Here is a 288358-nt window from a genome sequence, read left to right as displayed (position 1 = left end):
TTTCCCCAATGTGAAGGAGACTACATCATGAGCAGCAAATATGTTAAACTAATTTGTAAATAAAGTAATATCATAGAATCATAGTTTTTACAGAATGGAGAGAGGCCCTTAGATCCATCATTCCACACTGAGCATCAAACATCCATCTATTCTAATCCATTCCTCAGCATTTAGCCAGTACACGTGTATGTTGTGGCATTTCAAGCAGTTGTACAAATAGTTCTGAAATGTCTTGAGTGTTCCCACATCTCCCATCCTTTTAAACAGTGAGTTCCAAGTACCCCTGCACTGTGAGTGAAAAGATCTTTCCTCAAATTTTCTCTAAACCTCCTGATTCCTAACTTAAAACAGTGCTCCTGATTATTAACCTCTCTACTAAACGGGAAACTTTTCTCCCTATGGACCCCATCTGTGCCCCTCAGGACTTTATATGCCTCAATCAATTCCTGTCCCTCCCCCAGCTTTCTCAACTGTAAGGAAAACAACCCCAGCCTATCTGGTATCTCTTCATAGCTGCAAGTGATTTCATCAGAAAACCCATTGCTTTTCATTTCCAAAGAGGAGTTATTTTGGACTATGTTTTATTTGTTGTTGTTAAATGTATCAAGGCACATTAAAAAGTGTTGTTTTGTGTGCTGTACAGCAGCTCATGCCATACAAAGCACATCAGGTAGCAAAACAGAGTGTAGAATACAACGTTACAGCTGCAGAGAAGGTGCTGAGGGAGAGTAATCAGCATTAACATTTGAGAGGTTTGTTCAAAAGTCTGATAACATGGGGAAGAAGCTGTTCTTGAATCTTTTTGTATACGTATTCAAGTTTGTGTATCTTCTGCCTGACAGAGGAGGGTGAAAGGAAGTGTAATCGGGGTGGGGGGGGATCTTTGATTATGTTGGCTTCTTTTCGAAGGCAGCAGGAAGTACAGATTGAAGGAAGTACAGAAGGAAGGCTGGTTCACATGATGCACTGGGCTGTGCTCACATTTCTCTGTTGTTTCTTGTGGTCTTGGAAAGATCAGTTGCCATTCTACACTGTGGTGCGTCTATAGAAATTGGTTAGAATCTTTTTGGACATACCACATTTCCTTAGCGTCCTGAGGAAGTGGAAATGTTGTTATGCCTTCTTTACCATCGCGTTGACGTAGATGGACCAGGACAGATTGTTGGTGATCATCACTCCCAGGAACCTGACATTCTCGCCCACTTCTACTTCAGCATTATTGATGCAGACAGGAGCATATCCTTCACTCACTTCCTGAAGTCAATGACCAGCTCCTTCATTTTGCTGATGTTGGTGGAGAGATTATTGTCTTTACACCATGCCGTGAAGCACTCAATCTCAAACCATTAACTCTGCTTCTCTTTCTACTGAAAGTGTTGCTTCATCTGAAAGTACTGTTTTGGGGGCTTGACACTAAGGAGAGGAGTGGTGAGAGGGCACATCCTGCACTTGGATCGGAGGTTGCTGTGGGTAGGGAAGGAGGTGTTAGGGCTGAGAGAAGTGGAGCAGGACATTCCAAAGGTAATAGTTTGTTTGAGAATGCTGATGGGGACGTTTGCTGGTGGCAAAATGCTGGGAATGACAGAAATATTGCAGGATTATCCTTTGAATATTGAAGCTGGTGGGTGGAATGTGAGAGCAACAGGAGCACTGTCATTGTTCTGAGATGGAGGGGAAGGGATGAGGACAGAAATGCAAGAACCTTGTTTGAAATGGTTGCAGGTGCTGTCATCCAAAGTAAAGGGAGAATCCTCAATAATGGATAAAGTAAGATGTCAGAAGCACCATTGTGGATGGTAGAACTATCAGAACAAATGTCATGAAGACAGAGAAACTGGGAGGATGAAATGAACAGCTCAGTAATGATCTGCTGTCCTTTAGCAGACTATATCCAATTAGCATTTTTTACATCTTCAGTGATAATATATCAGCAGAGCAAAACTTTAACTTGACAAATACTATTACCAACAGTTAAAGACTGAGAGCAGGAAAAATATTTAGTTCATTATATTTTTAATCAGTAGAAAGTCTGTACAACTGAATTTCAGCAATAATTTAAAAGTGTTATCATTCATTATTTCAGTTCATTGACAAGTTTATAGTTGACAGGAACAAGAGGTAACTTTGCATTGCTATCTACCTGACAATATCCACCAGGTTTAGGCTTCAGCAAATTCTTTTCATTGTGGCCCCCATTAATTTAAAATGGAATATACCAAATAGGTCAAGTAAGTAGCAAGACCCTATCCTGAACTTGTTGCTATTCTTTGTGCCTTCAAACACTCTTCCCTGTTTTTAATACTTATTTCATTCTTCAATTTTTTGTTCCTCATGTCACACACCACTCTGCATCAAATGGAGAAACCTGTCGTCAGGTTTTCGAAGTCCTGGTCATTAAAAGGAATGCATGAGTGACATGTATTGTTTTATTCATCTCGCTCTACAGTTTTCTCCCACAGAGAACGTACCTCAAACAGAAAGTGTCTGCCCAAAATTTTAGAAAAAACAAATTTTGTCATACCTCCCCCTTGTGCTTTGGTTTATTTTAGAAAGGAAATCAACATTGGTATCCTCTGAGTCTACTCGTTTCAAGCATATTAATGAAGTAATTTACACTCCGACATAGTCACAGATTAAAAAGTGTGCAACACAATAGGATATCCAACATAAGTACTTCCTTGAAGTGAAGCTTAAGATGTCTATGTACAGGCTATGTGCTCATGGGAGAGGTCACATTGCTATGGCAGACTGGGACAGACATTTGTATATGATTGTGTTTCATCCAAACACCACCATCACCTTCCCTCCCACTTTTGACACACAAAAGAGAAAAGGGATACCTTATCAGATACATACTTAATAACCAACTGTATGCACTACTGCTTTCCTGTCTAAATAGTTCACTACTTATAACAGTCTCTGCATATGCACTATGCACACAGTCATACAGCAAAAAAACAGATCTTTTGGTCCAACCAGTCCATGCTGACCGTATTCCCAAAATAAACATGGCTGTATTTGGCCCATATCCATCCAAATCTTTCCTGTTCATGTACCTGTCCAAATGTCTTTTAAATATTGTAACTGTACCTGCATCTACCCCTTCCAATGGTTAGTGTGCATGTTGTTGTTGTTGGCTATTTCCCAGCGCAATGTTGTTTCACCAGGGAGTGTTGTTCCTGTGTCTGTTGGGTTGCTGTGGCTCTCTAGGTCTGAGGAGATGGTAGTGGAGCAGAGCTCCTGAGACGAGGCCCAGCCACTCCAACAGCTTTTCTTTGCTTTATTTTTTTTCTTTTTACATATCTCTTATCCTGAGCTCAGATGGCACTGAGAGCAGCAAGAAACCCCAGCACAGATTCGAGAGATCTGCACCGGGCCCACATGGTAGCGGCAAGCGGGCCCCTACTTACTTTTTCGGGCGAGCATGGAATGTGGCATCAGAATCAGTGGCTGCCACGTCGGAGAGGTAGGCCCAGTGATGATTTCATCATTGGTTGGGTACAGCTCTGGCCATGGTGAAGCAGTAGTGGAATGGTGGGCCCATCAGTGAGAGATGCAATCTGACTTTGGTTGGTCTGGTGCAGGTGACAGTGAAGCAGTGACACAGGAGAATCAATTCAGCAGCGAAAAATGGCATCTGAAGAGTGGCGACTTCAATTTCACCAGGTTTGGGTCTGGTGTGGACGGCGATGAGGTGGTGGAAGAAGGATGGCATGATGATAAGCTGGCTTTGGAGCAATGGACTCTCTTTAAGCTTTGTCTTTTTTTACTTATTCCTCAAACTATTTGAAGTGCCGCCACATTGTAGCGACAGTGACAAAGCGTTACACTACATTTTACTGTTTTACTCACTGTAAAATACATGTGACAATAACACCATTCATTCATTCATGATTTGTCTAAATGGTGTATTCACCTCTTCCTGACTATCCCTCTGGCAGTTGAGGAACAGATTCTGTACTTGAGTGTATGTGTCTGTGTTTGTGATGTCATATCTGATTCTTTTCTACGGTATATGGTGTTTACTACTGCCCTCCAGTTGACATTGGGCTGGCTTTTGTTGAGAGAGTTGAACATTTGTGTCCTGACTGACTCCAATATTTAAACGGGGTCAATGTTTTGGCAGTCCTGTCAAATTGAAATTGGGTTTCTCCTGCTTCATCCTTGAATTTGTTTTCATTCATATCTGTTACTACTTCAGGTTTTAATAGTTTTTTTTGCTTTGGGAAGAGCAGCTGGTATTTGGCCTGACATTAGCCTTTGTATCAGACTTCTTTCTGGTCCTTAAATAGATGTGTTTCTCCCCTAAAAGATTGCCTTGTTTACATCAGTGCTGAATTTGCTTGTTTCCTTTATGATTCCTTTGGCTATTTTCACTGCCAACTCAGCCTTTGCATTTAACTGGGGACAGGTTGAAGATGGTGTTAAATTTTGCAAGCCTTCATGAAACGGCTGAATTTTTCACTTGTAAACTGTGGGCCATTGTTGCTTGTGACAATAAAACAAATGCAATAATGGTCAAAGTGTAGTTTTAGGCATCTGACAACCTCAGTGGCAGTCATTGAAGTTAACTGGTTCACATCCCAGTGGTCAGAATAGCAGTTTTCTGTGACAAGATAATCAGCTCCAGTAAGTGTGAATAGGTCTATTCACAGCTGCATCCATGGTCTGACTAGAATGCTGCATACCATCAATGGCTTGTTTGCTAAACTTGATACTCATTCCACTTGCTGATGTGCTCATTGGTTTTATCATCATGCTTATCAAGTGGAGCACACCTCTTGCCTTTCTCAGACTTGATTCAGCGCCTTTGTGGCTTGCATGGAAGAGGTTTAGCAACCATTCTCTGTAATTGGAATAACATTGTTTGCAGATACTTTGGAGTAGGTAGTAACAGCTTGACAAAAATGCTATGGAGTGACTTACCCTTGACTGTCATTTTGGTCTCTTTTAGGTTGGTGTTGATGAAAATGTGCACAAGAAAGATAATGGCTCGGCCCACTTTCTTGATCTGGGTTAAATGCCTTTCTGTTTGTGTCCTGGATGTAAATCCAACTGGTTGCCCCTTGCTGCATGTCAGTTGCTTCAACTCCTGTGTTATGAAGGTATAGAGGTGTAATATACGTTTAAGGCTGCTGAAAAGCTAGCAAGGACTGATGAAGCACAAGAGAGTCCTGAACAAGGTAACAATGTAACACTTGGTTGAAACAAATAGCAGCAACTGGGTTGCCATTAAACAAAAACAAATTCAAATTCAGCCAATCAGTTTAAATTATGCAAAGATACCAAAATCCAATCCACTTTGAATTTAGTATTTTGATAATATTAAAACCAATGAAATGATCCAATGTTTTGGGGTATAAAACCAGGCATTTTGAACAGTTCAGGGGAGAACTGCCAAAGACCAACAAATGTAGACTGCTAGCTGAAGCACTGTCTGAAAGAGACCTGTCTGTGGGGAGTTTGTGCATCAGAACATCAAGGCTGACCTGGAGAGAATCTGCAGAGGAACATCTACAAAGGAGAATCGACAAAGCTGACTTTTTTTTTGTTAATTGGGTTTTTTTTATCGGACTAGTATTATAGAATGGGAGGTAAAAGATATGTTTAAGAGAAAGGAGTTGTAAACTGTTGTTGGTTTTAATATTCTCTGTTGAATTTAAAGAATAAAGTTGTGAACCTTTACTTTAAATAGTGACCTCTGGGATAGTTCTTTGCCTCTCAAATTTTAACAGATTACAGCACGGGGTGAATCTTTTCTGTGTGGATGTTTAAATAAGCAGAGGGGTTTATCCCATGTTGTAACAGTTTGCGGGCTTTTGTCAGCGATTTGAACAGGCTAAGAAAGATTTGAATAGATCTGAGGTACGAGAAAGCCCAGTAGATTTAACCATTTGCAGGTTAGTGTCCTAGATCTTTAAATAAAACGAAGGTGAGACAGTTTGCTTAATTTTGGTGACTTGTGGTTGGTTAAATTAAAAGTGATTGAAATGCCTCTTAAATTTGCTAAAGAGGTCTGGAATTTGAAGATGATTCTCAATTTTGCCAAGAAATTTTAGAAGGAAAGAAAAAGGCTATTCTTTTAGAATTAGCAAAGAAATTAAATTTGGGTTTAACCAAGGACGAAAGTAAAGCTGAAATTGTGAAGGAGTTACTCAAACGCTTAGATGTGTCAGAGAAACAGACAAGTGCAGTAAATTACAATTGAGGACAATGGAGTTAAAAGATAAACAAAAAGAGAGAGAGAAAGAGAGAGAAACAGAAGGTTCTTAGCTAAGCAGAGAGAGAGAGGGAGAGAAGAAAGGGACAGAGAAAGAGAGAGTGAAGAAAGGGAGAGACAAAAAGAGAGAGAATTTTAACTTGAGAAGTTGTGATTTAGTCAACAAAGTCAAGTTAACAGGACGGAGGTTAAAAGAGAATATAGTGATATATACAAATATGTCAAAACTCTGCCATATTTTGATGAGAAAGATGTTGAAGGCTTCTTTATTTCATTTGAAAAATTGGCGAGGCAGAGGAAGTGGTCCGACGATTTATGGTTAATGATATTTCAGACTAAACTGGTAGGCAGAGCTAGTGAAGTACTTGCTGTGCTGTCAGATGAGGGTTCAAGAGATTATGAAGAGGTTAAGCAGGATATTTTAGGTACTTATGAATTGGTACCAAAAGCATATAGACAGCAGTTCAGAAACACAAAGAAGGAACCAGGTCAGACTGATGTTGAGTTCCAAAGAATTAAACATAGTCATTTTGATAGATGGATGTATACTTTAAAGATAGATAATCCCCTGAGGTTCTAAGAGAGATTATTCTGCTGGAGGAGTACAAAAACTCACTTCCAGAGATTGTAAGAGTTCAGGAATGTTCAGCAAGTGAGAAGGGCAGCAGAATTAGCAGATGAATACATGTTGGTGCATAAGACAAGCTTCTGGCCAGAATTTCGTCCAGTGAGGGATAGACTTTGGGAGAAGGGGAGATCCTACACTACGAAAGAAAGAGCAAAGAACACTGCTAGGAGTTTACCACAGGTTAAAAAAAAAGTCTAAGAGGGTGGAAAGGAGGTGAAAGGCCTCAGGTGTTTCCACTGTGGTAAAGTGGGACATGTAAAGTCACAGTGCTGGCCATTAAAGAAAGGCCCTGTGGGAAAAGAAGCTAAGCCAATGCCATTAGTGAAAGTCATAAAGGACAACCCAAGAAGAGCCGAGGAGCTGCAGGAGAGTGCACAGCCTAGGCAGGGGCTGGGTATGGAGTTAGTACCTGATCTCTGGAAAGAATTTGCCTTTGTGGGTAAAGTTTACTCAGAAAGAACAGGGGGAGAAGGCCAAGAGGTTACAATTTTGAGAGATACCAGATCTAACCAGTCGCTAATAGTAAGAGATGAGTGAATTTGCACTGTTTCTGATCTGTTACCCGAGAGTATGGTAATTTGCGGGATAGACGGACAGACATTTAGCCTTCCCCAATGTATGGTCAGGTTGGAGTGCCAACTCAAGACCGGGGAAGTTACAATGGGAATGATTGACAGAGTGGGAGAAAGTGAGGACTGCAGATGCTGGAGATCAGAGCTGAAAAATGTGTTGCTGGAAAAGCGCAGCAGATCAGGCAGCATCCAAGGAGCAGGACAATCGACGTTTCGGGCATAAGCCCTTCTTCAGGAATGAGGAGGGTGCCCATGATTGATAGCGTGTCAGTTCCAGGAATCCAGTTTGTTCTTGGGAAAGACTTAACAAGGTCCATGGTGGGAGTGACACCCCATGTTGTGGAAAAGCCCAAGGAAGACCAAGTGACTGAGGAGCTAAAACAGAAATATACTGATATTTTCCCAGACTGTGTGGTAACCATATTCCACTATCATAAGTCACAACGCAAAGCAAAGACTAAAGAGAAAGATGAAGGAGTTGAAGTTCAGTTCATGGACACCCAGTCTAATGTAATGGTGCAGGAAAAACCTGAACAGGCAGAGGGTCAGACAAAAACGTTTAGTGCTGAAAGGTTAAGGGACTTGCAACAGAAAGAGAAGATGATAAAATATATATATGTGGATGCATACTCTGAAAAGGAGGCAGAGGATATTCCGGAGGGTTATTATCTGAAAGATAGAATCCTAAGATGGAAATGAAGACCACAGCAGGTTAGTGCAGAGGGGAAATGGACCACAGTGCACCAGATTGTGTTGCTGGTGGCATACAGACAGAAAGTGTTATGGGGAGCACATAAACTACCAGTAGGAGATCCCCTGGGGGGACGAAAGACTTGGGCTAAGGAACAAAAACATTTTTATTGGCCTGGAATGCACGAGGATGTGGTTACCTTTTGCCATATATGTCATACATGCCAAATGGTAGGTAAGCCACAGGCAGTAATAAAATCAGCCCCTTTGTTGCCATTTCCAGCATTTGAAGAATTTTTCATGCTGGTAATAATTGATTGTTTAGGTCCCCTCCCGAGAACTAAAAGTGGGACCTACTACTTGTTAACCATAATAGATGTGTCTACCAGATTTCTGGAGGTAATTCAATTATGGAGTATCAAGGCAAAAAGGGTAGTAGAGGAGTTAGTAGCTTTCTTCACACAGTATGGGCTACTCAGAGAGATTCAGTCGGACCAAGGGTCAAATTTTACTGCTCGGCTGTTTAGAGAGATTATGGATAGTTTAGGTATACAGCACTTTAAATCCAGTGCTTATCATCCTGAATCCCAGGGAGCTTTAGAAAGGTGGCATCAAACTTTGAAGGCCATGTTGAGAGCATTCTGTCATGATTACCTGAGTGATTGGGATAAAGGTATCCCATTCGTATTGTTTACCATTAGAGATGCCCAAAATGAATCTACTCAGTTCACCCCCTTCAAGTTAATATCCGGGCATGAAGTGAGGGGCCCTTTGAAATTAATTAAAGAAAAATCGACAGGACCAAAGTCGGAGATCTCACACTTAGGTTATGTATCGGAGGTGAGGGAGAGATTAAATTGAGTAGGTGAGTTAGCTAAACAATACCTAAAGAGGGCACAACATAGAATGAAGCAGGTGGCAGATAAAAGCTCTGAGCCTCGGACGTTTTCATGAAGGGATGATGTGATAGCAGATCCCTTCAAAACCAGGTTTAGTGGTCCCTACCAAATTGAGAAAAAGTAGTAAGGTCAACTATCTAGTAAAGATGCCAGATAGCAAAAAACAGTATCAGGTATGACATTTGAACATGTTGAAACCGTATTATACCAGAGAGAAAGAACTGGAGAAACAGACGTTAGATACTGCCCCACAGAGTGAGGAATCAAATCCAGATGTGCCTCAAAATATGTTAGAAAAAGTCCTGGGAGTGGGATAGATTAGTAAACTATGTCTCAGGAGCATATAATGCAGTTGAAAGGTTTGTTACTGCAGTATAAGGACATATGTAAGAATCAGACAGGGAGGACTAATGTTATTATACATAAAGTAGACGGAGAGAATACTGCTCCAATAAAACAACACCCCTATCTGCTTAATCCTTTCAAAGCCTGACAGTTCTAGAAGGAGGTGGAGGCCTTGCTCAATGAGGACATCATCAGACCAAACCAGAGTGAGTGGAGTTCGCCGATCATCTTAGTTCCCAAACCAGTTGGGACTCAACGATTTTGCGTGGATAATCGGAGGGTCAACGCCATTACAAATTCAAACTCGTATCCAAAGATAGGAGGACTATATCAAGAACAAGCCAGTCACATCACCAAAATGGACTTACTGCGTGGTTACTAGTAGATACCTTTATCAGAGATGGCAAAAGAAATTTCTGCGTTTGTAACCCCAAAAGGCCTATATCCGTATAAAGTGATGTGCTTTGAAATAAAGAACGCACCTGCCACATTCCAAAAACACATGAACAGAATTATGGCTGGGTTAACAAACTGTGCAGTCTGTTTGAATGATGTAGTGATCTTCAGTAAGTCCTGGAAAGATCACCTCGTTCAGTTGGCAGACCTCTTTGAATGACTACAAGAAGCAAACCTGGTAATAAACTTAATCAAAACTGAATTCACAAAAGCTGAGGTGACATTTTTGGGACATCACTTCGGTCACGGAAAGATGACCCCACGGAATGCAAAGATGAAGGCCTTCGAGAATTTCCACGACCAAGCTCAAAGAAAGAGGTGCTTCGATTCTTGGGACTAAACGGATTCGATCAGAAATATGTTCCAAACTTTAGCAGTATAATGGCCCCATTAACCAATTTGCTGAAGAAGAACACCAAGTTTTGGAGGACAGAATAATGCCAGGAGGAGACATTCAATAATTTGAAAGCAATATTAACCACCACACCAGTTTTAGCTATATCAAACTTTTCAAAACCTTTTAAAGTTGCCAACGATGCTAGTGACATAGGATTTGGAGCTGTGCTGCTACAGGAAGGTGATGATAGGATTGAACTGCCAGGTGGTTACTTTTCAAAGAAACTCAACATCCACCCAAGGAAATACTCCACGATTGAATTTGGTTTGGTATTGGCCTTACAAAATTTTAATGTGTACGTCACAGCCAGTTTGTCGGATATGGTTGTGTACACTGATCACAATCCTCTTACATTTGTGGAATGCTTTAAAGATAAGAATATGAAACTATTGCATTGGAGTCTTATGATACAGACTTCTAATTTACATATCATGCATGTTGTGGGTTGTAAGAATGTACTCGCAGATGTGTTATCACAGATTTAACTGATAAAGTAAAGATAAGTTTGGTATCTGTTCAATGTTATATTTATGTGCAAAGAAGTTAATATGAACTTAGATTAAGTTCATATGTATATCATGGTATTATGGTTAAGGAACAGCGGAAGAAAATGAAGCCATTTTTTCATTATGATGGTTCATTTTTTCTTAAGTGTTTTGAAGGTGTACCTTTAAAAGAGTTGAAAAGCTAACAAGGACTGACAAAGTACAAAGAATCCTGAACAAGGTAACAATGTAACACTTGGTCAAAACAAATAGCAGCAACTGGTTTGCCATGAAACAAAAACAAATTCAAATTCAGCCAATCAGTTTAAATTATGCACCAAGATACCAAAATGCAATCAAATTTGAGTTTAGTATTTTGATAATATTAAAATGATCCAATGAAATGATCCAATGTTTTGAGGTATAAAACCAGACATTTTGACAGTTCGGGGAGAACTGCCAAAGACCAACAAACGTAGACTGCTAGCTGAAGAGGTCTCTGAAAGGTACCTGTCTGTAGGAGTTCGCACAGCAGAACAGTGAGGCTGACCTGAAGAGAATCTACAGAAGAACATCTACAAAGGAGAATCAGCAAAGCTGACTGGTTTTGAAACATGTTTTTTATTTGTAAATCATAATCTTTTTTTATCAGACAAGGATTGTAGAGTGGGAGGTAAAAGACAGGCTTATGAGAAAGGAGTTGTAAATAGTTATTCACTTTAATATTCACTGTTGGACATAAAGAATAAAGCTGTGATTTTTTACTTTAAATAGTGACCTCTGGGATAGTTCTTTGTCTCTCAAGTTTTAACAGATTACAGCACGGGGTGAATCTTTTCTGTGTGGCTGGTTTGAATTAGCAGAAGGATTTACCCCATGTCGTAACACCTGTCCCGCTGGAGGGTGGCTTCATCATTTACATCATATATTTCAGCACTGGCAATTCTATCACTAGTTGCCTAATTTAAGTGAACACTGCTGCTTGTTCTATGTCCTAATATCATTGCACACTCATGACCATAAGGTTGTGTAATGGTTCACACTCCAATTACAAACTGGGCAAGAACTTTTGCCAAATAGTTGACAGATCCAACATCTCATTGCACTTCTTTTATGTCTGTTGATTTTCACGTTGCTGATCCAGCTCTCACTTTTTCAGGATCTCGATTAAGCCCTCTTTCTGTCAGCACATGGCTGATTTATTTGCTATTGGCCTTACAAAATTTTAATGTGGACGTCACAGCCAGTTTGTCAGAGATGGTTGTGTACACAGATCACAATCTTCTTACATTCTTGGAATGCTTTAAAGACAAGAATATGAAACTATTGCATTGGAGTCTTATGTTACAGACTTCTAATTTACATATTGTGCATGTTGTGGGTCGTAAGAATGTACTCGCAGATGTGTTATCACAGATTTAACTGATAAACCTTTAATTGCAATTTTTTTGTTCAATTTCAGATTCACTTGGTGAGCTCTGTTGAGTGGTTGCACTGGATTTTGATTCTGGTCAGCAATGGCTTCTTCCATTGTGTCACTGCATCCATAAACTAGCAGATCATCCACTATAGCTTCCATTCCAGGAAGATCATTTACCTCAAATTGTTTGCACTGATGCTCTGGCGAAAATGTCAAATAGCATGTGCAACCTATGTCTCTCAAGGGGTAGCCAGAATATAGCTAGAAAGCTGCTGTCTTACTCTAGCTTTTTCGCCATCCTTCATATCCAGGTCGGTAGAGATTTTTGCCTTTGCAAGGTAGATAGGATAGTGAAGAAGGCATTTGGTATGCTTTTGTTTATTGGTCAGAGTACTGAGTACAGGAGTTGGGAGGTCATGTTGCGGCTGTTCAGGATATTGGTTTGGCCACTGTTGGAATATTGCATGCAATTCTGGTGTCCTTCCTATCAAAAAGATGTTGTGAAACTTGAAAGGGTTCAGAAAAGATTTACAAGGATATTGCCAGGGGTGGAGGATTTGAGCTTTAGGGAGAGGCTGAACAGGCTGGGGCTGTTTTCCCTGGAGCGTCGGAGGTTGAGCGGTGACCTTATAGAGGTTTACCAAATTTTGAGGGGCATGGATACGGTAAATAGTCAAAGTCTTTTCCCTCAGGTCAGGGAGTCCAGAACTAGAGGGCATAGATTTAGGGTGAGAGGGGAAAGATATAAAAGAGACCTAAGGAGCAACTTTTTCACACAGAGGGTGGTACGGGTATAGAATGAGCTGCCAGAGGAAGTGGTGGAGGCTAGTACAATTGCAACATTTAATAGGCATTTGGATGTGTATATGAATAGGAAGGGTTTGGAGGGATATTGGCTGGGTGCTGGCAGGTGGGACTAAATTGGGTTGGGATATCTGGTCTGCATGGTTGGGTTGGACCAAAGGGTCTGTTTCCATGCTGTACCTCTCTATGACTCTATGACTGCAAGTTGTGGTAAAATCCATTCAATAGTTCACATGGGATAGTGAGGTCTCTTCAGAGTTTTATTTAGACTGTTTTGGTTCATGCATAATCTTACCGTTCCATGTAGTTTAATTGCTACCATGCAGCCAATCAATTATGTGTAGGACTTATAACTGCCATTGGATACTCCCTGCTTTTCCAGCTCGTCTATCTTGTTTTCTTCAGCAGGAATTGAATTGATATTGTGAGATGATATTCTCCTGGAAGATCTCCGAATCCTATGAACACACCACTGTACTTATGTAGATGATTCCATGCCAGTGGTTCAGTGTTCTGCAACACATTGCCAATCACTTTTAGCATGTTGTGGTCTCCCAGTCCAAGCTTTAGACTTAGTAGAGCTAAGATGAATCATACTTGATTACCATCTATCATCTGGAATATAGAGCCAGAGGTAGCATGGTGTCTCAGTAGTTAGCACTGCTGCCTCAAAGTTCCAGGGATCCGGTTTTGATTCCAGCCTCATGCAACTGTTTGTGTGGAGTTTCCACATTCTCCCCGTTCTGCGTGGGTTTCCTCCAGTTGCTCCAGTTTCTTCCCACAATCCAAAGATGTGCTGGTCAAGTGAATTGACCAGGCTAAATTGCCCGTAGTGTTAGGTGCATTAGTCAGGGGTAAATATAGGGTAGGGGAATGAATCTTAGTGGGTTACTCTTTGGAGGGTCGGTGTGAACTTGTTGGGCCAACTGGCTTCTTCCCATACTGTAGGTAATCTAATCCTTGTTCATATTATTGCAATGAGTTTACAGAGTAATCTATCCTCTCAGCACAAGCATCATACAATCATATAGACTTAAACTTACTTCGAAGCACTTCATTTTTGGATTGCATGTTGAACCATTTTACACCAGTCTGTGAAGGCCATGATGTTGTCTGATGTGCCAGTGTCCATCTGATATTTTATGTTGACCTGGTATTTTCCTTCTGCAGTCCTCATTCCAACAGTCACAAATATTTGTCACCTGTCAACGTGACTGAACCAACCTGTCATGGTGTATAGGGATTTGTCAGAATTGTCAGCTGCTATCTCTCCAGTAGTCATTTGTAACTGCTGTTAATGTAAGACATGGTCTGTTTTGCTGTGAATATGCTGTAGATGTTGATTCACAGTACTTCTGTGCAATTCAATTGGTTTCCTGAATGTAAGTTTATCTTTCCTTTGTATGTTTGCTTTCACTTTTGCATCCCTTATTCGTTATACGTTTTCTGTTTCTAATTAGGTCCTCCTTTATTTCACAAATTCACAGGTTTCTGCTGACTAAATTAACAATGTTACGTATTGATCCATACCGTTCACATGTAACCTTCATTTGGGTTTCTAAGCATACATTCAAAGTTTCTACAACTTCTGTTTTGTGTTTTTCTGCTCATCAGAGAGATTTAAAGGGGAATATATTTTGTAACAGTCTCTTCCCAACTGCAATAGCAGTGCAGCAACTTGTATTTGTTCTGGTTCCCTCAATAAATCTGTTACTGCTGTGTAATCCTATTTTCCCTGGAATAATTCCAAATTCTACCTCACATCCCTGGTAATTTGAACAGGAGCAGGTAGTGGGAAAGCTGCAGCCATTTTATCTTGAGCAGTGTTTACACTGTTTTTTTAAAATTCATTGGCTGCTCAGAGCGCTGTGCTCAGCCTCTTATTTCAGCTCTGGACACTCACTATTTCTAACACCATGTTTCAAGTATATCACACAATACCTTTTTCAACATGAGGATTTTTATGGAAGTAAAGTTTAAGATATCTGCCTGCAGGGTGCTTCATGGTAGAAGTCACATGACTACATCAGACTAGGAGAGAGATTTGTACACAATTACAAATCAATTCAAATAATAAGTTAATAACTTATTATTAAAGTATAATAAACCACCATAAAAGTGGAAAATAGGTTTGGACTAAATGTTTAACAACAACCATCAATCGTAAAGTGCCCCTTTGACAATGGGAGCTATGAAACTGTTTTTAGTCAATGTATTATGATTTTGACAATAAAACAAAAGAATCAACAGACAGACTGAATAATTACTTTGCATCAGTATTTACAGTAGAAGACAAAGTCAACATGTCAGATATCTCAAGGAAACTAATGCTGAAATCAGGATTGAGAATTTGCATAATAGTAATGAAATGAATGTATGACAAATCTCCAGAACCAGATGATTTCCATCCTAGTTTTTCAAAAGAAGCAGATGAGAACATTCTAGATACTAACTGTTCAAAAAAGTGTGGTGGTGGAATGGCACATCAGGCAGCATCCAAGGAGCAGGAGAGTCGACCTTTCGACCATAAGCTTTTAATCAGGAATGCATTCCTGAAGAAAAACTTATGCTCGAAACGTCGACTCTCCTGTTCCTCGAATGCTGCCTGACTAGCTGTGCTTCTTCAGCACCTTACTTTTTGACTCTGATTTCCAGCATCTGCAGTCCTCATTTTCTCCTATACTCTAACTATTGTCCTGTCTTAATTCACAGACCATTGCAGTAGATTACAACTTGTGCATGTCACGACTTTAACTAAGAAAGATGAAACACCAGGGAGCTAATAATTATATCTCTTATTTGGAAATTGCTTGAGCATATAATAAAGGATAGGAAAATTGATCATCTTGAAAATTTTCAGTTAATCAAAGAAGCCGAACTGGAGTTGGAAAGAGAACTTTGATGATTTTGGTTGAATTTGTTTGAAGTAACAGGAAATGTGAATGGAGCTTTGTGTTTTGGATTTTCTGAAAGGTTTGATAAATTTGATAAATTTCAGCAAAAGGGAATGTTGACAAAAGCTGAGTTTCATGAAATTTAGGCAATTTATTGACTGATCAAGAAATGGCTGAGTGAGAGGAGAAAGCTTCAGAATAATCTACAAGTACTCCAGTTGGCGGGATGTGACAAGTAGAGTTTGGCAAGGATTTGATTTGAGACCTCCTTTACTTATTAACAACTTGGATGATGGGACCGGAGAACACACGTCCAAACTTACTGATGGCGCAAAGGGTGACAGAGTAGTCGGCAAAGAATTTGAATCATAAAATTACTGAGGGACTAATTAAGTGAATGGACAAAACTGTTACAGATGAATTGCAGTGTAGTCAAATGAGAGAACATCTGCTTTGGAGCCAAGAAAGATCATTCAGCACATTTTCTGCAGGGTATAAAACATCCTTATATAAAGTCCTGCTTATAACATGTTTAGAATGTGGTGACCAGTTGGCTTAGGAGGAATTGTTTGGTCTTGGATGGAGCAGTGAAGGCAGGATCATGAATATATTCAAGGCTAAATTAGACAGATTTCAATTTACAAGTGTGATAAAAAGGCAGAAAGTGAAGTCAAGGCCATAATGGAATCAGCCATGAACCAATTGAATGACAGAGTAGGCATTGATGCACAAAATGGCTGCTCCTGCTTCTATTTCTTATGATTTTATGAAGAAAAATGAAAATTCTCTGGCAGATTGACAAAAATGTGAAGCAGTTACTTTAATTCCACTGGAGTGTTGTACACTTTCTTTCTATTTTACAGTCCTCGCTTTAAACTAGGAAATGGACAACTCATTTTATGAATACATTTCAGTAATAAAAACCCATTTGGAATGGTTCATAACCTTGTCATTTTAACTAAGTACACTGTAGGAATGAAAGAAAATTTAAATACTAGAAGGCAAAATTCTGGATATGTGGTATAGATCTGGATTTATCCGTAATACAGCAGGAGATAATTTGAAATACGTAGCAGTGATTCTATTCATGAACAAGGAATTGAAATATTCTAAAAACCAGCTGAAATATTTGTGATACACTCTGAAATGCTATTTATTAGCTTACTTCCATCTCTGGGTAATAACCTCTTCGAATTTTTAGAAAACATCTTATCTTCCTATTCTGGGGCACAGCCGCAACAAATTTTTGTATGTCAAAGCTCAGCAGCTGCCATTATTAACTTGATGTGGAGTCTTTGATTGCCACAGACAGCTGATGATCTGCATAATGATGATTCTCAGTTAATCTGGCAGCCTTCCAAATGAACTGCGTCCACTGTAGTTTTCAGGCTGCTGCATTGCAACGAGTGTTGAAAGTCAATTAATTACCTTTTTTCGAAAATCAAACTTCACTCATTCTCAGATCACTCAACTGTGTAATAGAAAAGGGAGTGAAACAGACTGCAGTGAGCAGGAAGGGAATTACATGCCAAAGTGAAGGATGGCCATTGAAAAGCATTGCAGCCAAGAAAGATGCATCAGTATTTATTTCAATATTTAAAAGGTACGGAGGTAATGCTGAATCACAATTTTTCTGATTATATTTTCTTGCTTCTTTGAAAAATAGCACCATACATTTTAGCTCCATTTTCCACAGCTATTTTGTAGTTTTGATCTGTTAAAGCTTGCATATCTGAAGAAGGTTATTGTCAAGAGTGTAAGTCTGGGATGTATGTCCAGTCATTCATGCAAAAAGTGCTCAAAACACTTAATATGAAACAATTACAATTGCAGTCAAACCTTAGTGAATCAATTGCTGAATTCAACAACTGCCCGAATCTGAAGGGTCTATGTCTTAACGCTTTTCAATGTAGTTTAAACTGAAATCTTAAACTAATATGACACATTTATGTTGAGATATTCCTGAAATTTATCCATACACATCAAATGTAATGTTTCTACAGATAATATCCAGCATGGTACTTTCTTTGTGAAAAAGGATGAAAGCTGTCACTTATTAACACTAAAACTTTTCTATTTTAAAGACATCAGCTGTGCAATAATGCATTCTTAATTGAGTCAGAAGTTTGTGGTTTCAAGGCCCACTGAAGAGCTTTGAGTACAATAGTAACCTATTCTGACGAAAGACCATTGATGTGAAACATTACAGTAGGTACTATGTGCCCCTGCTGGGTGTGCCTTGGACAGGGGATAATGTTCCACAGCTCGCAGGGCTCTGAGGATCGAAGCACGTCAATCAGTGTGCTGAAGCATTCATTCCTAGTTTCTATGGCCGTTGGCATGCACAAGCCTCGAACGTTCACTGACCAGCTGGAGAAAATAGAAGGAATAAGGCAGTGGATCATGTAATACAGGCCTTCTATCTTTCAGTTGCTTGTTATTATAATCCTCCAGCACTTTATCATTCAACAAGGCACTTGTTTCAATCTTCCGGAATTAGTTTTATTTTTAATTTTTGGCTGAAGCAGTTGATTTATTCTTTCACAGGATGTAGGCATTGTTAGCGAGGCCAGTATTTATTGTCCACATCCCTAATCACCCCTGTGAATATGGAGATGAACTGCCTTCTTGAACTGCTGTAGTCCTGCTGGATGCTCAGTGCTGGTCATAAGAGAGCTCCAGGATTTTGACACAGCGATAATTAAATAACAATGACATAGTTCCAAGTCATGAAGGAGTGTGACCTAGAGAAAAACTTGCAAATGTTGATATTCCCATGCATCTATTATTTTTGACCTTTTAGATGGAAGAATTTGTTGGTTTAGAAGGTACGTTTGAAGGAAATCTTGGTGAATTACCACAGTGTATCTTGTATATGGTACACACTAATACCCTTGTGTCTGTGGTGGAGGCAGTTAAATATTCAAGATGGTGGATTGGACTTCACTGGGGGAAATCGCTTTGTCTTGGTTGGTGACATGCTTCCTAAGTAATGTTGGGGCTCCATCCATCCAGGCAAGTGAAGACTGTATCACCACACCTCTGACTTTTGCTTTGTAGTTGGTGAACAGGCATTGTGGAGACAGAACATAAGCTACTTGCCACAAATTTTCTAGCTTCTCACCTGCTCTTGTGTTAACACTAGTTACGTGGCTGGCCCAGTTCAATTTCTGGTCAATGGCAACCTACAGATTATTGTTAGTGGGGCAATCAGGTGATGGCAATGCCACTGATGTTAAGATGTGATGGTTAGACTGCTTGGCATTATTTGGTGCAAATATTATTTGCTACATCTCAGCCCAAGCCTCAATGTTGTCCAACTATTGCTGTATATCAATAGAGACAACTTTGGTATCTGATCAGTCGTGAATGGTTTGAAACGTTGCATGATCATTCACCAAACATTCTGACCAAATAATTAAGGGAAAGCCATTGATGAAGCACAAATAATAAAACAAAGAACAGTGGAGTTTGGAATTCTGAAAATAAAAATGGAAGTTGCTCGAGAAACTCAGCTGGTCTGGCAGCATTTGTGAAGAGAAAGTAGAGTTATTGTTTAGACTGTGGTGATGTTTTTCACAATATTTGAGTTTCTCCAGCCATTTCTGTCATTGATGAAGTAGTTGAAGATAATTGAGCCCAGCACACAACCTTGAGGAACTCTTTTAATGATGTCCTGAAATTAGAAGATTAACCTCAAACAACCTCAGCCAGCGTTCTTTGTGCCAAGTAAAACAACAAGAGTTTTCCCTGATTCACATTGATCCAGTTTTTCTAAGGCTCCCTGAGGCCTTGTGTTAAAGGCGTGGTTCAACCAAGACTGTAATGAGGTTAGGAGCTGAGTAGCACTTGTAGAAACCAAACTGAGCATCAAAAATCAGACAAATGCTGCTTTACAGAACTGAGGATGACAAAATTCCCCACTATCAACCTTCTATCATTTTACTGTGCATTGGTGGTAGAAGGAGTGAATGTTTGTGGATGTGATGCCAATCAAACAGGCTGCTTTATCATAGATGATGTCAAACTTCTTCAGTGTTGTCGGAGCTGCGCTCACCAAGGCTAGTGGAGAGTATTTCATTACTCTTCTCACTTGTGCTTTGTAAATGGTGAACAGACTTTGGAGAGTCAGGAGTTGAATTAATTACTGCAGGATTACTAGTCTCTGACCTGTTCTAGCCCCTCTATTTATATGGCTAGTCGGATTCTGTTTCTGGCTGACGGTAACCTTACAGGGTGTTGATAGTGGAGAATTTTGTGATGGTGATACCGTTGATCTCAAAGGGTTATGGTTAGATATACTCATTGGAGATGATCATTGCCTGGCACTTTATGACACAAATGCCACTTGCCACTTGTAACTCCAAACCTGTATTTGGCCATGGATTGCTTCATTATCTGAGGAGTCATAAATAATGCTGAACATTGTACATTTATCGGCAAACATCCCTACTCTGACTTATGAAGGAGCAAAGGTTACTTATGAAGCAACTGTGCATGGTAGGAAGCTATCCTGAAGAACTCCTGCAGGATTGTTCTAGAGCTGAGATGACTGATCTCCAATAACAACAGCCATCTTCCTTTATGCAACGTATAACTCCAACTGGCGGAGTTGGAGAAATGAGAATGCACCATTCTCATTAACTCCATTTTTCTCAGGCTCCTTGATACCACACTCAGTCACATGCAACAATTGAATACAAGGACAGTCATTGTCACCTCACATCTGGAATTCCCCACTTTATTATTCATGGTTCAACCAAAGTTGGAATGAGGTTAGGAGCTGAGTGGCCTTTGTAGAATCCAGACTGAGCATCAGAGACCAGATAATTTTTGATAGCACTGAGGGTGACACCTTCCATCACTTTACTGATGAGTCAAGAATATACTGATTGATTATAATTGGCTGGGCTAGATTGTTCTATTTTTGTGTTGTAGGACATAAAGCTGATACATTAATGTTTGCTCCACTAAGCTTGTGTTCTAGGGTACGTTTCTGCACCAGATCAAAAGGAAATTTCTCATAGTGTCAGTCAACAGGAATATTGAAAATTACAGTAAGTGCAAAACAGGAAAATGTTAGATTTCCCTGAACTGAGCTTCTACAGCTGAACCATTATTTTTCCAAATTGAATTTTCCAATAAACAAATATCATATCACCAATCAATTAGATCACACTGACATAGGTTAACTTCAAAAATGTTTTGTTTTTAAATTATACTGTGTCATAAAACAGACTGTCTGACAGGTCTAATAATAAATATGAAGCATGTTTGTAATGATAAAAGTACATGCTGGTTGATGGATCAGTACAGTGCTGTGATACATCAAAATGATGACATCCCCATGGCAAACAATTTGTCATTTTGCAAAAGACATCAGTTTTATTTTCTAATTATATCTTGCAAAAATGGAAAATGCAAAGTGCAACTTATAAAGAGAGTTTAATGAGGAAGCAAAATGAATTCAATTTTCATTACTAAAAATATTGCAACTCCCCAAGCCCCTCATTGGGCAAATCCAATGAATAATTGAAAAATAGTGACCAAGAAAGTTCAATTTTGCATGTGTGTTGAGTGTGTGTCACAATGCCTCCTAGCCATGGAGAGCACATGAGAACGCCACATAGAATGAAGATTGATATGGAGTACTTCAGGTTTGTATGATTTTTTTGCTTCACTGCAGGGTGTTGGTTTTTATTATGTCATAGAGTTCAGATCACACACACACTGTATCTTTAAGATAGTTACATGACCTTGTGTCATGCGGCATTCTATAAAAATACATGCCTGACCTCCAACCACTTTCTCAGTATCATGCAATCAATGTAGCGTACTCAGTCACTTATGTTTATATTATGTACAGTAACATCGTAAGCACAGAACTGGAAAGTGTGTAAATCTGTGGAATTGCAGCAATTTTAAACCTTAATATTAAACTTTGAGACAGCTCCCTCATCAAGAAACCATGTCTTGATGTTGTTTGTTATGTAGGCTAACATGTAGAAAACCACAAACTGCATGAATGTCTTAAATAAAAGCCATTGGGTGACATATTTTAGGAGATTCTGCAATAACATGAATGTTTAAAGCATTGAACATATTAAACCAATTAAATTATTTTGTAATATTCCAGAGAACCCTGTTCATTTTAACTTTCAGATAAATTATCTTATAGTACAATTATAGGAATGAAATTTGAAGTTGCACAAGAAAACTGAATTCTCTTGGAAAACTAATGCTTAATCACTATAATAACACTCAAACGCTACAGTGGAAATACTAACTGCCAACATACTTAGATGTTTTAACATATAAATATATGGAAATGTCAACATTTCAGACGATGGATGTTTGTAATGGAGGGTAGCATAAAATCTAGAAGAAGGATGTCAACAAAATGGAAATCAGTAAACCGGGGATCATTTTAATTGAGCAAATGAGTCAAAATTTCAGACAGACTAAATGGGTAGGGTTAGCTCTTTCAGGAGCCAGTACAGACATGATGGATGGAATGGCCTGCTTCTGTACTGTAAAATCCTGAAAATCAGAATATAATATTGCAGAAAAGTATGTTATAAATATAGATGGTTGTGCAAAATACAATCATATTTCAATTGGTAATGCTGGATCTTGCTTACAATAACGTTCTGCTTAGTTAAACAGGGCATTGAATCCTATTCCTGTCTGGTTGCTAAGCCACCATAGTCCAATCAGGACACAGCAATGCTGAAGTGAAGCTATCATGGGAATGAATAAATACAGGTTATACTTACAACTCTGCACAACTTTTGTGAACAGTGCTCAGGATGTATGCTTTATTGACAAGGATTCAGAAGCTGAGGCTTTTATTTTTAATTGTTTCTGTCACAGAGATGATTTTGTTTATAGTTTATTGCTCAGGTCAAGATTTTAATAATATGTTCAAAAGGTGGCAGGCAGTTTAGATGAAGATATCAGACATCAACATTTACTTATTGATTGTGGACTAGTGAAAAAAAAAGTGCCAGCATTAGCGAGTTATAATACTAGGATTAACATTAAATTACTGCTTATTGCTCTGTACAATTAGGGATCATTTCTAATCATACTTTCTACATCATGTACAAGTAAAAGTACAAAATTATGGTCTAGTAATACAGGCCACATTTATTAACAGTGGCTTTGTTACATCAATCTCACTTTTATTCATGTACTGCATGAAAGCAAGGCCTGTAATATCAGATCAAGTACTTTTTAGATTAGACCCCAATTCATTGATACTTATAAGTGCTGCCAATTACATTTATGAATTAGTGACCTATGCATGGCACAATACACCAGTAAAATTGAATAGATGTAGTTAACCTGATATGACATGCTGTCATTGCCAAACAAAGCTCTCATAGCAGAATCTACTCTTGGTATATTATAAGGAAAGACATGCTGAAGGTCAGTAATAGCCAAAAAGCACGATGGCACGATTTCATAGACTTGACAGGGCATCTTTTATATCTGTTGTTACACAATTATTTTATGCTCCAGTGGCAATAGAGGAAGTGCCAACAGCCTGACGAACACAGCTAAATCAGCTCAGCTGCATCAAGAACGCATTTGAATTTGTTCATTTAATGTAGTAGTATTATAATTTCTGTTTTATAAAAGTGCAAATACCACATTAAATAACAACCAATTTTAAAAAACTGAATTCTCACATCTACAAAATTATTGCATTTGAGAATGCAATTCTAACATCTCCCCAGATAGCACATTCAAAACCAATGAACTCTACCATCTAGGAGGCCAAGGGCAGCAGATACATAGGGACACCAGCTGCAAATTTTCCACCATATCACTTACCATCCTGACTTGGAAATATATTGCTGGGTCAAAATCCCAGAACTTCCCTCTAATGACATTGGGTGTACCTACAGCAAGTGGAGTGCAGTGGTTCAAGAAAGCAGCTCACCACTATCTTCTCATGAACAACTAGGACTGGGCAATAACTGCTAGCCCAGCCCGTGATGAGCACATGCCACGAGTGAATAAAACAAAATAAATTATCCTAGTTGCATAAAATAATTAAGTGACACAGTAGGTATTATTCTGTATTGATTTAAGATTTATCTCTTTGCAAGTGTTGGGATGACATCCAGCAGGATATCTATATCTAATAACTGCAGATGCCTGTCCCCAGACTCTGCCCCGATCCCATCCATTGCTATCATGCAGGTGATGGGAGCAACCCTGCATTATTTAGGACTAACTACCTATCAGCTCATAAAAAGACGACTACAGCCATAGTAAGTGTGTTCACGACATGGCATGTTAGTGTTCATTAGCCTGTGAATCTTCTTTCTATTTTAAATGATGCTCTGACACAAAAAGAATGAAGACAATAACAGAGCATTAAGGAAACAGAAGCACAAGTCTACCAGATCACTGTATGTGATAAATGACTTCACATTGCATATTACAAATCATAAAACTTTATTTTTAAAAAATGTGAGTCTCCAAATTAAAATCCAAGAGCTTCAGCAGAAAATGAAGTTTATTGATTTTAATATATTTTAAGGCCCATGTCAGCGCTGATTTAATAATAAGATTTAAACAAGAAAGCTTGCACATCGAAAATTCAGAAGTAAGAAGTAAATAAATGTAGAATACAATTAATAGTAATGCCAGTTAATAAACAAAATGGTGGCAGTGGGTCAGGCACCGTTTGGGCTCTTGTGCCCGATCTTGTCTTCCTCATCTGCATTTTACTTTTTATCTTTATCTTGCTATCCTTTTTTCCCTCAAACTGACCTGAAAAAGAGAGCTCTAGAGCAAGAAGCAGCTTTGATGGACTCTGGAGGGGTGGTGGCATTTTCAGAGGCAGCATGGTCAAAGAGATGGTTGATTGGCCTGTGAAACCTGGTGCAGGACTCTCCCTTTGGTGTTGAGTAGGCCCCTGATGGTGGTATGGCGAGGGCTGGTGTAGCCTGGAGTGGGACACTCTCTGTGACATGGCATGAGCTAGTGTCGTCCGAAGTGGGACACTCTCTGTGGTATGGTGTAGCCTGGTATAGTCTGGAGTGGGTCACTCACTGTGGAATGGTGTGGACTGGCATAGCCTGGAGTGAGACACTCTCTGTGGAATGGTGTGGGCTGGCATAGCCTGCAGTGGGACACTCTCTGTGGAATGGTGTGGGCTGGTGTAGTCCAGAGTGGGACACTCTCTGTAGTATGACGTGGCCTGGCATAGTCCGGAGTGGGTCACTCTCTGTGGAATGGCATGGGCTGGCAAGCCCGCGAATCTGGCAGCGGTATGCTGTGGAGAGGGAAAAGTTGAAATCGCTTTAAGGTATCTTTTTTTGTTTCATTATGTGAATGGCGCTTATCTTCAAGTGACAGTACACACTTTTCACCGTATTTTATATTGGATGCATGTGACAATAAAGAATATTCAACTGGGGGCTATTAATTCAGTTGACTGGATAGCCGATTTGTAATGCAGAATGATGCTATCAGCGTGGATTCAATTCCTACACCAACTGAGGTTACAAATGAAGGACTGTCCTTCTCAACTTCTCTCTTCATCCAAAGTGTGGTAACCCACTACTAGATAGATCTCTCCAATGGAATAGCACACCTGTGAATCAGTAGCACTCTCGTAGTTTTATCTTTATCAGCCATAAGGAATGCAATAGCACTGAAATTACAAAAGAAAATGTTTGTTATTCTCATTTATGCCCCCACCAAGAAACAAATTTGGTTTCATTACAAAAGCCAAGTATTCAGATGCTGAAAATCTGATATACAGTCAGAAAGTGCTGATAAAGCTTAAGAGTATCTGTGGACAGATTATTTCACGAAGGCATTTGATAAAGTTCCCCATGGTAGGCTATTGCACAAAATATGGAGGCATGGGATTGAGGGTGATTTAGTGGTTTGGATCAAAATTTGGCTAGCTGAAAGAAGACAGAGGGTGATGGTTGATGGGAAATGTTTATCCTGTTGTTCAGTTACTAATGGTGTATCGCAAGGATCTGTTTTGGGTCCACTGCTGTTTGTCATTTTTATAAAGGACCTGGATGAGAGCATAGAAGGATGGGTTAGTAAATTTGTGGATGACACTAAGGACGGTCAAGTTGTGGATAGTGCCGAAGGATGTTGAAGGTTACAAAAGGACACAGATAAGCTGCAGAGCTGGGCTGAGAAGTGGCAAATGGAGTTTAATGCAGAAAAGTGTGAGGTGATTCACTTTGGAAGGAGCAACAGGGATGAAGAGTACTGGGCTAATAGTAAAATTCTTGGGAGTGTAGATGAGCAGAGAAATCTACGTGTCAGTGTCCACATACATAGATCCCTGAAAGTTGCCACCCAGGTTGATAGGGTTGTTAAGAAGGCATATGGTGTGTTAGCTTTTATTGGTAGAGGGGTTGAGTTTGGAGCTACGAGTGTTGCAGCTGTAATACTCCGATTCGTCTGTACTTGGAGTATTACATACAGTTCTGGTCACTGCGTTAGAGGAAGGATGTGGAAACTTTGGAAAGGGTTCAGACCCAATTTACTAGGATGTCATCTGGTATGAGGGGAGGGTCTTATAAGGAAAGGCTGATGGATTTGAGGCTGTTTTCGTTAGAGAGAAGAAGGTTGAGATGTGACTTAATTGAGACATATACAATAATCAGAGGGTTAGATAGGGTGGACAATGAGTGCCTTTTTCCTTGGATGGTGATAGCTAGCACAAGGGGATGTAGCTTTAAAGTGAGAGGTGATAGATGTAGGACAGATATCAGAGGTAGTTTCTTTGCTCAGAGAGTAGTAGGGATGTGGAACACACTGCCTGCAAAAGTAGTAGACTCACCAACTTTAAGGGCATTTAAATGGTCATTGGATAAACATATGGATGAAAATGAAACAGTATAGGTTAGATGGGCTTCAGATTAGTTCCACAAATCAATGCAACATCCAGGGTCGAAGGGACTGGTACTACGCTGTAATATTCTATGTCTTATGTAGATAATCAGAATTAATAACCAGAATTTTCTCTCAAGGTAAAAATCCTAATTCCTGGAGCAAACTCCAGGACCTGACCCTGTGACAATGGGCAGCAGCATCTGGGCAGCTCACCTCCCAGGAGGTCACTGGTTAAACCGACAATATTTAGTGGATGGTTTTCTAAGATGCCTGAAAGCCATACTGTATTAAATCCTTGAGGTATCGCTAAATTGCAGTGGCTTCAGGGATAATTGGCGTCAATTGGCTTGTTTATAGTCCGAGCTGCCATGTTTCAGGTAGGCTGCATGAAGTCATGTCCTGTGTTTACATCATCAGTTTTTGTCGAGCATTACATCATAAAACGTCAGAACCAAAGCAAATCATTCAGCCTATGGAGTTTGCTCCATCATTCAATAAGATCATAGCTGATCTGATAATCCTCAACTCCACTTCCCTGCCTTATCCTCATTACTCCTAGGGTTCTCCACTGATTAAATGTGTTTTTCACAGCCATCAATATATTTAATGACCCAGCCTCAACAGCTGTCTGTGGCAAATTCGCAATCCCCTGAGAGAAGAAATTCCTCCACATCTCTGTCTTGAAAAGATGACCCCTTACTCTGAGATTATGCCCTCTGGTCCTTGATCCTCCTGCAAGGGGAAGCAACTCTTTTGCATTTACCCTTTCAAACTGTCCTAAGAATTTTATGTTTCAATAATGTCTCTTCTCATTCCTCCAAATCTTAATGAGTACAAGCCCAATCTGCTCAACCTCTGCTCATAACACAATCCGTCCAAATCCAGTATCGGCAGAGTGAACCTTGTCTGAAACTGCCCCTACTGTCAGTATCTTTTTCCTGAGGTAAGGGGACTAAAGATGTTTAGAATATTTGAACTGTTCTGACTTATGGCCTGGCATAGTTTGCCCAGGGTAGGGGAGTCCAAAACTAAAGGGCATAGGTTTAAGGTGAAAGGGGAAAGATTTGAAAGGGAACTAAGGGGCAACATTTTCACACAAAGGGTGGTGTATATATGGAATGAGGAAGTTGTGGATGGTGATACAATTACAATATTTAAAAGGCATCTGGATGGGTATATGAATAGGAATGGTTTAGAGGGATATGGGTCAAATGCTGGCAAATGGGACTAGATCAATTTAGGATATCTGGTCGGCATGAACAAATTGGACCAAAAGGTCAGTTTCCATCCTATACATCTCTATGACACTATCGCCTCTCTAATCCTTCAACCAATCATCTTAAATTTGTGCATCTCTCTGCTGGGGTAAAAATATCTTCTCTGTCTACTCCATCTAGATCTCGCATCACCTTGTACACCTCATTTAAGTCATCCATTGCCTTCTCATTGAGAAAAAAAAACCCTAAACCATCAAATCATGCATCATAACTGGAATTTTCAAGCCCAGGCGACATTTATTTCAAGCTGGTCTGTTTTCGTTCGAGGTGAATTATGTCCTTTCTGTAATCAGAATTTTACTCAAAATTATAGCTGTGGCTTAACCAGCATTTTATACAGTCCCAGTATTACATCCCTGCTTTTGTTTTCTATGTCTCATCCAATAAATGAATGTATTCCATTTGCTTTTTTTTCCACCTTCAAAACTGTGGATGTGCAATCCAATGTCTCTCTCTTCTTTTTCCCTGTAAATATCCTCCCATCTGTTCTATCTTCTTTTGCTTTGTTTGTTCCTCACCACTTCCAAAATGCTCCTCCAGACTCTTCCACCCACTCAACCAAGTCACTGATATCATTGCAGAGGTGATAGCTATTCTTTTTAAAATCAACTATATGGCTGACTTTATCATCTCTACAATTAATTGTTGGTAAGTGAGTGAAAGGGGTATGATGATCTCAACAGTGTGGAGTCTAATGGTCTAGTTGGATTCATATGGCATTTGAAGATGAGTTCCATGAACTTGACCACTCGTGAGAGGTTATTGAACCTTTTGCAGCACTGCATCCAATTCCTCAGGAGCAGACTGCACGTTGACTACAAAAATTATCTGCCTTTGGAAAGTATACTTGGAGGATCTCCTGACTACCTTGAGAAAGGGATTTCTCTCCTTTTATCAACTTTCTGCACCAAAAATTCCAGTGCTATATCAGAAAGATTTAGAACATGCTCTCTTGTCTGTTGTGCTAATTCTACTCTTATTCATAAACTCTTCCTCAGCCATTAGCAGTACCTGCTACAGACACAATGCACTTTGCTATTTAGGAAGTGCAGAATATTAAAGTACACAACTGCCTTGCAGCTTGTTACTACTGCTGAGGTGTGCAACTGCTCAGTCACAAATTTAGAACTGGACTATCATTAGGAGCCAGCACAAAGTTCATTATTATGAGTTGGTGTGGGTAATCCCACTTATGATTCCCATGCCCAACCAGCCTAATTAAATTTTTTTGCTGAAACTGTGTTGCTGGAAAAGCACAGCAGGTCAGGCAGCATCCAAGGAGTAGGAGAATCGACGTTTCAGGCATGAGCCCTTCTTCAGGAATGGTTTCCTGAAGAAGGGCTCATGCTTGAAATGTCGATTCTCTTGCTCATTGGATGCTGCCTGACCTGCTGCGCTTTTCCAGCAACACATTTTCAGCTCTGATCTCCAGCATCTGCAGTCCTCACTTTCTCCTAATTCAATTTTTTTCCCTAGATTTTAAAACATTTGGCTTTTCATTTATAGAAAGAGAAAGGATTCATCTGCAATTTCCTAAATAGAAATGGACATAGCAAGTTTTGAGAAGATTTGTAGCTCATGTTGAGGTTCTGAATGTCGGTTTGCTTGTTGACCTGGAAGTTTCGCCACCATACTCGATAACATCTTCAGTGAGCCTCTGGATGAAGCACTGCTGGCGTTTCCTGATTTCCATTTATATGTTTGGGTTTCCTTGCATTGGTGGTGTCATTTCCTGTGGTGATGTCATTTCCTGTTTTTCTCAGGGTGTGGTAAATGGGATCCAAGTCAACGTGTTTGTTGGTGGAGTTCCGGTTGCAATGCAATGCTTCTAGGAATTCTCATGCATGTCTCTGCTTGGCTTGTCCTGGATGTATGAGAGAGTGGCTAAGGTTTCTGGATGCATTTTGTCTGCTTCTTTGGGTTTGTTGCTGAGAAATCAGTGTCCAAAACCCTAGCCACTCTCCCCTACATCAAAGACATTTCAGAAATGACTGCCAGACTATTCAGACCCCTTTGCATCATGGTAGCCCACAAATCCACCAACACACTAACACAACAGCTAATGAACTTGAAATACTCTATACAGACAACAAGCAAAACTAATGTCATTTACAAAACACCGTGCAAGAACTGTAACAAACACTGCATTGGATAAACAGGCAGAAAACTAGCCACCAGAATACATGAACGTCAACTAGCCACAAAACGACTTGACCCTGTCTCACTAATATCCTAACATACAGATAAGGAAGGACACCACTAAGACTGGGACAACACATCCATCCTAGGACAAGCCAAGCAGAGACATGAACAAGAATTCCTCGAAGCATGGCTTTCCAACCGGAATTCTATCAATAAGCACATTGACTTGGATCCCATTTACCACACCCTGAGAAAAAGAATAGGAAATGACATCACCAACCCAAGGAAACCCAAACATATAAATAGAAAGCAGGAAACACCAGCAGTGCTGCGTCCGGAGGATCACTGAAGATGTTACCTAGTATGGTGATGAAGTGAATGAAAATTAACCTTCCAGGTTGACAAGCAAACCTACACCCAGAAATGGTCATTTTTCTTTTAGAAATCTAGCTATATCACATACATTTTAGGTTGAGAGACAATTTTAATGGAAACAGACTTTCATGAATATGAACAGATGAGCAGACCCTCCAACAGTATCCCTGCTCTTTCTGTGCCTACTGCCTTTCTGACTCACTGCAGCACCCAGGCTCCTGTTTTGTCTTTACAGCCAACAGTTCTAGCCACCCAACACATAAAATTATTTTATTACACCAGTCTGCCATAGAAGTAACAGTCATGAGGTAAGCACAGTCTGATGGGAAAATAAAACTATGATGACTGTCAGGAACAACAATAATAAGCACTGCACTTTGGTTGAGCATGCACTTGTTTTGTGATTCAGAGCTACCGAAAGTATAAGTAGGAGAATTTCATGAATCAGCGGGTAGCAATGCAAAAACACTGAAGTTGGGTTAGAGAGTCATAGAGAGGTACAGCATGGAAACAGACCCTTCGGTCCAACCCATCCATGCCAATCAGATATCTGAACCCAATCTAGTCCCACCTGCCAGCACCCTGCCCATATCCCTCCAAACCCTTCCTATTCATAAACCCATCCAAATGCCTTTTAAATGTTGTAATTGTACCAGCCTCCACCACTTCCTCTGGCAGCTCATTTCATACACGTACCACCCTCTGCATGAAAAAGTTGCCCCTTAGGTCTCTTTTATATATTTGCCCTCTCACCCTAAACCTATGCCCTCTAGTTCTGGATTCCCCCACCACAGGGAAAAGACTTTGTCTATTTATCCTATCCATGTCTCTCATAGTTTTGTAAATCTCTATAAGGTCACCCCTCAGCCTCCAATGCTCCAGGGAAAACAGCCCCAGTGTGTTCAGCTTCTCCCTATAGCTCAAATCCTCCACCCTTGACAACATCCTTGTAAATCGTTTCTGAACCCTTTCACATTTCACAATATCTTTCCGATAGGGAGACCAGAATTGCACACAATATTCAAACAGTGGCCTAACCAATGTCCTGTACAGCTGCAACAATGACCTCCCAACTCCTGTACTATGGCATCATGCCTGAACACTTGTTATGTATGATAGAATATAATAATAATATTAGTTAATCGCAAATAGCATTACGTGATAAAGCATTAAATGTATTTTCTACATACATATATAAAATATATATATATGAATGATATAATTATACATAAATTTCCACATATGTGCTGCACCTTTCCAGAAAGTCTCAGATCCTGATGTTATTCTGAGATATTTTCTGTCTTCTAGAACCCTGAAGACCTTCAAGGCTTATTACAATTTGTAAAACAAAATTTACAATTTTATTAAATATTGGAAATACCATACAATTTTTAAAAGAAATTCTTGACATATAATTCATTAAAGGCTTTAAAAATGCTTCACAAAATTATTTGCAATAGCAAACTAGTAATTCCTTTTAAAGTTGTATCAATAGATAAGTAGATGAAGAGAAGACCGATATTTGCATAGCAATCTACTCCACGTCTGAGAGAAAAAAACCTGAAGCACTATAAATACATTGACGTTTTTAGATTGCAGTGATTACAAAAATGGCAAGTTTAAACTTATACTGACTTTGAAATTTTTATTTTCTAACTTTATACTAAATATGAAAATGAACATTACCTTAGAGAAGATATGCTAGCTGTTTTTGTTAGCATATATTATATTTGAATTTCGATTTCATCTTTGATTTGTTAATACTGCAGTAGAAATAATTGCACTGCAAACATGACTTTTGAGATGAAAATGTCAGTTGGAAGCACTGGAGTAGCTGCACACAGATGATGCAGAAAGCAGTGATTTTATGCTCCGTGACCTATAGCTGACTCCATTTGTTGGGGATGTGACTAGTTAGTCAAGTGGAAAATGATGCTATACACTTAATAGTCTGAAGTGGGACTCTAGAGATGCACTATGCCTCAGATGAACAAGAGAACATTATATCTATTATTCTCTTTGTGACCATTTTTTTTATTCACCGTGTATTGAGCTAATAAATGGAATGCATCGCATTATCACAAAAAGGTTGCCTTGTTTTCACTACTCACTGTTGCAAAAGAGTGTGTTGTTATATTTGTTTTAAGAAAGGAGTGTTAAGCTCCTATTAAGAGTAATTTCCTAGAATTGACAGTTGGCAAGAAAAATACAGTTGCACCCCAGGCATTTTACATCAAAACCACTTCTTGAGTATGAGCTTGGAAACATAATTCCATTTTTGTATGGGTTGCCAGAAATGCTGTTTGAGTAGTGAAATTTTATTCATTATAAAAATTCAGAGATTTAATGTGATATTTATAATTTACACCACCAAAGTATTATTCAATGTTTGTTATTTCTAACTCTATGCCATAGATTTTATTGAGGTAAAAACAATGACTGCAGATGCTGGAAACCAGATTCTGGATTAGTGGTGCTGGAAGAGCACAGCAGTTCAGGCAGCATCCAAGTAGCTTCAAAATCGATTTCGAAGCTACTTGGATGCTGCCTGAACTGCTGTGCTCTTCCAGCACCACTAATCCAGAGCCATAGATTTTATTGTAGAGTTTTCACAGTAGTCTGAAAAGTAATGAACGCAAGACCTTAAAAAATTCCACAAAGCAGCTGTCAATATATTTTGAAATCAGGTGGCACGAGATAAAGTTTTTTTTTCTGTATATGTCAACTATCTTATAGTGAGATGGCATGTGACGGTGCGGTAAGATGGCAAAAGGGATTGAGAAAAGTTAAAGCTTAAGTTAAAAGATTGAATTACAAAAGGTGGTAAGGACAAGCCAGGGAACTATAGACCAGTGAGCCTGACGTCAGTGGTGGGCAAGTTGTTGGGGGGAATCCTGAGGGACAGGATGTACATGTATTTGGAAAGGTAAGGACTGATTAGGGATAGTCAACATGGCTCTGTGCGTGGGAAATCATGTCACACAAACTTGATTGAGTTTTTGAAAAAGTAACAAAGCAGATTGATGAGGGCAGGGCGGTAGACATGATCTATATGGACCGTCAGTAAGGTGTTCACCAAAGTTCTCCATGGGAGACTGGTGAGCAAGGTTAGATCTTATGGAATACAGGGAGAACCAGCCACTTGGATACAAAACTGGCTCAAGGGTAGAAGAGCGAGGGTGGTGGTGGAGAGTTATTCAGAGAGTTGACCAGTGGCGTGTCATAAGGATTGGTTCTGGGTCCATTACTTTTCATCATTTATATAAATGAATTGGATTTGAGCATAAGAGGTATAGTTAGTAAGTTTGCAGATGACACCAAAATTGGAGGTGTAGTGGACAGCGAAGAAGGTTACCTCAGATTAAAACAGAATCTTGATCAGATCGGCCAATGGGCTGAGAAGTGGCAGATGGAGTTTAATTTAGATAAATGCAAGGTGCTGTATTTTGGGAAAGCAAATCTTAGCAGGACTTATACACTTAATGGTAAGGTCCTAGGGAGTGTTGCTAAACAAAGAGACCTTGGAGTGCAGGTTCACAGCTCCTTGAAAGTGGAGTAGCAGGTAGATAGGATAGTGAAGAAGGCATTTGGTATGCTTTCTTTTATTGGTCAAAGTATTGAGTACAGGAGTTGGGAGGTCATGTTGCGGCTGTCCAGGACATTGGTTAGGCCACTTTTGGAATATTGCATACAATTCTGGTCTCCCTCCTATCGGAAAAATGCGAAACTTGAAAGGGTTCAGAAAAGATTTACAAGGATGTTGCCAGAGTTGGAGGATTTGAGCTATAGGGAGAGGCTGAACAGGCTGGGGCTGTTTTCCCTGGAGCATCGGAGACTGAGGGATGACCTTATAGAGGTTTACAAAATCATGAGGGGCATGGATAGGATAAATAAATCAAGTCTTTTTCCTGGAGTGGGGGAGTCCAGAACTAGAGGGCATAGGTTTCGGGTGAGCGCGGAAAGATATAAAAGAGAACTAAGGGGCAACTTTTTCACACAGAGGGTGGTGCATGTGTGGAATGAGCTGCCTGAGAATGTGGTTGAGGCTAGTGCAATTGCAACAATTAAGAGGCATTTGGATGGGTATATGAATAGGAGGGGTTTGGAGTATTAGGGGCCGGGTGCTGGCTGGTGGGACTAGATTGGGTTGGCATATCTGATCGACATGGACAAGTTGGACCAAAAGGTTTGTTTCCATGTTATGTACATCTCTATGACTCTAAGTAATGTTTCAAGAGATTTTCAGAAGATTGCTAAATGTGAAGTTATTTTTAATAAAAGAGAAGTCTAAGGAGAGTAATGCTCTGATGTTAGAAATCTAACCATTACTTTTAGCTTACAGACTGGTAACAGGGAAGTGAGGTGGGTGGAACAGGAGGAGGGGTGGAATGAAGTGTGAGAATGAGGGCATGAGATGTGCATGCAATCTAGACTTAGGTGCAAGTTGGAACATTGTCAGAAAAAGTTCCAATATAGGAATGGACCTTACGAATGAACAGGTCTAACCATTATTTATTGCACATGAACTCCCAAGTCCAATTACACTCCCTCTTTGGTCTTCAGTGTTTCTTGCATTCAATTTTGTGAACATCTGTTCAAGTGTCATCTTAAATTATCAAGAAACTGTTTCAATCATTGTTGTGGATGTTTTCTACATCTTTTATGACTGATGTAGGTTATGAAGGTTAGACAATATGAAGCAGCCTTTCTAAATTAGGGTAAATACTTATACCAAATAACTAATATTCAGGATTACTTGCATATGCCATTGATAAGGGAGGATTTTATTCGAATATAGCTGTAAATGTAACATAGGCATGATAATGCAAGAATGCATCAAAGTGAAATTGGTTAACTAAATATTTGGTTAATGACAATTGAACACCTGCTTAGATGGATTGGTTTAGAAAGAATTGTGTGTATCCACAATTTAAGAGACAAAGTGTAGAAACAGTGAAATGCAAAATAATGTGGTATTTCTGACTTCTACTTTACATCTGAAACTATAAAAGCTGCCATCAAAATTGGAATTATCGATACATTGGTTCATTTGAATTTTAAAGTAGCCGGGTTCAGCTGTTTTAATTTCACAGTAGATTATCTTATACTAATGACAATTAAGTTTAAACAAGCAGTGAATTTGCCAATATTGAGTGCCTATAGTAGTTTTCCACTTGGAAAAAAATGCAGCAATAATCAGCTACTTAAAGTAGGTTCAATGTAGGAAATCATTGGAAACCAGGAATATAATGATAGGTGTCACCTCAGACATGCTTTAACCTGAGCCGATCTTCTGAAAGATTTTATTGTTATATATGCAACTTGATTTAGCATAAAATGAGTTCGCTGCCCTAGAATAGAAGGATTTTTATGAAAATGTAGTTTTCTAACTATTGTCTTTTCCTTCTATCAGTTCAGTACCTTTTAAATATTCTTTCTGTTGTGATGTGTCAATAGGAGAAGTTCCCCAGTTTGTTATAGGTGCAGACAGGATACCTCAAGCCATCACAATCCCAGTGAGGAGGGGTGAACTAGCTCTCTTTGGTCATTCACCAATGCACCTTGGTTTGATCATGATAAGGTTAATTTTAAAAGTATTGCAATCCTATGGATATCTTTCTCCCCGATCCACATGAACTTGTCTTCTTAAAAGGACCAATTTAACCAGGCTTTCATAATAAACCAAAACAGTGAGTTTATTAATTACTGTATGTGTGAATAAATAGTATATAAAACACCATACACAGATCAGAAATAAGAAGTGAGTCCAGAAAATCAATATTTTCTGAAAAAACATATTCAGATCAATCTGTCTCAAAATATTTGACTTTGTAGAATGATTGAAACTCTTTAGTCCTGAGCTACAAATGAGACCCATTCTCATTTCATTACAAAGGAGATTCTTTTTTGTTTAAAAATGAATATAAAACAACAGATACACTAACACTTATTCATTTTCCTAGTGTTGGTCAATATTATCTCTTCAGTTCTAACTGGGTTTCTTTACATCTGGACAAAGATATGCAATCTCATTTGATTTCCAAGCAATGTGAGTGAGGTTTAAGCGGTATGGTTAAAGGACCAAACTCCTGATATTCTGGACCTTAAACATTTCCACTTAAGTTAACAAGCTTTGGTCAGTGTACACTGTGACCTCCCTGTACCTATTTCAGACATACATCACTCAGTTTACCAAGAATTCCCTTCTCTATTTGCATACTATTTCTAATGCTTGTTTCAGTTGTTTTAAAGGAGTATCTCATTGGTCTTAACTTAAGATGGAAGTTTTAAAAAATGTATGGATCAGTCTCTAAATTGTTTGTGAAGAGTGGATAGTTGAACATTGTGGCCACTGTAGTGAGTGTTACGGTCGAGTTGATGTTGATAGTTGCAAAGTCGAGTCTGAGACTCTTGTCTGTGCAGGTTGGCCTGATTACTTCCTACAGTGGCTGACTGCAGCATGCAAAGTAAGAGAGTCATAGGGTTTTACAGCATCTTTGGAAACAAACCCTTCAGTACAACTAGTCTGCACCAACCAGATATCCTAAATAGACCTAGTCCCATTTGACAACATTTGACCCCATATACCTCTAACCCCTTTCAATTCATGTGCCATCCAAATGCCTTTTAAGTGCATTATTGTACCCACCTCCAGCACCACCGCTGGCAGCTCATTCCAAAGGTTACTCTCTAGTCACTTTTGAATCTTTCCTCTCTTACCTTAAGCCAATGCCCTCTCGATTTGGACACCCCTACACCAGGAAATACTTTTTTTATTTTGCTTTTGTCTGTGGTTAAGAGGGGTGTTTAAATGATGTTCTCAGAGCTGAGACCCTAACAGCACAGTAGTGCACACACTAGAATGTTGACACACACAGACTAGAGTTACAGTCAGTTTTTAACCCTTTTTTTGCATATTTCTGGAAGGCCAAAAAACACAAATTCTGCAAGATGTATCTTTCTGCTAACAGGGCAGGGACAAAATAGTCATCCCTCTCATTATCTCTTCCCATTATGTTTTTCTGTTCTGTTAAAGCTTCCTTGGCATTCTACAAGTGCTACGTTCCATAGGTACCATGCAGAAATTTGCCAAACAATGACAGAATTTACATCTGTTGTCTTTTATGACTAATACACTTTTTTAAAAACTTGCATTTATTTTGTGCTTTTAACATGGAGAAATATGAAAAGGCATTTCGCAGAAGAATAATCAGACAATATTAACAACAAAGTAACGAAGGTAATAATTGGATGGGTGAGTGAAAGCTTGGATAAAGATTTATGTTTTGAGAAGCATCTTGAGAAGGTGGAGAGAAAGAAATGCAGAGACATTCAAAAACATTGGAGATAAGAACACACAGTTACCAACAATGGGGCAAAGGCTGTCAGGTTTACACAAGAGGTCAGGATTATGGGAATGGAAACTCTTTGAAGGGGGAAGAAATTACAGAGATAAAGAGAGGTAAGGCACGAAAGATTCTGAAAATTGTGTTGAGAACTTTCAGTTTGTGGTGTTTGGGCACCAGAAGGACCTACAGTTCAGAATGAACAGAAACAATGAGTGAGTGAGCATGGTGTGGGATACACTGCTGAATTCTGGATAAGCAGGAATGTGGAAGATGGCAAGCAGGTCAGAAGAACATTAGAATGGCTGAGCCTTGAGGTCACAAATTCATGAATAGCTGCCCAGCAGATGGGCTGAGACAGGGATGGAGACTGGCGATCTTCTGGTAATGTACATACCCTTTATAATAGAAGAAGCTCAACTGGGGGTCAGGTAGGACACTGAGATTTTAAACAGTCTGCTTTGACCTAAGATAATGGACTGGGATGGGGTGCTGGCATCAGTAGTGAGTATACTACATTTGATACAGGGTTTGTGGCATAAGGCTCAGAGTTCCCAATGTTAAACAAAAGAAAGCTCCAATCCACATAGAAATAGGTTTTAAGCAAACATCGAGTCCCTCCACTTTCGCCTATTGAGTGCAGACTGTAATAGGTATAACAATGGCCAAGTGCAGATTGAAGTTGGACAATGATCATCAGCTCAACAAATAGCTGAATCTGAAAGAAATATAATACCAAAGCTGAAGACCTTAAAATGAGGTGTTGGAGTGAGGGATTGAGAATATGGTTGCTTTTTTAAATCCATTTGATTCAATCAAGTGCTGACTTTGGACCACATATATTGTCATTGATGCCACTACCTACCAAACATACTGTACATGCAATGCTTCTCTTATTGTCATTCCCCTTCCAGTTAGTTTATTCAGATATTCTGAAACAACTTAATTCAGACATGTTAGGATATGTGGAGTAGGTGGGACTTGAACTCAGGTTTTCTGGCTCAAGTGCTGAGAAAATACCATTGCAGCACAGGAACCCTAAAATTACTTCCTTGAGTTCTTAATTTGCTATCCAGAGATGCTTTTATGCAATTCTAAACATTTCTTATGACGACCAAATCAAATTTTTCTTTACTTTTATCTGCACTACTAAATCAGCTGTTTCCAATTAAATGAAAACTTTACAAGCACTACCCATCAGAGACAAGGCAATAACAACAACAAAAGTGAGGGAAGGGAACACATGAGAGGGAGAGGGCTAGATTAAAATGGAGTTGGAGGGGGAAATAGGGCATTCCACCATCTGTGGTGCCCACTTTTATGTGAAAGCTTTGAGATGCTGGTGGACACCACATGCTCCCTCTACAAGGGCACAGGGACATAAATGTAGCTGCAGAAGAAGGGTAGGCAATTGGAACTGTGACTCCCTCCAAGGCCTGGTGCCTGGACCCACTGATGGCAACTTTGGCCAGGCACAGAAGTAGGTCCCATGAGGAGATCCTCTTTGGAGGACTTCCCACTTGTACTGGGTGCCCAAAAATCAGGAGCATAAGGCTGAAGTACAAAAAATGTAAGATTTTTCAAAGAGCTGAACAGAGTGCAGTCTCCCATAACAAAGACATACATGATCTATGGACTCCCCACCACTGCAAAATAAACAGTTGGGCTGGGAATCCGTGAACCATCAGAATCTGTGATTGCATGAGACTGCAATACCCTCTAACCCCGGTTCCTGATAGAAAGCAGGAGGGCTCCCACATAGAGAGTGCTCCATTGCGGCAGTATTCCATGATGTGTGTGGGTAGTGCATAAACATGATGTGGAGTGTATGCAGCAGCAAACCATATAGGAAACCCCTCAACACCACACACAGAAGGAATTTCTATGACATGGCTCAGGTTGTGGGCTGCAGGCTGCTGAGGGAGGTTCAGATTTATATATATTTCTAGTCAATCTATTCAAGTATATCATTCCAAGTAAACCTTGGAATGGGTGGGACTTGAACCAGTAACAGGAACACAGGGCCACAAAAGCCCTCCAGTTAGTTTCTTCAGATATTTTCCTCATCAGCTTGTTCAGAGGTATTATTAAACAACTCTGAAGCAGGTGAGACTTGAACCAAAGTATTCTGGATGAGAGGTATGGACACTACCACTGTACCCCAAGAGCATGTTACTTGTCAAAATTGCTGCCAGCTGCATTCCAATGTACAACTCGTGATAATTGCTTGATTCATTGCAGTGGATAAAGCGTAGCAGAATTATGTATTTGTCAAATTCCAAACTGTTTAAAATAAATAGTAAATTAACATAGTGACTAGAAACCCATAAAACCATGAGATATAGGAGCAGAATTAGGATGTTCAGCCCATCGTGTCTGCCCCACCATTCCATTATGGCTGTTAAGTTTCTCAATCCCATTCTCTTACCTTCTTTCTGTAACCCTCAATCCCATGATCAATCAACAATCACTGTATTAAAGACACTAATGCCCTGGCTTCCAAAGCCTTCAGTGGCAATGAGTTGACACATTCACCACCCTCTGAGTGAAAAATTCCTCCTCATCTTAGTTCTAAAGGGTTGTCCCTTGACTCTGAGGCTGTGCCCTTGGGTCCTAGTCTCTCCTACTACTGGAAACATTTTCTCTATATCTAGGCCTCAGTATTCTGTAAATTTCAGTGGGGTTCCTCCTCATCCTTCTAAACTCCATCAAGTACAGATGCAGAGTGTCCAGCCTCTCCTCATGCAACAAGCTGCTCATTCACATGATCATCCTTGTAAACTTCTGGACCTTTCCAAGGCTAGCACCTTCCTCAGCTAAGAGGCCCAAACTGTACACAATATTCCAAATGTGGTCTGACCAGAGTCTTATACAGCTTGTGCAGTACATCCCAGTTCTTGTATTCCAGCCCTCTTGAAATGAATGCTAACATTGCATTTGGCTTCCTAACTGCCACCTTAAACTGCATGTTATCTTTAAGATAATTCCGAATTATGGCTATTAAGTCTCTTTGTGCTTCAGATTTGCAAAACCTTTCCCCGTTTAGAAAATAGTTGCTGCCTTTATTCTTCCTACCAGGGTGCATAATCACACACATTCCCACATTGTATTCCATCTGACACTTCCTTGTCCATTCTCCTTGCCTGTTCAAGTCCTTCTGCATTTTCTCTGCTTTCTCAGCAATACCTGCTATTTTTGTCATTTGTGAACTCAGCACAATACTCTCAGTTCCTTCATCCAGATTGTTAATGTATAGTGTGAATTATGGTCCCAACATTGATCCCAGTGGAAATCCACAAGTCACCAGTTGCCATCCCGAAAAAGACCCCTTCATCCTGGCTCTCCACCTTCTGCCTGTCAGTCAATCCTCTATATCCATGCCAGTATCTTGCCCCTAACACAATGGGCTCTTGTCTTATTTCGGAGCCTCCTGTGTGGCACCTTGTCAAAGTCCTTCTGGAAATCCAAATTGATCACGTCCATTGGCTCTCCTTTGTCTAGCTTGTTTGTTACCTCCACAAAGAACTCTAACAGATTTGTCAATCATGACCTCCCCTGAATGAAGCTGTGCTGACTCAGCCCTATTATGCAGTGTACTTTCAATATATAAAGACCTGCAGTCTGATCGTGTTCGTCATTTGTGCTTAGCATCAATGAAAGACTGAACAAGAGATCTTGACCTCACTCCAGGTGCAAGATTAGAGTGGTGCTGGAAAAGCGTAGCAGGTCAGGCAGCATCCGAGGAGCAAGAAAATTGACGTTTTTGGCAGGAGCCCTTCATCAGGAGTGAGGCTGGGAGCCTCCAAGCCTCATTCCTGATGAAGGGTTCCTGCCCGAAACATCGATTTTCCTGCTCCTCGGATGTTGCCTGACCTGCTGTGCTTTTCCAGCACCACTCTAACCTTGTCTCTGATCTCCAGCATCTGCAGTCCTCACTTTCGCCTCACTCCATGTGTACCTTCCTTTCAAGGAGAAAGGGAAGAGGCAGTAGGCTCTAAGCCAGAAGATGAACCATACACAGGCTCCTCAGAAGTCTCCACTCAGGACATTTCAGAAAGGTCTGTGATCCCGAATCCAGTGAAAGGTGAAGGTAAAAAAGTATGACTACATTTGAGCAGGATACTCTCAGTATGTGTGGACTCACCAACCACAAACACCCTTTGATTCAGCTGCCCAAATATTCAAGGCTGACAGACTCTACTATAGGACAGGCTCTCTCTAAGTTAAATACTCTTGGATTGCACAAAGACATATTAAAAGATTAAGGAAAATAAAACATTCTGGAGGCACATAACTGGCACAGGAGACACTTCATTGAAAATAGAACACCACATCTGTAAATACATTTACATTTTCAAGCAACAGTTTCACTGTCATTTTAGTTATACGACCAAGAATCAAGCAACAGATTGCCTTAATGTTCACTTTGGAAGATTGCTATCTCTCTCCCACCTTATGAGGGGCATGGATAGAAAAAATAGACAAAATCTTTTCCCTGGGTTCAGGGAGTCCAGAACTAGAGGGCATAGGTTTAGGGTGAGAGGGGAAAGATATAAAAGAGACCTATGGAGCAACTTTTTCACGCAGAGGGTAGCACGTGTATGGAATGAGCTGCCAGAGGATGTGGTGGAGGCTGGTAAAATTACAACATCTAAGAGGCATTTGGATGTGTATATGAATAGGAAGGGTTTGGAGGGATATGGGCCGGGTGCTGGCAGGTGGGACTAGTTTGGGTTGGGATATCTGGTCAGCATGGACAGGTTGGACCGAAGGTTCTGTTTCCATGCTGTACATCTCTATGACTCTATATTGCCCAAGAGATAAATAGGGAAATGCAATTAATGCATAAATTTGGCTCAATAAATGTGATCAGTGTTGGTCTCATTTGAATGTGACATAGAATCTGATGCAATATTCCAATTAATTATATATTTTGAATTTGCAAAATTCAGATATACAGGATCCTAATAATATTACAAAAGATCTCCTTTAGGTGAAATATGCATAAACAATGAAACTGGAAGAAGATCAATCTATGTCAAATGTACAATATATTCACATTTTGCATCTTACTCCATCATCTTTTCTCTGTAGCTTCTGTCATAATGAAAAGATACACACAATAGTACACAAAATAAGGGATAGTAATGCTATTTCATTAACAGTTTGCATCAGCTATTCAATGCTTTTGCTGACCTCAGTTTAGATTATTTCTATTTAGTGCTTGAAAAATCAGCATCCCAAAAACAGTTTCAAAAATATTCAGAATTTTTAAAAAAAGTATGTTGTTTTTTGACACAACCAGTCTTTCTTAGAGGGCTGTTCACACTCTTTTTGCATTCACAGTATTACTAATAGCTATATATATTTGTAGAATCCTCCATACAGGGCAATTTTGTGTTGCTGGAAATGTGTTTGCTATCTACTCTCATTTTCTCTTTTGTATTGTCATTGATCACAGTCATTAGAGCAAAATGATCAATCTGTCCCATCATTTGCTGCATTAATTTCCATTAATCAAAGTATCTGAGAGAACCAGTCTTCCAAATCTATTATTTTTCTTGTTTTCTTTTTCTTTCACACATAGTGGAAAATGCCTTTCCTTCTCTTTGAATCTCAGCAGGGTAATAAAGCTAAAGCTGCACTCTTAATAGCTTCTAGCAGAAATACTATGCCCAATCAAGCAGTAATCATAGCAGCACTAGGTCCTTTGTTTGCTTTCAAATGTGGCTGCTGTAATGATTAGCATCATTTTCTGTGAAAGCTGATGGCTGTCTGTGCCCTAGAAACCAGGTTTCTTTTTTTTAAAATAATGAACAGTGTATAAAGTAAGAACTTTGCAGCACCTTTCTACCATTATCCATCATGCATTCTAGGAAGGTAACCTTTTGCACAGGTCTTGCCTCACTTTACGTTGGCACAGCAAAGAGATAAGTACCTCCTTAATGATGAATTTGCAGATACATTTTAAAAAGCACAATTCATTATGTTGCAGCTGCAATTGATTAAACAAGTTAAAAGGCCTCATAAGTAGCCTTCTGAGCAGTAGCAATCTACATACATTTACTTTGATGATGGCTACCCCATCATAGCTCGACATAATTTGCCTTTTAAAATGCTATGTTAAAGCTGCCATTTGAAACCATTCCTGCCAGAAGATGCGGAACTGCTACAACTGTTTCTGTGCATTTCCCCAGTTAGTCCAAGTTGTGATAAGAAATGGGGCAGCTGTAAGAATGACCTCTTGGCAAATAGCCCTACTTTTTAAATGCCTGTTATGAACTGTGCAAATGACAGCTTTCAGAGCACAGACATAATATTTACTTCAGGCAACAAAGGTTCAAATACTCTCCAGATATCTCGCTCGGACTTAGATAAATTAAATTTTGATTCCGTTAGGAACAGTTTGATTTTAAAGGTCAGCATTTCAGCCTTTTTTTTAAAAAATAGACAAAATAAATATATAAGTTTCATGTTTGAAAATCTTAACATATGTCTTGTTGTAGCTAAGAACACTGAAGAGAAGTATCTTGGCACTAGCCAACTCCAAATTATTACATTTTACTTCAAAATGTGGAATTTGCCCCAAAGCAAGTGATATTTCTGTATTTTTCCATGGGGAACAGTTACAGATTAACTGGCAGTTGAGCATGTGATAGCTGCATCTTTTGTGATTAAATGTAAATGTTTTATTATCAGATGTTAGTCCAACTCAAGGCCTGTTTTGTGGATTGACTCAGTGGGATTTACTATCTTCTGGGAAAAACATGATAAATGTAGTGATTTAACAAGAAAGGCCACAGCTGAATTAGCAATTTAGATATAATGCCTTTGGACCTATTGTGCAATGCATGACATCCAAACCCATTCACGGGGACGTTCAGTACAGAAATTATTTTCTTCCTTTGTTATTACGTTGGATGAACAGCGAAAGAAAAATTACATAAAGTGCTGTTTGAACATCATTTTCTTCCTTCTTTAATGCTTTTCTGGGGTTGGATTTCATAATGCAAGTTGCCTTGTTTCATGCACCCGAAAACCATTATTCATGTTGAAGTATTAGTCATCGGGATCAACATGCATGGAATGCATCACAGCCAAATAAACCTTGTTAGCAGCTGTATATATTGTAGAAATATCACAATGCAAAGCAGGAACTCACGTGAAATTCAGCATCTCTAACCTGAGGATGCCAGTAACAATTCTAATGCCTTTTCAGCCATCCTCAATTCAGCTGGAATCAAACCTGGGACTTCCTGCATAAGTCAGCCCTAAACTGGGCAAACTGACTGAACTAATTGGAACAGTTACTGGAATGTAACATGATCTTTAAACACAGTAAGGTATTCCGCCATTACATTTTTAATTCACCTCTCCTGAGTGTGGGGACTAACATTTAGGCCAAATTCATAAGTGCCAACAGCTTTCAGATCCCTGACCTCGGCAAAAAAAATGATATCGCAAACTATCAACTTTGCATCATATAGGCACTGATTGTTTCTCCAAGTTTTCATCGCCTGAGAAATATTCTACCACATTGATAAAGCAAATTATATATAGTGTTCACTTATAGCTGCCGTATTGAATAACACCAGCAGATGAAGCAGCAAAAAGAAGCAAGCCAAGCATGGAGTTAATTATGTTAATAAAAGTAAGGGTTTGGTTGGCTAGACAGCTGGCTTATGATGCAAAATGATGTTAACAGCACAGGTTCACTTCCCATATCAGCTGAGCTTATCATGAAGATCCCATCTTCTCAACCTCATCCCTCACTGAACCAGCACTGATTGTCTCTGTATCTGAGGTGTAATGATGCTACTCCTCTAACAAGGTTATGATGTCCTTGGCTTTTTTTTTCTGAAAGGTGGTAAAAAAACACAGACTCTAAAAAGTCTGGGTTTGGATGGGTTTTAAGGCCAACTTAATCATAGCTAACAGATAATACCTCGGACAAAAGGCTGTTAAATTTACTTGTACAATGTAAGGGGAGTGGCCAGATCTCCCACCTCAACTTTGTCTGGTTTGGCTTGGTCTGTCTATTCATGGTAAGCTGTCAGGCAGTTGAAAAAAACTGCTGGACACAAAGAAGCAGGTCCAGATTGATCCTCCTCTCTCTCTGACTGCTCTCCTGAGAGACTCTGTGTTTGCTTTTACCTTTTGTGCCAAGGGTTATTTATGGGGATTGTTGCAAGTATTTGGAACAGCATCATTAAGTTGGGATGATCTGTTGGATTTCGGACAGGTTAGGTTATTTTGTATTCTGTTCTCTATTGTTTGTGTTTCATTTGGTAATCTTATAAATAAATTCTGTTGTGGTTAAAACTAAGTGGTTTGACCAACTGCATACCTCCTAGAATATCCACATTACACCTGCTTAAAACAATTAGCAAAGTTAAGGTCTGGGCTACGTTCTTGAAATGTTTTAAGGCAGTCTGGCCTGGTCCATAACAGATAGAAGAGTGCTATGAAGAGTGCTCTGGGACTATGGCAACTTTACCTTTTTAATACAAACAGTCATTATTGTATTCTGATTTGTCTGTATTTATTTCCAAGTCCTAGAAACCTCAAACTCAGTCATGACCCCGATACTGATGATGACAATGACAGAAACTAAGTATGGTCTGTTCTGATATAACCCAATAGTTCCATTCCCATGCGATCCTGTGTTATAAGAAAATCACGTAATAGCAGCACCGTTATTGCATTATTGCCAATGCAGGTTAGAAACGCTTGCGTTCTACAAATAATAGTCTAAATTCTTCAATCACATTACAGCCAACTTGTGTTGAAGAAACATGCATAAAAGCAGAACCACTGTAGGTATGAAGTTAAAAATCACACAACACCAGGTTATAGTCCAACAGATATAATTGGAAGCACTAGCTTTTGGAGCGCTACTCCTTCACCAGGTGGTTGTGATGTACACAATTGTAAGACACAGAATTTACAGCAAAAGTTTACAGTGTGATGGAACTGAAATTATACTTTGAAAAATACCTTGATTGCTTGTTAAGTCTCTCATCTGTTAGAATGACCATGATAGTTTCACTTCTTTCATATGTAAATCACAAAACTTATGATTTACCTGGTGTTGTGTGATTTTTAACTTTGTACACCCCAGTCCAACGCCGGCATCTCTGAATCATGACACTAGGTATGATTATTTTTGCAGTGTTTCCTTCCTTTTGAGAGGAAGCCCCATTTTAAGGTATAGTCAGTATCTCAAACTGCCGATACTGAGTCAGGCTATGTTTAAATGTACACACGCTGCTCAGAATTTACAACAGACAAATGTTACTGTCAAGTCTCATCACAATTGCTGATGACAATGGCATTAACAATAGCTAATTTATCCCCTTTTGAAATACCTCATGAGCCAACCATTGTTTTGCCACACTGGAAGAAAATGGTTGAGACAGTTTGAAAGAGAGACGGTAAGTTATAGCATGACAGTGGACAAGCAAATAATTGTTACCTTTCCAATCTGAAAGAATTAGAAGACAGTGTTGAAACATTTCAATGCAAATAAAATTGGCAAGAGTCAATGACAAAGGTACTAACATCTTATTTCAAGCCAAAGGAAAATGCTCCGTATAATTGAATCATTTTCAAATGCACATAGCAACAAACCAATAAGATGATCAACCTGTACAACATAGGATTGGGGCTGTGAGTAAGTTTGATGAAGCTGAACAGATTGACAGGGCAATAAAACACAAATCACGGAATTGTTACATTGCAGAAAGAGGTTATTTGCCGAACAAGTTTTCACCTGCTCCTTAAATAAGCATAGTGACCTAATGTTATTCTTCCATCTTTTCCCCATAATCCTGAATAATGTTTCTATTCATGTAATTTTAAGTGCTTTAATTGAATCTGCCTCTGGCACATTCTCGGCATTGTGTTCCAGATCTGAGCTACTCACTTTGTTTTATGTTATGTAGATAATTTTGCAAATTTCCTTATATTTCTGCCCTCTCATTCATGTAAGCCTAAAATGAGGCCAATATCACTGAAACTAGATAACACAAATGCATTGACAAAATAAATGAAACATTATAGCTATCCATGAAGGTTTTGGAATTGCAAAACTAGGAAGATGTGTTCAAAAGAGCTTCTACAAAACAAAATGCTCACATGCTACAAGGTCTTCACAATATCTGAAATGAGCTAACCATTGCCACAAAATCTGATCTCATTTTACAGAAAGACTTCATTGTTATTTCACAGCTATTGAGGAGCAGCCCGGTGCCTCAGTGGTTAGCACTGCTGCCTCACAGCGCCGGGGACCTGGGCTTGACTACAGCTTTGGGCCATTGTGTAAAGTTTCTGTGTTCTCACTGTGTCTGTGTAGGATTCTGCCAGGTGCCCTGGTTTCCCCACATAGTCCAAAGGTGCTCAAGTTAGGCAGGTTGACAATGCTGAATTGACTTATTGTGTCCAGTATTATGCAGATTAGGTGGATATGGTAAATGTGGAATTGTGGAGATAGGGTGGAGGAGTGTGTCTGGATGGGATGCTTTTTGGCACAGACTCTGGGCTGAATAGCCTGTTCCACCACTATAGGGATACTATGATTGGGTTGTTGACTTAGCACATGATGACCATCAGGAATCTGTTAAAACCAAGCGACTTCCAAGAATTAGCCATGTGGTACAACACAAATCAATCTGTGTTTATCACATCAAGTAAACACAATGCCAAGTCTTCATGCTCTTCTGAAGATGTTTAAACTACTTCCAAGACCTTCAATTGAAGTTTGTATTGACTTCACAGACTTGCACACTGGGCATTTCTTGCTTGTTGTCACTGGTGACTTCATCAGGTTCCTCGTTATAGACAATGGGCAGGATCTTACCAGGGCCTGAATGATATGGGCTTTGCCAGGAAATCTGGCAGAAATACATGAGAAATACAATGGGCATGTCTCAACATCAGTAGCAATGTCCTGTATCTTTTAACAAAGTTCTGGACATCAGGGCAAAGTTTGCTAGGCAATGATGAGTTGCCTGTTAAAAGGGATTATTGCTTGTTAACAACCTAATTAACTGCATATTTCACCCATTAGTTTGCAGCTTCCTATCCGAACACCCACTACAAGCAAACAAGATATTGAGAATTTTCAACATAGAAGTCAGAAAGGGCACCTGGTCACCACAGCTCACCACTGGCTGCAAACAATCTCCATGTTAGTCACCACACAGCATCACCTCAGGGCACAATTCATGGCTACCTGGCACCTGTGTCCTTCATCCAGAGATATGGGCATTCAATAATTGCAAACCTCGTGTGGTCCACATCCCACATTTCCAATCCACTTGCAGAATACAAAGGAAGTTAAGAACTGCACTGGATGGCAAGTCAGCAATTAGCATTGAAAAGCTACTGCAAGATCACTTTGTGCACAAGGACAGATACATAGATCATGGACTGGATCAGGCTGCCTCTCATCTCTTCGGTTTTACTCATTTACCACACACCTGCATGCTTGTTCTACTCTTGCCTTGTGTTAGCATACCACACCATGCTTGCTGGTGGGTTGACTCTTTAGCCAGAACCTAAAGGCTATCAGAACTGCCTTACTGATGTGTACTTTATGAAGATACAGAGATGGGCTGCTTACCATAGGCTTGTCTTATAGACTTTGTCCTGGGATGCAGTGGGGAATGGTGTGGAGGTTGGTGGAGAACATCTGGCTGTACGACATAGCGAGACATCAATTTGCACACAGCAGATTTATTGAATAGGATGACCAAGTGTTCAAAAACTACACTGGGGCTAGACTTCTATCCAAGGGAGGAGAGAGAAGGGTGCGGTTAGTTGGAGGGTCATGATACTGTCAGTCACTGACACTGTCATTCAGCTGGGTGGTCATAGTCAGGGGTAATGTAATTCCTCAGCTTGCATGGCTGTTCCATACATACCACTCAGCATGCTAATACAGAGACGTTCAACTCCATTGGCGCAGGTGAACCACAGAGGTCAATGCAGTGGCTAGGCATCCTACAGAGAATGTAGATTGGGGGATATGTCTGACTATAGTCTGGGGAAAGGGCAATGGTCAGTCTTGATGAGCCATCTCAAACAGTCAGAGGAATCCTGTGTCATCAATCAGGGAGCTGAAAAGACAATGGTTAGGGGTCTGCTTGGTCATGGCTAGTAGCTATTTGCCAAAGGTGGTCTGAGATTTGGGGTGAGTACAGTCCTAAGGGTCTGTGAGGATGGTGCTAGGGATGGTTGCTGTAGGGACAAAGGGGTTCTTTGCAAAAAGGAGCTGTACAGTGAAGGCTCGGAATTGCAAGGAAAGTCATTTATTGGAGTGGGGACAAGGACTCTGATGAAAGGAAGGTTAAGATATAATAGGGTATATTGAACAGCATTGGAGGGCAGGTAGTCTGTGGGAGGGAGGGTTATTCATAGTGAACGCCATCATGGCCTCAACAGGCTAAACATAGATGACCAAGGTGAGCATCATGTCAGTACGTGGAGAGCTAAAAGGAAATTTATGTCATTACAAAGTTGGGTGGGACTAGGTGGAAATGGACTGTTGGGGTATTGCAAGGTTAAACAGGACGCGGAGGTACAGAAGGTACCCAGTGACCAAGTGGACCCTGGGACTGAGAGTGTCCACTGTGAGCTACATTCCCTGCCATAACCTGCTGTTCACTACGAAATGATTGAGACAATGACCAAGGAAGGCAGAGTCGGTCAGTTTGATAGGTGAAAGCATGGGATCCACATTTGCCATACCATAGGATATTAAATAGGCAAATACATAAACTGCATGTTTGCAAACTGCAATACATTTAAATTGAAATCACATGGACAAGTTGGACCGGTGTCTATTTCTGTGCTGATCAACAGCAATTTGCATCACACCACTGCCTCTTGCAATTTGAATATTGGCATCTCAGTGATGCAGAAGGTGATGGCAATGACTTAAACAGAAGCAAATGTTGACCAAAAGTGACCAATAATTTGTGAAACCAGCAAAGATACTGTCGGAAGGAAAGACAATCATTTCACCATGTTGTCACATAAATATTGGATTCTGGATTAGTGGTCCTGGAAGAGCACAGCAGTTCAGGCAGTGTCCGAGGAGCAGTAAAATTGGCATTTCGGGCAAAAGCCCTTCATCAGGAATAAAGGCAGAGAGCCTGAAGGGTGGAGAGATAAACTAGAGGAGGGTGGGGGTGGGGAGAAAGTAGCATAGAGTACAATAGGTGAGTGGGGGAGGGGATGAAGGTAATAGGTCAGGGAGGAGGGTGGAGTGGATAGGTGGAAAAGACAGCACTGTCCCCATGACTTGTCCTACCTGCCTAAGTAGGTGATGTTATCTGTGCTAGACTACACCAGTTCTTTTCATTTGCCCTTGATGAGCCTAGGCAGTTGGATTCAGAAACATTACTGGTTTCCTCCAGATAGAGAGTGCTATCAACTGCGCATAGGTTCCACTGAGAGGGCTGTATCACATCATTATGGAATTCAATAGGAAGAAGCTATGTCCAATTAATGGGCAGGCAATCACCGTTACCACTTCGTGAAGGTATGTTCCCAATAGTCTGGAAACTGCCATGACTCCTACATCCTGGAAAATTCTCATGTACCTGGTGCATTTGAGTGTTCAGGTGCCCTAGAGGCTGATTACTTGGGGACGAGGCATACCCACTGTAATCATTGCAGATAAGACATGATTTCACAATCCCTTGACTGAAGCAGAATGCAGATATAATGCCTTGACTAGGGCTTTGGTGGAGCAGATGCAGTTCTGCCACTTGATCCAGACTGGGGGGGGGCGGGGTCCCTCCAATATACTCTGGTCAGAGTGTGCTGTACTTTTCTGGCAAGCTATATTCTGCACAAATGGAAAAAGCAATGAGGTGATGTGCAGGATTCTGAGGAACTGGGACATTGGGAGCAGAAGGGGACCAGAATATTGGAGAGGACAAAGTTCTCTATGTGCAGGACAGAGCTCAGCTGTGTTGGACACTTCAGTCATTTATTACATCTAATCATTGGTTATGACTGGCACAAGGATCAATAATCACTATGAGGTACAGTTCACAGGTTATCAGATGGAATACATCGCTCTTGAAAACAGTCGAAGCTCCAGTCGTAATCATCGAATATCAGATTCTGAGATCTCAGATAAAGGACATGAGCTAAGTGAGACCACAGCCAAAATTATATTTTATTTGTGAGTGAAGGCATTTACACTATTTAGGTGACTGACTGATAAAATGATATTATTTGCAGTTGGTGAACAAGTCTTTCACCCTATTGAATATAACTGAATGTGTTGATAAAATCAATACGGGGTTAAAATAGGCGTAAGTCAAATGGTCAAGTTATGCTTGAGTTTACTGTTTGGACATAGAGTCATGGAGTCATAGAAATGTACAGCACGGAAACAGACTCTGTGTGAAAAACATGCTCCTTAGGTTCCTTTTATATCTTTCCCCTCTCACCCTTAACCTATGCCCTCTAGTTCTGGATTCCCCCACCCCAAGGAACAGACCTTGTCTATTTATCCTATCCATGCCCCTCATGATTTGATAAACCTCTATAAGGTCATACCTCAGTCTCCGATGCTCCAGGGAAAACAGCCCTAGCCTATTCAACCTCTCCCCATAACCCAAATCCTCAACCCTGGCAATATCCTTGTAAATCTCTTCTGAACTCTTCCAAGTTTCACAACATCCTTTCATAGAGTCATAGAGATGTACAGCATGGAAACAGATGCTTCAGTCCAACCCGTCCATGCCGACCAGATATCCCAACCCAATCTAGTCCCACCGGCCAGCACCCAGCCCATACCCTCCAAACCCTTCCTATTCATATACCCATCCAAATGCCTCTTAAATTTTGCAATTGTACAGTCTTCACCACTTCCTCTGGCAGCTCATTCCATACACGTACCACCCTCTGTGTGAAAACGTTGCCCTGTAGGTCTCTTTTATATCTTTCCCCTCTCACCCTAAACCTGTGCCCTCTCGTTCTGGACTCCCCGACCCCAGGGAAGAGACTTTGCCTATTTATCCTATCCATGCCCCTCATAATTTTGTAAACCTCTATAAGGTCACCCCTCAGCCTCCGACGCTCCAGGGGAAACAACCCCAGCCTGTTCAGCCTCTCCCTATAGCTCAAATCCTCCAACCCTGGCAACATCCTTGTAAATCCTTTCTGAGCCCTTTTAAGTTTCACAACATCTTTCTAATAGGAAGGGGACCAGGATTGCACGCAATATTCCAAAAATGGCCTAACTAATGTCCTGTACAGCCGCAACATGACCTCCCAATTCCTGTACTCAATGCTCTGTCCAATAAAGGAAAGCATACCAAAAACTTTCTTCACTATCCTATCTGCCTGCAGCTCTATTTTCAAGAAGCTATAAACCTGCACTCTAAGGTCTCTTTATTCAGCAACACTCCCTATGACCTGACCATTAACTGTATAAGTCGTGCTAAGATTTGCTTTCCCAAAATGCAGCACCTTGCATTTATCTAAATTAAAGCTGAAAATGTGTTGCTGGAAAAGCGCAGCAGGTCAGGCAGCATCCAAGGAACAGGAGAATTGACGTTTCGGTCATCAGCCCTTCTTCAGGAATGATTGACGTTTCGGGCGTCAGCCCTTCTTCAGGAATCTCCTGTTCCTTGGATGCTGCCTGACCTGCTGCGCTTTTCCAGCAACACATTTTTGGCTCTGATCCCCAGCATCTGCAGTCCTCACTTTCTCCTCCTTTATCTAAATTAAACCCCATCTGCCACTCATCAGCCCATTGACCCATCTGACCAAGATCTCATTGTAATCTGACATTGGAGATAAGCTATTGAAACATGCTATATCTCTCATTTACCAAGAAGGGGAAGGATATATTTTGTCATGGGAATTTGTATATTGCATATTTACTTGTAGCTGTCTTACAGAACAGTAGAAGGAGCAGCAAGAAGAAGTGGAAGAATCAAGGAATTAATTGTATTAAACAAACAGCCATAGTTATATTCTGTTCAGTCTCTCACTGTTTCTAAGTACCAAGTAGTCCACACTCAGCCAAGAACCTCACAAGAAACTAAGCAATATTATATTTGGATGTTTACTTCAGTTTTAAGGTTATGTAGCCCAATTGAATCAGAAGTTCTCTTTCCTGAAATATCAATCAAGTCCTGCAAGCTGGACACAATTCCTGATGTCTCTATTAAATGTCTCTATTGAGACAGCCAATTAGTGTTGTGTCCCACCTGTTACGTACAGATGAACATTTCAATCATACAGTCATAGAGACACACAGCACAGAAACAGATTCTTCAGGTCCAACTAGTCGATGCTGATCATAATCCCAAAGTAAACTAGTCCCACCTGCCTGCGCTTGGCCCATATCTCTCCAAACATTTCTTCTTCATGTACCCTCCAAATGGCTTTTAAACATTGTAACAGTGCCCACATCCACCACTTCATCTGCAAGTGCACTCCACACATGAACCACTCTTCGTGTCAAAAGAACTTGTCATTCACATTGTTTTTAAATTGTTCTCCTCTCGCCTTAAGAATATGCCTCCTAGTCTTGAAAGTCCCACTTCAGGGAAAAGACACCTTAGCAAAACCTTTCATGATTTTATAAGCCTCTAAAAGATCACCCCTCAACCTCCTTAGTTGTGTTATAACCATTATGTCCATTTCACATTGGTACACAGCCTTGCTTGAATTTTTATCTCAGTATGCTTCATAAATTACGTGGAGTTTTGGTGACACAGACATGAAGTTAATGGTTCAGTACTGGTACATTTTAAAGAGCCCAATTTTAATCCTGTCTAATTGATTACGAGTTAAAATTGGATGCTAAATAATTTCATCAACTGTACATGTGGGATTGTCTTTTAAAATGGAATAATTCAGTATCATTTTGTTGATGATTTTAATAGCAATCTCTAGGCTTCCCTTCCCAGTACATTCAGCTTGTCACACTCCTGGGGAAAAAAAAACACCTCCTGTACTCCTTCATGTAGAGTAGTGGGCAGCTTTCCAAGAAACAGAGGTTGAAATTGGAATGCATTACCCAGACAGAGTGCTCAATCATAAAAAAGCTGCTCCAACTGATGAAAGGAAAGCATTATCACTATTGTCGAGTCATAATGATAGAAAATGAGAGCTATTATCTTGTGATGAAAATAATTATTTTATGTGCTGCGTATTATTTTTAAAAAAGGTAGCATATGTACATAGGAGTGCTTAAAGTAACCTATAAAATGTAACATCTCAGGAATTTTATATGTCAATGGAAACAATGATGTATTCACTTTTTACAATTAAATAGCAGTCTTCCTATTTCATTGAATAGGTCAATTGAGTTATGAAAAAAATCAGCTACTTTGAAACCAAGTACAAAGTTTTTCTTTATTCCAGAATGTAGCCAAGAATATAAATTGAATTTTAATGAACATATCTCTGGTGGTCAGAAGGATGGTGACTACAAGATTTTATAAAAGCAGATACTGTGGATGCTCAAATTCTGAAATAAAAATAGAAAAGCTGGGGAATCTCAACAGGTAAGAACAAAAGACCATAAGAAATAGGAACAGGAGTCGGCTGTTTGGTCCCTTGAGCCTGCTCCACCATTCAATAGGATTATGGCTGATCCAATGCACCTCAATTCACTTTCCTGCCCTTTTCCTATAACCCTTGATTCCCATACTTAGCATGAATCTATCTGTTTCAGCCTGAAGTATACACATGGACCTTTCCCCCACAGATCTCTGTAGCGAGGAATTCTAAAGGCTCACAACCTCTGGAAGAAGAAGTTGCTCTTTATCTCAATTTTAAATTGACACGCTTTCAGTCTGAGACAATGCCTTGACAGCATCTGTGAAGGGAGGAAGAGAGTGATCATTTTGGGTCCAGAACGACTCTTCAATGATTCCAATGACTGAAGAATAATTGGACTGCAATGTTAGTTCTATTTCTCTTTCCACAGGTTCTGCCAGACTTGCTGAGACTACCCAGCATTTTCTGTTTTTATTTCAAGATTTTGCACTTGAAAACTTTTGTATCTTACTGAATCACTGACAACTCGTAAACAGAAAGGAAACTTAGTGATCATTTCAGGTCTTTGTGATGCTTGAGACTAGTCAAATATTAAATATTTCTGCAGCATTGTGAATGGAAATGCTTTCTATAAATCATTTCAAAATTATTTTCCATAGTTGCTTACAGAAGGGTTGCCCAATAAATGTCCAGTGCTCATTTTTTTCGTTTTGTAGATATGAATTTTATTCCTGTTAGCGTTGTGGCAAGAATGAATCTGGTTTCCCTACCAGCTGAAAAACATCACCAAACTGTTACCAATTAATTCAAGTTTTGTTTTATTCAATGTTTTGTGAATTTGAAAAAGGAAATAAAGGCTTGTATGATTTTTATTTCAATAGTGACATGATTGGAACTTCATAACAATGCTCAAGCCATGGAATAAATATGTCAGAAAAATGGACACATACTGTAAGTGCTCAAAAGGTCAGACAGCACCTGTGAAGAGAGAAACCACACTAATGTAAAGATTTTGTCCAGATAAGGTGAGTACAGGGGTGGACTGTTTTAGACTGTTGGCCAGTATTGTCTGTCAGAGCCAATTCATCCCAAGGCCATTTTTTCCAAAAACAGGATGGGAGTCAGCAAGGCCTGCACTACAGTCACTTAAAGAGGGTGGGGGAAGGTGGTAGTGTGGAGTAGCAATTTAAGGCTTATATTCATAAGATGCCTGTAATTGTTCAGTTATCCCTTGAGGCCCCAGAGGTATCAGGGGACTAGGCAAGCTGCCCAGCACTGGCCTCCAGCTATAGTCAGGGAGTGAAGTGCTCCAAGGGATTCCCTCCTGCTGATCCTCATCTTGCATTTTAAAGTTTAAAATATTGTAGGGAGGGCACCTCCAGCTGGAAGCACTTTCTCTTTTTCATCTGAAAAGGCAGGCTGCAGCTTGTTGTAATCTAGAGGGCCAGCCTTCTGTTAATATTTTGGCTTCGAGAGCCTACCCACTATCTTTTGTTGGGCAGCAAATCTGCCTCTGGCCATTAATTGAGGAAAATTAGTTCCTGTGATTGTTTCTCATGTAGTGTGGGTTGTGAAGCCTCAGTTGAGCTTGACATTGGGATTCCAATCTAAAACTTCACTGGTCAGCAAAAATGGCATCTCAGGGACCTGTTTTGGTGTGTAATGTTTAGGTATGTAATGGGCCTGAAGCAAGTGAAAAGGTAAGGAAAACAAAACAGGAGCAGCTGGCTTAGGATGGAAGGAAGGAAAAATTAAATGACAAAAGAGACAATCATACCATTATAAAATGGTCACAGCACAAAAGGTGGTCTTTCAGTGTGTTTTGTCCGTGCTGGTACTCTGCAAGAGCAATTCAGCAAATCCTAATGGCTGCCTTTTCCCTATAGCTCTGTAATATTTTGTTCTTCAGGTGTCTATCTAATTCCCTTTTGAAAGCCATGATTGAGTCTGCCCCTACCATTCTCTCAGTCTATTCTAGATTCTAACCATTCACTTATGAATAAAAATGTAATTCCTTGTTTTGGCTACTTGAACAACCAACACAAATTGATGTTTTCAAGTTTTAGATCCATCCATCAGTGGGAACAATTTCTGTCGATCTGCTCTGGCCAGATTTTCATGATTTTGAACGTTGCTGTTAAATCTCCCTCTGATATTCTCTCTTCAAGGAGAATAAACACAGTTTCTCCAAATTATCTGCATAATTTGAGTCAGTTCTGCTGGGAACCATTCTCATAAATATTTTCTACACATTCTTATATTCTATGCCTTTCACCAAACACCCAAAAAACTAACCAATCAGCTCTGATAGCACAGCACATTGCCTCATCGACTAATGGTATAATCTCGGAAAATTTTCAAAAACTTGTTGAAGGGAGCCATAGATAATGAAATTCATTATTGTGACCAATATGCTATCTCCACTTCTGGCTGACTCAGGCCCAAGTTATTTTAAGACCGAGACTACGATTGTGATCTCAGGTGCTTACCGTTTCTTTGAATGATGCTTTAAAAGGTATGCATGATTGACACTTCTATTGCCCTATAATAAATTTATGAAAGAACCACAAAACTTTCTTGACATATTGAGTAATTATGAATAAATGACTGCTTTTTAAAAACTGTAAAATATTCTATTGTTGCTGTAGGGTTTCATATAGCATAGTGGGTTAATGGAAATGCCATAGTTTGACACAGGATGCATCAAGCATCAAAGGTTGGGTAGAGGGAAATAACATGGCATGACATGGGTGTGAGGAACCTGGAGGGTTGGGTGGAGGAGCAAAGCCTACTATAGGGGCTAGAGAGGTTATGGAGGTGTAGAGAAGCAGGAAGAGGTATGGGAAGTATGTGTGAGTGTGAGAAGTGAGGATTAAATGACATTAAAATTTTCATTATAACTGGAATAGAGCCTCATGCATAGAACATAGAACAATACAGCGCAGAACAGGCCCTTTGGCCCTCAATGTTGCACCAACCTGTGAACTATTCTCAGCTCATCCCCCTACACTATCCCATCATCATCCATGTGTTTATCCAAGGATTGTTTAAATCTCCCAAATGTGGCTGAGTTAATTACATTGGCAGGTAGGGCATTCCATACCCTTGAGCTGAAAATGTGTTGCTGGAAAAGCGCAGCAGGTCAGACAGCATCCAAGGAACAGGAGAATCAACGTTTCAGGCATTAGCCCTTTTTCAGAAGAAGGGCTTATGCCCGAAACGTCGATTCTCCTGTTCCTTGGATGCTGCCTGACCTGCTGCGCTTTTCCAGCAACACATTTTCAGCTCTGATCTTCAGCATCTGCAGTCCTCACTTTCCCATTCCACACCCTTACCATTCTCTGAGTAAAGAACCTGCCTCTGACATCTGTCTTAAATCTATCACCCCACAATTTGTGGTTATGTCCCCTTGTACAAGTTGACGTCATCATCCTAGGAAAAAGAATCAAGAGGATTCTCTGATCATCTTGTATGTCTCTGTCAAATCCCCTCTTAGCTTTCTTCTTTCCAATGAGAACAGACCCAAGTCATTCAGCCTTTCCTCATAAGACCTTCCCTCCAGACCAGGCAACATCTTGGTAAATCTCCTCTGCACTTTTCCAATGCTTCCACAGCCTTTCCGAAATATGGCGACCAGAACTAACACAATATTCCGAGTGTGGCCTCACTCTGGTTTTGTATAGTTGCAGCATGATATTGCAGCTCCGGAACTCAATCCCTCTACCAATGAAACCCAACACATCGAATGCCTTCTTAATAGCACTACCAACCTGGGTGGCAACTTTCAGGGATCTATGTACATGGACTCCAAGATCCCTCTGCACATCCACACTACCAACAATCTTTCCATTTACCTAGTACTCTGCCTTCCTGTTATTCTTCCCAGAGTGCATCACCTCACATTTAGCTGCAATGAACTCCATTTGCCACCTCTCAAGCACTGATGCAGCTTGTTAAACAGGCCACATCATCATCTATTAGCCCCGAGACCTTTGACCTTTCTCTCAGGTTCAATTTCTGTCTTCACCCATCCCATTTAGTAATGAACATCACAACTTTGTGAACAATTTGTCTCGAGGTTTGTGTGAAAAGTCAGAATTTTCCAAACTCCTGCTATACTCCTCAGAGTTGAAAATCAATGCCATACAGTAATAATGGCATTGAAAGAGGCTGTGGAGCCCAGTGAATTCATACAGGCTTTCTCTCTCTGGTGAAATTTAATCAGTTGAATTCTCCTGGTATTCCACATGTTGTCCGTGTTTTGGATACATCAACCAGATTATGAATTAAAAACACTTTACCCAAGTGCTCTAATCAACAAGGTGAACAAAGAGTCTTAGAACTTCCTTTGTAGTTCACCTTGATTTTATTAACAAAACTGTTTCTTGCCAAAACGTTGTATGAGTACTTCCAAGATTCCCACAATGTTTACTCTCTATTTGGCTCTCTCCATCTGCAAAAGAATATTAACAGCAATGATCCACATGTTTGAGCTGGACCATTGGCATCTACTTCACTGATGTAGAGCTTGCCATCTTCCACAATAGGGGTCTCTCAAGTCAGGGCACATCTTCTACTGGGTTTTCTTGGGTTGCTACAGAGTCTTCTGCCGTGGTACTTGTTGAGAATTTTCCCTGAGACTCTGCACTATGTCTTCACTGAGGGGTTGATTTCCAGGTTTGTATGTTTTAACTCCCCTCACACCAGGACTTCCAGAATCTCCTGAGGCCTTTGGCCAATGGGATCATGAGCTGGATTCAGGTCATCCAATGAGATCTTGAAGAACTGTTCATTGTTGCCCTGCTAGGAGTGTAAAGTGCTTCTGCTCTGGCTGTCAAGATGCCAGAACATCTGGTCATGTGTGACTCTTGGGTTGGTTGTAACAGGTTTCCCTTCATCTTGATTTCTACTGTTCTGTGTGGCCAATAGCTGCTAGTTGCTACGTAACTTAGTTTGGCCAATTTTACATCAGGCCTGATTTCTCTGGCTTTGAGTCAATTTAGAACATTCGATTTTGGCCGGCAGTCACTTGACCAAACTCATAACTGGCAAAAAAAATTCCATTAAGTGCTCAAACAATTTATTTTTCAAATCATGATTGTCTATGATTCTATCACCCTAATAGACCAAATATTTCAGGTTATTGCCATTATTTGCATAAATTTTTCTTTTTCATAATCCCCCCACCTTCTGCCCAATCTCTCAAACAAAACCTTAAAACCACGTGCTTTAGTCCTAATACTCTCAGCTATTGGGAACAACTTTTTCCTATCTAAACCTGGTATAATCTAGGAAATCTTTAACCAAACTTTCCTCAATTTCTTTTCTTTTAAGGAGACCTCAGTTTCTCCACCTTAACCTTGATTTTAAAATCCCTCATCCCTGAAACCATTCTGATAAATCTTCTCTGCATCCTCTCAAGGGCCCTTACATGTTTCCTAAAGTAAGCAACCCAAACTGGACACAACATTTTAATTATGACCTCCCCAGAAGTTGTGAAAGATTAGGTATAACTTCCCTACTTTTGTATTCAATACTTCTATTCATGAAGCCCAAGATCTGAGATGCCTTGCTAACTATTGCCTCAATCTGGTCTCCGACCTTTGTTCTTGTAATCATGGAAAACCTGTGGATCTTTGTCTTAATAATCAGATTATTGAACACATTTGACAGAACTTTTATGTAATAAATCCATTACAGGAAATATTAGAAACCTTACATAATTGCTGCTGAACTTATTATTAGTGTGAAGAGTAGAATGGTACTGGAAAAGCACAGCAGGTCAGGCAGCATCCGAAGAGCAGGAAAATCAACATTTTGGGCAAAAGCTCTTCATCAGGAATGTATCCTGATGAATAATTCATGATGAAGGGCTTTTGCCCAAAACATCAATTTTCCTGCTCCTTGGATGCTGCCTGACCTGCTATGCTTTTCCAGCACCACTCTAATCTTGAGTCTCATCTTCAGCATCTGCAGTACCCACTTTCACCTTATTATTAGTGTGGCCAAGTGGTCATCAGTTAGGAAATACAAGTCAATTCAATCTCAAGTCAAATATTCTGCAGTTTTTATACCACAGCTTGAACTTGATGCACAACCTCAGGCAAGAAAAGTTTGCTGGAATAAGGTCATCTTGTGGGCTGATAAAATGAGTCTAAAACAAACAAACACTATTAATCAGAGTGACTTTCATCATGTTCCATTGTTTACAAGCAAGGAAAAGATTTTTGCTACATTGCCCTTACAAATAATTGATCCCAAGGTAAAGAGAAAATTTAATTACTCTAGTAGATTCAGAATATAAAACTGAAATCTATTTCACCCTCTGGATGATATTACAATCTCTATTATAGAGTTGTTTGCTCCAGGCAATTGTTTATACAGTTTTTCTTACTCTGACTGCTCTGAACTGACTTTAAATAGTGTACACCAGATTGACAAGCAAGACAATGATTGACTTGGAGCCAAAGATAATGGTTTCCAGGGCATGCAAGTTGTCCCTTAAAATGTGAAATATTGATTGCTGTAGAAATAAAACTAAAATAATAAAGGTAGTCATCTATCTCCATTCATGCAGTCTTGTCAATGTAGAATGTATAAAATATTACTCATTATAATTAAAAGTCTCATGTGGATTAGTGACAAAATATAAAGTCTGATGTTTAACTGGGTCTTTTGAGAAATAAGACTTTAAGCATAAATATTGTTATGAGACTCTCAAAAATATAATATGGGTTTTGAACAGAATATGAATGGAAATTTTATCAAATTTGCTTCTAAGTGAATTTATTTTACTTTTCTGTAGTATAAAGTTTGATTAAATTAGTATTGGTGAAAATGCAACATTGAAAGATTCACAAATTAATTATTCTTTTTTTTCTCTTACTAAGCTTTAAAGGTTTCTGCCATTGTAACCCTCAATGTAAGATCCACTAAGTAACCTCCAATATGAATCTCATAATTAGAGCCCCACAATAGATCTGAATTGATAGTAAAATAACAGAGATCCTCTAAATATCTCAAGATAGAAAGGTATGATGTACTGACTTAAGAAGGAAAGATTCTTGATCAGCGTTAAGGTGGTGCACATCTGTTGAGGCAGAAGATGCTGCCATGATCATTAAAGTTTTCCAATCAAATGTTGGTGATTCTGGTGGTATTAGCCAGAGAAAGTGATAGGAAAATATAAATTAATCAAAGTTGTTATGCAAGTGAATTTCAAATGAATTTTAATTGTGGAAGTTGAAGATTACATATTCGTTTTAAGATTTGAAACCGCAAGGCTTAATTGTATTAAATATAAATCTTACTAGATTATACAATTTGTGAAAAGTTAATAAAGTTATCAGATAAACAGTTGATCTTTTGAAAGTGAAAATCATATCTTTTAACATTTTAACTTCAGTAGCAAATATGGTCATGTTTGAAAAATGGCTTGTACTTTCAGAAATTTTAACAGAAGGCCAAATACAGAGGAACAATAAAGGTCACTGTCAATAGAGTTGCCAACTCCAAATCAAACATCATGTCCTGTCCAATTTGAATGTCACAACACATTCAGGAAGGTGTTATTACAACTACTGGCTATTTTAGTGATATAGGAGATAAGTTTAGACTTTCCAATCAAGATGGTTGTAGGTTTACATTATTGGATTGTCTGTTACTCAAATCTGCCAGGCCCAGTTGTGACATATTGGCCAGGTAACATGACCAGCAAAACTCCACACCTTAAAGGTAACGTATTGACAGTCCGTCATAAGAGCATAACCTACTGTATTTCAATCAGATTCATGGAAGTCTGGATTTGGACTGCCTCAAATTTTAATGTTAAAGGGGCTTTGAACAGGTGATTTGAGGTAAACAGGTGAATTGAAAAACTTCTAGCCTGTTAGAAACTCTTACAATAGTAGATTATTGTTGTAGAAGTATCCTTAGTCAGTCCCTAGGGACTGAAGATGACTTGCTTCCACCCCAATTTGATGGGTTCTGAGATGTTTGATCAGCAGATCGGCCATATGTGAAGCAGGTGATGCTTGAAGGGTTGGGTAACTGAGATGTTTGCAGTTTTGTGAGGTCCCTCTGATATCTCACTGTCACCACTGCGTATTCCCAACAAGGTCCCTCCATGCTTTTGGTGCCTTCCCAAATGAGCCTTCACCATTGTGTCAGCTACAAACCAGGTTATCTCATGAGTCTTCAGGTATGCTTGCCCTCTTGAGGATGCTTCAAGAACATTATTAAAGCATTTCTACTGCCCTCTTCAAGACACCTACAGCACCTATATTTCAAGCAGAGACAATGTTATGGGAGCCTGGTGTTGGCATATAAACAACATGTCAGCTCAATGGAGCTGGTTTTAAGTGACTAGAACCTCAATGGTGGACACATGGACTTGGGAGATGAGATTGCTTTGGACTGCTTTTGTGGCACTAGATTTTGAGAACGCCCTGTTGATGGTAATTCTCAGTTTTCTCAATAACTCTAATGCATTTATTAAGAGTCCTTAATATAAACATCATCTCAAGGGACCTCACACGGATATTAAGATGAAAAAGAAGACCACGCTAAAGGAGCTCTTTGGAGAGGTTAAAGATTAGAAAACTGAAGAGCTTCAAGGATACTCTTTCCTAAGAGAGGGTTGTGGGCAAGTCTCGAGTTTGAGGAATGATTTCCTGTATGCATGTACTAAGTAACTGAAGGAGCAGTACCAAGGTGGTGCTAAGGCAGTTGGAATGCAACATGATGCCAGAGACCTAGGAACAACCTGCTCAAGAGGGATTTACTGGAGGAGATTTCAAAAATTAGATGGGACAAAGCCATGCAGATATTTAAACAAAAGTATAAGAATTGAGCGTTTAGGGTGTCAAGAAAACAGAAATCAGTTGTGGTCAGCAAGGACAGTATGATAGAAGTGCTGTTGAGACACGGAGACAATCAAATCAAATCAGCATTTCTACCTCTGTATTTGCAACACAATAAAATTAATAACATTGAAGACTCCCAATAGTTTCATGAATAGTTCTTAACCAGACTTTTGAATAACCAATCCCAGACTTTATGAATAATTAATCCCAGGCACTGGTTTTATATCTTAAGCAAAAAACATAACACTTATTCAATACACAATAACTTTAGCAGAGAAAAATTAACTGAAGTGGGAGTTGACATGGGGCAAACAGTCACAAGATGGCCGCTAAGCCGTAAATTGGTCACTTAGCACATAAGATGGCGCTGAGCCATTACATGGAAAAATACAGCAAAGCATGCACAGATACTGCCTGAGGCCAACAAGGTACCAGTACAATAGACACAGAGCAAAGATGATTAGTTTAAGGCGGGTGGGGGAGAGAATGCACATCAGTAACGTCTACTGCCAGCTGAAGTGTCTGAGTCCAGCCACCACCTTCAATACAAATGTTAACTACCTGAGACTGCTTGTATACAAATGTTAATACTGCAGATCTGAAGTCATAGAAAATGATCTTCTTTCTCAGGAAGGACGATCACGGTCATTGAAACTGACAATGATTTTGTCATGTTTTCTGTAAACAAACCTTGCTGTCCAAACAAAGCCCTGATACTTGAACTATTATACCACAAAATGTGTAAAATATTCCTCCAGGTGTCTGGTGGTGAGGGAGATGAGGCAAGCACTGAGGAAGCAAATGTGGCTGTGGTAGCGAGTTTGTTTCAGGACATGGTTGAAGAGCTTCAGGGCAGAGGAAATGACCTGGGAGTACGCCTCATCTTCCGCCTCGGAACACTTCAACCCCAGGGCATCAATGTGGACTTCAACAGTTTCCTCACTGCCCCTTCCCCCACCTCACCCTAATTCCAAACTTCCAGCTCAGCACTGTCCCCATGACTTGTCCTACCCGCCTATCTTCTTTTCCATCTATCCACTCCATCCTCCTCCCTGACCTATCACCTTCATCCCCTCCCCCACTCACCTATTGTACTATTTGCTACTTTCTCACCACCCCCACCCTCCTCCAGCTTATCTCTCCACCCTTCAGACTCTCTGCCTTTATTCCTGATGAAGGGCTTTTGCCCGAAACGTCGATTTTACTGCTCCTCGGATGCTGCCTGAACTGCTGTGCTCTTCCAGCACCACTAATCCAGAATCTGGTTTCCAGCATCTACAGTCATTGTTTTTACCCTGTGTATAAGTGCATGCCTGTGGAGCATAAGTGGGAAAGTGTACTAACTGGCGTGATACCCAGCTGCTTGTGCTGAAACAGCCGCAGGACAAGATAGTGCCTGCCTCAAAAACCCTGCCCTAAAGCGGTCGTTAAGAGGGGTTCCCTTATTGAGAAATACTAGACAGGCTAATGCTGATAGAACAGATAAAGAAAGGGGGTTGGGACCCCTCCCAGATATTAGTAGAGCAGCGGAATTGGATTGACAAACAAAAATAAAATAAACCTAAAAAGGTAGGGTTAATGTTAGTGTACCAATTAGTAGGCCTAATTGAACAAGTAGGTGCCTCCCATTAGCTGGTGGAGAAAAAGCCAAGAACGAATTGAGGAGCTGGAGGATAGATAAAGGAGCTAGAACAAAGATTAGAAGAAGTACAGGAGGAAAGGGGGACTGACTCTCTCCCCTCCTACGAAACTGTACAGCAGGGACCAACTACTCCCTCAGCAGAGCAGGAGGTGCAAGAATATAATCTAGCACCAGTCTCTAGAGGGGGAACAGAGTTGCAGCCAAATAAAAAACAATAAACCCTTTACCCTGGGAGAAAGTTAACAGGTCATGGCCTCCCTGGGCAAATTACAGCCCCGAAGTGCAAACACAAGGTTTTGGGAAGAGCTAGATAGTATATGGGTAGGGCACCAACTGCACTTGAGGAATATACATCAGCTGGTCCAGGTAGCCTGCCCAGTGGACAAATGGAGACAGGTAGCTGGGGGACCCAATGCCACACCAGCCCTAGACTATAGAGGGTGACAGTGGACAAATTTTGTTGCCCTTACAGCTGGATTAGATGCCCAGCAGGCCCCCTTCACCCATTTTAAAGAGATCTAGCTGATATTAGGAAATGCTCCCAAGAACTGGAGCAAAATCATGACCACTCAACAGCTTAAAGGGGAATGAGCCTCTGAGTATGGGGAATGATTATTTAGGAGTGCTCAGGACAAATAAACCCAGATCGTGGGGACCAGGCATTCATTCAGATTTTTAGAGACGGGCTGTCTAGTACCCATCAATCCATCCTGAAAATGACAATGATAATGTCCCAAAATTATGACGACCTGGTGGAGTGGTCTAGCAGGGTGCAGGAGGCAGAAGCTCCCGCAATAAAAACAAAACCTGACAGAGCAACCTACAGGAATGGAGGTGAAGGCAGAACCAAACTATCCTGCCACAACGGTAGCTGACAGGAACACTTTGCCAGACACTGTTGGACTCCACAGGCAGGGAATAGGACAAGGAATAGCATAAAGTACTGCAGGCACTGCAATAGAGCAGGGCATACAGAGGCAGTGTGCTAGGAAAAGCACACAAACAACACCCGGAACACTGTGGAACCGCGGGACTCCTGAGGTCCACAGAGCTGACAACCAGCTGTCCCAGTAGTAAGAGTATGGGAAAGGGAAGAATTTACATGCCTGCAGTAGTTGAGGTAGAAAGCGTGAGATGTTGGTAGATGCAGAAATGGCCGTATCTATCACCAACTTACTCTTACTCCACACAAATAAAATGATCCACCTTATCAGAGTAGGATGGGATAAGACACCCACTTACTTAAGCTCATGGAAATCAATAACATATATATCCCGATGAGATTTTATGAGTGCCAAAATAATGAAGGCACCATAATGGGTAACGATCTCATGAAGGAATACAAAGTCTTGATTGACTGTGCAAAAGGAAAATTGATCTGCCAAAATAGGATAGTCAAAAGACCGAGATTGGGAAACCTACAAGTCGCCTCAAGTCAATTAAAGTAGCTACAGCCACCAGTAGTGACTGGAATCTTGAAAAGAGGGGATTCGGAGCCACCTGAGCCTACATTCCCGAGGCATGGGCAGAGACAAAGCTAGACACAGGTTTAGTCGCGATAGACTCTATAATGGTGCCCAGACTGGAGCATAAGCCCTTCTGGCAGTACCCAATCAAGCCTGAAGTAGAGAAAGCAGTTGTGGAGATAGTTAAAGGACTAGTAAAACAGAGAATCCTGAGAGAAACCACAGGTACGACCAATTCCCTAACATGGCCAGTAATAAAGCCTGATGGGAGCTACAGATTCACCATTGACTATACAGGGCTAAACAAGGTCACCCCGAAATTGCCTCCCATTGTAGCAGACCCCTCCACATTTTGAAATGGATTCGCCCCTGAACACAATATTTTCACACTATTAGACGTAGCCAAAGGATTCTGGTCCATCCCACTACACCCTGGATCCCAGAATAAATTGGTCTTCACAGTAAGGGACAGACAATACACGTGAACTCGCCTGTCATAGGGGTTTCACAACAGCCCCACTATTTTTCACCGAGTGATGAGCAACATCTTCAACAAAATAGATTTACCAGATGGGAACACTGCCCTACAATGTATAGACGATATCCTGATTGCTTCAGAGTCCGAATCAGAACACCAGGAAACTTTATATTTCGTGTTGCACAAGCTGGCAGTCGCAGGGTTAACAGTTAGCCCTGCAAAAACACAAATTGGACAAGCACAAGTCCTATATCTGGGACACCTTATATCCCAGGGACTCAAGGAAAAGCCAAGCGACTGAAAGAAGGCAATTCAGCAAATGATACAAATCCGTTACTGTAAGGGGAGTCAGAAAAGTCTTGGGTCTATTTAACTATAGCCAGAGCTTTTTCCCAGAGTTTTCAAAATTGACTGAACTGATTCAAAAACTACTCAAAGAGGGCAAGCCTGCCTTGGAACCTGTGACCTGGGGACAAGAACAAGAAGAGGCTTACAGTGAGCTATAAAGTCAGTTAAATCTTGGCCCCCGGGCTAGGGCTTCCATATACATTGAAATAATGAGGGAGGAATTTACTTCGCTGTGGTCACACAGGATCACGGTGACAGGAGAAGACCTGTAGGGAATTACTCTACCACAGAACAGCCAGTAGTCACCAGGCTGCCCAGATGCATAGTGGCCTTAGACTGTGCTGCTTGAGCTGTGAGGGTCAGCGAACCCATAGTAATGGCAGAGAATGTCATCCTCCACACCAAACACAATTGCAGACATTGATGGGGATGAACATAGGGCGAGGGTAAAGGATATTTCCCTAGACACAGCTAAGGAGACCCTCTTCATGGATGGGTCACAGAAATATATAGCAGAGTCGCCCTGCATAGGATGGGCCGTGGTAAACAATAAACGAGAGACCACTATGACAGGAAAGATTGACGGAGGTCAGTCTGCACAAGTAGCAGAGATAGGAGAGCTAACCAAAGCATTTGAGCTGTCAAAGGGGAGAATTGTGAACATTTACACAGACAGCCAATAAGCCTTTGGAGTGTTACAAGACTACATGGTTGCATGGGGGGGAAGAGGGTTCACCACAGCTGAGGGATCCCCCATTAAACACCAGTTAAGAATCCAAGCACTGTTGAGCGCCAGCGAACAGCCAAAAGAGGCTGCAGTAATAAAAATCAAAGCGCAACAAAAGGAGCCAGGGTAAGATAGTTCAGGCTGGCTGAAATTTAAAGGGAACCAAGCCGCAGACCGAGCAGCCCAGAAGCCTTAGAGTGGAAAACCATTGATGAGGTTCCACTAGCAATAATAGAACTAGCGGAAAATGTTATTCACATACAGCAGCTGCAGGAGGACACCCCACAGGAAGAGAGAGAGATGGAGAATGCAGAGAGCATTGAAAGGGGAGAACAGTGTCTGGTAGCACCAACGTACATACAAAACACCTTGCTCGAGCTGCACCACAGGCTCTCACACACAGGCAGAGAAGCTATGATAGCAAGTCAAGGGAGAGAGTGGTGGTGAAAGAGATTGGGCAGAGATATAGCCAAACACTGCTGCAGATGCATGGTTTGCACACAGCACAACCCAGGCAGACCCATAAAAGTTAGGATGGGACACCAACCAAGGAAAGAGGACCTTGAGAACACCTCCAAGTGGATTTCACGGAGCCGCGACCACCTTCCCGTGTGAAAACATACTGCCTAGTCTTCATAGACCAGTCCACACCACCCAGTAGGTGACATTCCCCACCAAGAACTGTACCGCTACCACTGTAGCCAGGATTCTAGCAGTGGATGTAATCCCAAGATGGGGGGTACCCCTACAGATCGACTCTGATCAAGAGACACATTTCACAGGCAAAGTTAAGAAAACAATATGCCAGCTACTGGGATAAAACAAAAATTTCATATCCCATATCACCCCCAGAGCTCAGGGATTGTACAGAGAATGAACAGTACCCTTAAAAATGCTTTAGCTAAGGCCATACAGACATCAGGGAGGACATGGGCCAAAGTGTTACTAATGAAATGAAGAGCCACCACAAATCAGGCAACCAGACTAACGCCCTACGTATTAATAATCGGGTGAGCAATGCAGTTACCAGAGACCATTATAATGGGTGGGACAGATGTAGGTCCGCTAAAAGACAAAATTCGGAGATATGTTCTGGAATTAAGCACCCAACTAAAAGGGTTACGTAAACTAGTAACTGAGAGACAAGATCAAAAGGACAAGTCAGGTGAACTCGAAACCTTCCCTGAGGTCCCAGCAGCTGGCAGCTGTGTCCTCATAACGAACCCTGTCTGACAAACCAGGCTTTGCCGCAAAATGGAATGGGCCTTACGAAGTTCTAATCAGTGGTGACACCTGCGCCTGTATCGACATAAGGGGAAAAAGCATGTGGAAGCACTGGACCCAACTCAATAAGTATAAGGACACCTATGAAAGAACTAATATGATTGACCATCCCCCAGGCACAGACAGGAACCACGGGCAAGACAGTGACCAAGGGGAGAGTACCAAGACCAAACAAACCACCCAGAGGCATGGATAAAACTGCTGACAAGACAAAGAAATCACCTACTGCTGCCAACCTCTGGGTACCATCGTTAAAAAAAGGGACACTGACTATTAACTCATTTAACTTTAATCACGTACATACTCGAGTATATATTACTGTTTCCAAATGTTGCAATCCCTGTCGAGATTTGAGGATAACTTCTTTTACAAAACCCACCTAAGTCTACATGGGAACCGAACTGTCTGTTACCCATTGGCGCGATCAGACAAATCTTTATTTGTGGTTACCCCTGCGTGGACCTCTCGTGACTTATACACAATAGATACCTCGGGTGCACTATGTAAGGGACAGCTAGGAAAATACAAAAGGAGACTCCAGAGTAGGTGTGTGGAGTTGGTCAAGCCCACTGGCCCATGGGATCAGCACCCCAACAGGGGGAGGGAAGGACCTATTTAAACATCACTGATTACCTATTCTGTTTCATTGGGCAGGAATGGGGATGTGTTTATGCCCTGGTATCTAGGAACAGTTCATGCATGCAGATACAACATACTCACCAGCACTGTACAATCACCTGGCGACAACTTACCTGCACCTGCAGCGAGCAGACGTGCTTGAACGTGACTGTGGGAAGACAGTGCAATGGCACTCACATAAGCTCTGCCACATGGACAGACCCGTTTGATACCTACCAGCTGGGGGGGACAATGGGGAGTCAAGCAGGCCCACGAACAGGACACTGTATGCTATCAAGCAGCAAAGGGATTCATTTTGTTAGTTAAGGGGATTTATGCTACTGACACACCAAACCTCCCAAACCTTTTTGCAGTAGGAATGATAGGACCCCTCACTGTACCATGCCCCAGCAGGGGACATGTTTGGAGAAGGATAGTGACCCGCTCCATCAGCCAGGAATTCTGTGCTGATTGGCAGATCCCCACCATGCTGGGATCATCATTGGGGTACGGGTTTTTGGGATGTCTGTCTTTATTGGGGGGGAGAGGGGGGGTGGGGGAGGAGGGGGTGCGGGCGCAGTGCAGCAGGGGTCATCAGCGCTAAAAACCGAAACTACATTGTGTGTGGATTGACAATCTTGGGAAACAATACATCAAAGGCTCTGCAAGCAATCAATGGTGAATTGGCTGAACTTGCAGGAGATACATTATGTGGTGGATTATCAGTTAGCCCAGCAAGAGGGAATATGTACAATCATTGGTGACAAGTGTATAACCCATGTCATTGATGAATTTTGCAATATTACACAGGTAATCAAAAACATTCAGGACTAGCTAGATGATATCAAAGAAAGAGCCACATGAGAAGGTAGCTAGCTAGAATGGCTGATAGGCAAATCCTGGGGACCTTATTTGGCACACAGGATTGTTCTCCTTATTTCATTCATACTGGTATTCTGCCTTGGCCTCGAGTGTTTAAAGCTTTGCTGTAAGGTGCTACTGACGTAGGCCGTGCCGGGAGCGAGTGCCACCACAGACCTCAATGAAACTCGCACTCCTTGACACCTCTTGGGATGGGAGACCTTAGAAAAGGCCGACCTCTATGTGTGAATTGGGTGGTCTGCGGGAGATCTCCGAAGTCATCTCCTTGAGCACAAAGCAGGGAGTAAAGTGTGAGTTGACACAGGGCATGCTGACATGTGGCACACAGGTACAAGATGGTCGCTGAGCCATAAGTTGGTCACTTTGCACAAAAGATGGCTGCTGAGCCATTACATGGACAAATACAGCAAAGCATACACAGATAGTGCCTGGGGCGAACAGGATACCAGTACAATAGACACAGAGCACAGATGATTAGTCTAAGGTGGGTGGAGGAGAGAATACGCGTCAAAGTGTCTGAGTCCAGCCACTACTTTCAATAGAAATTTCAAGACACTGCTTGTATATAAGTGTTGATACTTCAGAGCTGGAGTAATGGAAAAATGATCTTCCTTCTCAGGAAGAACAAGGATGACCACTGAAACTGACAATGATTTTGTAATGTTTTCTGTAAACAAACCATGGTGTACAAACAGAGACTCAATACGTGAACTATGTTACCACAAAATGTATAAAATATCATGACATGTACTCCGAGAGTGAGAGGAGGCTTGCAGCTGTCAGTCATGCTGACGAACATCACTCTTTCCTTGGAGCTCTGGTTTCTTTGTACAATAAACTGTCATTGAATCCTAATTCTGACTCCGAGACTGATGATTTTCCCCACAACAAAACAATAAGGTAATCTAATTAATGTATATGCTTTAACTCTGAAACATGTATTGTCAGTCCCCGTTCACACAAAAGGTAGAAAGACAAACAAACACAATTAACGATAAATAAAAGAAAACAATGACACTGATTAGATTACTTAAATGGTGTACAGGATACTTTGTTCACAGGCATTGGTGCGGACTCTTTGGTTGCTTTTCAGAGTCACCTTTTCAGTTCACCCGGGTAAAGGTAGTCATACTGTACTTCCAACACAGCTTTTGACTCATTGGGTTTCCCAGAAGCTGGTGTGGGAAGTTAGGCAGGGAGCTTTCAAATCTTCTTGCTGTGTCACCAGCAGCTAAATGCATCTCCCCAGAAAACACAGTTTAAAGCAAACAACTTCAATTCTGGTTCTCTCCTGATAGTCTGACCATCTTTTCCTGAGGCCTCAATTCTCATTAAACTTTTGCCATCTGCTTGAACCTACAGTCTCTTCTAGACTTGCCAGAACCAATTCCCAGGTACTGATCTCATTAAAAGTCAACTTCTGCTCTCTGTTGAAACACACTTATCTTCTTGGGATTGCTGTGTCTGCAGAAACACTTGAAATAAAGAATCAATCTGCAAATAACCTGGCTCCATAAACGAACAAAAGCATTTTTGGTCTATTGTTCTAGCACAAGCTGTCTCACAAGTTGAAAAGTCATCTCCAGCCCACAATTCCTAGTTCATAACTCCAAGCCAAAATTGATAAGAAAATATAAATAAAAGCAATGAAAAGTCAGTGAGGTTCTAACACTGTCCTAAGAATTGGCCTGCAAGTATCTGCAGAATGGATTAAGTATTGAAGTGGAAGCTAGAAAAGAGAAGAACTGTAATTAAACTGTGCCACTTGCTTTATTAGCTCTTGTGCATGACCATTTTGTTCACAAACAGCAGGTTTTAGTTGTGCTAAGAATAAAGAGCACCTTTTCATCCAGATTGCTTTCGTAGTCAGTCTATGTTAATTTTAGTGTGATACAGTAAAAAAAACTGATGATGTGAAATCTTGTCCAATGATCTTTTGGGTCACTCATTGAGAAATTCCTATCTCCTTCAAAAAGTCTCTACTGGGGATTGTAATATCTCCCTGTTTTCGATTTTTTTTCCCTAAGAGTCTACAGCTGCATCCCTCCACTGTGTCATCCCGCTCCCCCACCCCACCTAATCCTTTGGATCCACTTGCGAAACTTACCACTTTTCCAAAAAGTATGTTTAAAATATAGTTTTCTTAAATTAAAGCTTGTTGATCATTTAAAATTAGAACTCTTTGTGCAGGAATTTGAGGGACTGAGGAGAGTGAAGCTCTATTTGTCTTGCTAAATTTATTTCTGCATTTCCATTTTATAAAGTTAAAAATCACACAACACCAGATTATAGTCCAACAGGTTTAATTGGAAGCACATTAGCTTTCGGAGCAACGCTCCTTCATCAGGTGATAGTGGAGGGCTCGATCGTAACACAACATTTATAGCAAAAATTTGTAGTGTGATGTAACTGAAATTATACATTAAAAAATTAATTAGGTAGAAACAATGACTGCAGATGCTGGAAACCAGATTCTGCTTTAGTGGTGCTGGAAGAGCACAGCAGTTCAGGCAGCATCCAAGTAGCTTCGAAATCGACGTTTCGGGCAAAAGCCCTTCATCAGGAATAAAGGCGGTGAGCCTGAAGCGTGGAGAGATAAGCTAGAGGAGGGTGGGGGTGGGGAGAAAGTAGCATAGAGTACAATGGGTGAGTGGGGGAGGGGATGAAGGTGATAGGTCAAGGAGGAGAGGGTGGAGTGGATAGGTGGAAAAGAAGATAGGCAGGTAGAACAAGTCCGGACAAGGTATGGGGACAGTTACTGAGCTGTAAGTTTAGAACTAGGGTGAGGTGGGGGAAGGGGAAATGAGGAAACTGTTGAAGTCCACATTGATGCCCTGGGGTTGAAGTATTCTGAGGCGGAAGAGGAAGAACGCCTCATCTTCCGCCTCGGAACACTTCAACCCCAGGGTTGCCCAAAACGCCGATTTCGAAGCTACTTGGATGCTGGCTGAACTGCTGTGCTCTTCCAGCACCACTAATCCAGAATTGAAAAATTAATTGTCTGTTAAGCCTTTCATCTGTTAAAATACAGTGATAATTTCACTTCTTTCATGTGTAAATCACAAAACCTTTTTTTAAAAGTTGTATTCTCAGGTTAGCTGTTAACAATGGTGATAGCTAGACAGTATGTTGAAGGTGTTAGCCCCCTGTGTTCTCTGTCTATGACCTGATGTTTAGATTGATTCTAATCTAAAAAGTGAGATAAGAGAGTGTTACATAAATTCATGTAGTTTTTGAGCTCAGAGTTCTACATGAATGTATGCAGTTTTTGAGCAAAGTGCAATGTAACTCTGCAAGTACAAAATCACCCCATAAAATATATGTGTGCATGTGGGTCTTTGTCTGTCTGTGTGTGTGTGTCTGTCTGGGGTGTCCATTTTATAGTAACAGTAAAAGTTTTTAACACAAATTTGATACCAACTTAAAATGCATTGCAAACAGTAAAACAAATATGTGGCTCAAAAGACATAACTCCTCTGAGTTTTTTTTCACAGGAATTTCATTATTACAGTACATTTGCTGTGGCTCAGCAAGGAATATGTGTGGTCAATTGGCCAGGCATATGAGGCTGTGAGAGGAATAGAGAGTTTGTTTGCTTGCAGATGGCAGAATGCTGTTTGGCACAAGTCCAAGTCAGTCGCTGACTGAGTATCAGCTGTTACAGAAGCTCCAAATGCTATTTTCAGCATCAGTGGGGGCTAGAAGAAACAGCTGAGGGAAGGTTGTGTGTTTTTTGAAAAAACAATGTTAAAATTTAATGATTACAAAATGAAACATAATACAACGTCAGTCTAAAAAACTCTTGAGGTAATACAACTCTGTTGTAATTTGTAATGCATATGAAATGAATAACAATGATAATTAATGTCGCAGCACAGGTGAAAAATAAAGCTGTATAATATTGGTTTATAAAACTGTGTGCTGCAGTCAATCAGCACTAACACAGGAATTACAAATACTGAAACACGAATTGCTTATTCTCAATTCCAACACAAGATGCTTCATAATTCCTAACTACTTTCCGAAGTAGACAATATTACAGTCTGTTTTGTCTAAATACATATTTTAGGAAAATTATTCCTCTATCCATCCTGAGGCAAGCTTCATTTTTGTCCTCTCAGAGGAAAGGCTTTGCAAATCTAGAACAGATATCTATCTTTGTCACAAGCAATAATGCATTTGAGGTGACTTGCATATTTATGAAATTAAATCTCATGGTGCAGACAAAGCCTATTCAGTTCATCACCCCCATGTCCCAGGCTGACAAACCAACCCATTTTATTCTCTTTCTCCAAGTTTTTCTTGGTGTTACAGGAATTGGAAGAATTGCTGGAATGCTTTGTTTCTTAAAAAATTTCCATCAAATAAAATCTATGTACTGAAGAGCAAAGAGTTTAATGACTGCTTTATACAGTCATGCTTTACACAGATTTTACCAATTAATTTTACCACCTAAATTATTCCAAATGACTTTTTGAAAGAAACAAAAAAAAAGCACCAAGGTGAACTTCCAAACACAGTAGCAAAAATAACATGATCAGTACAAATGAATATCCATAATTGCAGAAATGCTATCATCAGTTAGAATCTAACAATGTGGTTAGCACTGCTGCCTCACAGCACCAGGGGCATAAGTTCGATTCCAGCCTTGGGTAACTGTGTATGTGGAGTTTTTGCACATTCTCCTTGTGCCTGTGTGGTTCCCCTCTGGGTGCTCTGGTTTCCTCCCACAATCCAAAGATGTGCAGGTCAGGGATAAATGTAGGGGAATAGGTCTGGGTGAGTTACTCTTCAAAGGGTTGCTGTGGACTTAGGCTGGAGGGCCTGTTTTTATGCTATCAAGATTCTTTAATCTACTTTGCCAGTTAGAAATTAGTTCCATGTACTCTGCTATTTGGATTAAAAGTGGCATGCTAATCACACCAAAGAAAAGAAATAACAAACGTACTTCAAATGTAACATTGATGTACAGTTGCATTAACAACGCAATCAGTTCCGTTCATCTTTGTTGAGCGGATCTTATAATGTGGAAAAGAAAAATATGTTGGACTGACTGTCAATTTCAGAGAATTTCATTGGAGGGTTTCCATCTGTGAGTCCTGAGAATTTATCTAACGCAGTTCTCTGCTGCTTACCTCATTCACTTTGCATCTGGCCTCCACAGCACTGTTCTTACACAACCTTGCAGCAGCAGAGGTGAAGGTGCTAATTTATGCAGGAACCTTCCAGCCAACATGTTGCAAGCACCATATTTAAATGCCAGCTGTGCACCTTTTCGAACACTGCCAAATACAAATGAACTGTATTTATACTACCCATTCTTGGGTGGACTGGCAGCCATTTTTCATGCTTATTGTAGACTTGGGATTCAATTTACAATGGAAGGCTTTCCAAACTGAGCTTCAGAGAGTGATGTGCAGGCTTCACTTTTTATTCTAGGTGCTCCTACCTGAATAACCTTCATGTTCTGAACTGCATTGCAATCCCTGTCAACCCCTCAGCTTTGAGCCTCCCCAAATTCCCTCCAAACCATTTATGTAACTACTAGGAACCTCAATTTTCCCTTAGTCCCAGGCCTACCGTATAGTCATGCCCAACCCTATTATCCGCTGCTTACCTCCATTGAAGCCAAGGTGATGTTGATGACCAGGAACCATGTCTTCCCAAGCTATATTGGCTGCACCCTTATAATTAGAGTTGTCCCCTTCATCATGATTGTTATCCTAGCCTGCTGGCTCCAATTCCTACACTTGACTTCCCTATTTTCCACATCACTGCCCCCTAATAATGCACTTTGACTTTTAATGCCCAAAACACCAGGACTGATGATTGCCCAACTCTCAACTTACTTTGGGAAGACAGCCTGACTAGCCCACGACTGATTCCTACACAGCTCCCCAAATGACTACCACTAATCTCCTGACTGGTTTGACTCAAATTGCAGGCATGACCATGGTCCAATCCCTGGATTATAAGGACATTAATCCTCAAATCTCACCAAGTGCCCCCTAGACTGAGATTAGATATACTCTTGACTAGTTGTGAAGGCATTCCCTGACTGACCATAGTCCCTCCTGACTGGACTGAAGACTGTTGCCCTTAGATTTTCAGAGATGTCCATTTGCTGGTATCACATGCAGTTTGTGTGGCATTGACATGGCATTGGTGCTGTGCATCAATATTTCGCTCCCTTAAATAGCAAGCATGACAAGCTGTCTGGCTTTTGGTGTGCATTAAAAGGCAAGATAGCAAGACAGAGATGGTGTGAGAATCCAAGTCAGCACAAAATGAGTGAACACACTGTTCCAATGGATGCCATGTTTTGGAAGAAATAAGCTGAGACATAATCAAGCCTGACTTAATTATTTTGGTATTTAATTGACAGACCACTGTTTATTCCTGGCTGCTGCTTCCAGAGCTGAGCAATGCATATGTGATTGACACACAGCACTGGGCAGTTTATATTCCCAAGTCCTCATCCTGACAGCAGCGTTCGTGTGAGGTGCAGGAGGCCACGAAAGTTTTTTTTATTGGGGAACAAGCCTGTGATTAAGTGAACATCACATCTGTGTGGGATCTTGCTGTATAAAATTTGCTACTGGCTTTTAACTATGGAATAGGAGCCATTCTTATAAGACATACCAGGGTTCTGTTACGGGGAATCTGTGGAATTGTGATAAAATGAGCACAAAGCATGTCAGGGAGCAGCTTTGCAATGTAAGGTGTTGGGGAGTTCCGAAGTGCAATATCGAAGTGCTGACCTATACAATGATGTTAATCCGATATGTGCCATTTTGATGCGGTAAACCTGGTGCTTTGCCGATACCGGCTTCTGTGGACAGCCCGTGCCAGCAATCGCTGTCCTTGGAGTGCACCCTGAGATGTTGGGGGATGATGGCCAAGGTGGATGCCTGAAGAAGACACTGGCAAGCTACAGCTGCCGGATAATCACTCTGATTTTCATGTCAGGAATTGGCACCATCCACTTTCTCATTAGTACCTGAGAGAATACCAACCTGCATTGAAATGAGATGAGATTAGCTAATAATGAGGTGTTAAAGCATACAAAAATGGGTCTTGCTGCTAACTATGAGATTTGCATCTCGTCACTGATACCTTAAAAGGAAAATCACACTTTGTTTTCTCGACATTGAGGATCTCAGTTTTTGATCCTTTGCATTCTCCCAACATCATTCAGACACTGGGAAAATTCCATTCATTGTATTATCCACTGGCAATTAACTAAAGTACTTCCCATTGTGAACAATGCACTGAAGGGATGTACCTATATTTATTTGGCACATAACAGTACAGCTTAATTGCAACATTAAATCAACACTTGACTCGTTAACAGGAAACTCTCATGAGCAAAGTGGGATTGCCTTTATATTTGGATGATCCTTCGTTGCCCAACATTACTGCATGAGATTCATCTTGGCTGATGTATCTTGACAGGTCTTCTGTATAAATAAAGTTAGACATCTTTAAAAACTTATGCTTGAATAACCAAAGCAGAAAAGCCACTGGCATTGCTGAACTACCAGAAAAGCTTCAAGGATTAAGCAGAGATTGAGGAAAGACCCTAAAAATTAAGTGTACTTGATCTTGATTAAGCATACTCTGCATCAGACGATGCAGATATGAAGATAACCACTGTTGAATAAGAGGGGGTTGATTCTTCATTCTCCATTTTCCTTTGCCGCAATTGAGAGGTAAAAGAGAATGCCTAATGCATTACTCGTATCCCTCAAGCAATTGATTTCTTTGGACTGATGCTTTATATATGAAGATAAAAGGGACAATTTAGTAACCCACAAGTGGAAGCTTTACTAGGGCAGAATAACAATAAAAATATGTACACACTATATATACACACTCAGAAATACTCCACATTCTTGTTTCTGAGAACATCTTTCCTGATGATTAAAATTTCATATTCACCCTGTAACCCAAAGTATATCTTATAAGAGTGGTTCTTATCCTGTAGTTAAAAACCAGTAGGAGAAAGTGAGGACTGCAGATGCTGGAGATCAGAGCTGAAAAATGTGTTGCTGGAAAAGCGCAGCAGGTCAGGCAGCATCCAAGGAACAGGAGAATCGACATTTCGGGCATAAGCCCTTCTTCAGGAGGGCTTATGCCCGAAACGTCGATTCTCCTGTTCCTTGGATGCTGACTGACCTGTTGCGCTTTTCCAGCAACACATTTTCAGTTAAAAACCAGTAGCAAATTTTATACAGCAAGATCTCATACAGAAAATAGCCAGATGTGATGTCCACTTAATCTCAGGTTAATTCCCAATTTAAAAACAAATCAACGCCCATGGCCTCCCGCAACTCACATTAATGCTGCCCAGGATGTGGACTGAGGAGTATGAACTGCTCAAGGCTGTGGGTCAATTGATTAGCGTCAAGTGCTGTGCTCAGCTCTGTAGGCAGCAGCCAAGAACTAACAGTCACTCAATGAAATAGCAATATAATTAAGTCACTCCTTGATTAAGTCTCTTAATCAAGTTTCTCCCAACAAACCTAAATTAAACACCACCAACCTATTGCTTCACTGACCAATTTTAAATATAGTGGAAGGGGACTGTAATCCCCAAGGAAAAGCAGGAGCAGAATCTGCTGCCAACTGTCACTCATGGATCTAGGGGAGGAAAATGGAACAGTCTGCTCCCCTCCAATATCAGCAACAGTAGCATCATGAATAAACCCAACTTTGCTTGGTACACCGTATTAAATTCTTTTGTGGAAGTGGAAGAAGTATATAGACTCATAGATGTTAACAACATAGAAAGCTGCCATTTGGCACATCTGACTACACTAATCCAATTTTCCAGTTCTTGCCATATATGCCCAATAGTTACAGCAACACAAGTGAATATCGACATATTGTTTAAATATTACAGGATTTCTTCCTAAATCACCCTACAAGCAGTGACTTCCTGTCTTGCACCACCCTCAAAGTGAAAAACTTTCTCCTCATCTCAACTCTTCTTACCAGTACATAAAGTGTCTTCCTATTGTTATGAAATTGAAGGCATGTAATGTACCTTCAAGGGGGAGTGAAGGCTGGCAAGCACCTGTCATGTCAACAGTCTTGAGCAGTTCATACTCCGAGGTCCACATCCTGGGGCAGCGTTCATGTGAGTTGCAGAAGGCCATGGAAATTGATTTTTTTTTATTGTGGAATGAACCTGAGATTAAGTGGACATCACATCTGGTTATTCTCTGTGTAGGGTCTTACTGTATAAGATGTAACATTTTGGCTGTAACCTAGATACCTCAATTGTTTTCACAGCAGTTCAAATTTAACCAATAAGCTTAAATTATGTCCCAAGATAGTAAAACCCAATCAAATTTGAATTTTACTGTTTTGACAACATAGAACCAATGAAAGGATCTAATGTTTGGGTATAAAAACCCGACATTTTGGACAGTTAGCCAGAAAGAACACCATCTGCCATTTGTAAGACTGCTATTAACCCCCTTTTCATCAAAGGTACATTTCTCATATGAAACATATTTGCAGCAGAAGACTGATCGACATTGAAGATGACAGTCTGGTTTTGAAAATTGAGTTGCTGTAAATTTAATAGGGGCTTTATTGAATCATTAGATAGTTATAGAGTTGGAGGTAGATAACAAATCTTTAAGAGAAAGGAGGCTTAGGTATGTAAATCATTGTTGTTTAATGTTCACTTTTAGAGTTAAAGAATAAAATTGTTATTGTTAATATTGCCCCCACAAAGGAAGGAATACATTTTCAATTAGCCGTTTCAACCAACCAAGGGGATGATTTAATAAAGCGGTGCCAGCTCTTAGCAGGAGCTAAACAGCTTTGGTCTTATTTTGGAGCTTCAGCAAGCTAGCATCGAATTTTTAGATCTGCAAGTGCTGCTCCCACCATGACCTTCTGCACTCTTTATTGTGTCTGAGTTGATATCCTTGTTTGATTTTAATGGTACCATAGGGATATGCTAGGGTATGATGTTACAGATTATGGGTGAATACATTCTGCTGCTGATGGCCCACCAAGTTTTATTAATGCTCAAGTTTCAGTGGCTAGATGTGATCAAAGTTTGTCCCATTTAGCACAAGAATAGCGCCACATCATACAATGGCAGATATCTTCAAGCAAGAATGGGACTTGTGTCACGGTCTACTTCAGAAAAGCGCAGGAAAATTATTTACATAAAGTTGTTCTCAAGTGGTTTGCACATAATTCTTGCTGGGACATGCATGCTCAGTCTTTTTCTGAACAATACCAAGTTTCCCCATGGGAGACTGGTTAGCAACGTCAGGTCTCATGGAATACAAGGAGTACTAACCATTTAGATTCAGAACTGACTCAAAGTTAGAAGACAGAGGGTGGTGGTGGAGGGTTGCTTTTCAAACTGGAGGCCTGTGACCAGTGGAGTGCCACAAGGATCGGTGCTGGGTCCTCGACTTTTTGTCATTTACATAAATGATTTTGATGCGAGCATAAGAGGTACAGTTAGTAAGTTTGCAGATGACACCAAAATTGGAGGTGTAGTGACAGCAAAGAGCGTTACCTCAGATTACAACAGGGTCAGATGGGCCAATGGGCTAAGAAGTGGCAGATAGACTTTAATTCAGATAAATGCGAGGTGCTGCATTTCGGGAAAGCAAATCTTAGCAGGGCTTATACACTTAATGGTAAGGTCTTAGGGAGTGTTGCTAAACAAAGAGACCTTGGAGTGCAGGTTCATAGTTTTTTGAAAGTAGAGTAGCAGCTAGATAGATAGTGAAGAAGGTTTTTGGTATGCTTTCCTTTATTGATCAGAGTATTGAGTGCAGGAGTTGAGAGGTCAGGTTGCAGCTATACTGGACATTGGTTAGGCCACTGTTGGAATATTGCATGCAATTCTGGTCTCCTTCCTATTGGAAAGATGTTGTGAAACTTGATAGGGTTCAGAAAAGATTTACAAGGATGTTACCAGGGTTGAAAGATTTGAGCTATAGGGAGAGGCTGAATAGGCTGGGGCTGTTTTCCCTGGCGCATCAGAGGCTGAGGGGTGACCTTATAGAGGTTTATAAAATCATGAAGGGCATGGATAGAATAAATAGACAAAATCTATTCCCTGGAGTGGGGGAGTCCAGAAATAGAGGGCATAGGTTTAGGGTGAGCGAGGAAAGATATAAAAGAGAACTAAGGGGCAACTTTTTCACACAGAGGGTGGTGCATGTGTGGAATGAGCTGCCTGATGATGTGGTTGAGTCTAGTGCAATTGCAACTATTAAGAGGCATTTGGATGGGTATATGAATAGGAAGGGTTTGGAGTATTAGGGGCCGGGTGCTGGCTGGTGGGACTAGATTGGGTTGGCATATCTGATCGACATGGACAAGTTGGACCAAAAGGTTTGTTTCCATGTTATATACATCTCTATGACTCTAAGTAATGTTTCAAGAGATTTTTAGAAGGTTGCTAAATGTGGAGTCATTTTTAATAAAAGAGAAGTCTAAGGAGAGTAATGCTCTGATGTTATAAATCTAACCATTACTTTTAGCTTACAGACTGGTAACAGGGAAGTGAGGTGGGTGGAACAGGAGGAGGGGTGGAATGAAGTGTGAGAATGAGGGCATGAGATGTGCATGCAATCTAGACTTAGGTGCAAGTTGGAACATTGTCAGAAAAAGTTCCAATATAGGAATGGACCTTACGAATGAACAGGTCTAACCATTATTTATTGCACATGAACTCCCAAGTCCAATTACACTCCCTCTTTGGTCTTCAGTGTTTCTTGCATTCAATTTTGTGAACATCTGTTCAAGTGTCATCTTAAATTATCAAGAAACTGTTTCAATCATTGTTGTGGATGTTTTCTACATCTTTTATGACTGATGTAGGTTATGAAGGTTAGACAATATGAAGCAGCCTTTCTAAATTAGGGTAAATATTTATACCAAATAACTAATATTCAGGATTACTTGCATATGCCATTGATAAGGGAGGATTATATTTGAATATAGCTGTAAATGTAACATAGGCATGATAATGCAAGATTGCATCAAAGTGACATTGGTTAACTAAATATTTGGTTAATGACAATTGAACACCTGCTTAGATGGATTGGTTCAGAAAGAATTGTGTGTATCCACAATTTAAGAGACAAATTGTAGAAACAGTGAAATGCAAAATAATGTGGTATTTCTGACTTCTACTTTACATCTGAAACTATAAAAGCTGCCATCAAAATTGGAATTATTGATACATTGGTTCATTTGAATTTTAAAGTAGCCGGGTTCAGCTGTTTTAATTTCACAGTAGATTATCATATACTAATGACAATTAAGTTTAAACAAGCAGTGAATTTGCCAATATTGAGTGCCTATAGTAGTTTTCCACTTGGAAAAAAATGCAGCAACAATCAGCTACTTAAAGTAGGTTCAATGTAGGAAATCACTGGAAACCAAGAATAGATTAGATTAGATAGTGTGGAAACAGGCCCTTCGGCCCAACAAGTCCACACCGCCCCGCCGAAGCGTAACCCACCCATACCCCTACATCTACATCTACCCCTTACCTAACACTACGGGCAATTTAGCATGGCCAATTCACCTGACCTGCACATCTTTGGACTGTGGGAGGAAACCGGAGCACCCGGAGGAAACCCACGCAGACACGGGGAGAACGTGCAAACTCCACACAGTCAGTCGCCTGAGGCGGGAATTGAACCCAGGTCTCCGGCGCTGTGAGGCAGCAGTGCTAACCACTGTGCCACCGTGCCGCCCACAATAGGTGTCACCTCAGACATACTTTAACCTGAGCCAATCTTCTGAAAGATTTTATTGTTATATATGCAACTTGATTTAGCATAAAATGAGTTCACTGCCCTAGAATAGAAGGATTTTTATGAAAATGTAGTTTTCTAACTATTGTCTTTTCCTTCTATCAGTTCAGTACCTTTTAAATATTCTTTCTGTTGTGATGTGTCAATAGGAGAAGTTCCCCAGTTTGTTATAGGTGCAGACAGGATACCTCAAGCCATCACAATCCCAGTGAGGAGGGGTGAACTAGCTCTCTTTGGTCATTCACCAATGCACCTTGGTTTGATCATGATAAGGTTAATTTTAAAAGTATTGCAATCCTATGGATATCTTTCTCCCCGATCCACATGAACTTGTGTTCTTAAAAGGACCAATTTAACCAGGCTTTCATAATAAACCAAAACAGTGAGTTTATTAATTACTGTATGTGTGAATAAATAAATACACAGATCAGAAATAAGAAGTGAGTCCAGAAAATCAATATTTTCTGAAAAAACATATTCAGATCAATCTGTCTCAAAATATTTGACTTTGTAGAATGATTGAAACTCTTTAGTCCTGAATTACAAATGAGACCCATTCTCATTTCATTACAAAGGAGATTTTTTTTGTATAAAAATGAATATAAAACAACAGATACACTAACACTTATTCATTTTCCTAGTGTTGGTCAATATTATCTCTTCAGTTCTAACTGGTTTTTTTTACATCTGGACAAAGATATGCAATCTCATTTGATTTCCAAGCAATGTGAGTCAGATTTAAGCGGTATGGTTAAAGGACCAATCTCCTGATATTCTGGACATTAAACATTTCCACTTAAGTTAACAAGCTTTGGTCAGTGTACACTGTGACCTCCCTGTACCTATTTCAGACATACATCACTCAGTTTACCAAGAATTCCCTTCTCTATTTGCATACTATTTCTAATGCTTGTTTCAGTTGTTTTAAAGGAGTATCTCATTGGTCTTAACTTAAGATGGAAGTTTTAAAAAAATGTATGGATCAGTCTCTAAATTGTTTGTGAAGAGTGGATAGTTGAACATTGTGGCCACTGTAGTGAGTGTTACGGTCGAGTTGATGTTGATAGTTGCAAAGTCGAGTCTGAGACTCTTGTCTGTGCAGGTTGGCCTGATTACTTCCTACAGTGGCTGACTGCAGCATGCAAAGTAAGAGAGTCATAGGGTTTTACAGCATCTTTGGAAACAAACCCTTCAGTACAACAAGGCTGCACCAACCAGATATCCTAAATAGACCTAGTCCCATTTGACAACATTTGACCCATATACCTCTAACCCCTTTCAATTCATGTGCCATCCAAATGCCTTTTAAGTGCATTATTGTACCCACCTCCAGCACCACCGCTGGCAGCTCATTCCAAAAGTTCCCCTCTAATCACTTTTGAATCTTTCCTCTCTTACCTTAAGCCAATGCCCTCTCGATTTGGACACCCCTACACCAGGAAATACTTTTTTTATTTTGCTTTACCTGTGGTTAAGAGGGGTGTTTAAATGATATTGAGACCCTTACAGCACAGTAGTCCGCACACTAGGATGTTGACACACACAGACTAGAGTTACAGTCAGTTTTTAACCCTTTTTTGCATACAATTGAAACATTTAAAAGGCATCTGGATGAGTAAATGAATAGCAAGGATTTGGAGGGATATGGGCCGTGTGCTGGCAGGTGGGACTAGATTGTGTTGGACTATCTGGTTGGCATGGACAACTTGGACCGAAGGGTCTGTTTCTGTGCTGTCCATCTCTCTGACTCTATAGCAATATCAAAATCACATGGACAAGTCATTACAATACCAAAAATGTTCATATTGATTAGCATCCACAAATATGGGTTCAGGAACAGATATAGTGATGGATCTTTGGATTTGAAATATTTTTGTTATTCAACATATTCTATGTTCTTTGAAACTATGATGTTTATGGCAGAAATAATTGTTGCATTTCTTTTAGCCAAGTCAGATTACACATTACCACAGTCAACAGGATGGCAGTCTGTGTCAGCAAGATTGATTTTTTTCTTTCTGTTTAGCATTCAAAAAAAAATTTGAACAGTTTGCTCTATTTCATATAGCTGCTGTAAAACATGCATCCCTATTTCTGAGTCAAATATGATTATTGTTCTTAACATCATGTCACTTCTGCACCGATATGTTTTTATTGGATGAGGAATTTATGTACTGCTATTTTCAATGATTGAGTGGCACATAAATACAAATTAGAATGGGCAGTTCAAAATATATTTTTATATTTCAACTGGTCTTCTATTGTTGACAATTTTTTTTGTCAGTTCACATTGGATACCAACCACATTAAATATTTTGTGAATGCAACTTCATTTCTCATGAGATTTTGATATTCAAATCCCTGGAGAGAGATAGAAATAAACACAGTAAAGCTGTAAACAAAATGCATCAAGAGGTGAGCTCATTAAACTGGAACAATAAAAAGCCAGCTTTCGATTTAATTGTGGAAAGGTTCTACTGAGCTAAAATAAATCTCTTGACGTTATCCACAACCCTGTTCTGTCTGATTTTGTTTTTCAGCATTGTTCAATAAGTTATGCATTTAATTTCATTCTTGCTTGAACGTGGAAAATGAGAACTATGAAAAGTAGGTACAGCAACTTTAGTTGCTTTCTTGCAGAATACATTGAAGTTAATAGGTATATCCATGTATGCAGCTAAGTTCAAAACAATGCAACATTGAAGATTTAGCATATTTATTTAAAGAAAATAAACCAATGGCCATATGTCAAGGTGATAATACTTTTTGGGGAAGGAATGACATACTGGTACAGTCACCAGATTATTAAACGAGATACTCAGTTAAGGCACTGGGGACCGAGGTTCAAATCCTGCCACAATAGATCGTAGAATTTGAATTCAGTTTTTAAAAATCTGGAATTAAAAATCAACCGATGGCCAGGAAACCATTATTGATTGTTGGGAAAATCCATCTGGCTCACTAATGTCCTTTAGGGAAGGAAATCTGCCATCCTCACCTGTTCTGACCTACATGTGATTCCAGACCCACAGCAATGTGGTTGACTCTCAACTGTCCTCTTAAATGGATGAGAAGCCATCCAGTCATAGAGTCATACAGCAAGGAAACAGACCCATCAGTCCAACCGTCCATGCCTACCAGATATCCCAACCCAATCTAGTTCCACCTGCTAGTACCTGGCCCATATCCCTCCAAACCCTTCTTATTCAAATACCCATCCAAATACTCTTAAATGTTGCAATTGTACCAGCCTCCGCCACTTCCTCTGGCAGCTCATTCCATACACGTACCACCCTCTGTGTGAAAAAGTTGCCCCTTAAGTCTTTTTTATATCTTTCCCGTCTCACCCTAAACCTATGCCCTCTAGTTCTGGACTCCCCAGCCCCAGGGAAAAGACTTTGACCCTAAACATGCCCCTCATAATTTTGTATGAAGTCTCTCAACAAAGAAATGAAACTGGGCAGACCACGTGGCGTCGACCGAGGTACCGGAGAAGCCAAAGGCACAAACAGCCTGGCAAAGTCCTTCCTATTAATATTACAGTTCTCATGCCAAAATTAGGAAAGCTCACAGGTCAATTAAGCAAAAGCCTGACATAGATATACTCACGGAATCATACCTCACAGACATTGTCCCAGACACACAGAATCACCATTCTTCATTATATTCTTTCCCACCAGCAGGACAGACCCAGCAGAGGTAGTGGCACAGTGGCATACAGTCAGGAGGGAGTTTCCATGGAGTCCTCAACATTGAATCCGGACACCATGAAGCTTTAGGTTTAGGTTAAACACGAGCATGGAAATTTCCTGCTGATTACCATGTACCATTCTCCCTCCAATGATAAACCTGTGTTGAATAATTCCTCCATCTTGAACAATATTGAAGTGTCACTGAGAGTGACAAGGGCTCAAAAAGTACTCTGGATGGGGGATTTCAATCTCCACCACCAAGAGTGACTTGACAGTGGCACTATTGAGCAGGTTGGGTCCAAAAGGACACAGCTGCCAGACTGAGTCCATGACAGATGGTGAGGGAACCAACAAGAGGGAGAAACATACTTAACCCCATCCTTATCAATCTTCTGGCTGCAGATGTGTCAGTCCATGACAGTATCGGACCACTCTAAAGTCTTTGGGGAGATGAAGTACCACCCTCACATTGAGAATGCTCTCCATCATGTTGTGAGGCACTATCACTGGGGAAAATGTGAGACTTCGAGCAAATCAAGACTGAACATGCATGAGGCACTGTGGACCATCAACAGTAGTAGAATTGTACTCCAGCTCAATCTGTAAGCTCATGGCTTGGCAAATCCCCCACTCAACCATTATCATCAATGCTGTTTCAATGGAGTGTGCAGGAGGAAATGCCAAGACCAACACCAAGTATACCGAAAAATGAGGTTTCAACCAGATGAAGCTTTTGCATGTTAAAACAGCATAAACAGCAAGTGATAGACAGAGCTAACCAATACCACAACCAATGAATCAGATCTAAGCTCTGGATCCTGCCAAATCCAGTTGTGAATTGTGGTGGACAATTAAACAACTCACTGAAGGAGACGTCTCCACAAATATTCCCATCCTCAATGATGGAAGAGACCAACAGATCAGTGCAAAGCAGAAGGCCGAAGCATTCACTGCAATCTTCAGCCAGATGTGCGAAGTAAATGATTTATCTCAGACTTCTCCAGTGGTCCCAGCATCATAAATGTCTTCAGCTAATTCGATTCATTCCACATGATATCAAGAAATGGTTGAAGAAACTGGATATTGCAAAGGCTATGGACCTTGATACTATTTAGGCAATAGCACTGAAGCTCCAGAACTTACTGCTCTCAGAACCAAGCTCTTCCAGTATAGTTACAAAATTAGCATCTCCCTGATAATGTAAAAATTGATCAGGTATGTCCTGTACTCAAAAAGCAGGACAAATCCATCCCAAACAATTACATGACACCCACTCCCTGCCCATCAGTCTAGTCTCAATCATGGTAAAGTGATGGAAGGTGTCAGCAATAGTGCTGTCAAGCAGTACGTGCATCGCAACAGTCTGCACACTGATGTCCAGTTTGGATTCATCCGGGCCACTCAGTTCCTGATCTTATTACAGCCTTGGTTCGAAAATTCAAAAGAGCTGAATTCCAGAGGTGAGGTGAGAGTGAGGTGAGAGTCCTTGACATCAAGTTTGCATTCGATTGAATTTAGCATCACGCAGCTCGAGCAAAACTAGAATGAATGGGTACTGGGGGCAAAATCTCCACTGGTTCGAGTCAGACCGGGAACACAGGAAGATGATTGTAGTTTTGGGAAGTCAGTCATCTCAACTCCAAGTCATCTGTACAGGAGTTCCACAGGGTACTGTCCTATCTTCAGCTGCTCAATCAATGACTTTCCTTCCTTCGTAAGGTTAGAAGAGGGATATTCACCAATGATTGCACAATGTTCAGTACCCATTCAAGACACCTCAAATACTGAAGCAGCCCATGTTCAAGTACATCAAAATTTGGACAATAACCAAGGTTTGGCTGACAAGTGGCAAATAATATTCATGCCACGCAATGACCATCTCCAATAAGAGACAATCTAACCACCACCTATTGGCATTCAATGATGTTATCATCACTGAATCCCCCACTTTCAAAGTCCTGAGGGTTACCATTGACCAGAAACTCCCTCCAGCACTGGTACTCAGTAGCAGCATTACATACCATTCAGTAGGTATGCTGCAGATATTCACCAAGAATCCTTTGACAGCACCTTCCAAACCATGACCACCTTTATCTAGAAGGACAGGGGAGCATGGTAGCACCAGCACCTGCAAGTTCCCCTCCAAGACACTCACCATCCTGACTTCAGAATATATCACTGTTCCTTCACTCTTGCTGGGTCAAAGTCCTGGAATTCCATCACTAACAACACTGTGGGTCAACATACGGCACATGGACACCAGCAATTCATGAAAGCAACTCATCACCACCTTCTCAAGAACAACAGTGAATGCTGGTTAGCCAGTGCCCCATGAGTGAATAAAAAATAATGCAGTCTTAAGCCCTTGCTGAATTTTCATTATTTTTACTTCATTCTTTTGTTAATTTTGATTTGGAGCTGTGAACTGGGAACTGGGTTCTGAAGGTAACTTTTGGACTATGAAAATCTGCTTGTGGTAAAAGAAAAACAGACCAAACAAGCTTTTGTTTATTGGTGAGCCAGTCCTGGAAGTTGATTATAGGTTGGTTCCGGATCAAAAGGTCCTGCAGATGCTTCATCACCAGGAAGAGCAATATATTTAAACAGATAACAGTAGCTTGCTATTAATAAGGCCAGTACCTGGGAATTGGTTCCAGCAAGTCTGGAAATACCTTATACTCAGGCAGATGGGAGATGTTGAATAGTAACTAGGATCTCATGGAGGAAATGGGCAGTCTGTCAGGGAGTGGTCAGCATTTGAGTTGGGTTTTCGACTGTGTTTTCTGTGAGAAGCAATCTGGTTGTAATGTTACAGTATGAAGATTTGAAATCTCTAGCCTCCCATACACAGCTCTTGGAAACACAAAGAATAGAAAATGAAGTTACAAGCACTACGGCTTTTATCTGAGTGAATTGAAAATGTGATTCAGACTGACACTTGCAGAACATCAACCAACAAACCATCATCAATCCCTTTAGAGCAATGCATCATGAAACTTTTTAAGTAATCTGACAAGTTTTATTATTTTTATCCCTCAATTACATTTGATGCCTGCCTGTCTTTTGTGTAAATGGGACTGAAAGTAAAAGTTTTTTAGTTTAAAGCATTGGTCAATTAGATTAGTTGTTTAATATTACTCTGCTAAATTTACTATATCGTAAATAAATTGCTAAGTCTTTTGTTTTTGATTAAAAAATCAGTGTCTGGAATTGAACATTTGCAGAGTCTGGGATTGGTTATTCAAAAATCTGGTTTGGAACCATTCAGGTTAATTTTCAGCTTCTTTGAAGGTTTTCATTTTAAAGTGTTGTGTACACAGAGTTAGAAAGGCTGATGTAGTTTGGCTGTCTGTTTCCATGTCATAACAGGATGCTCACATATGTCTGCTGAGATTCACTCTCTGATCTGGTCTCACACACAGTGATATCATCTCATTTACATTACAATAATGTATTTCCTAGGGCTATCCTTAATTGTTACTCTTAAATTGATGGTGTTCAGATTAACAATGAATATTAATTGAGTGGAATTTTCCCAAGTTAGGCCCACACTTTTGCAGACTTGGTAGAGGTCTGTGCTTTACCGTAAAGGTACAGGAGCCCCAGTCTTGGAAGTCTGCTCCAAAATCTAGCACCCACCATTTTTACAGGGAGTAGGGGCTGCAGTGGAATCTGTGTTGATAGGCATTTCACATATCTACTTTCACAATGAACAGTATATTTAAATGTGCATCAGCCTTAATTCAGAAGCAATTTTTATCAACACAATTTTAAAAAGGAAATTCCTAATATTTGGAGGAAATTTTCACAATCATTTAGAGTTCTTTCGAAAGATGAGGTAACCTTTTACAGATGGCAAGATAGCACTTTAGCATTACTAAGGGAAGAAATGAATATGTAGAAATGATGGAGAAGGATCTGTGAAACTGTCAATCTGTGAGTCATTCAAACTTCTTACTGTTTTAAATTTTAAAAAACAGCCTTTGGTTGAAGAAAATCAGAGCTCACGCTTTCATTAGTTATTTATTCTCATTACTTTGATGGCTTTCAGAATAAGATTAGTGTTCCTTTAGTGTTTCCACAACCTGCTCTGGAAGAGTCATAGCTTAATTGCCATCTCCAAAATGTTCATAAAAGAATTTTCTGCCTTTGAGGTGGGGCTACAAAACAGTGTAAAGTGTAAAGTGTGCGTTTCTTTATAAGGGTTTAAGAATTTTAAGAGATTTAAATGTATTGAATTGGATTTTTATCAGTGAGAGAACGTTTTAATTATAGAAACATCCTTTATCAATATTATAACTTTCTTTTATTTCATTTCAGCATGGCTTCTTACAAAAGCCCATAATGGATACTGAGTAAGTTGCTAAGGGCAAAATGTGCTAATGGGAGGGATATATTTGTACAAGTTGGCATGGACGTAGCATAGGGGCAAGAAAGAGTATGCGACAGAGTAGGGACCTTGAGCTGGCATAAAGGTAATGGTGAGAAATGAAGTCAGGTAGCAATGCATGGTGCGTATGACTGCCAAATGGATGCAGTGGCATGAATAGGCTGAGATAGATCATATGAAGTTGGTGGGAGTGAGGAGGCTTGGGCAAGATGGACTGGAGGGTTTTTTCTTGCTTTACTGCTTTTATTACAACTGCGATGCAATACCAGAAAACTAAGGCAAGCCTTTTAACCAGCCCTAGCAGCACTCAGTTGCACCTGTGCTGATTCTATTTTGTTTCCTGGACAACTAGCCCTCTGGATAATAAATCAGACCAGTCAGGAAGGATTCTCCCAAGTTGGGTTTGGGGAGTCAAGAACTCCCAACTCTGGACTCAAAACTCGAGTAAAAATTCATTCCGTAATCTCTGACCGAATGGCAGAATGATTTGTTGGTCAAGAACCTAAATAGCGAAGGAGCAGGTTTTACCAAAGCTCTTTAACTGAGCCAAGGCATTAGTATCCTACCTCCCTACCCAAAAGTTCCCTATCCAAAGAGGGCAAGCAAGATGATGCCACAATCTGTGAAATGAAGGAGTTGAAATTGAAGAAATCTTGACATGGTTACAAGAACTCACCAGCACTGGCATTTCTGAGGCTGGAGTTATAATAGCAATGGAGAGAAGACCTAAGAATCAGGTCCTCACATCTCTCACTTGTACCTGGATGTGTTGCTACAGCATCTGAAGGCTTGCAGTGAGTTGTTTTGCTCCCCAAGTATGAGAGGAAGAGGAAACCATCATGCCCCACCCCTTCTCACCTCCTCTCCCCAACCAAGCAGGACTGGATTCAAATGGCTGTGATCTCTTCGACCTGGAAATATCATGTCAAAATGACCCCAGACCTCAGAACCAGGTCATTAAGTTGCTGTAAATCTCCTAAATGCCCACTTGGTTCACTAATTACACATCCTTGCCTAGTCAGTCTGACACAGAATTCCAGATTTTAAATGATGTATATAACTTTTCACTGACTCCAAAGCAAGTCATTCAATTGTATTAAATCACAATGAGAAATGAGAGGAGATATGTCACATGAACTGTCGTGGTTCCAGTTGACATAGGAGGCAATGCAGAGAAGGTTCGCTAAGCTGCTTCCTGGCATGAATGAGTTGTCATATGAGAGTTAACATATGTGTCATTTTCGAGTTCACAGGATGTGACTTGTGGAGCACAACAAGGATCAATGCTGGAGCTTCAATTATTTACAATCTATTTCATGACTTAGATAAAGAGAAACAGCAAAGTATCTAAATTTGATAATCATATGAAGCTAGGTGAGAATGAAAGCTGTGACTGGGCTACAAAGAGATTGCAAAGAAATATTGATATTTTAAGTGAATGATGTGGGGAAATGTACAGCCATTTAATTTAGTAGTAAAATAGGAAAGCAAGTTTTTTTTTAAAAGATGATAAATTCGTAAGCATTAGTGTTCAGACGGACTTGGTGCACAAATACAAGGAATACTAAAGGTATAGCAAGGAAAGTAAATGGGATGTTGGCCATTATTGCAAGGGAATTGTAGTACAGACAATTCTTCTACCATGCAATGGTCATGTACTGGTGCAATCCCTCGTTATAGAAAAATCGGAATTTAGGAATAGTGCTTAAAGTGTTGGCACTGTAATCATGTTACAGTCAACACTCTTTTTAAAAGTTTGCACCTTAGAAACAGTATCCGCAATTCATCAATCGTGTTACAGTGAATTCGCATTGACAAAACACGTGTTATAATAGAATGACCTGTACAAGAATAATCATTACAAGAATACAATTGTGCAAGATTTTGGTGAGACCACACTTGGAGTTCTGTACACAGTTTTGGTCTCCATATTTAAGGAGGGATTAACTTGTATTAGTGGTAAAATAAGGTTTCATGAGATTTGTTCCTGGGGTGAGATGGTCATCCTATGATGAGAAGTAGAGTACATTGGGCCTAAAGTCTCTGTGCTTAGAAGACTAAGAGATGATGTAATTGAAGTATACATACAAGAGTCTGAAGGAGCATGATAGAAAGATATAGACTTTGTTTTCCTGGCTGGGAGATCTGGAACACTGTGCATAGTCTCAAAATAAGGAGTTAATCATTTAGAATTGAGAGGAGAAGATATCTTTTTCCTCAAGGGGTTATATATCTTTAGTATTCTCTACTCCAGAGGGTTATGGATGATCCATCATGGAATAAGGCTGAGACTGACAGACTTTTGGTCTCTTAGAGACATATAGAGAGCCATTAGGCAAATGGATTTGATTAGCCATGATGTTATTATATGGGGAGGCAGGCTTGACTGGTCTCATCCTAATTTTATTTCTTACATGGCTCACTGCTATGTTCTCAAGAACAATTAAGACTGGGTGATAAATGCTGAACTTGACACCAGAGGCTCATAATCCAACTACAAATAAAGAAGTTAAGTGGCTTAACCTTTAGATGTCAAGCCAACAGTATGGTTTTTCACAAAACTCTCCTTCATCACATTCTTTATATCAGCATATAAGGAGCTGGACTCCTTATTGCAGCTGGACCCATTCCTGTCTTTCCAGGCATCTAATTTCTTTGCCTGATCAGTTAAAACTGAACATCATCCTTAGCCTTTCACACCCATGCCTCACAATAACCCACAACAAACATTGCCATCTTCTTCTCTCCTCCCCATGCAATCATCACAAACACTCATCTCTTTTTTTCATTTGCGTGCAGGAGGAGAAAACAGACAACTGTGGCAAAATGCAAACAGCTCAAGGGGAGAGAAGGGAGTGCACACCTCTCTCCCCACTTCTCCTCCCCTGCAAAGACAGATAATTTTTGACCATTGAAATGTCTGCCCACCTGCTCCACTGGGAAGGAAGTCTTGTTCCTTGAACCTTCTAATATCAGCAACTTGCCTTGAGATCCTGAGCCTCTTCACGTGCTGGTGCTCAGACATGCCTTTGTCTATACCCTGTGTATTAGATCATTCCAGTTGGATCCATGTCTCCATTCACTTGGATGGACTTGTGATTGAAAGGAGTCAATCATTGGTGCTGGTACTGGTGTTGGTCCTGCTGATGCATCCACTCCTTTTGCCCCTCATCAAAGATGTAACTTATAGCAGCATTAACTGTTCTTATGTTGTGGTGATAGTTGGAAGTATGAGTGAAGGTGAATTATATGCTAGACAGGTCAACCACCTTCCAAGAAGTGAACAAGCATCAATCAAGCAATAAAGGAATCCTCAGAAGGGAATTGCAATGAATAGCACCCTTTCACAGGACCATGGCTGTTGCTCTTCTGTTTCACCCATCAAAGCAGTCCCTATTTGTCACTTTCTCTGAAGCTCTAATTGCTGTGCACACACCTCAGTGATGCTGGTGAGTTGCTAACAGGTCAGGATATAGGTGTCACTGTTCTTAAATCCAGAAATGAGGGTGAAAGCAGTATTTTATTGATCCATTTGAATATTGTGATTACTTACCCAACAACTGTACACATGATCCTCCCTCAATATCCTCACCCTGTGATCCTATTCAAACATTACTTTGAGGAAGTATAACCCCCTCTACAAGGAACCCCACTCACCACCCCAACACATTGGTGAGTGTTTTGCACTGAAAAAAATCTAGTCATATACCGTGTTTTGCACCATTGTACAGATTTGAAATTTTTTAAATGTTATTCTTGCTAAAGCAGACTATTTCATGACGTTAGAAATCATACAACACCATATTATAGTCCAACAGGTTTATTTGGAAGCAGGTACTTGTGAAGAGTAAGATTGTAAGACACAGAATTTATAGCAAAAGACCCGAATTGTTTGTTAAGTCTCTCATCTTTTAGAATGACCATGATGAGTTGGTTATCAGTTCTTCCATATGTTATGGTGGCACAGTGGTTAGCACTGCTGCCTCACAGCGCCAGGGACCTGGATTCAGTTCCTGCCTCAGGCAACTGTCTGTATGGAGTTTGCACATTCTCCCCATGTCTGCGTGGGTTTCTTCCAGGTGCTCCGGTTTCCTCCCACAGTCCAAAAATGTGCAGGTTAGATGAATTGGCCATGCTAAATTGCCCGTAGTGTTAGGTGAAGGGGTAAATGTAGAGGAATGGGTCTGGGTGGGTTGCTCTTTGGAGGGTCGGTGTGGATTTGTTGGGCCGAAGAGCCTGTTTCCACACTGTAAGTAATCCAAATCGCAAAACATTTTTTAAAAGTTACATTCTCAAGTGCACTTTAACAATTGGTGTCATGTTGACCCAGATAAGATACTGAAGGTATTAACTTCCTGTGAGGCTGTCTGTGCCACAATGGTCAGACAGATTCTAATCTCAAAAAATAGATTTTCAGAATCTTACATGGATTCATGCACTTTTTGATGTAATTCTGCAAGTACAAATTCACCCCACTGACTTATATGTGTTTGTGGTGGGGGAGGGGGGATAGTGGGGTGGGGGGGCGGGGGGGGCGGGGGGTGGTTTTGAATGTCTGTTCGAGGGTGTGTGTGGGAGTATATGTGTGAATGTATGAGAGAGGGTCTGAGTGTGTGTCCGTCTGTGTGTGTGTGTGTGTGTGTGTGTGTGTGAGTATAGTTCAATGGGGCCACCTGTAGTGTGACATGAACCCAAAGTCCCGTGGGTATCAAACTTGGCTATAAGCCTCTGCTCAGCCACTTTTCATTGTTGCCTGTCCTGAAGTTGGCCTTGGAGGATAGTCACCCAAAGGTCCAAGGTCGAATGTCCTAGACCACTGAAGTGTTCTCCGATTGGGAGGGAACACTCCTGTCTGTTGATTGTTCTGTGGTGTCCATTCATGCATTGCTGTAGCCTTTGTTTGGTCTATTTCATGATGTAACAAGACCTGGATATCAGCCCAAGGCTGATAATGGCTAGTATCAATCATGCTCCACAAATCTTGGGCAATGACCACCATTGCCTAGTGCCAATATACAAGAGCCTAACCTCTTCCCTGTGGTATTCAATGGGTTAATATTCCCAAAGTCTCCAGTGCCAACATCTTGGGGTCATCATTGATTAGAAACTGATCACCTGGATTCAAAGACACTGTATTTGTGTGGGTGATGAGTTTCTAATAAATGTTACTCACTTCCAGAATCCTGAAAATATATTCATTGCCTGTAAGGTACATGTCAGGTGTGTGATAAACTACTGTCCATTTACCAGAGAGATCAGCTACAACAATACACAAGGATCTTGATATCATTTAAAACAACGCAGTCTCTTCATATTGCTGACGACAGGCACCTTTTGAGTTTTTATTGGGACCAATGAGTAAAATGTTTTGTTTCTGTTGCTGTAACATTTAATGGTCAAACTTCAAAAGAGAAAACATCTACTTCCATAATCATACTGAATTTACAACTCCACCACAATCTCTCATATGGCAGTAATGTGAAAGGTTTAAAACTAACCATCATTTTTAAAGATTACAGGAACCTTGTACAATATTGCTGACAGGATGAAGTTTAATTTTCTGAGTCATCTAGAGATCAACTAAAAATATATCATTTAAAATTACAATTTAAATTATTCACGCATAGACTATATATTTTATTAGACAAATATAAGAATAAAGAGCGTATCTCTCTTGTAAGAGACAGGTCGCTTTACTTTGATAAAATAAACAGAATGGAATGGCAACCATAACATGATGCATATAATCAGTGAAATGAAGCACAGATATTTATCAGCAAGTAGAAAAGGCAGTGAGTACAGACAGTGGCATCTCACCCTGAGCCTCTTCCTCTACATTCATCTCAATTACTTTCAAAATAATTTTAAAGGTCAGTGGTGAGTTCCATAAATGTAATTAAGTACAATATTTTACTGACTTCTGTCCAAAATCCAAGGGAATAGCAGATGATTAGGTTGGATTATTATATCTTTCATTTTATTGATGATAACCAAACATCATTTTTATCATTAACCAGAAAGGAGGTGCATAAACTATTTCAGTTAAATTTGTTATCTATAGTGTTCACATGTGCCTTCACATTTCTATTTTTATGTAAATATAAAGGTTATCTCAAAATAAATGAAGCTATAAAAAAAATGAATTTTATCTTACAAATGGCATATCTTTTGGGAAGTTAATATTGGAAGCAGATGTATGACTGGACTAAATGTACATTAAAACAAACTAAATCATGACTCAGTAGTGCTCCTGTCTCTGCACCAATTGGTTATGGGTTCCAGCTCCACTCAATGTCTTAAGTACAGAAATCAAGCTGGATACGTGAGTAGAATACTGAAGGAGAGTGAATTAATAGAGATTCTACCTTTGGAAAAGACAGTAAATTAACACCTCAACTGCCTCTTTGGAAAGATCTCAACACAGAACTTCAATTTGAAAAACTATCATTGTAGCAATCTTGAGAGATGCACCCTTTGAACCAAAAAGAACCCAGTAACCAACCCCTTTGGAATTCTGTTGCACCAGTTGTTCTGGTATTCCAAAAAGTAATTACCTTAAATCTGGAGCCCTCTAACTCTACATTTCTAAGGTAGAATCACAAATTTTAGGTGGTACTGACGCATTTACCTGAACAGTTGCCCTGGTAAAGTTAGAGAAGTTAAAACCCACTCTAACTCCTGAATAACTGCAAAACTGAAACAAAAACAGAAGTTGCTGGATAAACTTAATAGGTCTGGCAGCATCTGTGGAAAGAATTCAGAGATAACATTTCAGGTCCAGTGACACTCTTTCAGAACTGAAGCTCATCAACTCACTATTGTCATCCCAATTTCCTCTGTTGACACATTGACAACCCTGCTATGATACTCTTGACAAACACACCCTTGAAAAAGCATCTGCACCAACCTAACCTGACCCAATTCCACCCAATCCCAACTCAGTATCCCTTATTTGACCCAACCTGACTGAACCTTACTGAATCAACAACATTCCTGACCTGACACCTCAGATGCTGCCTGACCTACTGTGCTTTTCCAGCACCACTCTAATCTTGACCTACTATAACCAGTGCCCCACTAGCTTGATACCTGCTCTAACCTGTCACTCTGGCTGACACAAACCCCTGAACCAATACCCCCCCCAATGTAACATCTGCTTGACTCACCCTACCTGCTCCTCCATCCACGTACCACTCTATATCATTACCCATTTGCCACCCTGACTCAAATACATGCGAAACCATGCCTCGCAAATCTGCTTGACAGCCTACTTTCTCAACCAAAGGCCATTCAATCCTCTCACCCAATTACCTACTACCCTATCTATCTACCTACCACCCTAAACTTCACCCACCCTACATCATCATTGACATGTCATCCAGACTCTTCACCCATTTACCCATCTATTGGTCATCTTATCCTTTCACCTAACAGCTACCATAACCCCTCACTCACTTACCTGTCACCTACACCCCCATCTATCCATCTGCCAAACTGCACGCTCACCCAGTTAGTGACCACTCTACCCTCTTACCTCTTCCCACCATATCCCTGACCCACTTGGTACCGTAATTTCCTGCTCACCTGGCATCCTACGCCTTTACTATTTTTATCCCCTCCCTCATCCACTAACTTACTTTTATTATATGTCATGTAGATGACACAGCTCCTTTGGGATCTTGAAGCCCCTGAGCATGGCAGTTACTGATGTATAAAGAGGAGATTTTATGGCCCCCAATGCAGATACTGCTTGTAGTGGAGGAGTCCCATTTCAGGTACCCTGTACAGTTCTCAAGCAACTTGATTTGGACATCAAGGTGAAATATATGGAGCTCCCTGGAAGAATAAAAGAAGTGGAGCAGAGTAGCAATGTGACATTACTTATCACCGCTTTTGTTCCCCATGGAACTCTTTAAAAAAACAGTAGGACAGTCTTTTGTAAAACACTTATAAATTTTAATTTTTAAAAATTTATTTATCGGATGCCAGCATCACTGGCTAAGCCAGCAGTTATTGCCCATCCCGAGGAATCAACTACATTGCTGTGGGTCTGGAGTCACATGTCAGCCAGACCTGACAACCAACAATGGATTTATGGTCATCATTACACTCTTCATTCCAGATATTAAATTCAAATTACACTATCTTCCATGGCAGGATTCAAACCCAGGTCCCCAGAACATTATCTGGATCTCTGGATTAACAGTCCACTAACAATTAACATTTCTATTAACATTATTGCAGTTCTTTAGGTACTGATGTTCTTACCTGATCTCGTCCATATCTGATACCAGGCAAACTGCCTCTGAATTGGCCTAGTAATCCATTCAGTTCAAAGGCAATTAGGCACCAGGAGTAAATATGGGATTGCCAGGAATGCACATAACCCATCAATGACTAAAAAGAAACCCTAATCGGTGGACTGAAATTTATACCTTAGATATTTGAGGATGCAGGCTTTAAATTAGTTTGAAGTAGTACCAGAAAGGACAGAGTTGATGCACAAAGACTTAAGAAGAGAACAGATTAAGAGACCATGGAGAGTGGAGAGAGGCACCTTAGAAGGATTTAAATTTTAATCTGGGAAACCTGGAAGCTAGCATCACGTCCTGCAGAGAATAATTGCATTGAAATTACTTTGATGATCTATTCAAGACAGGAAAGGAACACATTATTCCAGATCATTACCTCGTATTATCACCTATGTGCACAGTCTCAGGGGAACTTCCCTCATCAATAAAAACAAATGAGAAATACTTTCCAATCCAAGCATTATTTGAAGGAAAATATTAATTAAAAACAAAAATGCTTTTCATTAGCCTTAAGTACAACTGGAAGTAAATTCACAAATAGAGCTAATTGTCAGCTTGATTGTCCGCTGTTCTCTGAGGAATACCTCCCATCACATGCTTGCAATATCTTTCCACATTGATAAATAGTTAAGAGCCAATTACAATGTTAATTTATTGAGATAATGTGCTGCAGGGAGAAGAAAGTGAAGACAAAGTATGTGGTATTAATGAAATCAGAAAGTCCGTTTAAGTTAACAGCTTAGAGCTCCGAGGAGGCTCTCTGCCAGAAGAGACAAATTATTCCTTATCAGTTTTGGCACAAAACAGGAGGCTCTATAATCCCAACAGGACACAGGAACAATAAGATCTTACTCAGAAAAGGAACTGTAAGGTTGACTCAGACGAAAATGTTCCTTTTAAATCTAGCAATTGAATCAGGTGTTGGAAAGCATCTGCAGATGGAATTTTATTTTCAGTAAGTAGAATGTGTGCTTATAACATTCCACCTCAAATGACTCATCTTCTATTCTTGTTCTAGAATCATGATGTCAATCTAATATGGTGAATTAATAAACCTTTACAGTCCATTAAGTAGGCACCTAGAAAGCAGTCAAAAGAATGTTTCACTTTTATTTAAGACAGAGAAATTAATCAGTGTAACTGTACAAAAAGACAATGCCACCACTAACAAAAAATAACACAAAACTTTCCATAAATTGTGTTAAAATGTCTCTTATAGCAACATGGAATTTAGACTTTATGGGTTGAATCTTACCTTTTTTTGGCAAAGTGTGAGTTGGGTTGAGTTTAATGGAATGATTCTTGCTGCAAGACCAAATGAATTGTCTCACCGTTTGAGCCATTGCAGCAAGAACAACATCTGATTTCTGCTCTATCTTTCCATATGCTGTTCGCAGAACAACTGGCCACTTGGCGGAGGTTCTCCTTACAGTCAGCATTCCTTGCAGCTGTCGCTTCTTCCAAAGTCCAGTGCACACCTCCAGGAATGCTGCCGTCTGGAAGCTGCGCTGTTCGGCTGTGGGAAGAGCGAAGAGAGATAACAAAGAACAGGAGGCTGGCACCCTGCTTCTCTGAGAGGGATTTGGAGGTCCATCTGGTGGTGGAGACAATGCAAGTCCTCTTCCTGGAGGATCAGTAGAGGAGGCCATGCCACCATATCACGGTGGATTTTTGTGTAAACTCTGCTTCACTGATGTCCTTTGGGAAAGAAAATCTATAATTTTTACCTGGTCTGCATATATATTACTTGAGATGCACAGCAATGTGGTTGATTCTTAACTGCCATCTGGGTAATCAGTGTTGGACAACAAATATTGATCTAGTCAGCACTGCCTAATTTCTATGAATGAATGAATTTTTAAAGATCCATCTACCTTTCCATAAAAATGTTCAAGGACAGCTTTCATCATTTTTCGATGAACAGAGTTCCAAATATTCATTACCTTCTGAGGGAGTTATGATCCCAACTGACGTTTATCCTGGACAAGACTGATCTGAGAAAAATATACTTGGCTTAGGGTAGATCTATTTTGTTTTCTTTAACATGGCAGTTTTTCACTGGAAAATAAGCATATGAGGGTACAGATTTTGTTTTAAAACAAAACAGAAGCTTGTTATCAAAAGAAAATTATAAAATAAAGCAAACCAAATTAGCTACATATAATAAGTTTAAAAAATTTCAAAATACCTCGCAAAATGAAATCCCAGCTATTCCTAACTCCATCATTTTACAATTAACTAAATTCAAGAATTTTTTTTAACTAGCTCATTGTACTGTCTGTGATCTTAATTCCTTTATGCTTTTTCTACTCCTGTGATACAAACACATAATATAAGCAAACTTCCATTTAACCTCCAGAAGGCCTGGTTTAAACACATATCCATTTACAATCATGGCTCTGGAAAACTGACCTTACTAATAATTAAACCTTTTCACAAATAGATGTAACTCCTATGCCACTAGTTGTCAGATGAACAGTTGAAAGTATTTCCATCTCCCAAGAGATGCTGCTCATTCTTTTCAACTGCAATTAGTCTTAATGTTTGTGTGCATTTCAAAGTGCTTTATTCTTCATCATCAAATGAATGCACCTCCTCCAATAAGGAACAAAGCCAATGGAATAATCATGTTCGTTGTAATTTAATCTTTCCAATATTTATCTGTGCAATTTGTATCAGTACCTTTAGCTGGATGAATGGGTGGTGCATTGAGTTTTTGCCCTTTTATTGCAGGTTTTGTAACATTTTCAGAAATTGAAGTGACTTTTTTAAATCTGAAACTTTTAGGTTGATGTCATAAGAAGAAGTGGCAATGGCAGGATGATGCCATCAATTATAATTTCATCAGTTCCCCTATGACTAAACCTCAGCAATTTGTACCTCTTTGCAGGAAGGAGCCCAGAGATGAAACCACAGTTTCCACTTTACAATTGCCATTAAGGAAATTGTAAATTCCAAACAAACATGTTTAAATGTTTTGCCTCAATCTTTGTCTAGTACATTGATTCTACAATAGGGTCACATTATCCCTCTCGCCAATAAGGCACATCTAGGCTTGATTACAAAAAAAACAGGCGCAGGAATCCACCTAAAAAGAAAACTGCTCTTAATATCAGCATTTGTCACATATCAGAAGAATATCAATGGGCAAATGGAAATTACATCCCCTCACAGATACATCCCCAAATCCCTCTGAAGATATTGCAAAGATGCAAATTTTACTTCCTTGTTTGCAAATTATTTGCCAATAATAACTACAGATAAATCTTAAAAATAAATATTTTATAATTAGAGGGAAGAACAGTAATCCAACTTCAAGTAATATGATTTTGGCAGTGTTTGAACATTTTGAACAACAAATGATTAGGTCCAATTTGCATCAATTATAATTTATAATCCAAATGAACTAGCCTTCTTGTTTCAAAATAAAGAATCCATGAAGAGGAGCCAAGAAAAACATTTTCTGGATTTCTCCGAAGTTTTGTTTCAGTTGTGGATATAAGATAAACATTATTCTGTTGAGTTTATAGCTTCATCATGGGGTGTAGTGGTTAATCTGCATATTCCCCAGAGATTTGTTTTAATCTTGTCTGATCAGTTTGCCGCTGTGTTTCGGATTGCATTCGTCAGTTGGATCTACAGTCAGGTTGCACTGTGCTGGGAGGAGGCAATGGGCGACGCACATTTAAACATTCATCATACAGAATTCTCAAGGTGATTAAATTAACAGTGGGTTTTTGCTGAATATCTGCTTTTGTGCCTTCTTAACCTGATTGTACACTTATTTTTAAAGTGAACCAACTTTGTAGGTGATGTTAGTAGAAAGTGAAAAACATTTAAACCATCCTTACACAGCCAAGTAAGATCTGAAAATACTTAAGACAGTAAATGCTTTTTGTAAAATCATGTCAAAACATTGAAAGCTTTGGCTTAATCTCAGTGTATATTGCTGTAAAAGTTGTTCGGGTTTTTGTTTTCACAGTGATTGTTCATTTGAAATTAAATGTTCATTATAATGACACAGCATAGGATTCAATACTCATCAATGACGTCGATTTTAAATAGTCATATGTTCCTAGTTCATCCCTCTATACTGATCAAATCTGTCATATATAAATTCTTCATGCTCCTCACAATACTACTGTTAATGCTTCACTCAGGCCAAAACTTTAAATTCCTGAATTTGCATTTGATAATAAATGGTAATGTTAAGCAAACTGCTTGGCAGTTATGAATTTGTATCTGTTTATGCTTCAGTAACATAGGAAATGATTTTACTCAGATGTAGGTTAATGTAAATGAAAAATACTCACTACTTAACAGAAAAGTTGACAGAACCTACAAATTGTAATTTGCAACATAATTATTAAAATCTAGAAAGAAAGTGGGCTGTATTGTAAAGATACTGATTTAGAGCTATCGTCCCTTAATGGTTGCGAATGCATGCTGATGTTAAAGGTTTATGCATATGGCTTTCAAGGATTGGCATAGTCAATAAAAAGATTGAAATCTGGTCAGATGTTATTATAAAATTCTGCATATCTTCAATGCATCTTGCATTGTCTTGCATCTAGCATCTGCCGACAACATAATGTTGTCTTAAGCAGCATAACAAGCGTAGGGAAATGTATGAGGAGACAATCTACAGAAAGTTTCTTCAAAAATTTAAGCATTCATTTAACTTCTGTTGTGACTGTGTATATCATTTACTCACACAAAGGATCTATCGAGTGATCTTGGAATTTGATGAGATGAAATAGCTCTAAGTGGTGAAACATCATTGCATTCCAGGCTACCAGAGATAAACTGGAGAAAACAGAAAGATTTCAATGGGAAAATTGAAAATGGGGAAAGAGTGCTTTTTAAAATATGCATATCTTCTGTGAAGATTTGATGTCAGAAGACAAATTAGGGCTTAATGGTTTGCTGTTGGTTCAGCGACTTATGATAAATGGTATTCCTTAATGATCTGTAGCTTTAGCATCTCACCATTTATATTAATTGCTTGAATAAAGAAGACTGCCAAACAGGAAAAGTCAGAAATCGCATGATACCAGATTGTAGTCCATCAAGTTTGCTTGAAATCCCAAGCTTTCAGAACATTGCTCCTTCGTTGGGTGAAGTAGACTTCACCTGAAGAAAGAGCAACCCTATGAGAGCTTGTGATTTCAATTAAACCTGTTGGGCTATAACCTGGTGTCATGTGGCTTCGGACTTTGTTCACTCCAGTCCAACACTGTTAAAGAAATCAAAAGGCTGGCTCACAAGCTGACTGCCAGCACACTTACAATTTATTCAACCATGTATATCATCATTACGTATCCCAAAACTTCAACTTCCTGTTGCCAACTACAAGCTGCCCATTTCGAGCTTGCTCCTACCTGATGCCCACTCATGCCTGCACACTGCCTGACAGCTCCCTCCAGCTGGTCCCTTTTGATGTTGCTGACTCCCTCCTACCCATTTTCTCTCTCCTTCCCACTGGCTCCAACCTGCATGCTCTTGTCTCCCTTTGCCACTACTCCTTTTATCCTCCTGCTCCCTCTCATTGTTTCCTTTGCTACTGGCTCACACGCCCATATTCCCTCCCTCCCACTACTCCCTCCAACTGTCTCTCACTGTTACCCTCAATTTTTCCTTCCTCCCTGTACCATCCATTCTAGAAGGAAGCCATTGGCCAATGAAGTGGCAAAGGGCTGGGGGATTGGGATATGAGAGAGTAGTGAAAGGATCCAAGTGAGTAAAAAGAGACTGCAGGAGAAACAGATGGGATGGTAGGGATATGAAGAGAAGCAGCAAATGGAGGATGAGGGCTGTGAGGGATATGAAGAATGAGCAAAGTGCTTGGGAATGAAATGGAATAGTGTTGGGTGTTGTTCATTTTAATCGAGGCAAATGCCTTATAGGTGAAATAACTTCACAGAGGACAGTACCCCATTACCCAAGTCACCCGTATTTACAAGGGCATAGTACTTGACACTGATCCGGTTTCTTCAGAACCAACTCTCAGAGTGAACTAAACTTCTGATACTCCTGTTTATAGCTGTCAGCCAGGGTTCCCTGATTGGACCAGGAAAACAGAACCAGTAAGTGAACTCATATTCTATGATATCCATCTGGCTGACCTCATTATGATAACTACAACAGGCATTGTCAGTGACATCACTGGCACAAACTGTAAGGGCTAAAATTTTAGGACGAGCACACTGCTTACAACTCCCAGCTCAGGAAGAAAAGTGGGCTTTCAATGGACCATCATTAAGCAAGACCACCCACAGTGACAATAGAGTCCAGGACATGTGAAGGAGATAAGGGTAGGATTTCTAGACAGAACAGCAGCCTTAGCAGTTCCTAAAGTGCCTGAACTCAGGGTGCCCTTTCAAATTTCACAACAACCTTCCGATAGAAAGGAGACCAGAACTGCAGGCAATATTCCAAAAGTGGCCTAACCAATGTCCTGTACAGTCACAACATAGAAAAGAACAAGAAAATTTACAGCCCACGAACAGACCCTTCGGCCCTCCAAGCCTGAGCCGATCTAAATCCACTGTCTAAACCTGTCGCCCAATCCTAAGCATCTGTATCCTTCTGCTCCCCACCTTCTCATGCATCTGTTCAGATGCATCTTAAATGAATCTACTGTACCTGCCTCTACTACCTCTGATGACAATGTGTTCCAGGCACCAACTACCCTCTGTGTAAAGTACTTGCCGCGTGTATCCCCATTAAACTTTTCACCTCTCACCTTGAAAGCGTGACCTCTCGTTATTGAATCCTTCACCCTAAGAAAAAGCTTATCTCTATCTACCCTGTCTATACTCTTCATGATTTTGTAGACCTCAATCAGGTCCCCCCCTCAAGCTCCTCTTTTCTAATGAAAACAATCCGAACCTACTCAACCTCATAGTAAACTAGTGGAGGAGTGAAAGGAAGAGGGAGGGCTGAGAGAGAGGGAGAGAGGGAGAGAGGGGGTGAGAGCAAGAGTGAGGGGGAAAGGGAGAGTCAGCTAGAGAGAGAAGGGTAGAGAGAGAGAGAGAGAGAGGACAGAGAGAAAGAGAAGGACAAGAGAGAGAGAGAGGTGAGAGAGAGGGAGGTGAGAGAGTGAGAAAGAGAGGGTAAGAGCAAGAGCGAGGGGGCACGGGAGAGGAGCCAAGAGAGAGAGGGCTAGAGAAAGGGGGGGGGGTCAAGAGAGGGGTCATAGCTTATACCTTCCAAACCAGGCAACATCCTCGTAAACCTTCTCTGCACCCTCTCCAAAGCATCCAAAACTGTACGCAATATTCTAAATACGACTAAATCAATGTTGTGTACAATTTTAACATGACCTGCCAGACCACTCTATCCACCTGTGCAGCAACCTTCAGGGTACAATGGACCTGAACTCCCAGATCTCTCTGCTCATAAATGTTTCCCAAGGCTCTTCCATTTACTGCATAATTTGCTCTTGAATTCGACTTCCCAAAATGCATCACCTCACATCTGCCTGGATTGAACTCCATCTGCGACTTCTCTGCCCAACTCTCCAGTCTATCTATATTCTCTTGTATTCATTGACAGTCCCTTATGCTTTCTGCTACTCTACCAATCTTCGTGTCATCTGCAAACTTGCTGATCATACCAACAGTGTCCTCTTCCAGATCATTTATGTATACCACAAACAAAAGTGGCCCCAACACTGATCCCTGTGGAACACCACTGATTACTTGTCTCCATTTCGAGAAATTCCCTTCAACTACTACTCTTTGTCTCCTGTTGCTCAACCAGCTCTTTATCCACCAACTAGAATACACTGCATACCATGTGACTTCACTTTCTCCATTAGTTTACCATGGGGAACCTTATCAAATGCCTTACTAAAATCCATGTATATGTCATCTACAGCCCTTCCTTCATCTATCAACTTGGTCACTTCCTCAAAGAACTCTATTAAGTTGGTAAGGCACGATCTCCCCCGCACAAAACCATGTTGCCTATCACTGATAAGCCCATTTTTTTCCAAATATAAATAGATTTTATCCCTCAGTACCTTCTCTAGCAACATTCCCACCACTGACATCAGGCTCACTGGTCTGTAGTTACCCGGAATATCCCTATTACCCTTCTTGTACAGGAGGACAACATGAGCAACCCTCCAATCCTCCGGCACCCGTGTTTAAGGATGCTATAAAGTAGATATCTATCAGGGCCTCAGTCATTTCCTCTCTCAGCTTCCTCAGCAACCTGGGATAGATCTGGGGATTTGTCCACCTTAGTAACTTCTAGCCTACCCAACACATCTTCCCCATTTATGTCAACGTGATCCAGACTAATCAAACTTATATCTTTAATCTCAACATTTATCATATCCCTCTCCTCAGTGAACACTGATGCAAAGTAATCATTCAGAATCTGACCCATTTTCTCAGGTTCGACACATAGCCTTCCTTCCTTATCCTTTAGTGGACCAATCCTTTCTCTAGTTACCCGCTTGGTTCTTGTATAAGAATTCTACTCGCTAAAGCTATTTCATATCCCTTTTTAGCCTGCTTGATTCCTCGTTTAAGACTGGTCCTACTCTCCCGATATTCCTCCAGGGTCCTTTCTGTTCTTAGCTGCCTGGACCTTATGTATGCTTTCCTTTTCCTCTTGGCTAGTCGTACAATTTCTCCTGTCATCCACACATCTTGCATTTCCTATCCTTTACTTTCAACAAATCATGTTTTTCCTGCACTATCTTTAACCTATCTTTGAAAGCCTCCCACATATGAAATGTGGGCTTCCCTTCAAATAGCTGTGTCCAATCCACATTTCCGAGCTCCTGCCTAATTTTGATATAATTTGCCTTGGCCCAGTTTTGTACACTCCCCTTAGGACCATTCTCATCTTTGTCTATGAGTATTCTAAAACTTACAGTATTGTGTCCACTGTTCCCAAAGAAATCACCCACAGCAACTTCTACAACCTAGCCTGGCTCATTCCCCAACCCCAGGCCCAATATGGTCCCTTCCCTCATCAGACTATTGACATACTGCTCTAGAAAACCCCTGGATACTTCTTCCAAATTCTGCCCCATCCAGACCGCTGACACTAAGCGTATCCTGGTCAAAGTTGGGAAAATTGAAACTTTCCATCACAGCCACCCTGTTGCCTCTACATCTTTCCATCACCTGTTTATCCATTTGTTCTTCTACCTTACGCTCACTGTTGCGAGGCCTGTAATACAGCCCAACAGTGTAACTGCACCCTTCTTATTTCTCAGCTCCACCCATAATGCCTCAATACTGAAGTCCTCCATAGTGTCCTCCTTTAGCACAGCCATGATATCATCTCTGACCAGCAATGCAACTTCCCCCCCCCCCCCCTCCCCCTCCCCCCCCCACCCCCTTTTACTTCCCTCTGTGTCTTGTTTGAAGTGTCTATATCCTGGAACAATTAGTTGTCAATCATGCCCTTCCTTCAACCAAGTCTCTTGATTGCAATGACATTATACACCCATGCACCAATCCAAGTCCTAAGTTCATCTGCCTTACCCACTACATTCCTTGCATTAAAGTATATGTGTCCAGTTCTTTTGCGTTCACCTGCTCTCTGCTAACTCTTCCCTTATTAATGTAAACTTCATGATTCTTACAGTCTCCAGTTTCTACTTCACTGTCCACTTGTCTTCTCTTTTGGTTCCCAGCCCCCTGCTAGTTTAAAACCTCCCAACAGCAATTGCAAAAACTCCCCCAAGGACATTAGTTCCATCTGGTTCAGGTGTAGACCATCCAATTTGTAATAGTGCCACCTTCCCCATAACTGGTCCCAATGTCCAACAAATCTGAACCCTTCCCTCCTTCATCATCCCTCAAGCCACGTGTTCATCCTGCCTATTTTTTTCATTTCTACGCTGGTTAGCACATAGCACTGGTAGTAATCCCGAGATCACTACCTTTGAGGTCCTCCTTCTTAACTTCTCACCTAGCTCCCCAAATTCTGCTTTGAGGATCTCATCTCATTTTTTACTTATATCGTTGGTGTCTGTATGGCTGTTCACCCTCCCCTTTTAGAATGCTCTGCAGCCGATCTGTGACATCCCTGACCCGAGCACCTGGGAGGCAACATGCCATCAGAGAGTCCGGTTTTAGGCCACAGAACCCTCCTATCTACTCCTCTTACAATAGAATCCCCTATGACTATGGCCCTACGAGTCTTTTTCCCGTCCTTCTGAACAGCAGTGCCAGCCATGGTGCCATGATCTTGGCAACTGCTGCCCTCCCCTGGTGAGCCACCTGCCCCAACAGTATCCAAAATGGTATATCTGTTTTGGAGGGAAATGACCACAGGGGACACCTGCACTGCCTTCCTACTCTTTTTCTGTCTTTTGTTACCTATTCACTGTCTCCTTCAGCAATTCTAACCTGTGGTGTGACCAGTTCACTAAACGTGCTATCCACAATCACCTCAGCATCGCAGATGCTCCACAGTGAGTCCATTCGCAGCTCCAAAGCCATCATGCGGTCAAACAAGAGCTGCAGCTGGACACACTTCTTGCAGGTGTAAGAGTCAGGAATGTCAGCCACGTCCCTGAGCTCCCATATCAGGCAAGAGGCACATGCAACGGGTCTTAGGTCCCCTGCCATTGTAAGCCTTAGCTTTATATCAACGAGCAAAAACCAAACAATGCACTTAAATATATGAAAGAAAAGAAAGAGAAAAAAAATAAAACTGTTACCTTACAGAGTCTTTTTCTTCTGGTTAGAGGAGGGGAGTGTGGGAGGGAGATACTACACGCATTTGTTTGTCTCTTTGTTCAGCAACACTCCCTAGGACCTTACCATTAAGTGTATAAGTCCTGCTATGATTTGCTTTCCCAAAATGCAACACCTAGCCTTTATCTAAATTAAATTCCATCTGCCACTTCTCAGAGGTAATCTTCTTCGCTATCCACTACACTTCCAATCTGGTGTCATCTGCAAACGTACTAACTATATCTCCTATTTTCAAATCCAAATCATTTATATAAATGACAAAAAGTAATGGACCCAGCATCGATCCTTATGAAACGCCACTAGTCACAGGCCTCCAGTCTGAAAACCAACCCTCCACCACCACCCTCTGTCTTCTACCTTTGAGCCAGTTCTGTAACAAAATGGCCAGTTCTCCCTGAAATGAACAGGCATTTTTGATTGAAGAATTACACAGCAGAATATTTTCTTAGAAACTAGGAGCTGTATTACACCAATCATTAAAAGCTGGCGCTACTACACAAAACTTAATCAATAAAGGTTAATTAAGTTTTGACCTTTGATTGAAAAGATTTGGAACTAGAATGCTTCTCTTACACACACAATTGGTCAGACCCAATGTGGAGTCCTCTGTTCAGCTTTTGCTACTGAACCTCAAGAATGGTACAATGGCCTGGAAAGTGAAAGAGTACAGGTTCATCAAAATGCGACAATGGCTTAAAGGTGTAGATTATGAGAGATTATTGCAATAAAAATGACTTATATTGGATTACATTTCACACATTAAAAGATTTAATTGTAGTATTTAAAAAGGCAAAGGGATTCAACAGGGTAGATTGCAAATAAACTTCCTCCCCTCTGAAAGGAATCTTGACAAGGAAGCACTGACTTTAAAATAGAGTTAGGCCTGTTTGTAGTGAAGCCAGTAGGCATCTTTATTGAACAACATGCATTTAAAGTCTAGAAGGTGCTCCTGCAAAATGTTGTAGGATGCTGGATCAATTGAAATTTAACTTCAATAGATTTTAGTTAGGTAAAGGAATAAAAGTATGTGAAACAAAGTTTGTAAATGAAGGCAAAATGCAATTCAATATTCATATCATTATCAAACACAACAGTTTCCTTGAATACAATCAGAATGTAGCAACATTAGTGAACCGATTTGCTAAATAACATTGAAATCAAACTTTTTCAAAGCTATTAATATAATATCCACATAAGAATTATTTTACCTTTAATCTTCCAGAAAATTGTAGCTTCAATTCAAATGGTTACTAAATGCAAACGTGGTTTACAAGAATTGAAGAATGGAATAAGGGGAGAACAAGCCATTTGGATACAGAACTGGCTCAAAGGTAGAAGACAGAAGGTGGTGGTGGAGGGTTGCTTTTCAGACTGGAGGCCTGTAACCAGTGGAGTGCCAGAAGGATCGGTGCTGGGTCCTCTACTTTTTGTCATTTACATAAATGATTTGGATGCGAGCAGAAGAGGTACAGTTAGTAAGTTTGCAGATGACACCAAAATTGGAGGTGTAGTGGAAGCGAAGAGGGTTACCTCAGATTACAACAGGATCTGGACTTGATGGGCCAATAGGCTGAGAAGTGGCAGATGGAGTTTAATTCAGATAAATGCGAGGTGCTGCATTTTGGGAAAGCAAATCTTAGCAGGACTTATACACTTAATGGTAAGGTCCTAGGGAGTGTTGCTGAACAAAGAGACCTTGGAGTGCAGGTTCATAGCTCCTTGAAAGTGGAGTCGCAGGTAGATAGGATAGTGAAGAAGGCATTTGGTATGCTTTCCTTTATTGGTCAGAGTATTGAGTACAAGAGTTGGGAGGTCATGTTGCAGCTGTACAGGACATTGGTTAGGCCACTGTTGGAATATTGCGTGCAATTTTAGTCTCCTTCCTATCGGAAAGATGTTGTCAAACTTGAAAGGGTTCAGAAAAGATTTACCAGGATGTTGCCAGGGTTGGAGGATTTGAGCTACAGGGAGAGGCTGAACAGGCTGGGGCTGTTTTCCCTGGAGCGTCGGAGGCTGAGGGGTGACCTTATAGAGATTTACAAAATTATGAGGGGCATATAAGATAAATAGACAAAGTCTTTGCCCTGGGATCAGGGAGTCTAGAACTAGAGGGCATAGGTTTAGGGTGAGGGGGGAAAGATATAAAAGAGACCTAAGGGGCAATGTTTTCACGCAGAAGGTGGTACGTGTATGGAATAAGTTGCCAGAGGATGTGGTGGAGGCTGGTACAATTGCAACATTTAAGAGGCATTTGGATGTGTGTATGAATAGGAAGGGTTTGGAGGTATATGGGCCGGGTGCTGGCAGGTGGGACTAGATTGGGTTGGGATATCTGGTCGGCATGGACGGGTTGGACCGAAGGGTCTGTTTCCATGCTGTACATCTCTCTGACTCTATGACTCTATCAGGTTCCCCACTTGGTGAAAAAACTCTACTGAAAAGCTGCCTCCATTCCAGTAACTGCTTCTCCCCTCCTCTTGAATATTCCACTCCTTCCTCATCAATTGACTTCTTCTTCTGATTCCTCCGAAACTGCTGATAATTTCACTCCTTCTCCAAGCCCTTTTTCCTTGGTCTAGTTCATGCAAACTTGACAATTTCAATACCAGTGGCAGATCCACATCCGTAAAGTGTTGTCTCCAATTCTGACTTGCCCAGCCACTGACAATGAAGTTAACAGCATTATTAACTTTTTCCATAACTATCTCACTATGTCATGCTCTCCCAGATCCTATGGAGTGTCTCACAACCTGTGCTCCCTACAGACTTCTGCAATCTGGAAGCAACAAATTAATTAGCAACATTAGACCACATGGGATTCAGGGGGTGTTTGTCAGATTAAAAAATTGGATTCATCATAGGATACAGAGGTTGGTGGTGGGGAGTTGTTTTTTCGGACAGAAGGTCTGTCACCGGTGGTGTTCCAGGGGATTTCACAGGGATCAATCATTGTGTTCACTTTTGTTTGTCATTGATTTAAATGATTTGAATGAAACTTCAGGAAGCATGGTAAGTAAGTTTGCAGATGACGCCAAAATTGGTGATACAGTGAACAATGAAGGAGGTTGTCTAAGATTACAAAGAGATCTTGATTCATTGGGTCAATGGGCTGAGGATTGGCAGATGGAATTTAACTTAGATAAATGTGAGGTTATTGCATTTTGGTAAAACAGACAGGGCAGGACTGAAACAATTCATGGTAGGCCTCTAGGTGGTGTTGTAGAACAGAGTGACCTAGGGCTTCAGGTACATAATTCTTTAAAATTTGCATCACATGTCAACAAGATGGTTAAGAAGGTGTTTAGCATGCTTGGCCTCATTGCTCAGACCTTTGAGTATAGGAGTTGGGACATCATGTTGAGGTTGTGCAGAACATTGGAGAAGCCTATTCTGGAGTACTGTGTACAGTTTTGGTTGCCCTGCTATAAGAAAAACATTATTAAATTCGAGAAGGTTCAAAAACATTTACCCGGATGTTGTTGGGAACAGAGAGTTTGAGGTATAAAGATAGGCTGGATAAGTTGGGACTTCTTTCACTGAGGGGTGACCTTCTGGAAGTTAATAAAATCATGGAGGGCCTGGAGAAGGTGAACAGCAAAGGTGTTTTCCCTAGGATAAGGGAGTTCAAAACTCGGGGGCAGGTTTAAAGGTGAGAGGAGAAAGATTTAGAATGGACGTGAGGTGCACTTTGTTTTACACAGAACATGGTTCGTCTTTTGAATGAACTATCAGAGGAAGTGATGGATGCAGGTACAGTTATAACATTTAAGACATTTGGATAAGTACTTGAATAGGAAAGGTTTAGAAGGATGTGGGCCAAATGCAAGCAAGTGGGACTAGTTTGGTTTGGGAACATGGTTGGCATGGATTAGTTGGACCAAAGGATCTGTTTCCGTGCTGTATGACTCTATGACTGCATTAATAGCACCTACCAAACCCACACTCCTTATCGCCTAGAAACACTAGGGCAGCAAATGTGTGGCAGAGGTGGTACTGCAGATGCTGGAGATTAGAGTCAAGATTAAAGTGGTGCTGGAAAAGCACAGCAGGTCAGGCAGTGAGGACCAGGAACTGATGAAGGGCTTTTGCCCAAAACGTCGATCTTCCTGCTCCTCAGATGTTACCTGACCTGCTGTGCTTTTCCAGCACCACTCTAATCTTGACAACAAATGTGTGGGGAGACCATCAACTACATATTACCCTCCAAATCCACACACAATACTGACTTGGAGCTATGTCACTGTTCTTTCACAGTCACTGATTCAAACTCCGTGAATTCCCTTCGTAATAACATATTGGGTATACCTACATCACATGAACTGCAGCAGTCAAGAAGGCAGCCCACGATCAACTTCTCAGGGAAGTTAACAATTAATTCCACTCCACCCTCCCTCTGACCTATCACCATTATCCGCAGCTCCATCTATCGCACCCTCAGCTACCTTTTCCCCAGCCCCACACCCCTCTCCCATTCATCTCACCAACCCCTCGGCTCACAGCCTCATTCCTGATGAAAGGCTTTTGCCAGAAATGTCAATTCTCCTGCTCCTTGGATGCTGCCTCACTGCTGCGCTTTTCTAGCACCACACTCTCGGCTCTCATCTCCAGCATCTACAGTCCTCATTTTCTCCTAATTAACCACAAATGTTGCCCAACTTTATGACATCTACATCCCATGAATAAAAATATATGTGGGATTATGTCATAGCTGAAAAGATATAAACAAACATTCAAATGTATTTATATTATTCTAAAAACCTGGACTTTTTCTTGTCAGAAGGTTAAACACGTTATCAGCTTTTCAGTGATGTTCTTCATAACAGCTTATGATTTTGTAGATGGTTAATTAAATCTCATTCAATAATGCATAACAGCAAATTAACACGTAAAAGTGGAAGTTCACATCAGATGAAGTGATTTCCAGTATTTCTATCTGAGAAGACTTCAAAACTTCATATATTAAAATTGATCTTTCTCTACACCCTTTCTGTAGCTGTAATACTATAATGTACATTCTGTTCTATTATCCTGATGTACTTATGTAAGGTATGATTTGCCTGGGTAGTATGCAAAACAATACTTTTCACTGTATCTCAGTACACATGACAACAATAATAAAATAAATCAAATCAAACACCATACTGAGGAGCAGGAATAGCAAGGACCATCTTTGATATTTCCAAATTTAGATGTCCATGTGTAGATTCAAGAGATTCCTATCAGTTTCACAGATTAACAATGGCCAATGCTGACAGTAACCACAAAATTCAGTCCAAAGTAAAACTTAAATCTCTATTGCCTCATTTCTTTTAACAACAAATATATTGCATTCTATGTTTTCTGGTGTCAACCACTGCCAGTTCATAGCTGGGATAGTTTGCTACCACAGTTACCTTTTCTTTACTGGGCCTAAAGGCTTCATAGGTTTGCAGCAGCAAAGGATGACTGCTTGTGAGTCTTAGGATCATAAATCCCTACAATGTGCAAATAGGCCCTTCAGTCCAACAGGTCCACATCAACCCTCCAAAGAGTATCCCACCCAGATCATACTGTCCTATATTTACCCCTGACTAATGCACCTTGCCTACACATCCCTGAACACTCTGGATAATTTAGCATGGCCAATTCACCTAACCTGCACATCTTTGGACTGTGGGAGGAAACCCATGCAGACAAAGGGAGAATGTGAAAACTCGACACAGACAGTTGCCCAAGGTTGGAATCAAACCTGAGTCCCTGGCACTGTGAGGGAGCAGTGCTAACCACTGAGCCACCATGCCCCACTTTTCAACAGCTATATAATCTAGTAGCCATACTTTATGAAGTTAATCAAAAATGGAATTGCAATTTTTGTTCACTATAGTTTTGGTTTATTGGCCCAGCACTACCGTAATGGTTTGTGATGGCTGAACTTTGGGGGATCAGAACAAACAAGGGATGCATTTCCAAGATTTTACAATATTAAAAACAAAAACATTAATAACAACAAACTGCCAGATATGCTACCAAAATACTAACAGTTTCTGTTTACAGTCAAGTTAAAATTTCATTTCTGAAAAAAACTCTTGTCTTAAACAAAACAGTTCATTACACGACAGCAATCAGATATAAGTTATATTAATAAGCAATCTATTGTGACCAAGGCTATTGCAAGACCTGTGGATATAGGTAATTCACCCCACAAGATCCATTAATGTTTGCTTTTCCCCAGTCAAGTTTTTATCAGAATGGGTGAAACTTAATGCTGTCTTCACAGTAAACTTTCAGAACCATAACATTATAAATCATAAAGTACACTGACGTAGTTATGATGACTGATTGGAGAGGTTAAATCCTTCAATAAATCCAATAAACTCAATTGAATGCTTTTGCACAGGCATTCAGTAACACTTTCAAAGTATTTCAAGAAATGTCCTTTGATGCTGGAAAGTAAATGCCTGTAACGGTTTAAAAATAGTGGATTCACCTCAGCCTAAGGCCAGTGCAATAGGAGGTCATTATATCTCAGAAACTGCATCTTTAATCATGTTGACATATTATCAGTGAGATTTGACTGGGGGATGGTCAGGAGCCAAATCACAGATTTGATAGTGGACAACTACAGTTGAATGTTACGTATTGAATTTTTATTATGCAGGCTCCAAACTGATGTTGAGCCCTATGTAACACAGCCTTCTGTGTCATTGAGAGCATTATCAGGTTTTTGGTTAGCAAACCTAATATCAAAATTTTTGTTGCATTATGTTGATTAAGCACTCAAAATATTTGGTGACATTGCAACTGAAATGTGCATTTTTGTTTTGTTTAAAAACTGATCACTTAGCAATTTAAATATGTATTCAAAACCACTGTTGTCTAGATTTTTCTTCTAGCAAATAAGGGAAGGAAAAGGACAAACTTTCTGAATTTTCTCAAATTATAAAATGCATAATGAATGGAATAAGGTTCAAGGTCAAATCAAACTATTTTTCCAGATTTTGCTGAAATTATTACAAACGGTTACTGTGGAAACCACAGTAGATGCAGCCATCCGTTCAACATTATGAATCCAATAGAAATAAAATTACTGCTACGAGGGCTTGACCTGATAATAGTAGAGTGCAGGTGACAAGCTACAAATGTAGATAGTTGCTGTGGAAACAGAATGATTGCTGAAAACCATAAATGTTAAAAGCCCAATCACCCATCAATTAGGACATAAGTAGCCGAGATCAGTATGTAAGGGTGATTGAAATGCAGTACTTTACAGTGACAGAAAACAAAACAGTTTCATAGTGTGTCTTTGTGTCTTGGAAAACTACAGCAGTGTGGGAATCATTAAAATTGAGAATGTGCAAGTAGCCAGAATTTTAGAAGGTACAGTGATTTCACAGGATTGTAGGGTTCAAGGAGTCAGAGTCAGAGATGTACAGCATGGAACCAGAGCCTTCAGTCCAACTCGTCCATGCTGACCAGATATCCCAACCCAATCTAGGCCCATATCCCTCCAAACCATTCCTATTCATATACCCATCCAGATGCCTTTTAAATGTTGCAATTATACTAGCCTCCACCACTTCCCCTGACAGCTCATTCCATACATATATCACCCTCTGAGTGAAAAGGTTGCCCCTTAGGTCTCTTTTATATCTTTGCCCTCTCACCCTAAATCTATGTCCTCTAGTTCTGGACTCCCTCACCCCAGGGAAAAGACTTTGTCCATTTATCCTATCCATGCCCTCATGATTTTATAAACCTCTATAAGGTCAGTCCTCAGCCTCCGACGCTCACGGAAAACAGCTCTAGCATATTCAACCTCTCCCTATAGCTTAAATCCTCCAACCTTGGCAACATCCTTGTAAATCTTTTCTGAACCCTTTTAGGTTTCACAACACCTTTCCAATAGGAAAGAGACCAGAATTGCACGCAATATTCCAACAGTGGCCTAACCAATGTCCTGTACAAAACCTCACAACTCCTGTACTCAATACTCTGACCAATAAAAGAAAGCATACCAAATGTGTTCTTCACTATCCTACCTACCTGCGACTCCACTTTCAAGGAGCTATGAACCTGCACTCCAAGGTCTCTTTGTTCAGCAACATTCCCTCGGACCTTACCATTAAGTGTATAAGTCCTGCTAAGATTTGCTTTCCCAAAATGCAGCACCTCACATTTATCTTAATTAAACTCCATCCCCACTTCTCAGCCCATTGGCTCATCTGATCAAGATCCCATTGTAATCTGAGGTAACCTTCTTTGTTGTCCACTACACCTCCAATTTTGGTGTCATCAGCAAACTTACTAACTATACCCCTTATGCAGCATCGATCCTTGTGGCACCCCACTGGTCACAGGCCTCCAGTCTGAAAAACAACCCTCAACCACATCCGTCTGTCTTCTACCTTTGAGTCTATAGGTATAGGGACAGATGAGACCATGGAGAGACTTAAAAACAGGAATGGGAATTTTTAAATTCAGGTGCTGCCAGACCAGGCACCAAGGTAAGTTAGTAAGTTCAACTATGCTTGATGGACTTGGCATGAGTAGGATACAGAGTTTAGATTTGTTCAAATTACAGACAATGCTATAAATTAGACTGTCAGGAGAGCATTGTCACCACAAATGCACCGGAGTAACTGAGTATCTTGTGGATAGCACAGTTCAGAAGGCAGCCATGTCACAGAAGCAGAGGGAATAGGTGACCACCAGGCACTCTAAGGGGACAGAAGAAGTTTGCGGTATGCTGCCTCAATCACAAACTGGTACTCACTGCTAAATTAAGTTAATGAAACATCATGGCAGTGTGTAGTATTTGCCATTGCTGCTAGTATGTAGTAGTGAACCACATGTGGTTAAAATAGTTCACTGCCACCAATCTTCTTTTGTCTGTACTGTGTGTGGGGCTCATCTAATTATCAGGAGTGAAGCACAGACCACTGCTGAGTTGAAACAGAGGGGCAGTTGTTTTAGTTCACAAGCTGGTTCATCAAAAACAGTGATTAGTACTCTTACAGAAAAGGAGTGATGTATTGAATTGTTTATTGTTCTCCTCTTCTGTCCACAAGCAGAGATATTTAAAATAAAAATATTTTGAAATAGGCTGTGGCCTGTTCGACCAACTCTGTAGGAAAGATTATAAATCGACAAATAGTGAGAACCTATAAATGGAATAGAGCAATAATTATGGGTTTCCTTGAATTAGCAAGGAATTTAATCATCACGTTGATTGGATTAATCAAATTAGAAATGGTAAATATGACAATTAATTCATAGAATGCACTAGGGACAGTTTCATGGAACAAAATGTCATGGAGCCAACCAGAGAGCAGGCTATCTTGGGTCTGGTAATGGGTGAATGAGTGAATGAGTAATGAGTGAAGTTTAATAAATGAACTCAAAGTAGAAGATCCTCTGGGAAGTAGTGATCATAACATAAGATAAGTTAATATTCAGTTCAAGAGTGAGAAACTTTGGTTGGAAACAATTGTGTTTAACTTAACTAAAGAGAATTACAATGAAATGAGGATAGAGTTAGCTAAAGTGAGCTGCTTGGATTGATTAGCAGGAGACAAAAATACTGCAGATGCTGGAATCCAAAATAGACAGGCAGGAGGCTGGAAGAACACAGCAGGCCAGGCAGCATCAGGAGGTGGAAAAGTCAATGTTTCAGGTGTAACCCTTCCCCACATCCAAAACATCAACTTCTCCACCTCTGATGCTGCCTGGCCTGCTGTGTTCTTCCAGCCTCCTGCCTGTCTATTTTGGATTGGCAGGAATGGCAGTAAGCAAGCAGACATCTAAGGAGACAATTCATGACTCTCAGCAAAAATGTATTCCAGTAAGGAGGAATGATTCTCTGTGAGGAACAAACCAACTATGGCCAACCAGGAGCATTAAGGGAAGTATTAAAAAATAAATGCATGTAAGGAGGCAAAAGTCCATGATCGCCTTTAAGACAAATTCATCAAAGGGGGGAGGTGTAGAATTAGCAAGGAATATAAAAACAGACAATAAGAGCTTTAGTAAATATATACAAAAATAAGAGAAAGAGAGAGATCAAAGTGAACATAAACACATTAGTAGATGAAGCTGGGGAGATGGTGATGAGAAAGAAGGAAATTACAATGGCATTAAGCAGCTATTTTACATCATTCTTTACGGTGGAAAATACTTTGAACATCCCATTAATACTAAAGATTATGGTGGAAGAATTAAGGACCATCACCATCACTTCAGAAGTAGTTTTCGACAAATTAATAGGGCTAAAGGCAGACATGTTCCCTAGCCCTGATGGCTTATACCCTAGGATTCTAAAAGAATGGATGCATTGGTTGTAATTTTCCAAAAATCCTCGGATTCAGAAAACCATTACTCAAAATGGGAGGGAAACAAAAAACAGGTAATTATGGGCCAATTAGCCTAACATCCATTGTTGGTAAACTATTGGAATTAATTATTAATGAGGTAATAGCAGAAGATTTAGAAAATAATAATCTAATTAAGCTGAGTCAACTTGGCTTCATGAAAGGGAAATCACGTCTGACTAATTTATAAGAGTTTTTTTTGAGGAAGTTACAACCAAAGTGGATAAAGGGGAACCAGTAGATGTGTTATATTTGGTATTCAACAAGGTAGCTCACAAAAAGTTAAATCATAAGATTAGAATCCACAGTATTGGAGGTAGTATATTAATATGGATAGAGAATTGGCTAATGGGCAGGCAATAGTAGTGGGGATAAGGGGTTATTTTTCAGGTTAGTGACCTGTGACAAGGGGAGTTTCACAGAGATCAGTGTTGGGTCTACAACTGTTTGCAATATATAATAAAAACTGGAGGAAGAAATCAAACATAATGTAGCCAAAGTTTGCAGATGACAGAAATAGGTGGAAAGGTAGGTTCCAAAAGGAAGCAGCAATAGGTGCAGCAGGTAATCAGAAAGGCTAACAGCATAATGGTCCTTATTTCAAGGGGGTTGGAGAATAAGAATAGGAAAACCTTACTGCAACTGTATAAGGGGCTGGTGAGATCACACCTGGAGTACTGTGAGCAGCTTGGTTTCATTGGATGCAGTTCAGAGAATATTCGCTAGGATGATCCCTGGTGTGGAGGGATTGTCTTATAAGCAAAGGTTAAACAGGGTCAGGTCTCTATTCATTTAAAAGAAAGGCGATCTCATTGAAACAAAAAAAAGGTGCTTGACATGGTAAATGCTGAGAGGATGTTTCCCCTCATAGAGGAATCTAGGACTAGAGGGTATAGTCTCAGAATTAAGGGGTGCCAATTTAAGAATGGGACAAGGAGGTATTTCTTCTCTCAGAGGGCTGTGAGTCTTTGGAACTCCTTGCTACAGAGAGCTATGAGGGCAGAGTCCTTGTGTGTATTCAAGGATAGGATAGATGCATTATTTAATAGGAGGGAAAATCAATTCTTATATGAAAAGCACAGGAAATTGGACTTGAGGAATGTTTGATCAGTCATATCAGCTATTATCCTATGGAATAGTGGAACAGGATTGAGGGGCTCAACAGCCTACTCCTGCTTCAATCTCTTATGGTTATGGTCTCATTCAACACTAACTTGGAATTTTTGGAGTTAATGGCAGCTTACATGTTATGACTTTTATATCTCTCTCTTTGGTGAAAGAAAATTGTTGAAAGGGCTAAAAAAGACAACACACACACACAGACACACACACACACACTTTGAAAATGAAGTTCACAACTGCAGGTTTTGACCTTCACCCTACAACACCATTACTTCATAAGTAGCTGTTAGAAAGACTTTATGATGTACAGTTAAGATGCAGAAAGCAATCATTATTTTCAAATAATTATCACTTCGGGTTTGTTCACTTGCAATCATTCTTTTGATCACTTCAAGTTTGAGCTTATTTAAGAGATTCAGTTGGTAAATATTTACTTCTTCGTTGAATAAAAAAGGCTTGAAACTGTATGCATAAGAATGCTGCTCACCCTCTTGATGTTGAAAGAATTTGCATTCCTTAATGTTTGGAAAATTACTCAATTTTCACTGTAATATCCAATTTGACTCGGCACTTAGGCAGAGATATAGAGTTAGGCATTTATTTAGTAGCTCATTGTGTAAGTACTCTTCTTGGTCAAAATAGAGATTTTCACAGCATACTTCATTCACACTCTTGCAGTTTCATTTTGTGGACTTTCACACAAACATTGAATGTTGAAGGTGGCTTGACAGTCAAGATATCATATAATATATGATGTGCTACTGTCCAAAGATTGTATCTTTGCTCACCATATTATAGGTATTAATTTGCAACTTTTCAGAATTTATAATCCAATTCATCACTGAGCTAAATTATTCTGCAATAATTGAAGCAATGATGGTAGATCGTATTGCTTGAGTAATGCAGTTTACTAATGTTTGTGAGACATGCTTTTGAAATGAAATAACGTTCAGATGAATTAAATTTAAATGAAAATATAATGGATATCTAATGCTGACTAGATACTCCTGCTCCCTGGATGCTGCCTGACCTGCTGTGCTTTTCCAGCACCACTCTAATCTAAACTCTGGTTTCCAGCTTCTGCAGTTTTCACTTTTACCACTTTGGGAGATACCTCAACTTTGTCTGACAGTGTAAAATGGATAATAGCAGGATTGTAGCCTGTTTGACATTGCTCCTAAGTTTTGATGGAGAGCAATAATGATTGGTGGAAATATAAAATGGACTACTGACTTGTTATTCCCCATTTTACACTATTGTACAGCATCAAATTGCAAAGGGGCAACTCACTGTTTAGTACTGCTGCCTCATAGGGCTAGGGAGCTTAATTCAGTTAATAGCGAACCAGTGGCAGAAAGGCATCACTACAACATGAATGAGGTGGGTCCAGTGACAAGAGACGTAACTCTGATATTGGTTGGTCTGGTGCAGGTGAAGGCAAGGTGGTGGCAGTGGAATATTGGCCCAGTGGCAAAGATAGCACATGGGATCAGCCATTTTGATGTTGGTTGGATCCAATGCAGATGACAATGGAGGGATGGTGGTGCAAGCATTACTGATCGTGATGAACTGGCTCAGGACTGATAGAGTCTCTTCAAGTTATGTCTTTTTTTCCCTTATTCATAAGTTATTCAAAATGGCACCAAATTGGGATGACAAATTAAAGTTTTTCATTGATTTTTATTGTATTCTTACTATAAAATAAATTTTTAAAAAATTGTTCCAAAAATTTATTGTTCCAGTTCCACCCTTGCTCAGGCCATTATCTGTGTGAAGCTTGCACATTTTCAATTACAAGTAGCAACAGAACAGAGATTACCCTTTGAAATTCTTAATGGAAAGAGATAAGTTAACACACCCCTGCACATCCCCCCCTCCACACATCCCCAACCAATCAGAGAACGCTGATGACAGACCATCAAAGCTGTTTAATAAAAATGGATAGCCCCCACTGTAGGCCAATAACTAATATTCATACATTAAAACCCCTCACCTCTTAGCAGTCACGGTTCTTAACTTGTGGATTAGAAACAGACAACAGTGACATCCAGTAATGTCAAGAATGTAACTCTCGCAGAATGTTACTTTGCCCTCCCTCTGAAATTCTCGGGCCAGGGTTATATCTGTGTAACAAATTGAAATGTGACATAGACATAAAATTTAAAATTAAAGAAACTTCAAGTGCCAAAGTGCCCACTCTGAGAAAAGAACAGATTGTAGTTTAAATGGCCTGTATCCAGAAGAACAATTAGCTTCACAACCTCTGCCAGAATATTAAGATCAATATTGGAATATATAACATTTTCACTAAAGAGCTCTAATTCTTTCTTTTTAATACCATTTCTCCGGATCCTGCAGTTTGTACTGTTTGTTTGCATGCTAGTGTGTCTATACATGGTATGGAACTCAGGGTAGGTTTTACTTATTTAATAATCTTTATAGATTTTATAGAGTTACAAAGAAGTAACTCCATAATTTTGATTAATTCGAGGGTTCTAGCTAACTTGTTCCTTTAAAGCTTGACATTGGTCAAATATGTATTGTATTAGCATGAAAATAAGCACATCTCTTTGAAAAATCAAAACTGTTATAGCAGACTCTGGAGTGAAAAGAGTGGAATCTATTTACTCATCTGGACTTGGTAATTACAATTTTGTACACAAAAGATCTGAAATCATGTAAATTATTTTTGGCTTCTTTATGTAAATACACAGGAGAACTAGATTATATATTGCTGGTTATAATCACAGAATCAGAACCAAGTGGTATTAACAGAAGCAACAATTGCATGTATAGGGTGTTGATCACCTGTTGGGCTAAATAAGATTTCAACATTTAAACCATTTTTTCTAATAATTTAAGATTAATAATTAATGGGTTATAATCTGTTACTTTCCAAATTTACTTCTAGTACAAAAATGTTGATTGAACATGAGACCTGGATTTTCTCCGTTGACATGGGCAGTGGGAGTTGGGAAATTTCCCAGCTTCAAATGCCTACCTCACAGGTATGGGACATTTATTACCAGTGGTTTGGGTGAGTGGTGCAGATTGGGCCAGCTAACACATGAAAGAATGTCAAGTAGAATGTTTAAAATGCCTTCCTCTTAGACTTTATCCCAAGTGCAATGGAAAGAAAGTAAGGCATTATCGCTCTTATCCATCACACTGCATACCCACATACATTTTTCATGTTCCATCCTGGCCATCTCAAATCCCTCTAACGACATCCCTTGCACCTTTATGACTCCTGCATTAAGCCATGTCCCTCCAATCATCCCTATGGTCCTTCATGTTCTCAATGATAAGCTATGTCCCTTCACCCACCCACTTTGGTCCCTGATGCTAAGCCATGCTCCCTGCAATCGGTTGGCCCCTCATGCCTCCATGCCAGGATATGCCCCCCCACCCAACCTGTTGGCTTCTCATGTTCCTGATGTAAAGCTAGTGCATGTCCATGTCAAAGACACAGTATATATAGTGTACAACTCCACCAACAATAGGTTTTGTACAAAAAGCTATAATATAAACAGGCATTCATTCACTCATATATTTGCACACGTTAATATAAAAATCCTTTTGTTGCAGGGCAGTAAAGTATAATACATTAAAGACCTTTATAATGAACTAGTATAGAATCATAGAATTCCTACAATTTAGAAGCAGGCAACTCAGCCCATCAAGTGCACAGTGACCCTCCAAACAGCATTCCACCCAGACCCACTCTCCTATCTTAAAACCCTGAATTTTCCATGGCCAATCCAATGCATACTGTTAGACTTTGAGAGGAAACTGGATCATCTGGAAAAAAACCCACCACAGACACAGGAAGAACATGCAAAGTCCATACAGCCAGTCACCCTAGATTGGAATTGAAGCAGCAGTGCAACCTGGCCACTCCATTTAGTAGCTAAACTTCAAGCACTTGAAACCTCATAATCTCATACAAATAAATATTGTGAAATTAGCAGCAGAGATCAGAGAGTAATCACAATCAATTATGCATGTTTTTCCTGGGGCTCAGAAGGTTCAACACTCTAATGGATGTCTGAGCTTTCAGCCAAGCCTTATCGTGCAGACAGGAGATTTTACCCCACGCCCACTCCCACCTCCCAGTCCTTTTCCAAAAACATCAAATAATTCAAACCATTGAATCTGTGACTATTGTTGATATTTCTGATATGTACTAACACATCTAAACAACTGTCTCAGTTCTGTAACCAGGATGTAAATTTTTAATTTTGTAGCCAGTTGAAAATTAACAGTTCTGAAACAAGACTATTTCGCTCCCAGTTTTGAAAACAGTTATAATAACATGCTGTTATATTTAACATAGTTTATTTCTTCTATTAATGGATACATAACAGGAACTCTTATTGCCAGCTTACTCTAAAATGGAAACTGAGCATGAACTGAATAATGAGCAGTTTCCTGTCTATGTGGAATTAATCATGGCATTGAATACAATAGGTTTCCAACTGATTTTCTCTAAAATCAAAGATAGTGCTAATACATTTGTGAAAAAAATCTAGACTTTCTACTGAGAAAGATCAGTTGTAAGGAGCAAGATTTGTACCATTACAAAATTGAAAAGGATGATTTCTTACAGGCCTATGATGTGGATTAATCTGTGTTGCTAGGTAACATAGAGACCTGCATGCTGCTGATAACACTTAAGGCATCATTTGCCCACCCGGCTGCACTGAATCAGAACAAAGCTGAGTTAATGAAGCTTTCAGACACTGCAGGCTCTTCCTTTGACAGCTAAGCAAGGTTTTCAGCATGTGTGACAGCCAAAGTATTAATACCGCAGCGCAGAATTTTCCCTGCAACCATTGTACCTCAGTTTAATCCCAGAAAATTGCAATGAAATTTGACAGTCACACAGAATGTGACAGGCTGACATAAGAGTCTTACAATCACAGCAGATAAAAAATAAAAACAGGATGACTTATACAGTTATTAAATGTAAACCCAAACAAGTGTTCTTCATTTAACTACTGAAAAAAGCTGCTTTTGTAAAAATGTGAATGATCCATAAATAGTGCAAGTCTTGCTTTGTTTAATTCCATGTGAAAATTTCAGTAAATTGTCATCTGTTTTTAGCATTCTGATTGTGAATTCATCACATGAAGCTTTTAGAAAAAAAAATCAAACATTGCCCAGTTGTCTGAAAGTACCAATTTCAACATAACCCAAAATAGAGGATCCCTGGATATTTAAAATATTAATCACTTTTTTTTGTTTGCTTTGCATAAGCAAAAATATATTTCCTTTTCATTTTTAAGTAAACATTTCCAAAACTTGAGATTTTCAAAGTGCGCAATATTCAGATATCATTCTGTAAATTTCTTTATGCAAGGTGTTTAATTTCTTTATGCAAGGTGGCTGCAAAGTTACATGCAGCCTGTAATTTGGGGTGAGCATTGTAATATTTGAATTTGGGCTGCCTGCTTATTTCAATATTTAATACAAGATGAAATGTACTGAACTCAAGAAGATTCTAGTTCAATGGTTCTTTATTTCACTGACACCAATGTGCTTAGAACAAATAAAAATTGCCTTCAGGAGGTGAATTTGGTATAGAAGCTGAGTATTGCTTGACGACTCAAAAGAGAAATCAAAACAGTTGAACACTCAGCTTCAAAAAAACAGCTAAGTGGTTGAGAGCTCAGTATAACAAGAGCAACAAACTTAGCTTGGGTGGCACAGTAGCTCAACTTTGTGTGTGGAGTTTGCCCCTTCTCCATGTGTTTGTGTGGGTTACCTACCACTGTCCAAAGATGTGGGGGTTAGATGGATTAGCCATGGGAAATGCAGGATTACAGAGATTGCATGGGATGCTCTTTGGAGGGTTGTTGTGGACTTGATGGGCTGAATAGCCTGCTTCCATATTGTAGGGATTTTATAAAACCCTTGAGAGCTGGCTATCAAGGTAGCTTAATGGTTTGCTCTGCTTTAGATAACCTGCACCTTTTTTTTAAAAAGGAGAGATGCAATTTAGCTGAAAAGTAATGCGGGCAGAAATTCTAAGAATGAGTGTTCCCTGTGGCTTTCCAACAATGATACAAGTTTGCGGAAAGTAGCCTCCAAAGAAAACCCAGCATTGATACATGGGAGGTAGGCAGGATAAATACTCCAACCGCAGGGAACCAATCAGTCCGCTCTCCAGAGAACCATGGAAATGCCAGTGGGACCAGATAGCTGTGGAAACCTGGATGCAGTGCCACAAAAAAATCCATCACCTTGCACACGTGGTGAAGGAGAGTGAATTTATGCCATATTATTACAAATGAATCAATTTCATACACCAACCCTGTTTCACTCATTTCCCAACAATCTCATTCAACATTCAGAGCTTTGCTAACCCTGACACACTCAGCAATGTTGCCAGTTGCAGCTCACAATTATTCACGGCAACCACATTACCCAACATTGACAGACTCTCTGTTCTTGAAGGATGAGGTGAGACACAAACTTCTGGCAGCAACTAACAAAAAGGATAGTGGGACATCCTCAGTCCAATAGTGGAGGTGTGGTCACTTTCACTGGAGCAGTCATGATTGTGGGTCTGGGGGCTGAAATATTTAAAAATGATGGTATTTATGCACCTAATCCTCATTCCCACTTTCCATTTCCCTTTCATCGTCCAATCTCTTTCAATGTGCAACTGCAACTTAGTTTAAGAGTGAATCTCTTCCTTTCCCTTTATTAAAAATGTGGATTTTATGACATTGTTATGTTTTGTGACTTTGACTTTAATCTAGCATAAGCTAGAGGAAAATTGCGCTGCATCAGAGCACAAAGATTGCCATAGGGTCATGGAAGACAAGTACAAATGGAATTCACAAGGGTGATAGGTAACTTTTGTATGGAGTATTGAATAACTTTGCAATGTTTATACAGAATGTTTGCTTAGTGCTTTCTTTTGTTGCAGTATTGTGGCCAAGATAACACTATGATGATCAATAACTAAGGATGGTAATGTATGAGTGTCTTGCCGAAAGAAGGATTGGAATTATATTCATTGGTGCTATCGCTGAACCAATCATAATCCATCCAACTAAGTAAAGGGATTGATTGATTGCCTCCTTCATTGGCCCTGCTTCTGCCCGTCATTTATCTGGTTGGACAGGGGTTGCACGTCATAAGTTGCACAGATTGTAGCAGATCATACAGAATTCTGCAGGGCTCCTCCACTTTGGTCCAGACAGTGCAAGTATTGCTTAATGGCCTCTGCACAATGATACGACATTGAGCAGAATAGCTTTTGTTACATATTGCCATATTTACGTGGGTTGTGCAATGGAATCATGTGCCCTGAGTTCAGGATGTACGTTTGCTCGCGGAGCTGGACAGTTTGTTTTCAGACATTTCTGAGAACTAGGTAACATCATCAGTGAGCCTCAAGTGAAGTACTGGTGTTATGACCTGCTTTCTATTCATGTGTTTAGGGTTCCTTGGGTTGATGATGTCATTTCCTGTGGTGATGTCCCTTCCCATGCTGATGTCATCTCCTGTTCTTTTTCACAGAGGGTGGTAAATAGGGTCCAAGTCAATATGTTTGTTGATAGAGTTCCGGTTGGGATTCCATGCTTCTAGGAATCCTCGTGCATGTCTTTGTTTAGCCTGTCTTAGGCTGGATGTGTTGTCCCAGTTGAAGTAGTGTCCTTCCTCATCTGTATGTAAGGATACTAGTGAGAGAGGGTCATGTCTTTTTGTGGCTAGTTAATGTTCATGTATCCTGGTGGCTAATTTTCTGCCTGTTTGTCCAATGTAGTATTTGTAACAGTTCGTGCAAGGCATTTTGTAAATGACATTAGATCTCCTTGTTGTCTGTATAGGGTCTTTTAAGTTTATTAGCTGCTGTTTTAGTGTGTTGGTGGGTTTGTGGTCTACCATGATACCAAGAGGCCTGAGTAGTCTGGTAGTCATTTCTGAGATGTCTTTGATGTAGGGGAGAGTGGCTAAGGTTTCTGGGCGTGTTTTGTCTGCTTGTTTGGGTTTGTTGCTGAGAAATTGACGGACTGTGTTCATTGAGTACACGTTCTTTTTGAATATTTTGTATAGGTAATTTTCCTCTGCTCTTCATAGTTCCTCTGTGTTGCAGGGTGTGGTGGCTCATTGAAATAATGTTCTAATGCAGCTTCATTTGTGGGTGTTGGGATTATTGCTTCTATAATTCAGTATTTGGTCAGTATGTGTTGTTTTCCTGTAGACACTGGTTTGAAGTTCCTTATTGGCTGTTCGATCTACTGTGACATCTAGGAATGGCAGTTTGTTGTTGTTTTCCTCCTCTTTTGTGAATTTTATGCCAGTGAGGGTATTATTGATGGTCTTGAAGGCTTCCTTTAATTTGTTTCGTTTAGTGATGACAAAGGTATCATCTATGTAACGGATCCAAAGTTTGGGTTGGAGGTTGGCAGAGCTGTTTATTCAAGTCTCTGCATTACTGCCTCTGCTAAGAATCCTGATATTGGAGATCCCATGGATGTTCCATTGGTTTGGCTGTAGGTTTGTCTGAAGTTGGTGGTGTTTGGTGTATGGGCCTTTAGTTCTTCTAATGGTTTGGTAATTGTTTCTTTGGCCAAGTTGATGTTGATGGATATTAAATCAAAGGAGACCATTATTTCATCCTCTTCTATTTTGGTGTCTTTGAATGGGTTCAGGAATTATTCGATGGAATGAATGGAATAGTGTGAGTCTTCTACTAAGTGTTTTAGTCTTTGGTGTAGTTCCTTGGCTAATCTGTACGTTGGTGTTCCAGGTAGCGAGACTATGGGTCTGAGAGAGGCTCCTGGTTTGTGAATTTTGTGTGGTCCATAGAAGCGTAGTGTGTTGGATCTATCTGGTTACATTTTTTGAAGTCTGTCTTGTTTAATTCTCCAGATTTCTGAAGTTTTTTGAGTAGGGCTGTGATTCGGTTCTCTAGTTGTGGGGTCAGGTCTTTCGCCACCTGTTGGTAAGTATCGGTATCTGCAAGCAGTGCATTTGCTTTCTCAATGTAGTCTGTTCGGCTTAAAATGACTGTCAAGCATCCTTGTCTGCAGTGCTTTTTTATCTTTTTTGTGTCCTTCTAGTGCTTCCCTTGCTTGCGTATTGAGTGTGTTTTCTTCCTTTTTCCTGCTTAATGTTGGAGCAACTGTCTGTCTGATGGTTTGCTGGATTTTTTCTGTGAGTGTGTTGTCTTTTAATGTTGTTTCTAATGCTACTAAGAAATCTTTCTTGTCCGCATTCCGGAAGTTGTAATTTAATCCTCTTACTATAAGACAGCTTTCTCAGTGTCTGTTGAGGGTCGGTCAGATAAGTTTTTTATCCATGCTTCTGTATTTTTTGTATTGTTATTTTGTGTGAGTTTGCTGAGTCTTTTCTGCAGGTCTAGTTTTTTTCATTTCCTGTGTTTTTCGCTGTCTATGACTCATTCTAATGTGTCTGTCCATTCATGGTCTGTCATGTTTGTAAGTAAAGTTTTTTGGCACAAAATTTCCTGGCTGTGGGCATCGTTAATCATTTCTCTAAGCATTCTGTGGCTGTTTTGCTCTGCTTTTTTTGGCTAGTGGGATGTTAAGGAGAGGTTTGTATTTAAGACATTTAGGTACTACCTGTTTCCTTTGGCATTCATGCAGGAAGTACAGCTGTTTGTGGGTGGCGCTCTGTTGGATGGTGTTGGGTTCCCATTTTTGGGTAAGTTTTAGCATTTTGCGCCCATAGATCTTAGTGAGTCTGAGAAGATTTGTAGCTCACATTGAGGTTCTGGATACAAGTTTGCTCACTGAGCTGGAAGGTTCAATTTCAGACGTTTCATCACCATACTAGGTAACATCATCAGCGAGCCTCCGGTGAAGCAGTGGTGTTATGTGCCATTTTCTATTCAAGTGTTTAGGTTTCCTTGAGTTGGTGACATCATTTCCTGTGACTGTCATTTTTGTGTGGTGATGTCATTTCTTGTTCTTTTTCTCAGAGGGTGGTAAATAGGAGTTCAGTGGATAACTCTGTTGTCTAGTGTCTTCTCAGATCTCCCTGGCAGCAGAAATGCCAATGGTATAGCAAACTGTATTGAACTATGGTCACCTAGCTGCTACAAGTTTACTGGAATTGCAAAACACAATGCACTGGTCATGGTAGCATCCCAACTGTACACAGAGTGAGTGAAAATCTTCACAGTTGCAGTACATTTCCCTCATACTGCAAACCAAGGTGCATGCACCCCTTGGGCTGAAAATAATAGTCATGGCAAAAGCCCTGTCCACCAGCCAGAAATCTGGAGGTAACTCCACTATAGCTGTCAGCAGTTGCTCCAACAGAAATCAATAGTATTAAAGAAGTTAACTAACTGGCATTGAGGCATCTGAGGAAGTTTAAGGGAGGATGTCTTGCATCCAAGAGGTCATAGCCAATTGAAAGCTATTTAGGCTTAGCAGTACCACTGAGAGCAGAGATCACTGCTGGAACTGCAGCAAGCCTGAACCCGCCAGCATGAAGCCATGCCCCTGAGTGTTTGTTAGGCTTCAAAGCTACATATGATCATACACAGGGAACTGCCCTCTCTGGGCAACAGGAAACATTTAGGCCTTGCAACTTCTAAAAAATATGAATGGGGTTCATTAGCTCCCTGGTCTACTCTCTACGGAGTGTTTCAAACAAACAGAGTGAACTGGCCAATTAATCGCCACTTCTCCTGCAGTACAAGTTATTGTTCCTATGAGATTTGACATCTTTGCATCTGTCCTGATGAGTAAAAGACAAAAAAAGACTAATTGCCTCTTTTATCTCAGCAATACTCAAGTTCTGGTGTATCAAGAACTATCAGTTTATACTGCTTGGAGGTTTTCTAACTTAGTATATCAAGACTCTTCATAATGAGAAAAGAAACTTGCTCTTTTGTTTTCTCAAATTAATGAGGCTACTTTTAACATGGCCACCTGAGAAATGTGCATACACAGGCAGGTGCAGACCATTGTAATTGACAACGTACAAACTGCGCAATACAATCCTCAGTCAACAACCTCAGATTAGTTTTTTTGTTTTAACTGCAACTTTTGGGAGCAGTAAGAGCAGTAAGAGAAGCATGGTTTAGAATAGCTGAAATAGGAATAAGAATCCATCAGTACTCTGTTGAACAAAGGCAATTGTGTGAACAAATCTCCTCGAAGATTTTAACCTAATTGTGTGAACAAGACTTGGACAGCTTTCTACTTTTTGCCTTAAGGCTTTATATTTTTCCACTCAGGTCACCTTCAATCCTGATATACTCAGTCCAAACAGTACATTACACCTTCAGTGTTCATCTGACACAGTCAATTTCAAGGGAGCTTGATTCTTCTGTAGATCTGCCAGTATTTCTTATTTCAGAGAAACCAGGTCATTTTCACACAAAGCCTTCATCCACAAATACAACATCATCAAATGTTTTTGGCTGCTTTCTGTGATTAAATCAAAACCAAATCTGCTCTTTCTTTTATTTTCAGTTTCAAATTTTAATAATAATTATTCCTTCCAGTCTACAAAGCACAAACACATTTAACCGAATGTGATTGTGGGCCTTTCTTGTCTGATTGTTAAAAATCTCACTGTTAAAATATTTTCAGGAAAACATTCATGAAATTATGTTTAAAGTTAATTTTACTATTATTTCACAGACCCAATAAACAAGGAGCAGAAGTAGGCCATTCAGCCCCTCTAACCTGCTCCATCAAAAAGGTTACAACTGATCTGATTGTAACTTCAAATCTGCATTGCTGCCTACCTGATAACATTTCAGCCCTTTTCTTAACACAGATCTATGTACCCCTTCCTCAAAAAAAAAAGGCTGAATTTTTCAATGGCCAGATAATCATCAGAGCAGATGGGAGTTGTGAATTTGGACCCTGCAGAATCTTCAATGTAGACCGTAAGGCCATACGACATAGCAGCAGAGATTAAGCCATTCAGCGCATTCAATCATGGTTGATAAATTTCTCAACCCCATTCTCCCACTTCTTCCCTTGATACTCAAGAACAAATCTATCTCAGTCTTAAATATACACAATGACCTGACCTCCACAGCCTCCTGTTATAATAAATTCCATAGATTCACCACTCTCTGGCTGAAGAAGTTTCTTCTTATCCTCATTCTAAATGCTCTTTCCTTTACTCTAAGGCTGTGCCCTCAGGTCCTAGTCTCTCCTCCAATGGAAACATCTTCCCAGCAGCTACTCTGTCCAGGCCATTCAATATGTTCCAATTAATTCACCCCCATCCTTCTAAACTCCATTGAGTATAGACTCAGAGTCCTCAAAACATTCATCATTCCTGGAACCATTCTCGTGATGCTTCTCTGAACACAGTCTGAATCCCCTCTGAATGTGGCAGACTCTGAGGGAATTGCCCCGTAAATTTAAGATTCCACAGGACAATTCCCTCACACCTGGAAACCTCTGAAAGTATTTATTTAAAAGCTGAGAATGTAATGGATTCTGCTGCAGTTAAGTAAATAGTTACTTGGGAAATGTTATCCTATTAAAAACGTGGTCTAACTCCTGATCAACTATTAAATTCGCCACCACTTACTTCACACACATCCAACCAAACCTTCCCTCGAGCCTTTTCCACTCCAGAAACTGACATAACCACCCCCTCCGGCCTCCTGGACCTGACACCTCCCCAGTTCCTCTAGGACCCATACCTGCTCTGCAAGACCCAACATCCCTCTCTAAACTTTGGTTTTCAACAACTCCCTCTCCCCCAGGCCATGTCATCCTTTTCCCAACAGCCAGATCTCAATCCCCCATGCCTTGAGGATCCAAAATCCCTTCACCCACTGCCAGACCTAACAACTCCCCTAACCCCACCCCCATTACCTGACAACCTCCAAAACCCTTCCTCTGCTGGACCCAAAATCTACTGTCTACCCTGACCCAACCTGAACACTCCATCACTTACCTGGCCACTTTGCACTTTGACACCCTACCCACTTAGTATTCTATCCCCTTACTACTTGGCAACTTACTCACCTGGAATCTAACACACCTGGCATAATACTTACCTGACACCCTAACCCTTACCCACCTGGCACCCTACCCACCCAGAATCCTCAGCATAAATTTTCTTATATACTCACCCTCTCATAGGAGCTGTCAAAGTGGCTGTCTAAGATGCCCAGTGAAAGAACAGCACCACATTTTGAAGCAGCATTGATTGGAATCTCACATCAGAAATGCAGTGCTCTTTCAACTCTGACTTAAATGGTCTTCACCAAAGTTTTCTGCAGAATTTGAACATTAATGTTGGGAGTAGTGTAACATACTTTGCGCATAAAATTGGGAAATTTTGGAATATAACAATGTAGTCACTAGCCTTGCAGTATCTCTATAAATTGCAGACAAATGGGATTACTTTTGTCCTTGAATTTAATGAAGTGGAAAATTGAAAGATGCTTAGAACAGACTCCTGTTTTGCACAATGTGTCTAATTCCTAAGAGTCTGTTTGAAACTTTAAAATAAGTGCAACCTTTCAAGAAACGACCTCAGGAAAACAGTATCAACGTCTTAAATAGTTACAATCACTAAACCTCCCTGTACAATTCCTCCCTATTTTGATCTACAACTTGACATGTAATGACTGTAGACATAGGATTGTGAAATGCATTTTTCAATTTTGGATTATTGATTCATTAGCATTCAAATGCCAAGTTGCTACATAGGTATACATCCATGCTTCTGATTTGTTGCTTGTCCAAAGCAGATTATGTTGCCAGATCATTAACTGGCCTTTGTCAAGCTGTAAAATGACTATTTACAATTATCCTTCAAATTAATATCATGGTAACTGATGAGTTCAAGTTTAGAAGTAAGGAAGTTTAAAAATATCCAATTAATCAAAAACCTGGCTCAAGTTTCAAATTCCAACTTATGTCATTTGACATCCTTCCCTATTATGCAGAATTTCTGCTCCAACATGACATTTAGACATAGAATTCTTAATCCAAGCATAAAATGTTAGCCAATTATCTAGTTTTGAACATTCAACAGTATAAATATAGTTAATCCACTGCTAAATTTTACACAGAGATAGCAGAGTACGCCTTAGAACCTTTTTGTTTAAATTGTGTTGCCAAGCAATTAAATAACATACATTCTTAAAATTAGTAAACTGTTTACCTTTTCTTTCCAATTTGTTAAAATCCTATTATGCATGATGTTGCTTGACAAACTGTTCACATGATCATCTACATGCGTGGGCAATGCTGAGTTTCTGTCACACTTTTTCTATGTGAACAATGAAAATCGATTGCACACATAAAATATCACCCAATTAATTATCTCCCTTCCAACTACAAATTGCACAGGTAAGCTAGGCACCAGCAAAATCATTTACTAAACAAAGGAAGAATATTATGCTCATCATTCTAATTTCAGTCTGACCACCATTCTCTGAGTTAAGATTATTGAGTCAGATTTTACTACCAAAAGAACAGACAGACTGAAGGTACTCACTATTTACATGCAAAATGATACAGCAACTTTAGCAGCTATCCAAAAGTTGCTGTGCAAACTAGACACACTCACCATTTTAAAAGGTTTTGCAAAAATGCTACATCTCTCATCATCGAAATGTTTTGAATCATAAGAGACTCCTGTGTTTGTAAGATAAATATAAATGGGGGGATTTAGATCAGAGTGGTGCTGGAAAAGCACAGCAGGCCAGGCAGCATCCGAGGAGTAGAAAAATCAACGTTTTGGGTAAAAGCCCTTCGTCAGGAATAGATGTTGTGCTCTCCTAACAACATGAGCATTTTGTTAACATTTGGTCTCTGTTCTCTTTCTTCTAATCTAATCTTTATTGCGCTTTTTTTGAGTGGAATTTAATGCCATCCTGGTGACAAATTTGGTGGGGAGGGAGGTGGCATATTATTAAGCAGGGAGTGTGGATGAGAGACTCTCTACCATCCTGCCTTTAACCTGATTAAATAAGTATGTGGCAGGATGCCGTGAAGATGACTATTCAATCGCAGCTCTTAAATTGACAATCAGTGCCTGACTGGGAGACTCAACATCAGGGGGTGGAGGCTCAATGAGGGCCCAATCTGCTCTCCTGACTCCTCTCCCACAAGCCCCATCACAATAACTATTGCAGTCAGGTTAAGCGCCTGAGTAACATTTAATTCAGTTAGCCTTCCTAATTTAGCTCCCAAGCTAACAGTGAGACCCCAGTCACCTCCATAAATACATCTTTCATTTTTTTTTACCTGATCTGACATTGAATTGTCCCACTCTAATTTACACCTATTCTCAGTCCTTATGATATTAATTTCATCAACCCTCAATCCGATTCTTTAAAGAGATACATGTTTGCCTCGTTTATTCAACTCACAGCGGCCTGGTTTCTATCGCTGTATTATTGTCAACTCATACAGTCAATAACTTCATGTGCAAAGAATTAAAAACTTAAACATCTGAAGGAAATTTAACTAAGGGCAGATACTTAGATGCCATGGCACAATGAATTGTGGTCTGTTATGTAATCTCAAGGGGAAATCATTGATCATTGTTTTTGAATGATTTAATTCCAACATTAGGTCTGTGGGGGTGCTTGGTCTAATTTTCTTCCCATCTTCTTTTCTGGAAGATATTAATTTGTGCACAGTTGGCAGCTATCAGCCAGTAGCTCACCTAAAAGTCTATCCTTCGCAGATGAGCCTACACCAGCACTGTTAAATTAATGGGATTTTGGGGTTAATGTAGCTGGCCTCAGTCCTACTATAACTCAATAATTCAATACCTATACATGGATATTTGCATTGAAATCATAAGAAATCAACCCATTTTATCCCTCAAAGCCTGGAACATTCAAGGCTCTTATTAGTTAGTCTTCTAATTGGCTGGATTGAACTAATATATTTCTAAACAGAATCCCAGAAGATGTCATAATTATTTTTATTTCAACCGTTGAAAGATCTCAATGAAATGTTAAGAGACAGGAAGGCCATTCAGTCCATCTCAGTCAATGCAACTGGAAAGATCAGAAGACTCCTTCCTTGCAGCATGGGCTTCTTTAGTAACCCATGGGCTAATAGTCAGAACCTATTTGTGATAGAAATGCAATACTGCACCAATGTGCCTCCTGGCCTGTCATAATCATGCAACATCTGTAATGAGGCATTCATTGCAGGCGCCCATCTTACAGCTAGTTCAAAAAAAAACACAGGTGTGTTCTTCTGTGAGCCCATAGCATGGTGTCAGAATAGAGCTAAGTTTGAATGTTAAAGCCTATAGGAGCACTGCTAATAAAATAGGACTTGAATGTTTGGAGCTCCTTAAAACTAATAAACTGTTAAAATCCATAGAAAAGAAACAAGTAGGCTACAGCTGAAAGCACTAGTTAAGGCACACCAGCTGCAGATTTCCCTGTACAATGCTGGTTAAAATGGAAAGGGATGTGAAGCAGAACTAGGAGAATTTCCACTTACTGAGGCCATATTATACAGATTTAATTAACAAACCAGAGCAATTATGAAACTACTTTTATTGCATTGGGAACAAACTGTAAAGAAGTCCAGAAGTGCTGAGGTTGTGCATCAGCGGCCAGAACAGACCTGGCCTTGCAATGACAAAGAAAAGGCTACAGGCTACAAATACAGCAGGGAACATCACACATTGAAAAAGTAAGCATCCATAACCCAAAAAGGTGACAGCTGTAGCAGTGATATAGTGACATAAGAACAGTAAACTCTGCTGTGGGGTGGCATGGTGGCTCAGTGGTTAGCACTGCTGCCTCACAATGCCAGGGAACCAGGTTTGATTCCACCCTATCTGTGTGGAGTTTGCATATTTTCTCCATGTCTGTGTGGATTTCCTCCGGGTGCTCCAGTTTCCTCCCACAGTTCAAATATGTGCAGGTTAGGTGTATTAGCCATGGGAAATGCAGAGTTTCAGAGATAGGGTAAGTTTGGGTGGAATGGTCTCTGGAGAGTCGATGTGGATTCAATGGGCTGAATGGCCTCTTCCACACTGTAAGGATTCTATGATCATAAAATTCTTACACATTTTTTCCATTGTTATGTAAACCATTAAGGATGTGCAGTGACATTAGGCAGCAGCATAACAACCAATGCTCACTATGATCAAACAACTAGTGATAGTAACACAGGTGTTGAAATATTATAACAGAAACATGGAAGTGTAACACCAGCAAAACAGAACTTGGTGAAGTTGTCAAACAGCAAGGATAATCAGCTGCATGTACATCCATGGTGTTAATGCAAATACAACAATACAATGCTCAGATTGAAAGAGAATGCCTGCTCACTATCTTTGTTTGTGAATATTTTCATAAGTACCAACTTGGAAAAGACAAAATGACAGTTCAATCCAAATATAAGTCATGTTAAAGCATTTTCCTCAGACCACAGCTATCTGGTCCAAAATATCTGCAAAAATTGTTACTTCTGTACAGAGCTATCACCCGCATGTGACATACAAAGCAAACAGATGTAAATCACTGACGTGCTGTCAAGAGCAGCAATCCCTATGAAAAAGAATCAGAGGATACTCTGACAGAGTGTGAAACTTTTCAGATCCAACATGGAGCAACAGCTCAACATGCTCTGAAAGTCATTGATTCATCAAAGATTCATCGAACAAACACCTTGATCAAATCAAGCAAACTATCTAACCAGAGGAAGACATAGATGCATGAAGTCATGATGAAAGTTTTAGCATGAAAACATCAAGGAGATCCCTGAGGTCACAAGAGTATATTTTGGGAATACAGAGGTAAATTTACAGTCCTGATGGCATATTGTACCCAGGAAGTAGAGTCATTATCCCTAGATTACTGAGAGGAGAGATGCTAAAGTGTTGCCTTGCAAGCCACCAAGGAACTGCTTTAAATGTGTGAATTGTTTTTATGCTTCAGTAACCAGAAAGTAACAGTGTATTTGGAGTGTAGCTTACATATGGTATTTTAAGATTTGATTCTGACTTCTCAGCCTTCATTTACATTTCCAAGCTTTTATTTAATTACTTGTAACCTCATTTAACCATTAATGCTTCTCCATCATCTCTCCCGCTCTCCTTTCTTCCAAGAACTGCTTTTATATTGCATAAATCTGAGCTCATCCTATCAATAATTGCATATATGAAACTACAACAGTCCAAAATCATTGTTTATTTAAATATGTAATCTTAGAAATGAAGGCAGATTTTTATTCCTTTGCACATGATTTGCATGCTGGCTTTTAGTTTTAACTTTTAAATTGAAGGGCTGGAATAAACAAATTGCTAATGGAATCTGAAAGAACACTGATAGCAGGCCTTGACAATAGATCCCACTTCTGCATCAATATGTATAGGACCAGTGACACACCAGCGATAACAACAATAGCACAGTAGTTATCAGCATTCATGTGGAAGATAAACTTGAAAGAAAAGCTGCACAATCTACATTCATCACTGAAAATAACAACATTCAAGTCAGAAGTAAGAGTACAATTGTAAAACATGTCCACTTACTGAATATCTAATACATTTGGAAGAATGTAATTTTATGGAAGCTACAATCTGAATTTAGCATTCTTATTTACAATGGCATTGCAAAACGGAATTGTGCAATTTTAACTTCCAAAAATTGCACATTTATTTTTCAATCTACTATCATGCTATCACCTCTGTACAGCTTTTATTTGGGGCCCAGATGATAATTGTTCGAATCAACCCATTTTGTTATCTTTAAAATGTGCAGATCTGATTTTTCTTCACACTTCTGCAGAGCTTTCTCCTGGGAAAGCCAGTTAAAGTTTCAACTAGACAGGAACCAAATCATATAAACATAGTTCTGCCTGGTTGGAAATTGAACTGTAACCACTAGCAACGCAAATGAACCCTTAAACATATTGATTTAAGGTCTATTACCAGTGAGGTAACGGGCACTAAGATAATCTACTTCCTGTCCCTAAAGCCTACAAACTTTAAACTGGTTAAATTAGGAAATAAGTAGCATAAGCACAAATTAAGTTTATGAACTTAAAATGACATGTTCAAAGTCTTGAGGCATAGAAATAGGTAACAGGCTGTAACTTGGACAATATTGGTCTCATTCAATGAGTAAATCAAAGCTACATCAATCCTTTAAGCGACAAACTTGTTCATACGACAGCAAATCAAACCTGTGCAAAAAGTTGATTTTACTTTGGGAGGGTGACGGTTGTTAAATTAGATAACCCCTGATATTCTATCCTTCCCATATTTAACTGAATTAAATTTACAGCATGGCATTTGAAATGTAAAGGAAAATGTGGTACATTTTGGATTTGCCAATCTTGGAAACAATCTCTTTAAAAAAAGAAAGAATTAGAAATAATTTTTTGAGAAGAAGTCACTAAACATCATGCAATATTTTCATACAATCCCACTGGACCTCATAAAAACCCTCAGTCAAACTCATTGCCCCTACTGGAACTCATTCCATACACTACAAACTTATGCCAGCTCATATCTCAAAGACACAACCCCTGGTTGACTACAAGTATGACCAGCCAAAACCTGGTAACTAAAACAAGTGGCGAAATTCCAAGTTTCAAAATCAGTATGACTCTCAATCGCCTGAGGATGAACCAAAGAGGATGTGCCCAGTGTGGAGCAAGTAGAACATGTCATGATGGCAGTTGATGGTACCACAGGACCATTCAGGATGCAACCTGGCTTGATACATGATACGATATGTTGTTATTTGGTTTGTTAATATGGTGGTTAATCACTGAAATCTATTCCCTTGAGGCTGTAGATTTATTTAACAACAGAATGGGAATGTATTATCAAAACAAACAAATAAACCAACCAAGCTACATATATACATAGCAGTTCAAAATTTTGGGCTGAATGTTACTAAAATTCAGCTATGTTAATTTTGAGGAGTTTCACTAATGCTTTCTCTCTCTAGTGAGCCACCTCACACAATTGTCCACAGTGTACCACAATATGTAAACATCATATATCCACGGCACCGAGCTTGTACTTTAGTACACTCACCACTGGAGAGAGGGATTGCTGATGGTGGGACCTTTTGGGATTTGTGCTGCTGAAGCTATAGTTACACTGTGCACCAGGTCAGGAATGGTGTAAGCCAGGAATAGCCTTTCTCAGTAGGAAGGGAAACCAAAATGAAAACCTCTTGAGGGAACATGAACACTTGTGACATTTCATCGGAAATAGTCCACTGTCATAATTTTATTTCCACTAGCTGTCTGATTGACTGTCAGTGTAACCACAGCGACAAGATTGAAGTTATAGAGGCTGTTTATCCATAATGCCATTACATGTTCAAACCCTGTCAGAAGAAGTGTCACTTTTTCCCTAATGGGAAAGCATAGCATCCTGCCCTTGCTGAAAATGGGAGCTTCATGTGTTGTAAAGTGTTCAAACAGTTGGTAACGTTAATTTTTACTAAACAACAGGAAAAGAAAGAGCAAACAAAAAAAGCTGCATCTGCCTCTGGGACGAATCAAGGTTGCTAAACCTTGCGAACAACACGGATTTTCAGTCAATGAATGACTACTTCACCCAACTCATATCTATTGGAAGTGGATGCTAATCATTTGGCTTGTTGGGCCTGATGCTGCAGTGCTCTCTCATGCAGAAAGTGATGTTCTTCTTGCTCAGTATTCACACCTTCCCCCTCAAAGATCTGCTGCTAATCTCACAGCTCTTCAGCATCCTCTTTTAGTCTGCTCCAGTTGTACAGAGCACAGAAAGTAAGGATTATGCAGCAGCAGCTTCTGTCTAGATTGTACTGCAAAGGCCCACAGACCAATCCAAGCATTATGACCTTATCTTCAGGAAGTCTAGTCTCTGCTCCACCCATGGCTCTGTGGAAGAATAGTTTTCATTGTGTCTGCATTTGACTTCAGTCAGAGAGTTGCATAGTATCCGTCTTGGTTGGAAAGGGTAGACCTGGACTTGCAGCCATTCTTGTAATATATCTGGAGCAGGAACTTGAGAGTCTTCAACATTAAAGTGGCTCCAGGGAACCTAGCATGGATTTTCAAGTTGTGCATTCAATAATCACAGATAACTTGTAATGGTACCCTTACCTCTTGATAAAGTCAGCTACATGGTGTCCTCCTTCTGACATCTATACGGTTTATAACACCCTGCACTTGAGGAAGGCCAGCTACTGTGACAAAGTCTGCTGCCAGATTGTAGAAAAGAGATCGTCTAGGGAAACAAGAAAAAATTATGTGATTTTGAATGTGTTGCCTTGGTATGTTGGGGTAACACCACAAACTACCTTTAATTCAGCTGCTTATTAAGAAATCTCAGACAATCGACTACTGAAACAATTATGTAAAGTTTATTGCATGCAGCAATCAAAATAAGACCCCTCAAGTAAGTAAGTTAAGCTTCACAACTCAATTTTACTATTATCTAATTAATGGTGGAATTTTGCTGTGACTCCAAGCAACAGCATCTGTTTCTAGAAATGTCCAGGGTTCAATCCTTGTGCAGTGTTGTTCTTTGAAGTTTTGCTAAAGAAGAATTCTGGTGTTGGATCCTTATATAGTTTTTTCATCTTTCAGGTCTGTGATTGACATTATTGATGGTTCTTTAGATTCATCTAAATTATTGACTTCTCCTCTGAAACAATCAACTCTGTAGCTCACCTTCTTTTCAGAAGTAGCTTCCCTGTTCCTTGTTACATTTGGCATTGACTCTCTGTTTGAAGACACAGCTTTCCTGTGATTAACTTCTTAAATTATTCTGCATAATAATCAGTTCTCCTTGTGGCATAAAGCAACGAGTTATCAAGCAGATGTCAAAACAGTTTTGTTCATGTAGCTTTGACGCCATCTTCTCCCACACACGGTTAATTGCTTTCAATTCCAGTTTATGTATGTCCTTATCCCTGATGAGTTTATTCCAGACAGAGTTATTACTGCTTCTTTCCAGATGTAGCACTTGTCTTTGTTGATTCTTATTAAACAGTTATTAAAGTTCTGAGGTTTGTATTATCATAGGTACTTGCCTTGATACATCAATGGGTTGAGGGTGAAATCTCATGCAGCTCCCCAGTAGATCTTTGGAAACAGCTGATTCAATAAAACATTAGTGCAGCTGTCACTTTGATTGTCCAGGATAGGGTGTCCATCCACTTCTTCAGGTCATGTTCTTTCAGATGAGACAATTCTGTAATCACCTCCCAGGCCATTCTCATTTTGCAGCGAGTATTCTACTTTCCTGACCCGGTCATAACTGAGGGCAATATACTCTGGGCCTCCTCTACCCACCCCCCACCTGTCTGTGATGGCAGTCTGCCTCACCTATCTGGAGGAAATGTCATCAAGGAAAATAGACTCTCAACCTCCTGTACCACCTCAGCATCTTGAGGGGACCTTCAGCTGCATCTTCTTCATGTGAAGGCTGTTCTGTAGCCTCTGGAGATTGCTGCTGATCTTAGTCTTGCTGATGCATTTGTTCATCCTCACTTTATCTGTGCATTTTGCTGTGCAACATCTACTGCAACAATAACCCCTGCTGATCCATCATTGCTGGTTCCATTGACCCTATGTAGGAAATATCAAGAACAAGACAGGCCCTCAGTGAGCAGTCAACATTCACATTACTCACAAATGGCACTTTAGCATTGTCTTTATAAAGTGGGATTTGAAGAGCTCCAGTAAGGAGGGATATGAACTACTCATACATGGGCATTTGACAAAATGGTCCTTATTCTATTGTATGCAGCACAACCTATGTTACACAAATACAGTATGAAGTTGTAAATGTGGTACAGTTATCCCTGTGACCCACACCCATAATCTCACCCAAGAAACAGAATGCTTTCTCTAAGACACTCTGTCAAATACTTACAGTTCAAAGTGAAAAGAAAACAGCTTTGTGCACTTGTACAGCCTATGAGACCCTTGGATTGTCCTTGTGAATTATGGTCTTTAAAGGTCACCTGTGATTACCTTCATCAAGATGACTATCACCAATTTGTGCTCAGAAGTAAGCCTGTTCCCTCAGACTGAGGAAAACACTTACCTCACCCACTTTGGGTGTGGTGGGCAGCCATTTCTCATCTCTGTTGCACATTGACAATTCAGATAAGGATATCAGACAACACAAGTCACACTTCACAGACTGAGTTGCAGGCTGAGCCTATCTAAATGATGAACACCACTCCGCCCCAAGCATTAATGCCCTTTTCTTCCTCCACTCTCAGTTGATGCCATGTGGTTTGAGCATCCACACATTCCTCCCAACTCTTTTATTTTTTTTTCACCCGAGTGGCCAGTGACAAGCACTGCCCTTCACATTGCTGTTTATCTTTTTTCTGTTTTTAAATTTTTTTTCTTTTTTCTTTCTTGTCTTCCCCTTTGTTTTACCCCCCACACACACACTACCGCCTAACTGCGGTAGTGCTTATTTTTCCCCCAGCACCCATGGTGTGTGTGTGCAGGTGTGAAACACAGTGAGAGACACAAGGTGCACGAATCTTTATTCAATTTGCACCACCAGGAAGATAGGAAAACACCCGGGTGGCCAGTGACAAGCACTGCCCTTCACATCAAAAGCAATGCTGTGTGATCAAACAGTGAAGGGGAGGGTAGGGACTAAATTAAAATAGAGTTGGAGGGGGAAATAATGCACTCTACTCCCTGCGGTGCCCACCTCTCCCTGAACAACTCCAGGGTGTTGGTGGGCACCGCATGCTCCTTCCCCAAGGACACCCGGGCCCTAACGTAACCACGGAAGAGGGGCAGGCAGTCAGCCCTACTTTTATTTAAGTTTTCATCTCGCTAACGCACCACCTGAGACCTAAGCATATAGCTGGCCATTGTATTCCAATGCACACCGTCAAAGCCAAGGTGGTGTGTCCATCCATGACCCTCTCCTACAGTGTCCATGCCCTGCAATGCTGAACTGTCTCTCACTGTAATATGTTGAGTTATTCCACTTCACAATTAATGTCCCTGCTGAATCCCAGCATGTTGCCTTTAATCCTCACAATTGACTCCCAAAACCTGTCCAACATGGCAGTGTCCCAAATAACTCCATTTCATTTTCAGTAAACATTGCCCCAGTACTGGCCATGGCCAACCACCTTGACTGATTTCGATGAACAGTCTGGCTGATGAGTGACCAGACTCTTGACTGATCTTTGTGCAGCTCCCAGCTGATTTACTGTTAATCTCAGTTGCAATGGACCTACAGGACTGGCTGTGTCCCATTCACTGGACTGAATGATAAAGGACCCCTGACCCTGAACAACCCAATGGGCCAACTGTAAGTGTCCATGCACCCAGATTGGACATGACTGATGACTGACTGTGGTGGCACTCCTTGACTGATGACAGTCTCCCTTGACTAGATGGAGGACTACGATCCTGAGACTTTGAGACGTGGCCATTTGGTTGAATTCCATTCAGTGTGTTTGCCATATAAACTGATGGTGTATGCTGCAGGTGTGACATTGAGGTACCTTGATGCCATACCATTAACTGATCACTTCTGGCAACCACAATAAGCTGCCTGGCTTTGTCCCTGCTCTAAAAGGCAAGGTAAGATACAGGAATTGGAAGGGAACCAGTTCTGAGTGAGGAGACAATTCAAAGCAAAAAGGCAAGGCAAACAGAGATGCTGTGAGCATCCAGGTGGATGCAAAGTGAGTGAGCATTGAATGCAAACTAATATCCCTGAGAGGCACCTGGCTCCTATGCTTGAGATGGATTCCTGCCCGTGCATACAATGCGGCTTAAGAGAAGCTTTACAATGAAAGAATAAAACAAAGAACTGTGGATGCTGGAAACCTACAACAAAAGCAGAAACTGCTGGAGAAACTCAGCAAGTCTGGCAGCATCTGTGAAGGGAAAGCAGCGTTAAAGTTTTGAGGCCCATAACCCTTCTTCAGACACCTCCTATTCTGAATACCTGCTTGGTTCCCTGACACTCTCAGTGGATTAGAATCTTGTGTGATGTTGAGGTATCATTTGCAATCTGGACAACCAGTGAGAAACACACAGCCCCTGTTTTTGGAAAGGTCCATCGAACTGTATGACAATTAGACAGGAGAGGGGCCATCTCTTGAAGACCCCGAGGAGGGAGGGGGGGTGGGAAAACATATTGCAAAAGCTACTGGCCAATTAGACTAGCAGTTTTTGTGCTCAGCAGTGCCACTGAGGAGGCCATGGTTACTGCCAGAAGGATACCACACTGGAGTCCTTGGATAACAGAAGGCCTCGTTCTCAGGTATGCAATGTGGTGTAATGATGGTGTCAGAAGAAAAACAGGGATTTGTCCCTAGCTGCCCTTGAGAAAATGATGGTGCTGAGCAGCTTTAGTCTACTTGCTGTAGGTAATTCCACAATGACCTTAGGGAAGGAGCTCCAGGATATTGACCTAATGACAGAGAAGGAACAGCAATATATTTCCAAGTCAGCATGCTGAGTGGTTTGGAGGGGAATTTGCAGGAGGTGGTGTTCCCAGGTATCTGCTGCCATTTTCCTTCTAGTTGGAAGTTGATGTGGGTTTGGAAGGTGCTATGTTAGGAACCTTGGTGGATTTCTGGAGTATATCTTATAGATAGTATACACTGCTGCTGCTGAGCGTAGAAGGAAGAGGGAGAGGGTATTTTGGATGTAGAGCCCATCATGCAGGCTGCTTTGTCCTGGATGGTGTCAAGCTTCTTGAATGTTGTTGGAGCTGCACCTATCCAGGGGAGTATTCCATCACATTGCTGACTTATGGCTTGCAAATGATGGGCAGATTTTGAGGCATCAGGAAGTGAGTTACTTGCTGCAGTATTCCTAGCCTCTGACCTGTTTTTATAGCTATTGTATTTGTATGGCGAGTCGAGTTGAGTTTCTGGTCAATGGTAACCTTCAGAATAGTGGGGCATTCAGTAATGGTAACACCATTGAATGTCAAAGGGCAGTGGTTTGATTGTTTCTTATCGGAGATATTTGGCATTTGTGTGGCACAAATATTACTTGCCACTTGTCAACCTGAGCCTGGATATTGTCCAGATCTTGCATTTGAATATGGACTGCTTCAGTATGTGAGGAATCATGAATAGTGCTGAACATTTTGCAATCACTGGCAAACATCCTCACTTCTGACCTTAAAGTGGAGGGAAGGTCATTGAACTAATAGTAGAGCAAAGCAACTCAAATAGAAATTTTTGAAGATTGATTTGTTATCCCCTACTTGCTGTTTGCCTGCAGTTGTTATATCATTTATGCCATTACCTCACCATTATTTTGTCTGAAAAATCTCGTCTAATTATTGCCCCTTTAATCTCTATCAAATAGCTTTTCCTTCGTGTATTAGGCCACAATATGTCAATTAGAAATCTACAGATTTACATATAGAGTAAGATTAGCAAACAGCTGACATATACTTTGTTCATAGCAATAAAGAAATAAACAGCCAAGTACAGATATGAAAGAAAATTTCAAGGTAAAATCTATTATTGAGGATTGTTGAAGATTCTACACACTTGAAAGGATTCAGACAAACTATATTAAATTTCAATTAAAACCTATTTCAAAAAACATGCAAGTGATAAAATCAACTAAAATGGGAATATATTATGCAATTAATTGCTTGGACTATTCTCCATATCAATACAAAGTACTGTTTGAAAATAATGTGTATATCAAAGCAGTCAAATTAGTTCCAAATTTGAAAATTTAAAATGATAAATGGAATGCTTATCTTTAAGCTTTTAAATCAATTCTCGGCTTTCAAGAACCAAATTTCAAAGTGAGAAACTTTTTATGTCAAGTAAACACCAAACCCTGATAAGACAGCTGGTAAAATGTTAATAATCAAGAAAGTTCATTCAGAAAATTGGTTAAATTCAGAAAATTGGCTAAAATTGCTGGAATTTCATTGCTGTGAATCTTTACCCAACTACTCGCTTTCTTTGCGAATGTAAACCTCTTCTTCAACTAATTTTGTAATTTCCAACATTATTGCTACTTTCTCACTGAAATTGCTTCTGTTATTTGTGCGTTAGTTCAGTCCAGTTTTAATGTCTTTGTCCAGAAACTATGAAGCCAAAGCCAATATTGGTTTTATCAAAGTAACTGGATAGCAGGAACTCAAATCCCAGCTTTTTTTCTCTCTTCCCACAGGCAAGGAGAAGCTAAAGTCTGTTTGCTGTACTACTGTCTCAACCAAGATCAGCTCAATCAGCACAGGTAGGAGGTTAAGACTGGAACTGATATACTGTGTACACTTCAGTAGCATAACTATTATAAAGGTGCACCACATTATTAGAATGTAATACTTATAAAAAGTTATTTTTATAATTCTTTTAACTAACTACAGTATTGAGAGTTTATGACATATTCCAATTAAAAACAAGCACAGTTAATAATATTCGTAACTCTTTGTATGCAGGAAGCCATATGACGATAAAAAGTTGGCACAGAAGTATGCCATTCAGCCCATCCAGTCTGTTCCAGCACTTAATGTGATCATGACTTTTCTGATAATCCTCAACTTCACAGTCCTGCCTTATTCCCATTTTATCCCACCTGTATAATAGTTAGCCAATCCTCTATCCATGCTAATACACAGGCCCAATACCATGGGCTCCTATGTTATTAAGTAGCCTTACATGCAGTACTTAATTGAATACCTTTTGAAAATCCAAATATGTTACATCTATTGGTTCCCCTTTATATGCACAAGTTGTTATGTTCCCCCAATAACTAATGGATTTATCAGGCCAATATCTCCTTCATGAGGCCATACTGACTGTGCTTGATTAGATTACATTTCTAAGTGCTCTACGACTGCATCCTCTATATTAGTCTCGAGCATCTTCCCAATTACAGATGTTAAACTAATGGCCTATAGTTACCTGATAGTTTTTGTCTCCATTTTTGAACAAGACTGCAGATATTCCCATGTCTGTGCTAAAGACTTTCAATAGATGCTGAATGACTATTTTTAATTCAATGCATTTATATTTTCTGAATGGCTACTTTGTGCTTTTATAATCTTACACTAGAGGGAGCCAGCAGTACAGCCAATGTGCATGATCATTCCAAATGTGTTGCGCCTTTATAAGTGAAAACTGAGTGTTTGCATAGACAGTATGCCCAGTGAATGCTGCCAGGCCCCATTCTTGTGAGTTTTGACACATCAAATAGCATTTTCTCTCTGGTAGCAGTGGTTGTTGTTAATGATTCCACAGTAAATCAGATTTTCAGTCAAAATATCAACACAATGGATTGAGATAGTGGGTGCTCATTATATGAGTTTCGAATAGACAATAAGATATGGCATTTCATAAACTGTTTTGACTTGAATAAAATCTTAGATGCTTTTAACCCAGAGACTTTTAAAATGTTGTGAATTCACTTTATTTTAAAATATAACCATTAAATATAATTTTATCCCAAAATCATAATTAAAAGTGAGTTCTTAACAATGAAAATTAATAATTAATCTGGTAGTCAGCACAGACTGAGGGCATGCCATAACACTATCACAGAGTGGACTGCAATGTCAAGGGGTGGCTGGCCATTTTATCACAGTGGTTGTCAAGGTGACAGCTGCACTTCTTTGCAACAGGTTGCTTCCAAACATCCACTGAGGATCTGTGTGGGAACACACAACCCTCAAACTACAAATGTATTAAGGCTATTTTCAATGGAATTTAGGCCAGATCACATCGTTGCATCTCATTTTCCCAGATCAGTGCTGCAGTCCAGGCTCTAGGCTTCGCTAATCCAGCTGGCTCTCTGAGGTGTAGGGAGCTATTGACTGTACTCATGTCACATTGACAGAATGATATTATAACTCTGCCAGTTTCACATCAATAGCAAAGTGTTCCATTCCTTCAATCTACAAGTCAACTGTGATCATTGTTACAACATCTTAAACGTCTGCATCAGGTAACTTGCATGTTGCCATATTCCTTATATCCTTGAGAAGTCTCATATTCCTGCTTCAGTTCAAGGGACGGGTTGTCTTTCAAGTGTAATTATTGGGAGACAAGGGCTACGGTGTGAAACTATGACTGACTTCTTTACCCGGTGACTGAAGTTGAATATAGATATAATGCAGCCTGTTCTTCAATGGGGGCCATCATGGAGAAGATAGACGATCTGCTGAAGATGATACTTGGATCAGTCTGGGAAAACCTTGCAGTACATTCTGGACAGAGTGCACAACCAAAGCAAAGAGGGGACATGATGGACTGTCAAGACGCAGGTGAAAATCAGTAGCCTATCGAAGAGGAAGTTGATAGCATTGCACAGGAAGAGCGTCACCAGCTGCATGTTAGACCTCTGCAGCATTAAGCACAAAAGAAACTGACAGGACGCCAGTACCAGTAAAAGAGATCTGGGTCCAGTGGTCACTCATTGACTGTAAATGTGTTGATACTTGCAAGGCAAGCCATCCTTCTTTCACATAGGCACATTCAGCTTCTGCTTGTTCATTTGCAACAGCATAGTGGATGTCAACTGGAGGAGATCTGACATCAACAGGTTTAGTATTTTAAAACATTTCCCTGAATATCTCCAAGTATACAGATATAGGACAATTAATCACTAAATATAAGTATTCTTATTCAGATAGAGTTTGAAGATGGTGGAAAACCTATCAATGGTTTAAATTATTAAAAATTAGACCAGAACCTGGTCTTCCACTTGCCCATTAACATTGGTTTGTTTTACAGTTTAGGAAAGAATAGAAATCTGATAACAACATACTCAGTGCTTTATGTTCTTGATTTCCTCAGGTGATGTTGACTATTTAATGGTTATTACAATCAATGACATTCAACCCTGATGTTGAAGAAAGCTTCCCAGGAAAGACCGAGATCTCTGTGGAAGAGATTTCACCCTTCCCAACATTCATTTGAGTCTGCTGCCAACTAGAGGGGTTTTGGACAACTAGCAACAGTGGCATCATCAAGTGGTGAAGGAAATCAATCACATTAAAGGCTTCACAAATAGCAAATGAGGAAGTAAAATGTTCCAATTATTCATGATTCAGTGCAAGTTTTCCAGCAAGCTCAATTTTGATTGAGGCATACACAGTAGAAACTGAAATATCAAACAAAAAGTTTTATTACATCAAAAACTTGAGAAATTTTATGAGACTGGAAAAATATTACATAAATATAAAAGTAGATTTCCAGGGCCAAGATGATGCTTAGCAATATTTATGACTCAGTATGTCATTGGAAATTCAGTTATACATCATTCATCAAGGCATAGTTATTTGAGATTTTCTTAAACAACAATATTCCAGCGTAACAGGATAAATTGTCATCAAATGGTTCTAGTTGATTGCAGCCTGTAGGGAGAAGACTGCAAGGAGAAGCAATAAATAACTGACAGCAATATTGAGATGGAGGAGGTGAAGGCCAAGTGGTATTATTGCTGAACTATTAATCCAGAGACTAGATAATATTCTGGTGAACCAAGTTCAAAGCCTGTCATGGCAGATGGTGGAATTTGAATTCAGTTTTTAAAATCTGGAATTAAGATTCTAATGATTACTGTGAATCCATTGTTGATTGGTGACCCAGATAGTTTTTCCAACAATGTCCTATAGGGAAAGAAACTGCCATCCTTACACTGTCTGGCATCCTAGTGACTCCAGACCCACAGCAATGTGGTTGACTCTTAACTGCCCTCTGGGCAATTAGGGGTGGGTAATAACTGCTGCCTAGCCTCATCCCATGAATTAATAAAGAAAAAAAATCCACATTGAACTGCACAGTTAGGGGGCAAAGTGATTGTGATAACTGTTTGTCTTACCATCATAACTATTAAACAAATCTCAGCCAATATTGTGCTTGTGCAGGATTTAGTAATCTGACAAGTTAAATATTCAGTGGATGATTTGGGGTCAAGTTTGCACTTTAGGTGTACTCAGTAAACTGAATTCCAAGGTGAAGTTTTGGATCAAACTTATTTGCATAATTATACATGTAAAATCTTCCATGAATCTGTACAATGAGGCCACATGATAGAATACAATAACTTATTTTCATGATCATTGTATTAACATTTTATGTATTTCAGACTGGTGAACTTAGCCTATCAAAAGAAAAGGATGTTTAACAAGAATATCTAGTCCTCTGAGTAACCTCATTTAAAATCACTGACAATGTCATTAAAAAATCTGAATCATTTACTAGTTCCATTGATGTACATGAGACAATTTCTTTGTGAAATGTAGAAACTTGTAAAACATGCACCTAAAATAACTAAACTGAATTTGCAGCGCATCTTTCTATGGGCACAAACAGGTGCAATCAAGTGAAATATGCCTACTTACTATTTCAATCTGAGGATTCATCCAGGACTGACTCTAGCACAATATTTTTAAACAAGTGTTGTATGGTACTGAAACTCGAGTTACATTTAACATAATTTGTTTTTAATTTTCAAGCTCTTTTATTTAGGTTTGGCTGATTCAGCTGAGCTGCACTGAGGAAAGTACAACAAACAAGTGGAGCTATCAGGCCTGGCAAGGCTGCTGACATACCATATATTCAGCAATTATGACTTAATTTCATTTTTTGCTGCTCTTTACCTGTTGCTTTGCTCAGTTTAATTTTAAATATTGGCTGTAATTGCATCTACAATGTTATGTTAAATAATATCGCAAAGAATGAAGAAAACTCTTGTCTTTAATCTGTTCCACCAGTTGTTTCTAACTCTGCTAGTCCTGGGTGAATCTAGGTAACAGAAATTCTGGGGATTCAATTTTGTGAACTCTGTTGTGCCTTAGTCAGGACTGCTAATTATTATTTGCTGTACTGGCAGAGCGCAATAATTTCTCAATAGTTGGAAATAATCTTTGCAGTTAGAAAAATTGTGAATATTGTAAAGATCGTATTATTTAATCTTCTTAAAAATAACATTACCAATTAACGGAATGACACAAACAACAGATTGAGATGGTTGCTAAAACAAACTTAAAATAGAAAAAAAATTACAATTGCAGCAATGCGTAGAAAAATGTTCCAAACTTTACATATCAATATTATACATTGTACAACATTAAAAGCTAAAGAGTAAGTAGCAGGAGGCTGTTGCCTTAAAGAAAACAAAACACATGCTATGCAGATTTCAAATATTATTGTCCATAATAAATTCATATGAGCTATTGTGTTTTTATACTACCAAATTTTTGCCTTGGATTGCATCACATTCTCTGTAACAAAGCCCTAAAGTGCTGAAACACAATCATAATTCTTTATCCGAGCTGAAGATCCTCTTGCTTCTGCAGAGTTTGATATATGCAGTCAAATATGGCTTCATGGCAAATAAACTGAAGGTTCAGGTTTACGCTCATTCCTTTTTCTCCTTCAATAAATAACTGATTGTGCGTACATTTTGGCACAAGCCAAGTTGCATTTTGTTGCACTTTCTCCACTTTACAGATTCCTTTTTCCAAGTAACTCCAAAGTGACATTCAAAAGACAGTTAAACACATTCCAAGAAAATATATATTACATAGTGATAAAGGTAATTTGTGTGTCTTTTCCATAATATTCTTAGCAATATTTGGCAGTGCTTACACATGTCCCCAAAAAAATAGCCAGGGTTAAATATAAATTTTGTATAAAATTCAAGCTATCAAATTCACATGCCAGTAGACCAGCAAATTAAAAGCTGATCTGTTTTTTTTAATCTAAATTAGTGGTAAGGGTCCATCATTTAATGAAGGTGCTGAACTTTGCTGAATAAGTTGCATCTTGGATGTACCTTGAGAAAGTACTTCAGCATTATTTCTTTTGCTCTCTGAGGTTTTAACAATAGCTAAAGAACAGATATTATTCAACCAGCAAACTCTGTGGATTTAAGTGATGAATATTCACGAAAATGTAGCTTCCATTTCACAATGCTGCACGTTGCTTTATAACCCACTCAGCCTGAGGGTTAATCCTGTACAGTTCCAAAATAAGTGCGTCGGGATCAAGACAGTGTTCGCCTGTTAAAATATAAACTAACACTTAACTGGTGACCAAAGAAGCACAGCAATTTAAAAGTCCACCTTTACAGTATGAAACTCCAGAGGCATGGCATAGTTCATCTATTAATCTGTGATCAGTCACTTCATCTCAGCCAGACTACTGATGAGAGTGCAATAGTTGGTTTCAGTCTTTCACATGGTGAAAATAATTTACACTCCTAAGTCCGTCATCACTCCTAAGTCCAATTCCAGATAAGCACAGCACTGAATTAAGTTTCTGGAAAACAGATCATACTGAATACTCTCCTGGAAGCTCAGAAATAAAAGAATTGAAAAAAAGTAAGGAACTACTAATATCAAATATTATTTATAATGAGATTAAATTGACGAAATTTAGTTTGCTGGACTTTGTTTCTTTGCTTGATTTAAAGAGGTAGCTAACATAAAAACATTAAGTGATAAGGCTTGTTTGTGCAATTACAGTATGGCAGAATTGCTTGAACAGAAGTGCTAAAAACATAGGCAGAATATTGCCCGCCCTCAGTAGCAGGCTGGGGGACTGGGCGGGTTCAGGAATAGTAAGGAGATTTTTGGGATGGTTTCCTAATATAGCCCACTGCCAGGAGGTTGTCCAACAGTGGAATCCAACTCCAATCAGCTGCTCATTGACTGAGATGGGTAACAAATTCAAATAATTCAAGAGCCTATTGAGGGCGATTTTCTCAGGCCACTGGCATTTAGTGGCAGCACAGCAGTTGCTGACTACAGTTTGAAATTGGCAGCTTCCCTGCAGCCTTCTGGTGGGCCACTTGAACTGGAGGCAATGGTAACTCAAGTATTGGATACAGCTAGGAACACTCTGTATTTCATGGGGATTCATTTGACCTGGTATGGGGATGGGGTAGTGGGGGTTGTTACCAATCACAAGACAGACAGAACATGTAAGAAGAACGAACAGCAGCTTCATTAAAAGCTTGTTAAATTTGCAACTGAGTGTCCCAAAAGAATAAACTACTTCTAAACAAGCTGAAGGGCAAGAGGAAGGTACAATAAAAGTCACAAGAATCAACAGAATCCGCAAGGCCACTATTTTCTGTTGAACAGATATCAAAAACATATCTGGTCACAATAATACCCTACTGACAATGTAGTGCTTCGAAAAAAATAAAAGTTTTTCTTCTTATGGAAACGAAACTAACTAAGATGGAGGTGGGCAAGGGGGCAATGATTATTCTGACATTTTGCATAGTTCTGGCTTAACCAATGACTTAAAAAGATTCAGACAAGTGACTGACACAGTGTAGATTTCCAGTCCCAAAGATAGGGCATATCAACAAGTCTGAATCAGGGTCTTTGTCTGGCAGCTGTCTTCCTCAGGTGGAAGATGGACCAAAAAAAGCTTAAGTGTTTACCCAGGAAAGAGATTCTGAACACTTTGGCTGGACAGCAGGAACCTTCCTTCACTACTTAAATGAGATCAACACAATCTGTGTGAACTACTTGTTCACACTTTGGTATCAATGGGCCACACTCAACTGTCATGGGTCATAATACTTTTTTTGTCTATTTAACTAATGCATCACAAGTAAACTGCTGCATCTTCACAAAATTAATAAATGATCTGAAAATTCCTTCCAAATGGTCAGCTGCCTATAGTAGGTAACCAAAATCACAACCAAAATGTCAAAATCTAACACTGTCACCCAATAGGTCATCTGAAGGGGGCTGCTTACTTGTACTGCCACCTCAGTCTGTAACATGCCAAGGTAACATCTGCCTCTCCCAAGTGTTGCTGCTAAGGCTACACAGTTTCCAACCCTTTGGTTCAACCAGAACATATTTGCATCTCACCCACCGTCCATAACCGGAAGGCAGACTCGGAGGCAGCTAATTACGAGGCTATCTCCATAGGAATACTGAACTGGTCCCTCTGTCAACAAGTAAAAGCTCATGGCCCCCATTTGTTCCTAATGGTAAAGTCCCAAAATCTGTTGGAAAATCCAGCCCTATTGTCGGTTTAGGATTTTTATCAGCAGCAGCAGACTAAGGTATAAAACTAAATTAAGTCTAATTTTTTTTTTCTGAATAACTGGACATCCAGAATTTTCAAACAAGTGAATGAATTACTTTGAGACCATTCATTGACAAGATGTATTATGTAAGAACCAAGACTTACTGCAATGAAGGATTCTGGTGCAGAACCACCATTTGTGCACAGCAGCTATATACTGTCCCATTAGGTGCTACAAATTCAATGTATTATCAGAGGTTTATGTTTTGGACTATCTCTTTAAGATGAAAAGGAGCCAAGAACAACATAATTTTAACTGTCATGACCTCTTCCTGGCTAGAAACTGCGTGGTCTGGACACTAAGAGGTCAGGGGCCTGGGGAAATATTTCTTGAAGGCAAGGGCATTGTGTTAACACCTGGAAACAAAAGCTAAGAGCCAGCATTCATGTTCTTAGAGACTTAACTCCCAGGAACTGAGAGTGTGTGAGAGAGAGAGAGAGAGAGAGATGGCAAGAACAATAGTGTTTAGCATGTGCTACAGTGGGGAAAGGCTGCTTTCCATGCTTATGTTTGGAGTATTAATTCTGTATGAAGTAATGTTTGGTCAATGTTGCTTTTAGATTGTTGTTCAAGAAGCTTTAAAACTTGAAATCTTTTTCTGCAATTCCTTTGAGTCTGTCACTGGGAATTCAAATGTCATTTTTAAAAGGTTATCCATCACCCCAGGGTTTGAAACATAGGTATGCATTATTTTGTTATTTGGAATTTTCATCATATGCCAATCCGGTAAAGAATCTTTACGAAAAACACACACAGAGGAACCTCGGTTATCCAAACATCGATGATCCGAATTTCAGATTATCTGAGATTGCAAGGTCCCAATGCTTGGCTAAACAATGTTATCCGGCATTCGATTATCCAAACATTCGATTATCCAAACAAAATATCCCTCGCCCATGTCGTTCAGATAATCGAGATTCCTCTGTATTGTATTTTTCTGTTGCTTCTGTTGCTTCACAGCAGTAATTCTAAATACATTCTCCTATAATACCATAGTTGCATTTCAGCAAAACCTCACTTAATAGAAAATCACTTAATTGAAACAATGGAGCTTATGGGAAAAGTGGGTTTAGGGGCAAAAAATGTCACTTACAATCACCCAAAAGTCGAACGCAAAGTATAGTACTGCCTGATTGAAGGTTGAAATCATACGTATTAACAAAACAAAAGTAAATTTAACACAAGACATTTAAAAAATGTAAGAAAGCTGCTCTCTGTACAGTATCTTTCATGGAAAGCTGCTCTATCACGACAGTTGATAGCAGCACATGCGGAGAATGGGAGGAAGATCGGCGCTGACATCACACATGCGTGAATGGCATGGAGTCTTTGGCACGAACTTCGATGCATGCCCAGGACAAAGCACATGGTTCGATCCCTGCTGGAATTACACCATGGCCAAAAGAAGTAAGCATTCTCGAAAATACTGTTCCCTAATTCTTCAGTGACATTAGAGCCAAATCACACTTTCGGAACACGCGTTATGTAAGAATCATCTATATTGTGATAACATTAATTTGTTCACTACCACTTTATTAACTATAGTCTCAACACCGATTTTCACTAAGAATGTCCTAGCTATATTTGTTTAAAATAATATTTCATGCAATACCCACCTATATTACCACCCACTTCATACAGGCAGAACTCTGAACAATCAGTAGAACCATTGTTTCTAAAACAAAAGGAAAAATAATCCTCAGTATTGTTGGATTACTATGCCTCACCAAAAATCAATAATGATCCAAAATAAAATTCATTGAAGTTCCAATCGTACGATGGTTTTTTTTACTGAAGTTACATTTCTCAATATAAATGTAGCATTAATTCCTGGATTTCACTCCAGTGCTCTGTGGCACCTTTACTGAGACATGATCCAGAAAACCTTGTCAGTGCAGAATGCTAAAAATGATACAACTACTGTCACGGTGCATGTGTTGGTTTCTGCATCAAGTAGCAGATTGATAGTGACGATGGAGCCAAAATATATGAGGTTATCCAACATCCAGTGTTACATTGTTAATGCCAATAGCTGGTTGTACATTCATTCATGGCCTTTATCTTACTGAAACTCATGGTTGGGAGTCTAGCCATTTACTGCTGCTGCAGATCTTCATCAATAGGGCATCATCAGCATAGGGTCAAGATTAGGGTGGTGCTGGAAATGCACAGCAGATCAGGCAGCATCTGAGGAGCAGGAAAATCGATGTTTCAGGTAGAAACCCTCCTGCTCCTCGAATGCTGCCTGGCCTGCTGTGCATTTCCAGCATCATTCTAATTTTGACTCTAATCTCCAGCATCTGCAGTCCTCACTTTCGCCTGGTATCATCAGCTTGGGCAATTTTCTGATCAGGTTTAACTCACCTTTGATTTGGATCTCATGCAAACACGGCTGAGCAGCTTTCACTCAGTTCTGGTATCTAAGTAGACTGCAGATAACTTGAAGGCATAGGACATCAGCCAAGAGAAGAATATGCAAAGGATGTCAGTACCAAAATGCAACCCTGTCTCACCCCACTATGGATCCTCTATAATAGCTGACCTTACTCAATATGTTTTGTGGAAAGTGGACATCACATTAAGTAGCTTCAGTTGACAATAGCAATTTTATTCAACAGTTTAAATTGACTGCCTTTGCTCACATGATTGAATGCCTGACTGTGATCAATGAAGACAATACATAAGTGATCTCTTTTGATCATGTATTCCTCTTGTTGCTGCCAGTCTGAAAAGATCCAATCAATTGTACATCTTCCAGTTCTAAAACCATCCTAGGATTTGCAAAGATGCATTCAAACCCCCAACACTTGCAGTTCAACATCCTCTATATAGCTACAAAAATAAATATGAATTGCTTCTTAGTTGCCATAGAGACTGCTATTTTGTGGCACCACCGTAATCGAAATAAAGTGTATTTGTTTGAATTCTCAGGTCATAAAATTTAACATTATTTTCCCCAAAGTTTGCACTGAATATAATGTTGAGGTAACAGAATTTGCCGTTTTGATACATTTTGCAGTAAAATACAAAATGTGGAAGCTGCAGTCCAATATACACTGTACTTGCACCCAGTGCATTGGAATAGTCCTCGCAAATTGTAAATTCTTCAAAATTGAATTAGTCTTTTTTTAAATTTTGTTTTTGTTTACGTTGTCTTTTTTAATAATTACAATCTCTTAATCACATCTTTCCTGTCCAAACTGTATTTTGCCACATATACATAATTTAAATCTATTGCATAATGCATGCTTAATACTTGAATACTTAATATTTAATACTTCTTTGGTTTCAATCCTGCATATCTCACTCAAGATTGTTCAAGTCTTGTTCTTTCATGCCCCACTCAGAGATCCCCAGAGGGCATCCGGTTAGAGGAAGCCCCCAGTGAGAGCATACTTCTGCTCAAAAACAGGCAAAATATCTGGAAGCGTAGTGAAAAGCTGATTTGAAAATCCAAGCATCTGTGCACCCATTCTGACTCTATAAAACATGGAAACGATGCATGCTGATGACATGTGAAAAAGCCAATTACCTTTGTGTGACATCAGTATTGGTGGCATCCCAATTGCTGGAGTTTAATTGTGTCTGGAACTTAGCCACAAGATCCCGGACTACAATGTCAGAATTCAGTTGGACTTCCATTGTATCCTTCAATAACTGGGGGGCTTGTATTTTTATCACCTTGTTCAACTGCTGCTAAGATAAAGACACTTAATTTCATTTAACCGTCATAGCAAACTATGTTGTTGTTGGTGCTGTCGACATTTTTAGTATAATCATGTAAGCAAATAAATACAAAATAATAATCAGTGTAAGTCCAATTTTCAAACGTAACCTGGAATATTTTGAGCCATCAAAGTACAAGAGTTACTTCAGACTGCAATCTAGGTTTGAGCACATCAATCCACGGACTCACAATGGCTGACGGCCAAGAACTGACATGGTCATTACATCAATAGAGTTAAACTTATCCAAGTAGGAAACCCTTACCCCAAATGAAGCTAACTTTCCAAAAGCAAACACGGGACTCTCAGGTTGGGAATTTCCTTGGTTGTAGCCTGAGTTGGTATTTGGTACTTGGTATTTCAAAGCAAGTTTGATGTAGCTGCCAAAATGGCTAGGCAATATAGCGATGCAGAGGACCTCAAAGGAATAAATGGTTTCAATGGATTTTTTTGACCTCCTTATAAAAGAATATGGTGAGGAAAATGTGTGGAAGGGAGCCCTTAGTGTCTCCAGCAAGAATGTAGTTTCTATTCTCTTCAACTAGCAGACGCTGAAGGTGCAGCCACAAGTGCTATCCATCTTATCTAAATGAAGTGACCTTTCCCTGATCCTGCCAAGCATATCAAGTACAACACTGGGCACCACAGATAGCCAATCTAGGTCCAAATAAGTTGCTAGTTTTGGGAAAAGACTTAAACATCATCAACTTGCAAAAGTAGTAAATTGGGATAAATCAAATTAGGGAATACATTCAATGAGAGGCATATATTCTTCAACATTTCCTCATTAATGACTACTTTAATAAAAAAACAAGTTATCGCCAGTAGCATAAATCATAATAGTTGAAGGTTTTACTCAAGACTTTTCACACAGAACAGAAGTAATTTGTAAATTACAGGTTTTGCAAATGGGCTCAGGCAAATACTCGGATTTGAAAATAATTTGATAAATACCTGTATTCAAGGAATAATTACAAAACTATGTAACCTGTAATGCAAATTTGAATTGCTCATACACATTCCTACCTGTTGCTTGTCATGTTTGTCTGTGTGAATCTTCTTTAGAAGATTTTTTAGACGCTTATCATATTTCTTATTGCTGTTTTCATTCAGTTTTCTCACCTGTGCCACAAGGAAACATGGAATCTACAAAACAGAAAGAATTGCAGGAAACATGATTCTCAGTCTTCCATTTATCACTTCTCGTAAAGGGGAAAATAAATTGAGAATCCTCCAAACAATTTTTTTAGTTTAATTCACAGGTTTTTATCTGAATACATTTATTTCTGAAAATAATCAGGTCATAACTGAATAAATGTAAAGAATTTCCATTTAGTGGGAAAGAAAAATTATTGATGATCTTTAAACAGTATTTATACTTGTAGCTATTCATCTGAGACTGATTACAGCCAACAATGTTTTAAATATGCAGGGTGGCTTATAGAAGAGTTCTAAGTTTGGGCCATACCCTGCTATGCAGAGGCTAGCAGCTGGAGGTTGGGTTTTAAAAGTACGTGAAATTTGATCTTTAGTTTATTGAATTTTTCAATGGATTTAGTTCTCCATCAGTGTCTTATCTGAACAAGTTTAGAAACTCCATGCAGTATCAAAGAGACATGTAACATATTTTGCTCCAGGGAAGGTGGCAGCACTTTGTAATAGATTCACAGTGACACAAATAGAGCAACGCCAATACGCTCCTGCATTGAAATCTCAGTTTTATTTCTGTACACTTTTAAATATAAAGTATCCATCTACCTCAATAGAAAATTGTAAAAATAAGCAAACAGGTAGCTTTTTTTTTCAGAATGAATATAGCCCAAAGTTAAATGTGACAGCACCAGAAAATGGACATGTGGTCTGCGATGTATCAAGCCTAGTCCTTTAATGCAGATAGAACTCAAACTGCATGCAGCCTGCTGATTTCCATAAGAGCCGCTTGCAGCCCAGTGCTAAATGTGTGTGAAACATCTGTATGCTTCAGTGGAGCATCCAAGCTCTCAAAAGCCTAGACTGCACTTCTTAAAGGAGGTGCATTTCAGCTGCTCTGAGTTTCTTTACTAGAGCAAATCTTTCCCATCCCACAGGAGATCAGGGGCCTCCAAACATTCTGAGAAAGCAATTGGATCATTGCAGAAAGAATTAAAAACCTCAAATGAGAGATCAATGTCAATCTGTGGCCAAGATGAATGATCAGCAACAAAGGTGAGCTAAGGTGTGGGGCTCTCTGTGAAACTGTGATTACATTCACTGGTACCATAGGAGGGTGAGGTGATCACATTCAGCCATGTCATGATGGAAATATGTTGGTTACCAACTCCCTTCTTTCAGCTAGTCGCTGAATACTGTACTTGCTTGTGAAGGCCATGTCCTTTGGATGGTTGGGCTGTGGAACATATAGCAGACTGCAACATGTATGAGATGAGCTGACTGACATCAAGATCTGGCTGCTCGGCATAGTTCCAATGTGCTACTGTCCTTAGCAAAGTGAAGCCCAGCACACCCAGCAATAGAAGTGTATGTGTTCACAATCAGAGTTACTCTGGAGCTGATACAGCAAAAATAGCAGGAAAAACCTGGCTGCTACATAACCAAATTGTGTGGCCAAACACATTTTCATTTTAGCATCTGACAAATTAACATACAGTCCAGAGAAGGTCCTGGTAGTGGATGAGCATCCGAACAACATTTGCAGCTTTTTCTGCCTGCTGCTTCTCTTTGCCATCAGGAATTTTGTTTGGAATTCCTTTGTGCATGAAGAGGTTAGGGGCCATTATTGTTGAAACGTTCCAGAGATTCATCTTGTTTTTCTTTTCTTTATCAATCACTTTGCGAAGAAACTCTAAAAGAAGCTACAGAAAGTAAAATATTTTGTTAAAATATACAATTGTCAATTCCGTTACTATTACAGATCAAGACCACAAGTAAACATGATGGAAGTAGATACCACATCAACATTATTCATCTAAATGTTAACTAAAGCATTTTTTTCACAGAGAGGAAATTGGTGTGAGTTTGTTTGCTGAAGAATAGTAGCTTATCATTTGTATCCTATTTTCTTTGCACAGAAAAAAATTAAGACAGTTTAATCATTTCAGCATTGATTATAATTCAGCTTGCTCAATATACTACATTGCATATCTGAACTATTGTGCATTACTCAAGAATAACTGAAAAGGTGCAAGTCAATTTCAGCAAATCATATAATGTTCAATCAAGCATTTGGGTTGCTCCTCCTAATTCTTCAATAATTGTTTGCTGTTTTTATGCTTCAGTGAAGCACATTAGAAACAGACAAGTTATAGGTGTTGATGGTGCTGTCAAAACTAATTATGTTTGTTACTACTCCAAATGGAAAAACAAGTATGACTTTTTGTAAAAACCAAACTATGATTGGACTTGCTACATATTACAGATAACAAATTCAGATCAACTTTATAATTTCAGCCCCTTTTGTGTTTCAATATCTAATGAAATTAGCATTGCTATACTTGGCTTTTTGTATTCAATCGCTCATTTGTGTTTTTCCCAAAGGCGGGTCCTTGGCTCATTGTCTATAGATGCTTCATCTTCAACCATTTCTTGGCAGCTTTTTGTCAGTGGCGGTTTGCCAGTGCATTCCATTCTCAAATGCAAGATAAGGAGCTGGGTCCCAAATTTACCTCAGCCAAAACAGGAATCACAGAGTCATAGAGACGTACAGCATGGAAACTTCAATCCAACCCATCCATGCCGACCAGATATCCCAACCCAATCTAGTCCCACCTGCCAGCACCCAGTCCATATCCCTCCAAGCCCTTCCTATTCATATACCCATCCAAATGCCTCTTAAATGTTGCAAATGTACCAGCCTTCACCACTTCCTCTGGCAGCTCATCCCATACATGTACCACCTTCTGTGTGAAAAGGTTGCCCCATAGGTCTCTTTTATATCTTTCCCCTCTCACCCTAAACCTATGCCCTCTAGTTCTGGACTCCCTGAACCCTGGGAAAAGACTTTGCCTATTTACCCTATCCATGCCCCTCATAAGGTCACCCCTTAGCCTCCGATGCTCCAGGGAAAACAGCCCCAGGCTGGTTAGCCTCTCCCTATAGCTCAAAACCTCCAACCCTGCCAACATCCTTGTAAATCTTTTCTGAACCCTTTCAAGTTTCACAACATCTTTCAGTTAGGAAGGAGACAAGAATTGCACACAATATTCCAACAGTGGCCTAACCAATGTCCTGTACAGCTGCAACATGACCTCCCAACCCCTGTACTCAATACTCTGACCAAGAAAGGAAAGCATACCAAACGCTTTCTTCACTATCCTATCTACCTGTGACTCTACTTTCAAGGAGTTATGAACCTGCACTCCAAGGTCTCTTTGTTCAGCAACACTCCCTAGGACCTTACCATTAAGTGTATAAGTCCTGCTAAGATTTGCTTTCCCAAAATGCAGCACCTCACATTTATCTGAATTAAACTCCATTTACCACTTCACAGCCCATTAGCCCATTTGATCAAGATCCTGTTGTAATTTGAGGTAACCCTCTTGGCTGTCCACTACATCTCCAATTTTGGTGTCATCTGCAAACTTACTAGCTATACCTCTTATGCTCGCATCCAAATCATTTATGTAAATGACAAAAAGTAGTGGACCCAGCACCGATCCTTGTGGCACTCCACTGGTCACAGGCCTCCAGTCTGAAAAACAACCCTCCACCACCACCCTTTGTCTTCTACCTTTGAGCTAGCTTTGTATCCAAATGGCTAGTTCTCTCTGTATTCCATGAGATCTAACCTTGCTAATCAGTCTCCCATGGGGAACCTTGTTGAACACCTTACTGAAGTCCATATAGATCACATCTACCACTCTGCCCTCATCAATCCTCTTTGTTATTTCCTCAAAAAACTCAATCAAGTTTAATCTATGCCACTAGCATCTCCCTAATCATTCAGGAAACTGAGATAGCAAGATTGTTTTTTTCCTTATTTTATGAAGCTAAGTTCTAAATTATGAAAGCCACGATCTGGGTAATGTATGGGTTTTAACCGAAGCTTAATTGTTGTCATGAATATTGTTGCATAAGGCAGTTTAACTGAGATCATGGGATAAATCCTGTCCATCAGGATATAAAGGACTGTTTATTGAAGGAACTAACCTCTCTGAGTTGCAGTTTAATGCTAAGTGCAGAAGCCAGTAGAAATACGTACTTAAGTTAGGCTTGATATCTCACAAGAGATTAACATGTAATCAGATGTAATGTAATTAGGTATATAGTACTATGTATGACCCTGCACTGTTCATATGATTCATCTGACAAAGACTTCAAGTGTGCATTCTTTTTATTATCAGCAACTTTGATTCATACCAAAAGGAAGGATTGGCGGTAAAGAGTCTCGCCAAGGTACTGCAGATGGTTCCAATGAACTCAAACACAACATAAAACATGTTGGGAATGAGCTGGATTTAGCCATACATACCAAAAATCTCCTCCATGTGCTGGAATGTTCTATGCAATATTAGTTTGAGTACCTCAATCTAACCTTTGGTTGTCATCTTACAGATAAGGATAAGCCTGACCATAACAGGGAAGAGCCTTGACAATTTCTTCAGAGAAACAACATGCAAATTGAAAATGAGAAGAATGCCACACCACAGTAGGGAGCACTCTGCTGAGGTTCAGGCTGAGATACTTCATTCAGGCAAAGTAGACAAGCAGTTTACTCTCATCTAGCCATGCTGCACTAGGAGTATTTGAGATGAACACTATATCTGAAACTTTTCAATATGGTGCCCCCCAATATTTTTTTTAGTAGATCTGTAGTAGGCCATAACAGAAGAGTACTCTGGGCAGACTCCATCCCATCTTCTCTGCTTCTTCTGAATCTATCCAATCAGGCCAGAGTACAGCCACAGATACAATTTTAAATTAACTAAGGGAAATGTGCTTTCTGTATCTATCCAACCATGAGAGCTGGTTGTTTTGGCTGCATGGGCCCCAACACCCAATATTCAAGGAAAAGACTTTGGGGAATCTGAGTAATGAAAACATACTCAGGTTTTCTTAGAACAAGCCATGCATAGGCCTCAACACCAGAACTACAGATGATCAGAACATATTAAACAATCTTCATACATTATGTCCACGATAACAGTGACCACTCTACCCATCACCCTTAAGGTTCGGCATACCAGCTGATTGTAGTCAAACTGATGCAACCCCTGATCTGGAACCTGTTTCCATTGTGGATCTGGATCTTGATGCTGAGATATAGTCTCACTCGCAGGAATGATGAGTCAGCATACAGAGGGGAGGTGCAGTGGCTAACAGACTGGTGAAGAGCCAACAACCTGTCTCTGAACCTGGACAAAATGAAAGAGATGGTTGTTGACTTCAGGAGGGCATGGAGCAATCACTCTCTGCTGGACGTCAACAGCTCAGCCGTGGAGATCATGAAGAGCATGAAATTTCTTGGCATCCACCTTGTGGAGAATCTCACCGGGTCCCTCAACACCAGCTCCATAGCCAAGAAAGCACAGCAGCATCTCTACTTTCTACTTAGGTTGAGGAAAGTCCACCTCCCATTCCCCATCCTCGCCACATTCTACAGAGGGCTCATTGAGAGTATCCTGAGCTCTTGCATCACTGCCTGGTTCGGGAATTGCACCATCTCGGATCATAAGACTCCACAACGGATAGTGAGGACAGCTGAGAGGATCACCAGGGTCTCTCTTCCCTCTATGACAGACATTTACTCCACACGCTGCTTCCGAAAGGTTAAGAGCATTGTGGACGACCCCACACATCCTTCATTCAAACTCTTCTCCTTCCTGCCATCTGACAGAAGATACCGGAGCATTCAGTCTCTCACAGCCAGACTGTGCAATTGTTTCTTCTCCCATGCCATCAGGCTCCTTAACACTCTATTCCATTTCCAGTGTTTGGATGACTTTTTGAATTGCTGCTGAAACAATGTTTATTAATGATCATTCATTGCTACATTGTAGTCTGTCCACCACTGTGCTATTGTCTTGTTTTGTCAGGAATTACTGAGCTGTTTTGCATATTTTGCAATTTTCTATGCACTTTATGCTGCCCTGTGTATATCTTTACTCTCATGTAGTCTGTGTGTTCATGTAGCAACTTCATCCTGGGGGAACACTGTCTCATTTTTATTATACCAGCTCTATATGGTAGAAACAACAAATAAAGTTACTCTACTCTACTCTAAGTAAGATCAGATAATCTGTTGGTTAGGGTGATAAAATCTGAGAAAACACCTTCCTCTTCTATGAATAGGATGGTGAGCTCTAATTGTCTGCTTGAAGACACAGACAGTCTCTGTTTAATACTTCACCTGAAAGATGCTCCAATGGAATAGCCCTCCTTTAGCATTTGATTAGCCCTGATTACATTCCAGCCTATAGTTTGAGACCTGAGACTACAGCTGGAAGTAAGCTACCACTTTAAAAACACAATGAAATAAATAAAACACAGATTTGCCACAAAAATTAAACACATAAAATTGATCCATGAATTAGAAGCAGCTATTATTAAAAACTATGAATCAAGATTTCATCTGATCACTATGAATTAATAAAGTCATTACATTATGATGGAAGTTTTCTCTTGTAACTATTTCTCACAAATTTATAAGCTTGTTTTTGCAAAGTTCACATTTAATGTTGCTGAGAGTAAAGCAAGGGCGTCTTAGCTCAAGGTCCTCATTCTGCTGGGAATGGATGGCTGATCTATTGCTGGTGGTGAGGCTGCAGTGACATTGCAGACTGAGAATACATCAGCCAGGTGATGCCAGACGGCTGCTTAGGACCAGGCAAGGAAGTGTGTTGTGCTTATGGAGCTTATTGAATCTAGTTATGTTTTATTTTGTTCTTCCTTATAGGCATTCACAATCCAAACCACAGGCCGCAGTCACTGGACACGGAAGACATGGTGATATGGTGACCCAAAAAATGGACCATCATCTCCCCCTCTCTCCACCAGCTCAGCTACACCCACCTGGGTTGAATTTAGAAACAGAATCACTTTCTGGTGAGTGCAGCAAAGGAACATCTCAGGTAAGAGAGGCTTTGACAGGTGGGTGCCAGACATTCAGAGGACTGTTGGGGATCAGAGTCAGCTTGAAGAAGATGGGTCGTCTGGTTACAGCAAACAAGAAGACTACTGAAAATACAGCACAGATCAGAGGAACATATGGCAGAGTTTCACAGAGCATGGAGGTGTCCATGTGGACCATAGGCTCTGGCAGGTCTTTGGCATTATGTTGTATTTCTGAAATGAAAGGGTTGACTTATCAAGGTCTGCTGAGCAGGTTAGGCCTTTATTCATTAGAGTTTATCAGAATGAGAAGTGATCTTATTGAAACATACAAAATTCTGAACTTGACAGGGTAGATGTTAAGAACATGTTTCCACTCGTGAGATAGTTGTATACTAAGGGGCAAAAGTAAAGAATAAGGGTACACCCATTTGAAATTGGGCTACGGAGGAATTTCTTCTCCCAGTTGATCGTGAATATTTGGAACTCTCTGCACCCTGACTTGTTGAGGCCAAATCACTGAAAATATTTAAAAAGAGGCAGATCCATTTTTCAAACATCCGAGAGTTGACGACAATGCTAAGTTGGCACAAAAGAAAAAGTTGAGGACTGGGCAGGAGAGTCACGATTTTGTTCAAAAGTGTGGCACGTTTGAGGGGCCAAATGGCCTACTCTTGCTTTTAATACTTATGTTCTTATGGTTGCATAACTGACCAGGAAGCAAACTTTCACAGCTGACTGGCATATGAGGTGACCGTGTTACTTCTGGTCATCCACTGTGCTCTCCTTGAAGCTAAGATGTTCCTGACAATGGATAAATCTCCCTCCAACATTACCCCTTGCTACCATCCATGCTTTACTGTATCCTCCCTTTACAGATATAGTTGCCCTTCACAATTCTTCTACCCAGTTGGCAAAACCTAACCCTCATCAATAGGCTTAGGAACCGTCTCAAGCCAGTGCCACCCAATCCCGTGTTCCCCACACCCACTTTCCACTTCACTTTCCCCCTGTTGGAACTGACAGGCTGATTGTGGCCAATCTCAACACCACCATAAGCGGACAGCTCTGGATGAGAATTGACCAAACCTTTGACTAATGCCTGCACATATCCCTAACTGCTTTAGCCTAAACTCCATCAAATCCCCAAGCTGGCAACTATGGAGCCATAAGACTGACTATGACCCACTCCCAGACTGCAGAAACACTGACCCCTGACCAAAGGAAAGGAACAAGAGTTTAAAAATGTGTTGCTGGAAAAGCGCAGCAGGTCAGACAGCATCAAAGGAACAGGAGAATCGACGTTTCAGGCATAAGCCCTTCTTCAGGAATCTGCAGTCCTCACTTTCTCCTAAAGGAACAAGAGTATCCACTTAGCGCCTTGACCCTGCTCTGCAATTCTGTAAGTTCATGGCTGATTGGATTTTAACCTCAGCTCTACATTCTTGCATCCTCCAATAATCTTTCATCTCCTTGATAATCAAGAATCTATCTACCTCTTCCTTAAAAGAATATGCAAACATAGTCTTTTGAGGAAGGGAATTCCAAAGTCTCACAACTCAGAGACAAAAGACTTTCCACATCTCTGTTCCAAATCACCAACCACTCATTTTTAATCTAGTTCTAGATTCTCCCACAACAGGAAACATCATTTCAACATCACCCAGTCAAGTCCCCTTCAGATCTTATATGTTTCAAGTAAGTGCACGTGACTTTTCAAAACACCAGAGCAAACAGATCTAGCTGTTTAGCTTTTACTCATAACACAATTCACTAATTTCAGGTATCAGTCTATTAAACGTTCTCTGAATTGCTTCCAACACGTTGACATTTCCCATAAGTATAGTGAAGAGCACTGTACACAGTACACCAGATCGGTCTCATTAATGCCCTGTATAAGTGAAGCGTAACATCCCTACTCTTGCATTCAATCACCTGTGCAATAAAAATTAACATTCTATTAGTTTTCCTGATTATTTGCTGCACCTGCATATGAACCTTCTGTGATTCATGTAATCAGCCACCCAATCTCTCTACATTTCAGAGCTCTGCTTCGACCCAACTATGGCTATAAGACCATGAGAAATAGGAGTAGGAGTGTGCCATTCAGTCTCTTAAGCCTGCTCTGTCACACAGAATCATATCCGATCTTATGTTCCTCGTGCCCACTTTCCTGCTCTTTCCCCATACTGATAAAGAATCTATCGCAACCTTAAATAAATACAAAGACTCTGCCCCTGCAGCTCTCTGTGGCAAGGAGTTCCAAAGACTCTCAACCCTCTGAGACAAGAAATTTTTCTATATCTCAATCATAAATCGGTGCCCCTTAATTCTGAGATATGCTCTATGGTCCTAGACTCATGAGGGGAAACACTCTCTTAGCATTTCACCTGTCAGGCTCCTTAACAATCTGACATGTTTCAATCATATCACCTCTCATTCTTCTAAGCTCCAATGAGTAGGCTCCAAAACTGTTTAGCCTTCGCTCACAAGACAACCCTTCCATATGACAGATCATCTTAGTGAACCTCCTTTGAACTGCTTCTAAGGCAATGTTATCTTTCCTTAAATAAAGCAACCAAAACTGCTCACAGTACTCCAAGTGTTATCTCACCATCACCTTGTACACAGTTCCAGTCTGACGTCCCCACTCTCAAACTCCAATCCCCTTGAAATAAGGGCCAACATTTCATTATCCTTCCTGATTATTTGCAGCATTTGTGTGCTAGCTTTCAATGTTTCATGCCAAGTACCCAAGTCCCTTTCTGTTGTAGCTTTCTGCAGATTTTCTCCATTTAAATAATATTCTGTTCTTTTGTTCTCCCTTCCAAAATGAAAAACATCACATTTTCCCATTTTATAAGCCATTTGCCAACTTTCTTAACCTATTAAAATCTCTGCAAGCTATTTGTAACCCTCTTAGAACCTGCCTTTCCATCTATTTTTGTGTTGGTTGCAAATTTGCCTATAGTATATTCACTTCATTCCTTCAAGTCATTAATATATTGCAAACAGTTGCAGTCCCAGCACTGATCACATTGGAACCCCACTGAGCTGAGAAAGCAGTCTTATGCCCATTCATTCTTCCTGCCCATTAGCCAATTCTCTGTCTATGTTAATATACTATGTCCAACACTATAGGCTCTTATGTCTTAACCTTTTGTTAAGTACGATGTCGAATGCCTTCTGGAAGTCCAAATACAGTATGTCTACTTGTTCTCCTCTAACAACTCTGGTTGAGACTTCCTCAAAAACTCTAACTTGTTAGACAAGATTTCTCTTTCATGAAGCTATGCTAACTCCACTTGCATTAGATTATGATTTTCCAAATGTTTGGAAGATGATTAGATTAGATTCTCTTCAGTATGGAAACAGGCCCTTTGGCCCAACAAGTCCACACCGACCCTCCGCAGAATAACCCACCCAGATCCATTTCCCTCTGACTAACACTATAGGTAATTTAGCATGGCCAATTCACCTGACCTGCACATCTTTGGACTGAGACAGGAAACCAGAGCAACCGGAGAAAACCCACGCAGACACGGGGAGAATGTGTAAACTCCACACAGACAGTTGCCTGAGGCAGGAATTACTTCTGCAATTACTTCCTTAATCATTAATTCTAATACTGTTCCAACAATAGATGTTAGGCTAATTGATCTTAACCCTCGGTACCAAGTAGGCAACACAGCCTTTGAGACTCTCAATCCTGGCCACAGAGAACAGCAGCTATTCCCTTAACTATACTCTGCCCGATTACAACCATATTCTCTTTTCTCTCTCCTCTTCAATGGCTCTCTGTACCACAGTGCTATGGTCAGTTTTCTCATTGTCCTTACTGCTCCTGCTCTTGTCCACACATCCTTGTCCATGAATCTTAAACCTAATAGACAAGTTCAAGGGCTGAGGCTCCTTCAGCCTTCCTCCTGGATTCCTCTACCTACCTCACTGGGAGTCACACCTTCCTGTCCCTGACCACTGACTGAATTCAGGGTAGTTAATCTAAGGAGTGTGACTGCCTTCTGAAACACAGCATCCAGGTAACTCTCCCCCTCCCTGATGTGTCACAGAGTTCAAAGCTCAGATTCCAGTTCATCTACTCCAAGCCGGAGATCCTCAAGCAATCAACACTTTCTACAGATGCCATCACTGTGAACAATGGGGTTCACCAGCTCCCACATTATGTAGGCTTAAATCTATCCTGTTAAAAAATGCCTTACAAACTATGAACCAAAAAGGCAAGAAAAATCACTTTTTGCCCTCTGTACTAAATACCCACACTGCCCCAAATACCCACACTGCCCCAAGTTCCCACACTTCTCCAAAATCCCCAAAGTATCTATTCAGTTCATATGTACCTCACTCTGGATGTTATGTCTTCTTCCTGACCTTGCGAAGCTTACTGACTGTGCATTGCCAACAGGCCCTCTCTTAGATACAGCTGAGATGATTCACACTGGATAAGCTTTAATAGTAATCAACATCCACTCAGGCCTTATTCAGGCTTCAGGTCATTGTATGGTAACTGAATAACTGCATAACAGCAAACAACACATGCCAGACATCTGCAGTAATTTGCTCCTAAATTGTGCTTAATGGGAATCTCACCTCAACATCCAGCAGATACGGAAAAGATGCAGCATGTTGCACCTGACATCAAGGTAAGCTCCTTCAAACTTATTATGTGATACTGCCACACATCTCACTACATCGTACATTGTTCAGGTCCCTATAAGATTCTGCCCTAGTTAACCACATTTATTTTCTTGCAGTAGCAGCAGCAGAACTGGATCAGCCCAGGCAGTAACAATTTCAGCAGCAGTTTTAGTAAAGAGCCAAAGTCTATATCTCTCTTCTGTTAACTCAACATCAGTTGGGAAAAAGTAGAGTCGCATTCTAAAAAGGAACTTAAAACTTTGTTGCAACCAAACCAGAAGATTGAGAACGAAGGAAGGAGATCTATCTATCCTCACATGGTGGCAATAGGGTACAGTTGACTCCTCTTGGAATCTGACTAACATTAAACAGACCAGAGATGAAAATGGTTTGACACTATTTTGACAGAAACCTTCATCAAAGATTAACATTCCTGTTTCTAAGCTGGGAGAAATGTTCTGTTTCTGTCTGCCCACATAATTCAAAGCTGATTCAAACAAAAGACAAAGCTGTAATCAGAGCATTTAAAATTAGAATATTAAATCTGGTGATGATACAGTGCATTTAAGAATACTGTTTCAATATAAATATTATTATTTTACTTAACAATTGTGTGGAACATCAATAAAACATACCATAGTACCATAAGATATGGAACAGAATTAGGTCATTTGGCCCATTGAGTTGTTCCACCATTCAATCATGGCTGAAATGTTTCTCAACCCCTTCTCCTGCTTTCTCCCCTTAACCCTTGATCCCCCTACTAATCAAGAACCTATCTTTCTCTGTCTTAAAGACACAATGACTTGACCTCCACAGCTTTCTGCAGAAATGGGTTCCACAGATTCACCACCCTCTGGCTGACAAAATTCCTCCTCATCTCAATTCTAAAGGATCATTCTGAGCCTGTGCCCTTGGGTCCTCGTCTCTCCCACTAATGGAAGCATGTTCTCCACGTCCACTTTATCAAGGCCTCTCAGTATTCTATTTCCCAGTATACAAGAGGAACATACAGTTCTGGACACCACACTCCCAAGAGGATGTGAATGCTTTGGAGTGGGTACAGAAAAGGTTTACCAGTTTGTTACCTGGGATGGGGGATTTTAGCTATGAAGAAAGGTTGGATAGACTGGATTTGTTTTCACTGGATTGCAGGAGGTTAAGGGACAACCTGATAGAAGTTGATAAGATCATGAATGGCATGGATTGAGTGGAAGGTATGGGGCTTTTTTCACAGGGAGGAGGAGTCAATTACTAGGGGACACAAGTTCAAGTGCGAGGGTGGGAAGTTTAAAAGAGATGTGCAAGGCACGTCTTTCACACAAAGGATGGTGAGTGCCTAGTACACAAAGCTAGAGGAAGCAGTGGAAGCAGACATAATAGCAGTATTCAAGAAGCACCTGGATGAATACATGAATAGCAAAGGAACAGAAGGATATGGATCCTGTAAGTGAATACAAGTTAAGTTTGAATATGGAAGGGCAAAATGTGTCGGTACAGGATTGGAGGGCCAAAGGGCCTGTTCCTGTGCTGTATTGTTCTTTGTTCTTTCTTCTTTAGGAATACTAATCGACAAGTCGTCATTATCCATGTAGGGACCCTGAAGACTAAATCAAAGCATTCAACTTTTTCTAAACAACTCGACAGTTATTGTGTCTACAAAGTCAAAAATCTGTTCATATACCCCTCCAGATTTATGCAAGAACCTGACCATAGTCCGAAGTTTGCCTCATCCAACTGATACAGCACTGTTTAAAACAGAATGCTGACTTTATCTTGTCTGCACCTTTCTTATGGAGGGTAAAGATACCCTCCATCATTTCCTTTCAAGGTTGAATGAATTAATTTTTGTCATCTTTTCTTAATAAATTGTGGTGGTGGTAATTCTTTGACATTGGGAATCCTTTGTTGCTGTAATAAATCCTACCTTAAGTGTAGCTCTGTATGCATCTGGAAGGATCACCACAAGGAGATTCAGGGCATGAATCATCTGTATTTGATCAGAGATATCTAAAATAAACAAAGTTGTTGCATTAGGTGAAACCTAAAAAGAGATAAAATAAGCCACGTGCTTATCTTTTAATGAAAATAAAAACGCAAAGATTTGCGTCACACAGAACATGGTCATTTGGGTAGAGTCTCTAGTAGAGCTAGTCACTTAGCCGCTCTCCCATTTGCTTTCTCAATAGCCTAGTAGATTTCTTTCCTTCAATTATTTATCAAATTCAATTTTCAAAATTACTATTGAAACTGCTTTGACCACCTTTTCACTGTGTGCAATCTTTTACAATCATTTTTTGTCTTCTGTCCTTCAGCCGATTTTGCATCCACGTTGTCAATGTTGCCATAATCTGATGGATTTTAAGTTCATTTGTAAATTAGTGATAAATTTAATCAAAATTTTATCAACTGTATTTCTGAACCCCACAGACAGATCAATCACACTACCCACAATCCTTTCTGGTCCTTCATCAAAGAACTCAATCAAGTCAATCAAACATGATTTGACTTTAATAACTCCATGCTGGCTCCATTTATTGTCCAAATGGATAGACAACTTCAGTATAATGGCAACAACATAAACAGGACATACCTTTGACTGTTGCAAAAGCAGTCACATATTCTGCTGTTAACAAGGGATATGGCAATTCACGGATAAACATCTTTAATAAACCTGCCAAATCATTTTGGTGGGCATTTTTCCAGTCAAAACATTTTTGGTAAAAATTTGCATCTAGCTCCTTCTGTAAATTCTGTAGGTAAAGCAGGCAATCCATTAATTCAAAAATAAATAGAATGTTATAATTCCAAAAATACCTGTCAGTAAGTTTGTTTTAGTTCATTTACGGTTTCTTTAAAGTACCTTTATTCTAGCTACAGATCCTGAAATACGAAGAATCCCTTCTGTTTCCAAACCATTTTCTTCCAGACAGCTCAGCAACTATGGGAAAAAGGAATTAGTTTTGTGTTGTAACAGGCCATAATGTATAATGCATTCACCTAAAAGTCCTCTGTTGCTATTTTGGCCAATGAATTAACCCATCTTTGTTAAACAGGTTAATGCTCCGTTAATTTTGAATGTTCAGACTAGCTTTATTTTAACGTATTCGTAGCATAATCTGAGATTTTATGGTCCTCAATTACTGGATGTATTCTCAACTGAGGTATTTCTAGACATTTGAAATTGAATTCCATGGGATAGTAAAGCCCCGCCCCTTAAGTTAAAATGTCAGGGTTGAAGAGGGGGATCTCCCCCACAGCAACAGCACACCCACAGCAACTTAATGCTGGGAATACTATTAGTTGCTTTAAGACAAGATTTCTATCCCTATCTCAGTCGGACGGGAACATAGGAATTAAAAGCAGGACAAGGCCTCTTGACCTTTAAACCATGCTCTGCCATTCAATAATTCACTCCGATTGTGGTCTCAACTCCATTTTCTTGTCTGTCACCCACAAACCTTGTGTCCTCTATTAAAAATCTATTCAATTCTGCTTTGACTAAATTCGGTGACCCAGCTTCCATTACTTTGTGGGGAATAAAGCTGCATATAATATTAGGCCCCTGAGAAAAAAAATTCTCCTCTTTCAAGGAAAACGTCTGATTCTTAAACTGCTTCCCTAATTCTAGTCTCCCAATCCTCCAGTCCTCTCAGAATCATGTATGCTTCAATAATATCACCTCTCATTCTTTTAAACCTCACTGGGTATAGGACAGAGACTGTTCATGCTCCTTTCATTAAGAAAAGCCCTGCATTCCAGAAATGAGTCAAATGAACAATCCCTAAACTAATAAACAATATTTTTTTTTCAAATAGAGGTACTAAAACTGTGCAGAGATTTAAGATGCAATTGCTCCAAGGCCCTGTACAGCTTGAGTAAACGTTTTATGTTCATTCCCCTTGCAATAAAAGCCAAATTTCCATATGCCACTCATTGCACCAATCATATTCTGGCAAGACCTGGATGAAGCAACTCAGTTTAACTATTCAGATGACATATTCAGGTATAGAAAGCAGCCCGTCAATCAGTTACCTGAAGCTCTATAGTCCCAATAGTGGCAAGGTATGAGGTGAATGCTGCTAAACATGGCAGTCTTACCATGCCAAGGAACCCAGGATTGGTGCTTTCACCAAGGAGTGGGAGTCGGGGGAGTAGTTCAAGTGGCCAAATTGGGGAATGACCTTACAGGGCAAGGGGTGCCAGGATAGGTAATGTGGGGGAACTGTCTCTGATGAGTCCAGCGATAATGCAAAAGAGATACCTTACTTGACACTTGCCTGTGCAACTAAAACTGCTATGCTTCCTACAGAATGTGGGCCTCTCTCTGCCACAGGTAATATGTTAATTCACCCACTTCAAGACACTCATTGCCTCAAGGGGAAACAAACCACCCTCCCACATACCCACCTCGCCTCCCTCCCTTCCCCCCTTTAAACTTTAGGGCAGAGGCAGTGGAAGTCCACCCACTTGATTTTACCTTCCATCCTGCCTTCAAATGATTGGAACTTATAAATTCTGCTTCTCGAATTTTTTATTTGTCTCTTTCTTTCCTGAAATTTCTATGATAATAAAACAAAAGGGCTCACCTCTTTAAGGAACAATGGAACTTTAGTGTTGGGATCAATCCTCTGATCATTTTCAATAAGATGTGTGAGTGGGACACCGAAAATTTTATTATCTGCGCATAAAGAAAAGGTGGATTAGTCCAGCAGTCCTGGTGTAATGATTAGAAGCTCCCTCCTATGGTTCTGCCATTCTCCAATTTGTGAATGGTTCTGTACACTATTAATTTGAAATCTAAGTATTTTGAGCACTAAGCTTGAGGTTTACCTGGTTGACAATCAGTGACTAGTGTGTGCCTCAGGAATCAGTGTTGGGACTGCAATTGTTTACAGTTTACATAGATAATTTGGAGTTGGGAGACCAAGTGTAGTGTGTCAAAGTTCTCAGATTACATTGAGATGAGTGGTAGAGCAGAGTGTGCAGAGGACACTGAAAGTCTACAGAGGGATATGAACAGGTTAAAGAAGTCTGGCAGATGAAGTATAATGTTGGTGAGGTCATCCATTTTGGTAGGAATAACATCAAAATGGACTATTATTTAAAAGGTGAAAAGTTGCAGCACTCTGCTATGCAGAGGGACTTGGGTGTCCTTGTGCATGAATCATAAAAAATTGGTTTGCAGGTGCGGTACATGATTAAGAAGGTAAATGGAATATTTTCCTTCACTGCTCAAGGGATGGAGTTTAAAAACAGGGATGTTATACTGCAGCTATAGAGTGTGCTGGTGAGACTACACATGGAGTACATTTTGGTCTCCTTACTTGTGAAAGGATGTACTGGCACTGGATGGATGCAGAGGAGGTTCACTAGGTTGATTCAGGAATTGAGAAAGTTAACTTATAAGGAGAGATTGGGTAAACTGGGACTATGCTCATTGGAAGTTAGAAAAATGATGGGGCAACATATGAATTATGAAGGGAATAGATAAGATAGAAGCAGGGAGAATTTTTCTACCAGCGGATGAAATGAGGACTAGAGGGCACAGCCTCAAAAAAAATGGGGAGCAGATTTAGAACTGACTTGAGGTGGAACATATTCAGCAAAAGGATTGAGATTCTGTGGAATTCCCTACCCAGTGAATTCCCTACCTCATTGAATGTTTTTAAGGCAAAGACAGACAGATGTTTGAACAGTAAAGTAATAAAGGGTTATGGTGAAAGGGCAAATAAGTGGAGCTGAGTCCACAAAAAGATCAGCCATGATCTTATTGAATTGAGGAGCAAGCTCAAGGGATAAGATGGCTTACTCTTGCTCCTATTTCTTATGTTCTTATGTTATCCGGGATCCTTCACACAGGGTAATCTTTATTGAACAGAAGAGGAGGAGGAAGGCAGAATCTCAAGGAGACTCGATTATGAGTGTTCTAAGTGGCCAGCTTTACAATTGCACTGGAAAACTATCCATATAGCTGCAGATGGCAAAGGGGAGAAGCTACCTTCAGTAAAAATCTTACCTTCCCAGTTATTAAATGAAGCTTTTGTTCAGATAGGCTAAAAATAAACTGCTTAAGATTTTCCTAACCAGCCAAGTTTAGGGATTTTAATCAGCTTGTTCAGGCATGTTATGACACACCAATGAATCAGGTGGCTCTTGAACTCAAGCCTTCTGGCACAGAAGTGGGACACGACCACTGTGCTACAAAAATCTCAGCCAGCTAATGTTAATCATGATGAACACTATAGATTTCATTAATCATTAATATGATGAAGTGTTTTGTTACAAACTGAGTGGTGACCTTATAGAGGTTTATAAAATCATGAGGGGCATGTATAGGGTGAATAGCCAGGGTCTTTTTTTCTAGGGTAGGGGTGTCCAAAACAAGAGGGCATAGACTTAGGAGGGAAAAGGACCTGAGGGGTAACATTTTCATGCAGAGGGTGGAGTGTGTATGGAACAAGCTGCCAGAGGAACTGGTGGAGGCTGGTACAATTACAACATTTAAAAGGATAGGTATCTGAAAAGGAAAGGCTCAGAGAGATATGGGCCAGATGCTGACAAATGAGACGAGGTCAGATTGGGAGGTCTGGTTGGCACGGACAAGTTGGCACTAAGGATTTGTTTCTGTGTTGTGTGACTCTATCGTTCTATATATCACAATACCATTACTTTCCATCAAGTACATCATTGGCAAAGGTTTAAGAGAGTGCACTCAACACTTACCATACGTTTTTGTTTTCACTGTTTTGTGTCGCTTCACTTCCAAATCCAAGACATCAAACAGAGCTGTTAGTTCAATTAGTGCCAAAGTGTGAATTTTTTTCATGTCCTGTACCGAGAGGTCACCTATCCTTGTTACTCCTAGTTTATTCTTGCACCTTCTGTATTGCTTTGAAAATATGAGTATAGCATTTAATCTCAGAAATAAGATGTTGCTGGAGAATTCACCCCAAGTTGCATTGCATTGCCCGAATATTGACTGAATGTGATGATGAAGAGTACCTTACTCTCCCTTAGCTTTTCCTTTTTGTTTAAATGACTGTCTACAGAGCTTGATAATTTTCAAATTTACAAAATGTATATACAAACTTGTTAAAACAGACACGATTAAGATACATAAGTAAACAATACCTACTCATACCTCACCAGACAAAATATACCCACAAGAGAGTGATCATATTGTGAATATGGTGCAAAATGGAAGCATTTTGTTGACTAATTATTCAGTTCTCTCAGCTTTCAGTATAAAATAGGTTAGCACATAAACTTTGTTCAAGTTGATTTCAGAATGCGTCGAGATAAATAATTAAAATGACTTACAGGCAAAGTCCCATCATCATTTCTCTTCTTGGGGAGCTTTTTATACTGTACACTGTTTCGCAAAATTGCTGCTTGCTCAGAATAAGAAATATCAAAAGATATAAATTTTGTCTTCGAAATTTCATCCTGTGTTGGTGACGTAGTCTCATGTTCATCAGAACAAGCTAAGAGAAAAGAAATAGAGAATTTGGTGATAAAAGCAGTAGGTTACTTGCTAAAACGTAACTCTGTAAACAAAAGAAATGCATAATGGTACATTTCTGGATGTGACAGAGTAAAATTTGCACCTAAAATTTACTTTTTAGGTACACCAGTATTAAAATTATCATGTGCTCTAAGCTCTTAACATCTGACTCTCAATCCCTATTTGTGCTGGTCTAGTTGCAATGCATCGATAACTGAACATTTGGTATCATGCGTTTTCTGAAAGTATCACATTTCAGAAATACATTGGAGTTTTTAACATAAGTGAACAGAACCGTGAATGTTTTGTGTTTTATATGTATCAATTACTGTTATTAAAGCAAGTATAAAATATTTTAGTCAATGAGCCTCTATCAAGGAGTGCAAGTTGCTATGACAACATACATCCATGTTTTTAGCTGAGAGCTTTGGATAGTGATGGTAGAGGCCCCAATTTCTTTCCAATGCATGGCTAACCAGGAATCTCTCCCAATTTTGTTTCAGACAATATCTTAAGTTTACAATTACTTTTAAAGTGGTTAATGCAACCATTAAATGTTGAATCTTAGTGGGCAGAGGTGGGGAGTGAAGGGTGGGAGGTGCTGCTGCCACTTCCCTGCCATCTTCATGCATCCCCTAGCCATAACCCCATTTGGGGCCATTCAGAACAATGCTTAGCAAGGGAGCCTGAAGCAATAACATACTTCATGTGGTCTTAGGTTGGTGAAGGTCAGACTTTCAAGAGATCTGAATAGTAGGCACAACTGGGACTGTAATTGGCTCCAGGATGAAGACAATCATGGCATCTAGACCAAGAGGCGCCTAGAGAGGATTGGCATGGAACAAAGATGGGGGTCACATTCTTGCTAGGATGGTGTCCCGGTGATAATAGACACAGATACTGCTAACAACCATTTCAGTGGTTGCAAAGTATAGATTACTTTACAATGACGCAAATTCAGAATTTCAATTCCCCACTCACCAGTGAAGATCTGACCATATGATGCCATACAAAATGGGTACAGAATGAAAATGTTTGCATTTCACCCCTCCACCCAACATTTGTCAAATGGACTACTATATCTTCAAAGGTAGGTCCAGCGATTTCCAAAATTGATAAGATATGGAGCTGCATCCCAAATCCACACCAGCAGGAACAGGTATCAAACCATGTTAATCCAGACCATCCATCCAGCCAACTTAGTCAATGAGCCCCCATCAAAGAGTGCAAGTTGCTATGGCAACATACATCCATGTTTTTAGCCGAGAGCTTTGGATAGTGTTGGTAGAGGCCCCAATTTCTTTCCAAATCATGGCTAACTAGGAATCTCTCCCAATTTCATTGCTTGCCACTGACATATGCTGGAAGGATTACAAGTTGATAGGCAACTTGATTAGCCACCCCATAAACACACTTTCCCCAGCCTTCAAGACCTGGAGTGGGACTCCAATCCAGAGTTCTGTCTCAAAGGCAGGTATGTTACTCACTACACTACCAGAGTCACTGAATGGATAGAGGGGAATGAAAGCAGAAAAACAAATGTAAGATCTCTAGCAGATTTCTCTCTGTCACTTCAATTTTAGGAAAATTTACAATGTATGAGGAATACTTCTGTTCAGAACATAAAGGTTCCAGTGATAGCTAAGTGATTTTTTTTCCATTGGTCAATGTGGAAGGAAAATGATATGTAACGTTATAGCTAATAACTCCTTATGGTTACAGCATTATTTCCTTGAAGAAATGAAGTTGAAGTGTACCTTCTCTTTTTTCATCTTCTGGCAGTAGATTCTCAAGGTGCTGGTCTGGTTGCAATGCATCGATAACTGAACATTTGGTATCTTGCGTTTTCTGAAAGCATCACATTTCAGAAATACATTGGAGTTTTTAACATAAGTGAACAGAACTGTGAATGTATACGTATCAATTACTGTCATTAAAGCAGGTATAAACTATTTAAGCAGCTGTAAAGGTGTATGTGTATGCCTTCTTGTCAATTAACAATGCTTACACGGCATAAACTTTATTAATAGATCTATAGGAAATTACACAGTTCAAAGATTTTCTTACGGCAAACTTTACCACTTGTTTTAACACTACTTATTCTTTGCAAATATAAGCAGGCAGTAACTATCAATCATATTGGCTATTTAACATAGCAAATGATACAACACAGATATTAAATTAAGTTCCCTACAGTGTGGAAACAGGCTCTTTGGCCCAACAAGTCCACACTGACTGTCCGAAGAGTAACCCACCCAGACCCATTTCCCTCCAACTAATGCACCGAACACAACGGGCAATTTAGCATGGCCAATTCACCTGACCCACACATCTTTGGACTGTGGGAGGAAACCGGAGCACCCAAAGGAAACCCACGCAGACACGGGGAGAATGTGCAAACTCCACACAGACAGTCACCCGAGGCTAGAATTGAACCAGGGACCCTGGTGCTGTGAGGCAGTAGTGCTAACCACTGAGCCACTGTGGCGCCCCAAATGGATATCACATCAAACACTCTGTCTGGGAAATGGGCTCTGCTGCCAGGAGTGAAGTTTATGTGTCATTAATCATTTCAAATTGTCAGCCTTTCCTGCAAATTTCCCTTTCAAACTTAATTAAAGCCATCTGGTTCATCTAGTTAATCAGCAACTGAGCAATGGATCACAAAGCATGGATCCAGATTTGGTCGTTAGTCGCACAAAAAGTAGACCTTTCTATATCTCTTTATACTTTCAATACTTTATATAATGTTATGTATTCCTTTCAATGTATATTTCAGATTGCATGACTCCCTAGTAAATGAAAGGTTGTTTTAGATGTCTGAGGAAGTGGTGCAAGTTAATGAGAACCACATTGACAGACAGATTGTTTATGTGGCAAGGAAATGCTGTGCCGACTCATGACCATGGGTTCATGATCACAGTTGACAGTTAATGTAAACATTGACAGACAGGTAACAAGCTCAGGAAACCAAAGCACCAGAAGTACACTTGGCTGCAGGCAAAAAAAAAGCAACATGCAAATACTTGACACAGATTTCAGGAAGGCTCAGGAAGAGAAAAGAAGAACAGCAGTTATGAGTCATCTGTAGCCACATGCATCATTGGACAGAAAGGACTATTTGAATTAGAACACCTATTGGCTTGATCTGTTAAATGCAAATTTTGTTACTTAATAAATTGCTCTGAATCCATGCCTGAAACTTAGATTTTTAACCAACCTGTTCAGAGGTGTCACAACACATGCCTGGGGTAGGTGGGACTTGAAACCAGGCCTTCTGGTCCAGAGATAAGGGCACTTCCAATATAGCATAATAACCCTATCCAGAAGACGCCTTACATGCAACTGAACTCTTTTTTTCTCCCATCACCAAATAACCAATGGTATTTTTTTCCATCTGTTAGCCACTACAAGTAAAGCACTCGTATTTTCAAAATAATTAACTTACATAGAAAGACTGTTAAGGGCAATGCAGACTTTGTCTGAAGTTTAATTTTTAAGTTTTTTAAAAATTTAACTTATTTTTCAAATCAACTTGCTCAGAGATTATTATTACACGCCTCTGGAACAGGTTGGGACTTAAATCCAGGCTGTCTTGATCTGGGATTAGGGGCACTTCCACTGTACCACAAGAGGCCCTTGCCTGAAATTTATTGTCTTTATCTCTGAACATCTGGCATCTGTGTCAAATCGGTTGATCTCATTCTGGAACACTGAAATTAGTCTCAACGACTTTTAGGGAAGGGTAAGCGATTTTAAACTTCTGCACTGATCATCATCCAGGGGCCAAAGATGATGCGTAGTTAAGTATCAGCTGAAAACAGACTCAGTTGATGGGTTTGCCCAATAACCTATTAGTACTGGTTTACTTGATTCATGTGTGAAGAATGAACACTTGGTCACAGTCTTCAAGGACCACAAATGGACTTAGGGCAATAGCCTAATGCAGAGCCAATGGCTTGTAAAAGGAGGAGGGAAGGCTACAACATCTACTCAAAGATTAACAAATAACAAATTATGCTTTTACCCCGGTACACAATAGCTATGTTTTTCAACTTCACTTCATATTGAAGATGCCGACAAATCTCTTTCATCTAATTTTCTTTCTCCTTTGCGGAAGGCAGCATTAGAGAAATTGTTCATGAGATCACCAAAGTATTATCATGGAATGAAACTCTTCAACTAAAATGTTAAAGGGAAAATTTTGTGAGAACCTTGAAGGCACAGCACTGAATTGGCAAAATCATTCATTTACCTTGGTGTCCAGCTCCAACCCCCACAGAGTTGCCCAGCCATGCATCTCTGAGGAGGAGGAGGAGGTGTGCACGTGTGTGTGTGTATGCACACATGCACGTATGGTGGAAACCCTGCCTCTGACAATCAATTGACCACTGATTGATTTTTTCATCTCCAGGAGCACCCTCTGGAGCTCTGGAGCAACATTTTAGCCAGGGGCGCTAAGACAAAGTTGACCTGTAAAATCCAAGCTTAGGTTTCCTATGTGAAGCCAAACATCAAACATTCACCATTACGACATCACTGAGCTATAAATATTGGATTTTAATTACAGGTAGTTCAAGGATAACACGCATTTTGGCAGCACAGTTTGCTTATAATGTCATGAATGTCCATCACCTGATGAAGGAGCGTCACTCCGAAAGCTAGTGCTTCCAATTAAACCTGTTGGACTATAACCTGGCATTGTGTGATTTTTAACTTTGTACACCACAATCCAACACCGACATCTCCAAATCATTAATGAATTAGGGAATGGTATTTTCGAGAACGCTTACCTCTGTTTGCAGTAGTGCGATTCCATTGGGGATCAGTTTGCATGGCTTGTTCTGCACATGCATGACATCAGTACTGCTCTTTATGCCGTTCTGCGCGCGCGCTAAAATTTCTGCGCCGTTCTGCGGATGCGCCAATGTCAGCTGCCAACAGAGCAGCTTTCTGTGAGAGGTACTGTATAGACAGCAGCTTCCTTACTTTCTTTTAATTTACTGTATTAAACCAACTTTTGTTTAGTTAATAAATATGATTTCAGCATTCATTCAGGCTGTGCTATACTTTGCATTAGACTTTTGGGTGATTTTTGAGCGATTATGAGTGATACTTTTTGCTGGTCTGCCCCAACCCCACTTTTCCCATAGGTCCCATTATTTCTCTTAAGCGAGGTTTTGCTGGAACACAACTACAGTGTTATAGGAGAACTCCCTGTAAGTCCTCTCCTGCATGGGGTGAGAGGCTTCTATATTGCTCAAAATAATCCTGTTAAAATGGCACAAGTGTGGCATGAGCAAGGGAACAAAGTAAATGCTAGGACACCAATATGTTAAAGTCTCACATGAACTCTCGCTTCAATAATGAGATGAAGAGGAGAGTAAAAATCAGTCCTTAAGTTCTTTTAAACATGTTCACACATCAATTAAGATACCTCTACTTGGTTTCATGGTTAAGACAGACTGTTTCCACTTACTGAAATCTTTGATCCTGAAAAGATATCCCTAACATCTCGTACAGGTTGCTTGCTCTTTACCCGCATAGATAGAGTATAGTTTTCCAATCTGCGCTGCACAGCTGCAGACTGTGTGCGTGTTAGAGTAGAAAGCAAGACCTCTTCATCATCATTTCTGCCATCTTCTTTGATAAGAGTGGAGAGCCCAGCATCGTGAAGCCAATCAATCTCAAAGTCTCCATCTAAAAGCAAAACAGAAGTAACATTTAGTCTTAACATTTGCTCACACTTTTCGGGTCTACATTGGTTTCCTCCAGTATTACAACATGGAAATCTAACTGTCATAATCCATCTGGTGCAAAAATACAATGCTATTGGGAAGGGAGCACCAGGATTTTGACCCAGAAATAAATAGTTATAGAATTATATAGTTCCGTGCTGTACATCTCTGTGAGTCTATGACTCTAAGTTAGGATGGTGTGTGGCTTAGATGGCAATGGGGAAGTGGTGGCATTTCCATGCATCTGCTGCTTTTTTTACTTCTAGGTGATAGAGATTGTGGATTTAGAAAGTGCTGTGGAAGTAGGTTTTTTTGAGTTGCCACAGTGCAAGTCATTCTATTATAACGTGACAGTTGCGTTCCTCTGCAACCACATGCTATAGAAAATCATTCTGTAGAAGATCGCGCCATGAGAAACTGGCTATACCTGTTCAGCAAAAAGTTTGTATTATGCAAACAACATCCACAATTCATCAATCACATTATAGGCAATTCACACTGACAAAACACGCATTATAGAAGAACTACCTGTATATAGTACATGCTGTTGCCATTTTGCATTGGTGATGGAGGAATGTTAAAGATATTGGATGGGTGCCAATCAAATGGGCTGTTCTGTTCTGGATTGTAGTGAGGTTCTAGTGTATTTTTGGAGTTGCACTCATCCAGGCAAGTGGAAACTATTCTATCACACACCAGGGCAATGTGAAGATTGTGATCAAAGTCGACCACATTACTGATCTTCCATGAAGAATCGCCAAGTAACTGCTCACAAGCAGTTGATAATTTGAACATTATTCCTATAGCTTTTATGTTCTTAATATTAGAACATGAGAAAAGCAGTAGACCTCCAGTCTGTTCCACCATTACACTAAATTGTGCCTAATCTGTACCTCAACTCCATTTACATGTCATAATTTTGGATCTCTTTATTCACAGAAAATAATCTACCAAGCACAAAATTTCAACTGTCCCAGCATCCACAGCCATTCACAGGACTGAGTTCTAAATTTCCATTACCCTTTCTAAGAAAATGTGTTCCTTGATTTAATTCCTGTATGTCTAAACAGCTATACCACCTTGTTAGGATACCCCCAGCAGAGGAAATTGTTTTTCTAACTATTCCCTTGTCATTTGTCACATTTCAATAGGTTTATTGAAAATTTTCTGTTCATGACAACAAAAGGATAGAAAATATGACTCACAATCTTAGACGTACTAGTTGATATTAAACTTGACATCAATACAGTAGGGCACCATTTTCAAAAACCATTGTCTACTGGCCATGCAATTTAAGCCAATCTTAAACTTGCAGGCTAGAAATGTAAAATTATTAAAGACCTGAGAAGCAAACAAGGACTCCCTGCTTGTTCTAATTCACATCATTTCCAGTTGACAATAATGTTAGTTTGCATTTATGTTATAATTGTAACATTGATGCAAAGAGAACTACTGCATTCTGATACAACAAGAGCAGTGTATAGGTTATGGACATCGTCACAATTACTTTGAATTAGTTCATGCAGTGCAACATATGATTTAAGAAATCCAAGCCCACATTATCAAAGTAAATATAATGGAATAAGTAGGGATTGCTTGGAAAATAGAACATTGCACATTTTCAGTGAAGACAGCAAGTATTCAGAATCCTTTTATGAGACAAGTTTTTAACCCTTCATGGTAAACTCTTCTCCCCATTTTTTGAGAAGATTTGTAGCTCAGCTTGATGATAAGTATGAGAATCTCTGAAGACTGTGACAAAATGTCTGAAAACAAACCTGCCAGCTCAATGTGCTAACTTACATACTTATCCTCTCCCCATTTTTAACTCGTATATTTTAAACACATTAAAACAGCAGAGAATGGAATTTGATGTGGGGTTCCACTCAGCAATCTTTCATAGAATAGCATCACTCATTGTAATTTGCAGAAAATATATGCCTGAACTACACTACAGAGATTATCACCGTCCATTAATGAGCTCTAGTGGCTCTGTTCCTTTTATATAATTTCAACAAGGAGTTTTAGTTTGCAATTATTTGCTTCAGTTTTAGCTTTTTTAACAACTGAGAGGGCTGACCCTCCTTTCTCAATTTCACATCTCAACTTACGTTTTTATCTTACCTCTTCACTTTCCCTTTTCAGTTTGGGGTAGTCTCAAAAAATACAGGCTTTGCTTATAGATTCCATCACATTTTTATAAACTGCAAGGAAAAGCTGTTCAAATGATAGGCATGGAGGACACATGGAATCAAAATTACTTTCTTCTATTTAATTTTGGAATCAGAATCTGCTAAACAAATCTTCGAAACAGTCCTTCAGTATGTCCTAATGATATTAATCATCTTCTCTCCATGGATTCAGTCTGATTTCTGAATCACAGAACTATTACCAGATTAGCTCAGTTAGCTGGATGGCTGCTTTGAGATCCATACTCGGCTGAGGACTTCATGAAGATCTCACCTTCCTGACCTTGGTCCTCAACTGAGGTATGGTTGCCCTAAGATTAAACTATCACCAGTCATTCTTTCTAATGAGACAGCAACCCTGTGGTCCTCTGGGACTTTCCTTTACTGTGTAGAAAGATGCCATTTTGGCTCATTGTGTTTGCACTGGCTCTCCAAATGAATAATTTGCTCATTCTCCTTCTCACCATAACTCTGTACATTGCTCCTTTGCAGATAACAGTCTAATTCTCTTTTGAATTCTTTGATTGAATCCACCTCCAGAAAACACCCTCCCTCAGTGCGTTCCAGATTTTAACTACTTGCTGCATAAAACTGTTTTTCCTCCAGTCACTTCTGCTTCTTTTGTTAATTACTTTCGATCAGTGTCCACTCATTCTTAATCTTTTTATGAAATGAAATGGTTTCTCCCTATCTACTCTGTTCTGACCACCACCACTTGCATCTAGTTCAATCCTACAGCTCTGTTTGATGTTCTCTATTTCAAAAGTTATCTATTGACAGATGTCAAATGAATCCTGAGAACTGGGCTTATGGAGTATTTCCAGCAATCCCTGGTTTTACTCCAAAACAGTTCTGACAGCTGCTATCTGGACTCCCAGAAGGATTCCTCAGAGAAATCAGGGGGCCCGACTAAGATATGCAAAATAGCTTCATTTGAGAAAATTGCCTTTAGTCACTGTCACAACCTTGTGACAAATGGCACTCAGGCCCTGCTGAAGATATGCTGGGATTCTGCAGAAATCTGAAGACAATCCCGATCCAGAATAGATAATTTCACTGTCAATAATTCTACTTCTCCAAATTGATTCACATTATGGTACAAGTCTCATTCCTGCTTTACTGTTACATATACAATGAATCATATCTTTTAGAAATATATCACATCCATCAAATGTAAGAGATGGTATTCAAAGTAACGATTGGATAAGTCAATCATTTGGAGACATCATGAAGGTTTGCATTATGGCAAATACTGGCTTTTAATCCACCAGCTAGAAAAATGAATTAAACTGCTCACCAGAGACATACTAAAACACAGGCTAAAATTACAGACAAGTTGGCTACCTAATTTGCAATGCTGTACATTCCACATTACATGGAGTGTAGCAAGGCCTTTGAAAAGTTTCCACGTGGTGTCCAGGGAGAGCTGGCCAACTGAATACAAAATTGGCTTGACAGTAGAAGACAGAGGGTGATGGTGTAGGGTTGTTGTTCAGACTAGAGGCCTATAACCTGCAGTGTGTTGCAAGGTTCTGTGCTGTGTCCACCGTTGTTTATCATTTATACAAACAATGAGAAGATAGGAGGCATAGTTACTAAGCTTATCACCAGACTTAGTGCTATAGTGAACAGTGAAGAAGGTCATCAAAGGATAAAATGAATCTTGATCAACAGGACCAGTGGACTGAGTAAAAGTAGATGAATTTACTGGAAATAAGTGTGAGGTGTTACATTTTGGTAAGACAAACCAGGGCAGGACTTGCACAGTTAATGGTAGAGTCCTGGGGAGTGCTGTCGAACAGAGAGACCTAGGGTACATTGTGCCTTGAAAGTGATGTCACAGGTTGACAGCGTGGTGAAGAATGCATTTAGCACACTTGCCTTTGTCGGTCAGAGCACTAAGTACAGGAGTTGGGACGTCATGTTACAACTGGACGAGTCATTGGTAAAGCCATATCTGGAGTACTGCATACAATTCTGGTAGCCCTGCTTTAGGATGTTATAAACTGGAAAGGGTACAAAAGAGATTTACATGGATGTTACCAAAATTAGAGGGCATGAATTATAAGGAGAGGCTCAATAGTCTGGGGTTCCTTTCCCTGAAGCATCAGAGGCAAAGGGTGACTTTTAGAGATTTATAAAATCATGAGGGGCATAGATAAAACCAACATCATTTCCCCGGGGTAGGGAATCCAAAACTAGAGGGCATAGGTTTAAGGTGAGAGGGGAAATATTTAAAAGGGACCGGGGTGGCAACATTTTCACATAGAGGGTGGTGCATATATAGAACAAGCTGCCAAAGGAAATGGTAGAAGTGAGTACAATTACAACATTTATAAGACATTTGGACAGGTACATGGATAGGAATAGAGGGATAAGGGCCAAATGCAGGCAAGTGGTACTAGTTCAGTATCGGAAACCTGGTCTGCATGGACGAGTTGAAGTGAAGGGTCTATTTCCATGCTGTATGACTCTATGACTTTATGACCCCATTGAGATCAAGAAAGCACATCTGTGAAAATCCAAAGTCTATCACCTCAGAGAATGTGAATGAAATATATTTCCTATTCCATTAGCACAATGTCAAAACTCAACATGGTAGAGACAGACCAGTCACTCGTACAATGGAGCACCAATGAAAGGGTTCAATTCCTTTTGATGATCTAATTAAGTTACAATTTGAATACATGATCATGTTTGAATTACTGGTCAGTTTCAGATAGTGGTCAAATGACAAGCAAGCCCTCTGCATGTTTAGAGCACATGATTTCTCTGCAGAAAAGAGAACACAAATATGAGAAATTGAGAGGAGACCCTTTCTCCTTCTCTCTTTCTCCAACCAACTTTCAAGCTTTTAGGCCCTGATCATTTTTGTTCAACTGACTCTCCATGTACAGTAGGCAGAGAATTTTTTTAAAAAGATCTTTACTCCACAGCTCTCCAGAAATACAGCTGGATTACTGATCTTAAACCATCACTTTAAACCTTGGTTGGCTTCAGGCTGAAGTTCACTGAGCAAAAGCAATAAGACCATTACATTCAGTCGAGGAATTAAGGGCTATGGGGAGAATGCGGGTAAGTGGAGTTGAAATGCCCATCAGCCATGATTGAATGGCGGAGTGGACTCGATGGGCCGAATGGCCTTACTTCCACTCCGTCTTATGTCTTATGGTCTTATGAAGCCAACAAAGTCACCAAAGTACAAACGGTGAATTACACTTTTAAGTAGTCCAATTTGATCAACCAAATCTTCCCCACTCTATAATCTGTATGTACATGTATGAACAGTGTGTTTATGTGCATGTGAAAGTTGGGACATATTTTATTATTTTACTTAAATTGGCATCAGTCTAATAAAACCAATCTCCTCCATTGTTAAGTTCAGCAACCTGTCTGATTGTTTTCTTTTAAAGGTCATGCTGAGTAAACAGATGAGCACTCACTGAATAGGCAAATACAGATGAATTAAAAATCTGTTGTCCTCAAATGAGGAAAAGGCAATGATTGTGACAGTTGAATATAGCAACTGATCGCAACGAACAGCAATCAATCATACTCGATCACAATAGTTGTACTTGCCGGATTGTAACAGTACAAACAGCATTACCTTTACACACAGAATTACACATATTATACATAAATTAAGTAGTGTATTTGTCAAATTATATTTTGTTGTGGCTTACCTTCTGGTGTCTTCACATCCAAATGTTCATCCGGTTCAGTCCTATGGCTTTCCTTAATGTTCTCTACTTCACTCCAGAAGTCATCCATTGACAAGGTGTCTAATGAATCCTGAGAACTGGAGCAATCTGAAGACAGCTGCTCTTGGAAATGCTGTGGCCGCATCTGGTTCATAATTGAAGGACTTGACTCACTCCTAATACACCAAGTAAAATAAAAAAAAGTTCAGACAGAAGTAGTAACACAATATAAGCTCTTAAATGGTAACCCATCCTTCCATATTCACTTATACTTCCAGATTTATCCATACTTCAGATTTAGGTTACACAAAATAGAATTCTAAATTCGGCTACTACCATTTAAAGAGTTGATCACGATATCTTTATTCAAAAAGGGACACTGCAAACAGAATCTACAGGCCAGATGACTTAACAACTGTCACTGTGGAAATATTAGAAGCTATTATTAAAGATATTAGAGTAGGATACATGCTAACCTTCAAGGTAATCAGAGTTACAGTAATCACAGTTTGTGAAAGTGAAATAATGCTTAATTAACTTACTGGAGCTCTTAGATGAAGTATCATTTACTAGTGGTATAGGAAAGCTGATCTTCAGTGGCTCAGTGGTTAGCACTGCAGCCTCACAGCACCAGGGACCCTTGGATGACTGTCTGTGTGGAGCTTGCACATTCTCCCTGTGTCTGTGTGGGTTTCCTCCCACAAACCAAAGATGTGCAGATCAGGTGGATTGGCCAAGCTAAATTGCCCACAGTGTTAAGTGCATTAGTTAGAGGGAGATGGGTCTGGGTGGGTTACTCTTCGGAGGTTCAGTGTGGACTTGTTGGGCAGAAGGGCCTGTTTCCTCACTGTAGGGAATCTAATCTAATTGTATCAAGGGTTATTGGGAAAAATAAATTCATGGTGTAGGGGATAAGATGTTGGCACGGATAGAAGATTGGCTAGATAGTAGGAAACAAAGTCAGCATAAGTGGGTCATGAGGGAATGCTTTAAACCTAACAGAATTTGAAAGCAAATGAATGACATATTAATTAAGTGTATGAATTGACTGTATAAATATGTGGAGCTATAAATCAGTGGGACGTGAGTTTTATGGAGTGTGATCAACTGATGTACTTATGTAAGGTATGATTTGTCTGGTTAGCATGCAAAACAATATTTTTCATTGTAGCTTAGTACATGTGACAATAATAAATCAAATTAAATCAAACTCAAATGAACCTCTCATTTAATGGAGTGTTTACAAACAGGTAGTTTCTATTCTATAATCATGTTTACTGGAATGTTCAACCTCTATCAGTCGTGTAACTGAGACATTCTACTTCTACACAGCACAACTCTCTCAGTCAAAAATGCTTGTGGTGCAGTGGTTGTGAACCTCTCTCCAAACCAGGAGGCCTGGGTTCTAGTCCTACTTGATCCAAAGGTGTGTAATAATGTCTCTAAACAGGTTGATGAGAAAATACGCAGCTCCACTCAGCCAAAGTGGTACAATAAACTCATTGTAAAATCTGTGTTCCAACCCACCCTGCTTGAAGGAAAATCCCTCAAAACAGAAGCTTTTTCAAATAGAAGTGATTTATTAACTGAATCATGAAACTGATCAGAAAGTGCCAAAATGGGAAGTTTTTCCTGTGATTTTCTGCATGTGTATCACTACTTAAGTACCAAGTAATTCACTTTCAAACAAAAAACAATTTATTTTGAGACGACACAAGAAACTCAAACTGTTCTTACACATAAGCTCAGGCCAGAGGTATGAAGAGAGCGAGACAATTAGAAGTACAGGGGAAAATAATGTTTCCAAACTAGAAAAATGAAAAAAAAAGGGAAAGAATGAGCTGATTTTTACAGACCACATACGGGATCAGGCAGGTAGACCTGTAAATTAGAGCACTATGCCATCGGCAGTATATCCACCCATTCCTGCTCTGTCCTTCCTTGCAGATGGTGAAGAACTTGGGTTGACTTGCCTGCCCATGGCCTGAGGTTAAGTAATTTATGCACAATTAAGGTTTCATCCCACTACCACTGGGATTTCAGCATAAAGTCCAGTCTAAAATTTGCCTTTCAAAATAAATGAAGGCATTTCCAAACATACAAAACAAACATGGCAAACAGCAATACATTATACACAGCTTGGTACGATAAAATAACCTGTTATTAGTTCACAGCATTTCATCACGCCAGGCAATAATGGTCACACTCTATGCAAGAGCATATTTCACTGAAAGTTGAGAGTCAACAAGAAAAAAATGGATATTGGACTAATGATGAGTATTAAATAGGAGGAAGAGGACAAAGTATTGCAGGTACTGAAAATCAGAAATAAAAACTGAAAAAACTCAACAGATCAGGCAACATCTGTGCAGAGACAAGAGTTAATATTTTACATTGACTCACTTTCACTCACAGGTAAGAGGGTGTAGCTTTTCAACCCCTAAAGTAACCATTGTACACAGTTCAGTCCAGCCTCAGGGAAAGGTGTAGGTTCAGTTAACAATCGTTTTAGTTATATCTGCTATATCAAAACAGGACTGAAAACATATATTCAAATTAATGCTTCTACAAAATACAGCAGGACTATCATTTTGAGCAGAGTTCTTGTTTGAGTAAAGAGTGTTAAATAATGTAACAAAACCAGTATTTTGATAGAAATTAATGACTTTCCTGAGGCAAACTTTATTTGGTATAAAATGCTGTGTGGGAATTAAACCTACTTGCTTTCATTGTCTGCATCTTGTCTACTGACTGATATTTTGTTGGCTGCAGTGTACTTAAATGTCAATACTGTATAAATAATGCATGATTGTTTGTTTAATTTCTCTTTCTTCTCGTTTTGCTATGTCACTTGGTATAATTAAATATTCAATCCAAAACAAGTGGTCTTTTCGCTCTGTGGAAGCTCTGTTGCATGTTTTTGTGTTGTCAAAGTTCACAATTTCAAGTCATGGTCACAGAGTCATATAGATATATAGCACAGAAACAGACCCTTCGGCCCAACTCATCCATGCCAACCAGGTAGCCTAAATAAATCTAGTCATTTGCCAGCATTTGGCCCATATCTCTCTAACCTCCTCTATTCAAATATCCATCCAGATGCCTCTTAAATGTTGTAATTGTACCAGCCTCCACCACTTCCCCAGGCAGCACCCTCTGCATGAAAACGTTGCCCCTCAGGTCCCTTTTAAACTTTTCCCCTCTCACCTTAAACCTATGCCCTCTAGTTTTGGACTCCTCCCATCCTGGGAAAAAGATCTTGTTTATTTATCCTAACCATGTTCCTCATGATTTTATAGACCTCTATAAGATCACCCCTCAAGCCTCTGACGCTGCAGGGAAAACAGCCTCTCCCAATAGCTCAAACCTTCCAACCCTGGCAACATCCTTGTAAAACTTTTCTGAATCCTTTCAAGTTTCACAACATCTTTTCTATAGCAGGGAGATCAGAAGTATTCTAAAAGTGGCATAACCAATGTCCTGTACAGCTGCAACCTGATCTCCCAACTTCTATACTCAATGCACTGACCAAAAAAGGCAGGCAAACTGAACGCCTTCTTCACTATCCCATCTACCTGCGACTCCATTTTCAATGAACTATGAATGTGCTTTCCAAGGTTTCTTTGTTCAGCAACATTCTATACGTCCTGCCCTGATCTGCCTTTCTAAAATGCAGCACTCTATCTGCCACCCCATTGTACTATAAGGCAACCTTCTTTGCTGTTGCTGTAATCCTGATGAAGGGCTTTTGCCCGAAACGTCGATTTTACTGATCCTTGGATACTGCCTGAACTGCTGTGCTCTTCCATCACCACTAATCCAGAATCTGGTTTCCAGCATCTGCAGTCATTGTTTTTACCTAACCTTCTTTGCTGTCCACTACACCTCTAATTTTGGTTTCTTCTGCAAACATAATGCCCATACCTCCTATGTTCATATCCAAATCATTTGTATAAATGATGAGAAACAATGGACCCAACAGCAGATTCTGAGTCAGATTTCCAATGAAGTGGTCTAAGTTGCAATGAGGTTCATAACAAATCACTGGTAATCTGTATATGTTCTCAGGGAACAGAACCCATGAGGAAGTGCTGAAAAGTCACGTTCATTTATCATATTCTGTGGAATTGATTGAATTTTATGAAGGGATTATCATTACAATCATACAAAAGAGGTCTGTTATGGTAGTTTAGCGATTATGGTAGCGAACTAGTAAGTATTTTAATTGGTGACCAAGTATACCACAAACACTGCCAGATTGTGATAAGAATCTAACTTATTAAGGGCAATAAACGCAGAAAACACTGAAGAACCTCAGCTAGTCTAGCAATGTCTGTGTAAAATGAAACAAGAGTTAATGTTTAAGTCTGTATGACTCTTCCTCAAAACAATTCTCATTTAGTACCGAAAATCAAAAAATTAACTCTTGCTTCTTTTGACATAGATGCTGCTTGTAAAAGGTTGTCAATTTACTTCATGATGTAAAAGAGCTAAGATCAATGCTAACTCATTAGCATTTATACCTGTTTGTAAAGTTAACGTATTTCACAGTGGTATGGGGAAAAGGACAAGTGTAAAACCATTTTGGAAATCAGGTTACAGACTTCATTTCTACTGTTTTATCCTCTTAGTTAACTCAGCAATCTGTTTGGATTGAAGAAGTTCCATGAAGTTGTGCAAGTGTGAGGATCTGGATGAGGTACCTATCTTCACTAGAAGATTATAGAAGGATAAGTGGAAATCTGACCTTAATAATTATACTTATCATCTGAATACAATTGAGATTTACAGCAAATGACTTGGCATACTCAGTGCAATTAACGACACAAGTATTATATATCAATTCAGTATAAATTTTGAACTTTATTAACATTTTGAGAAATAAATCACAAAACGCAATTAACAATTTTCTTTGCAAAGTTAGAAGAAAGTTCAGGGCACTCACAGAGATTCTGAATTCCTTTCTTGTACACAAAAAAGAATCCAAGTTAGTTGAGCATGGACAGTCAATAAATCAGGAATGTAGATCAATTCACTTCTGTCTGCGTGCTTTGATTTGGAACAGAAGACTCTGACTTCATTCATAAGTAGCAGGACAGTAAGCATAAGCAACAGGATACAAGGAGAAGGGCCAAAAGATCTGGCAATATGATAATCAGGTTATTGGAGGTTTGCTTTAAAATGCACGAGTACTAACTTCAAGCTGTTTCCCCAAATTTGATGTGTTTACTGCACTTTAATATCAATTAAGATTCCCTTCATGGACCAGCTTCAATATGGAGTCTCATTTGACATTTTAAGATGGTCAAGAAGTTTGGAAATCACAGTCACAACTTGAAACAGCACTGAACCCTTATGACTGGCATAGGAAAGGACATTTTTTGACAAGCACACACTGCAGTAAGTGACAGAATGGCTAAAAGATTATTCTAAATTGTAGACATACTAACCAACCTGAATCATAAATTATCCTTTCAGCAATATGACATAACTTGGAAAGTGTTTTGCAAAGCATTGCTGTCATGAACTGAATTCCAAGGTAATTGACTTGAATCTTGAATGCATAGTGGTAGATATCAATAGAAATAAGTGAGGAAACTTGTACTTTTCTGGCTTTCTCACTACTATTCATTGTTTGTACCAGCATAGTGAGCAAATACTAGAAGTGATAATTATAATTAACAAGAATGTTTTGTTCTATTTGTTTTCAGGGTATCGTAGTTCTGACAAAGCTATCTTTATTACCCATATCTACCATTCACCCACAATCTGATATATGTTCTTCTTAAATTATTACAGGACTTGTGATGATAGTAGCCCCATGACAGTATTTATAGGCTGATGTGAAAGAGATCTGACGAAACAACTAAAATTTGAATTCAAGTAAGCCTTCTTTAATACATACTTTGACTGGCACAATAAATATCAAGGTAGGATACAATAGCTGTGCATAAGTTATAAGGCCACATAACACTCAAACTTCCCATTTGGCAACCAGTGAAGAGAAGGTGGTGCATCCAGAGGACTCTCCTAATTGTAGCAGTGTGACTGGTAGGAACCAAGGGGAGTAGAACTGTAAAAATAGTGGGAATGCCAACCTCATGGTAAATGTTGTAGAAACTCAGCGGGGAGAAAAAAAGAGTTAAAGTTTCAAGTCCAAGATGATTTCTTCAGAATTCATAACAGACTTGAAACATCAACCCTGCTTCTCTCTCCCCAGATGCTACCAGGTTTATCCAGCATTTTCTGTTTGTATGTCAGAGTTCCAGCACCCACAGTATGGTATATTTCCTTGAAGTAGATAGTAGGAGCTCTGCATGATACTATCCACTTGTCTGGTGCATATGAATTCACACGATTAATTGAATATGCACTATAGGAAATTGTAGCTCAATTATTTAAAAATTTAGCAAGGCTTAGATAAAGAAGTGTAAAATGGTGGAACGCTAAAGAGTTACAGTAAAGGCAACTTCAAAACTGAACAATCCTGAGATGGAAATTCTGCTTCAGGAAATGACTCGAATTATTTGCAAAAAAACATATTTGGCATAGTCGCAAGAAGTAGTTGAACAGTTTCTACTGGTTCCAACAGACAGTGGCAAAAAATAAACAAAAACATAACCAGAATGGGCAAAGTAAAAGTATCACCCATCCAATTTAAATTAAGATGGTTATAAGCAACACCTTATACACTGCCATCCTGATACAACGAATACATACGTGGCATCAGTATGGACATTGCAAACCTGCCTATGTTTCATCACTTACCAAAAAGATGTTTGCATTTACGCATTTAGTATTTAGAGACAATGGCTGTTTGACTACTTTGCAAACCAGATTAAAATCAAAGCCCCAGCAGACTAGCCACCAAAAGTAAAAGTATGTCACAGTAGGGGTTTTGCATAGGAAATAAGATATATAAGTGTTTCTTTTGGATTCACTGAATAATTTTGCATAGAAGATTTGTAAGATCATTAATCTCTTGCAGTTTCATTCACATAATACACTTGGACATTGTTAACTTGGGCATGTTCATTTACAGGAAGTACAGTAAGTGACCTTCTGTAACATTGCAAATGGATCCTGGTTTAGGATGCCCAATTTGTTACAATTCTGAATGGGTCAACCCCAAATCATTATACTCCCCATGTGAAGAGGGCGGAGCTGATTCCCTTTCTTTGTTCAAACAACATCCCATTACCCCAGGTGGTCACAACATGGTTAATATAACCCAAAGGATCCCTTCCTACATGGATACCTACCCCAGTTCCGAGCACTTGGGCTGAAAAAGTTACCAATTTAATCACATTTTTTTTGGAATAGGAAAAGACAATGTTTATTAGTTGTGAAAACACAGGAAATAAAACTTTAAAAATGAGAGAAGTAGGAAGACATATTACAGTTAGAAAGAAGATACGTGGATTAGTCTTTGAATTGTCCATGAGGAGTAGATGGTGAAGCATTCTGGTTGCTAAGATGAATGGTTCCTGACCCTGGCAGTCACCCTGTTTCCTTTTCAACTATGCCTTTCCTGCCTTTTGACTTGCTTCTTTCAGCCTTACAGAAATAACTTTTCTTTTATCTGCAAGCACAGGGATACCTGGTTTATGTTCTACAGCTGTGACTTTCACAGCACATACCAGACTAACACTGAAAAAAACTGAGTCCAGGGTTTTTTCAATCCCTTTTAAGACCAGAAGACCTTAAGACATAGGAGTGGAAGTAAGGCCATTTGGCCCATTGAGTCCACTCCGCCATCCAATTATGGCTGATGGGCATTTCAACTCCATTTACTCATACTCTCCCCACAACCCTTAAATCCTTGTGAGATCAAGAATTTATCAATCTCTGCCTTGAAGACATTTAATGTCCCGGCCTCCACTATGCTCAGTGGCAATGAATTCCACAGGCCCACCACTCTCTGGCTGAAGAAATGTCTCCTCATATCTGTTCTAAATTGACCCCCTCTAATTTTAAGGCTGTGCCCATGGGTCCTAGTCCCCGCCTAACGGAAACAACTTTCCAGCATCCACCCTTTCTAAGCCATGCATTATCTTGTAAGTTTCTATTAGATCTCCCCACAACCTTCTAAACTCTATTGAATACAATCCCAGGATCCTCAGCTGTTCATCGTATGTTCGGCCTACGATTCCGCGGATCATCCATGTGAATCTATGCTGGACACGTTCCAGTGCCAGTATGTCCTTCCTGAGGTGTGGAGCCCAAAATTGGACACAGTATTCTAAATGGGGCCTAACTAGAGCTTTATAAAGTCTCAGTAGCACATCGCTGCTTTTATATTCCAACCCTCTTGAGATAAATGGCAACATTACATTTGCTTTCTTAATCATGGACTAAACCTGCAAATTAACCTTCAGAGAATCCCGGACTAGCACTTCCATATACCTTTGTACTTCAGCTTTATGAATTTTCTCACCATTTAGAAAATAGTCCATGCCTGTATTCTTTTTTCCAAAGTGCAAGACCTCACATTTCCTCATTAGCCATTTCCTGGAACACTCTCCTAAACTGTCTAAATCATTCTGCAGGCTCCTCACCTCCTCAGTACTACCTGCCTGTCTACCTAACCTCATATCATTGGTAAACTTCACCAGAATGCCCCCACGCCCTTCATCCAGATCATTAATATATAAAGTGGCCAGCTGTGGCCTCAACACTGAGCCCTGCGGGACACCACTTGTCACCAGCTGCCATTCTGAAAAAGAACCTTTTTATCCCATCTCTCTGCCTTCTGTCAAACAGCCAATCCTCAATCCATGCCAGTAGCTCCCCTCGAACACCATGGGCACTTACCTTACTCAGCAGCCTCCCATGAAGCACCTTATCAAAGAACTTTTGGAAGTCTAGATAGATAATATCTACTGGGTTTCCCTGGTCTAACCTACTTGTTACCTCTTCAAAGAATTCTAACAGGTTTGTCAGGCACAATCTTCCTTGACTTTTGTAAGATTTTATTGTGCATTCTGAGGTGAAGAATATACGAAGATAAATTTTGCCCAGAACTGTTTTGTTTTAAATCACATCATTTCCATAGTCTAGGTTGTAACTCAATGATGATGCAAAGGTGGTAATGTGTCTCCATTATCTCTGCTACCATGGTAACTCAGTTTCTGCAATGCATTCCTTTCTTTGATGTTTCCTTGTCTTATGTTCACTGATACCCTTCAGGTGTGACATTCCATGTCTTTTTTCCTTCAGGACTGAGTAAAATCCACACAGGAATTTTCTCAACAGTCATTAATTACATTGTCAGAAGTTATAATTCCAGCCACCACTGGGTCGTACATCTTCTTAAAAAAAAATTCACAAAATAATCTGTTTTACTTTAAAGTTCAATATGTCTCTGCAAATATTTTAGGGCCATGATTGATTATCATGACATTAAATCCATATAGTAGTGCATGCATTTTCACAGAATCATATCATCTCATTAAAATGGCACCAAGTGAGGTATCTGCAATTTTCTTTAAGTATGAAATACTTGACAACTTACTATACTTCCACAAGAAAATCAAAAGGTGAGGCGTGAAATTCATTCATCAGTCAGAAGTTTTCATGTCACAAAACACATTCAAAAATAATTAAGTTAACTGAAAATGTGAAACAAGACATGATTTTTTTCTTTGCTGGAAAATATTCAAAACATCATGGCTCTTAGAATGAGTTAAAGCTCTATCTACCATACAAAAAGATCCTAAGTCAGTTGATGAAAAGTGTAATCACAGAGTTAGGTTTCAAGTAGTGTCTTAAAGGAAGAAAGTGAGGTAGAGAGGGAGAAAGATGTAGGGAAGTTAGATGACAGGAAAAGATGGAGTGATTAAAATCAAGGTTACTCGAGGAGCTAGAATGAGAGGATTACCAATATCTTGGCAAATTGTAAGACTAGAGAAGGTTACAGGAATGGGGAAGGCTATAGTTATACAGGAATATGAAAACAAAGTTGAGAATTCTAAAATCAAGACTTAGAGGAGCTCTTCAGCCTGACTCCACGAAAGGAGTCCACATTGTAATCTTGCATATAGAGACCAGAATTTTTCAAAATTCAAGGTTTCAGACAGACAATTTGACAAAACAAACACTGAATTTTCTTTAACAGTGCCAAGGATTTTGTTTTCAAAAAATTAAAGGGCAGGAGATTTAAGTACCCTGACAGTATGACAGCATTCTTGACAGCTCCTTTGGGCGAATTCTAAGACGTTTGTCCACATGTTACACATAGCTATGTCTACCTTTAACAGTTTCAAAGGACACCTCATGTCCCTACTTCCCCCAACCCCCCTCAAACGAACATACACAGTAGAACCTCGATTATCCAGCATTCGATTATCCAAATTCTGGATTACCTGGACAAGATCGCAAGGTCCCAATGCTTGGGTAAACAATGTTATCCAGTGTTTGATTAACCGAACATATGATTATCCAAACAAAATCCACCCGTGTCATTCGGATTACCAAGGCTCCTCTGTATACTCCAAAGGGCACCTGATGTCTCCCAGAGTTTCAATGGGACCATTTCCAAAAGAATACTGCATCTGCTCAAAAACACTCCAGTAAGAGTAGACCTTCTCCTGATAATCTTAAATTGCACAAGTCATATTTTTGACTTCTTGTTTGCAAAATTGGATCAGCTTGAAAGAAACTACACTTCGATATGTGTAAGTGTTTCTGTAACATTGGATGTGGAAAGTATAGATCACCCCCATTTCGGCACACCACTCCTCCAGCAGTGGAAATAGAACCTTCTGAATTTGAGCCTCTGCCACCACATTAGCTATTTTTGGGGAACAATGCCACATATGCTAAATATTCAGGTCGTAAGTTTTACATGTTTTGCACATCTCTATTTTGAGTCAGGCAAGAATTATCCTTTAATGCTTTGTATTCATCCTAAATTAGACACTCATATCAAAACTGACTTATGTCTGGAACTATAAAAAGCTGAACTACGACTTCCCGGCCTGATGTCACATGCTTGCACCCACTCCTTCTCCCCACAACCTAATTTTCAGCAGGGTCTCTTCAAGCAACATTTCCTTCAAAACTACCAGTTCCAAATGTAACCCTGAGCTTCTTATCCTATCCAATGCAAAGTCACATTGCAACATCATGCATTTCTCTCCTGAAAATTCCTATGTGAATCCCCCCAAACTGTCTTACAGCTGGCTCAGTACAGTGAAATTATCTTAGTAAATGTCAGAAAGAGCACCTGATCTTTCTTCATTGCTTTGTGCTCAATATTTCCATAGTGATCAACGTTATTCAACATACCATCCTCCTCAAGCAATTGTTCTTCATCCAACTCAATTTTAATTTTAAAATATTTTTTCTGGAAAGGGAACAATGTTACCAAAATTTTATTTTCTTGGACACATCAAGACAAATATAAATGTCAAATTTCAAATAATAACCTTTCACAATTCTGCTCTGTCACTTTCCTTTCCAACAATAATCTTCCAAGCTCAGGGTCTCTTCCACCTAGAAAGACAAGGGGAGCAGATGCATGGGAACATGGGCCCTACTTGTTCTCCTGCGAGCCATACACCATTTTTACTTGGAACTGTATCAACATTCCTCAAATGCTGTTAGAACAAAATCATGAAATTCTCTTCCTAACAACACTGGGAATATATTGTCATCTGAAGGAATGCGATTCAAGAAGGAGGCTCACCACTATATTCTCAAGGATGATGAGGGTCAGGCAATAAATGGTGGCACAACAAACAATGCCTTTAACCTATGACCAAACTTTTTAAAAAGTTACACTGCAGAATAAAAAATGCTGATGTCATCGAGTCAAGCCGAGTTAGTTGAGACATTGCCATGAGAAAAACAATGGAGGACGTTAGTATCGGCTGCCCAAGCTTCCAGTGAATTCATGAGGCACAAGGCTTGAGCATATTCCGATTGTTTGGAGATCACAGGAAAACTGTACATGAATACACATCACTTTTAGCAAGTGTAAATGATAAAGCATTTGGTGGAGCTTACAGAAAAGTCAAGATGGTTCAGCAAGTGCTACCAATGACAAAATCACATCTAACTGTAGGAATCTTGTTTTGGCTTTGGCAAACACTTTCTCACTGAGTACAGGCTGTACCCTGCCTGTTACAAACAACCAAAGGGACATGCTAAATGATTTGATCAGCCATTTTCGGGAACATATTGTTTTCGATGTCTGGCATCACACCAGCATTAACATTCATGAATGACATTGTTCAACTTTATGGTAGATTTCAATTTTTCAAAATGGGAGGAGCATCATATTTGAAAGAATGGACCCTCATCTTGGCAGTCCTCCTCTTACTCTGCTAGCTCCTTGATACTCCTTGTTAAATATCATCCATAACATCCAATTTTCCCAAAACTCTGCTCCATACTGAATTAAATTAATCAATTTTCCTGTTTCCACTAAATATAATATTTCTGGATGTTTGAAATGAATAAACTTGCTGCGGATTTCTGTTGGTGCATGGCCTTAAGGAACAGACATTTGCAAGAGCTGGAGAATATTATCATTTTTCAGACATCATAAGAAAATCCACACCATACTGTAGATACTTTCAGACCATTATTTGGCCTAATAAATTCAAAATGACCCTAATTTAGCAGCACTTGGTAAAGAATAAATAAAAACAAACAACTGTAATCAAACAAATTTAAAATGGAAAAAAGACACAACCAACAATGAAAGAACAAAGTTCATACTGCCTTTGACAGTGGCAAAGCTATAACAAACTACAGACAATAAAGTAAGCAATGTCAATTGATAGATGGGAAAATAATCTGTATTTCCTGACCTTTTTTGGCTTCAATGTAAAAACAACATTGAAAAATACTGTTGCAGAACATTTCTGCTCAGTTTATAAGGACACCTGAAGTTTTTGTTCAATTATCACTTTAACTCCCTGCCCCACCCCAGCTCTGATTTACCAGCCTTTTACAATCAGTTCTGAAAAGTGGTCACTCAACCCGAAACACTAACTCTGTTTTTTCTCAACAGATGTTACCATACCTGCTGAATTTTTCAAACAATTTCTTTTTTTGTTTGCGATTATAATAAGACATGGGAGGGCATTCAGCCCATTGCATCTGCTCCATCATTCGATCATGTCTGTCTGATATGCTTCTCAATCCAATTCTCATGCTTTCTCCCCATAACCTTTGATCTTCTTTCTAAACAAGAAACTGTCTACCTAAGTTTTAAATGCACTCAATCATGTGGCCCTGTGTGGTAATGAGTTCCACAGATTAACCATCTTCTGGCAGAACAAATTCCTCCTCATCTTAATTCTAAAGGGTCACCCCTTAACTCTGAGGCTGTGGCTCAGGTCCTAGTCTCAAGGAAGAATATTTCATCGTTCAATGAAGCACCTTAGCTTCTTAGACAGGAGTTTAACGATTTCAGATCATAACTATACTTTTTCGGGCAGCGACTGTTGGTAATTGTTTTGCGATTCCCATTTCATTTAGAAGCAACTTATATTTCTTCATTTGTCCCATCACTATTTCCTTTTGTCTTGCAGCATTATTTCCTGTGCCGTTGGTATTATTCTGAAAAGCATGCTCGCCACCTGATCTAAGCCACAGTTGAAGAGGGTGAAGACATGACTGCTCAGCTGGTTCAGTGCGCTACGTGTTTGATGTGGCAAGTCAACGACTCTGGTGTGTCTGGCTCGTATATGTGTGGAAAGTGTGTGCACATTCAGCAATTGACCGAGCATATTGCAGCACTGACGAAAGAACTCGAAGACCTTAGGCTCATCCGAGAGAACGAGATCTTTCTGGACAAGACCTTCAGTGATGTTATTACACCAATCATGCCAGAAGAGAGCAGAAGAGTGCAGACGATGAGGAAGGCAGAGAGGAGACAGGTGCAAGAGACGCCGGGAGAAGTACCTGTCAGGAACAAGTTGAAGCTTTTGGAAACAGTAGAGTCTGATGACACTACCAGTTCGCAAGGCGGCCATGTTTGTCAATCAAAAGTTGCCGCAGAAGCAGAGCGGAAGAGTCGGACATCACATAGAGCCGTGGTAATAGGGGACTCCATCGTGAGAGGAACTGACCGGGGTTTTTGTGGCAGCAGACGGGATTTAAGGATGGTGTGTTGCTTTCCTGGTGCTAGAGTGAAAGACATCGCGGACAGAGTGCAGGACATCCTCAAGGACGAGGGTGAAGAGCCCGAGGTGGTGGTACACGTCGGCACAAATGATGTCGGGAAGAAGAGGAGGAACATACTACAGCGAGACTTCGCAGAACTAGGAAGAAGGCTAAAAAGCAGGACGTCCAAGGTGGTTATCTCCAGTTTGCTTCCAGTTCCTCGGGCTAGTGTGGCCAGAAACCGGGAGATAATGGACTTGAACGTGTGGTTGGGGAACTGGTGCAGGAAGCAAGGTTTCAAGTTCTTGGATCACTGGGGTATATTTTATGGTAACCATAAATTCTACAAGAGAGATGGCTTGCACCTTAATAGAACAGGGATCGGCATTCTGGCAGGCAGGTTTTCTGCTGCAACACCGCTACATTTAAACTAAGTAGCGGGGGGGAGGGGACAAGCTGGATGTTTAAAAAGGAAATTGAAGGGGTAGTTAGAACAAGAGAAGTCAAGAAAGACAACTGTATCAAGGAGGCAGAAAACTGGAAAAGGCATCATGCTGTAAAGTTGAGTGAAATAAGGGTTGAGGGGAAGGGTGAGAGCAGTAACAAATTAAAAATTCTATATATGAATGCACGAAGCATTAGACACAAGGTGGATGAGCTTGAGGCTCTTTTGGAAATTGGCAGATACGATATTGTGGGGATAACTGAGACGTGGCTTCATGGGGACAGGGCCTGGGAAATGAATATTCAAGGCTACACGTGTTATCGTAAGGATAGACTGACGGGCAGAGGGGGTGGGGTGGCCTTGTTGGTAAGGGAGATTATTCAGTCCCTTGCGCGGGCGGACCTAGAGTCAGGGGATGTAGAGTCAGTGTGGATAGAGCTTCGAAACACTAAGGGTAAAAAGACCCTCATGGGAGTCATCTACAGGCCCCCAAACAGTAGTCTGGATGTTGGAGGTAAGTTGAATCAGGAGCTGAAATTGGCTTGTCGCAAAGATGTTACTACAGTTGTTATGGGGGATTTTAACATGCAGGTAGACTGGGTGAATCAGGATGGTATCGGGCCTCAAGAAAGAGACTTTGTGGAGTGCCTCAGAGATGGATTTTTAGAGCAGCTGGTGCTGGAGCCGACCAGGGATAAGGCGATTCTGGATCTGGTATTGTGTAACGAACCAGAATTGGTCAGTGACCTCGAAGTGAAGGAGCCATTGGGAAGTAGTGACCATAATACAATAAGCTTCAATCTGCAATTTGAGAGGGAGTGGGTACAATCTGAAGTGACAATATTTCAGTTGAATAAAGGGAAATATGGAGCTATGAGGGAGCAACTGGCCAAAGTTCAATGGTTTAATACCTTAACAGGGAAGACCGTGGAGGAACAATGGCGGATATTTCTGTGTATAATGCAGAAGATGCAGGATCAGTTCATTCCTAAAAGGAAGAAAGATCCCAGGAGGAGACATGGGCGGCCGTGGCTGACAAGGGAAGTAAAGAAACATATAAGGTTAAAAGAGAAAAAGTATAACTTAGCGAAGATAAGCGGGAAAACGGAGGACTGGGAAGCTTTTAAAGAACAACAGAGGATTAGTAAGAAGGAAATACGCAGAGAAAAAATGAGGTACGAAGGTAAACTGGCCAAGAATATAAAGGAGGATAGTAAAAGCTTTTTTAGGTATGTCCAAGGCAAAAAAATGGTTAGGACAAAAATTGGGCCCTTGAAGACAGAAGCAGGGGAATATATTACTGGGAACGAAGAAATGGCAGAGGAATTAAATGGGTACTTCAGATCTGTGTTCACTGGGGAAGACACAAGCAATCTCCCTGAGGTAATTTGCTGATGACACAAAGCTAGGTGGTAGGGTGAAATGTGATGAGGATGTTAGGGGATTACAGGGTGACCTGGACAAGTTAGGTGAGTGGGCAGATGCATGGCAGATGCAGTTTAATGTGGATAAATGTCTGGTTATCCACTTTGGTGGCAAGAACAGGAAGGCAGATTACTACCTCAATGGTATCAAATTAGGTAAAGGGGCTGTTCAGAGAGATCTGGGTGTTCTTGTCCACCAGTCAATGAAGGCAAGCATGCAGGTACAGCAGGTCGTGAAGAAGGCTAATAGCATGCTGGCCTTCATAACAAGAGGGATTGAGTATAGAAGCAAAGAGGTGCTTCTGCAGCTGTACAGGGCCCTGGTGAGACCACACCTGGAGTACTGTGTACAGTTCTGGTCTCCAAATTTGAGGAAAGACATTCTGGCTATTGAGGGAGTGCAGCGTAGGTTCACGAGGTCAATTCCTGGAATGGCAGGATTGCCTTACACGGAAAGACTGAAGCGACTGGGCTTGTATACCCTTGAGTTTAGAAGACTGAGAGGGGATCTGATTGAAACTTATAGGCTTATGAAAGGACTGGACACTCTGGCAGGAGGGAACATATTTCCGTTGATGGGGGAGTGCCGAACCAGAGGACACAACTTAAAAATACGGGGTAGACCATTTAGGACAGAGATGAGGAGAAACTACTTCACCCAGAGAGTGGTGGCTGTGTGGAATGCTCTGCCCCAGAGGGCAGTGGAGGCCCAGTCTCTGGATTCTTTTAAGAAAGAATTGGATAGAGCTCTTAAAGATAGTGGAGTCAAGGGGTATGGAGATAAGGCTGGAACAGGATACTGATTAGGAATGATCAGCCATGATCATATTGAATGGCGGTGCAGGCTCGAAGGGCAGAATGGCCTACTCCTGCATCTATTGTCTATTGTCTATTGTCTAAGCCTTCAGCAGGCACTCTAATACAGTGGCCAATGGATTACACTTAGTACAAGCCAGAAGATGGCTGCCAGATGTTTTCAAAAACATGCTGTGAAGTATTGACCCCTGAAACAGGCAGAAGAGCCTTTGTTAGTTATTGTTTCAGGCTGCCTATTGCAAAATACTTTGCCCTGAGACATTGAGCAATAGATTTGCAAATCATCACCAATCATGTCAAGTTTGGAAAACCAGTGATCTAAAGTCAAAATGGGAGGAGCATCATATTTGAAAGAATTGACCCTCATCTTGGCAGTCCTCCTCTTACCCTGCTAGCTCCTTGATGCTAAACATTGAATCTACACCCCATTCAGCAGTATTCACTCCTATACATTGCTAGTCACTAACAAACTTCCACTACTTCCTGACACCATCACCTCCATTGGATTATCATTGTAGAATTGGGGATCATGAGTACAGAAGTAACCTGACTCATTGCACTTATCTCACACATGTCTCAAAAGAATGGCCTTCACTCCAGGGAGGATGGTGTATGTAGGCCCACCAATGCAATCAACAAATCAGAGACTGACACATGGACTGCCAAGTGTCAGGACATGCTGGTTAACAGGTCTACTCTCTTTCTCTGGGACTTTTGTTCCATAATTGGCCTCTTGCCCTCATTCATCGCATCCCCTTACCACATTCACTCACCCATCCCCATAAATTCATTCCATATTGCTGTATTCATCCCTTATGGTGCCTCCTACTCTCCAAGCCAACCCATGCAGCTTCACCCATTCCAATGGTTCAGAACCAATGAACTCTATTGCACCAATATGGAAAACGTCAAAGCAACTATTTATAACTTCTTTAAAATCTGATATTTCTATATGCCTGCAAAAGTTTCAATCTACTATACTATTAATATATCCATAGCAGAAACTGAAAGCACTTGACACTTATTTTGTGCAAACAAGAATTGATAGAAGAAATCTAAGGATAAAAAAGCTGTTAAGCAAGTCATGCTTTCCTTTGTATGCAACTGTTTGAACAACCGAATAAAAGTTTGGGGTATTAGCTAAATATGCTTTTGGGAACCATCAGGTTGATAAAGAGCATGAATTGGCATGGGTACATTATGAAGTTTTTGAGGTTATGTTTTTTAAAGGGTTCCTGCGCACAGGGTCTGGTTCACAACTCATCTGAATGGCCATGAAGCTCAAGTCACAGAGATGCCGGTTTCACCATAACAATTGCAGGAGCCAGGAGATGTGCAAGACCCTGTAATGGGACCACACAGTTCAGAAATTCAAGGTACAATCTGTGTTAACAAGGCTTGTGATCTTTTCTCAGACCAGTGAAAATGGGGCACCTGGAATGGGGGCTGGAATACAGGAATTGTGCCCCATATCTGATTTGTATAGGCCTGTAGAATCTCCATGACTCAGTATAATCTAGCTCCCAAACTTCAGATCCCCATTCCAAAGGAACACGCAGTTGTCTACTCCCCTTCTCAGCTCACATGCTCCATGCCCTAGACTCAATAATTTGTACAGCTCAGACCTCACCACCGAGAAGTCAAATTTAATCTCTGTATCCATTCACCTTTGTATGCTTAAATTATAGCCCAATGGATATATTCAGTTTCACATGAAAATAATACACTTCACCTGTGTTGTATGCAAATCAGCCTCATCAAAATAACTACACCATTCTTCAAATGACACAGTGTTTCTATGCTTTGATCACATACCTAGAAAGTGATAAGCAAATAATCTAATAACTAATGCAAAATATGTAAAATTAAACTCAGTTCAGCACACATATAGAAACCAATACAATTGGGATATTAACTTAATTTTTGTAATGATTCAGCAGATTACCTGGAGTCAAAAGCAGTCTGCATTAATAGCAGCAGGGGAGTGACAGGAATTAGCTTGTTGAGGTAAAGTAAAAGGTCAACAGAAGCCTCAGCTCCTTAACTTTATTTAAAGTAACCATTTGTGGATATCAAGTGAGAGTAAAGTCAACTTTCACTTGAGGCCCATGTGGTTAGCAATATTGTTAACAGCACATAGAGCACTGCATCGCAGTATAGGCCCCCGATGTTGCGTCGACCTGTGGAACCAATCTGAAGCCTACCTATCCAACACGATTCCATTTTCATCTATAATGTAGGCACAAGATCACAAACATTTTTAGACATGATACATGAGTACCTTGGAATCAGAAGGATAGATCTACATCACCATCTGGGAGTGTCAGTGGCGAATGGTAATGTCTGTGAGTTAATAATCCAGAATTCTAGCTTAATACTCTGTGGACAGCAAAGTGGTTAGCACTGCTGCCACAGCACTAGGGATCTGGGTTCAATTCTAGCCTCCAGTGACTATCTGTGTGGAGTTTGCATGTTCTCCTTATGTCTACGTGGATTTCCTCCAGTTTCCTCCAACAGTCCAAAGATGTGCAGGTTAGGTGGACTGGCCATGCTAAATCGCCCATAGTGTCCCAAGATGTGCAGGATAGGTGGATTAACCATGGGAAATGCGGGGTTACAGGAATACAGTAGGCGGTAGGTCTGGGTGGGGTGCTCTTCAGAGGACTCAATGGCCTGCTTCCACACTGTAGAGATTCTATGACCAGGAATGAAGGATTTCAACAAAATTAAACATGCTGTAACTATCAGCAAAGAGGAGTTTAGGATAGAGATCTTGTGCACCCCCAGCAAAGGCATATGCTCCCTGATCTGGCCTTACACCTGAAATTCATGAGATGCATATGTCCCTTACAAGTTGTCATCCAATTATCTTAAACAAATGCTTTATCAATTTCAAATGCTGGAAGAATTTCACACAGCGATCACAAACAAAATATATTTTTTCCTACATATTACAGTGCAGATCAGCCTTCGACCAACTATGACAGTGTGTGACAATAAAGACATCTGCATGTCAACAAAAGTCCTACTGTAACAGCATTTACTGTCACCAAATACTTGTACTGCAGTGAGGCCTGGATTGTATACCATAATCTCAAGAAGGTCAATTCCTCTGTTGTATCTTTTGGATTCAATAAGAGAAGCTTTGAACAAATGCTAGTGTCTTTCTTGAAGCCATCCATTTCAACCTCACATGTACATATGAAGACACACACACACACACACCCTCACACTTCACACACTCATCAGTGTGTTATTAGTCTTTCTTGAAGCCATCCACAAGCATTCGGGCAATACACTTGCAAAATCAATTCTGATGGACTGGCCATTCTTCCAATTAGCCAAAAACTCTGTCCTCCACCAAGTACTGTTTTCTTACTCTCAACTGGCTAATGCTCCATGGAGGACAAAAGAAAATGAGTCAAAGACACTCAAGTTCTTCTTTAAGTGTAGCAGCATTGACATTAAGGAGTTGGAGGAATTCACAATTAATATTCCAGAAAGGTAACAACCTGTCCATAATGCTACATCATAGTAACAATGAGAAAAACAAAAAAAACCTGAATTCGAGGTCTCACTGCCTGATGGGATGTTCTGCACGAAGATATACAGGTTAAGAGTCATGTGAAGACTTATGGCAGCACCTCATAGTATGAGATCGATATTATCCTCAAATCAAGGAGCAGCTAGTCACAACTGTGTATCATGTTGTTTCCCCGTTTCATCCAAATGATGAAACACAAATATTGGAAAACCCACACCCAGAAACATGAAAATAACACTGTCTTTCTGCAGGCCTAGCATGGAGAAAATAACATTTGGAGCAATGTATGGTTTTGCTAAGAAGTCTTGTAAGGAATAATAATATTGCATTACAATAAGAGTAGACAGTAGTGAACAAATATTAAATGGAACACAAGTCTGGGACAAATTTTGCAGAGAATTTTTGTTGATCATTCAACCAAGTGATTTTAAACATTTTAAAAATCTAGATCTCCTGTTCAAATACAAAAGGCCTGCCCATCAATTACTGTCACTCCCTAACCTAACATCCCCAGCAAGAACACCAGGGCTCACAAGCACAGGTAACAGTCTTGTTGGGGGCTGAATGTTTGTCCCCAGAAAGCTCTTTGTGGTCAACAACAGAGATCAGGTGATCCATGGCCAGTTTCTGCCAAAGATGAAAACTGGCTACTGTTTTTATCTGAATATTTGTTTAGAAATGGAACAAGCAACAAGTTGAAGTTCACTTGTTCAGTCGTTCAATGTAGTTAATTATAAGCTTGCAAAAAAATGTCACAACCACAACTTTTTGATGATGCAATGTTGTCTGTGGTTGAAAAAGGAGTACTTTGAAAATCTAATTAGGGGACTCAGCCAAAGTGCAAAACCCATCACGGGGGAAGACACTATTATTCACTGATCTTTGAGGTAAACAGTGAAAGGTTTGAATTAGATTGTTAATTTCATATGGAAAATAATAATTTCACTGAAAGGTTAGTCCATTCAATATGTAGTAAGCAAATTGGAACAGTACAGTGCTTTCACTGTTAATGAGGTACTACCATAACAAACTTACACTCATATTAATATTAGGATTTTAATACAGCTACAACATAGTTTTTTTAAAGCATAAAACAATGTTCATTCATAAAATAAATGTGGTACCATATGGATTACATGTGAATAATATGGCTAATGCCTTATCATTCTTTACAAGCCCTAACTTCAGACATCATTCCTCCATAAACCCATCATATGTCTAAACATACTGCTCTGTAAAACAAATTCATAGGCGCATTCATAAAATTTGATAAATCCAAAGAAATATAAAAACAATGTTTTAACAATTCAAAAATTAAAAGGATTAATTTTATATCGACTCCACTTATATATCAGCAGGTGACATTTGACATCCATTGTTTGTGTATTTTTATTTGAAGCCATTAAAGTAGCATTTTGTTTTACAGCAATAAGATATATCAGTTTTTAAACTTACTTTACACTCATAATATCAATTCAATAGAACTATTTTCAACTTGACTTAGTTCATATTACTTATTAGAGAGCCAGTGACCATTACCTAAAATTGTAAATGAGTTACAGACATATTTGCCAAGCCAGACAAGGTCAGTTTTCTATTGGATTGTTTAGTCAAAGCAGAAAATGTGTAATAAGTAATACATATAAGTTAATGAACAAAACTTCTGTAAAGTACAGATTTTCAATATGCATCTTAACTCCAAAAGCTTTGTGTTCGGGTATTTTCAAGCAGCGATATTGTTTTACTGCCACATTACTTGCAATTGCCCACAGTAGAACAGGAAGAATGCATTCCTATAGATTAAAAGGATTCTAAGCTTCAACTCAACCGTTCCTGACAACAGACTGGGAGCAAAATGACTTGCTGTTACAACAGCATTTTCCTGGAATTTGATAAATCCATCCTACAAGATCAGAGTATCCAATAAAAAAAAATTATCAACCTGGACATTAAATTGTTGACTCTGAAACAATTCCAAAAATAAATGCAAAACAAATCATTGAAAACAGCAATAACAGTATTAAGTTACTGCACAAAATAGACATGTGTGGTATAGAGGTAATCTACTAGCATGGATTGCTGGCTAACATAAAGCAGAGTGCAGGGATTATCATGTAAATTTTGCTTTAGCAAGCTGTGGCCTCAACTGTGAACAATTTATGTCATTAACCTTGATGAAGGGACCAGATGTATAGTTTTTAAATTCCATGACGACACAAAGATGAATAAGTAAATGTTGAGGAAGACCTTAAAGAGTTTGAAAGGGATTAAAATGGATTTGGTGAGATAGCAAAGAAAAAGTTGGCATATTGGAGTATATTGTGCTAAATGTGAACTCATCCAGTGACATAAGCATGCAAAGCTCTATGGTACAGAGGGATCTGGGTTTCCTGGTACATGAATCGCAACAAGTTAGTATGCAGTTACACCAAGTGTTTAGGAAGTAAATTGAATGCTTTATTTGCTAAGAAGGAAATGTAATATATAAATAGGGAAGCTTTGCTGCAATTGCATAGAGCAATAGAAGTACTGTGTAAAGTTGCATTCTCCTTACTTGAGAAAATATATAACAACATAAGAAACATTCCAGAGAAGGGTCACTTAACTAATACCTTGAATGAAGGTGCTACCATAGGTGGAAGAGTTGGACAAGTTGTTCTGCACACATTGGAGTTCAGAAGAATGAGAGGTGTTCTTATTAAGTGAATGGATACTGAGAGAATGTTTTTCATTTTGGGAGACACTATGACTAGCCAACAGAGAATAGCAATAAGATGTCTCTCTTTATAATAAGGAGAACTTCCTTCTCTACAGACAGTAATGGTGGAAACCTATTTGTAAGACGGAGTTAGATAGATTCTTGTTTGATGAAGTCCAAAGGGTTTTGTGGTGAAATGAGAAGCCACAACCAGATCAGCCATAGTCTTATCAAATGGCAGAACATGCTTGATGCTATGAATGACCTGTTCCAGTTCCCAAATCCCAAAATGATATGTGTTTGTATAGTGCAACCTACTTGAATTAATGAGGTTTTCACATACTCAGTTAAATATTCAGCTGTTATTACTGAACCAAATGGTTCAAGCAACCATCTATATCTCTTTTGAATGAAGGAGAATAGTTGCTCCAACTTGAGCAGGCAGCAACATCTGATATTACATTCAGTGGTTTAAAGGAAACCAGTTGGACAACCTGAATAGACTTTCAGAAGTTGATTACTGCCAAATTAACATTTTAGTAGTTTTTTTAAAGCTCAACAAATGATTAAGTTATCTGTTTTTGAAACAATAGAATTTAGCATTCAGTTTGAGAGGGAGAAGCTTGGTTGGAGCAACTGTGGTAAGCTTAAATAAGGGAAATGAAAAAGGAATGCAAGTAGAGATGAATGGAGTGAACTCGAAAGGAATTTAGCAAAGACAATTAAAGTGCAAGGCAGACATTTAAGAAAGTAATTTATGACATATATATTATATATATATTATATGAGTCAATATATACATCCTATCGAGGATGAGCGATTCTAGAAAGTGGTTTAGCTAACTGTAGTTAACCAGGAAAGTTAAGGACAGCATCAAACTGAAAGAAAAAATAATGCAATTTGGCAAAGATTAGTGGTGAGCCAGAGGATCGGGCAAAGTTTAAAAAGTAACAAAAAAAATTACCAAAATAAAAAGATGGAGCAGCTAAACTTTGTGGTTCAACTTGAAGTAATGCCAAGGCAGACAGTAAAACCTTCTTTAAATATACATATATATAAAAATGAAGACAGAAGTCAAAGTAAATCAATGCCTCTTAGAGAATGAGGTTGGGTAAATAATAATGGTCAACCAGGAAATGGCAGAGGAGTTGACGAAAAGCTCTACATAAGTCTTTATAGTAGAAGACACTAAAAACATGCTAAAATTATGAAATAATCAAGAGGCAACAGTAGGAGAGGAAAAAAAAATTATCACAAGAGAAACAGGAATAGCAAAATTAAAAAGGGCTAAGGGCCGATAAGTTCCCTAGACTTGATGGAATGCATCCTGGGATATTAAAAGTAGTAGGTACAGCAATAGTGGATACGCTGGTGGTAATCATCCAAGAATCTTAGATTCTGGAAACATATCAGGGGATTGCAAACTGCCATTGTAAAATCTTTATGCTAAAAGGAAAGGAGGCAAAAAAAAAGCAGGCAACTATAGACCAGTAAGCTTAATATCTGTTATTGGAAAAATGTAAGTGTCTATTATAAAGGATGTAATGCCAAATCAATTAAAAATATGTAATACGATCAAGCAGAGTCAGAATATTTCATAAAGGGAAAATCATACTGGACAAATTACTATAATTATTTAAGGAAGTAACAAGTAGGATAGATAAAGGAGATGCAGTGAATGTAATAGATTGGCATATTTGGAAAGTGTTGATAAGGTATCATACATTAGGCTGCTTAATAAGATAAGAGCTTGGCATTGAAAGTAGAATTTGAGCATGGATAGAGGATTGGAGACCAAAGACCAAGAGATGAAATAAGGCGGGCACTTTCAGGATGGTGACCTGTAATTAGTGGAGTGCCACAATGATTGCACAATGTTCAGCACCTTTCACATCTTTTCAGATACTGAAGCAATCCATGTTCAAATGCAACAAGATCTTGACACTATCTAGACTTGGGCTGACAAGTGGCCAGTAACATATGCTCCACACAAATGCCAGGCAATGGTCATCTCCAAATGAAGCAATCTAACCACCGCCCCTTGACATTCAGTGATGTTACCAGTGGGTTACCATTGACTAGAAACTACACTCACCACATAAACACAGTGGTTATATGAGCAGGTCAGAAGGTAGGAATATTGCAGAAATTAAATTACCTCCTGACTCTTCAAGGCATAAGTCAGGAGTGTGATGGAATACCTCCCACTTGCCTGGATAGGTGTAGGTCCAACAACATTCAAGACGCTTGACACCATGCAGGTCAAAGCAGCCTCCTTGATTGGCACCACATCCACAAGCATCCAATCCCTCCACCATTGATACTCAGTAGCAGCAATGTGTACCATTTACAAGATACACTTCAGAAATTCATCAAAGATTCTTAGACTGCATGTTTCAACCCAATGAACACTTCCAGCTAGAAGAATAAGGGAAGCCAGTCCTGGGAACACCATCTGCAAGTTCTCCTCCAAGGTATTAACTATCCTGACTTGGAAATATAACTCTGTTCGTTCACTGTAGCACAGTCAAGATCCTGGAATTTCCTCCCTCATGGCATTGTGGGTCACTGCACTACACATGGACTGCAGCTCATCACCACCTTCTCAAGGGCAATTAGGGACAGGCAATAAATACCGGCCAGCCAGTGAAGCTCAATCCCATGAGTGAACAAAAACATAAGAAGCTAGAATAGAGTGATTTGGGAAACCTCCTACATGAATCACAATGACCAAACATCAACATTCAGCAACAAATTGAGTATTGGCTTTTATTTCAAAGGGAATGGAGTATATAAGTAGGGATGTTTTACTAAAACTATACTAGTCAGACCACACTGGAATACTCTAAGAGAAGATACACTGGCTTTTGCAGGCAGTCCAGAGAAGGTTTATTTGGCTGAATCAAATTTTGGAGGGACTGTTTAATAAAGAGAAGTTAAATAGATTGGCCCTGAACTTATTGGAATTTAGAAAAATTAGAAGTGACTTCATTAAAACATGTAAGATTCTTAAGAGACTTGACAGGGGAAATATGAAGAGGTTGTTTCCCCTTGTAGAGGTTGAAGGCCAGACAGAGGCATAGAAGCACTACAGTGTGGAAGCAGGCAAAAGTGAGGACTGCAGATGTTGGAAACCAGAATTTAGATTAGAGTGGTACTGGAAAAGCACAGCAGGTCAGGCAGCATCCAAGGAGCAGGAAAATCAATGTTTTGGGCAAAAGCCCTTCATCAGATTTCTGATGATGGGCTTTTGCCTGAAATATCAATTTGCTTGCTCCTCGGATGCTGCCTGACTTGCTGTGCTTTTCCAGCACCACTCTCATCTAAAGTGTGGAAGCAGGCCTATCAAGTCCACACCAACCCTTCAAAGAACATCCCATCTTGACCCACCCTATAACCATACATTTCCCATGGCTAATCCACTTAGCCTGCACATCCATGGACTGTGGGAGGAAATCCACAAAGAGATGGGGAGAATATGTAAACTCCACGGAGACAATCACCCGAGGCTGGAATTGAATCTGGATCCCTGATACTACGAAGCAGCAGTGCTATTCACTGAGCCACTATGCCCTAATCTCAGAATAGCAGTCACACCTTTAACAGAGATGAGGGGTTTCTTGTCTCAGTGGGTAGTGAATCTGTGGAATTCTTTACCACAGAGGTCTGTTGAGCCTGGATCATTAAGTGTACTCAAGGCTGAGATAGACAGATATTTAATCAATAAGGAGTCTGAAGGTTATGGTGAAAAAGCAGCAAGGTAGAATGGGGAGTTATCAGATCTGCCATGATCTCATTAAGTAGCAGAGCAGACTTAATGGCCTACTTTTGCTCCTGTGTCTTATTCTTTACCATGCAGAAGCTTTTATCAGCATTAATTGCTTCCAATCTTCTAAAACCCAAACCATTACTTTGTTCATATCAGCTGAATCCAGAAAATACATAGTATTAGTTCAGGTGTTCCACTCAAAATAACAGATAATGCCACATTCCACTGTTTATAAGGAAATGGAAAAGCTAAATCAAGCACTGGATAGAAGGACAGTTAAACTCAAACTCCTACGGTCACTCTCACATTTTGCCACTCCGTCACTAGTTTCACTGAAACTTCACCTTGCTGCCTGCTTCACCATTGAAATGAATGGAGTACCAGAACATTGCTATATCTGTGCATTAGATATTGAAGTTATGCTTTGTCCATTTAAAAAGCACCCTTTAATAACATGACAAATTCTAGTATTTGGCAATTAAAATTTCTGCAGCTAAAAATAAACTGCTACAAGTTTGAAGCTATATTCTTTTGGGTGTTGTAAGAGATTTTTTAAAAGTGTCAAAATTAAATTCATAAAATACTTTTTTTTGGTTTTCCTTTCTGTTTCTTTTTTGTTTCTTTCTATTCAGCTTTGCTTTCCCTGTATTTTTCTTTCTGTATCTGATTTGACAATCAGTAACACTAATTAAAATGTCCTTCTCAGTCTTTCAACTGGATTATGTTACTTATGCCAAGAAACAAAAAAACTGCAGATGCTGGAATCCAAGGTAGACAGGCAAGAGACTGGAAGAACACAGCAAGCCAGGCAGAATCAGGAGGTGGAGAAGTCTATGTTTCGGGTGTAACCCTTACATCTGAGGGCAATTTAACAAACTTGATGCTTTTTGATATGGTCTTAGCTGTAATAGAAGATCACATAACAGGATGGACAACAAGATAGCTGGCATCCATCCATCATCAAAGACTTTCTAATTCCTGCCAACTTTACCAACCCACCTCAACTATAGGAAACTGATTTGGAAAATTAGCACAACCCTTCACAAATCTCTCCTCAGTTTTAAAGACTAAGATTGCAAAACTTCAACTAGCTGCAATCAGATCCCAACAGATTGAAGGATAAGTCCATCCACGCAAACATTGAACAATCATTAACCACCTCAGAAACTGTTATAATATTTTTACCACCTTGGTCATTGGGGGAAGGTTAAAGAATCTCTTAAAATGCAGCTGTGAAACTCCCAATCAAAAGATCCTGGAAAAAAAAATCAAAGAAAAAGAAAACCTTTTGCTGTTAGTTCCACAATCTTCCAATCTTGTTGCTTCGGGAGATACACAGTTGTTTATCCTGTTCAATCAGCTCCCAGATGCCTGGTTTCCCTCCGCAACTTCCCTCACACAAAAAGCCCAAATGGGAAAGTGTAACTAACATGGAAAGCCAATAAGTACCCTAATAAAACAAGGTCTGACCAACTGTGAACTCCTGAACACTAGTCAACACAATAAATAACTTCTCATTTGGATGGAAGTGCATTCAAAACTGTAAGAATGTAAACTTTATAACCGAGATGCATTTGTATATACAATTCAACCGTTCTTCGGAAAAGCATATGAAAGCTAAATAAAACAGACACTGAACCTTAAGCGAGTAATAAATCTTTATATCATAAACATGATCTTAAAATTTGATGACCTGAATGCAGTGTGGAACAATACATTCAGTTTTTAATTTGTTCAGCTAACAATACTGCAATCTGTACTAAAACCAATGTGACAAAAAGCAGATGGAATTTTTGGTTTCACCTCACCTACATTAGAAATATAAATGCTCGATGGTATTATATTTTGAAATGAACATAGCAAGATGATACCTTTGGGCAAATTTGGAGTGCGGGCAATTACGTACAGCCGCCGGCATGGAATTCGCATACATTCTTGGTCTCGGGATACGGGAATAAGTGTTTGAAGTGACATTTGTTGTCTGAACGTTCTCCATCGTAGTTGTCGAGCTCTCCTTTACGGTACCGGGAATCGTTCCAAACCAAACTGAAGAGAAACTTGAATAAGAGGAAGAATGCTGTCCACCAGAGATCCTGTTGTAAAGACTAACTTACGAGGAATGTTAACCCAACCTCCCAGAGTGACAGCAATCTCCGGGCTGGACAAGTTACCAACTCCACCCCCTCGCTCATGCACGCACATCAACCTAAAAGCATTATAACCCATTGTACTGTAGTGTACAATTTGTTAAACCGCACGGGCTTCGTTAAAGCATCAAAGTTTCACCTCAATGTTTTACAGGATTTTATTTTTTACCAGCTCAACTATTTTTTTTTCGAATTTAGACGCAATTTTCATCTGACAAAGTAAGTAAGTGCTCCTCTGGAAAGCACCACGCCGATCTCTTACGGTGAAGCACTTGGTTGAACATGTTTTGCTTCATTCTTTGTGCAGGAATTTGTCACAGTGCAGATGACTGGCAAGCTATTGTGAAATGTTTGTTATCGACCCAAAAATGTCACTCTGGCAGATGATCCAATGAAGTGATGAAAAGAAGGAAGTTAAAATCACAATATTTCCAATGAATAAACAATAAAAGTCTCTTCCTGACGAAACATGCAGAATTATAAAATCTAACATTCTTGGTATTGTATAATTCTGTGAAAGGCTGATTCAGCTCGACCTCAATGTGATTTTTTTTTAATACCACCAGCAGAATATTACTGCAGAAAAATCCAATGAGATTTCCTAAGCTTCGCTCGATAATTGATCCTCTATTATGTTGGGTCAAAATGCTGGCCCCGTTCCTAACTGCACTGGCGGTGTCCCTCGCCTACGCGGAGTGCCGCGATTTAAAATCGCAACGCACCCTCTACCCTCTCCACAACAATTCGATGTGGACTATAATGCTGACCCAGATGGCGACACCTACAGCCCATGAGTCAAAAAGAAAGACCAAAGTCGAAGTGCTTTCACATCAAGAAAATCCGTGGTGCTGAACTTTTTTGTCAATCTCAAAACAATCATGAAGTTTGCATAGAAACAGAAGTAACTGCATTCTGAAAAGGGTCACTGGACGTGTAAAGTTGACAATATATTTTCTCCACAGAAGCTGCTCGACCTGTTCAGTTTCTCCAGCATTTTTTGTTTCAGATTTCCAGCATTCCAGCAGTTCTTTGTGTTTTATTTCATAAATTTGATTTACCTGGGATCAGTGCTCCACATTCAGATGTATTGTATTACGAACAAAGCGTTCACTTGAAAGTGAACACAGACAGAAGCCACTGAAGTATTAGCTTAGACTGGGTGCTCCAGTCTCTAACATGAAGCTTGCACCATTTAGGAAGATCATTAAAATAGCATTCCACAAAGACTGCAAAAACTGATGGTTTCAGGAAAGGTGGAAAGGGAACACATTGCGTGGAACATACTATATGTAGAAAACGTACGGTTAGGGCATCTGGAAAACCAACATGTTTGCCACACACCTTCAAACAGGTGATTAAGAGGCAGATTAGATGCAATCTTGAACACAGTTTTTGTGTGCTCTTTATTGAGGATCACAAGATTTATGGAAAAAACACTTTGGGAAGGAAAAGAAAAAAAAGTCAATTGAAAAGGACATGAGCAGCATATAACCAGGCCAGGTTGGTTTAAACAACCAGGAAACCAGCAGCCAGGAGTCCTGAATGAATGACCTATCTCTACATCCCTCTGAGGTCCCCAGGACCACAGCTTTGAAAGAGTACCAATGCAAAGCTGAGTAACAATATGACAAGATGCAGACTCATTGGCAAGTGAGTACTGATAAGGATTGAGAATGCACAAGTTAAATACACCAAACACCAACTTCATCAGCAAGGACAATGTCATCAAGCTAGTGGATCAATGCCTTACCACCCATTTCATCTTCCACAACAAAACCTACAGACAAACCAATAGAACACCTATGGGATGTCCAATATCAGGATTCTTAGCAGAGATAGTAATGCAGAGACTCGAACAAACAGCTCTGCCGACCATCTAACACAAGCTTTGGGTCAGCTACATGGATGACACCTTTGTCATCACTAAACAAAACAAATTAGAGGAAACCTTCAAGACCATCAATAATACCTTTACTGGCATAAAATTCACTAAAGAGGAGGAAAACAACAACAACTTGCCATTTCTAGATGTCGCAGTAGGTCGAACAGCCAATAGGAAACTTCAAACCAGCATCTCCAAGAAAACAAATCATAGCAAATATTGAACTACAGAAGCAATCATCCCAACACCCACAAACGAAGCTGCATTAAAACATTATTTTAATGAGCCATCACACACTGCAGCACAGAAGAATTATGAAAAGCAAAGGAAAATCACCTATAAAACATATTCAAAAAGAACGTATACTCAATGAACACAGTCAGCCAATTTCTCAGCAACAAACTCAAACAAGTAGACAAAATACTTCCAGAAACCCACCCACTCTCCCCTACATCAAAGACATCTCAGAGATGACTGCCAGACTACTCAGGCCTCTTGGCACCATGGTAGCCCACAAACCCACCAACACACTAAAATTGCAGCTAATGAACTTGAAAGACCCTATACAAGCAACAAGCAAAACTAATGTCATTTACAAAATACCACGCAAGGACTGAAACAAACACTACATTGGACAAACAGGCAGAAAACTAGCCACCAGGATACCTGAACACAAAGACAAGACTCCCTCTCACTAATATCGTTACATACAGATGAGGAAGTGCACCACGGCAACTGGGACAACACATCCATCCTAGGACAAGCCAAATTGAGATGCGCATGAGAATTCCTAGGAGCAAGGCATTCCAACTGGAACTCTATCAACAAACACATTGACTTGGATCCCATTTACCATCCCCTGAGAAAAAGAACAGGAAATGACATCACCACAAGAAATGACAACACCAACCCAAGTAAACCACAGATTTACAGTGGAAGACTGTTGACCGTAGACAAAATGCACACGAGTCACTCACCAGCATCTTCCAAACCCAAGACCTAGAAGAACAAAGACAACAGGTAGCAAACTAACACCATCATTTGCAAATCTCTTCGCAAAGCTGCGCCCCATCCTGATTTGGAACTTTATTGTCATTCCTTCACTGTCATTGGATCAAAATCATAGGAATCCCTCCCTAATAAAAATTCAGTGTACACCATCTGAATGACTGCAGATTGCAAAGACAACTCACCACCACCTACTCAAGGTAATTAGAATGGTTAATAATTACTTGCCTCGTCACAATCCATAAACAAATTTATCTAGAGAGGAAGATTTCTAGTGCAGTACACAAGCATATAAAATTAATATTTCCAAAACTCAGTTTTGCACTGAACAATATCAGATTTTCATTGACAAGTTTCTGAAATGAGTTTAGAATCTGAAATTTGTTTAGAGTTTAGAATGAATTTAAAATCCCTACAGTGTGGTAACAAGCCCTTCAGCCCAACAAGTCCATACTGACCCTCTGTAGAGTAACCCACCCAGACCCAATCCCCTACACTATTAAGTTTCAGGTTATAAAAAAGCTCCTGTTTATATTTATCAAGTTGTCAGAGCCAAAAATTGCATTTAACTGTTGGAGATTTGGATATAATCTTTTATGCCAATAAAGCCAGTAGAGAAATTGCTGGCCTCTTTTTGATTCCTTTCTAGATTTCCTGAGCATCCCTCACAACAGATGGAATACAAACAAAATATGCTGACATATTTCAATTAAGAATCAACAAATTCCATTTCAATGGTAACTTTGAGAAAATAGAATTGTTGGGAAAAAAAAGAAAAATATTGCTGATTCTGGATATCTGAATTTAAAAAGAAACAGAACATGCTGATAGAACTCAAAATGTGTTGGAATATTACGTGCAATTTTGGTCTCCTTCCTATCGGAAAGATGGTGTGAAACCTGAAAGGGTTCAGAAAAGATTGACAAAGATGTTGCCAGGGTTAGAGGACTTGAGCAATAGGAAGAGGCTGAACAGGCTGGGACTGTTTTCCCTGGAGCGTCGGAGGCTGAGGGGTGACCTTATAGAGGTTTACAAAATTCTGAGGGGCATGGATCGGGTAAATAGGCAAAGTCATTTCCCTGGGGTCGGGGAGTCCAGAATAGGAGGGCATTGGTTTAGGATGAGAGGGGAAAGATATAAAAGAGACCTAAAGGGCAACTTTTTCAAGCAGAGGGTGGTACATGTATGGAATGAGCTGCCAGAGGAAGTGGTGGAGGCCAGTGCAATTGCAACATTTAAAAGACATTTGGATGGGTATATGAATAGGAAGGATTTGGAGAGATATGGGCCGGGTACTAGCAGGTGGGACTAGATTGGGTTGGGATATCTGGTCGGCATGGACGGATTGGACCGAAGGGTCTGTTTCCATGCTGTACATCTCTATGACTCTATGACTCTCAGTATGACAGCATCTGTGGACAGTGCAAGTTGCATCAGGTTGATGTAAGGGAATAAAGTTTCACTTTTTTCCAAAAATAACTCATGTGGACTACATTTGTGTACAATGATATTAAAAAATTAATCAAATTAAAGGAGCAACGAGAAGTGAGAAATGATTACTGAGGACATTACACAAAAATACATTATTCATCAATACACTGAAATAGTTAGTTTATTTTTTAAATTTAAATCTTGATAATTGAACTTCACATACAATATTTTCCATGCTTGTGCCCTATTCCTGTGTGTGCTTTGTCATTTGCGAATTGGAAATCATCCCATTTCACGCAGCCAGAAGCAAGTTTAATATCAGTCCAAAATTGGTAAGAGTTTAACCTTGTTGTCATTCTTCCTACCAGGAAGGTGGTATCAGAAAACCTGAGCTATTGTAGATTTGGCCTACATTTGACTATCAATGCTTTGTCTGCTATAACTGTTAGCATCACAGACTAATATTCACATTCTGCCAATTGTTTTATGAGCAGCAATAATTAACTAGGCATCATCTGCTGAGATTGTCATTGGTAATGACAATAATGAAAATATATGGATGGAAATAAACTATATGTGTTTCTTTGTAATTTTAACTAATGGGCCTGCGACTATTTCCTTTGGCTGTTTGTTCTATTATAGGACTGTCCTTGGGAAGAAAGATGATTGTTGCATTGTCTTCAAAATTAATGTTCTTTGTAGTTTACATGGACAAGTATTTTGTCATTAATGGGAGGGTAACAGGTATTTGTTCTGTCAATTATCAGTTTATCTTTCACACTCAGTCTATTTTCTTCCCTCCTGTAATTCTCATTTGAAATCTTTGACCAAAGATTAGACATCAAAATATGGTACATTTTCAGTTTGGTAAGGTGTGTGTGCGTGACAGAGAGAGAAAGAGACAAGAGTGGAGGTCAGTCCATAACTAGTTGATCATATTGGCCAGCATTTTTTCACAGCCTTTTCACTGAGCCAGAGAGAGCATTATATTTAAGCCACATGGCATCTGACACAAATAGGTAAGCATTCCACAGCAGTGCACTTAGCTCTCAGCTATACCTGAAGGTTGACTCCAAATTGCATTTTTATTTTATTCTTTCATGGGATTTGGTCTTTTCTAGCAAGACCAGCATTCATGGTCCATCTTTAGTTGCTGTTGAACTGAGAGGCTTACCGGGCCATTTCAGAGAGCAGTTAACAGTCAACCACATTGCTCCAATGCTGTTATCACATGCAGGCCAGATCAGGTAAGGATGACAGATTTGTTTTCTTGAAGGATATTGTTGAACAAGTTGAGCTTTACTATTTTCGATGATAACTTGATGATTACAGAAATTAGCTTTATATTCCATTTCACTCATTGAATTAGTTTCAATTAAGTTCTACCAGCTGCCATGCTGGGATTTGAATCTGTCCTTCTAACTTCCAGGTTACTAGCCAAGTAACATTAATATTATGTCATCAGCTTCTCACTGACAAAGAAAATTGTTTGTTCACCTCTTCACAGAGCTGTGTGAAATTGTATCCAGCAGCCCATGAGTATTCAAGGAGCATATAAGACACTTCCCTTCTCTAATCCATGTTCCAATTTTAAACTGTCCAGAGTCTGGTCTCCCCCAGTATGTGGTGATGCCAGTGATAGATTGGAGTGGACAAAGTCAGAAGTCACACTACACCAGGTTTATTTGAAATTACGCAAACTTTTGGGGTGCAACCCCTTTGTCAGGTGCAGTGAGAAAGTAGAGCACACAGACACAGAGTTTATTGGCAGAGAGATCAAGAGGTCATACAACTTTTGTAAGTGGAGTGTCAGATAATACATCTCTGCCGGTAACCAAGAGTGTTAGATGGTGTGCAAAGTGTTTATAAAGTCAATTCCAATGCTGTGCTGTCATGAATAAACAAAAGGTGACATCTCAGTTAGAATCTGTCTCAGAGTTTTAACCTGGAATCAGGTTGGTTTTATTCTGAAAGCTGGAATTTATAAGATGCCACATTGACTAGATGTGACTACAAATTGTGTGCTTTTTGAACCAGCCTGATTCCAGGCTAAAACTCTGAGACAGATTCTGAACAAAGCCTTGATTTGGAGATGCCGATGTTGGATTGGGGTTTATAAAGTTAAAAATCACACAAACCAGGTTATAGTCCAACAGGTTTATTTGGAAGCACTAGCTTTCGGAGCACTGATCCTTCATTAGGTGGTTGGTGAGAATGAGATTGTAAGACACAGAATTTATACATAGGCTTACAGTATGATGTTACTGAAATTATATATTGAAAAAGACCTGGTTTTGTTTGTTAAGTCTCCCACCTGTTAGAATGACCATGTTGGTTTCAGTTCTTTCATCTGTAAATCGCAAAACTTTTTTTTAAAAGTTACATTCTCAAGTGAACTTTAACAATTGGTGTCATGTCGGCCAGATAATGTATTGAAGGTGTGAGCTTCCTTGTGATGCTGTCTGTGCCACAGTGGGCAGACTGGTTCTAATCTAAAAAAGCAGGTTTACAGAATCTTACATGGATTCATGCAGTTTTTGATCAAAGTAAAATGTAATTCTGCAAATACATATTCACCCCACAAACTTATGTTATATGTGCACATGGGTAGGTGGGTGTGTGTATGTGTATGTGGAGTTCACCTCAGTCATTGTTATGAGTGCCTGTGAGAGAGTGTATGTTTGTGAGTGTAAAGGGGTATACGTGAGAGGGTGTGTGTGGGAATGTATGTGTGAGCGTATGACAGATGGTCTGCATGAGTGTGTGTGTGTGTGTGTGAGTGTGTGTGTGTGTTTTACATGTGAAAGAACTGAAACCAACATGGTCATTCTAAAAGATGAGAGACTTAACAAACAATCCAGGCCTTTTTCAATATATAATTTCAGTTACACCACACTGTAAACGACCACTGCAACTGACAGCTGGAACGGACAACCAGAAGTGGCAGAGACAAACCACTACAAATGCCAGAGGAAACATCACAGAAGCGCTTCACAGGAGGCTCCCAAGCACTGAGAATGTCACCTGGACAGGGGACGAAACATCTGCAACACAAATTCTCAACTCGGCGAACAGAACCACAACAACTGTAAACTTTTGCTATAAGTTCTGCGTCTTACAATCTTATTCTCCACAACCACCTGATGAAGGAGCAGCGCTCCGAAAGCTACTGCTTCCAATTAAATCTGTTGGACTATAATCTGCTGTGTGATTTTTAACTTTGGACAAAGGCTCACACCTTCAACTCAGTGTTGGAATATAACCTGGTGTAGTGTGCCTTCTGACTTTGCTCGCCCAATATAAAAGGATACAAGTGGTTGATAATTCTCCATTGTCAACATTAAGTAGATTACATATAGCGTGGCGTGATGCAGTGAATCATATTCCCTCTTAATATGATTCAGACCCATCATTACAACATTCACTACTGTACCAATGTACACATTTTTCTATTTACCTCTTCTGTATAGAGAAAGAATGTACTCAGCAATGTCACCCAAACATTCAAGCATCCATATATAAACATCATCAATCACGTGCACACAACTACTCCTGCATTTGATTTAACTATAACATTGCTCTTTCAAGTGGATTTTGGAATAAGCCATTTCAACTCCAAGTTCAATTAATTTTGGTTAAATTGAATGGCTGGTCAAAGGTCAAGCCACTCATTCTCAGCCTCAAATATGTTACACTTAAAAAGTTAAGCATTGATGATTCACAATCAAAAGGATATCACCATAGAAATGGACTGTTGAGTTTTAGTACACTTTTAAATGGATACCCATTTGAAGCTAACTGAACCAGGTCTGTGCCCGGAAGTGAAAGATAACTATTTCCACCAATGCATGCTACACAGAAATTATTGTGAGACTGTAGCTCCCAAATATGTAAGGGAGTAAAGTGTGAGTGCATTGTCCTGCTCAAAGCAAGGCTGAAAAAAAGTTTGTGATCCATCTGCTCATATTGTATCAATAGAATCTTCAGCTAACATGAATGCTTTGAACAATGAGACACTATGGGACAAAGGTCTGTCTTGCAAAATTAATTATCATAACATCTTTTATTTTATTCCCACATAAAACAGCATGAACTTGGAATATGAACAAATGACTGCACGCAATTTAACAAAGGTCCTGGGACAGCTTTAGTTCTGAAAGCATTGCCCAATTCAGGTACAAAACAAAGAGAAACATAAATGCATTTTTTAAATTTGCCAAATGTATTTATTAATTGGCAGTTCCTAATATCTCCCAGGTGCCTCTGCTCCCAACACAGGGTCCCCGAAAGTATGAAGCCAAGGCTCGTTGCCCCAACCCTAGGGACAGTTCTGGGCAGAAGCCATGTTTTAGAAGCTGTGGAAGATTTAAAGGAGTGTACAATGTTGACTGACTCCGACGAATGCAGGAAATCATCCCACCCACTCCTTTCTGCCTGATAGCTGCCCCTGCAGTGAAAGCTCTGGGGCAACCCATCTTGGTCTGCCTTCCCTTGCCTTATATATATAATTGCAGGAGAGGTGAGAAGAAGCTCTTAAATAGCCATTAGCCCACGAGTGGGCAGGCTGCCTTGTCCACCCACAATATGATGTGGAGGTACCAGTGTTGCCCATAATATGGGAATCAGGTTGGGGTGGGTGGTTAACAAGCAGCCACCCATTATATTTTATGCTGCCTTCAAATATGCCTTCAAAGTGGTAGGGTAGGGAGGAGTTGTGGGATTTCACAAAATTCAGACCTGTGAAAAATATAGCAGGCATAATGACTTAATGTTCCGCCTCGGAACACTTCAACCCCAGGGCATCAATGTGGACTTCAACAGTTTCCTCATTTCCCCTTCCCCCACCTCACCCTAGTTCTAAACTTACAGCTCAGTAACTGTCCCCTTGACTTGTCTGGACTTGTCCTACCTGCCTATCTTCTTTTCCATCTATCCACTCCACCCTCTCCTCCTTGACCTATCACCTTCATCCCCTCCCCCATTCACCCATTGTACTCTATGCTACTTTCTCCCCATCCCCACCCTCCTTGAGCTTATCTCTCCACGCTTCAGGCTCACTGCCTTTATTCCTGATGAAGGACTTTTGCCCGAAACGTCAATTTCGAAGCTACTTGGATGCTGCCTGAACTGCTGTGCTCTTCCAGCGCCACTAATCCAGAATCTGGTTTCCAGCATCTGCAGTCATTGTTTTTACCATAATGACTTAATGACCAATGCATGTTGGATGAGCTATATCTTAACAGGACTGGAACTGATAGTTTCTCAGAACATTTGCTAATGTAGTTGGGCTGGGTTTAAATAAGTTTGTCAGGGGTATGGGACCCTAAGGGGCAACCTAATTTTGATAGAAGTAACATCAGTAACAGGAAGTAGAAAAGCCGCTTGGGAGGCAGGAAAACAGGAAAAACAAAACTGAGCATTGAGTATGCTTCCAAAGTGGAATGATGTCAAAAAGACAAAGTTCAGGCCACTCTACCTGAATAGTAAGTTGTCATAGTCTTACCAGTCTGTAGGACTGCTCTCTCATTAGAAAGAGAGAGAGAGAGAGAGAGAGAGAGAGATGACTGGTGGTGGTTTAACCTGAGGGTCAATGTACCTCAGGCGAGAGGAGAGGTTGAGAAGTTCACCTCAGTCATTGTGGAAATTGAATCCACATTGTTGGCAACACTTATATCAAAACAAGCTGTGCAGGCAACTGACATAACCAATTCCTGAAGTTTAGCTGATACACACATGGGATTGTATGAATACAGAGAGTAGTAGTAGTTTGTACTCAGACCCCTATGAATCTTTGCAGCCCACAAACCAGTGAATACCTTTGGCCAGCTCCTCACAAAGGTTAAAGACTCAACACCCATATCCAACAAGATACCCTGCAAGGACCGTGCAAAACACTACATTGAACAAACAGGAAGAAAACTGACCATACGTGTGCACGAACATCAGTTCACCACTGCCAGACACGACCTGTGCTCTCTCATTTTCCAACCACAGACAACAAAGGACACAAATTCAACTGGGGACAATGTAACCATCCTAGCACTTGCTAAACAGAGACACACAAGAGAATTCCTTGAAGCCTGGCACTCCAACCGGAACTCAATCAATAAACACATTGAACTGAACCTCACATACAAACCACTCGGATACAGAACCGGAAATACGAAGAAACAGAGACACATAAACATCAGGAGGGACAGATCAACAACGTTGCATCCAAGATGTACTGATGAGCTCACCTAGCGAGGCAACAATACGTCTGCAGAAAACCACACCGGCTCAGTGAACGAATCTACGACCTCATCCACAACCCAAGCTACAAAGCTTTGCAAAAACTTGGCAAGTCACATGCAATGAGAAAGTTGGAAGTTCTCACCACTGGTGGGTCCTTATAAGGTTTGTAGTAGTTTCAGAGCATTAGTTGTGTTTCAACTCTTTTGAATGTACATCATATCGAAGACTGAGGCTTGCAGGCTATGGCTGTTTGTGAGACAGTTGTGCAGTGGCAGAGCTAGACTAATTGATGCCCCATTAACAGAGAGAAGATGATACCACTTATCTTTGTGGAGCTCAGGAGATCATTCATTTTCTTCCTGAACTGATGCCAAGTGTGATCCTGAAAGCCATTGGCACTGTGTATTGCTGTTATTTCAGCCCAGGCTGGATGAATTTGGTGGGACATTTTCCTGGTTTCATCCCCCTTGCCCATGATTCCATCCAGTAGTAATTGCACAAAAGCATCACTGAATTGATTAAACAGCTCCTGCATTTCTGCTTCATTGGTGACATTTGTTTCAGGGTTGGGCAGGGGCAGAGAAGGCAACCAACACAGGAATGAGTGTTGGTTTGGAGTGCTCTTGGCTTGGATTAAGTGAGTGAGTGGTGTCCACCTAGCTTTTAAAAATGGTGTTGGAAACTTAGAACTTGTAAGGAATCACAAGTGGCAAAAGCCTCCTACTTTCTCACTGCATGTAATTTGCTAAGTCCTTTATTCAACTTCTCACTTACACAGACAATGAGAGGAGAAGCATTGAATCACATTGGACATAGGTGGATGTGAGGATATCTAAGATACGTACTGCCAAACTTTAAGTCCAAAGTAGAAAATCTCAGGTTAGGTTTCAGATGGGAACTTTCTGCATCAATCCAAATTGCCAACAGAAGTGTACAATTATACAAAGAGGCACGAATCTGGCACAGTATATCTTTGGACATTTTGCTGCTTTGTCACGCCCATGCATACCAGTTTATCAGTCAGGAGTGACACAAACACTGACAACAACATTATTCCAGGGAACAGTGATTAGAACAAAAGCTGAAGCTGCTGAACCCAAGGTTTATGTAATAAAATAGTGTCATTGTTTTGCAAGTAAAACATCAAAATAGGAGCCCCTCACTGTCAAAACTCAAAATGCATACTAACACAAAGCATACTGAAGTATCCTGACAATTCAAAATTTATTTTTAATTGGGACATAGAGTGTAGCAGTACTTTGAAACTGAATAGCATAATGTGTCAGTGGGCTAAATGGGGCATAGTTCTTGGGGAGCAATGTTCCCATATTGCAATGGTTCATCATTAAAATGATTTGACAATTACTTTAAACCAACCATTGCTTTTATTCACTCATGGCATTTGGGCATTGCCACCTAAGCCAGCATTTGTTGCCCATCCCGAGTTGACTTTGAGAAGGTGGTAGAGAGCAACATTCCCTCTATTTCTTTTTCTGCAGCACAGACTTCTGAGGCCCATGTGGCTGCAAAGTTCAGAAGGAACATTTTTCAACTTTTATCACTTTTCCTTTAAATATCTTTCACCTAACAATTTTGCAGTTCAATTAATTTCTTCATAGGCTGCCACCTAGATTTGGAAGGTGTGAAATACGATTTTCAAGAACTCTCCTCACATAACTTGAGTCACCTTATTTAAATCTGCAGTATTAAGTTTTCCCAATGCCTTAGCAGATAAACTACAGGTTTCTCTCAGTTTAAAAAGGTTAATCTCATCAAATGAATGGGAGCTATAACCCTGTGCACAAGATTTGTTCTGAATTTGAACAAGGAAGGAAAATGCAAGGAGAAGGTAATATTTAAATTTGATGGGCTGTACTAGTCCACAGTTCTCACTAGAGGGAAACAAATACCTCTGTTTCCAATTATCCCAGAAATGTAACCAAATCCATTAAATCTGCAATAATTTGTGTGCTCTAGATCACAATAAACTAAATATCGTAGTCACACAACATTCAATAGTATAACCTCAGTGAAACTCTCTTCATATGATTCATGCACGTTTTAAGTATAAATGAATCAGTTATCATTCGTCCCTGTCATTTCTAACCATAACCATAGCAACTACCTTGGTGTAAGTGATTGAAAGAATTCTGAAGCATCAACAATACATAAGAGATTCTAAGCAAATGTAATTTCAAAAGAATTATGCATAAGGCTCTGTGGCTAGGGAAAGGAGATTATTATTATGTGGACAATGCATCAGGCAGAAGGATCGATAGACAATCATGAAAGATTGAGGAGATGTAAGCGTATTGCGCTCACCTGCTGAAATATCTGTGGTCCCTTTGGCAGCATACTTAATTTATTCCAGGCTATGTCTGCACCCTGGGTGCAAATACAGAGGAAACTCCAAGCCAACCTACGTAGCAATGATGGAAGCAGCGTTTAATGTCCTCCCAAGGAAATTTCCTTGGGCCTGGATTAAAGTGGAATGAAGAAAGGTCATTAAATGCTAGAATCAAGCTAGCTCAAAAGGACTGCTGGTAATACAGTAAACAAGCATGGTTACAACTTGAGTAAAGAAGTTTCTTTTAAATCCCTGTTGAATTTCTTGGTGACCATCTTATGTCATTTTGTAGGAGCAAACTACTTCAGAGCCTTGAATCTGTACTGAAAACAAAAAATGTTGGAGATCACAGTAGGTCAGGCAGCATCCATGGACACAGAGCAAGTTAATGTTTTGAGTCCAAATCATTTGTAATTATGTTATGCTCTTCTCCACAAAGAAAACAAACTCAGTGTTCACTTGACCAAAGCCTGCATAATAGATGTCTATTAGTTAATCCTCAGCCTTTATTTTCCAACAGAGAAAAGATCCAGCCTATTCATCATTTCCTGATAATACCTACATACACATTTTTAGCATGAACCATGAAAATCTTCTCTGCACTCTCTTCAATGTGTCTGTACATCTTTCATAACATAATAACTAGTACTACATGTAATACCCTGAATGTGATATGGCAGAGATTTGATGCCAGTTTAGCATAACATCCCTACTTTTCAATTCTAGCCTTTGAGAAATAAAACCTAGCACTTGTATTTTTTTGTAACTTTGCTTTGTTAACCTGTTATGCAACTTTTGAGAGATCAGTCTATTTGTAGTTTTCTTTGTTCCTCCAATCTATCTCACACCTATTGTGTTGATCATCATGTGCTGTTCATTTGCTGATTCTGCAAATTTGGTCATGTCCTGCTATAATTTTTGTCAGTTGTGCTCTCTCCTGACCATTTCCACCAACATTCTAATCCAACATTAATTTGGTGATGTATGCAAATTTAGAAATTGTGAGTTTCATTTCAAAATTCACATAATAAGCATAAATTGTGAATAGCAGTTGAAAGATGTTGACTTATATACATAAGTTTAGATGACATGTGAGTATTGGTTTGCAGTGATAATGGAAAATTGTTTATATTGCAATTATTTACAACAGGTACAGCAAACACTCAGAGAGTCATGTAGTACGGAAGTGGCCCTTCAGCCCATCAAGTACTACCAAATATACACAACTGCCTACACTAGCCGCATTTTCCCATAGCTTTGAATGTTATGACACTTCAAGTGTCATCCAAGAACTTTTTAAAGGTTGTGAGGTTTCCCACCTCAACTACCCTCCCAGGCAGTGCATTCCAGACCCCCACTGCCATCTAGATGAAAAAAGGTTTTCCTCAAATCCCTCTAAATGTCCAGCCTTCCACTTTAAAATTATGCCCTCATTATTGACCCTTTGATTACGGGGATCAGCTGCTTTCTATACACCCTGTCCATGCCTCTCATAACCTTACACACCTCAATCAGGTTACCCCCTCAAATTTCTCTGCTCAAAGAAAACAACTTGAGCTTATCTAGCCTCTCTTCATAGATGGAATACTCCATTCCATGAACATCTTGGTGAATCTCTTTAGCACCTTATCCCCAACCCCATTGCAATCACATCCTTCCCGAAGTGTGGTGATCAGGACTGCACACGGCTGTGGTCTAACCAAAGCTCTGTACAGCTCCAACATGACCTTCTTGCTCTTATAATCTATGCCACAACTAATAAAGGCAAGCATCCTGTATGCCTTCTTAACTAGCCTGTTCTGCCACCTTCAGAAATCTTTGGACAAACACCAAGGTTCCTTTGTTCCTCTGAGCTTCCTTATGTCTTATCATTCATTGAAGACACCCTTGCATTGTTCCTTCTCCCAAAGTGTATTCCTTCACATTTTTTATCAGGATTATTCCACCTGCCATTCATCTGCCTATCTGTTCAGTCTGCTTATATCCTCCTGAAACCTAGCACCTTCCTGCTCACTGCCTACCACCAGCCAAAGTTTGTGTCATTCTTGAAGGTCATTATTGTGTTTTTGAATCAAAATAATCAAGAAAAAAGCAGACAATTCAGAACAGTCCTGAGGAACAAGTATAGAAAGGAACTCTTCAGAATACATTAATCTCAGTAAAAACAAAATTAGTTTGTGAGATTTCTAGACTGGCAGTGTTCAGTTAGAAGCCTGCAGATTATTAGAAGCTGGGAAAACCTAAGCTTTCAAATTTATCAATATTCATGTAAGAAGGCTCCACATTTCATAAACAGAACAGTCAGTTTAGTCAAATTTATATTTTTGATATGGAGGTATAATTTCTGAATTTGAATATCTGTTATGGATATTGTTGGGAAAATGAGTTGAAAACCTTGTTTTGCTTTGTGTTTTAAGATTTTTCTAAACTGTCTTTTGTACCTAGATAGCCTGTTGCTTTAGTTTTGTGTTCATCTTTTGCGAAATATATTTCTGTTCTGTTGTTAAATAACCTCTGCAGCCTGGTGTTACTATGTTTCAGTGACAAACCATGATGTTAGCAAAAGTAAAAATAACCACATATGATCTATCAGGTCAGATTTCATTCTTTTTTTGGGCTTGTCCAGTCGTATTGTCAGCTGGGATCATAACACTGGATTCTGGGCTTTTCTGTCCTTGCCTCATGATAAACTGTCATATTTTCATCGGACATATACTGTATACGCATATAACTTAGAGTGGGTCTTAAACTTATAGTGCCAAATGGTACAGCATTTATGACTCTGAGATATTTTCAAAGTTACAATTTATGATGTAAACAGAATGAAAATCTCTACCATAATACAGCCAAAACAAATGTAACTATAAACATGTTTGAGTTGAACGTATGTATGCCACAATTTCACACAATCTGTTGTGAACATAATCTAAGTTTTTAAAGGTTACACTTTCTCTTTCCAGTCCTAAGACCAAAACAGGAAACATGCGTATGTACTTATGAATGAAATGGGCTATAACTGACAACATAATAGTGATATGTGATAAACAACTACTTAGCTATCATTTCATATCACCTGCATCTCAGATGTAATTTATTTAATTAGTAGTATGTATCTTCTTTTACTCATGCAAATGATCAATGAAAGTCAGAGTCCAGATTTTCACTATTATGATCCTTAAAAAATTAAATGGTCCAAGATATTAGGAGAAAGTGAGGATTACAGATGCTGGAGATCGGAGTCAAAAGTGTGGTGCTGTAAAAGGACAGCAGGTCAGGCAGCATCCGAGGAGCAGGAGGGACAATATTTCCAGCATAAGACTTTCATCAGGAATGTGGGGGTTGGGAGGCAATGGGGCTGAGAGATAAATGAGAGTGGGTTGGGGTGGGGGGAGGGGGTGGGAGAGAGGGAAGATAGCTGGGAATGCAATAGGTAGATGGATTGGAGGAGAAGGCGACATGTCAGATTGAAGGGTGGAATGGATAGGTGGGAAGGAAGATGGACAGATAGGACAGTTCAAGAGGGCAGTGCAGAGTTGGAGGGTTGGATCTGGGATAAGGTTGGGGGAGGGGAGATCAGGAAACTGGTGAAATCAACACTGATGTCAGTTGGTTGGAGGGTTCAAAGGCATTCTTCCTCCAGACGTCGGGTGACTAGAATTTTGCGGTGGAGGAGACCTAGGACTTGCATGTCCTTGGCAGAGTAGAAGGGGGAGTTGAAGTTTGGTCACAGGGTGATGAGATTGATTGGTGCATGTGTCCTGGAGGTGTTCTCTGAAATGTTCTGCAAGTTGGCATCCTGTCTCCCTAACGTAGTGGAGACCACATCGAGAGCAATAGATATACTAGATGACGTGTGTGGAGATGCAGGAAAGTCTCTACCAGATGGGGAAGGATCCTTCATGGCCTTGGTGGGAGGTGAGGGGAGAGGAGTGGCGCAGGTTTTACACCTCTTGCAGCAGCAAGGAAAGGTGCCAGGAATGGAGGGAGTGTTGGTGGGGGTCATGGACCTCACGAGGGAGTCACGGAGAGAATGGTCTCTGCAGAATGCTTAAAGGGTAGGGAGGGAAATATATCCCTGGTGGCGGGGTCTGACTGTAGGTGGCAGAAATGGTGAAGGATGATGCGTTGTGACCAGAGGTTGGTGGGGTAGAAGTGAGGACCGGGGCGGTTCTGTCCTTGTTGCGATTGGAGGAATGGGGTTCAAAGGCGGAGGTGCGGGAAAGGGAGGAGGTGCGCTGGAAGGCATTGTTGACCACCTGGGAGGGGAAATTGCGATCCTTGAAGAAAGAGGTCATTTGGGATTTTCCGGATTGGATTGGTCCAAGATATTTACTGCCTAATTTTAAATTTCTAATATTTGGATATGCTGTAAAGTAAATTTGCATCAGGGATCATACAAAAATTATGCATTAGGAAACTAAGTACATAGGCTGTTAATATAGTTTCTTAGTGGCTTCTAACATTCATAAACTCAGATAATAAAACAACAAATTTACCATTTCATGAAAATCCAAGCTCTTATGTTTGGATATTTCAATAAACATTGATGATAAAGGCTGCAGTAACCTACTGTCATCATCACAAATTCACTGTTCTTTTCCAGTCTTTCAGTGAAACTATTTTATTATTTTGTCTAGTAAATTGTAAGATTTCCGACAATACTGCAATTTGTTACTGTTTTCAGTCTACAGCATATAATTTATCACTGGAAGAATTTATGTGTTGCTTTTATTGTTCTTTCTATGTAATGCTATGACTGGAACCCGTGCGAGTTTATAAACCTGGGTGAGGTGGGTGAACTGGCTCCACTTCATATGACCTCTTCCTCAGTCGGTTACAACAATATTCCTTTAAAAAGTGGCTTCGCTGATGACATGCTTTCAGCAATCAGAGAGGGTTATTTCTTTTTATTCTCACATGCACGAGTCACCTGTGGGATCTCTCAGCTGTGGCCCTTCACAGACACCTTAGCCCATTGAAACGTCAAACACAGGTTTAACACACTAGCACACAGAGACTGGAAGTCCTGTTGGTTTCAAACCCCTTTTCAAACATAAGTTTGTCTTTCACCCCGAAAACTGCCTTTCAACTCACATCAGGATTGCAGACTGGGATACAAGGCACAGAAAATCACATTCCAATTTTATTTTTTTTAAAATAAAATCTCTCCTTTATAAGTATTGTTGGCTGATGTTCTCTTGATACTCTATGGGTACACATTCCATAGTTACAGGAGGATTTTAACCACGAAATCTATATCTTCAGTCATCTTTTGGTTGCAAATCATTTTTCTTAAAGCCGCATGTTGAATTTAAATGTCCAAAATATCCATAAGTGCTTTGGGGGTAGGATCCATTTTCATGTTATTAAGGAGTGTATATGTTCTCACCCATAGATTGATTTGTGCCATTTTAGTATTTTCCAGAAGCAAGCTTTTGTGAATTTTAAGTAAAACGTTAGACTGAATGTTTAAAATGTAACATCTCACTCACATAAAACAATGAAACTACAATATATGATTGTCTCTGTCTCTTTCTTGGATGAGTTGAAACTTTGATTGTAAAGCAGAGGTTCCTTAATAGGTTGCAAGGCTTATTGCAGTCAAATCGCCAGGAGTCTGGTTCTCAGGTAAACTTGAAGTTGGAACTGGTCAGAGGGAGTGCTTCTTCCAATTCAACAGCATTGCACTTTATTATTTTGTCTGTCTAGTTCATTTGCAACTAGTTTGATGACTCTCTGAGGGAATTCCATCTTTCTGCAGATTTTACTTCTGCTGTCAGATTAAAAACAGTAAACAAAAAGAAAAATTCCCATCTTCTGGACTTGAAAAAGTTCAAAGTCCTTTATCCAAATAAAGTTGTGCGTCTTGTTTACACGTCCCACATTGTTATTTGATATTTTAGATGCACCCATCCCATTTTGGATATTGGAAACCATTATTACAAAATGAAACATTGGTGGGGTTAATTCACATTCATTTAACATCCATAAAGGTTCAATGTGTCTTTTGTCCATGGTGAAACTGAAGAATGAGCTGGCTAGAATATTACAAGTCTCTTGTTAATGATCTATCCATAAACAATGGGGTGTCTGAATTCCTACATGGTTGTGAACAGGCAAACTTAATCAAGTGTTTGCTTGAGACTCAAGACTGCCTGAGTCTCAAAACGCTAAATGTCACATGGTTTGCAACAACTTTTTTAGATCCCTGTTTAAATATTTAAATTAGAGCTAAAAAGATCATAATATATTGAGGAATGACTGATTTTTTTGTTGTTATTCTCATTAACCTCTTTAGCCTGGTCTCCAATTGTTCTGATCTAATATGAACTGTCCCAAGATGCTAATTTCTGAATGGAAGTTAAAATTAACAAATCTTTTAACAGGCTATGGATAACTAAATGAAGCAAAATTAGAAGCAGCCAATACTTTTTTACACGTGAAGCATTGATGCATTTCTTCCTTTGGGAGATTAGCCATCACAGTAACATTCTGTCCCAGCTCCCAGAAACTTGTTATGTTTACTAACAATTTGTTAGAGGCAGTTGACTTCACCATTTGCCCATGTTAGACTCAACATCAACTGATATGTAGGTGTATTCATAAACACATCAAGCAACTATCTATAATTAGCAATGATGAAAAAAGATTTCTCATGCAAGGTTTTGTGTCTGCATGATTATATGAAATTATATGAAAAATTTGCTGACTTTCTGAACCTTCATTTTCAATCATATTGTATTATGCATCATATAATCGATTGGTTCAAAGAAATTGAATACCTGGGATCTTTATGAGTAAATGCATTGGATTGATGCAATTTTTTTTCTGATTATTCATCACAGAAACAAGCATGAACACAAATAAATGCACTCTTGATTCTCCCAAAAGAAAATATGAAGATAAATATTGTGATACTGCACTCTTTACACAGTGTATTGCATGACAGGAGTACATATCAGACATTCAGCTGTAAACGCACCTATTTTGAGTCCTACACAATTTTCTGATTAAGTGGTGTTTATACACTAGGTACAAAGAAGCAAGTAAAGTTGACCTGATCTATATCAATCCTTATAGTCCTAAGCATAAGTGAGACATGAGTAATGAGTCCTGCGGTACATTATCACTTCCATAGAAAAGGCACAGGAACACAATGGCATTGATTGATTTCACATATTTTTCTGAGTTTTCCAACACACAATATCCCATTCCCCCACCATTAGACCTTCCCCCATTATTCCCAAAATGTCACAGAAAATTCCCATTGACCTACAGCAGAACTGACTGAACAAAAATGCATTGTTTCAGGTTTATGATTTTCTCCTGCAATGATAAGTTAAAGTCCTTTTCCACAACATGTCCTTTATTCTTCCCAAATTTTCAGTGCTAGATTTAATGTATATGTCCTATAGTTCAAGGATTAAACTCGCTCCACCACCAATGCTCAGTAGCAGCAATGTGTACCACCTACAAGCTGCACTGCAGAAATTTTCCAAGGATCGTTAGATAGCACTCCCCAAACCATAACGATAACCATCTTGAATGACAAGGGCAGCAAATACACGGGAACACCACCACCATCTGCAGGTTCCCTTCGAAGCCACACATTCTGGAATTCCCTCCCTAGGGGCAATGTGGGTCCACCTACAGCAAATGGACTGCAGCAGTTCAAGAATTCAGATAACCACAACCTTCTCAAGGGCAACTACAGACAATCAATAAATATTGGCCAGCAAAACCCATGTCGCACAAGAGAATAATTTTTTTTAAAGTCTAAAAACCTCTTCATTCTCACGACTGTATATCTTGAGCAACTCCAAGGTATTGTATAGCAACTCTACCAAAAATAGCAGACTGAATCTTGCATTTTTAACCTAAGTCCCAGTTGCATTGAGATTTTGGAGGGTTTATTGCTGAGAGGTCTAGTGCATTTTCTCATCCTATCTTACAGTTCCCTCATAATTACCTATCATGCCAATTCAAAGTGTTTCATATATGATTCCCTCCTCATCTTATCATGCACCATTCCCACAATAACCCATTATTCAGCGGATATCCCAGAAGTCACCGATATCCCTTATGTCCGTATCATGTCCATAGACATTGGGTGTGTGTGGCCCATGCCAAAGGAAAAAGTCCAAGATGTTGGTGTCCATTGTCCAGCATGGAGATCATCCAGAGGGAGCAGTGAGCTAAATCCACTATCTGCTTGCTCTGGTTCCCTTGTTGAGAGTTCCCAATGCCACACTTGTTTTGTACAATAGGAGTGTGAATATTAATTAGGCTGTTCGTGAGGCATTGCACAATCAATAATGATCATAATTTGACAATGCTGGATTTGACAGAATCCTGTCTCGCTGCTTGTGAGCAGCATAAAGATGGAACTAGGTAACATCAATGTTGAGATGAGCTTCAGCACATGTGATACCCAATTCTTCCACAAAGCTTGCTTTGGTCCCCATTGCTCAGATCCTTATAAGATTCTACACATGACTTTGACCAATTATCTTTGAAAATGGAGTTGTAATTCAGAGAACTGGAGAACAATCTTCTTAATATTAATGTCTCTCATCATTATTCCTCACAACAAGGTAAATATAGGCCATTCTCACTGGGCTTCAGGTATTCAGAAAAGTAAGAAATACTTAATAAAAAAATAATGGCCTAATTTTAAATCTATTCATACAAATTTATGTCCATTGATTATCGGATGAAACTTGGTCCATTAGTTGTGAATGTTGTGGCTCAGAAAAATCACCTTTAATCACTGAGAATTGCTTGGAATTTTGCCTCCAGTTCATGGAAATAGGCATGATTAGTAAGTTTACAGATGACACTAAAATAGGCAGTACCATGGACATAAGGAAAGTTATTCAAAATTGCAGCAGGACCTTGATCTGCTGAGGAAGTGGGCCAAGAAATGGCAAATGGAGTTTGATATAGCTGTGTGAGGTCTTGCATTTTGGAAAGTCAAATCAAGGTAGGAGTTTCCTGGTGAATGGCAGGGCTTTAAGGAGTATGGTGGAACAGGAGGACCTTGGAGTTCAGGTGCACGGTTCTCTGACAGTGGAGTCACAGATAGGCAGGGCAGTGAAGAAGGCTTTTGGCACACTGGCCTTCATCAGTCAGGGCATTGAATAAAGAAGTTGGAAAGTTATGTTGCAGTTGTACAGGACATTGTTGAGGCCACACTTGGAATATTGTGGTCAGTTTTGGTCACGTTACTATACAAAGGATGTTATTAAACTGGAAAGAGTGCAAAAGAAATTTACAAGAATGTTGCCAGGATTCAATGGTCTGAGTCATAGGGAGAGGTTGGACATTTTTCTTAAGAGCATTGGAGACTGAGGGGGAATCTCATAGAAGTGTATAAGATCATGAGAGGCATGGACAGGGTGAATGCACTCAGTCTTTTTCCCAGGGTTGGGGAATCAAGGACTAGAGGGCATCAGTTTAAGGTTAGAGAGGAAAGAATAAAAGGAACCTGAGGGCCACAGAGGGTGGTAAGCATATGGAATGAGCTGCCAGTGGAAGTGGTTGAGACGGGTACATGAACAACATTTTAAAGGTATTTGAACAAATACATGGATAGGAAAGGTTTAGAAGGTTATGGACCAAGTGCAGGGAAATGTGGTTAGCGTTGACAGACATTTGTTCAGCAAGGTCCAGTTTGGGGCAACAGCCTGTCTCCATGCTGTAGGACTGTATGACCCTGTGACTCTATGTCTCTAGCTCTTATGTCCACAAGATAATTTTATGCAATAGTATGGATAAGCTAGAAGATATTCTGGTAAAATAGAAAAGATATAAATGTCTCAAAAACTTCTTCCGCCTGACTAGAGTGAGCCTCCAAGTTACCAAAACAACATTTGTAATCCTGGGCACGTAAGGTCCTCCAATTCCTCAAAGATTTCTGCCAGACATGCTACACTGGTGCCCTTGCTGAAGCCCTTATCAACAATACCTTGGGGATTAACATTAATCAGAAGTTTAATTGGAGCAGTCCTAATAACATTGTGGCTACAAGATCAGGTCAAAGACTTGGCATATTGCAGTGAATATCACATCTCCTGCCTCCCCAAAGTCTGTTCACTATTTATAAGACACAAGTCAGGTGTGTGATGGGATACACTTCAGTTTTTGGATAAATGCAGTTCCAATCACACTCCAGAAACTCAATAATCATCCAAAACAAAGTATCTTTACTTGATCATCATCCCATCAAACACCTTAAGCACTCATACCTCCGCCAGTATCGCTGAGTGACCACAGTGCGTGCTAACCACAACTGGCACTGCAGCAATTTGCCAAGGCTACCTCGATTGCACTTTCCACAAGATAACCGTGGTGGCTCAGTGGTTAGCACTGCTGCCTCCCAGCGTCACGGACCTGGGTTTGATTCCAGCCTCAGGCGACTGTCTGTGTGGAGTTTGAACATTCTCCCCGTGTCTGCGTGGGTTTCCTCCAGGAGCTCCAGTTACCTCCCACAGTCCAAGATGTGCTGTTTAGGTGAATTGGCTATGCTAAATTGCCCATAATATTCAGGGATATGGAGGTTAGGTGCATTAGTCAGGGGAAATATAAAGCAATAGAGTAGGGGAACGGGTCTGGGTGGGATAATCTTTGGAAGGTCAGTGTGGACTTGCTAGGCCAAATGGCCTGTTTCCACACTGTAGGGATTCTATGATCTCTGACCCTTGGCATCCAATGTAGACAGCTGACTACATGGGCCATTGTATGAAAAGGAAGATAATGGAGAACCTTGGGTGGGAAACTGAATTAAGTACTCCTCCTCCTCACCCATAAATAGTATTTTGAAGGCAGTTACCTACTCTCTGAAACTGTCCTTGGCTCATTTCATCTGCTAGACATTTCCCCAGGCCACATGCTGTAAAATCTCCAGAGTAAGTCAAGATTTTCAGCCTCAGGAAAACATTACGTTGTAAATCTGCTGCTTGCCCTCAATGCAGTCTCCATAATTCTTAGATATCTGATAGAATATGGGGAGAAAGTGTTGGAAGCAGGTTGGGGCTGGGCTTGATGCCTTCAACATCTAGATCAGAAGCATCCTAAACAGTTCTATGTATAATTCAGATCACTAAGCCTTCACACATTTCCAAGTGAATTCTCCCTCCTGTAAATCCCTCTACTAACCACTTGAGACCTCATTATTTTTCCTCTTGGATTAGAGAACAGCATGGTTGCAGGGATGTATCGCTGAAGCTGCATAAGGTTCTAGTCAGGCCACATTTGAAATATTGTGGGCAGTTTGGGACCCTGTATTTAGGGAAAGATGTGCTGGTCTTGCAGGAGGTTCAGAGAAGATTCAGAAGAATGGTCCTAGGAATGAAGGACTTGTCATCTGAAGAGCAGTGAGGAATCTGGATCTGTATTTCGTGGAGTCTAGAAGACTGAGAGGGGAATCACATTGAAACTTACAGAATGCTGAGACACCTGGATGAATGGACATAAAGAAGATGTTTCCACCAGTAGAAGAGACTAGGACCAGGTACAGACACAGAGTGAAAGAACAACCTTTTACAATTGAGATGAGGAGGAATTTCTTCAGCCAGAGGGTGGTGAATCTGTGGAACTCATTGCCACAAAAGGCTGTGCAGGTCAAGTGTTTGAGTGTATTTAACACCAAGAATATATAGACCATCGATTAGTGGGAGGATCAAAGGTTTGAAGAGAAGGCAGGAGAATCGGATTGAGAAACATATCACCCGTGATTGAATGGTGGAGTACACTCAATGGGTTGAATGGCCTAATTCTGCTCCTATAACTTATCATCTTATAACAATTCATCATTGAAAATTTACCCTCATGAATCAAACTTATAGAGAATGCAGTATTGAAAAAAGCAGTAAAATATTTTTAAAAAATAAACAATTGAGCCATTAGCAACAGATTAGACAGCACATAAATATAGGGCATCTAATAATCAGTATGTATATCAAAAATAAGTGCAGCAATGCAATAATATGTCTACCTGAGAGGACAATCCTTCTTCCACTTCATCAAAATCTCAAGTTAACAGTGATGTTCAAGATATTAATACAATAAAAACTATTTGACAAAAATTGAACTGTAATAGAAATACAAGATACTGGAAGTACACCAAAGAAATCAGTATCAAAAAATAAAGTTAAAAATCACACAAGACCAGGTTATAGTCCAACAGGTTTATTTGGAAGTACTACCTTTCAGAGCACTGCTCATTCATCAGGTAACTAGTGGGGCAGGATCATAAGACACAGAATTTATAGCAAAAGATCACAGTATCACACAATTAAAATGATATATTGAACAAACCTAGGTTGCTGTTAAGTCTTTCATCTTTTAGAATGGGTTGCAGGTTTCGAAAACTTTCCATGCTCATCCAACTTTGTACATTGTTAATGACAGTGTTTTTACAATCAATTTTGCAGATCAGGAAGTAGAGCAGACCGTCAAATACATAATAGCTTCCTGTATTCCAAAAATATAAGGCATTATAGAAGACAGGCTTTAGAGATAGCCAATCACAATTCCAACACAGTTTTTTCAAAGGAAGTTGTGAATTAAGAAACAGGTCATTTTTTATGCTTCTTGCAAAATGAATCATATGCTATATTTACATGCAGGCTGCAAGTAATAACTTGCCATTGCAACACAATGAAACCCTGCAGAAAGTTAACAGCAGCAATAAGGAAAAATGTGTCCGCTCTGAACCTTGAGCCACTCATTTGATCATTACTCCTCAGTACAATGAAAATCCATCAGAATGGCACAAATACTAAGAGCTTTGGAGCATTAATTGCCTGTTATCTCCTTTCATCTTCAATTCCCTTTCATCCAAACTGATCAAAGAAGCAATATTCTACTTTGAATTATGGCTAAACCTCTCTAAAATAACACATTGATTAAACAAAATGTTAATTTTTGGAATAATGCTCAATCAGATCAGGTCAAAACTCGGTGCAGTGGGCAGCTGGCAAGGCTAGGCATCATTTCACAACTGAAAATGAACAAATATTATTCAACACATAATTCATTGGAACAGACAACCTAACAAATTTATTCAAGATTAAACAGAAGCATTAAAAAGATGTTACTCTGTTTTATATTGTGATGTTTGAACTCTGAGGCTTTGTGCTTCAGGTTCTATATGAACCAGAGCAGATAACCTGTTTACTGAAGCCTGTTTTAAGCAAACGTTCTCGTCTTAATTAGACAATAGACAATAGACAATAGACAATAGATGCAGGAGTAGGCCATTCAGCCCTTCGAGCCTGCACCGCCATTCAATATGATCATGGCTGATCATTCCCAATCAGTATCCTGTTCCAGCCTTATCTCCATAACCCTTGACTCCACTATCTTTAAGAGCTCTATCCAATTCTTTCTTAAATGAATCCAGAGACTGGGCCTCCACTGCCCTCTAGGGCAGAGCATTCCACACAGCCACCACTCTCTGGGTGAAGTAGTTTCTCCTCATCTCTGTCCTAAATGGTCTACCCCGTATTTTTAAGTTGTGTCCTCTGGTTCGGCACTCCCCCATCAGCGGAAATATGTTTCCTCCTGCCAGAGTGTCCAATCCTTTCATAATCCTATACGTTTCAATCAGATCCCCTCTCAGTCTTCTAAACTCAAGGGTATACAAGCCCAGTCGCTTCAGTCTTTCCGTGTAAGGCAATCCTGCCATTCTAGGAATTGACCTCGTGAACCTACGCTGCACTCCCTCAATAGCCAGAATGTCTTTCCTCAAATTCTCACAAAGTAGTCTGAGGTTCTTGTTTTCTCTCTACAACTTGCAAGAGGTAAGATTCAACATACATCCTTTGAGTCTAGGAATTGGGAAGTCATGTTGATGTTGTACAGGACATTGGTGAGGCCTTTTCTGGAATACTGTGTCCAGTTCTGACCACGCAGTTATAGGAAGGATATTATCAAGCTGGAGAGGGTTCAGAAGAGATTTACCAGGATGTTGCCGGGTATGGAGGGTGTGAGTTACAAAGAAAGGCTGGATAGGATGGGATTTCTTTTCCACTGGAGCGTAGGAGATTAAGAGGTGACCTCATAGCAGTTTATAAAGTAATGAGGGGTATAGATAGACTTAATGGTAGTTGTCTTTTCCCGAGGATGGGGATTTCAAGACGAGAGGGCACATTTTAAAGGTGAGAGGAGAGGCTTAAAAAAGATATGAGGGGCAATTCTTTTACACAGCAGTTGGTTTGCATGTGGAATAAAGTTCCTGAGAAAGTGCTGGATGTCGGTACAACTACAGCATTTCAAAGACATTTGGATAAGTACATGAATAGGAAGGTTTGGAAGAATATGGGCTAGGAGCAGGCAGGTGGGACTAGTTTAGTTTGGGATTATATTCACCATGGACTGGTTGAATCATTGTTTCTATGCTGTATGACCTTATGACTCTATACATTACTAATTGCAATAGGGATCCAAGGAACAGAAGTACTGAGCAATAGTGGACAAAAGCACGTCTTCACGTGAAATCATGTCTACCAATAAAATAGTATTATAGAAATAAAATAAATACAGGCAACCAGTTTGCTCATTCCTGTCTGGTAGGAAATAAAATTGAAAAAGAAAGTAACACAGGGATGTCATTTTATGCTACTGTTCAAGAATAATAGATAGTATCATTGCTGAGTCATGCTGATTAATCTGTTAGAACTGAAATATAACATGATATTTCTTAGTTTAGTGCTCTCCGTGCTAAGTATGAAACCACACAGATTAGGAAACCTTTGCAGGGAAGTATTCTCACAAAGAAATTGAGTGGATCCACCAACATGGATCACCCTTGGTACATTTCAAAGTTTACACTACACTAAGTCTAATGTCGATAGGATAAAAATAATTTAAATACCCTCCCACAAGGGCACCAAAGGGTCGGAATCCATTTCAAATTCTTTGGTTTTATTTATCAGATAATATTTATCATGAAGGGCATACTATAAACTTTTAATGTAAACCTGATGAAGCACCTCAGAGTGCCACATATTACTGTATATGAGAAGAAACTGAATTGTATTTCATGTAATATCAAATTTGTACTGTAATGTACTTTTGAATGTTATGAACAAGTATATTTTTGCAAAAGAAAACTCTTTCATTATCTGTTTACACTATGAACCAGATTTTGCCTTATCGATTATTATGTCCATATATTTATATTGGAGCTATTTAAGTACATTTGTCATGTAATATTTGCCATGTTTCACGGACAGAAGTGCCATGATACCAAAACTCTCAGGAGAGCAATCAAAACCATAACAATTTACCAAAGACAGTCCCTACTATAAATATGACACAGGAACTTACATAAATTTGAAATATAGAATTTAGAACAGATTTGATGACTTTCAAATGGATATTGGATTATGGCTAAGTACCCTGGTCCAATTATTCCAACTACACAGTCAGGTCAGTTAGACACAATAGCTTGCAAGGATAACAACAGAAAATTTGCCATTACCTCAATCAGTTGATAATGTGGAAAGCCAAAAATGAGACCAGAAATGGGAGTTCTGGTAGCAGCAGTTACAGTGCGAGAGAGTAGCTTCAGATTTTTGTACATGAATAAGCAGCATCATTATATCAGCAGTTTTTTTTAATGTATTGCAGGTCTAATAGCTGATGATATTCTGGTGAGACAAAGCATGGAAGAAATACCAGAGTCTGATATAATGATTAAAGCATTCAATACACATTTCAACCCTAAAAAAAATTTAGTTGCACAATGGGTGAGATTTAATCAGTAATGGGAACATTGAAGAAAATCAACAGGCGCCTTTGTAATGCATTTATAACCTAGCACAGTGTTCTTGATTCTGAGCTTTGAAGAATAAATTACTTAGAGACCATCTATAGGAGTTGATGTGAGAGATGAGAAGTTAATCAGATTTTCTTTGGTCCAAGGAGGATTCAATTTTGGAGCGGACAATCTAATTCAATACACTGGCAATGAAAAGGGGTTTAAAATCAGTCAGTACCGCAAGGAAACAGAGGAGATTCTCTTGATGTGTTTTGTTTGCTGGGCCAAAGCTGGCATTGTTACTCTACCAAGCACCTATAAAACCAACAGGAATCCAATACCATCAACTATATTCGGAAGTAAAGATGTAGCTCCAAAATGAATCACAGGCACAGCAAATGCCCAGCAAGGGATTCAGAATGCTATAAAGGTGGCCAGTTAGGACACTTTAAAACAAATTGTAAGGTCGAAGGACGGGTAGTTTTGAGGAGGCAGGAGGCTGCAGACAGACTTGGACAGGTGAGGAGAGTGGACAAAGAAGTGGCAGATGGGATATAAAGTGGGAATATGTGAGGTTATGCAGTTTGGTAGGAAGAAGAGACACAGACTATTTTCTAAATGGGAAAGACTTCAGAAATCTGTTGGGAGTACTTACAAAAAGTGCTGTTGGGTTCTGTATAATGGATGTTGTTTTGTTTTGGAATTTGCAAAAGTGAGTTGTGGGATTAATGGGATTATATGTTTTTGTCATTTATTGTTCAAACAAAATCTACAACATTGTGTGCTTATTTTTCAGTAAAAGACAACTTCACTGGTATACAAAAGCCAGATTTTGACCTGGGATCAGACTTGTCCAATAATAACACCAGTTGACCATAGTTCAAGGCTTTGCTATTTTCATTCTTCAATACTGTTAAAATAGAACCCATATTTGATTGGCCTTCCCTATTACCCATCAAATTTATATCCTTTTTTTGTAATTTATTTGTGAGGACTCTCAAATCCCTCCATGCTGCACCTTTCTGTTCATATATAGTGAAAGTATACACTCATTAATCTCAAAACATTCCTTTATACATTTAAAAAGAAGCAAAATGGCTTTTGTATAATACCTAAAACATGTCCCTGATGCGTTACCAAACCACCACTCATACCATACTCACTCCAGAATGCCTGTATCTAATACTTTGGTATGTTTAAGTAACTTGTGACTTCAGCTTGTAGACTGGGACAGCAGATAGCTGCAGCATGGAAATATCATGCACCTGAGCTTTAATGTATTCAGTTTTAAGTAACCTCTTTAGGATTTTATCCTGACACCTCTGGTCCAGGACTACTTGTAACTCTTCACTCTAAAGTAATCTAGTTCATAACACATTCTTCCCTTTAAATAAGCAAAAGTCTACACATCCATTTTTTTTTCCAGGACTACTCCAAACTCAAAATAAAGCTAACAAAAAACTCTCTCTCTAAACTCTGGGTATTTCTTTTAAGCTTAAAAAAAAATCTCTCTTATCCTCTACTGAAAACAACAAATGTTGGAGATCACAGCGAGTTGGGCAGCATCCATGGAGAGAAAGCAAGCTAACGTTCTGAGTCTAGATGACTCTTCAGCATGTTTGGTTTTCAGTTCAGATTTCAGTATCTACAGTAATTTGCTCCTCTTCTGTCCTCGAAACTGGAGATTGTTTATCTTATTAGGTTGTACACAACAATGTACACAGAAACATATCAATTCTAAAACCACACCTCAAAACCTGCTTTAAAAGAATTCACTATGGCTACAGAAATATTTACAAGTTAATCATTAATATCAGAAGCACAGAAAACTCATTGTTTACACTTAAAAACCAGAACTCAAACTTACAAGAAGTAATATTAAAATATATCTCCATCCCACAGTTAACATGCATCAACATGTCACATATGCTAGTTATGCACTCCTCCACAGCGACCAGCATGTGCAGCAATGATTGTTCCTCAGGTTCTAACAATACTTTTCTTTTGAATATGCACTTACAAATACCGGGATGTTTTACCCGCATTGCAGTTGCTGGTGAAATCACTCTCCTAATAACAACAAGAGGCCTCTTCTTCCCCTCTGCTTCACCAACTCCACCATCCTCACAAATTCTATTTACAAAGTTCCATTTGTCCTTTCCTCAAATAAAGTTAATTGCTATAGTATAGCAGGTAAGTAATTGCAGCACAAGGAGATTCTGCAACATTACATGTGCCATTTCCAAGTGCACGAAGGAGTGCGGTGTTGCTTTAATACTCTTCCTGCTGTTACCCTGCAGTTACTTGTATGGAGTCTATGTAACTAATGACTGTTGAGTGATTTATAAGTGGAAAAATGAGTCAAGCATGTTTACATTATGTAGTTTGCGTGCATACAAATATTGAGTGAAAAATAAACTTTTCAACAAGGGCTCTCAAATAATTTTTTAAAAGGTTAATGCTTACTTTTTCCTTCTTGGTACAGTTATGAAGCTGAGTACTTTTCATGCCTTTGGCATAATCTTGCTGTTGATTTGAGCTACTTCCTGGCGTGCTCTAAGTACCTTGATGATGTTCCTTGACTGACAGAGAAACAAGGCAATCTTTCTTTGCTTCCTCCCTGCAACAGCTTAACAATGGCCTCAACATCAGAGCAGCATGTCCTGGTGTAATTAGCTACTTACAGGCACCATGATGCAAATGATTTTTTTTTCAGCTTGTCATAAAGTCCCCCTTCCTGGCAATTTCACTTCAACAAAGAACGAAAGGAAAGAAATTACTTCTTGGAAGCCCTTCAGGATATTTGGTCAGAAGTTGTTTGTCTTTAAAATACTCAACCAGATTCAGGTAATGTATCTGTTCCACAGGCTTTCTCAAGCCCCCAAGTAGAACCAATCTCTTGAAGCAGCCCCAGACCTTTATGACCTGCAGCAATGGTTTTTTTCCTATATGCTTGTGAGTCTTCAATTAGGGGCCTCAGCTTCCATCACAGAAAATATGATGAACACCGATAGCAAGTCTGGGTGCAGAGAAGTGACATTCGGTGCTATTTCAGTGCACTGCCCAGACTGTATGCTCACTTTCATGAATGCAAGGCAGACTGACACTTAATCAGTGGCAAAGGAGCTGCAAGTGCAATTATGGACATTCAACAAGGAAAGAACAGCCTTGACTATGATACTCTTATGTTCAAACAGTAGACCAAGTTACAGATTGATGAAGGCAGAGGTGTGGACGTTGTCTATATGGACTTCAGTAATGCATTCAACAAGGTTCCACATGGTAGATTGGTTAACAAGGTTAAATCACATGAAATACAGGGAGGACTAACCATTCAGTTACAAAATTGGCTAGAAGGCAGGAGACAGAGGGTGGTGGTGGAGGGTCGCTTTTCAAACTGAAGGCCTGTGACCAGTGGTGTGCAGTAAGGATTGGTGCTGGGCCCACTGCTTTTTGTCATTTATATAAATTATTTGAATGCGAATCTAGGAGAGGGCAACAAAATTGCTGGTGTAGTGAACAGCGAAGAAGGTTACTTCAGAGTACAATGGGACCCTGATCAGATGGGCTGATGAGCGCAGGAGTGGCAGATGGAGTTTAATCTAGATAAATGTGAGGTGTTGCAGTTTGGAAAGGCAAATCAGGGCAGGACTTAGACACTTAATGGAAAGGTCTAGGGGAGACCTTGGAGTGCAGGTTCATATTTCCTTGAAAGTGGAGTCACAGGTAGATAGGTTAATGAATAGGGTGTTTGGTATGCAAGCCTTTAGTGGTCAGTGCATTAAGTATAGGAGTTGGGAGGTCATGCTGCAGCTGTACAGGACATTGGTTTGGCCACTTTTGGAATTCTTCATTCAATTCTGGTCTCCCTGTCATAGTGAAGACGTTGTGAAACTTGAAAAGGTTCAGAAAAGATTTATTTGGATATTGCCAGGGTTGGCAGGTTTAAGCCATAGGGAGAAGCTGGATAGACTGGGGCTAATTTCTTTGGAACATCAGAGGCTGAGGGGCGACGTTATAGGTGTTTATAAACTCATGAGAGTCATGGAAACGGTGAGTAGACAAGGTCTTTTTCCTCAGGTAGTGGAGTCCAAAACTAGAAGGCACAGGTTTAAGGTGAGAGGGGAAAGCTTTAAAAGGGATCTAAGGGGCAACTTTTTCATGTAAAGGGTGGTGCATGCATGGAATGAGCTGCCAGAGAAAGCAGTGAAGACTGGTACAATGACAACATTTAAAAGGCATCAGGATGAATACATGAATAGGAAGGGTTGAAGGAAAATGGGCCAAATGCTGGCAAATGGGACTAGATTACTTTGGGATATGCGGTTGGATTGGTCAAGTTGGACCAAAGGGTCTGTTTCTGTGATGTACATTTCTGTGGCTCAGTTCACTCAAATCACTTGAGAAATATATCATACATTGTACCGGAAGGTAACAGGTGTTCCAGAAGGTAAATGCTTGTAAGAAACAAATATCTTCAAGATAACTGGTGAAAAGAAAAAAAAGAAATAAGAAGGAAGAAAAACTGAAGATCTAAGAAGCTATCAGGTAGAATTTCTATACAAATATCTGAAACTAGAGCATTCCCAGGAAACCTTTCGTAAGCCGGAAATGGTGTAAAGTGAAGGTGCATTATTTAAACAGTTCTCAAAAACAGATCCTAATGTAAGTATTTTGTAAAAGCAAATTTGTGTAAAGTGAACATTCGATAAGCAGGGGTTACCTGTACTAGTTGTAAAGTTGTAGCGATATTAAATCTCATTCAAAGTGAATCTGATGAATGATTGTTACCTCAAGATGGTCTCAAACCCTTTGCTAAAATGCAAAGTCTCATTTCAGAAACACCAAACTCATCTTAAATTGCACATTTTTGTTCATTTAACATTAGATCCTGATCACTTTGGCATAAAACTTAAGTTAAAGCGAGTTTACAAACCTAGCTCAGTATTCAGGATCTCTTAAAACTTGTATCTTCCAGTCAGAAAAAGTACCCGAGCTCATACCATATTCCTCTGCATTGTTTGTAGGTAGGCAATTCATGCTTGTATAAGGAATATCAACAGCAGAATGCAGGACAAGCACAAAGGGTAAAATTTCCTTGAAATGTCTGGACTCTTTGGGATTCAATCACATTTTTGTCAGTGGCATGTCATTTTGTACAATCTTCTGGGGAGTGGCTGGTTAACAGTTTGGGAGCAGGTAGCCGTACATGATGGGCGTCAGCTTGCAACAGAAGTACTCAGAGGTAGCAATGAGTTTGAGATCAACTCTGAGGCATTTCTCTCCAAATACAGTAATCCCTTTTCCCAAAGCCACCTCCCACAGAGCTGCAGAATTGCCAGGTTATGTGGTAACCCAACGTTAAATTGAATAGTCAATTTTAAAAGATAGCAGCTTCTCTTTGGACACTGGAAATGTCTTCCGAATCTTTATTTAAAGATCGGTCAAAAACCAACGACTGTTTATTGATGAATTTAGAATGGAGTTCTGGTCAGGAGGATGCTGTGGGTCAGACAGGACAATTAAAAGGTGGTTTCCCCAAATAAGTTTATGGAATCATCAATATTCCAAATGCTGGGTCAAATCAGCCTCTGTACACTCTCCAGTTTGTTATCTGAAAACAGTTTGTTAACTGTTTGTTAACTGAGCATCACTGTGTAGAAAAGTATTCATAATGTAAATACAGACAACCTACTGTTTACTTTTGGAGCTATTTACATAAGACATGATTGTCTGCAAACAGAACAAATAAAGAACAACAGTGAAGTCAACCATTCTAAGTACCATCACAATTCTGTGCACAAAAAGTGAAAGAGTAATGACTGGGTAGACTTTACTTCCCAAAGGGGCTGATGACTGAGCCAGAAAGGTGAGTAATATTAATAGAACTGATACTGTATTGTTGCTTAGAAATTATTACCTTAAATATTAACAGAGGAAACCTAACTGAGGCAAAATTCAATAGCCCCCATTGTGTAATTAACCTGTGCCTCTTGTTTCTCATGGTGGCACAATGCCAACATAATGGTCTATTAATTTGCACGATTGCCAGGCATTGCCAGCACTATAAAAACAGTGCTCCTCAACTGAGAGCTAATATTTCTGTGAAGCAAACACTACTTAAGTCTAGCCTGCATTACTTAAAGTAAGCCTACATCTTTTAAAGAGAAAGCACATTCTTGGCTTCAGAAGGTGCTGGAAATGTTTGTGGAAGAGAGTCTATACAGTAAGAATGATTTATGACAACAGGGAAGAGAGCACAATCTCAGGTTTTCAGAAACTATACCACATGTACCCAGGGTAAAAGGCACAGAGGAGGAAAAATGTCAACAAGGAATGAGGAGGCTGTACAGGCAAACTTTACAACAGTGGGAAAAGAAAGCTATCTTCGCCAATACCTCAAAGTCAAGCCCAAGTCCCTGCCCAGCACCACTAAAAGTTTTACAACTTCACGAGTGGTCTACATATATTATCAAATGTCCGAATGGAGGAAACAGTGGGTCACTATTACTGGAGCAAGCCCTTCTGATGGCCAGTGAATAGGCTGAAATGATCAAAGACAATGACAGTCTCATACCCAATCCTCCTTTTCACATCACATTTCCTTCACATCCCATACTCTCTCAAATTAGCTAATTGCATCTATTGAAAGCTTTTGTTTTTCTACACCCCTACATGGCTTTCTTTCAGACACTTAAGAACTGCAACCTGGCCTGGTGGTAGGGAAAAGCAAGAGTTGCATAAGCCAGAAGAAGTAAAACACAATGTTATGTATTCAGACTCTGGGTACAGGCTAGAGGACAAAGATTGGGGAAGTGTCAGCAAGCCTGGACCTCAGTCATGCATGATGTTTGCTCCAGAAAGTTTTGATGAACACTACAGGCTATAGAAAAGGATTGCACAATGCAACATAATTAAACAAAGAACCACAGGTACTGAAGATGTGTAACAAAAACAGAAATTCTTGGAGAAACTGAGGAGGTCTGGTAGCATTTGTGAAGAAAACAGATTAATGCAATGCTTGATGTCAGTAGTGGGCAAGTTGTTGGAGGGAATTCTGAGGGACAGGCTGTACATGTGTTTGGAAAGGCAAGGACTGATTAGGGATAGTCAACATGGCTTGGTGCGTAGGAAGTCATGTCTCACAAACTTGATTGATTTTTTTGAAGAAGTAATGAGGATTGATAATGGCAGAGTGGCAGACGTGATCTATATGGACTTCAGTAAGGTGTTCGACAAGGTTCCCCATGGAGACTGGTTAGCAAGGTTAGATCTCATGGCACAGAGAGAGATCTAGCTATTTGGATACAGAACTGGCTCAAAGGTAGAAGACAGAGGGTGGTGGTGGAGGGTTGTTTTTCAGACTCCAGTGACCAGTGGAGTGCCGCAAGGCTCGGTGCCGGTCCTCTACTTTTCATCATTTATATTAATGATTTGGATGCGAGCATAAGAGATATAGTTATTATGTTTGCAGATGTCACCAAAATTGGAGATGTAGTGGACAGTGAAAAAGGTTACCTCAGATTACAATGGGATCTTGATCAGATGGGCCAATGGGCTGAGGAGTGGCAGATGGAGTTTAATTCAGATAAATACGAGGTGCTGCATTTTGGGAAAGAAAGCTTAGCAGGACTTATACACTTAATGGTAAGGTCCTGGGGAGTGTTGCTGAACAAAGAGACGTTGGACTGCAGGTTCATAGCTCCTTGAAAATGGAGTCGCAGGTAGATAGGGTAGTGAAGGAGGTGCTTGGTATGCTTTCCTTTCTTGGTCAGAGTATTGAGTACAGGAGTTGGGAGATCATGTTGCGGCTGTACAGGTTGTTAGTTAGGCCACTGTTGGAATAATGCGTGCAATTCTGGTCTCCTTCCTATCGGAAAGATGTTGTGAAACTTGAAAGGGTTCAGAAAAGATTTACAAGGATGTTGCCAGGGTTGGAGGATTTGAGCTATTGGGAGAGGTTGAATAGGCTAATACTGTTTTCCCTGGAGTGGTCTGTTTCTGTGCTGAACATCTCTATGACTCTATGGTCCTTTGGTAGGCCTGCTGATAAGCTTACACGCAACATCAAGGAGCATGAAAAAGCCCAGAACCAAATTGGCATCTGGCCTCAATTCTTTGATGGGATTTGACCATCATTGGCAAAGCCACCATTTGCTGCCCATCTTAATTGAGAATGAAATTGATAGTCAACTGCATTATTGTGGATCTGGAGTCAGATGCAAAACTAGCTTAGGACGATAGATTTCTATCCCTAACCCGGTGAGTTTTTTTTAATAACAAATAATTGCAAATTCACTATTGCAATTACTTTTACATTTGTTGGGAGTGGAATGTCCCTTTGGGCCCATGAAAGCAATTTTGCCAACTGAATAGCATGCTGGGAACTGGATCAGACAGACAGACAGGTATGCCAGTTACCTTGATTGATTACATTGAATAGGGATTTGAACCTGTGTCCTCAAAGCATTAGCCTAGGTCTAGGATTACTAGCATGACGATATTACTCTGATGATAATCCACCACTTCCCTCCTTTAAACAGAGCCCAACCTTTCTACTCTTTTAAACAAAACTTCAACAGGTTAGACAGCCGCTGGTCTAACAAAAAATAATACCAAATGAGTGAACAGAACTCAACAGAAACTTTTTTTTATTGCTCACTCATGGGACATGAGCACTGCTGGCTGGCCAGCATTTAATTGCCCCTCCCTTCTTGCTCTTCTGAAAGTGGGGTGAGTTGCCTTTTTGAACCACTGCAGTCCACCTGCAGTAGGTTGACCCACCTTTAGGGAGGGAATGCCAGAACTTACACAATTACAAATGGAAACTTCTCAAAATTAAATCAAAACATTGTTATTGGAGATGATGATGCACCCCTAGCCCATCCTTTCTCGGGGTGAAATAAAGACTAACTCCATTAGCAGACAGAAAGATCCAATCATGACCCAGTGCCTGATAGCTGATGTCTCAGATTTCATGACAGGACAACAGAACCCATTCAATGTCTAAGTGCTACTGCAGAAGTTCAGACTTCTGTCATGCATGATCAGCTCGGTGCTAAAGAAACTGGACTGCCCCTCATACAAGTTCAGACCACTGCCATCATGGCTACACTTATCAATATTCAAATAAGGACCTCATGACAGTGCAGTAATCTCTATTCCTATAGAATTGCTAGGACTGTTGAGATGACAGGTGTTATGGCTGTGGTTCTGTGAAGCATGAAAATGCTGTCCTCTCTCAGCTGACTGCACTCAGTCTCTCACCAGTGTCCTTACTATTGCCTGTCATCACTTAGCCCAGACCGTGGCTGCTTATCTTCTTAGCTGCAGCTCCTCCGACGGCTCTTTAGCAGTTTCATCTTCTGAGCCTGAACCATCTTCTTTTCAACATTCAATATCCAAATTCAGGATGGTGTGAGAATTCCCAATTTCAGAGACCAATTCAGACCCCAGTCACTACCACTTTCCTTCACATAATGGAATTTGTTCATGCATTGAAAAGCTTCATATTTAACTATTCACTTCTTCCAAATAAAAGGCATTGCTATATGAAACCAAACAAGCCTTAACAATGCCTGCTTTTATGTGAGGTATGTGAAACATTCTTTGTTCTGGCCCTAAATAAGCCCTACCTTTGTTTTTTTTTTACAGTACATTGGTCATTGTATCAGTACCATTTCCTGCTGTTGCCCTGAACTAGCTCTCACTGTTATTCTTTCCCTGACCTTCACATCAGGGCACGACTTATACACTTAATGGTAAAGTCCTGGGAAGTGTTGCTGAACAAAGAGACCTTGGAGTGCAGGTTCATAGTTCCTTGAAAGTGGAGTCACAGGTAGGTAGGCTTATGAAGTATGCTTTCTAAGATAGATAGATACTAAACGAATTTAAGATAGTTTAGTATGCTTTCCTTTATTGGTCAGAGCATTGAGTATAGGAGTTGGGAGGTCATGTTGTGGCTGTACAGGACATTAGTTAGGCCACTTTTGGTATATTGTCTGCAATTCTGGTCTCCCTCCTATAGGAAGGATATTGTGAAACTTGAAAAAGTTCATAAAAGATTCACAATAATGTTGCCAGTATTGGAGAGGCTGAATAGGTTAGAGTTGTTTTCCCTGGAGTGTCGGAGGCTGAGGGGTGACCTTGTAAAGGTTTATAAAATCATGAGGGGCATGAATAGGGTAAATAGACAAAGTCTTTTCCCTGGGGTGGGGGAGTCCAGAACTAGAAGGCATAGGTTTAGAGTGAGAGGGGAAAGATTTAAAAGAGACCTCAGGAGTGACTTTTTCATGCAAAGCGTGGTGCATGTATGGAATGAGCCACCAGAGGAAGTGGTGGAGGCTGGTACAATTACAACATTTAAAAGGCATCTGGATCAGTATACGAATAGGAAGAGTTTAGAGGGATATGGACTAAATACCGACAAATGGGACTAAACGAATTTAGGATATCTGGTTGGCATGGATGGGTTGGACCAAAGGGTCTGATTCCATGCTGTATGACTCTATGGCCCATCACTGATATTTCTAACCAACACTGTGCATGTGTTGTGAACGGCAATTTAAAACCAAAATAGCATTCATAGTACTGGAAAACCAGGCATTAAGGAGCCGAAACTTTGTGGTCTTCATATTTGTATAAGAATTCTCTGCTAATCTATTTATCATTTATTTCAAATGAACTTGTGCCTCCATTGAAAAACAGTAAATAAAGGAATATCATATAAATGGAAGAAACATGTATCTACTTTAACTGCCAACAGTAATTTCCAGCTTCATACTTTGCTAGGAAAGTGTCAAGCAATAGCTGATATGAATAAATATTGCATACTTTTCTAATGCTACCAACAAAGTCATGTCTGGTAAATAGATGCAGATAGTTTTTCACAGCTGCTCTGCAGAACATTGGAACATATTCAATTGAAGTTTTCATGTGTTGGTCCCATGAGCTTTAATAGCAAATATTTTAGCTGAAAATGTGTTGCTGGAAAAGTGCAGCAGGTCAGGCAGCATCCAAGGAGCATCCATGAGCCCTTCTTCAGGCTCATGCCCGAAATGTCAATTCTCCTGCTCCTTGGATGCTGCCTGACCTGCTGCACTTTTCCAGCAACACATTTTCAGCTCTGATCTCCAGCATCTGCAGTCCTCACATTCTCCTAGCAAATATTTTATACCTTTCCAGTTGCTTAGAGTTTTTTTTGTTTTATTACCATACCAATATACAAACTACAATTGAAGTCAAAGGTTCTGAAGTCTGAGGAGGCTTAGAAAATCTATCAGGTGTACAAGTGACCATTGAAGGTCTCTTGTAAAGTTACTGCAAATAACAAAAATCTTAACAAAGTCAACAGTGAGGGGATAACATTAACTTGCTAATTGTAAGGGAAATTGTTTTTAGGAAATTTGACAGAGTTTTTGATCAGGTAACATAGTGATTTGATAAGAATAACATAGTTATGTGGCACTTAAGGATTTCTAAAAGGATTTTAATAATATTGAAAGAAAAGGCTTATTAATAAATTTGAAGCCCAGGGAATAACATGAAACGTGATATTAAGATATAAAGTTGGCTGAGTAACAGGAAACAGAGAGTAAAAGTGAATAGTTTTTTGGACTGGAGGAGGTTCCCACCTGGGAATAAAGGCCAGTGTTCTGAGTTGGATCAATGCTTTTCTTGATACCTATACATGTTAACAACTTACTCTTAGGTATACAGTACATAATTTCAAAATGTGCAGATGAGACTAGACTTGGAATTATTGTGGACTTTAAGGACAACAGTGATAGACTTCAACTTGACACAAATAAGCTGATGGAACAGACAATAAAGATGCAGTTAGTTTGGAGAAGTGTGGAGTGGTGCACATTGGTAGAGAGAATGAAGAGAGACAATAGAAAATAAGGAGTGCAATTCCAAAACTGTTGAAGAACTTGGGGATGTGTTTGCACAGAGCCTTGAAGGTAGCAGGGAGTTTCAGCAGTGTCTTTTAACAAGATTTATGGGTTTCTGCGTTTCAAAAATGGAAGTTTGAATACAAAAATACAGAAATTATAATGAACTATCTTAAAACAATGGTTTGGCCTCAACTGGGGTATTTTGCACAATTCTCCACAATGCACTTAAAGACAGCTGTGAAGGGTTTAGAGAGGGTGTATGGAAAATAAAGAGCACGAAAGCAAGGGAAGGGTTAAAACATGAAGACAACTGGCAACCTGTTGCAAAGGGTCTGTGGTATGCAGGATGGGATAAGAATAGTGGAATGCTGTTACACCAATTAGCAGAGTAAGGTTGAGGCTGAAAGGTCACTATGGCGAGATGAGATACCAGTTTTAACAGTCTCCCTGTTAAGTATCATTATGACAGGATTGGGACCATAAATATTTGGAACATGACATTAGGAAAATATTAAGTAGGGTCTGGAATGAAAGACCATTGTTGCAAAAGCTGACACTAAATATCTAACTGTGATATTAGAATAACATTAAGTACAATGTACAACTAAAGAGATGATGGGAACTAACATCACTTGTTTATTGTGTAGCTAGAGTTATGTACTTTGATTAATATAGTTGGACATGCTGATAAGCTAACAGAAACATGATTAAAAAAATTAAAATCTACAGACCTTGAAGTTCGTGGGCATTCGAGAATCTGCTTTCTCAGTGTCATGGTTTTTTGTTTGCAAATAAAAGACCGACTTCTTGAAGAACTCTCTGCGTCTCCTGGTGATTCTCAACATGTTTTCCATGACAGGTGTGGCACAGATTAATGGGAATGGTCCCAAGGATGAGGGATTGCAGTAACATGGATAATAGAGAAACTAGGGTTGTTCTGAGAGAATAGGAGTTTGGGAGTATATTTGAAAGAGTTGTTCAAAATCATAAGTAGTCTAGACAAAGGAGGAAGAGGGACACTTTTCCTATTGTAAGAAGAGTAGAGAATCAGAAGACATTGATTTAAGTGATTTTCAAAAAAAAAGTGTCATGAGTGATTGGTTAGGATCTGGAGCACAGACTGATCATGTAGAGGAAACAGGTTCAGTAGTGCTTTCAAAAAGGAATTTGGTAAGTGCCTGAGAGAATATTTGCTGCAGAGAGACAAGAAAAGGACAAGCAATGGAACTAGATGAATTGTCTCTACAGACAACAAGGGTCTAACAGTCTGCATGACCTCCTTTCGTGCCGTAACCATTTTATAGACTATTTATACAGAAGCAGAAATAACAGAAAAAGGAATATTCCAATCATGGCACTACAGCTGCACCTTCTTTTCAGTCTAATTCCTGCATTTGTTCCCTCTTTCCAAACAATGTTACACCCAAATTAGCTTTTGCTCCCTTTCCACAAACTCATACATCTACAAATGCAGAGTTTACAGAAGTTGATGCAAAGCAGTTGGACAGGTTCTAATCACAGTAACTTCCAGATTCTCCATAAGTGCCCATGTATGAACAGCTTTGTGTTACATCAGTGATTCTAAGGAGTTAAACCTTGCTTATCAGCCAATTGCATGGTCAGGCTAATTATTTCTCCTCAAATTCAAACTGTGACTCACAATGCTTAAATGCAGCAGAAATTTTATTTAACTTTAAATCCCAGGCAATTCAGTACAATACTATTTTTTTTGTGCACTACATGAATTTTCTTTAGTTTGAAATTTGGAAAGATTTGCATTTAGCCTTGGTGCCTCATCAGCAGACCAGTACAAATTAGAACACCAATTTCTGTTAGTGTGAGCAGCTTGAGATTATACATATTTATGGAAACATTGTCTTATACTATTTATACAGAGTTTAGTTTTCCATAGTACCTGGTTTAAACGAAAATAGAGTATTTTCATGCTAAACAGAAAATAAACTATACACTTTGGTCCATCAAAGAAAAATACAGCCAACAGAAGATGTAGGTTTGAAAGTTTTAGAAGGATACTTTCAGCCTTTGAAATTACCCAGTGCAATGAAACACATTGTAAATCACAATAAATCATATTTTTGATAAGTTAATTTACTTTCACCTTCCCCATTATTGTTAAAATAATACAGGCTAGTGTTTATTGTCGTTGCAAATGTAACAGTGAGGCATAGATCAGGTTTCATTTCATGTGCAGATGTGATGACCTCATGAACATGAATTTCTGTCAGTAAGCACTTTCTTAAAAATTTTGGTTTAGTCTTCCCATTAGAGGAAGTATTTATAATAAGAAAACTGCTGTCTGCATTTTCTGATTTGAAGGGTCAAATAGGAATACATCTGACTCAGAATTATGCACCAACATCCCACAGCCTAAACAAAGATACGAATACGGTAATGGTGGCATTCATCATGAAAAACAGAAACTATGCTTTGCAAATATTGAAAATCCATTCCATGAGCTGGAAATGCACAGCATGACTATCAGCAACCATATAAACAAAGGACAATCAACATTTTAGCCATGTTGAAGGCATTAATCTTTCTTTATTTTCCATTTTAGGTGCTCACCTATCTCTTATGTACAGTTAAAATTTGTTATAATACAATTGTGGTAATACAAAAAGCAAAAATGCTGGACTGTGTTAATTAAAACAAAACTTTTATATTTTCTTACCTTTACAAGCAAAATGAAGCTTTAAATAAAGATTTACCTCTTTTGGAAGTCGTGAGACCCCAGCAATATATGTAATTTTAAAAATATATTGAACTGCATTATAATGGATTTCCATTACATTTCCAATGTTTGTTACTGATCCTTAAATGACATTGGTGAGTATGAATTATCCTTTAATCTACCATCTCTCAAATAAGATTTGTTAAAATGACTTGCAAGCAAGTTGAATAGCATATAATTTGCTTTTATGCCGCATATAATGCAGTTAATGGTTCAGGACTGTAGCTACAACAATTGTTCGACTACACCCACTTGGCCAAGAGAGAACCCCTCATGCATGTGCTCTTTCAGCAGTTAAAGTTTATATATTTAAAAACAAAGAAAGTGGCAGAATTGCCATGTAAAAAGCATTTATATGTATAGGCAGTAGATTTCTAGTGAAAAAAACGTCTGTAGGCCCACCAGACTCCAGGGTATTTTTCAAAGCAGCTTCAACAGTGGATTAAATTCGCACTGCATGTGACATCAAATATGTGTAGACCCAGCCTCCTCATGGTAGCTTCACATCGTTGCGTAACAGAAGCAGATCAAGTCCTGTTCCAAGACTATAAGTCAACTTTACCATCAACCTTATAATTGTTGAGTGCACACAACTTAAACATCAAAAGTTAAAATAAATCTGTCAGTGAAATGGACAAAATTAATGTGTATTGCATGTCTATGTCAAATACACAAGGATACAGCCATCCTGCAACAACAAAAGAAACAGAACTCCTAAGTTCATATTACAGGACACTCAGAACATAAAACATAGAACACTACAGTGCAGTACAGGCCCTTTGACCCTCAATGTTGCACCAACCTGTGGAACCAATCTAAAGCCCATCTAACCTACACTATTCCATTCTTGTCCAATGCCTATTCAATGACCATTTAATGCCATTAAAGTTGTTGCAGGCAGTGTGTTCCATGCCCCGACTACTCTGAGAAAAGAAACTACCTCTCATATCTGTCCTATGTCTATCACCCCTCAAGTTAAAGCTACACCCCTCGTGGTAGCCATCACCATCCATGGAAAAAGGCTCTCACTGTCCACCGTATCTAACCCTCTGATTATCTTATATGTCTCAATTAAGTCACCTCTCAACTTTCTTCTCTAATGAAAACAGCTTCAAGTCCCTCAGCCTTTCCTCATAAGACCTTCCCTCCTCCATACCAGGCAACACCCTACTAAAGCTCCTTTGAACCCTTTCCAAAGCTTCCACATCCTTCCTGTAATGCAGTGACCAGAACTGTAGTAATACTCCAAATGGGGCCGCCCCAGAGTTTTCTACAGCTGCAACATGATCTCACGGTTCCGAAACTCAATTCCTCTCCCAATAAAAATGAACACACCACGTGTCTCCTTAACAACCCTATCAGCCTCAGACACCGAGATCTCTCTGCTCATCTACACTACCAAGAATCGTACCATTAGGCCAGTACTCTGCATTCCTGTTACTCCTTCCCAAGTGAATCACCTCAAACCTTTCCACATTAAACTCCATTTTCCACCTCTCAGCCCAGCTCTGCAGCTTATCTGTGTCTCTCTGTAATTTACAACATCCCGCGTCACTATCCACAACTCTACTGACCTTGGTGTCATCTGCAAATTTACTAACCCACCCTTCCATCCCCTCATCCAGGTCATTTATATAAATAACAAACAGTAGACCCAAAACTTCTCTGAAACAGACACTGTTAGAACCTTATGGAATATTTATCTAATCTAAAACAGATAAAAAACCAATGATTTGCAGAAAAGAAAGAACCTAACATACTTATCACTGAGTATCCATTTCATGTTAAACTACAGATTGCAAATTACGGTAATTTCTTCATACAAAAAAACTGACCAGTTGTTAAAATATAATATTAATATTGTAGCAAGTGTACTGTGCTGAGTAAAAATATTGATCAAATGTGAAAGTCAGTCGAATATTGGCATGTTAAGAAACTCTTTAGTTATCAATACAAAGGGTAAGAGACAAACTTATTCTTTACAGAACAATCAATCAAAAGAAATTATCCCAAACAACTAATGCAGAATTAAACAACATAACATGACAATTAATTTTGAAAAGTATCAATCAGCATTTGCAATTGTGTTACAGAAGGATGTAGATGAGCATTTGTCTATATTGCATGGTTATGCTTATTTTGTTAAAACAGAATAAATCAACTGTTCATGGACCTGAAGGTAGATGGAGGCAAAGTTTTCATCCATTTATTAGTCTGTTAGTTTGTCTGTCTAGAAGCAATATATCACAACCCAATGGATCAATTACTGGATTGGCTGGCTAACTGGAAGCAAAGAATAGGAATAAATGTTTCTTTTTCAGCGTGGCAGGTGTCATGACATGTGTGTCATAGGGGCCAGTACTAGAGCCTCAACTCTTTATAATTTATGCAAATGAATTAGATGAAGGGATAAATGGTATGGTAGCTAAATTTTCTGATGACATGAAGATAGGTAGGAAAATGAATTGTGACAAAGACAAAAGGAGCCTACAAAGGGATATCAATAGGTGAAGCAAAGATCTGGCAGATGGCGTATAATATGGGAAAGTGTAACGTTGTCCATTTTGGTGGAAAGAATAAAAATGAAGCATATTATCTGAATGGTGAGAGGTTGGAGTGCTCTGAGATGCAGGGATGTGGGTGTCCTAGTGCATGAACTGCAGAAGGTTTATATGCAGGTACAGCTAGTAATCAGGAAAACTAATGGTTTGTTTTATGCTTTATTACAAGGGAAATTGAATGAAAGAGTAGGATGGTTATCTTCAGTTTTACAGGGCATTGATAAGATTGCATCTGGAGTACTGTGGACTATACTGGGCACTCTATTTATGGAAGGATGTGAATTCATTGGATGCAGTTCAGAGAAGATTTACTGGACCAACATCTGGAATAGGTGGATTGCCTCATAAGGAATAGCTACATAGGGTAAGCCTGAAACCTCTGAAGTTCAAGAGTCAGCGGTGACTTGATTGAAATTTATAGGATCCTCAGTGGAAAGTCTCGACCAGGTGGATGTGGAAAGGATATTTCCTCTTGTGGGGCAATGTAGAACTAGGGGTCACAATTAAAAATATGGGGTTGCCCATTAAGACAGAGATGAGGAAACATTATTTTCTCTCAGAGATTTGACAGTTTTTGGAATTCCCTCCCTCAAAAGGCACTGCAGGCAGAATTTGCAAGTATTTTAAGAAGGGGTAGGCAGATTCATTATGGATGGCACAATGGCTCAGTGGTTAGCACTGCTGCCTCACAGCACCAGGAACCCAGGTTCAACTCCAGCCTCGGGTGACTGTCTGTGTGGAGCTTGCACATTCTCCCCATGTCTGCATGGGTTTTCTCCAAGTGCTCTGGTTTCCTCCCACAATCCAAAGATGTGCAGTTCAGGTGAACTGGCCATACTAAATTGCCCATAGTGTTCAGGGATGTGTAGGTTAGATGCATTAGTCAGGGGTAAATATAGGGTAGGGAAATAGGTCTGGGTGGGTTATACTTCAGAAGGTCTGTGTGGACTTATTGTGTCAAAGGGCCTATTTCCATACTGTCGGGATTCTATGATTCTTCAATTCTAATGAAGGGGATGAAACATTATCAGGGATACGGAGGAATATAGAGTTGAGGTCAAAATCAGATCAGCTAATGACCTTATTGAATAGAGAAATAGATGTGAAGAGTTCAGTGGCCTACTCTTATTCCTTGTTTGTTTGTGCAATTAAATTTATTTATACAGATATGGTGTGGCCAAGAAGAACTGATTGGTTTTAAGAAAAGATACTAATCTGGGAATATTTTAAAGGATCTGCTATCATTGAGAGATGGGGCAAACTGGCCATTTTTTGGAATTTTGTGAGTTGCATTAATTATAATGTTGATTGTTTTAGAATTTTGTAGATTTCTCAGCTGTTCTGGAGCAATTTATCACAGCAACCAAAATCTGAGCAGAGCTTTCACATCCGGTTGTTACATATGGATTGGCCTGAATCCTCCTCCATGAACTGGAGACTCTTAATAAAAAGCTTTCCTTGTCATCATGTAGTTTCAAGGAAGAGCTACATAATTCTAATTATGACTTAATACACTCTGGTGGAACTAACAGCTTTACTTATTCTTATTGTAATGCTTATAATTCTCATTTGAAAGAAAGTACAGCAATGCAAATTTCTTAAGTCAAGCAGGCATTTTGATTTGTGTCTAATTACTTTATATTAAGTACTCATATTATGCTGGTAAATGCAGCAACAACTGTGCTTGTAAACAATCATAAAAATGACGACTGCGTCTGATTTAGCTGGTCTTAGTTGAGAGAACAATTTTGGTCAAAACACTGGGGGCACTCTCAGCTCTTGTTCAGAAATTGTTATGAAATAAGGCCTCAGATGTCGTGTTAACTAAAACATTGAATGCTGCACAATACAGTCCTCCACTGAACCATCATCAGAGACTGTGTTCAGGTTTTGAAAGTAGCATGGGAGTTTTCCCTTTTATTGCAGAGGAAAGAGCACTCTCAATTATTGAAACTGATAGAACCTTATCATTTCTTTCCTGATGATTTTATCATGCTCTCAAAAATTCCTGATTCTTGCAGTTCAGCTGTCTGCTGCTTTTCCCAGATTGCCGTGATTCATGTGTTTGCATGTAGTGTTCTTATTGTACCCAACAAGTTTTGGAAAAGTCTTCAACTGTTGACAGCATTGCATTCTTGCTTGTGCTTATTTGTTGTGCAGATATAGATCACTCAATTTTTAAAATTTATTCATGGGGTGTGAGCATTGCTGGCTGGGCCAGCTTTGTTGCTCATCTCCAATTGCTCAAAGGGCAGTTAAGAGTGCTGTGGGTGTGGAGTCACATGTAGGCCAGACCAATAAGGATAGCAGTTTCCTACCCAAAAGGATAGAGTGAACCAGGCGAGTGTTTCCTGACAATCAACAACAAGTAGACTCTTCATTCCAGATTTTTTGTAATTGAATTCAAATTTCACCATTTGAAATGGTGGAATTGGAACCTGGGTCCACAAAACAATACCAGAGTTTCTGGATTAACAGTCCAGTGATAATACCACTCAGCAATCACCTTCCCAATTACAATCAGAGACAGGAATATTGACTAGTTTCTTTTCCTACACTCTAACCATTGGGCTTTGAGACCAATTGTAGTACTTCATTACTCAGAATTTTCTTCCAGCTGAAATCAGCCAATACCACAGAATTTGGAATTAAACATCCTCATACTACTTACGTGTGGCACTGTGGCTCAGTGGTAAGCACTGCTGCCTCACAGCTCCAGGGACCCAGGTTCGAATCCAGCCATGGGCGACTGTCTGTGTGGAGTTTGCACATTCACCCTGCATCTGCGTAGGTTTCCTCCGGGTGCTTCGGTTTCCTCCCACAGTACAAAGACGTACAGGTCAGGTGATTTGGCCATACTATGGTGTTAGGTGCATTAGTCAGAGGGAAATGGGTCTGGGCGGGTTACTCTTCAGAGGGTGGGTGTGGGCTTGTTGGGCTGAAGGGCCTGTTTCGACACTGTAGGGGAATCTAATCTACTGTTAATTAAAACAGCACACATTGGAAATGTACAGCTGCTCAGGGTGAATGAGCAGAGATATTTGGGGAGCTGACATTAGGGCTTGGATGTTCCAATAGCCAGATAGTCATTGGAACAGTGCAAGCTGAAATTGCATGACAGGACCGTGCAGAAGCCTCAACACAGCAGACTTTGTGGGAATTTCCCAAGAAACTGAAGATTCTGACCCTGTGTCTGCAGCCCTTCGAAAGAGAGGTGCTGGAAAAGCACAGCAGGTCAGGCAGCATCCAAGGAGCAGGAAAATCAACGTTTCGGGCAAAAGCCCAAAACGTAGATTTTCCTGCTCCTCGGATGCTGCCTGACCTGCTGTGCTTTTCCAGCATCAATTTAATCTAGAGTCTGATCTCCAGCATTTACAGTCCTCACTTTCACCTAGCCTTTTGAAAGAATCCATTAAAGGTAGAGGAGTTTGGAGGGTTCCACATGATTCAAGTTATTACTGTAGCTACCGAAGAAAAGTTAGAGATTTCAATTAAACGGCTGATCTAACTCTTGAGTTAGTACAAAGCTGATCACTCCCCCCGACACAATTTAATCTGGTCTTGTTGGTAAGAGCTTAAACTCGATTGTCAGGAGTTGGCAGCCTAAGAGGAGATTCAGAGAAAATCAAAACAAAGCTGGTTATAGGAAGTAGAAAAGCTATAAATGAAAGTGGAAAATATAGAAGTAAAACTTACAAGTATCCAGGGTCACATGACAGAATCCGTTGGTTGTGGGTTTGCTGAGCCCTGACAATGACTTGCTGCTTATACTGTTTGGCTTGCACGTCATCCCATTTTGTAGCTTTACCACGTTGACATCTAATTTTTAAGTATAAATGGAATTGCTCCTGTATGCATTCCTCACTCTTTATCGAACCAGGGTTGATCGCTTCTATTAATAGTAGTGGTAGAGTGGAGTATATGCCAGATCTTGAAGTTGAAGATTGTGCTGCAGTATGATCCTGCCACAGCTGATCACCCACAGCACCTCGTGGATGCCCTGTTTGAAGTCTGTGCCATTTCGCCCAGTGATAGTGCCACACATAACACAATGTAAAGCATGTGAAGATGGGACTTCTCCTTCACAAGGAATCTGTGGTGGTCACTGTTGGCGATACTATCATGCACAAATGCATCTGTAGCAAACAGATTGATGAGCATTAAGTCAAGTGTGTTTTTGCCTCTTGTTGGTTTCCTCACCATTTGCTGCAAGCCCAGTCCAGCAGCAATATCCTTTGGGACTCAACTATCTTGATTAGTAGGGGTGCTGCCAAGCCATTCTTGGTGATGGACATTGAAATTGCCTACCTAGAGTACATTCTATGTCCTTGCCATCCTTAATGCTTCCTCCAACTATTGTCCAACATAGAGGAACACAGAGTCATGGCCCGAGGGAGGATGGTACATTGTAATCAGCAGGAGGTTTTCTTGCCCATATTTGACCTGATGTCATGAGACTTCATGATGTCTAGAGTCAATGTTCAGGACTTCCAGGGGAACTCCCACCTGACTGTTGCCACCTCTGCTGGGTCTTTTCTCTAGGTGGGATAGGACACATCCAGGGATGGTGATGGTGGTGTTTGGGACATAGTCTTACAGAATCAGACAATGTCAGACTCTTGTTTGACTAGTCTGTGAGACAGCTCTCCCAATTTTGACACTAGTCCCCATATGTTAGTAGGAAAGACTCTAGCATCATCAGGCTTGTGTTGCATTCATCATGTCCAATATTAGGTAGACCATCCAGTTTCATTTTTTTGTTGAGACTCCATAAAAATTATTATAATTGAGTGGGTTACTCGGCCATTTCAGAGGACAATTAAATGTCAACCACATTGCTGTGTGGTCTGAAGTCACATGTAGGCCAAACCAGGAAACGATGGCAATTTCCTTCCCGAAAAAGCATTAATGAACCAGATGTGGTTTCTCCCCTCATGATCAACAATGGCTTCACAATAATCATTATACTCTTAATTCCAGATTTCGTCTTTATTGAATTCAAATCCATCATCTGCTAAGTAATAACAAGGATAATGGATTGTTGAAGGGTGTTGGAAGGTTGTAACAGAATTGCAGCCATCTGATTATCAGTTGAGCAGGAAGGCAGGTAGTTCACTGTTATTGACAACTTCATTGGATCCAGAAATTTATTTCATATAATGATAAGCATCTCTGATTTTCTGCTGTCTAAAATAATTAACCTTCTCACTCCCTCAAATATATCTCTTGCTATTTATTATTTCCTCGATTTTTTTCTCTGTCTCTCATATAATGAGTTATTATCCTAATGACCACTGAAATCTTCCCAAGGCAGTAACATTCCAAATTATATCTTCAAATAATAAGAAAATGGTAATGTGTATTTAACAATGAAGTAAAATCTGTCTGTGCCAGTTTTGGATCCTTCATTTAAGTATGAACTAGCCATCAGCAGTTTCCACCATGGATTTAACTATATTTCTAGCATTACCTTCACAAATTATTAAAGACACTAAGCAAATAAATACATAAGTGTATATGTAAGTGATAGCATAATGCTTGTTCTTCACATTTGTCTCTTAAAGTCTATTAAGGTGCATTTTCAATAACATTGCCAGCTCCAAATCCCCCACTATCGATATTCCGGGGTTGCAATTGACTAGAAACTGAACTGGACTTGCATACAAATACAGTGGCTACAAGTGCAGGTCAGAAGCTACCCACCATCTACAAGCATAATATAAAACAGTGATGGAAAACTCCCCACTTGTCTGGATGACTCCGACAACACTCAAGAAGCTCAACACCATCCAGGACAATGTCGCCCATTTGATTGGCACCACATCTACAAGCATCCAATCCTTCCACCACTACCAATGCACAGTGGCAAAAGGTGTGAACAAATGCTTATACTTCATCATGCTCTCATGAGGAAACTATCTGAATTATTTATCATAAATATTGTTGGTTTTAATAAATTTAGGATAGGAGCCACCAAAGCATGTACTGGAGTTCAGGCTATGGAAACGTGACATTGTGAATGTAGAAGTCAGCTGATACATATGATACTTGTTCATAGCTCTGTACCTCCCTCATGCTCAATTACACAATAACAATTGAGCAAGCCACTCAGTTATATCAATTGCAGGAAGTATAGTAAACAGAGATTTGGCATCAACTCGGGTACCGAAAATGACAGCAGCTAAAACAGCCCTGTTGACCCGACAAAGTCCTCCTTACAAACATATGAAAGCCACTGCCGTTATTGGAAGGACTGTCACACAGATGAGTCAAGCAACAGCCTGGCATAGTCATTCAAACTGAATCATATGTCACAGAAAATGTTCCAGGTACCTCAATTCCCATAAAGATGTCCTTTCCCACCATCAGAACGCTGAGCAGCGATGGCAGCACAGTGGTATACAATCCATAAGGTGTTCCCCTGGGAGTACTCAACATCGACATCATGAAGTCTCATGGAACCATGTTGGAAGAGGCAGTAAGGGTGACAAGGACACAGACATATTCTGGGTGGAGGATTTCAAAGTCCATCACCAAGAATGGCTTGGCAGCACCCCTACTAATCAAGTTAATCTATGGCACAATATGTACTCTAGGTGGGGAATTTCAATGTCCACCACCAAGAGTGGCTCTGAAGCAGCACTACTATTTGAGCTGATTGGGTCTGCAAGCACATAGCTGCTAGACTGAGTCACCAACAGGTGGTGAGGGAACCAGCGAGAGGGTAAAACATACTTGACCTCGTCCTTACCAAATTACTGACTGCAGTTTTATCTGTCCATGACAGTACTGATAAGAGTGGCCACCGCTCAGTCCTAGCGCACTGACCTCTACACTGCTGAAGCCAAACGCCAACTCGAGGACACCTCTTCCTACTGCTCCCTCGACCATGACCCCACCCCCCCATCACCAAACCATCATCTCCCAAACCATACAGAACCTCATCACCTCAGGAAATCTCCCACCCACAGCTTCCAACCTCATAGTCCGGGAACCCCGCACTGCCCGGTTCTACCTCCTTCCCAAGATCAAGGTCAAGCCTGACCACCCTGGCCGACCCATTGGCTCAGCATGCTCCTGCCCCACTGAACTCATCTCTACCTACCTTGACACTGTCCTATCCCCCCTAGTCCAGGAACTCCCCACATACGTTCGAGACACCACCCACACCCTCCACCTCCTCCAAGACTTCTGTTTCCCTGGCCCCCAACGCCTTATCTTCACCATGGATATCCAATCCCTCTACACCTCCATTTGCCATGACCAGGGCCTCCAAGCCCTCCGTTTTTTCCTCTCCAGACGTCCCCAACGGTACCCTTCCACTGACACTCTCATTCGTTTGGCCGAACTGGTCCTCACCCTTAACAATTTCTCCTTTGAATCCTCCCACTTCCTCCAGACCAAAGGCGTAGCCATGGGCACACGTATGGGCCCCAGCTATGCCTGTCTCTTTGTTGGCTATGTAGAACAGTTGATCTTCCGTAATTACACTGGCACCACTCCCCACCTCTTCCTCCGCTACATTGATGACTGCATTGGCGCCACCTCGTGCTCCCGCGAGGAGGTTGAGCAATTCATCAACTTCACCAACACATTCCACTCTGACCTTAAATTTACCTGGACTATCTCTGACACCTCGCTCCCCTTCCTGGACCTCTCCATCTCCATTAGTGACGACCGACTTGACACTGACATTTTTTACAAACCCACCGACTCCCATAGCTACCTGAATTACACCTCTTCCCACCCTATCTCTTGCAAAAATGCCATCCCGTATTCCCAATTTCTCCACCTCCGCCGTATCTGCTCCCAGAAGGACCAGTTCCACCATAGGACACACCAGATGGCCTCCTTCTTTAGAGACCGCAATTTCCCTTCCCATGTGGTTAAAGATGCCCTCCAACGCATCTTGTCCACATCCCGCACCTCCGCCCTCAGACCCCACCCCTCCAACCGTAACAAGGACAGAACGGCCCTGGTGCTCACCTTCCACCCTACAAACCTTCGCATCAACCAAATCATCCGCCGACATTTCCGCCACCTCCAAAAAGACCCCACCACCAGGGATATATTTCCCTCCCCACCCCTTTCCGCCTTCCGCAAAGACCGTTCCCTCCGTGACTACCTGGTCAGGTCCACACCCCCCTACGACCTACCCTCCCATTCTGGCACTTTCCCCTGCCACCACAAGAACTGTAAAACCTGTGCCCACACCTCCTCCCTCACCTCTATCCAAGGCCCTAAAGGAGCCTTCCACATCCATCAAAGTTTCACCTGCACATCCACCAATATCATTTATTGTATCCATTGCTCCCGATGTGGTCTCCTCTACATTGGGGAGACTGGACGCCTCCTAGCAGAGCGCTTTAGGGAACATCTCCGAGACACCTGCACCAATCAACCAAACCGCCCCATGGCCCAACATTTCAACTCCCCCACCCACTCTGCCGAGGACATGGAGGTCCTGGGCCTCCTTCACCGCCGCTCCCTCACCACCAGACGCCTGGAGGAAGAACGCCTCATCTTCCGCCTCGGAACACTTCAACCCCAGGGCATCAATGTGGACTTCAACAGCTTCCTCATTTCCCCTTCCCCCACCTCATCCTAGTTTCAAACTTCCAGCTCAGTAACTGTCTCCTTGACTTGTCCGGACTTGTCCGACCTGCCTATCTTCTTTTCCACCTATCCACTCCACCCTCTCCTCCTTGATCTATCACCTTCATCTCCTCCCCCACTCACCCATTGTACTCTATGCTACTCTCTCCCCACCCCCACCCTCCTCTAGCTTATCTCTCCACGCTTCAGGCTCACTGCCTTTATTCCTGATGAAGGGCTTTTGCCCGAAACGTCGATTTCGCTGCTCGTTGGATGCTGCCTGAACTGCTGTGCTCTTCCAGCACCACTAATCCAGTAACCGCTCAGTCCTTGTTGAGATGAAGTCCCTCCTTTGCATTGAGAATATTTTACATTGTGTTATGTGGTACTATCACCATGGTAAATGGGACGGACTTCAAACAGATCTGGCAACTCAAGATAGGCATACATAAGATGCTGTGGGCCATCAGCAGCAGCAGAATCATACTCTAGCACAATCTCTCACTCTATCATTACCATTATGCCAGGGGATAAACCCTGGTTCAATAGAGAGTGGAAGCAGGGCATACCAGGAGCAGTATCAGGCATACCTAAAAAATGAGGTGTCAAGCTAGAAAACAGGACTACTTCCATTCTATATAGCATAACCAGCAAGTAGTAGACAGAACCAAGCTATCCAACAATCGATGGATCAGGTCTAAACTCTGCACTCCGGTTACATCCAGTCATGAATGATGGTGGATAATGAAACAACTCACTGGAAGAGAAGACTCCACAAATATCCTCATTCTCAAGGATGGGGGAGCCCATCACATAAGTGCAAAAAGGTTGAAGCATTCACAATACTCAGCCAGAAGTATTAGTGGAGGATCCATGTTGGCCTCCTTCAGAGGGCCCCAGAACCACAATGCCAGTCTTCAGCCAATTTGGTTTGCTCCAATGTGATATCAAGAAATGATTGGAGGCACTGGATACCACAAAAGCTATGGACTCTGATGACATTCCCACAACAGTACTGAAGTCTTGTGCTCAAAAACTTGCTGCATTGCTAGCTAAGCTCTTCCAGTCCCTCTACAACACTGGCATATATCCAGGTATGTGGAAAATTGCCCAGGTATGTTCTGTACATGAAAATGATAGCATAAAAGTCCAACTTGACCAATTACTGCTTCATCGATCTATTCTTGAACATCGGTAAAATGTGAAGGTGTCATCAAGCAGCACCTTTTCTCCAATAACCTGCTCAATGATGTCCAGTTTGGGTTCTGCCAGGGCCACTCAGTTCTTGACCTCATTATAGCCTTTGTTCAAACAGACAGAAGAGCTCAATTTCAGAGGAAAATTGAGGGTATCCTCCCTTGATATCAATAATGCATTGATTGAATGTGCTATCAAGGACCCCAACAAAAATCGAGTTAATGGATATTGGAGCAAACTCTCCACTGCTGGGTATCATATCTTGCACACAGTAAGATGGCTATGATTGTTAAAGTCAGTCATCTCAGCTGCAGGACATCTCTGCTGGAGCTCCTCAGCATTATATCCTCGGCTGAAATATCTTCAGTTACTTCATCAATGGCCTTCCCGCCATCGTAAGACCTAAAGTGGGGATATTTGTTCATGATTGTGTAATCTTCAGCACTAAAAATGAACAAACAGCAAAATTCACAGCTGACCTTGGAGGAACCTGTGTGAGAGGGCTCACTGCACAGGAATGGATAAATGCATAGTTTTTAAGTGTAACCTTGTTGTAAATCTACAATAGTGAGGAGAGTGGGTTCTTTCTTGATTATATGCTTTATTGAGATCTGCCTCTTGATTACATTTTTAAAATATAAGTCATAGGTATGAAATCAGCATGGAGCAGTGTTTTTTTTTAGAGAAAACGACAGTGCTATTTTCCGGGTCTGTAGATTGTGAAGGAACAAAAAAGGCCTTTAGTAGAGTGATGTGCTCTTCCTGTCTTATGTGGGAGTTTAGGGAGAGTTTTCATGTTACTGATGATTATACCTGCAGGTTGTGAATCCTATCGATTGGACCGGCAATTAGAGGAAATAAGGAACTTACAGGTGCTAGGGGATTTGATGGAAGGCAGTTATAGGAAGGGAGAAAAACCGCAGATACAGTCAGGTAGCTGGGTTAACTCCAGGAAAGGTAACAGGGGTAGGCAGGTAGTGCAGGAGTCTCTTGTGGCTATCTCCATCTCAAACAAGTATACTGTTTTGGAAAATGTAAGGGTTGATGCACTCTCATGGGAATGTAGCACAAACAGCCAAGTTCTGCTACTGAGAGTGGCTCTAATGTAGTGAGAGGTATGAGGGGTCCCAAATGATCGATTGTGATAGTGGACCCTCTAGTCAGAGGCACAGACAGAAGTTTCTGTGGCCGGCATCGAAAAATCAGAATGGTGTGTTGCCTCCCTGGTGCCAGGATCAAGGAGATCTCAGAGAGAGTGCAGCATATTCTCAAAGGGGAGAAGGACTAGTAGGAGGTCTTCGTACACATTGGAACTAACGACATAGGAAGGGCAACGGATGAGATTCTGAAGGGAGAATATAGAAAGTTAGACGGGAATTTAAAAAGGAAGTCCTCAAAGGTAGAAATATCTGGATTGCTCCTGGTGCTAAGAGCTAGTGAAGGTAGGAATAGGAGGATAGAGCAGATGAATGCATGGCTGGTGGATGGTGGATGGAGCTGGTGCATGGGAGATGGATTCACATTTTTGGATAATTGGAATCTCTTCTGGAGTAGAAGTGATCTGTACAAGAAGGATGGATTGCATCTCAGTTGGAAGGGAGCTAATAAACGGGCAGGGAGTTTTGCTAGAGCTGCTCAGGAGGATTTAAACTAGTAACGTATAGGGGAGGGACCCAGGGAAATAGTGAGAAAACAGATCAATCTGAGACTGGTGCCATTGGGAAAAGGAGCGAGTCAAACAATCATGGCAGGCAGACACAAAGCAGAAAACAAGAGAGGAAAGATAAATTAAACTGCATTTATTTCAACGCAAGTGGCCTAACAAGAAAGGCAGATGAACTCAGGGCATGGTTTGGAACATTTGACCGGGATATCATAGCAATTACAGAAACATGGCCCAGGGATGGACAGGACTGGCAGCTGAATGTTCCAGGATACAAATGCTATCAGAAGTATAGAAAGAGGGCAAGAGAGGAGAAGGACAGCATTTTTGATAAGGGATAACGTTATGGCTGCACTTAGGGAGGATATTCCTGAGAATGCATCCAGCGAAGTTATTTGGGTGGAACTGAGAAATATGAAAGGGATGATCACTTTATTGGGATTACATTATAGAGCCCCCCCCACCCACCCCACAATCAGTGGGAAATTAAAAAACAATCTTTTAAGGAAATCGCAGTTGTCTGTAAGAATAATACAGTGATTATGGTAGGGAATTTTAACTTTCCAAACATTGACTGGGACTGCCATAGTGATCAGGGTTTAGATGGAGAGGAATTGGTTCAGTGTGTACAAGAACATTTTCTGATTCAGTATGTTGATGTACTGCTCGAGAAGCTGCAAAACTTGACCTACTCTTGGGAAATAAGGCAGGGCAGGTGACTGAGGTGTCAGTGGGGGAGCACTTTGGGGTCAGCAACCATAATTATATTTAAAATAGTGATGCAAAAGGATAGACCCGACCTAAAAGTTGAAATTCTAAATAGGAGGAAGGCTAATTTTGACGGTATTAGGCAAGAATTTTCAAAAGCTGATTGGGGAAGATGTTCACAGGTAAAGGGACAGTTGGAAAATGGAAGTGTTCAGAAATGATATAACAAGAGTCCAAAGACAGTATATCTCTCTCAGAGTGTAAGGCAAGGCTGGTAATTGTAGGGAATGCTGGATGATCAGAGAAGTTGAGGTTTTGGTTAAGATAAAGAAGGAAGCATGTGTCAGGTATAGACAGAAGAGATCGAGAGAATCCTTAGAAGAATATAAAGGCAGTAGGAGCATATTTAAAAGGGAAATCAGGAGGGCAGAAAGCAGACATAAGATAGCTTTGGCAAATAGGGTTAAGGAGAATCCAAAGGGATTTTACAAATATATTGAGGACAAAAGGGTAACTAGGGACAGAAAAGGGCCCCTCAAATATCAGCAAGGCAGCCTGAGTATGGAACCCTAGGAGATGGAGGAGATACTAAACGAGTATTTTGCATCAGTATTTACTGTGGAGAAGGATATGGAAGATACAGAATGTGGGGAAATAGATGATGACATCTTGAAAAATGTCTATATTACAGAGGAAGAGGTGCTAGATGTCTTCAAATGCATAAAACTGGATAAAATCCCAGGAGCTGATCAGGTGTACCCTAGAACTCTGTGGGGAAGCTAAGGAAATGATTATAGGGCCCCTTGCTGAGATATTTGTATCATCAATAGTCACAGGTGAGGTGCCGGAAGACAGGAGGTTGGCTAACGTGGTGCCACTGTTTAAGAAAGATAGCAAGGAAAATCCAAGGAACTATAAACTGGTGAGCCTGACATCTGTGGTGTCACAAAGCTAGTCCTTTTTTTTCACAAAGCTATTCCTTGGCTCAAGGATACTCTGTCATTGGTTTTTTTCAGCAGGGTAATAAACCAGGCCGGGCTCTGATCAGTCTGCTTTGGTACAGAGATGAAAAGGATTTTGAGAGGCCTTTTGTTTATATGTAAACAGATGAGACTTCAGACCAAAGTGGTCATGCTTTAGATATAACCTGTAGAATGAAAGGGAAGTGGTCAGCTCTCCAGCAGAGCAGTTTAGTTCAGTCCAGAAGTGGTTGGGAGTTCAATAGTGAGCTATGTGGAAATTCTCTCTTCTGCCCTTCTAACTTCAACCTAAGCATCTGACCCTTTTTTGTACTGTGGTTTAAAGAAGGCTTGCTTATTGGGATTGTTGCATATATTTAGAACAGCATACTTAAGTCCAGTTTGGATAGATTGTGTTCTGTAGGGGTTCATTATTCTGTTCTTTGTGTTTCATTGTGTAATTTTGTGAATAATTTTATTTGTTTGTTTTAAACCTGGTAGGTAACCTCACTAACTTAATCTGAGTAGTATACTTCCCAAAACAAATTGCAAAGTTATGGTCTGGGCTGCCTGCTTAAGAATGTTTTGAATGGTCTGGCCTAGTCCATAACAGTGGTGGGCAAGTTGTTGGAAGGAATCCTGAGGGACAGGATTTACATGTATTTGATAAGGCAAGGACTGATTAGGGATAGTCAACATGGCTTTGAACATGGGAGATCATGTCTCACAAACTTGATTGAGTTTTTTGAAGAAGTAATAAAGAGGATTGATGAGGCCAAAGCAGTAGATGTGATCTATATGGATTTAAGTAAGGCATTCAACAAGGTTCCTCATGATAGACTGTTGGATTTTACGGAATACAGGGAGAACTAGCCATTTGGATACAGAACTGGCTTGAAGGTAGAATACAGAGGACAATGGTGAAGGATTGATTTTCAGACTGGAGGCCTGTGACCAGTGGAGTGCCACAAGGATCAGTGCTGAGTCCACTGCTTTTCGTCATTTATATAAATGATTTGAATGTGAACATAGGAGGTATAGTTAGCAAATTTGGAGATGACACCAAAATTGGAGGTGTAGTGGACAGTGAAGAAGGTTACCTCAAAGTACAACGGATTCTTGATCACATGGGCCAATGGGCTGAGAAGTGGCAGATGGAGTTTAATTTAGATAAATGTGAGGTGCTGCATTTTGGAAAGGCAAATCAGAGCAGGACTTATACACTTAATGGTAACCTCCTGGGGAGTGGTGCCGCAAAGAGACCTTGGAGTCCAGTTTCATAGTTCCTTGAAAATGGAGTTGCAGGTAGATAGGATAGTGAAGAAGGCATTTGATATGCTTTCCTACATTGGACAGAGCACCGAGTACAGGAGTTGGGAGGCCATGTTATAGCTGTACAGGACATTGGCTGGACCACTTTTGGAATATTGCGTGCAGTTCTGGGCTCCTTCCTATTGGAGTGATGTTGTGAAACTTGAAAGGGTTCAAAAAAGATGTACAAGGATGTTGTCAGGGTTGGAGAGGCTGAACAGGCTGGGGCTGTTTTCCCTGGAGCGTCGGAGGCTGCGGGGTGACCTTATAGAGGTTTATAAAATCATGAGGGGCCTGGATAGGGTAAATAGACAAGGTCTTTGCCCCGGGCTGGGTGAGTCCAGAACTAGAGCGCATACATTTTGGATGAGAGGGGAAAAATTTAAAAGGGGTCTAAGGGGCAACCTTTTCACACAGAGGGTGGTGCGTGTATGGAATGAGCTAATAGAGGAAGCAGTGGAGGCTGGTACAATTATAACATTTAAAAGGCATTTGGATGGGTCTATGAATAGGAAGGGTTTAGAGGGATATGGGCACAGTGCTGGAAAATGGGACTAGATTAAGTTAGGATATCTGGTCAGCATGGGCAAGTTGGACCAAAGGGTCTGTTTCCATGCCGTATGTCTCTTTGACTCAAAGATTCTATTCATGACTCTTCAGGTACTGAACCAGACTATATCCAAATGTAACAAGATGTGGACAATATCTGGGTTTGGGATGAAACTTGGCAAGTAACATTCATGCCAAACAAATACCATCTCTAATAAAAGACAATTTAATGACCACCTCTTGACGTTCAATGGCATTACCATTATTAAATACACTTTTGACTCTGGGGGTTACCATTGAACAGAAACATAACTGGACCAGACACATAAATACAATAGCTCCAAGAGAAGTCAGATGCTAGGAATACTGTGCCTCTTAAACCCCAAAGCCTGTCCACCATCGACAAGGCCCAAGTCAGGAGTATGAAGGAATACTCCCCACTTACCTGGGAGTGTGCAGCTCCAACAACACTCAAAAATCTTGACAATGCCCAGGACAAAGAAGCCACTTGATTGGCACCACATCCACAAACATTCACTCACTGAACCACATATGCTCAATAGCAGCAGTGTGTACTATCTACAAAATGCAGTACAAAATTTTACCAAAGGTCCTCGGACAGCATCTTCCAATCTCAAGTCTAATTCCATTGAGAATAACAAGGGCAGCAGATGCATGGGAACATCATTACCTGCAAGTTCCCCTCTGGACCAAACACAATCCTGACTTGGAAATATATCACATTCTCAGCATCGTGAGATCAAAATCCTGGAATTCTTTCCCTGACTGCAATATGGGTGTACCTACAGCCCATGGACTGCAACTATTAGAACATAGAACATTATAGCTTTATAAAGGCCCTTTGGGCCTTGATGTTGCACTGACTGTGAAACCAATCTGAAGCCCATCTAACCTACATTATTCCATTTTTGTCATATGTTTATCCAATGACCATTTAAACGCCCAGAAAGTTGGAGAGTCTACTACCGTTTCAGGCAATATGTTCCACACCCCTACTACTCTCTGAGTAAAGAACTACCTCTGACATCCATCCTATATCTATCACCCCTCACTTTAAAGATATGTCCCCTCATGCTAGCCATCACCATCCATGGAAAAAGGCTCTCATTGTCCACCTTATCTAACCCTCTGATTATCTTATATGTCTCAATTAAATCACCTCTCAACCTTCTTCTCTCCAACGAAAATAGCCTCAAGTCTCTCTGCCTATCCTTGTAAGACTTTCCCTCCATACCAGACAACATCCTAGTAAATCTCCTCTGAACCCTTTCCAAAGTTTCCACATCCTTCCTATCATGCGGTGACCAGATCTACGTGCAATACTCCAAGTGCGGCCACAACAGAGTTTTTTACAGCTACAGCATGTCCTCATGGTTCTGAAACTCAATCTCTCTCCCAATAAAAGCTAACATACTGTATGCCTTCTTAACAATCTTATCAACCTGGGTGGTAACTTTCAGGGATTTGTGTGTGGACACGGAGCTCTCCTAGCTCATCGGTGGCACGGTGGCTCAGTGGTTAGCACTGCTGTCTCACAGCGCCAGGGACTCAGGTTTAATTCCCGCCTCAGGCGACTCTCTGTGTGGAGTTTGCACATTCTCCCCGTGTCTGCGTGGGTTTCCTCCGGGTGCTCCGGTTTCCTCCCACAGTCCAAAGATGTGCAGGTCAGGTGAATTGGCCATGCTAAATTGCCCATAGTGTTCAGTGCATTAGTCAGGAGGAATGGGTCTGGGTGGGTTACTCTTCGGAGGGTCGGTGTGGACTTGTTGGGCTGAAGGACCTGTTTCCACACTGTAAATAATCTAATCTACACTACCAAGAATCTTACCATTAGCCCAGTACTCTGCATTCTTGTTGCTCCTTCCAAAGTGAATCACTTCACACTTTTCTGCATTAACCTCCATTTGCTACTGTGCACTTATCTATGCCCCTCTGTAACCTACAACATCCTTCTGCACTATCCACAACTCTCCTGACTTTAATGTCATCCGCAAATTTACAAACCCATCTTTCTACAACCACATCCAGGTCCTTTATAAAAATGACAAACAGCAGTGAACCCAAAACAGATCCTTGCGGTACACCACTAGTAACTGAATTTCAGGATGAATATTTCCCATCAACCACCGCCACTCTGTCTTCTTCCAGCTAGCCAAATTCTGATCCAAACTGCTGAATCACCCTCAATCCCATGCCTTCATGTTTTGTGCAATAGCCTATTGTGGGGAACCTTATCAAATGCCTTCTTGAAATCCATTTACACCACATCAGCTACTTTACCCTCATTCACCTGTTTGGTCACCTGGTCAAAGAACTCAATAAGGTTTGTGAGACATGACCTACCCTTCACAAAACTGTGTTGACAATCCCAAATCAACTTACTCCGTTCGAGACGATTGTAAATTCTATGTCTTATAAACTTTTCCAACACTTCATCCACAGCCGAGGTAAGGCTCACTGGTCTATAATTACCACGGTTGTCTCTACTCCCCTCCTTGAACAAGGGTACAACATTTGCTATCCTCCAGACTTCTGGCACTATTCCTGAAAACAATGATGACATAAAGATCAAAGCCAAAGGCTCAGCAATCTCCTCTCTGGCTTTCCAAAGAATCCTAGGATAAATCACATCTGGATCAGGGGGCATTTCACACTTTCCAGAATTGTTAACACCTTCTCCTTGTGAACCTCAATCCCATCTAGTCTCGTAGCCTGTATCTCAGTATTCTCTTAGACAATATTGTCTTTTTCCAGTGTGAATACCGATGGAAAATATTCTAGAAAGCAATCTTCTCAATGGCAGCTAAAGACAGGCAATAAAGTGTTGGTGCAGGCAGAGACAACCACACCCCATGAGTGTTTTTTTTTCAAAATCACAGCCAGAAAACCAACTTCTAAAAGAAACAAAGGTGACGGCAAGAGCTACAGGCATCAATACAATTGGAAAGTTTGGCAGCAGTCAGGTTAGCTAGAACTATGGAGCCAGGTGATGTAATTATATCATCGAGGGTGGAACCTCAATTTTCACTCACAATTATCCACTCATTGTCTGCCAATTTCTGCTACTATGAGTACAGATCAAGTTGAAACTAGTTATTGTTCTTTTAATGATACAGGAATAATCACTTACATTAATTCTGAAAAGTAATCACTGACTCAACAAAAGTTATTGCAGCTGCAGTGATATTAAAATATAAAATAGTTCAACAATGCAAAATAATAAGCAAAGGAGATAAAGGTAAACATATGATTAACACTGTAACAAGTAATCTGTTTTATAACATGGATTTTGGAAGGTGACTATTTTAAATGAACAATTATCATCAATTAATGTCATCTCATGTTGTGAACATCAGCCATCTGTCAAAAACAGAATTCATTGCCCCCCTGTCTTTCAAAATAACAACAAATGTATACAATGTTTTGGAACAAGATCTTCACGGGAATTTTTTATCTGTTGTTTGCGTAGAAACAGAGCGGAGTTGAAGGTCCACATAGGTTGCATTTTCTTAGTTTGGTATGGTCTTGCTGGTACAACTCCAACAAGTAGAGAGTGTTCCCCCTGATTCCCACTGACTTCAGTTTCGTTGGAGCTCCTTGATGCCACAGTGAGGCAAATGCTGCAGAATGTTAAAGCAGGTAATTCTCACCTCACCCCTGGAGTCCAGCTCTTTTATGTCTGCAAGAAGCTGAGGTATCTTGCTGGAAAGTCAGCATCAGTGAACGGGGTCCTAAGTGCTGCTTGATGGCACTGTCAATGACCCCCCTTTGTCACTCCGCTAATGATTAAGAGTAGACTGTTGGGCAGGTAACTGGCTCATTTGACCCACTTTATTGTGGACAGGGCATAGAATCATACAATACAGAAGAGGCCCTTCGGCCCTCGAGTTTGTCGGATTGATATCAGGTGTAACACCGTTGGCACTTGCTATCATAGGGCCTGAATGGATAATTTGTGGAAAGCGAATTCTTATGTACCGTACATTTTACTATCGCTACACAACAGATTCTCTTTCACCTTCGGCCATCCAAAAGTTGCCTTCGTGCCAAGTCGTTTGTCACATGGTAAAAGGTGTGTGCTATTTACACACATACTCCCAAATAACCAACAAACAGGGAACTAATGGGAACCTGATAGTGGAGCTGACTCCTGCGGACTGCAGCTTTCTCGTTCCCCAGTTGCGATCACCAGCAGAGCAGAAGTGAAAGCGCAGAAACTCAGTTGCTCATACTTACCCAGTTTCCTCAGAGACAGCCAGTGGGTCCCCACAGTAATGAGTCTCCCGACACTTCAGCGCTGACAGGGCGAATGGTGAATCAAACAAGCTTCTCTATGGCAACAGCTCCAGCTGCGAGGAGACACCAGATCGAGCGAAGCAGCTGTTGCTGCAGCAAGAAGTTCAAGGCTCTTTCTCCCTTCCCCGGGCGCACAGATCGAGCAACAGAAGGGGGAGGGCAACAACTTCTCCCCCGGAGTCCATACAACGCTCATCTAGAAAGCACAGCCAGCTTGCCAATGCCGGAGGGAGGGTGGCTGTGGAAGTTTGCTGTTCCCTCGCTTTGCTCCAGTGCAAAGTGCCCAGGAGCTTCACACACTCAGAAAGCCTGACGTCAGCTGCAACCCGAAGCCGCTTTGAATGGGCTCCAGGCAATTCTTCTCCTGTTGCCTTGCACCACTCAGTGTGCATGTTCATTAATGTGTGTACATTACAATATCCGGGAGCTATTTTTGGAAACCTCAACAGGTTGTGAATTCCCCCGTCCGCTGTCTCCCAAACTTACTGAGGGGTTGCACCAATTTCTTCCTTTCCGTATTTTCCCTCCTTTTTGGAGTTTGGCCTACTATTTTAAGTAATTCCAATT

The 288358-nt window shown here is 40.1% G+C and overlaps 1 protein-coding gene across 6 annotated transcripts; it reads right to left on the bottom strand.

The window, feature by feature from the left end:
• Nucleotides 1–154758: 154758 nt before the first annotated feature.
• Nucleotides 154759–288074, bottom strand: arhgap40 (Rho GTPase activating protein 40). Of its 6 annotated transcripts, none has more exons than XM_072556490.1 (15): nt 287732–288074; nt 193636–193829; nt 187505–187725; nt 183783–183873; nt 181842–182005; nt 181245–181410; nt 179108–179199; nt 177382–177459; nt 177112–177271; nt 176446–176528; nt 164462–164668; nt 162843–162962; nt 161624–161787; nt 159708–159766; nt 154759–156037 (listed from the first exon to the last, which is right to left on the bottom strand). In XM_072556490.1, the coding sequence occupies exons 2-15, from the start codon at nt 193805–193807 to the stop codon at nt 155943–155945; spliced, it is 1872 nt and encodes a 623-aa protein (XP_072412591.1). In that variant the 5' UTR covers nt 193808–193829; nt 287732–288074; the 3' UTR covers nt 154759–155942. The 6 variants fall into 6 exon arrangements, with proteins under 6 accessions (XP_072412591.1, XP_072412592.1, XP_072412588.1 ...); XM_072556491.1 differs by lacking the exon at nt 287732–288074 and adding an exon at nt 247835–247894; XM_072556487.1 differs by lacking the exon at nt 287732–288074 and adding an exon at nt 222339–222614.
• Between the last annotated feature and the right edge of the window lie 284 nt (nt 288075–288358).

The sequence above is a fragment of the Chiloscyllium punctatum genome, chromosome 37 (genome assembly GCF_047496795.1).
Source record: "Chiloscyllium punctatum isolate Juve2018m chromosome 37, sChiPun1.3, whole genome shotgun sequence".
NCBI lineage: Eukaryota > Metazoa > Chordata > Chondrichthyes > Orectolobiformes > Hemiscylliidae > Chiloscyllium > Chiloscyllium punctatum.
This window is presented reverse-complemented; position numbering and strand designations above follow the sequence as displayed.

Coding starts and splice junctions, on each gene's coding strand:
- arhgap40 (XM_072556487.1), bottom strand. CDS start 222,463: ATGGAGAACGTTCAGACAACAAATGTCACTTCAAACACTTATTCCCGT. Junction 187,726..193,635: donor GGATGTGAAGACACCAGAAG/GTAAGCCACAAC, acceptor TTTTGCTTTTAG/ATGGAGACTTTGAGATTGAT. Junction 179,200..181,244: donor AGTGAAAACAAAAACGTATG/GTAAGTGTTGAG, acceptor CTTTATGCGCAG/ATAATAAAATTTTCGGTGTC.